General features: G+C 41.2%; 15 protein-coding genes and 1 long non-coding RNA gene across 29 annotated transcripts; 6 read left to right on the forward strand and 10 right to left on the reverse strand.

Annotated features, from left to right (window-relative positions):
* Nucleotides 1-1,296: 1,296 nt before the first annotated feature.
* nol12 (nucleolar protein 12) lies at nucleotides 1,297-3,304 on the reverse strand. Its single transcript, XM_030736269.1, has 6 exons — nucleotides 3,120-3,304; nucleotides 2,542-2,647; nucleotides 2,387-2,435; nucleotides 2,153-2,298; nucleotides 1,931-2,028; nucleotides 1,297-1,732 (listed from the first exon to the last, which is right to left on the reverse strand). The coding sequence occupies exons 1-6, from the start codon at nucleotides 3,221-3,223 to the stop codon at nucleotides 1,537-1,539; spliced, it is 699 nt and encodes a 232-aa protein (XP_030592129.1). The 5' UTR covers nucleotides 3,224-3,304; the 3' UTR covers nucleotides 1,297-1,536.
* A 2,847-nt stretch (nucleotides 3,305-6,151) lies between these two features.
* Nucleotides 6,152-21,132, reverse strand: srebf2 (sterol regulatory element binding transcription factor 2). Its single transcript, XM_030735345.1, has 20 exons — nucleotides 20,806-21,132; nucleotides 14,709-15,085; nucleotides 14,226-14,418; nucleotides 13,965-14,125; nucleotides 13,573-13,725; nucleotides 13,211-13,486; nucleotides 13,005-13,119; nucleotides 12,768-12,919; nucleotides 12,184-12,385; nucleotides 11,807-11,982; nucleotides 11,167-11,416; nucleotides 10,855-11,024; nucleotides 10,567-10,738; nucleotides 10,274-10,391; nucleotides 10,029-10,138; nucleotides 9,625-9,757; nucleotides 8,772-8,943; nucleotides 8,124-8,300; nucleotides 7,156-7,267; nucleotides 6,152-7,039 (listed from the first exon to the last, which is right to left on the reverse strand). The coding sequence occupies exons 1-20, from the start codon at nucleotides 20,894-20,896 to the stop codon at nucleotides 6,822-6,824; spliced, it is 3,528 nt and encodes a 1,175-aa protein (XP_030591205.1). The 5' UTR covers nucleotides 20,897-21,132; the 3' UTR covers nucleotides 6,152-6,821.
* Nucleotides 21,133-22,534: 1,402 nt separating this feature from the next.
* On the reverse strand, nucleotides 22,535-25,893 carry LOC115783897 (immune-associated nucleotide-binding protein 9-like). Of its 2 annotated transcripts, none has more exons than XM_030734873.1 (2): nucleotides 25,562-25,893; nucleotides 22,535-25,058 (listed from the first exon to the last, which is right to left on the reverse strand). In XM_030734873.1, the coding sequence occupies exon 2, from the start codon at nucleotides 25,027-25,029 to the stop codon at nucleotides 23,134-23,136; it is 1,896 nt and encodes a 631-aa protein (XP_030590733.1). In that variant the 5' UTR covers nucleotides 25,030-25,058; nucleotides 25,562-25,893; the 3' UTR covers nucleotides 22,535-23,133. The 2 variants fall into 2 exon arrangements, with proteins under 2 accessions (XP_030590733.1, XP_030590732.1); XM_030734872.1 differs by having other exon boundaries at nucleotides 22,535-25,061.
* Nucleotides 25,894-26,016: 123 nt separating this feature from the next.
* Nucleotides 26,017-34,652, reverse strand: ccdc134 (coiled-coil domain containing 134). Of its 2 annotated transcripts, none has more exons than XM_030736588.1 (7): nucleotides 34,456-34,652; nucleotides 30,824-30,957; nucleotides 30,480-30,601; nucleotides 29,841-29,925; nucleotides 29,290-29,471; nucleotides 27,463-27,534; nucleotides 26,017-27,214 (listed from the first exon to the last, which is right to left on the reverse strand). In XM_030736588.1, exons 2-7 carry the CDS (start codon nucleotides 30,924-30,926, stop codon nucleotides 27,089-27,091), a joined length of 690 nt encoding a protein of 229 aa, XP_030592448.1. In that variant the 5' UTR covers nucleotides 30,927-30,957; nucleotides 34,456-34,652; the 3' UTR covers nucleotides 26,017-27,088. The 2 variants fall into 2 exon arrangements, with proteins under 2 accessions (XP_030592448.1, XP_030592447.1); XM_030736587.1 differs by having other exon boundaries at nucleotides 34,373-34,652.
* A 318-nt stretch (nucleotides 34,653-34,970) lies between these two features.
* mei1 (meiotic double-stranded break formation protein 1) lies at nucleotides 34,971-94,014 on the reverse strand. 5 transcript variants are annotated; one of them, XM_030736584.1, is made up of 33 exons: nucleotides 93,891-94,014; nucleotides 93,573-93,731; nucleotides 93,239-93,362; nucleotides 91,352-91,402; nucleotides 89,248-89,321; nucleotides 88,088-88,190; nucleotides 83,278-83,487; nucleotides 81,623-81,801; nucleotides 80,824-80,938; nucleotides 80,184-80,303; nucleotides 78,859-78,958; nucleotides 76,167-76,301; nucleotides 75,707-75,821; nucleotides 75,109-75,122; nucleotides 73,348-73,495; nucleotides 72,836-72,947; nucleotides 69,867-69,927; nucleotides 69,021-69,118; nucleotides 66,136-66,292; nucleotides 64,615-64,765; nucleotides 63,611-63,796; nucleotides 63,269-63,391; nucleotides 62,517-62,706; nucleotides 56,614-56,727; nucleotides 55,489-55,599; nucleotides 51,557-51,735; nucleotides 51,137-51,221; nucleotides 49,622-49,806; nucleotides 46,333-46,414; nucleotides 44,527-44,633; nucleotides 43,552-43,683; nucleotides 36,138-36,259; nucleotides 34,971-35,519 (listed from the first exon to the last, which is right to left on the reverse strand). In XM_030736584.1, exons 2-33 carry the CDS (start codon nucleotides 93,714-93,716, stop codon nucleotides 35,474-35,476), a joined length of 3,873 nt encoding a protein of 1,290 aa, XP_030592444.1. In that variant the 5' UTR covers nucleotides 93,717-93,731; nucleotides 93,891-94,014; the 3' UTR covers nucleotides 34,971-35,473. The 5 variants fall into 5 exon arrangements, with proteins under 5 accessions (XP_030592444.1, XP_030592443.1, XP_030592442.1 ...); XM_030736583.1 differs by having other exon boundaries at nucleotides 66,136-66,229; nucleotides 75,031-75,122; XM_030736582.1 differs by having other exon boundaries at nucleotides 75,031-75,122.
* A 2,290-nt stretch (nucleotides 94,015-96,304) lies between these two features.
* LOC115784614 (ankyrin repeat and fibronectin type-III domain-containing protein 1) lies at nucleotides 96,305-116,395 on the forward strand. Of its 5 annotated transcripts, none has more exons than XM_030735911.1 (19): nucleotides 96,305-96,539; nucleotides 99,259-99,618; nucleotides 100,975-101,242; nucleotides 101,392-101,592; nucleotides 103,102-103,215; nucleotides 103,601-103,698; nucleotides 104,016-104,106; nucleotides 105,083-105,190; nucleotides 106,164-106,263; nucleotides 107,017-107,146; nucleotides 107,284-107,403; nucleotides 107,634-107,740; nucleotides 109,914-110,028; nucleotides 110,311-110,477; nucleotides 110,761-110,914; nucleotides 111,125-111,287; nucleotides 111,572-111,738; nucleotides 111,943-112,144; nucleotides 113,341-116,395. In XM_030735911.1, exons 2-19 carry the CDS (start codon nucleotides 99,454-99,456, stop codon nucleotides 114,075-114,077), a joined length of 3,207 nt encoding a protein of 1,068 aa, XP_030591771.1. In that variant the 5' UTR covers nucleotides 96,305-96,539; nucleotides 99,259-99,453; the 3' UTR covers nucleotides 114,078-116,395. The 5 variants fall into 5 exon arrangements, with proteins under 5 accessions (XP_030591771.1, XP_030591772.1, XP_030591767.1 ...); XM_030735912.1 differs by having other exon boundaries at nucleotides 99,312-99,618; nucleotides 113,341-114,077; XM_030735907.1 differs by lacking the exon at nucleotides 96,305-96,539 and adding an exon at nucleotides 97,306-97,434 and having other exon boundaries at nucleotides 99,432-99,618; nucleotides 113,341-114,077.
* Nucleotides 116,396-117,212: 817 nt separating this feature from the next.
* Nucleotides 117,213-123,472, forward strand: LOC115785008 (uncharacterized). The gene is made up of 3 exons (XR_004020311.1): nucleotides 117,213-117,378; nucleotides 120,655-120,749; nucleotides 122,362-123,472. It is a non-coding gene; the product is annotated as an uncharacterized LOC115785008 (long non-coding RNA).
* A 1,234-nt stretch (nucleotides 123,473-124,706) lies between these two features.
* On the forward strand, nucleotides 124,707-126,328 carry LOC115785005 (GTPase IMAP family member 9). The gene is made up of 2 exons (XM_030736431.1): nucleotides 124,707-124,942; nucleotides 125,127-126,328. The coding sequence occupies exons 1-2, from the start codon at nucleotides 124,909-124,911 to the stop codon at nucleotides 126,167-126,169; spliced, it is 1,077 nt and encodes a 358-aa protein (XP_030592291.1). The 5' UTR covers nucleotides 124,707-124,908; the 3' UTR covers nucleotides 126,170-126,328.
* An 809-nt stretch (nucleotides 126,329-127,137) lies between these two features.
* On the reverse strand, nucleotides 127,138-129,486 carry kdelr3 (KDEL endoplasmic reticulum protein retention receptor 3). The gene is made up of 5 exons (XM_030736432.1): nucleotides 129,111-129,486; nucleotides 128,630-128,730; nucleotides 128,185-128,343; nucleotides 127,845-128,097; nucleotides 127,138-127,329 (listed from the first exon to the last, which is right to left on the reverse strand). Exons 1-5 carry the CDS (start codon nucleotides 129,199-129,201, stop codon nucleotides 127,286-127,288), a joined length of 648 nt encoding a protein of 215 aa, XP_030592292.1. The 5' UTR covers nucleotides 129,202-129,486; the 3' UTR covers nucleotides 127,138-127,285.
* An 8,586-nt stretch (nucleotides 129,487-138,072) lies between these two features.
* Nucleotides 138,073-150,311, forward strand: kcnj4 (potassium inwardly rectifying channel subfamily J member 4). Of its 2 annotated transcripts, XM_030735089.1 has the most exons (4): nucleotides 138,073-138,378; nucleotides 142,563-142,688; nucleotides 144,719-145,849; nucleotides 145,880-150,311. In XM_030735089.1, the coding sequence occupies exons 2-4, from the start codon at nucleotides 142,666-142,668 to the stop codon at nucleotides 146,343-146,345; spliced, it is 1,620 nt and encodes a 539-aa protein (XP_030590949.1). In that variant the 5' UTR covers nucleotides 138,073-138,378; nucleotides 142,563-142,665; the 3' UTR covers nucleotides 146,346-150,311. The 2 variants fall into 2 exon arrangements, with proteins under 2 accessions (XP_030590949.1, XP_030590948.1); XM_030735088.1 differs by having other exon boundaries at nucleotides 144,719-150,311.
* Nucleotides 150,312-164,039: 13,728 nt separating this feature from the next.
* sox10 (SRY-box transcription factor 10) lies at nucleotides 164,040-171,468 on the forward strand. 2 transcript variants are annotated; one of them, XM_030735090.1, is made up of 4 exons: nucleotides 164,040-164,183; nucleotides 166,193-167,006; nucleotides 168,842-169,110; nucleotides 169,248-171,468. In XM_030735090.1, the coding sequence occupies exons 2-4, from the start codon at nucleotides 166,570-166,572 to the stop codon at nucleotides 170,045-170,047; spliced, it is 1,506 nt and encodes a 501-aa protein (XP_030590950.1). In that variant the 5' UTR covers nucleotides 164,040-164,183; nucleotides 166,193-166,569; the 3' UTR covers nucleotides 170,048-171,468. The 2 variants fall into 2 exon arrangements, with proteins under 2 accessions (XP_030590950.1, XP_030590951.1); XM_030735091.1 differs by having other exon boundaries at nucleotides 168,842-169,002; nucleotides 169,248-170,047.
* A 4,344-nt stretch (nucleotides 171,469-175,812) lies between these two features.
* Nucleotides 175,813-178,206, reverse strand: polr2f (RNA polymerase II, I and III subunit F). Its single transcript, XM_030735930.1, has 5 exons — nucleotides 178,065-178,206; nucleotides 177,808-177,877; nucleotides 177,529-177,659; nucleotides 176,548-176,619; nucleotides 175,813-176,383 (listed from the first exon to the last, which is right to left on the reverse strand). The coding sequence occupies exons 1-5, from the start codon at nucleotides 178,082-178,084 to the stop codon at nucleotides 176,293-176,295; spliced, it is 384 nt and encodes a 127-aa protein (XP_030591790.1). The 5' UTR covers nucleotides 178,085-178,206; the 3' UTR covers nucleotides 175,813-176,292.
* Nucleotides 178,207-178,909: 703 nt separating this feature from the next.
* On the reverse strand, nucleotides 178,910-186,193 carry LOC115784561 (MICAL-like protein 1). Its single transcript, XM_030735832.1, has 15 exons — nucleotides 185,609-186,193; nucleotides 185,248-185,296; nucleotides 185,006-185,147; nucleotides 184,596-184,684; nucleotides 184,369-184,511; nucleotides 182,402-182,841; nucleotides 182,195-182,240; nucleotides 181,270-181,903; nucleotides 180,969-181,091; nucleotides 180,598-180,724; nucleotides 180,396-180,486; nucleotides 180,206-180,279; nucleotides 179,608-179,722; nucleotides 179,476-179,522; nucleotides 178,910-179,286 (listed from the first exon to the last, which is right to left on the reverse strand). Exons 1-15 carry the CDS (start codon nucleotides 185,749-185,751, stop codon nucleotides 179,162-179,164), a joined length of 2,388 nt encoding a protein of 795 aa, XP_030591692.1. The 5' UTR covers nucleotides 185,752-186,193; the 3' UTR covers nucleotides 178,910-179,161.
* A 1,090-nt stretch (nucleotides 186,194-187,283) lies between these two features.
* Nucleotides 187,284-194,911, forward strand: LOC115785126 (ADP-ribosylation factor-binding protein GGA1-like). The gene is given in 19 exon segments (XM_030736604.1): nucleotides 187,284-187,336; nucleotides 188,240-188,324; nucleotides 188,682-188,757; nucleotides 188,885-188,983; nucleotides 189,102-189,225; nucleotides 189,787-189,887; nucleotides 190,017-190,097; nucleotides 190,533-190,670; nucleotides 190,813-190,894; nucleotides 191,764-191,877; nucleotides 191,985-192,134; nucleotides 192,328-192,401; nucleotides 192,502-192,544; nucleotides 192,547-192,688; nucleotides 193,002-193,231; nucleotides 193,390-193,559; nucleotides 193,683-193,793; nucleotides 194,802-194,877; nucleotides 194,880-194,911. Coding segments are annotated over 19 exon segments (1,971 nt in total). The 5' UTR covers nucleotides 187,284-187,293.
* A 1,249-nt stretch (nucleotides 194,912-196,160) lies between these two features.
* On the reverse strand, nucleotides 196,161-203,532 carry LOC115784247 (probable ATP-dependent RNA helicase DDX17). Of its 2 annotated transcripts, XM_030735396.1 has the most exons (14): nucleotides 203,299-203,532; nucleotides 203,138-203,206; nucleotides 202,849-203,008; nucleotides 202,641-202,737; nucleotides 202,401-202,534; nucleotides 202,241-202,306; nucleotides 201,945-202,086; nucleotides 201,649-201,809; nucleotides 201,340-201,512; nucleotides 201,136-201,246; nucleotides 200,829-200,890; nucleotides 200,596-200,655; nucleotides 197,501-197,746; nucleotides 196,161-197,289 (listed from the first exon to the last, which is right to left on the reverse strand). In XM_030735396.1, the coding sequence occupies exons 2-14, from the start codon at nucleotides 203,185-203,187 to the stop codon at nucleotides 196,853-196,855; spliced, it is 1,899 nt and encodes a 632-aa protein (XP_030591256.1). In that variant the 5' UTR covers nucleotides 203,188-203,206; nucleotides 203,299-203,532; the 3' UTR covers nucleotides 196,161-196,852. The 2 variants fall into 2 exon arrangements, with proteins under 2 accessions (XP_030591256.1, XP_030591255.1); XM_030735395.1 differs by having other exon boundaries at nucleotides 203,138-203,532.
* Nucleotides 203,533-206,879: 3,347 nt separating this feature from the next.
* On the reverse strand, nucleotides 206,880-214,071 carry drc2 (dynein regulatory complex subunit 2). Its single transcript, XM_030735457.1, has 9 exons — nucleotides 213,977-214,071; nucleotides 212,491-212,648; nucleotides 211,221-211,388; nucleotides 210,963-211,132; nucleotides 210,541-210,691; nucleotides 210,293-210,451; nucleotides 207,816-208,013; nucleotides 207,617-207,733; nucleotides 206,880-207,131 (listed from the first exon to the last, which is right to left on the reverse strand). The coding sequence occupies exons 2-9, from the start codon at nucleotides 212,617-212,619 to the stop codon at nucleotides 206,880-206,882; spliced, it is 1,344 nt and encodes a 447-aa protein (XP_030591317.1). The 5' UTR covers nucleotides 212,620-212,648; nucleotides 213,977-214,071.
* Between the last annotated feature and the right edge of the window lie 4,038 nt (nucleotides 214,072-218,109).

Consider the following 218,109-nt stretch of genomic DNA (forward strand, 5'->3'; position numbering starts at 1 on the left):
TGGCGCAGGCAGTCGTGGCAGCGGGAAGGGTCAAAAATATTGGGCTGGAACTTGGGGCAGACGGGCTCATCGCCAGACAGGGCCATGGTGAGAGGGGAGGGAGCACACCATTGCATCTGACAGAGAAAACTGGGAAACAAATGCAAGGATCACAATGAAGTATACAGAAAAACATATTACGCTTACATGAAGGAGACTGTCAAACTACAGAGATGTTCATGCATATTGAATGAAGTTTGATAACTTACAGAGCAAGCATGAGCTGACTTAAGAAAAAGCATTACTAATACATGGTTGTGGCACATCACTTTAAGCTAGTGCAAGCACAGAGCAGTTGCACACAATGCATATTAAAACAGGCGGTTTTGTTTCAGGACATGAGAACTGTTAAGATCACTGGTAACTAACCACACTATCAAATGATGAAATACAGTCTAGTCTGAGCTGCTCACAGTACTACAAACCACAAGACACACGCACTGTAACCGAGCAACTTCTACAAGCACCAGCACCTCTCATAACAGTCAACATGTGACTTAAGTGATAAAGAGTGTAAAAGGGAAGATGGTGGAAATACACAAAGATGGTTTTGTTATGAAAAGAGTTCAAAATTACCTGACAAGAAGTTGTCCGGCCTTCAGCTCCACTTTGAATGTGTCATCATTAAGGATGAACTGCCCATTAGACCCCCATCAGGCACATGCCTCCTCTTCCCCATGCTCTCTATCCTCCCAGCCTGCTCAAATCAATCCGATTGGCTGCTCTGACAATGAGTGAAACTGAGGTATCCGTGGGAGCCATGGCGGCTCTCAGTTAACGCAGCTGAGACCCTGAAGCACACACAGACCCCAGGACCAACATGGACCCAGTGGCTTATTGGTCCCTCTATTGAGCGGTTGTATTAAATATCATGGGCTTTAGAAAGCGAAATGAAAGTCATGCTAGTGACAGCTGGCACACGCTGGCTCAGGTTAACGTAAATAAATAAACACTGGCGAGGTGGGGGTGTTTAACATACATTAAAGCCGTTGGCTGCTGGTGCTCGCTGCGAAACTGGTTGGTGCTCCTTTAGGTCACACAACCACACACACAGGTAATACTGAGCTAGGAGGAAATACAGAACTAAGGGTTGGTTTCCTGATGTTTTCCAGAGGATGCTGACAACACCATCAGGTTTCCTATTAAACAATAGAGCACAGAGGGACAAAATTCCTCACAGGGCACGCTTGACAGTATGTGACATATGACTGCAACATGAGGTCATCAGAAATTACTCAAATTTCCTTTAATCAAATTTGAGGTAAAAATACAGCACAGTCAGTACACAGTTAACAAATCTACAAAACAACTGGAAAATGTACAAAACTGAGCACAAGATTTCACAAGGCAGGTTTTGTCACATGGTCCAACATGAAGCAGACATTTGAGCAGCCACATCAACTTTGTGCACACACATATTCTGGTCAAACACAGGAGCATTAACACCCCAAAGTCCAATATGTTCAGCTGACAAACGTTTCCCCCCCGCACACTCCTTCAGTCTTGGTGATGCACGTTCTTCCCCGTCTGTCTACGTCTCTGACGCTTGCTGGTCCTCCCACCTTTGTTTCTACCCTCTGTGACACCAGGTCTCCTGTCTGTCAGACGGCCCCGTCCGCTTTGGCCTTCCTGCTTCCCTTTCCTCTTCCGCTTGCTGGTATAAGTGCTAAGCTGTGTTGTAAGAGAGCGGATCCTGCAGCAATGAGAGAGACAGAGAGAGAGAAAAATAAATAAATCAGCTGCAGTGAGACAGGGACCAGGTAACATTTGAAGGCAGCTGTTATGCCACCACTCCTTAGCATGCACTTGCTGTCCAATCTTAAAACAAGAAATGGGACACAGGTTATTACAAGCTGCTCTCAATTAGAGGCATGATTAACAAACAGCTTACTTTTTATTAAGTATGGGATTCCCAGCTCGTTTTGGCAGTGCGACTGCTTTCTCTTCCTCTTTCTTCCCCTCTACCTCATCGCCGCTCTCCTCATTAGCCTTAGAAACAGAGATACTCAGTGTTTATGCCATGTTATTACTGTCAATGCCATTTCACAGAGACAAGAACTACAAACACACATACATAAGGCCTATTCAGATAATTACAGGCCTTAACATTTACCTGGTTCGCCGCGGGTTCGAGTAGGTGAGCTCCCGTGAGGTCCAGATCACTGATGGTCGTCACGGTCACTGTGTGGTTGGGGTGATCGTACTGCACAGACTCTGTTGTACTGGTTATTACATCTTCCAGGTCATCTGCAGCATCCTCTGTGAGACAAGATCACATAAATAAAAACAGATTAAAAGACATTAAATTAGTAAAATACCCAGCACCCGCCTTTTCCTATTAACTCACCCAGAGCTTCTGTCCTCTCCTTCAGCATCTTTATGTATTCCTTGTGCCTCTGTGAGGAGATAGACATATTTAACACCAGCACCTCTTTTCTCCACACGCTCAGGCATTTACCAAAATGCAGGTTTCAAATGTGGGCTCTTTTCATGAGGACTTACTTCTTCTCTGACTCTTATCTGCTCTTCCTTGATTTTCTTTCGAATTTCTGCTACTGCTGCTTTCCTCCTTTCCACCTTCCGCTTGTGGAAGCCGGTGAGAAATTCCCTGAGGGCGCAGCAGAGGAGCAAATTGGGAAGTGTCAGCAGATGAGTTTGATTAAACACAAAACCTGGAATTACTAAGTCAGACTCAGCAAGGTATAAGCTCTTGTGACTCAAACTGAAGGATTGGCGAAAGCTGATTTATGAGGTTTACCTCACCTACCTCGGACTTTACCCAAATAACAACACATCTAGAAATTAACAATATTTATAATCGCAGGAATAAGACCGTTTGAGCGATATCAACATGGTTTAAAATATAACGAGGAGAGTTGGAATCCGGAAAAACCTCCTCTATATCTGCGCTGATTTGGTTTAATTCCCCCGCAGACTACACAATATTTATTTACAATAAGTTTCCCAAATAAAAAAGATTTACTAGAAAATTCATTCTAACCTGGGACTACAACAGTGCTAGTGAGTGCTAATGCTAGCATGCTAGCTAACATGCTCTAGCAGGTTTATTTCAAACTTACTGTCTGTCTTTCTCGTCAAACGTTACGATGCATTTGTTCTCCCTCTTCTTCGATCCTGGCTTGAACTTTGCCTTTTTAGACGCGTTGTTTTTAAAGTTTTTCATGGTGTGCACGTGAGCTCGTTAAGTTATTAAAATGCACGTCTTTTATTTTTGTCCGGGGAGGAACACAAACAGCATGCACTAAAGTTCCAAAAGGAAACCAAATATTAGCCCTGCGGTAGACTGGCGACCAGTCCAGGGTGTAGCCACCTCTCTCCCTATGACAGCTGCGATAGCCTCCAGGAATATTCTTGTAATTTCCGTGGATTAAAAAAATGAACCATCTGCATTTTGTTATATCACTGTGTGGCAAAGCATGCTGGATCAGTGTTCATCTCTATGTATGGAAGAAAAGTTGTCAAATAATCCAACTTCAGGAGAAAGACTTGAGATCTTTCTTTCTTTAGTACAGTCATTTTTACTATCAGAGAAAATCCATGTTACAAGAAGAGATGGGTGGACTCCAAAGCAAGCCAAAAATTGCACTAACGTCAAACAACCTTGAGAGAACTCAAAAATAACAAGACAATAAACAAAAATACAGTTTCCCCTAAAATAAATGTTTTATACATATATTTAGAGCTTATAATAATCCCTCTAATTGTAAGAGCCACTGTTGTGGCTACTTACTTAAAACATTCAATCCTCATACTGCTTTAGCGGTTATCTTATTTTTCTGAATATGATCTGATCACTCCATGAAAATTCAGGGAGTGTCCTACAGCTGACCTACTGAGAATCAGCTGTCTTTAAGGTACTTCTACCTTCATACTCTGCATATTGTCCAGGTTAAATGCACTGAAAACACATATGATTGGGTCAAAATCTGGTGCTTTAAGTTGCCTTATTTTTTCCAGCTTTTTGAGCAAGTCATAATTGCATGACTGCTTTCATGCTCCTCCTAGTGGTATTACAAAACCAGAAATGCAAAGGTGTCTCATTTGAAGACATTGCTGGGTTTCACACTCACCCCTCTCTCTACATTACTCATTATCAGTCAGTATGACACATTTAGTACAGAAAGATCAACCATACAACACTTTCATGTGTCATTTTATTAGAAAACATCAAACTTAACACAGACCATAAAAACAACTCAAGGGGAAATGACAAAAAAAAACAAAACAAAAAAAAAAAAAAAAAAAAACCCAAAACAAATTATAATGATAAAGAGAAAAAAAAAATACTCCCGCTTGCCAATGTTGAACATAAATTTCTTCTTTGTGTAGTTTACTAGTCAGGGAAGTTCAATCTAAACCGATACAAACACTTACAGTACTCCTTAGATTACAGCTTGGGTTGACCTGGAAGACAGAGTACTGGAAATCTAACTGTATTTGTATAATAATGTGTTTGCTGAAAACTTAGAAATCAACAAGAAATTACAATGTGTGCTTAAAAAACAAACAGTGATCCAGTATACCATACCAAGCTAAAAGTTTAAATGAGATGATTCTTTAATAAAACAGATTCAGCTCCCGACTCTAGGCTGCTCATACAAAACAATAACAATGACATCACTGCAAAACTGCTCCCCTCTCCAGAAGCATTTATATTAATATTACAGAACCATTAAATAGAAAGAAACAGGTAATGATATAATAAGTTCTGCATCATGTGTAAGACCATCATTACAAATAAAAAGAAAACTGGACTACAATTTCACAAAGCTACAACTCCTCCATCATTTCAATGTGATAAAACATTTCTTTTAAAAAAAAACAAAAAACATCTAAGACCATTTTGCTTGAGAGCTGTACATCGTAGGTGGACATTACTTCCAGAAGAGTCCACTCATCAGTTTTATCACTTTCACCTTTTGAGACCCACACAACCTGTAGCCTTTAAGGTGGCTTACACACAGAGACACAGCAGAGAGCTGTGTGTGTGTGTGTGTGTGTGTGTGTGGGGGGGGGGGGGGGGGGGGGGGGGGGGGGTATTCTGCACAAACTTGTTTGAAATTTGATGCTTTTTTTTGTTGCAGTGAAAACATGTCACTACAGCTATCAGTCACAAATTCAAACTGACCATACCTGTTCTACATAAGGGACTTTTTCTTTCAGCCACTCTAAAAGGCTGCAGCAGATGGGGGTGACAGTTCACAGAGCTCTCTGCATCAGAGGATCATCTCCAGACATTTACAGCCCACTAAATCCCAGCTCGTCACGTACTAACGCTCATTTGGGACCTGTCGGCCTCACATTGTAACACACTTTAGCATCACTTTTAAACATGCAGAGCAGTCCAACTGCACTTCAACAGGAGTCCCTCAATGAAAGACACAATGACACTGCACAGGACATGGACATTAAATCATGAAATGTAATGTCCATCTTCTGGTGCTGGTTTTGGACTGTGAGCCATCACCTGCCTCCTCACTCAGAATTTTGTGGGGTTTTGTTCTTCACTAAACTGCACTGCGAGTCAAAAAACTGATGCTGATCTGGGTACACCTTGCGTTCAAATATGAGGATGGGGATTCCAGCTGGAGCATCAGTATGTGATGGGAAAGAGAACAAAGTGAAGTCACATTTCTCCGTCTTCGAGCTTTCTTTGACGTGAGTCTTCTCTCAAGCAGTAATTAAGAACTTGCTGATAAACCTAATTCTGTCTATGTACAACCTATATACAATCACATCCTAAGTTTGAATGCAATTCATTTCTTTAAATGCACGTGTGTGCCTTTGTGTATCTAAGCATCTTCAAACTTGTAGCCCCACTGCTGTTTCCCTCTGTCATTTGAATGTTTCCCCTTTTCTCTGCTTCTTGTGTGACAGTATGGGGCACGCCTGCAGCAGCTGTCTGTCATTCTGCAGGCTTTTGCAGAAGCAGTTTAAACCCTGAAGTGTCATTCTGCTGCATCCTATGGTCAAAGGAAAGCAGATCAGCTATGTGTTACTGGAATGATGCTGCACTGGACTGGAGCATCACTTATAATGGTAACAGAATTAAAATTCACTTTGAGTGATGTGGTGCTCAGCTATTCTGTTCTTTTTTTTTTTTTTTTTGCTCCACAGTACAATGCTGGCACTGTACAGTGTTTGAGGTAGATAAGGAGAGACACTACTCAGCACTGTACGGTTAAAAGCAAGCTAGTCTATCTGTCTACATCCTACAGCACAGCCATGCTCTGACCTCAGCTGTCTACTCTTAAATACTGTGAAGCCCTTAAATGAAGCTTGCAAATTAAATCACACATTACCATTACTGCAGCACTCACATTGCTGTGTGCCAGTAATGATTGTGCAGCTTGGTATCCTAGACCAAATCAATGCACTGCTGCACTGCATTCATTTAAACAGCTATTAGATAATGGTCCCTTTTCCCTTTAGGGCCTTTTTAACCTGATTCTTTGTTTGAAAAGAGGCAGCTAGCCAGTGTAGTACCAGTAATGACCAGAAGGTGGGGTGATTGTACTGCAACAATGCAACTAAGCATCAAATGAGCAAATGTTTCGGCCAGGTGGTGGATACAGGGCTGATGGATGCGGCTGTGTTATGGTGCCCACTTGGCAGTTTGAAGGAAAGTCTATATTTCTGTCCCTTGATAAGTCTGAATAGTTGATAATTACAGAATTATATGTTGGCGGAGGAGAAGCCAGGTTAACGTCTCTATGTGTACGACAGCAAACCACAGAGAAGCTTTGTTTCGTCACGTGTGTTCAGGAAGCAGCGATGGTGGTGCCCCCACTGAGGCGCAGCAGAATCTGCTGACAGTCCTGCAGGGACCGTCGGTCTCCCACCCGCTCCAGGGTTCGCTTGGCCTCAGCCAGCAGACGAGCTCGGTGCCCGGGCGGTGTTAGCAAAGGCATGGGCAGGTGGCGGCAGGCCAACAGAATGGCGTGAGCTCTCTCCCTCTCGCCTAGAACACACTCACCTTCTGAAAGCAGCAGGGAGGAGGAGGGGAAAAAGAAGAAAAGGGATTAGTGTCTATTCTCTTGGTGTGTGTGTGTGTCCTATTGCCCTCTAAAACTGTTTCAAGGCAGCGCTGCTTACCAGCTGTGTAGGAGCTGTGCGTCCTTCGTCGGAGGTTGTGCTCCAGCAGCTGGTGTGTTCTTGTGGGACTGGCTCCAGCCATCAGCCTTACTGTGGTCTCATGAAGGAACACCTAAACAAAACACACAGAGGCAGCTGTCGTTATCAAGTATTTATGATTATTTGTATCAGGGTGACCCCCACAACTGAGCAGGGAGGATCCACTGTGCTGAAATTAAAGGCGTGCAAAATTCCATGGCTTTTCCAGCATCTTCAGAACCACACTAACATTGAGCCTCTGTACCTCTGTCTACCCCCTTTCCTCACATTTTCTCTAGTGTGCTACCTAATAAAGGCCAAATGCCAAAAATAATAAGTTAGTGGTCTCACAAAATAATTTAATGTGGTTCTGGGAGTCTTACACAGTCCAAAAAATAACAAATGATGCTGAATTTCAAAGACCCTCAGGCTGCTGTAATGGTTTCTCTGCTAACTCTCAGAAGTGTGATTGATGATATGTTAACCTGGAGCGAAAGTTCTGCAGCTGGTAAAAGTGATGCAGATTTATAACAAAAAAGATTATTATTATTGACAGGCTTACTGTGAGTTTTTATTAAAGAATACATCTAAGTGTCAGAAATGTACCGAGGTCATTTCTCAATTAAAGGTTATAGCCATTTACAGCTTAAACACAGGGAATAGTTGAAAGCTGATCACTCTTGGCTGTTGCAACTTTTATTATATATTTTTGAAATTAATAGGCTAGATTTGAAAAATCTATAAAATATGCCACAAAAACCATTTCCTACGGTGTCAAATTGCCGGCCTAAGAATTCCAGTAAACAAGATCCTAATGATGAATCTCTGGCACTCCTTTTTTCCCCCCACTGTGACCTGAACATATAATATTCTGTCTTTATTATGCTTCATATATTTCAGCTATCAGCACTTTTATTAACATATCTGAATTAATCTTCATGAAGCTGTACCTTGTGTTGTCCCTGTCTGTAGCACTGTGTGAGCTTTCTGAGTGCGCTGAGGTCCCTCTGGAAACCAGCCAACTGAGACCCAGGAGCTGGGCCAGGTTCTCCATTACTGCTGCCTCCCCGCTGCCATAAACTGGTCCTCAATGTCAGCAGGAGGTCACAGACCAGGAGCTCAACCCCCTTTGAAAAATAAAAACAGAGCTGTTGGATATAGCTGCACATCAATAACCAAACCCCACTGTTACCGGAACCAACGTGCATACCTGAGATCAACTCATAATCTACTGCTGATATTCACTGCTACTTAATGTTAAGTGGTGGGGTGTGTAGTGGATGCATGCAGATTGGGGAGGCCTCTGTACTGCACTGCAGAAACATTGCACTCAGCTTCAGGATCATGCAATGCAACTACAATGCACCACAGCCACCTCCTGCCACCCACACTGCGCACACACACACAGCCCCACATCAGCCTGCCCTGACCCTAACTGAGCCAACAGTGTGTGTGTGTGTATGCATAATTAAGCTTCAAGCACAGTTAGCATTTCACTGTGTGAGTATAATTTGTACTACATGGAAGGTTCTCTGATGTCTGCATGCACTGTATGTATGTACGGCCCATGCATTGTACTGGAATTGTTTGCACCCTACCTTGTTCAGCCAGTTCCCAGACTGGGCAAGGGGCACTGAGATGCTGGAGCACAGGTAGCTGCTGGCTCTGTCACAGTGAGAAAGACAGGCTATTGCCCCTTCTCCCTTCAGAGGGGACAGGCTTATCTGTACTGCCTTACAAAGAAGCAGCACAGCCTTAGGCAGAGGGTGGCTGGAATAGAGAGGGACAGTAAGCATGGTTATGGTGTTTTTTTCACCCTTATTTATTTATAGTTTGCAGAACCATCAAATGTAAATCTGATTTTTAATGATCAAATCTGAGCAAGATTAAAGTGGTCTGGGCTGGCCCAGGGCTTAAAATGTAATAACAAGAGAAGAAATGATCAACTCCAAAATGTTTATTAGAGGTGAAAATGTGCAAAAAGAATAAATACCAAGTGAAAAAACAGTTTCTCTGTCAGAACACCGAAACATTGTCATATTGTCATTGTTGAAGATGACAGATGCAGTGCAGTATATGGAACATAGGCTTGCTCAGTGGAGCTGATGTGGCTGTGTACTTCAAGTTTTTGATTTCATTAAATCACAGACAGAACAGCTTCAATCTGCCTTGATACTGGCTATCCAACCTCTAAAACTAAGCACTGTCTAACACCTCAGCCAGTCAATTTTCATACTTGAACCATTCAGTGTTCCCTGGTGCTGGATATTCTGGAATAGACCACTCCCATTGGGACAGAATATATTTTATCATAAAATAAAGGTGACCACTCAGAGGAACTCAGAAGTTCCCCAAAGTATGACAGAGCCACCAGATCATCTCTCTGTACGGCTCAGGAGTTTGTGTTCCTTTAATCTGTCTGTATATTGGAATGTATTTCATTGCACTTACTCAAGAATGTGCAGAGCCCTCGGCATTCGCTCAGCTTCTGCCAAAAGTGACCTCACTGCGACATCATCGCCCTGCAGCCAATACACGGCAGCCTTCAGGACCACAGCCCACCAGCGACTCACTGGGTCTCCCACTGGCAGAAAACAATCCATTACATGCTTTTTTTTTTTTTTTAAACATATGAAATGACTGTTAGCTGTGATAATCCAACAAAACATTAATGTGAAAAGCTAATACTGACAAACAGCGCACGGTTAGGGAAAAGGAAATCCATTCAGGATGACAATAACTCAAATTGCTATGTAGTCAATCATCACGGAAGATTTTTTTTTTTCTCTTCCCCACACAAAGATCAGCTGTGACTCTTAGTAAACTGTCAAGGTTGTTCTCGTCATATTATTCACCTGGAATGGTGGTGTGACTGGGAGGAGTTGAGAAAGGGGGAGGTGGGGAAGGAGAGTCCTCTGTACAGCTGTTCAGCAGCTGCAGGAACTCCAGGGCACTGGAAAACTCCCTGAAAGGGTAGAAGAAAATAGAAGCTAAAAACAGAAATCTACATAGTGAGTAAATAATTAAAAATCACACCAAATTGTGGACCCCCCAAAAATTGTCTGTGGGCAGTGCACCACTGTAGCTATTGTGGCCTTACCCAGAGTCGTTCTTGCGTTTGTCTGCTTCAGAGTCACTCTGCGGCTGGATAAGGGTGTGAACAGCTCTCTCCAAAAGCTTCCTGCAGAAAGAGCGGTGCAGCTGGGCAATGGGATCAGCTGGGGGGTGTCAACAGGAAAACAGAGGAACAGGGATATCACACATGCTTAATTTTGAAATAAAAATTTTAAATCTTCCTTTAAAGCCAAGTAAACAGTTATTTTGATTATTTTGTTTTGGATTTAAAGAAATTATAAGAAAACTAAAGGAGAAGCCCCCATATTCACAACATACCCGGGTCCCTCTGAGAAGTGTATACCCCGTCGCCGTTTTCTGACTTCACTGACCAATCACAGCTCAGGAAGAACTGCCGCCCCAGTGGAGTGAAAAGCCAACGCAGACAGTCAGGGATTGGCTTTGTCTCTGATTGGTTGGCCACACTCTCGGCACAGCCCAACAGGTAACCCTGAGAGACAGACAATATTAATAATAATAATTAAAAAAAAAAAAAAAAAAAGATGGTAAAGGTTGGTCTCTGTCACACTTTGACAACAGTGATGATTTATAAGGTGAGAGACATACAGGGAGGCAGGAGAGATGGTGGCCCAGCACAGTACGCAGGGCTATTGCTGCAGTGACATAAATCTGGGTGAACTGCGCGGGGGCCATCTTGCCTTGGGCACTCTCGCTGAGGTTCACAGCGCTTAGAGAGAGCGACAGAGCCCACAGACTGCTACGCTGAGGCAGTTTTCCTATGGAGACACAGAAAGCAGGCGACATTCAAATCTTCTTATCAAGTCAAAGTGTATGTAAAGTACCGACTGCTTGTCATTAATAGAAGATGCATTTTGGGGCTGGAGACGGGATTCCTGTCTGTCTAATCTAAACACTTACCTGTGAGCTGTAATTGGCTCAGCTGGTGGTAAACAAGCGCTGCGTCCCTCGCGCTTGTCCTCGCTTCCTCCCCTTCGTGCTTCCCTCCTACCTGGTGAACAAGCCACCCCAGAGGAGTTGGACGATGTAAGCAGTAGCGAATCACATTCCAGGAGAGCGAGCAGACCAGATCCAGCTTGGTTGAGGGAAGAGCTCTTGTCAAAACAGAGAGGCAAGTCTCCAAACTGGCCATTGCTGCTGTGTAATCTCCCTGTAGGAGAGACAGAAGAAACAGTTAAGTACTGAGCGTAGACTGACTGAAGAAAAAAAGTTGAGAAGGTCCTGGTTTGGCTATGAAGACGATAAAACATGCACAGAGGAAGCTGGCTCAACCGAGCCATCAAAACAGTGAGAAACAAAGCACAAATATGCAGTGCTCTTCAACAGGAAGAAAACAAAACAAAAAACAAATGAGTTTTAAAGCACATCCTACACTAGGAAAAAAGAATGACTGGATACAAAATTTACATCTCATGAAATGTACCTGGAGTGATATATTACTAGAAATTCCTTAAATAAGAGCATGAATTAGATTAAATGTTTTATTGGTTTGTTTAAAATATCTCAGAAAATTAGTCCACCTGATCAGATCTGTACTCACCCTATTGAGATGCAGGTCCGCTTGTTTGCGGTGCCTCCAGAAGGACACGGATTTTGGCGAGTGAAGAGGTGTGACTGGCTCCCACAGGTACAGCACCCTGACACAGCCCCACACTGCTCCCACCCCACTCAGCACCCACACCATCACCCACGGCAACAGGCAACGCACCCAAGATGCTGGACGACGAGAAGAAAAGACACATGAAGGAAGGTCTTATTGAGCACAAATCTAGTCATGTCAAATCTAATGACAGGATGGACAAACCTATATTTTTATGGATTCTAACAAAGGGTTTTTTTTTGTGGTATGAACAGTAATCAGCAATTTCCCAAATTTTGGGATAAACTAAACTAAACAGTGTGGTCATCAATCCTCACCAAATTCCTGTGTGTGACTTGGAAACCAGACGAGGGTTCTAGATGGGCCGTGGCCTCCGGAGAGGGCGGGGCTGCTTGACGTCTCTGACCCCAGTAAAGATGGCAGAGGGTTCAGAGACAGGCAGAAGAAAGTCAAGGCGCAGAGGAGCAGCCGAGAGCGATCCATCACTCCAACCGAGGGAGAATCTGGCTCACTCTTCACCTAAGACACAGTGAGAGAGAGAGACAAAGAAATTTGCTGTCTTAGTACAATGTCTGATAAATGTGTCAGTACATGGGTGTTCACTGGCTAAAAGCTTTTACTGTGAAGCAAAACGAGTAGGAATAATGTGCAACAAAGCTTTTGTCGACAGAAAGAACTACAACTGCCTCAGGTGTAAAAAAGGCTTTCTTATTCTAAGCTTCAAAGAGGCACCTTGGAGCTAAAAATATGGAGTCTTTTAAAGCTGCCACTGTCCCTCCTTTGACCTACATAAACACACGGAGCTAATCAGTTTATTGACACTGAAACACTGCAGTGTGCCAAGCCTCTGAGCCACAACCATACAGAGTGTGTGTGTGTGTGTGTGTAGCCCTGTCTTCACCTGTTCATGATCCAATAAAGGGCTCCCTGGTTCTGAGTCAACACAGTACGGAGAAAACTGGTGAGGGGAACCAGAACCAGAATCTGAGGCTGGAGGTGACATCAGCACTACTTCCTCTTTGAGCTCGACATCTTCAGACAGCGTCACGAGCTCTGGGATACAGAGAAACTCTCAGTGCAATCTCGAGTTGCTGTAAATTCTGATCTCCTCACAGTTTTAAGTAATGGGAAGACTTACTGTTCTTCTGATTGGCCATCTTAAGGGCCAGGTTCTCTTGTCGTAGTTTGTGGTTGACCTGCTGCAAGTACTTTATGTAGTCGATGGCCTTCCTCAGCACTCCTGACTTATGCATCTGAGAAGAAATACGTGGAATTTTAAATACTGAAAGCATTTATGATATTACCCAGATTTAATATTTTATAATTTCCTTAAAAATTACTAACCTTTGCATCACTGCCCATGACCAGGTCTCTGAGCTCAACAATCTTGTCATTGATGGAGGACCTATACCTCTTCTCAATGATGTTGTGGGTTGTCCTCCTCTCGCCCTCCTTCACTACCCCTCCTGGCCCGATTCCTCCTGCTGTCACCTGGCACTGCTCCATGTTCGGTCTAGCTGTGCTTGGGCAAGAGCCTGGCTGTATTTGTTTGATTGGCAACTTGTCTCCTCCTCCCATCATAACCGGGAGGGTGGTCAGGATGTTGCTGCTCATAAGCGTCTGCAGCAGAAGTACATTTATTTTACGCTGAATCATAACCATTAATTACATTTAATTAGCAATATTAAACCTTCTACACTACATACCGGGACTTGCAGAGCTGTGTTCTGGATGGGCGTGGTGAGGGTGGTGATGCCTGCGGGGCTCTGCATGGTAGACAGCACCTGTGTCCCATCTGGTTTGAGTGTTGTGAGAACCAACGAGTCTGTCTTAAGAATCTGCGGCTGTTGGACGAGAACCTGAGGGAAGGTCGTCCAAAGGTTGAAGTAAGGCTTTTATGTTTGCTTCATCATCACTATGAAACTAAATATTAGTTTCATAGTGATGATGATACTATATCACTACTTTCATAGTGATACTAAATATTAGTTTGATTTATTTTTTGCAGTGACTTGATCAATTGTTTAGATCAGCTTTGCTGAAATATTCAGATAGTAGAAACTGAACCAATACTGCTTTCAACTGTGAGGTTACTTACAGGTACTTGTTGCACTTGCTGTTGCACAGTGTGGACTGTAGTGGGCGCTGTGGAGATAGTCTGGATGGTTTGACCTGTTGGGGTCAGAACACGCTGGTGTTGAATGGTCACTGGTTGGAGCTGAGGTGACGTCATGATGCTCTGCATTTGTGGCTGGAGGACTGGAGTGATGAGAGAGGAAAAAAAATCCAAAATAAACTGCATTCCTGTGTAGTCATTCAAATACTGACCACTCATGCAGACACCCTCCTCTGTACTCACCTTGGAAGCCAGGAGCAGGGCTCTGCTGGCAAATGACAGGGTTCTGGATGAAGCGTGACTGTCCACCATTGGAGGCAATCATCACAGTTTGGGCTGCTTGAGTCTGTATAGGCATGGGTGTTTGGTTGTGGGTCTGGACCAAGGTGTGAACTGGAAAATTTTGAGTCTGCATGGAGATCCCCTGGGTGTGCATCTACATTTACAAATCAGAAATACAGTTCTTTGTCTCGGTTTTCCAGTCTGAAAATGTTTATGTCAGCAGCTCTTTTTAGTATAATTGATGTGACTGAAAATAAAAACACACTCCTCAGCAAACAATGAAATTTCATCTGAAGATATCTGTTAAAAGAAAACTGTAAACTCAAAACTATAGCACTAGTCCATCACTGTAGCAGTCAAACTTTAACAGCTTAACTCTGACTACAGTTTTCTGTACTCCAAATAGGACTGACAGCGCGTGAGAACGTGTCAGATAGCAGGTACCTGAATGGCTGTCTGGGCTGTCTGTTGGGGTTGAGGCTGGATGGGTTGGACCAACTGAGGGCGTGGCTGAAGGAGTGGAGGGCTGCGGGTCACCTGTTGCTGCACTGAAGAGGTGGTGGGGGGCGAGGGTGTTTGTGCGGGAGTGAGGGGAGGGGTGAGGGGTACCGACTGCGGGGACAAAGTCTGGGAGGAGGCGAGGCAAGCGTTGGAGCTCTGGTAAAGAGCAGTGGTTGGGGGCTGGGGTGTCTGAGGAGTTTGTGTTTGAAGCTGTGAGGTGGAGGTGGCTCCACCACTCTGTAGAGAGCCTGCTGAGTTCATCTGGTCCTCAAACAAGTCTGGGAAATCCCCCACCTGGTTGCTGACAAACTGCAGCATTTCTGCAAAGAACGAACAAAAAAGACAAAAGAGTCTAATTTGAAAACTGACCAAAATGCAGTAAATACATCATTTATGGTGTATCTGAACATCTCAGCAAGTCTCCTCTGTAAGTGAGACCTAGTAGTGAGGGTAGTGAGGTTGCTCCGCTGTAGATCTGTGAGAGATATGAAGGTTATTTACTGCCAAGATAAGAATAGAAACTCCAAGGTCTGACCTTGAATTGACGGATATTCACACAGGCACAGCTACTGTTCTCGTTATAAATCAGTATAAAGAAACCTTCAAACAGAAGGCCTTGAACACGTTTGATGCAATCTTAACTGATGTCACAAAAGAGATTGGTAGAAAGAGTAAAGAACACTTAGATTAAGGATCAAGCAGCTCTGACAGGCATGATAGACTGTTAAATGTTTTTTTTTTTTTCCCTCCACTGATGGTGCAGATCCAGGCCATTATGGTTTGGCAACATAATATATGCCCAGTTTATTGGACCCAAGATACTAAATCTAAAACAAATGATTAACTCGTTTGAGGGTTATTGACTGAATGTCTTATTTTTGGGGCTGTAACATGTAAGCATACATGAAAATACAGTATAAAAGAAAAAACAGAGTTTGCACAATTCTACAGAGCTTGAAAGTCAATATTTGGTGTGACCACCTTTATTCTTCAGCACAGTCTGAACTCTCTGAGGCAGCTTTCTTATTTCTTTAAGTAGTCTTCAGGAATAGTTCTCCAGGCTTCTTGAAGGACATTCAAAGCTCTCCTTTGGATGTTTCTGCCTTTTGTTCTGTTCTCTGTCAAGCTGATCCCACACTGCTTCAATAATGTTGAGGTCCAGGCCACTCCATGACTGATAGCGTTCCATTGTGTTTTTTTTCTATCCAGGTATGATTTTACTGCACTGGCAGTGTGCTGAATAATTAAGCCGTTGCCAACCAGATGCTTTCCAGATGTTATTGCATGGTGGATCAAAATCTAACAGTACTTTTCTGTGTTTATAATTTCATAAATTGTGACAAGATCTCCAAGACCACTGGCTGAAATGTAGCCCCAAATCATGACCCCACCGTGTTTTACAGATTGCTGCAGATACCCATTGTTGTATCTCGCTCCTGACCGACATATTGAACCAAGAATTTCAAACTTAGATTCATCACTCCATCAGACCTGTTCCCACTGATTTTTAGTCCAGTTCTTGTGTAATGTGGCATACCTCAGCCTATTCTTCCTGTTTCCCTTCCTTAATGGCTTCTTGACAGCCACCATTCCACTGAGACCATTTCTGATGAGGCTTCAGTGAACAGTAGATGGATCATCTGAAGGTCCAGATGCATCTCTCAGATCCTGTGTCAGATCTTTGCATGATTATATCCTATTTTTTGAGAACAATACTTTCAGATCCTGTTCATCTACTGTAGATTGTTTTTAGCTCTGATACTTTTGTCCTCACTTATCCAGGTTCCTCAAATTTTTTAAGGACACATGTATGGGATATATGATGATATATGCCATGGTTTCAGCTAATAGCTCTTTGGGAACCACCATGTTGGTGCAAAATACTATTTTATTCCTTTCAAACTGTTACCTTTGTTCCCATTTCTTAAGTTGAATCTATGAAAAATGTCAAATTGTTTTTTGTGACAGTAACAAAGTGCCTTAAGATATAATTTAAAATGGATTCTTTGCTAAGTTGTCTGTTATGTGTAGACAACACTGGTTCTTCCCTTGAGTTAGATGCCTTTTTTATGCTTGAATAACTCAGGTCAGTGTTAAATGGCTTAACAAACTAACATCCATCCATCCATCCTCTTCTGCTTATCCAATTCAGAGTTGCTGGAGTCTATCACAGTTGCCATAGGGTGAGAGGAGGGGTCCCAGTCTCTATCAGGGCTTAACAAACTAACAAAAAAGAAAAAAAATGTTCCTCTGAAAATGGTCACGTACAAAGACTAGACTGAAAATAAGTGAAAAAAGCAGCAAATGTCCAAAGAAGAAGTTTGCTGCCAAAACAGCCCTGACTCATCGAGGCATGGACTCCTCTAGACCCCTAAAGGTGTGCTGTGGTATCTGCACCAAGATCCTTTAAGTTGTGAGGTGGGGCCTCCATGGATCAGACCTGTTTGTCCAACACATGCCACAGATGATCGATTGGATTGAGATCTAGGGAATTTGGAGGCCAAATCAACACCTCAAACTCATTGTTGTGCTCCTCAAACATTCCTGAACCATTTTTGCTTCGTGGCAGGGAGTATTACCCTGCTGAAAGAGGCCACAGCCATCAGGCAATACTGTTTCCATGAAAGGGTGTACATAGTCTGCAGCAATTCTTAGATAGGTGGTACGTGTCAAAGTAACATCCACACGGATGGAAGGACCCAAGGTGTCCCAGCAGAACATTGCACAAAGCATCACACTGCATCTGCCAGCTTGTATTCCCATAGTGCATCCTGGTGCCAGCTGTTCTCCAGGTAAGAAACACAAACACACACACACACACACACACACACACACACACACACACACACACACACACACACACACACACACACACACACACACACACACACGATGTAAAAGAAAACGTGATTCATCAGACCAGACCACCTTCTTCCATTGCTCCGTGATCCAGTTCTGATGCTCACATCCCCATTGTTGGTGCTTTTAGCAGGTGACAGGTCAGCATGGGCACCCTGACTGGTCTGCAGCTATGCAGCCCCATACACAACAAACTGTAATGTGCTGTGCATTCTGACACCCTTCTGTCATAAGCGGCATTATTTTTTTCAGCAATTTTTGCTACAGTAGCTCATCTGTTGTATTAGACCATATAGGCCAGCCTTCACTTACCACGTGCATCAGTGAGCTTTGGCCACCCATGACCCTTTTGATAGATACTGACCACTGCAGACTGGGAACACCCCACAAGAGCCACAGATTTGGAGATGCTAGTTATCACAATTTGGCCCTTGTCAAACTCGCTCGTGCTTATCCTTTTGCTTACCTATTATTTCCTGATTTTAACACATCAACTTTCAGGACAAAATGTTCACTTTCTCCTTAATATATCCCACCCACTATGAACAGATAATCCGTGTTATCCACTTCAGCTGTCAGTGGTCATAATGTTACTCCTGCTTTTTTTTTTTTTTTTTTTAAAGGGTACGTTTTCTTACATTAGTTACACAAGTAACTCAGATAACTATCTTGCAATGTTTAATTTATGTATTATTAAATTATTTATATAATTTGAAGGTTAAAGTTTCTAAAATGAACCCCCCCCCCCCAAAAAAAAGACAACTACAGAATAAAATATCACTGTGACACTAAGAAGCTACATATACTATGAGAAAAAAAAATTGATTTTCACATATTTTGCTTACTCTCTCATAGGACTTTGGAAGTAAAACACTTTTGACATACAGTAGACATACAGCATCCCATGTTGTTGAAATTGTCACTGATAGTGCCCATGGCCTTAGCTGTCAGGGTCAGTGTAGCGTCAATAAGATGAGCCTGTAACCTTGGACTTAGTCCTACTGTGAGTTGGGAAAAACTAGACAATACAAAAGCACTTGTTTCCCCAATTGTCAAATCACCAAGTGCACAACCCTTGGCCCCTAGATATCGATACACATGAGAAGTCCTGCAAGCCACATGTTAAAGTTAATTCCAGTCACTATTTTGCAGCATGAACATGAGTGCATTTTTCACCATGTAATACAGTATTATAACATTTAAACACACACACAGTCAATAACACAACATGAAAACACATTTCCTTCAGCATCCTATACTAAAGCAGTAAAGTTAGCACTTTGTTTTTGTGATCAGACTCCTAGATAGAAATTTCCTACACATTTTATAGCAGGTTATTGCTACAGGATATACAGCATTTTTATTTTAATAGCGAAATGTTCAAAACAAATGCAACACAAAAACCACTGGGGTACAAAAATAGATGTTTGATCCTGGAAAGCTGTGTTAGTGAAGAAGGAAAAACTCAAACATTTTAAAACACCAAAGGTTCTCAGCTATGTTTGGAAAAGAAGCTAAAATCCTGTCAACTTTGTCTTTCATCACTCGCTACATTTCAGTGTAGTGTGCAAAACAATAAAGACATTCTCGTCACTGTGCCGGCTTGCCAACTCCAGATTTACCTTGAAATCCCAACAAGTCTTCAAAACAAAGTCATCTGTGTTTTTATCTTATCTTGGATCACATGTCATATCTGTGTTTCTATTGCTGCAAAATCTCATGCCTGTAAAAAGTGATTTGATCAGTGGTCCAACAATAGCAACAGACAGGCCAAGGCCAGTAATTCCTCCACTGGTAGCAATGACTGAAGTCTGCATGTAAACTGTATTGACACTGACAGGTTTACTGCACTAAAGACATAGAAACAAGGATGATTATGATGGGGGGTAGCTTTGAGTCCCCAGAGCTTCAGACAGAAACACAGACACAAAGGATAAATCCATTGGGAGGGGGGCAAGACTGTTCTACATTAATGTGGAATCAGAAGCAGGAAAGAAATGCTCGTGACTAGTCTGAAACCCCGAGGCTTGCTGCAGTTAAATGCCTTACCTTATTGAAAACCTGTATTTTTCCCCATTTAGCTGTGGGCCAAATGCAGACTGAGTGAAGAAAAATCAAGTCAGAACTGGGACTTCATTAGTCAAACCTCAACCGTCACTTGTCTTTCACACAATCTGCACATTCTTCTTTTGACACAATGATTAAGTGGGATTAAATTAACTGTGGCTGGGTTGTGCACCATCTAATATAAAGGCTCCCTTTAAAAGAGAGAATTAACACCAGATGATACTGACAGGAAGCCTTTCAAAATTATGTGTACTAACCTTCACTGGGTTTTAGATCATCTTGTTAAATGCACTTTAGTTGTATATAATTAGTACTTTAAACCCTCTAACCACCATGGCCAGTAGACAACAACAAAGAGCTGAGCCATAACACCAATTTTCATCCCACACTGCCTGTCCGGTCTGGTGACTTGGCGTTCAGTGAAATTCCAGCCTAATGAAAATCTGGTGACTCTGCGCTGGCCAGCCTCTCACCAAAAGCCCCATCCTTTCACTGTGTGCCAAAGGGTGAAACTTGTTTTGATAACAGGGAAGCTGGAACAAGGATGCCGTTTGTTCACCGGCTGCATGTTTCCAGAGTGCAAAAACTAAATCTTTACAGAGATGCTCAATTAGATCTGCAGAAGCAAGCATGGAAAAGATGCTCAAGTAAGAGGAAACCCTTCCTCCTTTACATTCCATCGCACGCTTTTTGTTTTACAGTAATAAGAGAAAAGCGAGATGAGCAAATTGCACCCCTGGGCCTCCCTTCACTGCATACATACCAGACACCTTGATGAACACCACTTCTGATTGAGGATACACCTCCACTTCATGGGGAAAACTCAACACAACTCAGCAAACAGCGTGTAGTATTTTAGATGGAGGGGGCGCTTTCGAGAAACAATTAATTAAAAGATTATAATAAACAACTTTAAACAATAATGCTAAAATACAAGGACAATTAGAGACTACAACATATAACCCCCTTTATACCCAAGCGGTGACACAAATCAGAGCCCGAGCCGCTCAGCTCCTTCCGCCTGGCAGGAGGAACAGCTGCCGGGCTGAACGGAAACAGGCCGACGCTCATGAAACAGCACTTTACGACTTTTAGCTGCCACACTACCACTCACCATCAATGTCTCCCAACGTGAATTCGTCCCCTAATTCCGCTAAAGTCGGGTCCATGTTCTCCATGGTGGAGATATACTCCCCGCTGTTCATCCTGCCCGTCAGCAGCTCTTCTCCTCTCCGGCTGTCACCGGAGGGACAAAACAAACAAGATCCACAGGCTCCTCCGGGGCCTTAAAGCAACGCCTACAACACACCTAACTGATTGCGGAATAGGTCCTTTCACCGGAACAACCCCAAAACAACACAGAAGCCCCGAGAGAGGCGCGCTTCTACATCGATAAACTCATTAACATCAATTTATGTTTGAGGCGACGCCATCTTGTTTCACGCTCATTACGTCATTCACAAACAGACCCTGTGGCCCAAAGCGGGATCTGATTGGTTGAGACGTCGCTCTTCTTGTCATGAGACCAGTCATCATCATCCAATGACAAGCTCGTATTTACCGTGGTCTGATTGTACGTCAACCATCAGAAGCTTCGGAGTCATTTGAATAAACCGCGCCCCCTACCTTCATGAAAAGAAGTCTACCTCATCAGACAAATATAACACCTTGGAAATAATGACGGCAGTAAATCCAGTGAACACACGGTTTAATTATTTCACTAGTTTCTATTCTACCAATTTCTATTTTGCCACATGTAATAAGAATGGTTTTCAGCATGCAGACTAAAAAGTAAATAATATATGAAAATATAATTAATGACATATGTATCAGTTTCTGCTATTGAAAGTTAATCACAATGACACCATGAAAAGTCATGCTTTCAAAGTCTTATTGTATAAGTATAAAAATCGTAGTACATGGTTTTAATGCAAATTAAAGAACTACAACCACAGTTGAAATACTCAACTATACTCACCAGACACCTTATTAGGTCGATAGTCAATCATGTGGCAGCAACTCTGTATTTAGGGATTTAAACACGGTCAAGTTGACCTGTCGAAGTTCAAAGTGACCATCAGAATGGAGAAGAAAGGTGACTTAGGTGACTTTGAATGCCAGATGGGCTGGTCTGCGTATTTCAGAAACTGCTGATCTGCTGGGATTTTCACACACAACCATTTCTAGGGTTTACAGAGAATGGTCTGAAAGAGAAAATATCCAGCGAGCGGCAGTTCTCTGGGTGAAAACGATCTGCTGATGCCAGAGATCAGGGGAGACTGACTGCTTTGAGTTGACAGAAAGGCAACAGTAACTCAAATAACCACTTGTAATGGCTGCTTCCAGATGATGCATGTCACAAAGCTCATATCTCAAACTGGTTTCTTGAACATCACATTGAGTTCACTGCACTCAAGCTGCCTCCACAGTCACCAGATCTCAATCCAATAGAGCACCTTTAGGATGTGGTGGAATGGGAGATTCACATCTTGGATGTGCAGCTGACAAATCTGCAGCAACTGTGTGATGCTGTCATGTCAACATGGACCAAAATCTCTGAGGAATGTTTCCAACACCTTGTTGAATCTGTACCACAAACAATAAGGCCAGCTCTGAAGGCAAAAGGGGAACCAGACAGGTATTAAAAAGGTGTACCGCTTAAAGGTATCAGATCTGTAATTTTAAAATTGCACAGACCTGTTTTCAAAACACCACCATTTTTGTACTTCATGTGCTTGCAGAAATCTTCTAATAAATGGAGAACCATGGTTGATTTATTGACAAAAACTGTAACACCACAAGACAAGAAAAAGACCAAAAATAAATGTTAATTCTTCCAAGAATAATTGCATATATTTTATTTCACTGCAAAAACATGAAAATACAAATGAACTGTTGACAGCAGATGAAATGGTGATTAAACAGTGCAATAAAATCACCCCTTGTCAACCATCAGTGCAAATCATTCAAGATGGAAAAAATTATTTTTAATACTTCAGTTCATTTTGTTCATTTACACATTTGGCACAGCAAACACTAAGACAGTGCTTAAGAGAACTCTTTTTTTTTTTGTATGAAATGTCAAAAGATGTGTTTAATACCAAATAGCAGTGAGCTTAATCACAACCTTCTAATATTTGATATAGATCGAAACATGTTTTAAAATAAGAAATGAAGCAACATTGTCAGCCTAATATGCCTTTCAGTCATCCCACACAGAAGTGCAAATGTCATGGATTAATCATCAGCTTCGGTTTCAACCAATACATACAATGATAAATTCTACTTTTTAAAATATTGTATGTCATACAATATTACTGTATATTTCACTGCATTTCTCCATGCAATAATATCTCTCACTGAAGTAAGTTACTGTGGAGTTTTGAACTCATGAAGGCAGAAAAATAAAAGCTCTCACTTTGATTTTACACTCAGCCTGCATCTATTTGTTCCAGTAGATCTCATAAGACTTCTTCTCTGAGTAGGAAGCCTCTGATGATCCTGTGCCACTTCTCACTTTTTCCTTCACCACCTTCACTACCAGACCACCAGCAAGGGCAATGCCAGCTGCCGCTTTCCCGATCTCAGCCACTGCACTTAAGATACGTGTCGTTGCTGACACGGTGCCCCAAGGGTCTGATGCAACCCTGCTGGCCACTGATGTCAAGCTGGGTCCTGTTACCCCACATGCAGCACCAGCAGCCGCTGGCACATTAGCAGCCACTTCTTGAGCTAAGGCTGCAGCACACTGAGTAGTCCCAGCGCCTGCTGAAGCTAAACTACCCTGAGCTACCCCTGCTGCTGTTGCTGCAGTTTCAGCTCCACCAAGGGCAGCTGCTCCCTCCAGAGCTGCACCTAAAGCAGACCCAGCTCCCATGGCGCATCCCATACCTGCTGCCACCCCAACTACAGAGGCCCCTATGACACTAACCTGGCTTAGGGCATCTAAAGCACCCTCTCCAGGACTGCAAGCCTCAGCACTAGCAATGGCTCCCACAGAACCACCCAAAACTCCACCTGTTGCTGCACCCAGAGCCACTGCAGTTTTCCCTGAAGCTGCCGCCACTATGGCTCCTACAGCTTTCCCGATACCTGTGCCTCCCGCTACAGACATCCCAGCTAACTGACCTGCAGCAAAGCCAACCGAGTTCCCCACAAGAGATGCCCCAGCTGCAGCTGCTAAGGGGGCAGCCGCGCCAAAAACGGCACCGACTGCCATCCCTGTGGCTCCGGCAGCCACCAGGATCTTAACTCTCTCCAGCACCTTGGGAGACAGCGCAGCTTCCCTCCTTAAACGATTCAATGATGACCGGAGAGACTGTCGACGGCTAACACCTCTGCTGCGGCTCTGATGTCGGCCTCTGATCTGGTCCCTCAGCAGGCTGAGGGGATTGCCTTTTCTCTCCTCTGTCCATCTCTCCACCCTAAAATCATCTTCACTTCCTCTTCCAAACTCTCTCCCCCTGAGCTCCTGTAATCCTCTTTCACTGCTTCCTGCCATGTCAGACTCTAAATCACATTTTCCTTTTTTTACAAGTTTAGCGTGCTCTTCCATTCTGCAGTTGCTTCCTTCTTGATCTTTGCCCTCTGCTTGCCCTCGCTCTCTCACCATCCTTTTCTGCTCCTCCCTGATGGCAGCCTCTGCCTCTAAAAACATGGTGTTAGTATAAAACCCTCTGTTAGTCTGCTTCACCATGCTGTCTACTTTCACTAAGAGTTCTCTAACCTGTGCTGTGTTACTGGTGTCTTTGTTGTTGAGAACATGGTACCTACCACCACACCGGTCTATCAGAGCTCTCAGCCCAGCAGGTGCAGTATAATTCAGATATTCTTCAATCCCCATGCCCTCTAGGTCATCCCCTCTGGTAAAAAGAACTACTGTGTGGTGAAATACAGCATCCTCCCCAAATATCTTGGCCAACTCACAAACAGCCTGGTTCTCGTTGTCTGTGTATCTTCCTATTGGGACCACAAGGAGGAAAGCGTGGGGGCCCGGGGCTGAGAGAGCCACACATTTGGCTACCTCTGCGTGAATCTGCTCCACACTGAGGTGAGTGTCTCCAAAACCTGGCATGTCAACCACCACGACTCTTCTCATTCTCCTCTGCGTGACAGCTAGGCCATCTTCCTCTGAGTCCTCATCCTCAGCAAGCTCAGTGCTTCCCATCTCGCAAATCTGGGTGACAGAGCTGGCGCTGACCCGTGACAGGAACTGCCTGTGGCCCAGGATGGTGTTTCCAGATGCGCTCTTTCCAGACCCGGTCTTTCCAACGAGGACCAGTCTGAGTTCTTTGCCCCATCTGGTCTCAGAGCTGTCGCCTTCCTTCTCTCCCTCCATGTGAACTGGCTCCTTGTTCCGTTCCTCGCCTTCTGACAGGATATCAGGAGCAGAAATTGTTTGGAATTAACGCTCAGACTACTGTACTTTTATTTTGAAAGGTTCAAGGGAACTTTTATTGGCCAGTGAAAAACAAGAAAGCAGAAAGACAGCACCTAACACTTGCACTGTCTTCACTCCTTGTCATTAGAGAGAAGACAATAGAAGACTTTTTTATCTAACATATAATAAGCATTGTAAAGTCAGAGCATCAGGAAGCTTCTGCACATAAACAAAACATCAATAGATTAGCTACGCGCAAGAGGGATGAGGAAGAAGCTAGCGTTATCCACCAGCTGGTTAAACTGTCTAATTTAATCCCTCTCAGTGATAACATACCCTGAAACTAAACCTCAAATATCAAATGAAGAGATCAAGTTTTAATCTCAAGTTAATTAGATCGCCTGCTAATAATCTTAGCACGCAAGCATTAGCTTAGCTATCATTAGCAAGTTGCTAACTTTTGACAGAAGCATGAAAAGTATGATCTTACCACAGTCCAGATTATTAAAAAGTTGTCAGCGCGACTAAAAGGCTGTTTCTTCTTTGCATGGAAGCTTTCGTTTCATCCTCTTAAATGGGGCCACAGATGGGCTGAAGTCAAACTGTTCAGCCTGCAGACTGTATATGAAAGCGGTGCAGCCCGAAACGCAAACATCGGACTCGGGTCGTGAGGGAGTCTCTGCGGTGGCTTCCTGCCCTCTGTCGGTTCATCTGCTCAGCTAAACAACTACAACAGAAGAAGCTTCTTTCGGCTGCTTCCATATTCACAAGGGGTCCGCATCTTTGATTTGGGATTTTTTTTTTTTTAACGCCTTTCTTGACACAAGCCCAAAGGGATCTGTGTCCCCTCCTGGGATCGAACCAGCGACCTTCTGTTAGTTAAGCAAATTTGTCTTCCCCCCCATATGAAGCCACATGAAGTACAAATATATATATTATTGTTTTCCTTACATATCAGAGTCACTTTATTTCATTAAATGTGTTAACAAAATGGCTTGTTCATTCTGCAGCAATGATATCTTTCTCTGGATATACATATAGTTTTTTATAACAGTCATTATTACTATGTGAAAATTACATCGATTTCAATTCTGCAGCTCTAAACCCACAAAATATGTCAATTTAAAGAAAGGAAAAAATACAGAAAAAAAACTAAAACAAAGACAAGGGACAGCTAGATGAATGTTCACGTGTGTTGTATTTCTGGTTAACAGAATAAAATAATTCAAAGGATCATTAAGGCAGAAATAACTACAAGGTTAAAAAAAATCTGAAATGATCCCCTCCAGTGGAAATAAAATGAAGTCATGGTAATATTTGTCACTATGTCACCCTCCAGGACAACACAGTGTAAAGATGTGTCCTTGTAATCTTGAGCAGCAGCAGGAATGTGAATCTGCCTGTTCACAAACACCCAATCAGAAATTCACCTAATAACTCTTAGAAATAATGAAAAGAAAAGAAAAAATCCAACAGCAATTAAGCCTAACCTAACCATAAACAGGCCACATTTAAAAAGGTCAAATTTATATTTGACAATCACACCTATTTTAAGCATATGGGGTTTTAGACACATTAAACCGATAGCAGACAATACAAAGGGGGGGGGGGGGGGTGCAAAGTTTTGAAGAAAAAATGATTATACTAAAATTAATGAATATCCCAAAGTTCATTTACATAATCTTCAAGTTATCAAAAATGAGTTTCCCTTAACTTCTTTTCCAGAGAGTTGTTTATCTTTATTTTTTTCCCCAATTCTTAAATACTGCTTTACGTACAGCAGTTCAGGCTTTTGTCAAACACGACTAACCTCCTCCTCCACTTTACATTTTTGTGTCATATTGAGGGTTCCTCTCTCGAGCACCTGGCTTTTGTACAAGTGACGGCAGCTTTTGTTTTCTTCACTGTCATCAGAGTCTACAAGTCAAGCCACCCCTTGCGGACTGTGAGCGTCTTCCTCTCCTCATCATCTTCCCCCTTCCGTTTCTCTGCTCTCCGCGCTCAATGAGCTGTAGCGCTATAGCTCGGTGCGAGAGCGGGATATGCGAGGGCCTTTCCTGATCTCTTTCCTCTTCTCCTCCTTCCGCCTCCTCTTCTCCTCCTCCCTCAGGATCTTCTGGAAAGCCTCGGCAGTGTGAAGCACCTGTGGCAGATAAGAAAGGGAGATCAAAGCTGCAATGTGAGAGCGGGAGTGTTTTCTTAGAGAATTTTATGAAAAACAAAGCAAAGATCTGTATGTGTTTCTATTCCTGCTGGTTGCAAAAGGTGTACCTAGAGAGTCTCTGGGGTATTAGAAAGCTGTTACCGAGTATCAGGCTAGAATAATAATGGATAATGGCGAAGTCATCAAGAGAGGCAAAGTGTAGAACAGCATGTACGCATCTTACTCACATCATCTCTCTCTGTGCGGTATGGGTTTATAAAGTCTGGGGATTTCTCTGTTATTCCCAGCTCCTGTGACATCTGAAAGGTGAGCAGAATAGGTAAGATGGCAGAGCAAAGACAAGAGGGGGAGATGATACATAATACTTCAAAAACAGCCAGAAAATATCACATCGCTTATTCTACAGCTAAAAAGCACTCTGATGCAATTTAAACCGCATTTTTTGTGAGTATTGCAGCTCATTCTTCATTATTTACTGCTCGTGGAGGTGGATGAAATAGAGACGAGGGAGTCGGAAACTAAGCGTGGGGTTACCGAGGCAGGAGCGAGGGCTGAACGCACACTTTCAGGACGCAAAACTGCTGCTGCTTCGAGTCTCAGAATTAATCCACTATATAATCCTCTTGGCACATTGCTAAGGTCACAGATTAATCCTGCAGGAGTGTAGTTCATTAACCCGCACATTAAACAGGGAATACCAGTTAGGCACCTTTGTTCTTTAAAGTCTGAAAGGCCAAAAATGTGGCATGGTCACAATTCATGACAAATGGCATTTTGGCAGCAATATTTGGCACACAGGCTGACACTGATGACAAATTCCACACTGGTATGACACGAGACTGCATCACTCTTCAAACCTGTAGGTTGACACCCACCGATTTTTGTGATTTTTTTTTTTCCCCTACTTGGTATAGATAACTGGAAAAGCAAACGACAGAAGCAAATTTCAATAGTGACTATGAGATAAGAAATGCATGTATAGAATCAAATCTGATTAAAAAACCCCACTAAATATTTGAGTATTTTTCTTCAAAAGCTCCTTAAGTTCTGAAATGGTTTTTCCCATCCATCCATCCATCCATCCATCCATCAGTTGTGGGGGCAGCAGTCCAAGCCAAGATGCAATGTGGAGGAGTAGCAGCTCTATTCTGAGCCCCTCCCAAATGACCGAGCTCCTTACCCTGTCTGTAAGGGAGAGCCCAGACACCTTTCGGAGGAAGCTCATTTTCACCACTTCTATTCACAATCTCATTCTTTCAGTCACTACCCAGAGCTTGTGGACATAAGTAAGGGCAGGAATGGAGAGCCGCCGGTAAATCGACAGCTTCGCTTTTATGCTCATCTGTCGTGGACCGGTACAGAGTCCACATCACTGCCAATGCCACGCCAATCTATCTGTGAACCTCCCACTCCACTCTCCTCTCACTTGTGAACAAGACCTTGAGATACTTATAGCAGCAAGTGAAGCTTTTTCGCCCTACAATTCCAGATTCTCTGAGTGGCTTTTTTTTTTTTTTTTTTAAAAACACAACCTACACTGAGCCGCAAACAAGCTGCCAGGGATAATGCTGGGTATTAGGAGCTTAAAAAAAAATCACTGTAAACCTCAACTATGCTGTTGTTCTCTGCTGTGCGCTTACTAGACACATTTATATCACTGTGCTTTGGTTTGCAGCGCGCCATTTTCTCGCAGCGTTTTGAATATTTCCATTATATTCTCCTGCAGAGAGATGCTTTCTTTTCTAATCCAAGACGTGAGCTGAAGCTGTGGGATGCAATCACTGCAAGATCAGTCAAGCTGAATTTCATGAAACCTAGTGGTGCATTGGCAAAGGAAGAATTAGGGATTAGATTTGGATCTGAATCATCACCTTTCAAGTTGGGAAACAGAGCAGTTACAGCAACTCTCGGTCTTTAGGTTTTGCTCAGTGTAATGTCAACAAACATCATCTAAATTCACCCAATCAAAAGCAAAACTAGAAACAGTTTTTGACACCCTTAATGAAAAGGATGTCGCTGGGATTGTGGCAGGAAAGGCGACTGTCTGGTCTTACGAGTGTGAGGACATGTTGGTGGGCTCCTCCTGTGAAAACGCCCGTCTGGTTACAGAAGTTCAGCCCCCAGCGCAGCAGACCGCTCCAGTCAGCGTTCCGGTCGTAGTAGTGGTGGACGATACGAGGGAAACGCAACGCCACATCGCCGAAGAACGCCGTATTCTCCACTACGTGGGAATAAGCTGGGAGGATAGCAGAAAAATAATATGAACATACACACATATATATATATATATATATATATATATATATACACACATATATATATATATATATATATATATATATATATATATATAACACACACAGAAAATGCTGAACAGAACAAAGGGAACAATGCAGCTAAAGCAACGGCTGATTTTTACACTCACACTGAGGAACCTGCACTGAAGTGGATGAAGATGGGAAAAAGAAGTGGTTTTTTTTTTTTCTGAGATGGGTAACGGAGCGCAAGACATTCAAGTCAGAGGTGTTGAGACAGAATCAGTGTGTGAAAGGCACTCAAGAGCAAGAGAAAAAGGCAAAGGCGGAGATTTAAAAGTGAATCAGACCTTCTTTGATCTTATCGTCCATGGGGAAGGGGTCATCAGGCTGCATGTTGGCCGCAACCAAGATTTGTCTGGAGTCCTCCAACACCTTAAGAAAGAAAGAAAGCTCAATATCCAGGTTTATGAATCCTCTCTGTGCTGCGTGTTAAAGCTGCTGCAGCGCAATGGGGGCTAAGAATGAAGAGCTAATTATTCTTATCATGATTTTACACACCACCCTCCACCCACAGACATTACAGCCAATGCATGATCTTTGTGGACAATATACAGAAGTGATACATTCATTGTTGTTGACACCGCAGACACATGCATAACTGTCCACTGGGAACTGGGGGCCTACAATAAATCACAGTTCCCAGTCTAGTGTAAGTGAAAGGCACTGTGAGCAGTGTGAATTCAGATTCAAGTAAAAGCGTACACATACACACACACACACACACACACACACACACTGCTGCACGTCGTGGATTTGAGGCTTTTGATTCTCTGTTGGGCTGCAAACGTTCTTATCGTTCAATCTGCTGGGAACACAAGCAGGTTGAGCTTTAGAGCTCCTGCCCTCTGATGCTAGTGGCCTTGTCTGTGCTTGACTTTGCTGCTTCCCACACGCTATATGATGTTCCATACACACACACAGAGTACCTTGAAGAGCCCTTTGAGCATGATGTCTATGATCTTGTACTGCTGGTTGATATCGTTCAGCTCCACTAGATTCTTGAGCGCATTCAGCTGATCTTTCCTCTTGGTCTCAAACAGCCGCTTGTCTGACAAGAAGAGGTCAGGAGGATAAATGCACTCTACATGGGCATAACTCACATCAGTGCACACACACACTCACACACACGCCGGCCTGTCACACTGACATGCACAGAGACACACTTGTGAAGATGCTCAAGTTCAATACTTAGTGACTTGCACACAAGCACACACAGACATAGGTGGACTGCATTTGGCAGCAGCTCTGCACGCTGACAACAGAAGGATACAGATTTCCAGGTTGGAGTCGTGTCTCGGTCGGTGCATGTCGGAGTCTGCCGAGCTGAGCGTGGCAGCGGCGAGTGCCAGGACCACTGCACTCACACTCCGCATGGTCAGCAGGGGGTGGCAGAGAGGCACTCTTCTGAACACAGGGATGATGAGCCATGAGACATTGTTTCACATCAAAATACTGTCACAGAGTTGCCTGACTTCATTCTTTCAGGTTCCATGCCCTCGAAACAGCACTGCCTGACTCTCTGCGCTTTCATATACAGCCAATAGAATAGCTTTCTTCTCCATTAATTCATTTTTCTTCTTCCAAACTACTAGAAAGGCTCTCTCTCTCTCTCTCTCGTGTGATACTTGTGGAATATGTGAAATACAGAGACATGTTGGGGATAAGTGGTCAATATGGAACACCAGAGGGTAGCCGGCATTTGAAGAGGGCCTCCGTATGTTCCTTTTAAGACACATCTGATGTCTGGCACTTGCATAATCCCCAGAGGAACTTTTACAGTCTCTATAGCAGACTCCCGCTCTGCTCTGCTCTGCTCTCTCCTCTGGCCTCTCTATTCAGAGCTGTGGCCTTCTATAGCATTTTGATTCTGTCACAACTTTCCGCTTCCTCCAAGGCTTTTCTTTTCTTCTTCATTTTTTTGTATGTTTCAAACAGAGGGATGAAAATGAGAAAATAAACGCTACAGCTAAATATAGGACCTCATCAAAGGAGAATTTGATGCGAGACAAAATTTTTAAGAAAACATTAGCAGAAAACAGAAAGAACTGGAGGGATGGAGAGGACAATGTAGATGAAAAGCTACAAGATATAATTCATATAATCCATGCATAATTTAGCAGGGGCTCCATCAATGATACTATCAGAGGGATGTAGTGGGTACGGATGGAGGGAGAGTAATATTAGGAGAAGTGGGAGGAGGAGGAGGAGGAGGGGGGTGTTGAAGCGTTTGAAAGGGGGTAGAGGAGTGGGAGACCCTGAGGGAAACAACAGCTTTCCTGGTGAATATTTCATCTACCTTTGCTAAGACACAGTGGTGAAAACGAAAGACACACAGATGGGAGAACTAGTGCGAGATAGAGGAGGTGGCTGTGGAAAACAGATAATGAACACGGGAGACTTGATTTCTGCACTAACTGGATTAATCTTTACAAATCCAGGTGCCCGTTCTTGAATTTGAAGGAGCAGGAAGTGAGCAAATGTTTCAGGGCGTGAATATTAATTTAGACTGTGTGAGTACCCTTAAGAGTCTCACTCAGATCAGAATAGGAAAAACATCTGCTCCTGGACGTTGCCTGTACATCTACTGAATGTTGATAACGCAAACAATGAGCATTTCACACTAAATCATTCTTCTGTTTAATGGCAGCGCTGGTATATTTCTGCAAAATAAAAACAGATCTCTTTTTTTTTTTCCCCCCACTTTGTTTTCATTTCATTTTGGCTTTCTCCGCTGGTCTCTGCGGTCATTTATTTCAAAATAAAACTCAAACACAACTTTGTTCATACAGAGTCAGCAGAAACAAACGTTCCTGCAGACAGCTGAGTGAAGACAATGTTCGATTAAGGCCAATTTGTGCATTCTGAGAACATCTTTTGGGTAGCTTCCCAGCTTTCTGAGAAATGCTGCACTAAATATCCTTAAGTGCTGGTCGAAAGCCTCAATATTTCTAGATAACAGCCAGGGACCGGCGGGGCTTGTCTTTCTGGTAGCAGCAGCTCGTCGGGTTATCTGATGTTCCCGTGTGCCTCCTAGCAGGCAGCCATGTAGCTCTGACAGATACATATGAGCAAAAAGGTTATCGCCGTCAAGACGTATAACTAGCAGCTGCTGATGTTTCCATGCAGAGGGGCAAAGTGCTGAGGCCGTAAGAAGCAGTGTAGGAAGGGCACTGAGCGGGGATCAATCATTTCTAATGTGGCATGGGCAGCGCAGAAGTGAGAGCTTAAATGCATCTATTAACTGTAAACAGGCAACCCTAATTACACAGGATGAGCATGTTACTCATTCTAAATCATCGGAAAAATGCACCGGTAGGGCACTTGGCTCCATCCTGAGTGAAACTGGAAAGAGCAAGAAACACTAAACTCTGCAAAAATCATCATCTGTTCACGTTAATGTTAATTTCAAGTGCCCCTTAAAAATTATGCTGCTGTGTGAGAGATGCCACCCATGCCTGACAAACAACTTGCACAATATTCATCTAGTAAATGTACCTGTCTGCCTGCATTCCTACACCCCCAACCTTTCTTACTACAGGTGTTAAGTTGTGTTGAGGGAGTTCTTTCCCACCAAGTGCAGCTCACTGAGGATCATCTTATTGCTGGGGGTTCTCTCTAGTTTTTACCTTACAATATAAAGTACCTTAAGATGACTGCTGCTGTGAAATGATCATGCATAAATAAAACTGAACTGAAAGCAGCGCACGCAGAAGAAGCAGCTTTCTTTCAAATCCTCCCGTACTGATTCCTGGACTGGAGAAACTTCCCAGAGATGTTGACAATCCAAGGTGGGAGGGTCTGGTTCAGATGTGGTCTGTCCCTGTGGCACTCGAGCAGGCGAGATGTGCTGGGGGAGGTCTGAAGGCAGAGGCAGAGTAGTTTTTGCTGAAGTCGTGTGAGCCCACGTAAATCTCTTGGCTTGGAGCTGCTAACAACAATCTCTTGGGGCAAAGAGGCTGAAGTTTGATTTCCTGTGTGGGAGATCCAGGTTCCAGCTTTGTCAGTAAAGTAGGTTACCGCATCTAATCATACACAGCCTGTGAGTGTGCCTGTACTGTGAAAACATGCATCCAGTATTCACCCAGTGTGATGAAAGATGATAATCTTCAATCAAGGACGGGAAAAAGTCCAAACCGTGAACAAGCCAGCTCTGCAACATTAATTTCAAGAAGCACAGCTGACCCTTGAGGTGAACACTGCTCCAGAGAGGATGGAAAAAGCAGGATGCCTTTCAGACAGCTGGATGTGCAGCAGGAGTGGAGCCTGGTTCCCCTCAGGCTGCCAGCCTGCTGTGGGAAGCTTGAGGTTCAAGGACTGACACATCATCTCTCTCTCTCTCTCTCTCTCTGCTTCCATCCTGGAGGCTCTCTCTCTGTCATCATTCATACAGAGGCACGGACATGCGTAATGGTGATGATGGTGGTGGATAAAGACTGTCATATGGACCATCAGATACAGATTGTTTAATTGATTGCATGTCCCCTACCTGACCTGGGTTCCTCCAGCTGCAGACTGTCTGTCTCTAACCATTGAGTAAGTGATTATATTTTAAATAGATAATTACACGGTTCTTATAAATCTGATGCACGACTACATACATTGGTAATATACACGAACACTACAATTATACATAAGTATTTATATGAGACTTCCTCACGGAGCTCACTTTTGGAAATTAAGTATTTAAAGTCGCTCCTCGACAAATCGATGCCTCCTGTCATCGCAGCCGGATCCGTCAGCCAGCCAGCGGCCAGCACAGCAGATCCTACAGATAAAGCTCTGCTGGACATTACAGCCACGAAACTCGAGCTTCACTCACCGTGTTGTAGCGAGAAACGGCAGCGCCACAAGGCAGCGATTAGCGAGCGGCGTTTTGCTCCAAAGTAAAGAGTGCAGTTTAACCTTCTTTATCGCGGCTCCGTGAGTTAAAAAGGTCGGCTCGCCGATGAGATAGACGGGACAGTCAGTTTTGCCCCCTCTGGATCCTCAGGTGACAACAACGGAGGTGGAGGCGTTCATTTACATGCGGCTCTCGCTGCTCCACTCTGCCAGCGCCACGATCGCACCGGCTGGCTCGGTCTTGGACGAATGACAGCGAGCGGGCGCTAAACACGGTGGAGAAGGAGGAGGAGGAGTGTGGTTTCCACACGGCGGAGTTAGAGAGGGACACCAGCAGAGCGTGGTGGTGATGGGGCTGCGTTCCGTTTTCGCTCAGTTTCCTCCCGGGATTACGATGCTTCCCAGCCACGTTATGAACTCTCAGGGGTATCTTATGAAAAAATGGAAGCAGGGCAGAGTAAGCGAACACGTTTGATATTTTGTTTCTCAGCTTGAGGAGCTGCTTTTCTGGGCGTTTAGTTGGTCACATTTTAACAAGGGGAGTTCTTATTTGACCATAAGAACCCCACCTTAACTCTAAAGAAATACACTGGAGCTGCCTGTTGGTACAATTGATTTTCCTGCAGCAGCCTAAAGCCTGAGAGCGGAGAGATCATCAGTGGCCATACAGTTAGAAAATAGACCACCAGAGACATTTTTACCCAGCGTTTATATCCCATACTGCTCTAAAGCACTTCACTGACAGCTTGTCCAACTGACAGCCACTACCAGACACACTGGTGGTCTCCAGGGAGTCACATTCCCATCAGCTGGCAGCTTATTTTCTGTCAGTACCCTTAAGAATCTTACTCAAATCAGAATAGGAAAAACATCTGCTCCTAGACATCAGATAACAGTCAGGGACAGTGAAGAAATGAACAAATGGATGCAGACAGTTAGTTCACTATGATGCTGTAAAACTACAGGATGTACAGTTTTAGGAGGATAACAGAAACAGCAAGTACACCAAAGTCAAACAAATGGAACAACAAAGGAACAATAACAAGAACTTTCAAAATCCACGGCCTGAACACGAGCTCGTCTACAACATGAAGTCAGACAGGCAGAGGGACACGTCTCCAACACGTCTGAAGACAAGCGTCAAGGTGCCACACACAAAGCGAGGAAGAGCAGCAGGTGTAAAAACGAAAGAGAACATTTATATTTAGAAACAAATTGAAACTATTACCAGCTGAATGCATCACTGTGTCTAAGTGCACTCTGTTACTGTTTCAGTCACTGTTAATAGGGTTCCACTTATTTGCGGTCTATCTGTTTACTATTAACATTAATTAGCACAGCAGAAAATTATGTAAAATTTTCCAGCAAAGCGGATATTAAAATGAACCCATAATGAATATACTGCACGAGAGCGTGTGGGCGGGTCAAAGGAAGAATGAGAGTGAGAGAGGAGTGTGAGGGAGGGCGAGTCAGTCAGCATGACAGATGACATGCTGACTATGAATGTACAGTAGACTGTGTGTTGTTCAACACAAAGTGAGAAGCACAACACAGGCATCTATTAAACTGCCAGAGAAAAATCAATGAAGATGCTGATGTTTAAAGTATGAGTGTCTTTCTGTGCTTTACTGTATGTGCTGCTGCTTTTACTGCACCTCCTGCTTACAGTGGCATGTTCAGAGGCTATTTGTCTTAGCAAAGTTCAGAGGTGTGCATGCATGCGTTTCATTTCAGTGGAAGGATACAGGACATTGTGGGACAGACTTGGGCTGCAGCTCTCATCAGGCATCCGCTCTGTGAGTTCCTCTATCATGTTCCTCATTTTCTGCTTGTGTTCCTCTCTGGGTAGCAGAACTCTGCTCTGGATCTGAATGAACAAAAGAAGCAAAATAAATTCCATTAAAGGCACATGTTGAAAACACATCAGATCTCAATGGGGGGTTAAAAAAAATCATGCTGGAGATCTATACTGATATGGACTGGGTAACGTGCTATTAAAGAAAGAATGCCACATTGTTTTATGGAAATGAAAATTATCAACCTACAGAAGCTGAATTCAAAGAGACCCCAAAAATCAAAGTGAAAAAAATGTTGCAGCAGGCTGGAACATTTAGCTGAAATTTCATTGCAGCAACTCAAAATGGTACTCAGTAGTTTGTATGGCCCCCACGTGCTTGTATGCATGTAGACCTGCTCCTAATGTAATGGCAAATGATGTCCTGGGGAATGTCCTCCGAGATCTGGACCAGGGCATCACTGAGCTCCTGGACAGGCTGAGGTTTAACCTGGCAGCATCAGATGGACCGAAACATAATGTCCCAGAGGTGTTCTATTGGATTTAGGTCAGGCGAGTGTGGGGGGGCCAGTCAGTGGTATTAATTCCTTAATGCTCCAGGAACTGAGGCCGGGCACTGTCGTGCACCAGGAAGAACCACTTCATCATTGTAGCATTTCATCCTGATACCTAATGGCAGTCAGGGTGCTCTTGTCTAGCCTGTAGAGGTCTATATGTCCCTTCATGGACATGGCTCCCAAGACCATCACTGACCCACCCCCAAACCAGTTAAGCTGAATGATGTTACAGGCAGCATAACAATCTCTACGGCTTCTCCAAACCCTTTCACATCTGTCACATGTGCTCAAAGTGAACCGCTCTCATCTGTGAAAAGCACAGGGCGCCAGTGGTGGACCTGCCAATTCTGTTACTCTATGGCAAATGCCAATCGGGTTCCACGGTGCTGAGCAGTGAGCACAGGGTCCACACAGGGTCCTCAGATCACCCTCATGAAGTTGATTTCTGGTCAGAGACATTCACACCAGCGGACCGTTGAAGGTCATTGTGTAGAACTCTGGCAGTGCTCATCCTGTTCCTGCATGCACAAAGAAGCAGATACCGGTCCTGCTTATGGGTTAAGGACCTTCTACAGCCCTGTCCAGCTCTCCTAGAGCAACTGTCTGTCTCCTGGACTCTCCTCCATGCTCTTGAGACTGTGCTGGGAGACACAGCAAACCTTCTGGCAATGGTATATATTGATGTGCTATCCTGGACAAGTTGGAGTACCTGTGCAACCTCTGTATGGGCCAGGTATCTCATCATGCTACCAGTACCCTACCCAAATGCAAAACTAGTGAAAAAAACAGTCAGAAAAGATGAGGAGGGAAAAATGTCAAACCATTCATGTTCTGGGGGTTGTCTCATTGTTGCCCCTCTAGTGCACCTGTTGTTAATTTCACTAACAACAAAACAGCAGAAACTGATCAACAACCCCCTCTGCTACTTATCTGACCAGATCAGTATTCCAGAGGTTTAACTGACTTGATGCTGAACTCTGATCAAAAAGTGTTCCTTTAATTTTTTTTGAGCAGTATACATTTTATAGGCAACCTATTATAATTATATCTAGCCTGAGCTTTGGGTCATAGGGATTACTTGCACTTACACCGATCTCATTTCTTGAAACTTTATATATATATATATATATATATATATATATAAAAAAATATATATTTATATATAAATATATATTTATATATATATATATATATATATATATATATATATATATATATATATATATATATATATATATATATATACACACACACACACACACACACACACACACACACATATACATACATGATCCACTTATGTTTGCTTTAACCTCAGCAAAAATCTGTATTTCAGCTGTCATAAGCATATAGAGAATAAAAAATGTATGCAAAGCAGCAAACAGGACTGAAGATGCAGCTATGTACTGTAGGGAACAGTGAACATTTGCCATAAGCAGCAAAAAAAAATCTGGGAGGGAAAATATTCACAATCAACAGAAAACTTTCAAAGTTTGTAGAGTTTCTTCCACAGTCTGAGTAGCTCCAACAGAGAAGCAGACTTACGATGCAAGACTTACTGCTCATCCTTGCTCATGAGGGTGCAGCAAGAACCCAGACTGAGCTATAACTGATCAGCTCTCTGCAGACACCTGAGGTTCAGAGACTTACTAAAGGTCATTTCAAAGTATGTGAGTGAATCCCAACACATATTTCAGTTGTTTTTTTGTTTTTTTTAAGTCAAAGTCAAATCAGTTTTTATTTGGCAGCAGCTCCCTTTAAATTACTCAAGAGGATGGTGTGTTCAGGAGGGCAGAATTAAAAAAAGGGCTCCAATCCTGTTCAGTAATTGAAAAGGAGCAACAGGGGAGCCAGAGGTGAATGAAGCAGAGTTAGTGGGGTGAAAACAATTGGGAGAATAAAAAATGGAGGAAACAAAGAAACTCAGGGAGGAATGGAAAAGCTAGCAAGTAAATACTGTACTATCTATGCAGTCATTCTTAACACTCTCCAGTGGATCATACAAACATGCACTGAGTGCCTACGAGAAAGTTAAAGTTAAGACTTTTTAATGACACTTTAGATTAAATTTAAAACTAAACTTGGGATGGAAATAAACCAGTCCCCACCAAACCATCGAGGATTTTTGTAATTTTGAAAGAACTGTTAGCTAACAGTTACCTAATGTATCTTACCAGGTAGATGTTACCATCAACTGTTTTTGCACAACTAAAAGCAGCCTGAGAGAGTTTGCTGCACTATGAAGAACAACCTGGACGATGCAGCAGCTTAGCAAAAACGACAAGGAGCAAAAAGGAAGCGTGCGTGAACTGGAAAGTCTCACACTGAAACATGTCAGACCTGTCCAAACTCAGTTTAGGACAATTAACTCAGTACTGGCAAAATCAACAGTACTGTCTTGAGCCACACCTAATCTCTTTTTATTTTGCTAGGAAATGTGAAAATAGGTGCAGTGATTGATTGAAATGTGTAAGCATACATGAAAATACAGTGTAAAAGAAAAAAAATAGAGTTTGTACAATTCAAACCAGCTTGTTAGTCAATATTTGGTGTGACCACCTTTATTCTTCAGCACAGGCTGAACTCTCTGAGGCAGCTTTCTGCTCATTTCTTTAAGCAGTCTTCAGGAATAGTTCTCCAGGCTTCTTGAAGGACATTCAAAGCTCTTCTTTGGATGTTTCTGCCTTTTGTTCTGTTCTCTGTCAGGATGATCCCACACTGCTTCAATAATGTTGAGTTCCGGGCTCTGGGGAGGCCAATCCATGACTGATAGTGTTCACTTGTGTGTTTTTCTATCCAGGTATGCTTTTTACTGCATTGACAGTGTGTTTGGGATCACTGTCGTGGTGAAAAATGAAGCTGTTGCCAATCAGGAGCTTTCCTGATGGTACTTTTCTGCATTCATAATTCCATAATTTTTGACAAGATCTCCAACACCACTGGCTGAAATGCAGCTCCAAACCATGACAGAACCTCCACTGTGTTTTACAGATGACTGTAGACACTCACTGTTGGACCTCTCTCCTGACCTCCTCTGTACACATTGTTTGAATTTGAATGAATAATTTCAAGTTCAGATTCACCACTCCATCAGACCTGTTGTCACTGATTTTCAGTCCAGTTCTTGTGTAATGTGGCATACCTCAGCCTTTTCTCCCTGTTTCCCTTCCTTGAGAATGGCGTCTTCACAGCCACCCTTCCACTGAGACCATTTCTGATGAGGCTTCAGTGAACAGTAGATGGATCAGCTGAAGCTGAAGGTCCAGATGCATCTCTCAGGTTCTGCCACTTATCCAGTTTCCTCAAACATTTTTTATGGACACACTGCACACCATGCTGAGATATGCCAAGTTTTCTGCTAAAAGTTCTTTGGGAATCACCTTGTTGGTGTAAAAATACTATTTTATGTTTGTTAAACTGTGTTATCTTTGGAATCTTTCATAGAATCCACTGAAGAAATGGGAAAAAATTATGTATTTTGTGACAGGCTGCTAGTAACAAAGTGCCTAAAGATACAATTTAAAATGGGTTCTTTGCTAAGTTGTCTGTTATACAATACCAGTTTATTCCTTGAGCTAGGTGACTACTGTATGCTTGAATGACTCATAGGTCAGATCATTTTCAGAGGAAAAAAACATTCCTCTGAAAATGATCAGCTACAAGGACTGAACTGAAAATGAGTGAAAAAAAGCAGCCAGTGTCCAAAGAAGAACTTTGAAAGACCTTCAGAAAGCTGGAGAACTACTGCTCAAAACCACTATAAAAATTACAAGAAAGTCTGGCTCCTTGGAAACATAAAGATAAAGAAATGAGGGGTGACTCAAGACTTTTGCACAGTACTGCATTTTGAAGGCCTATTTATTAGAAATGTATATTTAGGATGTTTTGGGGCCAGTTAGAGACTGTAAAATGTGGACTGGAAATAAGCATGGGTTAAACCCAGAAATGCAGCTTGCAAACACAAAGGGTGATGTGTGCTCACTGTATGTACATGCAGTCACACCGGTGACTGTTCTGTCAGGTTTCATGGGGACGAAACAAGAAACAAAACCAATACTATGACACTAGATAATTTATAATCATGCACAGAGCACGTCCTCGTGAAGTGAGACTTCACTTTCGTCCAAAAGACGGATCAACAAAACCTCTGAAAACTGTGAAGCTCATCTGTGAAAATGTGTGATAGAAGATCAGCAGAGATGACAGGGGACAAAAATCACACTGTTTTGAGACTGTTAAGAGAAGTATGTCACATTGAACCCTGCCTTACTGACTTAACACACATATAGATACACACACACACACACATATACACACACACACACACCTACACAAGCCACAGACGCATGCATTCACAGTTCATGATTGCCTGGAACACAGTGCACTGGGAGCTGCAATGTGTGCCATCATTCTGTCACTCCTCTTGACTCTGAGCTACTTTCAGAATACCAAAAACATTTCTGGTCCTACACATGATGCCATATTAGAGCTATGCAATCTGATGTGGCTGCTATTCTTGAAGCAAATCCAACTGGGCTTCATGCATTTGCTGCAAAGCTAACTAGGGTAACAACAATATTCACCTCATGTGGAAACGTATTTTTTTTTCCACAGAGAATGCACCAGCTTGAAACCAGTTCAGATATAATAAGAGTGATTTGGCAAATGGTACTAACAATACGAAGAGCCCGTGCCAGTGCTGTGATCACAGCTGAGCGGGGGGGGGTATCATAGTGGAGCACAGTTGTTTCCATCAGTTTCTTTTTTAAACTCACCTTCATGATCTGTGGGGGAAAAAATGAGTAATTTCCATTTTCAAATACCACTAGCATTTGTTCTGCTGGCAGAAAATACCGACAAACTGCAATACAACAATATGATGGGTAGAAAAGTTCGGCAAATAAACCGCAAATATTTCTGTGCCACTCAAATTAGTATAACTGCATGAGCCACGAACATCACCCAGTATAAACTTGTAAAGATTTTTTGAGACCCTTTTCCTAAATGGCCCAACAGCTGTGAGATTTGGTTAAAATGTAACATGGCCTTACAAAGACTTGAAATCAGCCTTATTTCAACAATGAATTCATGCTTAACAAACTGAGCAGCTTTCCACTGATTAGAGGTCTAAAATACATCTAAATGGTACACCAATTAAATGATTATTAATTTTGTATTTACGAACATCTTATGTATGTTTCTGTCACATTGTGTGTTGCATGTCGAGCTTTTTCCTACAGGCCCGTGGACAGAGAAAAGCATGCCTCAAACCGAAAAGGATCTCACTTAAAAGCTGCTAGCCATCTGAGGAGATTGAAAAGGTGTTGATATGAGTGTAACTGGCTGTCTTGCGACGTGTTAGCCCTGCCAGAGGCCATAACACCAGTGCTGTATCATCTGAGATACCCCCTGATCCTATTTGGATAAGAAAAAGGGCATAGTAGAGATGCCCTTTCACTTTTCAAGCACATTAAGACATAAAAGGACATCTTTATGTAGACATCTTTTCAACGATTTGAAAAGGTGACTTTTAACCTCTCACTTTTCAACCAAATCTCAATGTTGTTTTGAAGTAGACCAGTCAGCTTTTCAGCAAGTTTTTGCTGTGTGGGATGCTGGTATTTTTCTGATTTCACTCAAGTTTGATTGACCCTTCGGTCTGCTGCGCTCAGGGATGGAGAGGAGAGGCCCAGAGACACTTAAATGCAACTGTATTGTTAGCTCAAAGTTCAGTAATTAATTGTACATGCACAACAATTACTGAACAACATAAACATGAGTTTTAATTAATCACTGTCCATCCAGCAGATGCATTCAGACCTATGACAGTCATCTGTAAATTGACATCCACCAGGGAAAAAAATGTCCACTGAGATGCAAACTGATTTTTTCCTGATATAATGCTTTGCAGTGACAAGATTTAACACGCGGAGGTACAGAGATAGCAACTTTAATTCTTTAGAGTTTGGCTTCCAGGAGGTAGTGAGATAGTATTAAGTTTAAATAGCACCCTGGCTCGTCAGCTCAAACAACAGTTAACTTGACTAAACGTTTGCCTTGGTAGTTACCTGATTTGCAAACTTGAACATACACGACACATCAGGAAAAAATTCAGGAACGCGTTCTTGCCCACAACAGATGAATGATGCAAAGTGTGCTAAGGCAAAATCAACATCATAATGTCTGATGAATATTATAATGATTTGAATAATTCAGAGCTTGTTTGTTACTTTTTTTTCAATCTTTTTCCTGCTGGGAGTCGTGATTAATCGGTTTTGCATTTCTAATGAAAAAATAATTTTCACCTTGACTTGAGGTGGAATATATGATGTGATTAATGCTCATACAGGTCGGGCTTTATTTTCTTATTTTCCATTTGTTACTTTTATCTATTGCACATGTTCTAATCTAATTCAAACTAAAAAAAAAAATATTGATTACAAACCACAGACTTACATTTGATCTTTTTTTTTAAAGATTTTAAACTACCTGAAATAATTGCCCTGCTGCTGTGAAAAATGCTGGTGTTTTAACTGCACCAACCTATCTGGTCTCCTTGGTGCATATTTCCCCTGCTGCCTTTGTATATTCTGCCCATGTTGCTTTTCACATACAAATTGCAAATATGAACACTACATGATTCCTGCTAAAACTGAACTTTGTATGATTCCTTTTCTAATTAATTCATTTGAGGAATGTAGGTATCCACAGGTAACAGAAGACCTGTTGTTTTAAGATCCTCTCCTATTTTATCTGTGTGTGTGTGTGTCGGTGTGTGTGTGCGCGTGCGTGCGCACAAAGGTTTACCTGTGTCAGCAGCAGTCTTAGCACCTGTTCTGCTTCCCTGTCGAGCTCCTTCACCCCCCTCCTCTCCACTGCCTCCATCACCAGGAGCAGTTCAGGCTCCCGTAGCACTGCTGTCCTGCTGTCCTGCAGCAGCTGCAGAGGACACAAGCACACAAACAGAAGCACATACACATGTACCAACGCACATCCTGCACAGATGTACATTACTGTGCACTACAGTACAGTGCTACAAAAAAAAAAAAAAGTGAGGGAACACTTGATTATCACAGTATGGCACAAAGTGAATTACGCTTCAGGGTTATTAATCTGCCCAGTTAGGAAACAAAAACCATTGTGAATCCATTTCATCTGCTTTAGTGTAAATGAAAGTGTCAACTGGAGAGGCAGCAACCAGATATCACCTAAAAAGGAAGTGGTTTTGCATGCAGTGGCCACAGACTATTGCGCTCTCATTGTCCCACCTGACTGATTTTTCACTCATTCTGCTTTTGTAAAATGAAGATGCTTTCATAAATGATGCCACAAATGACTTGCTTACAATTATCTCATTCAAACACATCTCATCTGAGTATCTGGTGTGACTGCCTTTTGCACTGAAAACAAGTTCTCCTCAGTACCTGATTAAACTTTTGTCACAGAGCTGCTCTGCTCTATTAAATCTTCTTCATTTTTGTTTATTTGTTGGAATTTTTGACAAAATGCTTTAAGTCTGAAATTTGGATGGGTGGAATGGGTGGCTCACAGGGCCACAGCAGACCAGTAGTTCCAAGTAGTCCAATAGTTCCAACCCTGAGTTGAATGAACAATAAATAAAGTGAGCTCACTCTAGATATAGTACTGATTTTTCTTTTATTTTGATGTGCCATACTGTGTCAGGAATCACTGCACTATATTCACTTTCATGTGATCTAAATGCTTCTTTAAATACTTCTGCTATCAATTCACTTGGATTTGTGTGTGTATAAAATATCTTACAAGTGTGATGAATTTGAGAATGGCAGGATGCAGAAGGCAGCTCCTTCCTGAGCTGAGCAGGCTGTGGAGGAGAAATCGACTCCATGGTTGACACACCACATGCTCGGCTACGCCACATGCACAAATAATGAACACAAGGGGAGAAAAACGACAAGGCCACTCAGTTTTATTTTGTTCTGCTTTTCCTGGTGCAGGTACTGAAACTGGTTGAAGCTAAAAAAGCTACATCATCACATACAGCATGTGAGTAAAGTCAAACATGCTATTGTTGAAAATGACAAATAATGGCACATAACATTCGCAATTGCTACTTCAACCTCTCATACAGATATGCAAATATGTAAATTATTTCATACACACCATATATTGATGAGTTCAGAAGTTAAAAAATACTCATACCTACTGTAAATTTACTTACAGTTACACTATGTTGTCAAAAGTATTTACTCATCATTGGTGCCCGGGTGGTTCAGTGGTGGAGCACGCGACCACATGCATATGCCGCGGTGCGGGCGACGCGGGTTTGATTCCTGGCCTGTCACCAGTTTGCCTGCTTGTCTTCCACTTTATCTGTCTCCCTCTACTGCTGATAAAAGCCGCTGTGGCCAAAAATGTTAATGTTAAAATTCGTGCATTCACACGAATATGAACTTAAGTGACATCCGTTTCTTAATCCATAGGGTTTAATATGATGGCAATGTAACAGCTTCAACTCTTCTGAGCTTTCCACAGGTTTAGGAGTGTTTATGGGTATTTTTGTCCATTATTCCAGAAGCACATTTGTGGGATCAGACACTGATGTTGGATGAGAAGGCCTGGCTCATAGTCTCCACTCTAATTCATCCCAAAGATGTTCTGTCAGGTTGAGGTCAGGACTCTGTGCAGGCCAGTCAAGTTCTTCCACACCAAACTCACTCATCCATGTCTTTATGGACCTGCTTTGTGCACTGGTGTGCAGTCATGTTGGAACAGGAAGGGGCCATCCCCAAACTGTTCCCACAAAGTTGGGAGCATGAAATTGTCTTGGTATGCTGAAGCATTGAGTTCCTTTCACTGGAGCTAAGGGGCCGAGCCCAACTCCTGAAAAACACCCCCACACCATAATCCCCCCTCCACCAAACTTTACACTTGGTTCAATGCACTCAGACAAGTACCGTTCTTCTGGCAACCATCAAACCCAGACTCATCCATCAGATTGCCAGATGGAGAAGTGTGAGTCCTCACTGTTCTTGAGCTGATCTGAAAACCAAATGAAGTTTGCAGGTCTGTAGCGACTGACTCTGCAGAAAGTTGGTGACCTCTGTGCACTGTGCACCTCAGCATCCGCTGACCCCACTCTGTAATTTAACATGGTCTACCACTTCATGGCTGTTGTTCCCAATCACTTCCAATTTGTTATAATCCCACTAGATGACTGTGGAATATTTAGTATTGAGGAAATTTCATGACTGGACTTGTTGCACAGGTGGCATCCTATCACAGTACCACGCTGGAATTCACTGAGCTCCTGAGAGCGACCCATTCTTTCACAAATGTTTGTAGAAGCAGTCTGCATGCCTAGATGCTTGATTTATACACCTGTGGACATGGAAGTGACTGGAACACCTTTGGATGGGTTAGTGATGGATGAGTGAATACTTTTGGCAATATAGTGTACTTTCCACAGCTTTACATCTCATACTCATAAAACGTGCTGCCTCTCAAATCCCCCTTAAATATATACATTTGTAATTTTTTCTCTCTTTTTCTGTGGACGTGCAGATTATCCTCACTCACTCCCTCTTTCTCCATCACTCTGTTTGATACCTGTAGCGGGACTTTTTCTCTGAAGGAAGCCCAGCAGGGAGCTCAGACAGTTGACTGAGGCTCGCAACAGCAAGTCGTGCTTCTGAGGAGAAAGAGACACATTAAGGTAAAACTTGAGAGAGAAATCATTTACAAAAAAAGGGGAAAAAAAAAATCTCTCAGCTTTAAAATGTCAAATCACTGCAAGTCAGAGAAACAGCAGGAATATAATATGTGCTTGTGTGCTCTCACTGGTAGAAATGGGCACAATGGCAGCAACAGATGAATAAGAGGAAGAAACACAGATACATGCTCTCCAACAGATGGATATACAGTCAGCAAAGAAAGGGGAGAAGAAGGGAACACCAGAGAGAGTGACTGAGTGAGGTTTTAATAATGCATGACTCTCCCACAGTGTCAGGGCTGACACTGAGCACTATGTAGTGTCCAAAAATACTGAAGTAGGCCACGCAGATATATAGATGACAGTGGAGAGTTGCACTATAATCCATAAGCAGTGAGGAGGAGACAGCTGAAGAAAGCAGTCAAGAGGATGAGTTGGAGAGAATGAGAGTGCAAGGGAGGTGAAGTGTGTAGAGGTAAGAGCGCGGTTAGATGAGAGGAGGGCAAATAAGGACATAAAGATAAAAGGAGAGGTTAAAACGAGAGCAAAGAACAAGCGAGGAGAAAGGGAGAGCAGCGCAGAGTCAAGAAAAGTATGTGTGGGAGAGGGAATGAGAGAAAACAAGTGGCGAGGAGAGGAGGGGAACTCGGGAGCCGCAGTGATTCCTTCTGCTGCTGAATCGGAGCATCGAGAGGAAAGAGAGCAAGAAAGAAGTGCGAGGAGGAGAGCAGGGAGCTCATATCAGCTGCTGAACAGCAGACTACAGAGCACTGAAGCATAGAACTGAAACTCAGTTCAGCACTACAGCTTCTCACGGAGAGAGGAAATGCTGCTAGTGTGGAACCAGAGGCCGATATGCTGCAGCACAGAAAAAAAAAACCACCAAAAAAACTGAGTACAGGCATGACACAGAAACTACCCAACAGTTCCACATATTTCATCAAGAAAACTAGACTATAGAAAAGATTCTTGATGATTTCTTTGACAAAGGGGATTATCTGCTGGTTTTACTGCTGCTTCTTTGGGTTAGTCATACTTTAGATCATGTTGGTTTTTGCTTAATGCTGGTTGCAACTTAGCAGAAGTAGTCTCCTCGTCTCTTTAATGTAAAATGCATGTTGATGGGGCTTTACTCTGCTGCTTCTGTAATAAACAACCAAAGCTGTTACACCAGCAACATGTAATAATAATGTAGCGACAGATGTGATTGCACTGGATTTGTGCGCCATGCCACTACGCTAACTGTTAAATCAATTGGAATCTCATTTCCTGCACAACTGTGTTTGTGAAAGGCAGGTTCAATGTCACTCTGTAAAGATTTTAAAGATTACCTTTGTGTTACTTCTGCTGTGGAATAAAGGGCAAGAGGAGAGTGAAATGAATGTGGAGGAGGGGGTTGGGTTTCATAATATGAGCATTTAAGCTGTCATCTGTATATTGTATCTGGTGATAGACAGACACTGTTAATGCCTTTGAGAAACCATATGTGCACACACTGATATTCTCATTCCATTTGTTGCATATGTGCATGTGATTTATAGAGGGTGTGCATCTTTCTCTAGTTTTTCATTACGTACCTCTGCTGACAGAGCCACCACTAAAGGCACAGTTTTACAGTTAAATGTCCTAGACCAGCACACTGGGTACTGTAGTGCTCGAGCTTTCATTACAACACAGGAATTTACTGTAGCCTGTTTTGTTAATTCATACCTTCCATAAACAAGAGCTGTAGGAAATGCAGTGTTGCCGTAAAAGTCTCACATGCACCATAATTACTACTTTTCTAATCATTACTTCAAATTTACCCTAAATGCAAACCTACCCTGAAATGTATGATTTACATCATCAAGAATTATTCTGACTCCAGAAGCGAGGCAGATTTACGCCCACACAACATGAGTAATATAGTAATCTTTTACCACTGCAGATTTTACATGCGCTTCGTCTCTCATGTCTCCTACACTATATGGGGCTTTTTTCATTTCTCTTTGTGCCTTCATGTCTCCTCTGTCCTCCTTCCTGTGACCCAAAAATCAATCTCGGTGCTCCATCTTGAAGGATGTCTCAGCTCCTAACATGCATCAGCAGGAGGAAAGGAATGAGGAGCGAAGAGGCTTGCTGGAGAAGTTATGATCCAGGATGACATGTGTGGAAGTGTTTTTATGCACAATGCACAGAGGCGTGACAGGGAGCAGGAACATGGCAGGAGGAGGATTCTACAGATACGTATTCCCTGATGAAAAGTAGTCTAACATCTGTACATTAGTGTCACACTGAGTTTCATTGTGTATTTAATTTAAATGTAGGCTTAAATATAAAATATTCTATGAAGGAAGGAGGGAGGAACTAATGTGCAAGGAGATTAGGTGAGGATCAGGTGAGGAAAGGAATCAAGGATCTACAAGCCAAGCAATAAAAAGGGGGACGGGTGTTGGTCTCTTGTTATCTCTGATTACAACAGACGATAACAGCCTTTGGAGTGTGCTAGTAGGTAGAGGAGGACAACTGCCCGAGGGCAATATGCATGGGCCATTTACTGGGCTGATAACAGGCAAATTGGATGTACAGACAGACAGAGGAGAGGTTATAACCTGCAAATATCCCATCCCTGCAACTCCAGCAAGCTGGCATAGAACATGTTTCCCAGTTGATTTAAGAAGCAAACTATAATTCATGAAGTCAAAGCCAGGCTGCCTGGGAGAAAACCAGGAATCCTAACTGCTACACCATATGGGACTGTGGTACACAAGACATAGGTAATATATTGTATCTAGCCATCTAGTGAAAGCTTTAAAACAGTGGCAAGTTGTTGATATTGCAGACTGATCAAGAAGGTTGTGTGACTGGTTCAGGTTGGTCTGTTTGTTTGTCTCTTTGTTGGCAAGTTTGCTCAAAAAGATTTTTACCACACGTGGGTTAAAGGGCCAAAAATGATTTAGGCTCTGTAACTGAATCCAGATCCAGGAATTATTGGAAGAATTCTTTAACAATGGCAAAATGAGACATTTTGAGAACCCCCCCCCCCCCCCCCCCCCCCCCCCCCAAAAAAAAGTGAGTCACTGTCATAATGTTCTCAAGAAAATGTGACAAACTGAACCAGATCCAGATATCCTTCTGCACCCACAGACTCAAATCATGCATTGTATCAACACACACATACATATCCATACCACCCAGTACTACTACCTGCAGAAGGAGTCCACTGAGAGCAGTTGATAGGTGCTGGGCCCCTCTGGAGCCAAGTGGGTACAAAGCACCATCTTCAACCCCAAGGGGTCTGGATCCAATCAAACCAGCACCAGTGCTCAGACACACAACTTCTGATGCCAGGTCAGCATCAAGCAGAGCCTGCAGCAACCTCAGGTAGCTGACTGGTAAGAGAAAATTGGAGAGGAAAACAGTGAATGTCTGAAAAGTAGAGTGAATGAAGTGATTGAAAGAATTCCTAAACAAGGGAGGATGAGAGAAAGAGAGAAGGTATACAAATGTGGAGGACAAGGCCACAGGAGAAACAGGCCCACAACACAACAGAAGGCAATGAGTATGTGAATAAAAACTGAAAAAGATGGTAACAATCACGGAGCAATGGGTGCATGAGCACATCTGAAAGGAACTGAGAACAAGTTTTGAACAGAAAAGTGAGAGAAAGAAAGGGCAAGAAGTTAAAGATGTCCGTGCCAAATACAGAGAGAGAGAGAGAGAGCGCGAGGCGGAACAAGACAGAGTTGAAGGAAGTTTAGCGAGATTGTAGGACCCAAGCAGTGATTGAGATAAAGGGAGCAACAGGGGTAAAAGGACTGCTAAAACACAGTGGAGTCCAAACTGAGTGCTGCCAGCCATCTGAATAGCACTTAATGCCATGTACACTGAGATTAGAGCCCTCTGAGGGAGGGTGGACTCAATTAGTGGCAGACGAAAAAAAGGGAGGAGAGACAGGGCAAAGCGATAGAGAATCGGGAAGAGTTAGAAATATACGGGCAGAATGGGAAGCATAGGAGAGATAAAAATTGAGAGCAAGACAGAGAGAGGATGCTGAGTGACTAGAGAGAGAGAGAGAGAGAGAGAGAGAGGCAGGCAGAGGGAGGGAGCCAATACATCACAGCAACTCTGACAGGCCACTTATCCAGCTGACAGACAGAGATGCAGGAGCAGCAGGGATGATCTGTCTCCCAGTGCAGCAGTGGGATTGGGGCCACTTAATATAATGAAAGTGTGTGAAATGCATGGTTTGGTTAGCTCCACAGAGGATAAAACATTGACTTTACTTTTGTACATGTAAACCAAACAAATGTGGACCCCATTAGTAGCTCCTGGTTTGTACAGTATATGGACAGATGCTACATTAATCAGGGATGCCTAATGCTATTCAAATATAAAGCAATCTCTAATGACATGTACTCAAGGTATCTTGGGTTTATAGAACATCTAATGTTTCCATAATTGCTTTGGACTGTGTCAAATTATGGAATAGATGAAGAGGAGAACAGAGGACTGATCAGGCAAATCTGGAGGAAAAAACTGAGGAAAACAGAAAATATGAGCTATCCACAAATACAGAATATTCTGCAAAGTTTCTTTTGTATTATTTGGTTAAGCACTCTTGCTATAATTTCACTGCTAATGAATTGTTTTGATATCTGCTGTCTGCAAGGGATGAAGACTTACAAAGACAATTTAACAGTAAAATTTGGCATCTCTTACTCAGCAGGAGATTGTCTGTGTTTCTCTTCTGAATAAGGAGTCGCTGCACAGCTGTGTCCAGACTCCAAGTGATGCTCTTATGGACCTTAAATAATAGAGAAAGAGAACGAGAGAGGGGGAAGTAAGGAAAGAGAGGTTAGAAATCAGGAATATAACAAGATTAGGACCGAAGTCTTTGCAAGTTAAAATGCATTATTATCCCTGCAGTGCCGGCAGAAAGCAAAGAAGTGTGTTATTTTATGCCACAGCCTCACTGAGATATGCATCAAGCAAATCCAATTTCTGCTTTGCATTCTGCCCCTATATCTCAATCTATACTCTCTTTTACATTATGCTCTGTCTTGCCCTTGACTGTGCCCTGACTGTATGAAGTTGTATGCTGAAGTTGTGATAAGAGCAGAGCTGAGCTGTTGTGTGTACCTGAGTGGAGTGAACACACTGCAAGGTAATGAGGGAGGACAGGAGTAGATGGCAGCAGCAGAGCAGGGCCGAAGGAGGACAGGCTGATGGAGAGAGGGATGGAGCGGAGGAGGAGGAGGAGGTGAAGACTGTCTGCAGCTGGTCCATCAGCCCACAGTTGGAGAGCAGCATGGAGACAGCTGGGAAGGAAAAGGAACAGTGTTATCACACTTTAATGGGATGTGCGCTTGTATTTCACTGCACTGTATGTGGGTTTTGATAGCAGCTGGTCCTGATGACTGCAGAGTGACGTGCTGCAGGAACAGACCTACAACAATGTAAACACCTGCAAGCTCTTTGTGATATTATCAACTGAAAAATGTGTTCAAATGTACTGTGCTCTCCATATATTAAAGTGGGGGCAGGCTGAGGAACTTAATGTGATAATATAAAAATATAATGTAAGGGCGACTCATTAACACAGGGGTTACATTCAGTACATGCAGCTAACAAAGCCACCTTTAAGTACTAAAAAAAACCCTATAATTACACAATATTAAATAATCAGATATTCATTTTTCTTTGAAACAGAGTAATGTGTTACTTTTCCTGTGAACCAGCTGAAATAGTGTCTACCCTGAAGCTGAAACAACTAGCATCTGTAAACTCATTACTAGTGATAAAGAAGTGTGAATACACAGAGAGACTGCAGGAGAAGCTGCAAAGTAGGGTTATACAATTAATCAAATTTTAATCACAATTTTGACTTCTCATAATTAAATGAAGATGATTGAGCAATACTGAAAATGCGTGCCCCGCCAGTAGAATGCAAAGCAAAAGCAAATCAAGCGCTCCCAAAATCACTGCCTGACCATGTGTCTGCATGTGCCAGTCATTTATAACAAAATTCAAATGTCTGGCACTGCAGAAGGTGAAGAGCTTGTCCCTAGAAACAATTCATTATCTACTGTTTGGAAATACTTCATGTTTAAGGCAAGTGATGTTAACCAAGAAGAAACTATATGCAAAGACTGCTGTAGAGTTGCATCTACACTGCAAAGCAACACAACTAACTTATTCAACTACCCGAAAAAATCCTATACACTTATACAGCATAATTAATAAGAGAAGGCAAAGAAAACAGTGCAGTGGTTGCTAACGTGGAAGACTTTATATTTTCCTTCTAGGAGATGCACTTAGATCAGATGAATAAATACCTTATTTGTCTGCAGAGATTAATTTATAACAATTAATTAACAGGAATGTAGCACAATTTGAAAAGTGATATCAGTATTCTGCTGATTTGATTTTCTATAGTTGTGGCCAAAAGTTTGAGAATAATGTATTGGTTGTCATAAAGTTTGCTGCTTCAGTTTTTGTGATGGAAATTTGCAAAAACTCCAGTATGTTGTGAAGAGCGATCAGATGAAGTCCCTCTTTGCCATGAAAATGAACTAAATCCCAAAAAAACACACCACAAAAGTACCTGCTGACAGCACTTCAGTGATACTCTCGGTGTCGGTGACATCACTCTGTCATGCTGATTGAGTTTGAATGGCACACTGGATGCTTTAAAAGGAGTAATATTACACCTAAACCAACCATATATCAGATCATCCAGAACTTCAAGGAGAGAGGTTCAATTGTTGTGAAGAAGGCTTGAGGGTGCCAGCAGTCAAATGTGAATGCACATGCAGTGAGGCGAAGACTTTTGGGGGATGGTCTGGTTTCAAGAAAGGCAGAAAAGAAGCTAATTCTCTCCTGGAAAAACATGAAGGACAAACTGATATCCTGCAAAAAGCACAGGAACAGGGCTGCTGAGGACTGCGGTAAAGTAATTTTCTCTGATGAAGCCTCTTTCTGATTGTTTGGGGCATCTGGAAAAAATATTCTCTGGAGAAGAAAAGGTGAGTGCCACCATCAGTCCTGTGTCATGCCAACAATGCAGCATTCTGATACCATTCATGTGTGGGGTTGCTTCTCATCCACGGGAGCGGTTTAACTCACAATTTTGCCTAAGAACACAGCCGTGAATACAGAGCGGCATCAAAACATCCGCCGAAAGCAACTTCTCCCAACCGCCCAAGAACAGTTTGGTGAAGAACAATGCCATTTCCAGCATGATGGACCATCATGCTATAAGGCAAAAATGATAACTAAGTGGTTCAGGGAACAAAACATTTGGGTCCATGGCCAGGAAACTCCCCAGACCTTAATTCCATTGAGAACTTGTGGTCAATCCTCATGAGGTGGACTGACAAACAAAACCCCCCAAAATTCTCGCTATCAGTTGATCAGCTGATTAACAGCATGCCAGGGTGAATTGCAGAGGTTTTGAAAAGGAAGGGCCAACACGGCAAATAGTGACTATTTGCATAAACTTAAAGTAATCATCAATAAAAGCCTTTGAAACTCATGAACTGCTTGTTATATATATACTTCAGTATATCATAGAAACATCTGATAAAAAGATCTAAAAACTGAAGCAACAAACTTTGTGAAAATTAAAACTTTCGGTCACCCCTTTATTAAGTTTAAAAATAAGTAATTAAATAAAAACAATTATATAATAATTATATAATATATATATATATATATATATATATTTTTTTTTTTTTTTTTTTTTGATGCAAAGACCTGTACAGATATGAAGATGTGAAAGCTGTGTTATGTTTACATGACAGTGCAATAAAAACACCTGTCACTAAAATCAGTGAATAATTATGACAAATAATCAGGATTTCCATATCATTATTATTTTGACCATAATTGTGCAGCCCTAATGTAAAGTAATACTACTGACATTATTAGCTTTGCTTCACAGTGGTATCCCTGCTGTCTGGCCACCAGGTTTGCCAGAGATGTTGGTGTACTGCTTAGCACTGCTGCCTCACAGCAAGAAGATTCCTGGGTCCAACCACAGTTGGAGTCTTTCTTTGTGCCTGAATGGGTTCTCTCCAAGTACTCCGGCTTCCTCCCACAGTACAAAGATATGCATGTCAGTTTGACTGGTAATTCTAAATTGGCCATAGATGTGAGGCAGATAAAGTGCCTTTTTAAAATTTTTAAATTTTACAGAATAAAGCACTGCATGAATGTGTGGTGGGGCTTGTAGTATAAAGCATTATGGGTGGTCAGCACGACTAGAAAAGGAAACTTGTGCAGGGAAATTTTTCAACTCTTGATATAATCAATAAATAAATGTCTTTGGTAAGAGGCAGTGTAACAGGTCTGGAGGCATGCTTGTTGTCTTTTGTAAATAATATTCAAGCATTAATTTATTAAGCTCTTTAGTATTGACATTTTTGCATTTTGGCTCATTGACTGAGCAACTTTGTTTTCAGACAGATTTCTAATAATAAACACTTTAATGCATCCCATCTGATACAGGTCCCTTATGTTCTTATTTTTCTATCCACTGCATAAAGCACTAGTGATTTTATCCACCCATCTTTGGATTTGTGTGAGATCTGTGACCTTACATGTTACCATGGTGGTGAGTGCTATTTGTGTTTGCACGTGTGGTTTAGTCTGTGCGTTACAGATACTTAGCTGTAGCAAGGTAACAGCGCGAGCCTGATTGCTAGTCATTGCTTTTGTGCAAATGTGTGAGAAGCTCACAGACTTGACACCATAACAAAAGACAAAAACAGAGACAATGCCCAGGACTGAGAGAAAACCTGTGTGCTATTTCTACTGCAGGTGTGAGCTTTTATGACTATTATTTGCTTTGTGCCTCGGTACAACGTGCATCAAGGTCAGGCTCTCGCTTCTCTCAAACAAGTGAGATGGGAGTGAAACTGAAAGAGCGCAAAAGGTGAGCAAAACATACTGAGACTGAGGGCGAAGAGGCTCAGTGTGTGAAAGGTGTGACATGAAGAGAAGGAGTGAATAAAAGACACAGAGACCATGCAGAGAGTAAGTAAAAGTGACAGTAAGAGCATGTATCCAACCTCTGTCAGTGCAGTGTGCAGGGCACAGCTTCAGGCAGCAGTAGAGGTAGCTGAGGGCAGGGAGCAGGCTCTCTGTTTCTCCAGGCTTCAACCTCCCAGCTATGTTACTCACTGACACACACACACACACACGCACGCATTATAAGTTATTTATTTCTGGGAATTGTACCTTAACCATATTCATAACTACTACACAGCTACCCCTAAATGTAATGTCCCCCAAAAGAAGGTGAAAATCCACAGTTTTCTCACTTCTTCATTTGATATTTTATCTGCAGTGTTATCTGCGTTTGATAAGGATTTCACACAGAGACATTCAAATGAGATGTGATGTAGCAGATAAAATGTTATGCCATGTCAGCAACTGAAAATGTCAACTAAAATAAAAGGGAACAGTTGCATTAAAGATCATGATAAGATTTTTTTTTTTTTTAATAGGAAAAAAGAAAGTAGTGCCTGCAGTACTCCAAAGAAACCCATAGGTGTACTAGCACCCTCGTTGGAGAAATACTGCCAAAGACAACGGCATGAAAAATGCAACTTACAGCACAGGCCGAGGTTCCAAAAATGTAGTAAAAAAGCGGTAAGTCACAGAGGGCTGAGGGTTACTGACATCAAGGCGAAAAGCAAAACAAATTGGACCCAGATCATAACAGGCTTAGAGTTATGAGTTGCCGTCAAGTAATGTTCAGTGCAGCGTTTTCATCTGCAGATCAGCAGAAAACGCTCCTCTGAGTATGTTTGTGATGACAATATTAAATCAAAGGTGAGTGAGGCCTAACTGAAATACAGATGAATGCAGAAGATGAAATCAGCAGCACAACATTGTCTCTCTCACTAGATAATTATGTTTCTGTATGGTAAGATGGCATGTTAGTGACAGTGAAAGAAAGCGAGATGCTGTTGGAGTAGTCTCTGTGGATGACTGGAGGAGTGAGATGAGTTGTCTGTTGTTTGAACATTTCTTGGTATCACTTTAAGAGAAACTGTTTGTTGTAGCAATCACTCTACTAAATCTGCCTCTAATATAGGAGGTCTGTGTGGTTATGCAGATAAATTAGATAAATCCTGCGGGGGAGAGAGCTGTGCTCAGTATGACATGTCAGCAGCACCTTGGGGCCTCACCATGGTAGAGCAGCTTGAAGTGCACTCCTTCCATATTACTGTAGTGGGGAGATGAAGGCAGATCACTGGCCTGTGTCACACAAAGCAGCTTCAGCACCAGAGGGAGTGAGTTCACTGCTCCATAAAGACACACACAAACAAAAACAAACCAGCAAAACATGAAGGTAAAAACATAGGATGGAGAGAGTATGTGTGACAGAGAGAAAGATGAAGCTAAGAGAATGCCTGACAATGAATTAGCGTTTCCCCTCACCCCATTACTTAAGTCTGAACCTGATCTTCTCAATGTCTGTCATGCCAAAATAGAGGACATGGCCCAAACTCACACTCTATGAGATAAGGGATTGTCATGCATTCACTTGTGGACTTTATGAAATTTGGTTTGTCTACAAGGGATTTCTAAAGCACACACACGTCATCAGGAAGCGAAAGGAACAAAATGAAATAACCATATCTTACTCAGAAATATTCAAAATGACCATACACACTTTAGGCACCAGTATTATGTATCTAGATATAGTAAGGTTAAATGGTGGAGTAAGAGGGAGGAGGAAAAAGGACTCGAGGTGACAGGAGACAAAGGGCAGGGGTACTTTAACTGGAAAGAGACTTCAGGCAAAATAGTCATCTACATTCCCCTTTCACCGCTGTATTGCATAACATTAAAATATCTCCCCTTTGGGATGCCGCCGCACTGAAGCTAATATAAAGTATATATTAATGCAAATTGCAGTGGGCTGAATTGGAACACGTGGAGGGATAACAGGCTGTAATTCCCTCAGGACCCGAGAAGAGCAGGAAGCAGGCAGAGGCTAACCACAGCAACAGTTTCTGAATCCCCAGCTGGCACACTGCTGTTGTGCCCTTCAGCTGTGCTCATTAACCTGGGCAAGTACACAGACGTAATAACACCATACGGCAGACACCTACAACAACAAAAATATTCTGTGCACATTTACATTTCTTCTTCTTTCTTTTCTTTTCTTTTTTTTTTTTTTTTTACTTTTTCAACTTCAGCATTTCTCTTATGTTTTTTTTTTTGGTTATGATATATATATATACAGCAGTGGTCTGAAAACATCTGAAGCCCAGAAGCTACTTCAGGCAGTCAGCTCGAGCTGCTTCTTACCCACGTGACATGGGTATACACTCTCCTCGAATCCTTTTTAAGATGTAAATCTCCCTCCCTCTGACATCTTCTCCACTGCTGCCTGTGATTTGACCACTCCGTCACTCCAGCATCCACCTGCAGGTTCCAGTGGGGTATTTATTTAACTGTTTACTTTGTTTCCCATGGAGATCAAACCTACCATAAAGATTTGATCTCTATGGGAAGTCCCATAGAGATTAAATCTCTTTTACAAGATAGATCTAGCCAAGGTGGCAGCCACACAAGCTCACAACATATCAAAATAACCAACAAATGCTCAACGCTTTGTGGGGTGAGCTGTACTCAGAGCCCAGACTCCAAAATGTAAGTATATTCTGCCACTGTAATAAAAAAATTCAAGCATAAATAGATTGACTAAAATGGTAATAACCATAAATTCTACATAAATTGGCCTAAAAGTAACTGTTCAATGTAACCAAAGCCAACAGGGAAGTGCCAAAAACTGCATTTCCTCATCTTCCTTTTTGGCTCCAAAAGCAAATCAATCCCTGTATAAATCCATCCCAAAATGCCCAAATTAAGAGATGATTTAAACATGTTTACAGTAAAAAATTATTTTGGCCGGTATGGCTAACGGGTGTGCAGACACTGGCAGCTGTAGCCAATAACTGTCTAATATCCTTTAATTCCACTAACAGTAGTCACCTAACTGTGACTGTGCTAGCATTATGTGATAACTTAGCACTCCAGAGAGCTAAGATAGCAGCCACCATAAAGACGATATGGAGGCTTCAAAATGAGGGATCGACAAACCGATGGGAGTCATCATGATGGGTATGTCCATCTGTTACATACAGTCTATGAATAAAGCACAGCAGGTTGAAAAGAAAGTCTCTGACTTAATCTGGCTGTGTCCAACTACATCTTAGTTTATAGTATCTCACATCCCACTGGCTGTACTGCTAAAGGAGGCTGGGAGAATTCATTTTAAGGGAGGTTTAAAGGGTCCCTCCTTCCAACATTAATCAGCAGTGATAATGACTTTTTCTTGCCATTTTAATCCATTTCAAAACTAACCATATTTTAGGAGGCTTCGGTTAAAATTCGATTGTTATGGCAGAGCTTTTAAAAGAAATAGCACTGCACATAAACTGATCATCATTTCCAGCTGTTAATAAGTCATCTTTTAGGATATACCATTTGGTCGCCCTGAACCATCCTTGAATTTGAATAAATCCGAGTCAATATAATCTTGGTACACGCGTGTGCCCTGCAATACGTGTCACATTTTTCTGCAAATTTAGTAATTTGAACAAGAATTAAACTGCTCTTCGACTATCCCTGAATGTGAGCATAACCATCCTTTAACTCAGAAAGAAAACTCTGCCAGGGAAAATGGACCCACAAACATAAATCAACACAGGTGTCCTTTCAAAAGTTTCTTTCCATATTTGAAAATAATTAGACTAAGTGCTTTCCATTATGTTGCACAAGACATTGTGCCAAATGGCTCAATTAATCCATGTACATTACATAATAGATGTTTTATTATGGTGTATTCTGTTATTTTTAACCCCCATTAAAACATATTGGCACACTCACTTCAGGTTTATGGAGCTAAAGATGAATTAATTGTAAAGATGTGTGTGTGTGTTTTTTTCACATACACTTTCAATATATTACTAGTCTGCTAGTTTCTATTATTTTATCATTTCTGCCATGAGAACTAGAAACACCTGAAAACATGAAGCCTTATAACCTTGATAAATTTGAATGATTTAATTAAATTAAAACTGGTATCCAAGATCTTGAAAGTCTGAACGATCACCAGCATGCAATCTATTTTTTTGTTTGCGTTGTGGTGAAAAGCCTGAGAATTAAACTGTGTTAAACCAAAAACAGTTCTTTTAATCAAAAAAAATTCTGTTTTTTTAAAGTCAATATGAAGAGATAGGCCTCTCCAAGCAAATAGCTGAGGTGTGGCTGCTGCTGCTTCAAGCTGAATAAATCTTTCAGTGTTTGCTGTGTGGGGAGAAAAAAGACATACATTTGATCTATTACATCTCATTGTGTGGGAGCCCACTGCCCCACCTTGTAGGTGGATGTGTTTCTGTATGTATGAGCTTTTGCTGAGCGGGGCTGAAACAGGAAAAACTTTTATTTACTACAAAACGTTTTAATTCGGATGACTAAGGAAGATGAACAAAACAGTGTCCTACATGATAAAAAGGTGAGCTGCTACATTTACCTCTATATAGCAACTGTAATTAACCGTATCTGTGATTTAATGAGACGTAACTGAGCATTAAGCTGAATCAGCTGGCATTAATGTCGATACACAAAACTGAGTGATGAATTCATTCATTCAGAATGGTGAATCACTTTATGTATGAGAGAATTAATCTATTAGTACAGTGATGTATTTTGTAACCCCAGAGTTGTAATTATTATCACAGTGATTAAGGCATTAGCATTCGTGTGCCTAAATTTGGGATCAAGGTTTAAAAAACAGAGAGCTGAGGGCAGATTTTTGGTGGAAGCAAGAGCTCTGACTGCCTGACAGTCAGCAGAGCAGACATCAGCGGTATAGTTGTGACTACTAAAATGCTGAGCAATGTCACTTATGCTTAGCATGAACCTTTTTATGAGAGGCCATTTTGTAAAGTAAAAATGTATTTTTCAATATGCTTTAAATAAAAAGAAATATTACAGTAATGTGCAAAAGCCTTGAGCCACCCCTCCTTTCATTTCGTTCACTTTATTGAAACGTGCAAACATACTGATACAGTATATCAGGTAAAAACAGAGTTTACACAATTCTAAGGACCTTGAAAGTCAAGCCTGAACTCTCTGAGGCAGCTTTCTTCTCATTTCTTTAAGCAGTCTTCAGGAATAGTTCTCCAGGCTTCTTGAAGGACATTCAAAGCTCTTCTTTGGATGTTTCTGCCTTTTGTTCTGTTCTCTGTCAGTATGATCCCACACTGCTGCAATAATGTTGAGGTCCGGGCTCTGGGGAGGCCAATCCATGACTGATAGTGTTCCACTGTGTGTTTTTCTATCCAGGTATGCTTCACATTGAAAAATGAAGCAACTACCAATCAGACTCTTTCAGATGGTTTTGCACATTGGATAAAAATCTGATGGTACTTTTCTGGGTTCATAATTCCATCAATTTTGATAAGATCTCCAACACCACTGGCTGAAATGCAGCTCCAAACCATCAGAGAGCCTCCACCGTGTTTTACAGATGACTGTGGACACTCACTGTTGTGCCTCTCTCCCAACCTCCTTCATACATACTGTTGATGATTTGAACCAAAAATTTAAAATTTGGATTCATCACTCCATCAGACCTGTTTCCACTGATTTTCAGTCCAGTTCTTGTGTAGTTTAGAATAACTCAGCCTTTTCTCCGTGTTTCCCTTCCTTAAGAATGGCTTCTTGACAGCCACCAGGCTCAGGATTTAATAGCTGTTCATCAGACAAAATTAAAAACTAGGGGGGGACAGGTCCTTTCAATCTGTGGCACCGAGGCTCCAACTGCATTTAGCTGACTCTGTGGACTCTTAAAACGCAGCTGAAAGCTTTTCTGGCTTTCTGTTGAGATTCTTATTGTTATTAACTGTTTTTTTTAAACTACTCATTTCTATTTTATTTTGTGCCTTAGCTTGATTTTGTGTTAACTGTACTTTAATGATCTATTATATTTTTACTGTGATTTTTAAAATTTATTTCACTCCATTTTGTTGGATAGAACTTTGTGACTGCTTGTCTTGAGAAGAGTTTTATAAATAAACGTCCTTCCTTACTTACAGTCTTCTATTGAGACCATTTCTTCAGTGAAGGATCACCTGAAGGGCCAGTTGCACCTCTCTGGATTTTTTCCTGTTTCTTAAGGACATGACTTTCAGATACTGCCACTTCTTCTTTTGAATGATTCATAGTTCAATGTTAAGTGTCTTACCAAGCAAAGAAAAAAAAAATCCTCTGAAAATAATCAGATACATGGACTGGACTGAAAATGAGTGCAAAAGCAGCCAATGTCCAAAGAAAAACTATGAAAGGCCTTCAGAAAGCTGGAGAACTATCGCTCAAGACCAATTTAAAACATTACATCTGGATCCTTGGAAGCAAAATATAAGGAAATGAGAGGTGGTCCAACACTTTTGCACAACACCCAATATCTGTTTGTAAGTTTGTGTAAATACACATTCAAATGTATTAATAGTGTATCTGTACACAGATGCAATCAACTCTTCCAACAGAGAGGATGCTATTCAGAGCAGAGCCTACTTAAAAACTGTTCTGCTATAAAAACAATTGGAATCACATATTATGCTAAATACTTTCCTTGATTGAGGCACATTAACTTCAAATGAAAGACTCCATTACTGCTTCATCACTGCACGGCGAGAGCACGAAGCTGTCGTCAGAGGTTTTATGCTGTGCAGTTTATCTCTGTGTTTTTAGGGAGAGTTTGGAGAAGTTTGAATTAAAACTGCTATCTTGTTTTTATTTTTAGTCAGCTCTCCATGAAGCTGATAAAAATGTCACCTGGTAATTAAAAAATAAAAAACAAAAACAAAAAAAGAAAGAAACTGCAAAGCTGAAGTGAAATTTGTTTTATCTTTGCTATTTTGGCACATCTCTTCTCATCTGTTTCAATTCACTGGAGTCTAAGTTACACTGATTCCTGCCTTAAAATTGTTTTTCTTTGAGGATGCTAGCAGTATTACTATATTTCCTCATTACCTTTATAAATCTATACACTCTGTGAGACTGCGTTTCTTACCCTGTGCAGCATGTCCCTGCTCAAACCCATGGTTTATGTCTTCCACGCTGACACGCTGTAAAGCCCGGAGCAGCGCTGGCCTGAGGTATGTACACAAGTCTGCCTTGTAGTCTCTTTGACCTCCCAAAATAACTTCTAGCACACCCAAAATTCGCTCTGCTAAGGGAGCCTCTTTGGTGCAAACCATGTCCTGTGGTCAATTAAAAGACAGATACAACAATTAAGGTACATTCATTTTAGACTATCTCTTGGTAACAGCATTATCCTAATGCAGTAAGGTGAACCGGTTCAGTCAGAACAACCATAGTCAAAAGAAGAATTAGCTATGGCAGCACGGCTCTTTCTGGGACCTCCCCACCCTTTCATGTGCATACGTGAGAGCAGCAGCAAGACCCCCATACAGAACAGAGTATGCATCAGCAACAACAGATATGAAAATGATTAAGTCAAGCACAGCATGAAAAGGAGGATCTGTGGTGGAGGTGAGACATATAGTGGCTTGTGTGGGCAGCACCTGTGGGCAAGTTAAAGAATCTTAAATAGTATGTCGTATATGAGATCTGTATGCTGGATACTTAGAAAGACATGATGTGGGACGGGAACTGCGAATTTACTCGATGCTCGGTTTCAATTTTTCTTTCAAACAGTTCAATTTGCAATGCAGCATTCAGAAGCATTAAAATGTTGTGTGTTCATTTGAATATAGCTCAATTATTAACTCTAAATTCCTATTCAAGGTCTTTGGTTCTCACCAGGAGGGTCAGTATGACAGCTGGGTACTTCTCCATCACAGACAGCAGCTCCATGGTTACTGTGTCTGACTCCTGATCTGCCCTCTCATCTGCACTGCTTTCTTTCCCCTCCTGTGTGTCTGCCTGTATGCACAGATAAAACCCAACCTTTTCATCAACTCTGACTTAAGAGAGTTAAAGGAAATTCAGAAAACACACTCCAGTGCATCTCTAACAGTTGCTCTGTTGGACTGAAACTAATTAGTGAAAGATGCTGGTGTGAAATGGGCAAAGTGAGTTCAATCGAATCATTGAATTATTAACAAATACTTGCAAGTCTGGGATTTGGTTTAAGGAGATTACCATGGAAGACCCTGCTTCTGTGTGCTGCTCTTGCTTGGTCAACCACAGTTCCAAGACCAGGGCACCGAATTTCTCTGCTAGCTCTGGGTAGCGACACATGAAGTGGAGCAGCGAAGGATGGTGAAAGTAGAGCAAAGAGAAGCTTTGACAGGAGGAGAGTGCCTTGCTGATGCAATTCAAAGAAGCCTTGAATAACAAAGTGAAGAAGGATTGATGAAGCCAAAGTATTCTTGAAGTTAATGTACACATCCAAAAAAAAAAAAAAAAGAAACTTGCAATTTTGAAAATCATTTCTTCTGTAATCTTTTTATGTTCACAGTCAACGTAACGTATATAATACTAAGTACTTGCAGCGAGGCTGCATAATATTCTTTGAAATAAAGAAGGAAACATTTTGCATGTTATTCATCTGTGTAGCTGAACTATAGTTAATATTCTTTGCTGGTGAATTCTCCACAGCACAATATAGATTTTGTATCAAGAGCTGAACATGAGCAATCAAGCTCTGACTCTAAGTATTTCTAAGCTTGCTCAAAAATGGTTTCCATATTCAATCATGAAAGACTTTAGCTCCGGTACGTGCTGCTCTTTACGTCTGTGCATGTGGAAAAAACCCCCATCATTCTAAACACGTTCACTTTGATAAGATCCCGACACATTAATATGGCATTGCTTGTCAGTGTACCTATCTCAACCTTCAATCTTTTTCATATTGTTAGACAGATTTACAGAACACAAAATATATATTTTTTTTAAAATAGATTTTTTAAAACCGTGGTAGACATGCCTTAGCTGTCAGGGCATCACAAAGTGATAAAAGGTTTAAAAAAAAAAAAAAAAAGTTAAAAATACTGGAGCCTTAAGGCATCATAACGATAACTGAGAAGCCTGAAAACTAGCTAAAGTTTAAATTTTACTTCAATGATGATGGTGCACAATATGCAGTAACTACTTAACACATTTTCTGAGCTAAAGTGTGTGTTTAGATTTTGGCTTAGAGTTACCCCATCAAGACAGGGGCTCTTGTCCTGTGTCACCGCCAGCAGATAGAGGGCAGAGCGGAGCACAGTGTGAGGCAGGACGCAGCCGCCCTGCTCCTGCACTGAACGCAACAGCCACACCACACTGGAAAACACTTTCTGGTCTGGGAGGAGCCTGGATTTCACACACACACACACACACACACACTAATGGAATTACTTGCAATATTCAAAATTCACATAAATAGGGTCAAACATTAACATTTGATCGCATACAAACAGAGCAGACACATTCAGCTTGAGGTTAATAGAGCGGTCAAACACTCCAACTCTGTGTGCGAAGAAGACAAAGTGTCCCTAGGGACATGTTGATGGAAGAGACTTTCTCACACAGAAATCAACACAAACAACACCAAAACATACACAAAGGACATGTACACACATTCAGAGATCCTATCCTTGAGTATACAAACGCCACGCACCCTCAGCCCTCCTACGCTATGTAAATCTCTGGCCACATCTCTCATAATCTTGATGAGACCGCACAGTGGCAGGGAGAGGTTTTCATCTCCTTCCCAGGAGGTTAACGCATAGCTGAGGATCCGCGGAAAGAAAAATTGAAGTTTCCAAAGAAGCCGACATGATGTTTTTCTCAGGTTATAAAAAATGTATTTAAGACCACCCTCGATGGGCCACAGCAGAACTGCTGGAACAAGGAGGGAACTACAATGACATGTAAAATCAGCTGAATTTATATTCATGCAGGTCTGATATATTCGATATAGCGCGACTGCATTTATCATCTGACATTTTGGTTATGTAAACATGGTAATATAGCTTAAGTGTTGCATTTCCTCCTCTCAAAGTATGAAATACAGCAAAGCTAAACAGTGCTTTGAGAGTGACAGACATTAAAATTCAGATGTTTGGTCATCATATACATACTACTAATGAAAGTTTCGCAAAATTACTGTAACTGTAAAAAGCATAAAGCACTCAGTGGGGAAAGATGCAATATTTAGTAAGGTCAGTGTCAACATACTATAGAGAAACATTTACATGCAGACAAAACTGGAACCCAGACCAGCTGTGCTGCCAGCTGGCTGCCACCACTGGTATCGATTCCAGAGCCATCTGGTAACATTGTGCTTTTCGTATTGATTGCCTTAGCACAGTTAATATAGTGCTACCAAGCAACCACACTGTCCTGATCACAGATACATTTTTGTTGCAATGTTACGGGGGAATAAGGTCAGTACTCGAGGATCAAACTATGCAATAACCCTCTTACTACGCCACTCTGCAGCAGCACTCTGCACAAGCGCTTAGAATTTGTATAAGTAAAATGCTTTTTGCTGATGCTAAAATATGCATTGGTTATTTTCACTTTCACAAAAAAATAACAGCTTGGAACACAAGATTGTTGGGCACTTAAAAAAATGTTTGCTATGTTCAACTCTGAAATGCAGCATAATAAATCCCAAGAGTGTTTGACTATATCTAAATGTGTAATTCCTCTTTTTTGTTGCTTGTGTGCTCCATTACCTGTCTTCTTGCTCCAGAGCGAGGTACAGCACTATCACCATGCAGTATTTAGGAGCTTGTGGTCCTTGATATTTACACAGCAGAGAGGGCCAGTCTGACACACGATAACACAAAGAGGGAAGGTTGTGTAGCAGAAGATTTTCCACCTCTTTAAGATCTGAGGGACGAGTGAGGTGATGAAACAGAAAGGAGAAACAAAATCAATGGTAGGAACATGAGGAGGAGAAGGTTTGAGACAGATAGAGAGAAAGCAACGAGAGAAGGTGGAGGGAATGAAAGGAAATGTATGAAGGACAGAGGTGGCTGGAATAGAACAAAACACAGCAGAAGAAGCCCTGAGGCCAATTTTCCAAACAACTATTACTCACCAATTTTGTGTGTTTACGACTGAAGACAAGCCAAAGCTGATGTTTATGAAAAAAATCTTATAGGGGCAAAAATGAGCGAGGTTGGGCTGACTTCCAAACAAATACAAACATAAAGCCAATATCCATTATGAAGAAAACATGGCTTCCCTGGATGCTTTAATTAATGTCTTATATTTTTATTTGAAAAACACATTCTGTTACATAATATAGAAAAAATAGAAATAAAGTCCCTAAAGGGAAGATTAAAAAGCACATAGAATGATGGGTGTAATATGAAAGGGAACATGAAACTGCAGAAGATGAGAGACAGAAGACTACATCTAAAAAGGAAGACCAGAGCAAGTGGAGAGAGACATAGATAGATAGATAGATAGATAGATAGATAGATAGATAGATAGATAGATAGATAGATAGATAGATAGATAGATAGATAGATAGATAGAGCTAACAGTGAGAGGGAGAGGAATATGAGCTGCAGCTTCTAAAGAACAGAGTGGGACCAACACAGAAAGAACAGGTGGCAAAAAGGAAGGAGAGCAACGTCATGTGTAGTACACAGTACCAAAGAGTCCCAGGAAAGCAGAGTTAGAGAAAGGAGAAGAGAATGACAAAGGCACAGGAAAGGCATAGTCCCTGATCCATGACTACACAGTGGGTATACAGTAAAACAGTCTGTGTGAAGTGCGACAAACAAAGTAAAGAAAGAAATGGGGGTAAAAAACACAGAAGAGCAGGAAAAGGGGGAGAGGGTGGCAAGAGTGAGCTCTGGTCTGGAGGGGCCACTGTAAGTAAGAAAATACACTGATACTGTTTAGAAACCAGAGGAAAACGAAAAGGGTTCCAGTCACCGATGGAGCCATCACCTCCAGGGAAAGAGTCAAAGACTGAGGCATGAAGAAGAGAGGGCTGTACAGAGTTTTAGAGGAAGGACTAGGACAGAGAGGAACACAGGAACGGGTAGACAGATGAAGAAGACGAGAAAGGGGACAACAGATGGGAAAGAAAGAAAAAAAAAATATGCCCACACGGCACGTAGCAGTGAGACACTGCCTCCTGCTCAGGTTCTGACGAACAGAAAAGAAAATCAGAGATGAGAAGAGTCTTTTCTTAAACACATGATATTAGCAGACATCTTTTCAGCACAATAAGGATGACACGTTAATGTATCACAAGAGTAATCAGTAATATTCAACCTAAAAAGCACTAATGACACTGTCATATCTTGCTCTGTGCACAAACAGAAAAAAAAGTAGCAGCTAACAATCCTAAAAAAAGGACTTTTTGAACAAGAAAAACATACACTATAAAATGTGATAGGAAAATTCAAGATGAGAGGAAAGAAAAATGAGGGAAAGCAAGAGGCTGAAAATGAAATGGAACCAGATAAGGATGATAAAAGGGAGGAAGATGGTGACAGGCAGAAAAAGAAACAAACAGGACTCTAGCTCTGCCAAACTCATTATTCACCATCACAAACACACACACACACACACACACACACACACACACACACACACACACACACACACACACACACACACACACACACAGAGCTACACACTTACTTGCTCATACAACTCTTACATCTCATTACCTCAAAGAAATATTTTACTCCACTCTGTTGTCAGTGTCACACAGACACATCTCCCAGGGACAACTGCAGTTACCAATGAGATGCTTTTTATTTTAAGGGATGCTACAGTGAAAAGCGATAAGGAAGCGGATGAAGCTTTAGCATTTGCATGCTTACCTGCAGTTACTTTCAGTTACTTCTGTCTAACACAATTAGAAGCAAAGAGCCTTTGGAACTGGAAACGTTATCTGTGGCGTCATATAGCGCACTGGCATTTAAGAGGCTTAGCATAAGCTCTTTCGCATAGGAAATTCAATTCAAAGTCATTTAACACAATCAACATGTTTATAGTACACATACCTGGTTCCCTTCCTTTCATTCTATACAGAAGCTACAGCTCTTGTTAGTCAACTTGCAAACACTTTTTTTAAGTGCTATCATAAGCTTGCCTGTTGACTGTCAGCCAAGCTGGCTTTGAGATCCTCCTTAAGAACAGAGTTAACTCAAAAGAACAGGTGAGTCAGATGGAAATGAGAATCTAGCTCATGTTTTTGATGTTTAAAGTCAACATAAAGAGGAAAGGGAGAGAGAGCGCGAGGCTGAGTGGGTGAGAAAGCAAGCATGGCAGTGGTTTTGGAAAAATAATGTAATGTCTGATTCAATGAGGAAGCACCTGCTGAATATAATATGAAGTTCATACTGAATATGAACTATATAAACATGTATCTCTTTAATACAGACAGGCATATGTTTTAAAAACCTCGTTTACACGTTAAGCGGTGTTTTGGTGACACTGACCTAGCCTACTCTGAAAAACTGCAATGACAGTTCAGTACTTCAACAGTCTCACAAAACCGGTAGCATGACATCACTGCTCGAAAGCTGTGTTTACTGCGGCTGCATGTTTCTCTGTGTGTGCTGCAAATGTACACTTATTTGCATACCGTGCTGGTGGGAGTCAGAAGGAGGGTCTGTCTGGGAAAGCAGACACATACTGAGTTTCTGCAGAAAACCACAGCAAGATGCATTCAGATTCGGGTTCCTGAAAGAATCAATGAGAGGTAGAAATGCAAAGGAGATGCACAGAAAATACCCATGAACTCAAAATAACAACAAAGGGTGAAAGAGGGCACCAGTGACAAACAGAGAACACATGCCACACAATGCACGGTCAATACAGCTAAAAGCAAACTGAAAAACCGAGGACAGGATGTGCCTTGACTAATTCAAATATGAAATGCACGCAATGTTTAGTTTCATTACAGCTCACAGCTGGGGTGGGCTGGGGTTCTAAGCCTATAAAGCAACCCACATTCATGACCACACTAGTATACGCACACAAAAACAGGTATACTCTAACACATATACTCAAAAAAAGTGCATATGCTTACATATGAAAAACAAAGCACACACAATGCAAAAGCACACTGTGGACTTTGAAGGTGCAGATCCATCGTGTAGAGACAGACACACTGCTGAAAAGACTGGCTTATTGGGGAAAAAAAAGTAGACTGACTCAAAAATGACAGATGCCTCAGTCAGTGTTATCTGTCTCACTGCTAAATGTGCTTCGACAGAGAATGATAATAAGAACTCAGCTCACCGAGCCACCATAGTTGAATACACACAGTGTACAGAAACACACACACACACACACTGCTGCAGTTTTAATTGCTGTGTGTGTGTGTGTGTGTGTGTGTGTGTGTGTGTGTGTGTGTGTGTGTGTGTGTGTGTGTGTGTGTGTGTGTGTGTGTGCGTGTGTGTCCTCAGGTTATCCTCTTACAATGTACCTGTTTCCTGCACAGAGGAGGCCTTTGTGTTCCACAGCCAGTCTGTAGAAACCAGAGGATGCTGGAGGGGAAGAGGAGGTGAAGAGCAGAATAAATAAACTATGAAAGAGTGAGAAATGAGGAAGAAGATGAGGATGATAGCAAAAACACTACTTATATAATGCTTTTACAACAAATAGTGAGGTACATCAAAGGCAGGAACAAAACATGGCAGTTAGTATAAAAACACACAAAAAAAGGAACTGAAATGGTCTCAGCAGAAAGCGCAGCCTTTAATCTTCAGTCTAATTCGAAGGAAAACAACAACCCAAAGCTCTGTGTCATAATGATGAGTTTAACAATTAGTTTAAACAACGAGAAAAGAGAAGAGCAACAGCAGCTCATTCTCATTTTCAGGTTGTCAAATAATGCTTTTATTTTTTTCAAAACCTCTGGCATGTCACATTTATAGTCATGTGAAAAAGAAAGTTGAAAAAAAAAGCCCAAGAGTTGCATCCCAGACTCCACAGGCCTCAGTTAACATAGTAAATATTAAAGTTCATGACAGTAAAATTAGAAAAAGACTGAAGAAGAATAACTTCTTCTTTGGGTTGCCAGGAGAAAGCCAAATCACAGAAAGGGTTTGCAAAGATGCATCTGAACAAAGCAATAAATAAACAGGACTTCTGCTACAACATCCTTTAGACAGACAAGACCAAAGTGGAGATGTTTGGCCATATAGCACACATATCCTCATATAAGAACATAACATTTAAGCTCAAACACCTCACACCACCCGTCAAGCACGGTGGTAGAGGTGTGATGATTTGGGCTTGTTTTGCAGCCACAGGACCTGAGAGCACCCTGCAGTCATTGAGTCAACAATGAATTCTTCTGTATACCAAAGTATCCTAGAGTCAAAACTGAAGCCATCTGTTTGACTAAAGCTTGGCCTAAAGTGGGTCATGCAACTGGACAACGATCCCAAAAACAGCAGCAAATCTAGAACAGAATGGCTGAAAACAAAAGAATGAAGGTGCTGCAAAGCGCTGTGCGTAAATGAATGAAACTTCGATGAACTTAAGTGACATTCTAAAGAGGAGTGGGCCACAATTCCTCCACAATGATATAACCTGAAGAAACATTTTCTTCCAGTTTTTGCTGCTATAGGTGATTCTACAAGCGACTGAACCCCAGGGTGTACTTACAGGTCTGCACATAACGTCACTCTGAAATTATAATTTTTCAACATACAGGATCACTGCTTTTTTTTTCACCCACACACACAATGTTCTCTAAACCCTGCCTAAGTAGTTTTCAGTGCCTAAACAAAAGAAGTGAGTGACAGTGAGTGAAAATGAAGGGAATGAGTGAATTAAAAAAAAGTAAAACAAAGTGTGAAACACTTTCAACTTTCTAATGCAGACACTGCAGGTCTCTATTTCCCAGTGGTCTGTGTAGCCACACAGGCGAGCCAAAGAGCACTAACCAAATGACACCTCATGTGAAACATTTAGACACAAGCTGGTTCTAAAAGAAAATGTGCTGGAAAAAGACAGGTGCCATCAGTTCATGGTCCTCAAACCTTTGTATTTTAATCTGAAATCAGTTTCTAAGCAACACAAAGTAATTTCTAAATATAATTTAATGAATCACTGAAAAAAAGTGTAATTTGCCTTCAGTAAAGGGAATGAGAAAGTTCTATGTGAGGTAAAAGGCTATACTGGAAAGCTGTACTTAATTTCTTGGCCATTGCAGTGCTCCAGTAAGGGAACACACCTCAGACTTATTAGTGAGAATTGAGTCCCCTAAGAGGACTAAATTGTTTTCTTCTTTGTACATGTGGTTCTATGCCACATCTGCAAGAAACAGTTCTGCTCTGATAATCGCTTGCAGGATAAATACCAAGCTCAGGTTTGATTTTAATACCACCGCATTGGCTTGTCTGGACGCCAGAGGCAACAAGTTTCCTGTCAATTATTGAGTCTCATCATGTTGGCAGCCAATTTTGAAGAGTTTTCCTGCCATAGTGATATCAAATTTAATTAAGGCATTTAGCCTCACTCTTGACAAACACAGAATAAACTGTTGATATTGGTGTTTCTGGCATCAAACGGCACAAAAGGCAGATTTTCATTTTGTAAACATTAGCTAACCACATCAAAGGTTCAGTGGCTCAGCACAGAACACAATATGTTGATGATGATGAAATGAGCTTAATTTTGTTTTATATGATTAGCTGGGGATAAAGCTTTATGATGAAGCTGCTTCTGTTTCTGCTTATTTCATTTAGTAAGACATTTAAGACTTTAAACAACATTTAATCAAAGTGCTTCATCGTCCAACTTGGATTTAACAAACAGGCCTATTTAGAAATATGTTTGGTTTGTGTTGTGTATCCCTGTGAAGATCAGACACACAGAAGCCTCCAGACTCATGGTGGTGCGGGCTGGCTATATGTTTCTAGCAATACCACCACTGATATCTGCAGAGCAGATGATAACAAGACTCAAAGGAGCGGCTAATTTAAAAGTAAGAACTGTGAGGGCTGTACAAGCCATTTTAGCTACTGATATCATGAATCTCACTGCACTGTAAGTGAGGTCCATCAGCCTCCAGACAAACAAATATGGTATTTATATTGCAGTGTATTTAGTGACACCATGCCATGGCATGAAAAATAGGTGTGTTTTCCCACTGCACTATAAAGCTATAAACTGTATGTAAAAGATGGCTGTAGCCACCGTGACGTCATCCACTGGTTTGTGAAAGACCATTTTTGAAGCTCTGAACTGATGGTGTGTTTTTTTAAACAGGATGTGATGAGCAAGGGGTAACAGTACAGTATTTTGTGATTTAATTTGTGAATTTGTTAAGACTTTTTCCTATATATCTATATACTTCTTATTCATGACTGTTCACCATCACGGACAAAATGAATGATACTGTGTGCTACACCTACTGCTGTTTTACGTTCATTCACAACTCACCTAGTTTATTTGCAAAGGCGGGCATGAGAGATGGAAGCAGGGTGAACTGGGAAGACAGGATAGAGTAGAAGTTCTGCAGTATGAGGGCGTTGGGTTCGCACTCACACATCCTCTACACACACAGGAATTTACAGACAAAAACAAACCACAAACTGTAAACAATTTTTTTCTTGTGTGATTGATTTTTTTAGCCTGAAGAGAACCAACGAAATATAAAAACAATTACGGGCACTACAGCAAAGGCACTGATCGATAGGCACGCGTGTCCATGTGTACACAAAACTAATACAGACAGAGGCTGTGTGGCTGTGCTTATTAATATAGTCATTTAGAGGAACCGCCAGACGGTGCATTATAATCAGTGTGACCTATTTCTCAGAAAACAGGAGCCAGCAATTGATCATTTCCTCAAGTGTTTGGTTATGACTATAAAAGAGGGACACAGGGTTAAGATGAGAAGATAATTAATATACATCTGTATGTGTATGTGTATGATGGTTTTCATCTCTCACTATAACAGTGGGTATCCAGACAGCATCACAGCAGCGGAGCAGGCATTGACACAGAGACTCCAGAGAGTCCTGAGCACCGCTGTGTTTGTATGGAGCTGTGAATGCGTTCTCCTTCAAAACAGGCTCTGATGCACACTCCTCAGCCAACCTTGGACAGATATCAAACACACAATAACTCACTTATAAAAAAATACAAAGAGACAGATACTAAACATATCTGTAAACACTTCTACCAAGGATTTCATTAAGCTCTTCCATCTGCAGTTTAACAGAAAAGATTTAATTCAATGGCTCCTACTATAGTCACCAAATAGCTATTGATTCAGTTCTATAGTTCAATTGTTTTTCAAATAGCACATTTTTTTCATCTACAATTTATGTGTTCACTCGTCTGGCTTCACACACATATGAACTTGAGTGACATCCCATTCTTAATCCACAGAGTTTAATATTATGTCAGCCCACCGTTTGCAGCTATAACAGCTTCAACTCTACTGGAAAGGCTTTCCAGAAGGTTTAGGAGTGTTTATGGGAATTTTTGATCATTCTTCCAGAAGCACATTTGTGAGGTCAGGCACTGATGTTGGATGAGAAGGTCTGGCTCACAGTCTCCGCTCTAATTCATCCCAAAGATGTTCTATCAGGTGGAGGTCAGGACTCTGTGCAGGCCAGTCAAGTTCTTCCACACCAAACTCACTCATCCATGTCTTTAAGGTCCTCACTTTGTGCACTGGTGTGCAGTCATGTTGGAACAGGAAGGGGCCATCCCTAAGCTGTTCCCACAAAGTTGGAAGCATGAAATTGTCCAAAATGTCTTGGTATGCTGAAACATTAAGAGTTCCTTTCACTGGAACTAAGGAACCGAGTCCAACTCCTGAAAAACAACCCCACACCATAATCCCCCCTCCACCAAACTTTACACTTGGCTCAATGCAGCCTGGCAACCACCAAACCCAGACTCATTCATCAGATTGCCAGACAATGAAGTGTGATTCATCACTTTAGAACACTTTAGTCTCCACTGTTCTATAGTCCAGTGGCGGCATGCTTTACCCCACTGCATCCAACACTTTGACACTTAGCTTGGTGATGTAAGGCTTGGAGGCAGCTGCTCGGCCATGGAAAACCATATAATGAAGCTCTCTACGTGCTGTTCTTGAGTTAATCTGAAGGCCACATACAGTAGCGACTGACTCTGCAGAAAGTTGCCGACCTCTGCGCACTATGTGCCTCAGCCTGACCCCCCCTCCCCCCCCTCTATGATTATATATGGTCTACCACTTAATGGCTGAGTTGCTGTCGTTCCCAATCGCTTCCACTTTATTATAATACCACTAACAGCTGACTGTGGAATAGTGAAGAAAACTGACAACTGGACTTGTTGCACAGGTAGCATCCTATCTCGGTACCACAGTCGCTCCTGAGAGCGACCCATTCTTTCACAAATGTTTGTCGAAGCAGTCTGCATGCCTAGGTGCTTGGTTTATACACCTGTGGCCATGGAAGTGATTGGAACACCTGAATTCAATTATCTGGATGAGTGAGTGAATACCTTTGGCAATATAGTGTATATACGTAAACAAATCTGTGAGAAATATTGGAAGAACCTCATAAAACTGAACACTTAATGAGTGTGTTTATTTAGTGTCTCCATGACTATCATTGACTTAACAACGTTCTGACCTGCAGGCAGTGTGAAAACAGACCAGGGCCTGGAGGAGAAATCTTTCAGACCTCAAAGCCTGGCTGATGGGATCTGACCTCTTCAATCTCCCCTGAAAATTAATGCAGGGAGATGTTAAAAAGGGAGGGCAGAAAAGAGAGATGAAGTGATGCAAAATTCAGGAAATCCAACCACATCAAATAGAAAATCCTCATCTTTGATAAGTTCTATTTAAAACAATGGAACTTCTTCATAATGATAGACAGATAAAAGCCCACTGCTGTACAAGAATTGCCCACCTACTCTTGTGGTCTTTACTTTTAATGTTTAAGCTGAAAGCATGCAAACTTATTCATGATCACATTAACTGTCATTGTTACAAAACTGATTCGATGCTTTGAAAAAAAAAAAAAAAAACAGCAATGACAGACCAAACTAAAAAAAAAAAACAACAACAGGAAAGCACCGATCAAACTATCAATCAAATGTCACATATGACCAGACAGCATCAAAAACAGCTATGTGTGTGTCAGTGTCACTTCTAAAAGGCACTGATATCCACAGGGGGGTGACCACTCACTGTAAAAGGTAGCACAGATTGACAGCGCAGACAGTTCTATTTCCAATCATGTATTTTAGCATCCTGTGACTTTAGTTTTATACTTGCAGATAAAAAAAAATGTCCAACAAACTCACAGAGATTCGCCGATCAGCAGGGGAGGGCAGAGTTAACTCAGAGAATCTGCTGGTGATGGCCTCTATCAAATCGATTATTGCCTTGTACTGGACTGGTCTGGACTGGTGGTCAGGTCTGAAGAATTCAAATACAAAGGAAACACTTGATATTATCAGTGTTGGAGAGGGAGGACGAAGAGCATACTGTGGATATCAATTAGTTGTGTGGGTATGTCACACTGTGTTGGTGTACATGTATTTTGTCAGAGTGTTTACTGTGTGCATACAGGTCTTGAGCAATGTATCTGCTTGTTTTGTCACTCTATCACTAAGAGATCAGAACAGACTATACCAAGAAAAAGCTTTAAAAAGACTCAAAAAGGTCGCCTCTTTCCTCAGGATATAGTTGCCCTTATATATAACTGCCCTTTGGCACTATGTGACTCATCTACCTATCTACAGTATACATGTTTGTGTATACCTGAACAAGGCAGAGGCAGTGCTGGCTGCCTGTGTGGCTACCAGCAAGCAGGAGGAGGAGACTCCAGCAACCAGGGCCTCTGAAACGGCCACAAACCCTGGGGCACTGGGGAACAGGCGCACGCTTGCAGGTTGTCTGTACATGCACAAAAACACACATGTAAAGCACTACCACAAAACCCACAAATATAACAGAGTGTGCTTATTGAAGCAAATAATGTAAAAGTAAGACATTTAAAAATGATACAAAACTCAGAGAACTGAGGTAAAAGCAGGGGGAAAAAAAAGATCAGGAATTTTTCGCTGATAGGAAAATTTTGACATGAAAGTCAATAAGAAGCTAGAAGCTGAAAAAGCTGACAGCTATTTTTTTTTTTTTTTTTTTTGCCTGACCTTATCTATAATTCTTTGTCCTGCTGTGCCAATACCAGCAGTGACTGTTTGCTGAGTCGCGATGAACGCACCTTCCCTCGGCCTCGCTCACTTACACACCAACTGTTATTTTCTTTCTTTAAGGGCAGGCACGCATAATAAACAAATACTGCTGACCTATTGACATCAGATAGATCACCAGAGTACGTCTCCAAGCTGCAGCATCACAGCTGTGCATGAGCTCGCTGTTGCCACAACAGCAGGTAAAAAGAACATCCTAAATAACACACCGAAGAGCACACAAACACACAAAATGGTAATCAGCTGCTTACACCGCCAATCATGAAAAGCGCCACAAACATAAAAAAGCACAAACAAGCTGTGCAAATAGCCAAATTACATAAAACTCCACCTTTCACTCTCTCTTTCTTTTTCACATAAGTTTGTACTGGTACCCTCTGCACAATTTTTGGAGAATTATGAGGGGATATTTTGCACAGTTTTACTTTCTCAATAGCAAACAGCAGGAATTAGCCTGTTTCAGATGTGTTTGCTGTTATTATATCAAATTTTCATTTAAAACATTAATTTTTAAATATCACAATTTTTGTGGCACCCCCACCCCCCCACCCCGCATCATTTAAGCAAGGTAGCTGCGTGACTGAATCATGCAGGAGGCAGCACACACACTCGCAGTGAATGCACTGAGACAGCAGGCACTATATTCAAATCTAATTAAAGTTCCCAACTGTGCTATTAGCTGTATTATCTGCACACCGGCACAATATGAAATTAAACTAACTTTGTATTGGGGGGGCTAGCAGGTTGAAAGCAGGCTAATGCCCAATTTAACTGTGTTGGAGATTTGCACCACTGCTGGGTGTTGTCTAAAAAAGTTCAATGCTGCAAAGCATGTGCGATGGCCAACCCAAGCCCTGAGCTTAATAATTAATGAGTCTTGTCCAGTGACTGTATATAAATATATATAATTTATACCTTTACCATCACAATTCTGTAACTCTAACTCTTACCCATTACATTAACTTAAACCTCATTCTCTCAAAACTCGAACTGCTCCTCATAAAAATATGTATACAAGTATCCACCCAGACACCACACACACACACACACACACACACACACACACACACACACACACACACACACACACACACACACACACACACACACACACACTTCAGCTTGTTCAGCACTTTAAGAGCTCTGGCCGTGCTACTTTTTACAGTTCCACTCAGCGTAAAGGACAAATTTCCCCCCTAAGATTATAAAATCTCTTATCCCCTGTATCATTGCCATGTGACGGGGGAACGTTCCATTAAAATTATGTCAACACTGCAGAAACAGGACGCTGTTTTACTGGCTTGGGATATATTTCCATCTTTGAGACAGCAGACAGTTAATTCAAATCTAATTAAACTTGTCACTGCACCATATTTAACATGTTTTACAGGGGGTAGCTTCTCCTTGTCGGAGCAGCTGGAGCTGTACACGATGTTTAGTAAATGAGCCAACGTGTGGTGGAGTAAAACATCTTCAGCATAATTGGCTGTGTGGTTTGGATGAAATGACATACTGTACATAAGCTTCACAACCGCAACGCACAGCAAACAGGCAGGTGTGCTGATGGTTGTATAATGATGGAATAACTTCTAAAATGCAGCAAGATACAATCACAAATAACATTTTTATATTTAGCTGTATGAATAACTGACACATTTTAATGGTTTAACAAACATTTGAATACTGATATGTGGCTTCCAGCATAAATCTGTAGTCACTTGGCAAATCAGAAGCATATCTTTGGAGGGAGCCATACTGTAAAACGTTTCTCTATTATGATGATCTTTTAAATATTAATCTACTTCCTTTGGGGTCCTGGTGATTTTCCTGGGTAACCAATTAAGCAGCTCTAGCTTTCGGGAAATTGTAGATAAACCATCATTTTTTTCTCCTTCTTGCAGCTGTGTCTGCCTTCCTGTCACAGTACTGCTCTCTGTTGTCTATGTGTTAATATTTTATGGTATTTTCAGTGTCTAAGCAATAATTTTGACACTGGGACATCAATAAACACATTTCTTCTTTTTCAGCTCTTTCCTTATTTGCAAGGGGTTCTCGTAGCAGATGAATCTGCATTTTTGATGTGGACAGCTTTTTATGCAAATGCCTTTTCTGAGGCACCCCTCCCAGGGATTTTCTTGGCCTCCTGTTCTCAAACCAGTGGCAAATGTTTTAACTACAACACCATAAAGTCACTACATCAATAAATACACTAATTGAAAAAAAATTCACATCCATCTCACCTTTCCAGTATTTCTCTGAGGAGCAGCAAACCTTGTTTTGGCACTTCTAGGTTGGTCAGCTGCAAAGACTCCTTCAGACTGCGCACCAGGTACTCCATACCTACCACGCACCACAAACATGCTCACTGCTTCAAAGAAATACTCAAATTCACAAATGAGTAGACACACAAACACCCCCCCCCCCCCCACACACACACACAAAAACAAAACACTTTCTAACCTTGCTCAGTGCCAAAGTTCTTTAAAGTCTTTGAGAGCCTTCGACACTACAGGCAAGTTCGCATATTAAAATGAGTGACAAGCCCATAAATGTATTACAAAGGATGCATACACAACAGCACTCGCAGCCTTGCATGTTAAACAAACAGTGGCAGTGGTACAGCTTTCTAATTTACTGCTACACAGAGTCTGCTGTATAAAGCCTGTGTTCCTACTGACCTAGAGCAAGAACCTAACAGCAACAAGGAGTGGTTAGAGCAGATATCCTGTGTACTGGTAAATTAAGTCTGCATAGCAAGTGTTTCTCAAAACTATTTCTCTGGGGTGGTGTTGAAGTGCCGCAATTACTGTGGGGCCTCACATGCATAATCCATTGTAATGGCACACATCAAAGGCATAAAAACACACTCAGACACATACACACACAGTGACACATACACATCTGTGCGTCTGAACAATGCTAAGCCACACAATATTGTGACATTTTCTCCCAATCAGCAATTACTGCTCGCTTCTGTTACCATTTTCCTGATATTTGGCCATTTTGGCTGATTCTGTTACATTACAAAAGCTCCAGCTGTCTAGATGAAATAACACAGAATACAGTAGCAAATTCTGTTGGTCTAATTTCAGTTTTAACGTGACTGTGATGCTCGGAGCAGATGCAAATGTCGAGAAACTTCCACTTTGGAGGGTTTATTAAAATTTCCAGTCGCTGTTGGAAAAATTACCCAGTGCAGCGTCATTCCATGTAAGCTGTCAAGAACCTGTCTTTCCATCAATTATCCAGCAGCAGCTATTTTCAGATATGTTAACTGATATACAATGAAACTCAGAGCTGGAGACAAAAACAGGCATGGCATCATCATTATTCACTCAGGAATGTTTTCTGATCTGCCGTCCCAGCTCTCTCACTCAGAGATTTTAAAGACGAATGTCATGACAGCTACACAAAAGCAAAGCCAAAACATTTCAGATATGAACACTGCCATTTTGCCTTGTTTATACATTCGCAACTGGAGCCTCCACAGTAGTGACACATCTTGGCTTTCCATTTGAACAGTGAGATAAAAAAGTGGTAATGCTTCTACAGGCCGCGTTCTCACCGTAAGCGGAGTGACACTGGGAGAAAAAGAGCGGCTCCTCAGTTAGTAACAGCAAGCAGCTGTAGGCAGACCACAGCAGCACCTCATTGCTACTACAGGCCAGACGGTCAAACAGAAACACTTTGAAAACAGTGACAAAAAGAGAACTTGTTAAGATGCTAAACAGTTAGAAGAACAAGAGAGGACAGGAGAGAATTAACACTCTGTGTCACCACAATACAAGTTCAAAAGTAGGGCAGTGTTTTTTCCACATTAAAGGGGACCTGTTATGCTTGCTCCCAGCTCCATATTTTAATTCTTGGACTGTACTAGAGTAGCTTCACCTTATTCACAGTTCATACTAATCTTTATTTAGCTTATAATGGGCCTTGGTACAGCCTGTTAGTACATCTGCTGCCTCATAAGAAATTTGCGGCAAGCGAGAGATACAAGCCACATCACTAAAGTGTTAAATATATAACGATTAAATGATAATAATAATGACAGACAAGCAGCATAGGAAATCCAAAGTGACAGATAACACAATAACAGGAGTTTAGACCAGGAGAAGTGAACACAAAAGAATGCAGAGGAAATCATTTGTAGCACAATTCAAACTTATCTCAGCGACTGTGTTTGTGTGCCTGCGTGTGCATGTTACCAGGTACATCAGCCTTGATGAAGGGAGCGCTGTACTGACTGGGAGAGTGGACCAGAACAGATGCAATACACTTTGCACTGCTCACCTGCAAGGTCTCATCACCACTCAGAAGCAACTGAAAGACACATTTTATGGGCTTATTTTAGAATCCTTAAAATTGAAAGAAGATGCACGTTAATCAAACAGCGTCTAAGCCTTCCACAGTGTTATAACGTATACACTGAGTTATTTAAAAGTTTCTTCAATACTACTAAATGACTGATGAGTAGATTAGATTGAAGCAGCAACTGGCTAATTATCTGGCTCTCATGTTCAATGCACTGTCTGGCATCTGAGCTCTGCAGTTTAGTTTAGTTTGTCAGTTTTAGTTTGGATATGTTAAAGGCTGCAGCTACAACATATTGACTGATGGACTGAGGGGCTTTATATTATTGTAATTTCCACACACAAACGGATTAGGTGCAGATTATATACTCCAAAAGTGCAAGCTTGACGTCATTGTGTTGATTATTTTGTTAAGAGTTTCATTTAGAAGCAGCACATTACACAGCAGAGCTCTGCACAAACCTCCTAACGTCATGAGCTGTTCTGTACTGTGAGTCATCACTGAGAAAATCTAACGAGATGTAAACTACACAATGATTTCCCAGACATGAACCACAAATATTTGTCCAGACCAAAACCCCACCGAATCCCCATTCAAAGGCACATTAATCCAGGATTAGAAATTCTTGTTATCATTATCGTCAGAGACAGAATGCAGGTCTTGGGGATGAGACCAGGATGTTTGGACAGAGACCTTTTTCAGTATGAGAGGCAGAGGGCAGTGGTCAGGGGGCTGTTGCTCTTGGTTTTGGCTGAGGCTCTGGCTGTTGTTGGCAAGGATCTCCTCGTTCTCATCGCACATGACCTGACAGCTCAGGCTGTTCATCAGAACTGACACAACATCGGCCAGCTGCACAAGCTGCGACAGCAGGCCTAACAGATGAAAGACAAGCTGTTACAAATACTAATCACACAGTTCAATAGTTTTAAACATGATGCAAAGTTTATACAAATCCTAAAACATTTTTTTAAATATTTAGAATTAAAGGTGCACAGATATTCCCCCAGCATAGTATCAGTGTCACCATCTAAAATCTCCAACATTAATTTGATAATAAACTGGGCAAATACCACAAAGGGTACTTTTATATTACGGTAATCATTTATAAATATTAAACAGCTTCTGTAATAATAAAAGCTCTCCTGGTGTGGGATTTCTTTAGATTTAGCATCAACTTGTAATGATAAAAAAGCAAAATGCAACTTCCCAAAGTACAGCCTTTATAAAATATAATAATCTTACTTTTGCTATTGTAGACATTTCTTAAAGCTAAAGAAAATTAATAATCATCCTGCTCCCTCCACCGCATTGCTGTTATCATCTGGGCTAGAGAAGGTAAGCTTAGTGATATTAAACTAATAGCAACAGCAACAGCTCAACCATATATACTTCATAATTGCAAACCGACCTCGATTCCAAGCCTGCAGTGCATCATATTTTTCTCCTAAGTTAACACAATGATATACATACCAACTTCAAATTTCTGGAATGACTCTGTTATATTTTCGGTAAATCCTTTGTACCTAATGTAGACCTCAGTTCTGGTTATCGCCAAAGCACACACTGGCAAGCATATTGTTCTTATAAGTCAAACCTCCTGCAATATAGCAGTACTCTTTCATCTCAGGATAATCCTTCCTCTTTCTCCATCTAGCCTCACTCTTAAGGAGATTTGGGGGATTTAGGGGAGAAAACAACTCCTTTTTGTTATTAATAAGGCATAAAAAGTAAGGGACATTTCTTAAATGACTTTTCTTCAATTAAAAAAAAAGCTAATGTCAAATGACCACATTGCCATTCACTCCAAAATAGTCCTCACTCTTCTCTTTGAATCTCACCCTGTTCTAAATATATGAGGAAAGTCTACAACATCAGAGTTTTAGATGGTAGAAAAACCAATTTCCCTCTAGTCAAGCATCAGTCTAATTTGCACCTCATAGATGTAAATATATGCGATTTTTTGTTTAAGCAGCTACTGATGCAGTCAACTGTATTTTTAAAAGTCTGAATAAAACAAGTGTAATCAGATAAAAATCACAAACCTTACTTTAGCACATGGAGCCGTGGCAGCTTTGGGTAAAAAGAAATATCCTGGCATGGCGCCATATTTGAATTACTGATAACTTATTTTTACCTATGAAAAATAAGAATAAAACCCCACAAAAAAACTGATTTAATCTCAGAACACTTTGAGATTACTTTACTTTGCTCATCAATTCTCAATTTCTCAACATAGTCTACTGTATCTACTTTCATGGACACTAGTTTATCCATCTTGCAAAGATTAAATATCTTTAATTAAAAAAAAAAGACACATAAAATGCATAAAACTAAAATATTTTTCTTACCAACACAATTTCTGAGGAGGTTTGGGGAGCTGGCATTGGCTAAGGTTTGCACCAACACGTTACACACTCTGTCCCTAACAGCTGTAGGCAAGGACTGAGCTGCTGAGCCCCCAGGAGCTCCGAGCAGTTGGAGCCACACATATACTACTGTAGTCTTCAGTGCCTCATCAGGGAAAAGAAAGGCTGAGCACAGGCGGTCCAACAAGGGCACTGGTGGATAGAGATGGAAACAGATAAGTAGACACAGGCATGATCATATGGGATAGTTCCTGAGGCTGATGAGTGTATATGTTGATGTGAATACACATGTACACTCATCAGCCACTTTATTAGGTACATCTGTTCAATATCTAATCCTGCTGAAGACCTGCTGAAGTTCAAAGTGAGTATCGGAATGGGGAAGAAAGGTGATTTAAGTGACTTTGAATGTGGGATGGTTGTTGGTGGCAGATGAGCTGCTTTGAGTGTTTCAGAAACTGCTCATCTACTGGGATTTTCCCACACAACCATCTCTAGAGTTTGCAGAGAATGGTCTGAAAAAGAGAAAATATTGTGAGTGCACTAAGTGAAAATGAGCTGCTGATGATAGAGATCAGACTGCTTTGAGCTGATAGGAAGGCAAAAGTAACTCAAAGAACCACTTGTTACAACCAAGGTAACAGAAGAGTATCTCTGAATATACAACATGGGCTACAGCAGCAGAAGGCCACACTGGGTACCACTACTGTCAGCTAACAGGAAACTGAGGCTACAGTTTGCACAGACTCACCAAAACTGGACAACAGAAGATTGGAAAATGTGGCCTAATTTCTGCTGTAACATTCAAATGGTAGGGTCAGAATTTGGCTTAAACAATATGAAAGCATGTTGTTAACCTTGTTTCAACAGCTCAGGCAGATGGTGTGGGGGATAATTTTTTGGCACACTTTAGGCCCCTTAGTACCAAATGAGCATTGTTTAAACGCCACAGCCTACCAGAGTATTATTGCTGACCATGTCCATCCATTTATGATGACAGTGTACCCATCTTCTGATGGCTGCTTCCAGCAGGATAAAATGCCATGTCACAAAACTCAAATCATCTCAAACTGATATCCTGAACATGACAGTGAGTTCACAGAACTCAAATGGCCTCCACAGTCACCAGATCTCAATCCAGCAGAGCACCTTTGGCATGTGGCAGAAAAGGAGATCCATATTATGGCTGTACAGCTGACAAATCTGCAGCAACAGTGTGCAGCTGTCATGTTAATATGGACCAAAATCTCTGAGGAATGTTTCCAGCACCTTGGTGAATCTGTGCCATGAAGATTTAAGGAAGTTCTGAAAGCAAAGGGGGTCCAACCCAGTACTATCAAGGTGTATCTAAGAAAGTGGGTGGTGAGTGTATAAATATACATATAAATGCAACACACCATGTAACATGTTGTATTAATGTGTCTTAAAGATTTATAAGTTTAATTTACCAAGAAAAGCCTACATTCAAAAATGATAGAACATAAGAGAAAGCTACAGAGAGGACAGGTAATGGTAATACTGTGAGAGAGGCTAAATAGACACCATTAAGGACAGTGAGATTACAAAATGGAAAGAGGGTAAACTGCCGGGAACAAGGAGCAGCTTTTCAACAAGGTGCAGAGTTTCAACTTTAGCTATGACAGACAACGGTGGAACCAGCATCGGAGGGAAAATTGCCTTGAAGATGAAAGGACTGAAGATTGGCAATTGGGGAGAGAGTGGAGTTAAACAGCAGATGAGACAGAGTGAGCAGAGGAGATTAAAAAATATGGGGGAGTAGATGTGGAGTCTAAAAATATAAAAACCTAACTACTTTTTTAATGATTTCTACAAAATGATCTGAGCCCTAACATATGTTTCTTGCTAGCAGAACTTAATAAAACATGATTCGATTTTTAATTTAGACATCAATGTAAATAAATGACAATAGAGCATTTTTTTTTGCATGTGCTAGTACACACGATGGAAGGTGAGACACAGGCAAGAGACAGATGTGGCTAAAGAGAGGTCAAAGAGGCAAATATCTTTAAAACAGTGACAATGAGCATAGCAAAAGTGCACAGCAGCCACGAACAAGAGCACAAAGCAACACAGGACTCAGCGAGTGCCGAAGATAGAGAGAAAGAGATGACAGAGCAGGAGAGCCAAATCCAAGCCCAGCTGCTCTCTCAAGCAGATCAAAACCCATGTGAAGCAGAAGAAGCTCCCAGACATGTTTGATTAAACCGAAATATATGAGGCGGCCAAGATGAGAGCAAAGCATAAAGAGAGAACCGGGGGGTGAAGAAGGGAAAGAGGTAGGGGGGTGGTAACTCCTCCAGAGACAGAGGATAAAAATGTAGTGAACAAAATGTGAGTGGTAAAAAGAATAGAAGAAAAATAAAACACCTTATTGAGGTTTAATGCCACTCAATGAAAAAGAAACACAAACAGAGGGGGAGGCACAGCAAAGAGACAGAAGGGCGTCTTTTGCTTTCTTTAAAGAAACGAGCAAAAGTTCATTTCTGTTTACCATGCTTACTGTTTAGCTGCCCCACTGTGAGGCTTTGAACTATTGCTCTGTTCATGGTCTGATCTGCTTTCTACAGTATTTAACTGTTGCTTTGCACTTGTTGCCTCACCCTGCTTCCTCTTTCTTGCTCTATAAAAAAAAAACATTTTTTGTTTCTTTGTATTTTCGCAAGCACTTTCTAAAGAAATTGATTGTGAAAAGTGCTGGTATAGAAAGGCACCTCTATCGAAATAAGGTTGAAATACCGGAAACTGAGATAATGTCTTTTAATTACAGAAATTATGTAAAGTAGCATTTAACTGTTTCATTTTAGATCGCTGATCACATCAGCCTGTGAGGAACATTTTAACTTGTACCACTGTCCTTTCCTTCTCTCATCTTTCTTGTTATCTTTCTCTGCCTTCTACTTTCCCTATCTGCTCCATCTTCCCTTGTTTTGTCTGCATCCACTCTTCAGTCAGCATCCAAGAGAATATCAGTAATACAGAAATCAAAGAGAAAATTGAGGAAGGGAAAAGTAAATGAGTGAGGACAAAAGGAGGGGTTAATCAGTTCAAAAGACAGGCAGCCAGTGAGTCAGAGACAGAGGGAACTCTCTTGGGTGCTCTGGGCATATGTTGTCATTGCTGTGCTGTTGTCGTTAGCCCAAACAGCCCCACAGAGAGTTGCTGAGTGACAGGCCACAGACATGCACACACAGTCAATAGTGGCAGCCCACATCTTGCATCAACATGGTAACAACTCACCACTACCTGCAGCTGCTGGAGGGAGCTTGAAAAGCTCATGAAAATACATGAGAGGTGGACACACACAGCATAGCAAAATGACTACAACGCCCGCCTATTTGGCATAAGGATCACACTTGCGCTCGATTGTAAAGGCAAGCAGTCAGACATGACACAAACACAGCACAAAGCACACACAAATGGGAAGCTGATTGACAAAGCCTATTAAGCACAGTGGAAAAATAGTTCGGTGAGTACAAAGACATCATACAGGTGTGTGTGAGAGATTAAATCAACAACTATGCGTTGGGGAAGATTGTTGGGTGCAATATCTTTTTAACTTGCTATACTACAGAATTTCCAGATAACTATATCCATATAGATGAGGAATTTCAGGGAAAAGGTTTGGATGAACATTTGCAGTATTTGTAACTTTTGCTATTTTATTTTCCGCAGGTGCTGGTGTGGGATTGGCTATGCAGATAGAATTTTAAGGTTGGTTATCTCGGCGCAGCTGGAGAGCAATTGAAAAGGTCATAACAGCTAGAGAGATTGAATTGAGAGAGTTCAGGGGAAAGGATATGGAAGATAGAGTTGTGTGATTTTTTTTTTCTAATTTCTTAGAGGCAGAGGGAGTGGATTGGGGCTCAGCATGAGAGGGAGTGTTTCAAAAGTGGACACAGTACAGCTATTTCCATCAGCCAATATTCTTATCCAACTAGGGTCGCAGGAGGCTGGAGCCTGTTTGAGCTGGTATGAAGTGTCCTGGACATGCATGGAAATATGCATGGACATGTCGCCAGTCTGTAATGGACTGGCGACATGTCCATGCATATTTCCATGAATTTGGGATACGATTTTAAAAGGTCAATATAGGCGACAGTGACTGAAATGCAGATATGACTTATTCCTTCATATCTTTTGCTTCCATCTGAGGTGAATTCTACATTTCTAACACCTTCTTGGCTCTTCTTCTTGGCCCCTTAAAATAATACATTTTTAATTCAGTTTCTCTCTTTCAGATGCCGGGGTGAAGACAGAAATGGTGGAAGTTACTGCATCGTGAGCCACCTGACCTTATCCTGTCTCAACCGCATTTTTACAACTGACCTACACCAATGCATGTCATCTTTTTCTTGCAGATACTCTATATATCCCCAAAGGCAAATTAATGTCTTTGCTACACAATGAGGTCAGTGGTCGTGGCCTGCTACACAGCAGTATGTTAACAATTAAAAAGTATTTAGGTTCAGATTGTAAATCTCTATGAGAGGAATTCATGGAGCATTAACTCTGCAAATAAGTTCATGCACCACCTTTTCAACCTTTACAGCCTGTCCAAAATTGGTAAAAACAAATGCACGTAATTATGTGTTGCTTACAACATTTCCAAGAACTGTTTATTACTTGCCATATGACAAACGCTGACAAAATTCACTCCCAAGTTCAGAGCAGCCCTTACTGAGGTGCCTTTCTTGATGAAAACAAACTATGAGGGAGTACTTGCCCCTGTATTCGTCTGAGATCTGATTGAGTGTTTGTTTCAGGGTCTCACCATGAGTCACAAGGCTCTGGGACACATTAGGAGCAGCTTTTATTAGGTTCCCCAAGAAGCTGAATGTAGGCAGGAAACGCTTCACACTGAGCTGCTCACTAAGCTAAAAAGAGAATGCAAAAAATAATTATTGGTAACATCACACACACACGATGATAAAAAAGGAAATTGGATGACTAAGGCACTGGCTTGTATCTGTGTTATGAATCTCTACAGCATAGGTTTGCAAAGGTGTCAGTGTCTTAAAGCTAAGCTTCTATTTTAATGGTCGGTAAAAATCTTCAAAATGACAAAAATATGATTTAAAGCTACTACAACAATGGGCTTATCCTACTACATGTTATTAACCCCTTAAACCACAGTTTTTTTTATTTCTACTTGATAAAATGTCCCCGAATTCAGTCAGCAAGAGCTGTAGCTAAGCTGTACACAACTGTAAGGCCAAACACACACCACCATGGGCTCAACGGATTAGAGACACTTGAAAGATTTTTGCCTCCTTGTCCCCATCACCAGGCTTGAGTGAGGTTTGAAACACTCTATCAAAGGCTGGCATTTTTACTTCCACCAAATGAAAACTGCAAATTGGAAAATTAATAACGGGTCAGTAAACACTGTTGTTACTGAGCCTGTCCTGAAAATTCTCAACTGCAACTCTACCAAATCTGACCCAAGAACAATGAAGCACATCGTTACACCCACTTACTGCACAGTAGTGCGCAGAAGAAGGCTTAATCTGAGACAAATGCTTCTAATTATTTGAACTGGGGAAAAAAAAAAAAAAAAAATCATTCGTCCTCCAGTAACAGTTTGTGTCAAAACGTCTAATCAAGCTCTATTTTCGTAGCATAAATGAGACCTGTCTGCTCTGGCTGGTGTTACATTTTTCTGTCACCATGAGTCTACACAGCTTTACTATTTTCCACCTGCAGCACTGGCTGAAGAATGAGGCTTCTCCATTACTGTCTCCCCCTGAGGTGACACAACAGCAGCAAGAGGGAGACAAGCACACTGTCTGTTTACTAAACAGCCTTGGGAGAATATGACGCTAGTTACACAAGTGCTATTAAAATTTTTAAGATGTTAGGCGTGTTTTTCTGCCTGCACGTGCACATAAGCAGGAGTGCTTCTCTATATGTCTGTAAATATGTGCGTCTTACCTGTTTGTGTATCTCATCCAAAACAAAGCGAAACGACAGCTCGCTCTGGAGCTCTAGCAGCAGCTGAACCAGCACTGAAGCACGTAAACACACAGAAATGCATGCATGTACACAGGCATCAGACAAAAGAACAGAGAGGAGCATTCATTAAATAAACATCACAGATAAATACAGTTTCACACTTTAGTGCAGTCACTGCAATTATGAGAAAGAGGAAAAACAAAAAAGTCAGGGTTAATGAATAATCCAGGCTTTTAACTGTTTAAAGTTTTAGGAATTCTTTCAGTGTTTTCTAACAGTGCTTTAGGAACTCATATGCCAGTACGTGCTTCAAACAGTCAAAATTGTTCCTTAAGCAGGAGTGTAGTACTTAAATATGAAGTCCCCTGAGATAATGCTAGTTGAGAATTTGTGCTACATAAGGCCTCAGTCACACAGGCCTGGAGACTGGCCCTGGCAACAACTAGGGAAATATGTGTATTCCCTTCCCGGGGATAGGGTGTTGCACCAAAAACCTTGTCACTGCCGCAGTCGCACATAATTTGCATGGAAGACACCGACCTGTCTGCAAACACTCATCATTTACTCCCAGCGGAAGAGGAGGTTGAAGAAGTGCAAACCAAACTGGAAATGAAGAATGCAAAAGTTGTGCCTCACTGACGCAATAACACATTTCAAAAGGTGCAAGTTTGCGAGTGTTTGCAGACAAGACAGCTTCTTCCATGCAAACTATGGGTGACCATGGCAAACTGCTAGCAACAAAAGCAATTGCAAGGAGGTTTTCGGTACAGCGTCACATACCACTGGTGCAAGTGTCACATGACCAGCAATCATGTGGTCAGAGCTGAAGCGGATAAGAAGTGTTCGCAGAAACTGTTCGATGCTCCAGATAAAAAACAAAATCATGTTTGGAGGAAGGTTTACAGTCTAAAAAAAGTGATGTACAGTGAGGACAAACAGACTAGAACTGGTGTGGCCCGCTCTTGTTGTGAGTATGCATGGAGAATGTTTGTGTAACTTCTTTCCCTGCCAAAAGTCCTGTACAGCAAACTAAACATAACATTTGGGGCACGTTCAATTTCAAAACTGTGTAAGACATTATGAAACATTTGCAGGTAGAGCCTGTTTCCATTAAATGATGTGCAGTGGTGCGCAACAGGCTATGATTTATGTTATAATTCGATTATTGGATGTTATGCAATTATTACCCAAACAGTAGTAACACACATTAAACCCTATCATATCAAAAAAGGTAGTGCACACAATAAATAACCTACCACAGGATGTTTAATGCACTGCTATGATGATAAGATCCTGATTTACCTCTCAGTTACAACCAAAGCTCTCATTAAGCTGTGCCTGCTAAACTGATGCATTCTTTCTCCTCCTTTCATATCTCCTCACACTATGACTGCATTATTTATAGAGCTCAAATTAGTTACAAAATGTGTACTTCACACATTATCTGTGCAGAAACCACAAGCAGTGTCACATTTAAGTCCTCTTCTAACTATTACAGAAAAGTAGTCCCTTGGGCATTTTAAGACAGCTACCATAAAATCATTCTGTCATTGGGACTTACCAAAATATTTCTGCATTTTTGAAAGGCTGCAATGGGAATAATCTGTCTGAGTGTTTAAAACTGAGACTTTGCTATGAGGCCAAGATTGAGGATACAGAATAATCTGCATTTGGCTGCCCAAATCACCCATTAAGTACAAAGAGAAATTCACATTTCAGTTATGAAGAAGTAGCAGTAAAAGGTTATCTACTTGTGCAATGACGTCAAAGCCTACATGTGGAGTCAAAGATCGCCTTAGCCACCAGCGCTGACCATTATCAGCAAGAAATTTTTGTGTATCTTCCAAAAAAAAAAAAAAGAAAACAGCAAATGTGTGTGTGTGTTTGTGTATGTGTGTGTGTTTGTGTATGTGTGTGTGTGTGTGTGTGTGTGTGTGTGTGTGTGTGTGTGTGCACAACAACTGCATAAAAAGCCTGCAAGTGTGACTTTGTGCACACAGCATCTATGTGTGTTTGCCTGTGCAAGTGAGCACACGCAGACACACATGCATTAATCACCAAACCCAAAGAGGCATCTCTTCACCTTGGTCAACCTTCTCCAGAGTGACAGGGTCCTCTGCAGTTTGAAGCATCCCTAGGGACAGAAAAGATATGACAGACTAGATTTTAAAAAGCATACTTCAAAAACCCCATGCATTCTTGCTTCTGTACAGAAGTGCAGAAGCAAGAAATCTAATATCATTATGCATAAAAACAGGACGAAATAGAACAAAATAGAGAAGACAAATTACAAAGACATTAGATGGGGCTTCATGCTAATAAAGATCTATTTGATCATACTGTACAGTGTACTCTACCTTGCATTAGCTTTGCTGGACATCCAAGATAAAACACTATCCTAAAAGCATGTATAAAAAAAAATCAGTGTGTAGTGGGGGATGGAAGGCATATTTTATATTGGATTATGCTCAATATGGAGAAGCACAGTCCAGCAGACAATCCCACAAGAACTGTAATAGCTCTTTTAATGTCTTGTCAGATTGGTCAGAGCTTTTATGGCTTAAGCATTTTACCACACACCCTCTTATTGTGCTAATTTGATTAGAGCTCAAATGGTTTCAATATGACACTTAATGCTGCAACCCAATAATCCTCCAGTGAGGAGGAAGTTACCAATAATACCATTTGATGATGTGGTATCAAGAAAACATACAGGGATATAATTATAGCAGTGGTATCGTATGAACTAATTCAACCACACTATTACCTGCCATTTTCACAATATTTCCAATAGATGACTCAGTAATTCAGCGCCGCAAGGATAATGAAATGCAATGCAGGGCTACGTATTAAAGCACAATCTCAAAGTGTCACTTGCTGCACTGGGTTTCTGTTATGACACTGATGACTTTGCGCATACCAAACATAAAGGACGAGTACTAATTTAGAGATTCTCATAAATTATTTCTGTCATGTCACCTCGTGTGTTACCACGAAAAATTAATTACAGTATGGGAGTCTAAATAACTTTAGCTAGACCATGAAATACATACCAGAAATCGCAAGTAATGACAGTCTTGTTATCTTATGCATTACAAATTGTGTTTCATTCATTTCATTAATAGCTGTTATTTTTTGTCATATGATTTTATCTTAAATAATTCAGAAAAAAGACAAACACTGCCTCATAAGTTCCCCTATCAAAGATAAAAGCAAAGCTGTCCACTAGCCTGCAGCCCATGCATGATTTTTAGGTGGCCACTTAGTTTGATGATTTCATCTATGAAATGAGATTTAATGTGGCTGCTATTAAAAATGAAAATCAGTTATATGAACCAACACAGTGTGATATACAGCACTTAATTAAAGCCCAAATGTCTGCATCAGTTCATCATATCAAAGACACAAATCAGTATAACAGTTTAATCATACCACAGATGACAGCCACACCTCTCAAAAGAAAGTAAGGTGGTAAGCTCAAGGTTAACTCCAGTATCAGTGTGGATCTTTTCAAAAATTAAATTAACACAAAAACCATTATGTTGGGTAATGTGAATATTTCTGTATCGTGCAGTCTGGTTGATTGCTAAGATCAGCTGCTCCCTCTGTTCAGCCTGACCTTGCAGAAAAGCTGTAACGGGACTGTGGCACTAACTGCAGACTGACACAGTGGAGATTAGCTTCAAGGAGGGCAAATGTTAAACAATCAAGCTCGAGCTGGTGAGAAAACAGTCAGTGCTGGTTAGTGATGGTCAGTACTGACAGAAGGTCTGTGCACTGCAAAGGTACTGTTGTTGCCTCTTGTTTTCTAATTACCTTTCAATCTTTTACTTACCATCAGCCTACCTAGCAAAACTGTTTGCACCTCTGGAGAGATAGCAAGTGAGAGGCAAAAGTCCAGCTCTTCACAATCACCCTTGATAGACGTTCCCTCTATTTCTAATCTGCTGTGTGTGTTGCTATTTCTCACCCAAAAGTTTGGCTATAAAATGCAGACAGACTCTGTGGTCTTGTAGGAGCAGCTCTCTCAAAGTCCCTGGAGAGCACTTCAGCACTCCACTTACACTGGACAAGGCGGAAGACTTCCTCACAGACTGCATCACACAGACAGAAGTGTGGGACAGTTATAGGAGGGTAAATAAAGCCTGAGTTGAGCATCAGGGGAAATTAACAGGATAATGCAGTTTTCATACATATGTCCTGATCAATCCTAAAACGTGTGCAAGAGAATACGGAGCTATAACACACAACTAAAACTACACTATGCAGCCACATTGGATAAATTATATTCTTCCTCTCCTCACCGCAATGTCTTCATCATCAATCATTTCAATGAGGCAGGCCAGGCAGAGGCGCAGCCCGTCTCCCTCCGGAGGCCCCAAGCGGCTGCTCCACTTTGGGTCATGCCTGAAGTGGAACTTGTCGTAAACTATATCCCTGCTTGTCATTGTGAGTTTTTTCACCTGTTCAAACAGAAAGACCACACCTCTTTATGCAGATGAGCAAAAGTGCTAGCTAGCTGTTGTGATTACCTAACACTAGCTAGCTAGCTTAGTTAGTAACGAGCTCATAATTCGCTGTAAAACAGCTCTTTTTAAAGGTTTCTATAAAAATATTCTTACATGCTATCGACAAACTCTGTTAACTGTAAGATATGTGTATTTAACAGTCAGCTAAGCATTAAAGTAATAAGTTATGTAGCCGACTGTGCAGAAATAGGTGCTGTATGGCGCTAATGTCAAAATCCCAAACTTTATTGAATATTACAGTAGAATACAAATCAATGCAAACAATATTTATGATATAAAAAAATTACTACTGTTATAATAGTATTATAAATTTATACAATAAATTTAAATTCAAAATCCTAAATAATTCTAGTTCGCTATTATAGATTCAAAAGGTTAAGTTATATATTTATAAGATAATTTATTTCTCCCTTGAAGCCTTTATAACAAATTATATAAACGTCTTTATGGTACATCCAATAGTTGGTCAAAAAATAAAAGAAATAAGTTCAACGTTTGAAGGGAAAAAAACACAGGCCAAAATATTAATATTTTTAAGAGTCTTTTTACTAATGATTTCTAATAGTAATTGTTATTTTGGATGTTAATCTATGTTGTTTCAAAATCATCAGCCATATCACAAAAAGAGCTCAACCTGCCCACATCCACATACTTTTAGATGGCAATAATGGATTTATATATCTTTTTACACCCTTGATTTAAAAAGAAATAATCTAATGAGGTAAAAACCTATACACTACCTATACACAAAAAAAAAAAAAAAATTAAAGAAACACTTTTTTCAACAAATTGAATAAATTTAATTAAATTGAATTTTTAATCAAAGTACAGCATCAAGTCAATTAAACTTCTGGGATATTGATCAGTTAAGTAGCAGAGGGGATTTTTAATTAGTTTCAGCTCCTTTGGTGAAATTAACAATAGGTGCACCAGAGGGACAAGAATGAGACAACCCCCAGAAATAGGCATGGTTTTACAGGTGGAGGCCACTGACATTTTTCCCTCATATTTTCTGACTTTTTTTTTTTTCAGTTTTGATTTGGCCAGGGTCATTGTCACTACTGGTAGCATGAGGCGATACCTGGACCCTACAGAGGTTGCACAGGTAAGTCGAACTCCTCCAGGATGGCATCAATACGTGCCATTGCCAGAAGGTTTGCAGTGTCTCCCAGCACAGCCTCAAGAGCATGGAGGAGATTCCAGGAGACAGACAGTTACTCTAGGAGAGCTGGACAGGGCCGTACAAGATCCTTAACCCATCAGCAGGACCGGTATCTGCTTCTTTGTGCAGGGAGGAACAGGATGAGCACTGCCAGAGGACACCATCATCTATGCTCCAACATTGTCAAGCAAACATACAAGTATGTGGGGGCCACACAAACTACTGAGTACAATTTTGAGTTGCTGCAAAGAAATTTCATCAAAATGGACGAGCCTGCTGCATCATTTTTTTCACTTTGATTTTTTGAGAGACTTTGAATTCAACCCTCTATAGGTTGATTTTTTTCATTTCCATCAAACAATGCGGCATCCTTTCATTCCTAACACACTCAGTCCATGTCAGTATAGATACCAGCATGATTTTTTTCCCCCCATTGAACAATGATGTGTTTTCAGTGATCCTTTCATTTTTTTGAGCGGCATCTTCAAATACCATAAATATTGGTTCTTTGCAGTCTTTTTTTTTTAAGAATTTGATTTAAATGATAATGATAACTGACACATGATATGATTTGAATGATAAATGATAAAAATATAAGCAGTTTTCCTGGCTGGCATTTCTCTGTTTGTTAAATAGATCCATGTGTTGAACAATAGTGCATGATAATAATTTTCTGACAGTAGTGATAATTATCTGAAATCCTATGGTCACGTTTGTTGCAGTCATTGGGGCTTTCCTATTTCATGTACTTATTATGGGGAATGCTCACCACATGATTACATTTATACCCCCTGTTTTTTTTTTTTTTTTACATTAATTCACATGAAATAGCTGCTTAGGTTCCATATTTCTTGCTGATGAGCAGTTGAGTTCAGTACGTTTTACTGCTTTTCTATTAAAAGTCTAATTGAATCAACAGACTCTAACATTCAAAGGACGGCTGATGGTGTATGTTTGAGCAAAAGTCATGCATAATTAGCTTCACAATTATATATCAACACCAATTTACCCTCCAAAGAATATCTTAGCTGATCGTTATGCTGAGACGTGTGTCTGAGTATCATTTAGCAGTGAAGGCCACAATTTGGTTATCACCATGACAACAAAAGCCTCTGGGCAACTGAGCCACTATGCGATGATAGGTGTGTGGGGGCGAGTATCCACTACTACTGACATGTCGATTTATAATCTCCCTCTGTTTCTCTTTCGACACATCAGAGCATCACATGTGTGGCCAGCTCAGCACTCTCTGTTTCTGTCTTTCTGTGACAGAGTGTGCACAAGAATGTGCAGGAAGATAAACTCTCTCAGAGTTCAATATATGTAACCTTTGACAAATGTGCTGTGCTCCAGTAAACATATTGGAGGCAAAGTGTAGCTGTTGGGACTGTGTGTGCAGGAAGTGGTCAGAGGCTTTTTTTTTGGTTGACTGAGAAGCGTCAGACAAGATATCTGTGTATAAAGTCTACATTTGTGCCTGGACAGGAGCTGAATGCATCAGTCTGTGGTTTTTTATTGGTCCCCTGAGAGAGGCAGATATAACACAACGAAAGAGACGGAGAGCCCTACTCACTGCTCAGGTAAGCAGGATGCAAATCTGTCAACTTTATTTGACAGCTGCTTCACATATACTTCAGAGGGGCTAGTTCAGGGTGAAGACAAATAGGCTAGATACAGCTCCTTTCTGAGCACAAGTGGGGACTTGACACGCAAACATTTTTCACACCATTGCCTGGCCTTTCTTTCACTTGTCATGAACCACTTCCTCTGCCCATACAGAAGCCATTAGTGGGGGTGTCGTGGTAGTCAAAAAATAGCTCTTTACATTTTCCCAAGATCCTCAGCCCACGCTTTATCACGTCACCAGTCTGCTGGCAGGGCTGCAAAATGCTTTTTTCAAGGGGCAACAACTTTTAGAGTGGCAGCAACTTTCTTTCTTTTTTTTTTGGGGGGGGGGGGGGGCATAAAAAGTGCCAAAAATATTTGACTGCAGTGGAGACTGGAAAGAACCTGCAATGCAATGGCTGTGGTTATCTAATAAAGCATCTGCACTGCAAGATGATCAACCTGCACTGATTCTGTAAACCATAGTGGTTATTACAAAAGTGGATCATTATATTATTACTACTTTTACAAAAAAATAGGTTTCCTCCTGTAAACCGTTCACTGTTTTCATGACGCAACACTGCTTCTAAAAACAAACAAACAAAAGTTTGGTTCAGAGAAATGAGCAGATGAAGTAGGAAGTGGGCGGAACGGGGAAAATGTACGTGTGTTGGCCGTAGGAGGCTCGCCGGTCTGTCTGTCTGTAGCGTTCAGGTGCGCTTCATCCTCAGAGGTGAAAACTTTCCGAAACCGCTATGATGGATTTTAAGATATTAGCAGACGGTCACTGATGAAAAGACAGTGAAATATGTTGAAGCACCGCGGCAGAGTCGGAGGAAAGCCCGATTAAAGCGAACAAACTGTCTGACGGTAAGAGACTGAACTGCCCTCAATCGGCTGTTTGATCATTTATGGTATTTTTTTTAATTTAATTTATTAATGTTTTGCGGCTATAGTCTGCCATAGGTTGTATTAGCTAGTGTTAGATACCATGTACGACCAAAGAATTACAACTATCCTAAAAAATATATTCTTTATTTTTAATTAAATGTTTTAATTTTAATAAAACTTTTCTCGAAATAGGCTAACTTAAGCTCGGTGGCTTCTTGCCTTCTGTTGCTTTTTTCTATTTGAAACTTTAATAATATAGCTTCTAAGATCTTATTGCAATTCGTGCCGCTGAGTAATTTTTGAAGCACATAACTTTAATGTGCAAAATGCACTGTCGAGCACAAAGTGAACCCTTACAGCCCTTAAAGCTGAACAAATACTTTGTAGTTTATTCGTACAAATTCATGCGCTGCTTGTCTGATCCCCCGAGTTGTGAACCCCTTCCACTCCACCAGTCAACCTGGTGGAGTGGAAGGATTCAGAGATCTAGACCCAGGCAAATGTGCTGCATTACTTCCTGGGGGATTAGAAATATTAGTCATCAGATGTTTCCATAGAGCCACAGCAGACTCACAAACCGGAAAGACTCTTTGCAAAATATGCAGCAGGCTCTGCTCTCTCTTGGCCACAGTACAGAGAGGTAAGAAAAAGCCCCAGCTTGAGACACGAAACAAAACCACAGCGAGTCTATTGTATACTTTCTGTTTATGGGTCAAAATCCAGCATCTGACTTTAGTCTACAGCTTGAACATGTGCAATCTTTTATTAATTTTTTTGCCTTATCTTCAGGCAGACCTGAGAAAAAAAGAAGAAAACAGTAAAGCTTATATCCTCTCTAAATGACTCATCAGCACTTTCCATGGCTGATGTAAGGCACAATAAACAAACAGGGGAAACTGTACCAACATTTGCTGGTATTACTGCTAGTCTCCCACATATATAGACAGTGCAGGTACTGTGTGAGCTGGGATGTGTGACGTGACATGTCACTCAGATGTCATCGTGGTCATAGACCTCATATATTGTCCTCAGGTAGTGCCAACTAGGGGAGTATTTGCTTTCACATGAGAACAGGCCACTAGTCAGCCCTGGGTCTGACTGTCTCCCTTTTACAAAGATGCTTTTGATATCTGAATGATTGGGGCGGGATGTAAATCGAAGCGACACGAAAATCACTTTAACCTGCAGGGTGGTGAAAATAGAGAAAAGACAGAAAGCGGCACTGAAAACGACTCGCTGAATGAAGAGGAGCGGAAATAATAGATTGTGCTCAAAGTAAAAAACTGTAAGACAGATTTGCATGCACAAAAAGTAACTGACTGTAATGATGCAAAGCCAATGGAATTGATAATGAACCATCATTACTGCAGTGGTGATGGATTTTCATCTTCATGCCAATGATGGGGAGCGGATTCAAGTTTATTAGCAGGAAAGAATCTTGGCTCTTCCACACGAGTCTGCCTTCCTTTCTTCCTCTAATTAGATTGATGGGTCTGTTGCCTTGTGTGCTAGAGAACTCCATTCAGAGTGAATAAAACCCGTGTCGCATAATCATGGGTAAAAGAAGAACAAAAGGGAGAATCGTAAGAGGCACAAAAATAAATGCTTCAAGGCATTTCATCTAGTCTGTACAGGCATTGTAGCGTTTATCCATTTATCCACCCACACAACACAAGTACTTTTGCTCAGTCTATAGTGAGCCTTCAAGTCAGCAGAAACATTTTCTCTACTGTTGAAAAAGTCTAACTGTATATTCTGCTTTTATCTCTCTCTTTGTATTTCTCACCTTATTCTTTAATCAAGATTTCTATTGACTTTTATCTCTTACTACTCTCTCTTCTCGTTCTGGCTCTAAGGCTGGGCTCTTAACCTCATTTTTTCCATTAACTAACCTTTCACTCTCTCCAACTATTCCTTCAACTCTTCTCTGCTGCCCCAGTTTGCATCTTCTCCTGCTCTCGCCTGTCCTCTTTCAGACCTTTACTTTCTTCTCTTGTCATGTCTGTATCCATGAGGAACCCACCACAGCGCCGGCGCTCTCTCGGTCCCGTCTCGCCCAAACGCATCTACAGAAACCTGTCCGTAAGGCTGAGAGGGGGTGGAGAGTCATCTGTTACCACGGACTTGGACGCACCTAAATTCCCCAGGAAGTCTGCAGAAGCTGTAAGATATTCTGGCATCATTTTGAAAGGGAGCTTTGGTCACGTTGACTGAAATGTCATCTGGCTCGGTTTTTGTTATGATTGAAAATCATGAGATCGCTACTTGACATTGCACGCTATCGCTGTGTCACTAACCTCTTGAGACATGACAATCCATTTTGTGCACGCGTGTCTCTCAAGTGTATCTCAGTAACATCATTGTTCTGTCTCCATCACAACAGCTCCTTGTCAAAGTGACTACTACTATTTTAAGGGAGCAAAAGAAAAGAAATCTAAGCTTTCTTCTGGTTTCAGACAATAAAGGTTTGAGCAACATCCTCACATGGTGCTCAGTGATGTAAAGTGCATTTTACGCTCTGCTTTAGCTTTGAGCACGGACACCCTGCACACCTGCTCTGCAACCCTTCTGTTTACGAAGGGGAGCCAATCAAATGAAAGAAGTGCTAAAATGCGTTCTTTCACACAGAGTATGAACCGGGTGGCTGCACAAAGGCTTGATATATGATAATGAAGGATTACTTTGAACTGTGACTCATGTAAAGCTAGTCAACTGGAGCCCAACAAGAAAAATATAGAGTGAGCAAAATAGGCCCACTTTAATGTTTGAAGTTTTAACTTTTTAACTCAGTGGTTGTCATGCGTTGTCATGTGCACAGTGCATGAGAAGCTATCTCTGAATTGTGATTAGTTTATTTTGTGATTGGTTAATTGATTTTGTTTACTGGTTCACTGTCTCAAGCCTCAGAGGCTTTTGATGATAGTTTGACCCTTGAGGCCCCTTCAAATTAATTTTGAGCTTGTGTGTGTGTGTGTGTGTGTGTGTGTGTGTGTGTGTGTGTGTGTGTGCGCGCGCGTGTGTGTGTGTGTGTGTGTGTGTGTGTGTGTGTGCGCGCGTGTGTGTGTACGTGTCAAAAACAAGTTTACAGTTTTCAATTCCTAACTGAAGTCTGGAAGTTCAGCGTAAAACATTTCCAGACTTCTTTTATCTTGTTTAGATACAAAATTGCATGGAGAAATCCCTCGATGTCCACTACAGAGGGCATTACATAAAAAATATTTTCAGAAAAAGAAATCACTCTCAAGCATCCTCTGCTATATAGGGCTGCTACTGCTGCTGCTTCATATAATGATAATAACAGAAATTCACAAACCTTCCTGGTCTCAGGAGGCTTGTGTGGAAATGCATCAATCGAGGCGCCTTTGGTTTATGATTTGATTTGTGTCTGATATCATTCTCCTTTTTCTCTCTACCATGTGAAATAAATCTCTCTTTTATTATTAACCCTCTTTCTCTGTCTCACTCCTACACCTGTCTAACCTCCCGTGGCCCTGCACCTCTTCTCCTGCTCCCCATTAGTACAAGACCCTGTGGGAGGCGGTGGAAAATGAGGATACGCTGGCTGTACAAACCCTCCTGTCCAGAGACAGCAGCAGCAGTAGAGGAGGAGGAGGAAGCGTGTGGGAGAGGGGAGAGAAGAAGGAGAAGGACTGGGAGAGAGACAGGGAGAAAGGGGTGAACAGAGTAAGCGAACAGGGGCTGGTCCCCCTGGACGTGGCTGCCCTTACCCACAATTCCCCTCTGCTTCATGTTTTGACGAAGGCAGGAGCCAGACATAATCCTGTTTGTAAGTGATTGATGTAAAATGTCAAAAGTGATAAAGTAATTCTTTTAGAAGTGGATGGTTTAAAATATCGCATTGCCCGGCTTGACTTTAATTGAGATTGTGCCCTTTGTCTTGCTTTGTGGGTTTGTTTTAACTGTGCTGCCTCTCAGTGGCCCAGCCAGCGGAGTGGGCACTTAAGCTGGATGCTCTGGTGGCCCTGGCAGATAAACGGATAGAAGAGAGGAAGACAGAGTTAACGAAAAAGGCCGGGGCAGGGCCTCAGGCACAGGGTGATCTTCAGAGGCACGTCTACCTTTGGAGGCTGCGGCAGCAGCTGTACTGCCGGATGCGAGAGAACTTCCAGAACACAGGTCGGTGGTCAGCTTGTGGCATTTCATGAACTGTGGCTCAGGACTCAAACTCAGGAACAGATTTATTTCCTTTCTGTTTTCAGTGCCTTTCTGTTTTTTTTTCTTCTTTTTTTTTTGGCTCTCATATTGAAACTTTTTTCCGCAGCAAGCACAGTACTTTCCCGGCAATTTAATTCTACAAAGCCATCCGCCACTGCTGACAAGACCACAGTGATCAAGTTTTCAGCTCAACATCTTGCTTAAGTTTTCCTAAAAGTCTCCCTCTAGCCTCTTTCATCTCATCCAGCATTCAGCAGACTGCCTTGTCATCAGCCTTTCAAATCCTCCACTTCCCTGCACTCACTCCACTGGCTGTGTGTATCAAATAAACCCTCGCAGCCGTAGATATCAGTACAAATTCATACATGCAAAACCTTCAGGGCTTCGGTGAATCATGCATTGATACATCAGGCCACTTACCATTCTCCACACCATCTGCTCAAGCCTTCTCCTCGCAGACTAAATGTTTTTATTTTTATTTTTGCAGACTTATATTGCAGTGTTCCCTGCTGTACTAACTTTAACGGCTCTTTGTAAACGTCTCTGCTTAGCTCTCATTTCATTTCTCTTTCAAGCACAACCAATTCTCTCCCTGACTGTTTTATGGTCACAGCGTTATAGTAAGGGCACTAAGGCCCCTGCACTTGTTTCTGTGTGCAGTGAAATTAAGCTTACACTTATTATAAATCTCTCTGGGAGAGCAGGCTGGTATCTTTAAATGTAAAAAAATTTATTTTTGTCTGAGGCCTGCGACTTACTTATGGTAATTTATTAACTCAAGATTACATCTTATCAACTAAATCAACTAAAACACAGATTTGATCATCAGACTCTGGGATAGTGTTATTGTTGTCATAATAAAAAAAAGCTCCAAGAGTGACTTAAAACAACACAGAGTTTGAAAGGAAGGGACATTTTTTATAATTTATTTAACACTGGTCTGGCACAGTCTGATGTCATATTATTCTCTTAGTGGCCAACTGCTAATGCAGTGCCATGTATAAATACAACATAAGCCTCATATTTATTTTTATCTTTTTTCAGCTGTTGACAAACCCAGTCAGATGGTTAAGGATTTAATGGGTGGTTGTGCTGTTAAAAAGGGTCAATGTGGGAATAAAAGTTGTAAATAAATTGCTTTTATTTCTAGCATAAAATTATCACTTACTTCATGTAACTCCTTTTCTGTCAATATGTGCCTCCCCCCCCAGTTGACTTCACCAGAGGCTGGGGTCAGACTTTAGTCTGTGGTGGCCATGGCCACTTATTTGACCACCCCTTGGCTCGGCCAGTGTGAGGCCCAGAGTTTGAAAATACAAGACAAATTTATTAGTGGTTGTCAATAATATCTGCCTGCTGTAATAAATTTTCAGGAGTTTGATGTGTGTTTTGTTATCAAGTGGCACCTTTGTTGTCTGCATTTGTTCTGCTCATTTTAACATCACTGCATCTTTTAAATGTTTCATTCAGAGCTCCCTGGCCCTCCCAGTCATGTGTCCATCCTGGTGACGAGCACATCATCTCTGTACGTGACGATCAAAGAGCCAGAGGGGAACTCCGTGGGGCTCATCACACGCTACAGAGGTAGGGAGTGAAACAGATAAGAATACTTTCATGGCAGATGGTTGGATGGATGGGTAGATAAAAGGGTCAGTTAGATGTCAGACAGAAAATAGATAGATTCGTGATGGATAGATAAAGGGATTAATGAAGTATATACTTTATTGGTACAATTTAATCAAAGTCTTGAACATAATTTAAGCTGGCAGGCACACTATCTAGTTTAGGCTGTTTTTGCTGCTTAGTTTTACACACACATAAATGTCATGCTTTGCAGCCGAGAATAGATTAAACCCAGGTGCTGCAAGTCCCTAAAACTGTAAACACTCACATCCGTACGTTATTCCTCACAAGGGTTTTGAGCAAAGCCAGAGAATAATCTGTCATTGGGATTGTTTTCCATTCCCAGTCGAATGGAGCACGTCGGCCAGCTTCAAACGCATCCTTGGCTCAGCCCAAGTTACAGAGACCAAGAGCCCCTCCTACATTATCAAGGGGCTGACAGCAGTAAGTCATCCACAGTCACACATCTTCACAACCACATAACAACTGCAAATGCACCGATGCTGCAGATATACATAGAAACTCTCACATATAATGGCTCAAGGGCCACATGATCATGCAGACACATATCATATACGTGCTGCAGCTGTGCTGTACACCCACATGCAGACTGTATTTATTGCTCCTCCATCCCACTTCCTGTAGTGGAACACTTGTCAGCAGCCTCACTTAACCAGATGAATTGATAGTGAGAGCTCTGTATGATTGCTTTTTTAATGCATGCTGATAATTTGGGAAGTCTGGTGTTTCTCTAAATACAGGGAGTGCATTACTTTGTGAGAGTGAGTGCCTACAATGTGAAAGGATGGGGCCCGCCTCAGTGCTCTGCTCCAGCCAGCGCTGCCCCCTCCAGTGAGTATACAGAACTGCACAACTTTGATGAATGTGGATTTTGCAGCTTTGAAAGAGCTCCATTCTTTTTCACTTTGTACCAGTGTAATAGAATTACTTAGTTGACATTAAGCTTAATGTGAAAGAAGTTGAATCCTCTCATGGCTTGTAGATTAATGAGTTATTAAAATGTGGAGAATTAAAGATGGCAACGCGAGTCAATGGACCTCGCAGCCGTGCTGCTTTGAGTGTGAATTTGGCTCGTATTATTTCTTACATGCCACCCACCCCTTACCCCCTCGCTGGCTTACTTGCTGTTACTTTCTAGTTCTAACAAAGCCAGAGCTGCCAAACAATGCTTTTGTAATGGAGAATAAAGGCTGAAATAATATCAAAATAAACACTGGTCATAAAAATTCATACCTGGAGTGTAATAGATAATTCAGTTTGTTGTAAAGGAGATCTATTATGCTTTTCCTTATTTTCTGCCACATATACTGTCACAGTGGTTGATGGTCATATTAAACATGACCAAAGTGCTCATGTAGAGTACCAAAGATTAAAATAATGAGGTCAGTGTATGTGCAAGTAATCCCTGTCAACCAAAAGCTCAGGCTTATTTCTACACATGGCTCTGTATAATGTCAACAAGAACAGATATTACTAATATTGTCATCAAACACACACACACAGCTCTGGCTGTGAGCACAGGAGCCCCACCCACCTGTTGTGAAAACACACACACAAAAAAAAGTTTTCCAGCTTAATACACGATTAGAGCGGGTCAGAATGAATCAACATTTCAACTTTCACAGCACACAGATGGTCTCTCATGGAGGCACTCTTGCTTCCTTAATCACCAAAAGATTGAAAGAAAAAAAAACCAAGCAGCACTCAGGAGTCGCTTGTAAATTATTTCTTGCTGTCACAGCTGATTTTCCCTAATTGCATAGAAATGAAAGCCACAATCTGTTTCTCTCCGTCTTCCCCTGTGCAGGTTGGCGAGAGTGCATTGGTGTAAAGTCACAGTTCAGAAATCACGAGGGCCTCGTGAGGAAACTGCTGGAAGATGCCAGAGAGTCACATCCCAGGGGATATTGGATAGGTAACCACAGATCTCTGGTGATATGTATGTTTTGCTCCAAATACATATGCTGTTGCCATTATGTGAGACATGCACTGCCATAAAACTACATATTTTTATGTACCCATGAACAAAATGTCCTTTGATTGACGTTATGTCTCTTATTTGTAGCCTTGCCTTGAGAGCCTCAGTTTGGACTCAGATATTCATGTTACTTTTAAAATAGTTTTTTAATATCTCACCTACAGCTTGAAATGATCATGAAAGAGAAAATTTCTCCAAAAAGGTCTTCCTTTGCGCAATCTGCTTTTTCATTTAAGGCCATAACTGAATGGAACGAGCTCCCTGGTAGTCTGAAAGCATGCAGACTTTCATATTCTCTCTCATAATTCTAAAAAATTGTTTTCAAGAAATCAGTTTTGTCAGATACAATATATACACCTAATTTTTATAATATCTTCATATACTTATGGCATAGATTGTACTCATACATGTGCAATCTTTGCTATGTGTTTAAGGAGGTGTGAGTGAAGACTGTGAACATATCAGCTGTTTTATTTACATTTTGCTGTTGTTACTACCTGTTCAGGGACTTTCTCACATTTTGGCCCATGCCAGTATCTAATATCTAAAGATAATGCATTCAAATATGAATGTATGGTGTTCTTCAGATGTTGTCCCAGAACTGATCTGATTGAATTTCATATTCAAAGTATCCGTATTTTCTGTTGCAGTTGCATGAAAATTGTCAAAAAGCTGTTTATTTGTTGTGCTTTTTCATAAAGCTTTAATGTGCACACTCGGCAACATTTTACTTCTGCTTCTCACCATTTTATATCAGCGGCATGTGCTACAGCTATCAGCTCCTTTAAATACAGAGAGAAAATCTTTTCCCTGCCTTCACCCAGTCAAGTGTCGTGCATGCACAGTGAATGTATTTTGGGAGATAAAATGAATTCCATCCAGTCTGATCCTCCTCGCCTCCTCTCCACAGAGAGCTCGAAGCCCCAGAGTCCCAGCAAGCGTCTGTCAGTGTCTCGAGGCATCAAACAACTGTTCCAGTCTGCCACCAAGTTTGTTCGTTTCCTACAGAGGTAGCGCTTCAGTCTCTCTTACCTGTCCCACTGTGCCCTGAGGATATCACAAGTAATGGATTAAATGCAATCCCATTAGAGCGGCATAGAGTACAAAGTTGAAAAGCCTTATCTCTTACTGTTATTGGAAAGAACAGTAGTCACATTAGAGCCACTGTAGCTGTTAGTGAAGAGATCTTTTGAACAGAATGATGGCAATAGACACCGGACTGTGGCAAGTGACTGATAAATGCTTCTTCCTGCTGGAGGCAATCAATCAGCCACACTCACCACAATCAGCAGCTCACAATGAACAAAGGGTCATTCTGCATGAATATGAATCATGGCATAGATTTTAAAAAGTACTGAAATACTGAACAGATTATTCAGGACAGTAAGCATCCTTTGCATAAGGGAGAGAAGTTGACTGTGTTTGGACTCCTGAGTAATTAGAAAAAAACGTGTTTCCCACTGGACTGTCATGCTGGTCGGTGAAACCAGCCTCTGTGCTTTTACTTTACTTGAGGGACTGTAAGCTGTTTTGACAGTTAAAACTATTTGAAAATCCTCTGGGTGATTCAAAAAATAAATTGCTGTCAAGCCACAAAATTGATCTTTTTCTGCTACAAACTTTCCCCCAAAGGCAGTGTTTTTATTGTTTCTTGTAATTTTGCAGTCCACTGTGACTGGTGAAATTGAAAGCAGTCTGTGCACTTTTTCTGACTTTATCTGTGTTTGCTCTTTCTTTTATCTACCTCAAATTGATCTGGGCAGGGGAGTGTACTTGGCGACTGTGTTCTACCACAAGGATAACATCCTGGTCACAGCTGAAGATCAAATCCCACTGGTGGAAATCCAGTGCTGCTCCACCTCCATCACCCAAGACTTCCTTTGGTTTGCCAAGGTGAACGTGCTGCATACTGACGTTAAGCCTGCTGAACTGGGTCCATATAACTGAATTATCACAGTTCATAAATATTTACTGAAAATGAATTTTCTGTGTGATTTTCTGCTTAAACTGGTGTTCTGTTTATCTTGTAGTTGTCCTGTGCATGGCAGCAAGTGCCCTGGCTACAGCAAGGCCTTTCCTCCGCTCACTCATCTCCCTCCTCCCTCCTTCAGAACAGGCACAACATTTTAAGGGCTGTTTCCCAGCTGCAGGTAGGGAGTTAAGCAGCTTACCGTTAAGATAAGAAGCATCAAAATGGGTTAATTGCTATTTTAATTGCTCCTTTACATCTCTTCCTCCTCTTCCTATTCTTATTTTTGCCAGGCTTTCCTCAGTCAGGCTGCATACCTGTGCCCACAGAACCCATGTTATGCTGAATTAATCCCCACTACACTTCTATTTATTAATCCCTGCTTTCTCTTGTCCACCTCTCTGCTGTCAGTCTTCTCTGGGAACGATGGACCTGGGCCAGGTGTACTACGAACCACTGAAAGATCGGCAGGGCAATGTACTATTAGTCACTCTGAAGGAATTCTCAAACACTCCCAGGTAGGAAAAGGGCAATGAAAAAGAGCAGAAAGCAGCAAATGTGGGCTTTAAACTACATACCATATTCTGAAAAAGTTGTGACACTGTGTGAAATGTAAATAAAGACAGAACGTAGAAACCATATCTAATGTTTAATCTGATGAAAAATATTAGCTCATTTTGAATTTGATGGCGCATCTCAAAAATGTTGGGACAGGGGCAACAGGAAAAGTAAAGGGTGCTATAAAGAAACAGCTGGAGGAACATTTTGGTTAAATGGCAACAGGTCAGGTCATCATGCAAAGAAGAAGTTATATGTGAACATGATCCAGAAACACTGCTGCCTTCCCTAATTAGCTACAATGGACAACGTATCCTAGACTGAAAAGGAGAGGGACCATCTGGTCTGTATCTCTGATGGTATGGGGGGTGCATTAGCGCCCATGTAACTGACAGGTTGCATGTCTAGAAAGGCAGCATCACACCACATGCAGGTTTTAGAGCAATGTGCAGTGTGCTTCCATCCAGATTACATTGTTTTCAGGAAAGGCCTTGCATACTAAACCGTATGCTGCATATATTACAACAGAATGGCTTCATAGAAGAAAAGTCTGGGTGCTGAACTGGCCTTCCTGCAATCCAGACCTTCCCCCAACTGAAAACATTTAGAGGATCATGAAATGAAGAATATGTTAAAAGAAGACCCAGAACTGTTGAGCAGCTTGAATCCTCTGTCAGACAAGAATGGGACAACATTCCTCTCTCAAAAGTCCAACAGCTGCTCTCCTCAGTTCCCAGATGTTTACATACTGTTGTTAAAAGAAGAGTGGATGCTACACAGTGGTAAACATGGCTGTGGCCCAACTTTTTTGAGATGTGTTGCTGCCATCAAGTTCAAAATGACCTATTAAAGTTTAAACATTTATATGTTTTCTTTACTCGTGGGTTTATGGGCTTTAGGGCATGGTCAAGTTTGTTTTTGTTGAAACAGCTAAAATGCTCAACTGTGCTTCAAAATGGTAAATGCACTGGCTCTTATTTAGCACTTTTCTACTCTGAGCACAACATGCCACATTCACCCAAGCACTTCTTTCTATGCCTAAGTGCTTTCTATCTAACATTTACACACATTCACACTCCAGTGAATGCATTGGGGTTCAGTATCTTACAAAAAATACTTTGACACGCAGACTGGAGGAGCCAGGGATCAAACCACCAACCTTCTTATTAGCTGGTGACCTGCTCTACCTCCTGAGCTACAGCCACCCCGAAATGGGAGCCTACAAACCACTGGGTGATGTCCTGTTGGCTCCATCCATCTTTTATATACAGTGTATCACAAAAGTGAGTACACCCCTCACATGTCTGCATATATTTAAGTATATCTTTTCATGGGACAACACTGAAAAAATAACACTTTGACATAATGAAAAGTAGTCTGTGTGCAGCTTATATAACAGTGTAAATTTATTATTCCCTCAAAATAACTCAATATACAGCCATTAACGTCTAAACCAGCGGCAACAAAAGCGAGCACACCACTAAGACACACGTAAATGTCCAAATTGAGCATTGCTTGTCATTTCCCCTCCAAAATGTCATGTGACTCCTTAATGTTACTAGGTCTCAGGTGTGCATAGGGAGCAGGTGTGTTCAGTTTTGTAGTACAGCTCTCACACTCTCTCATACTGGTCACTGAAAGTTCCAACATGGCACCTCATGGCAAAGAACTCTCTGAGGATCTTAAAAGACGAATTGTTGCTCTACATGAAGACTGTTACATAAGCTGCACACAGACTACTTTTCATTGTGTCAAAGTGTCATTTTGTCAGTGCTGTCCCATGAAAAGATATACTTAAATATATGCAGACATGTGAGGGGTGTACTCACTTTTGTGATACACTGTAGTCTGTGACTCATGTCTCAGTGACTTGTAATGAAATATTTTCAGAATCTACCAGAACAAATTTTCTTTTCTGTCACACAAATCAGAATTACCCTCCTTGCAGTGGGTGGTAACCTAATTAGGTGTCCGGCTCGGCATGTTTGGAACTCTGTACAATGTTTTTTGGGTTATGCAGCCTGTCAGCTGGTTGTTGTTGGTGCACTAGCTTTGTCACACTTGATGAATTAACCTTTTCTTTAGTTGTTCCATTTGGTTGCATTTCATTTGTCCCTGACTTGTCTGCTGTAGCCCTCCTGACCCTCCGCTCCACTGGATTCCTCTGGCACGTCTGGAAAAGAACCGCAGCAGAACTCCTCTGCTGCCTGAGCCCACCGCCATGGACATGCTCTATGAGCAGCTCAAGGTGAGCCTGGGTTTGTGTTTGTCTGAAAAAAAGAGGGAAACAGAATTGCATCCCAGCAGATGCAGATTGGGCATCTGCTGAGTTGTACTGAGCTATGGGTTTATCTCCTGTGCTGCAAACTCTGAAAATGCACTGAAATTAATTTGAGAAGCCCAAACTGAATTAGTTAACTGCACAAAATGAGACAGGGGGAAATAAAAGTCTCATAAGCTTTACATCCCATTAACATCTCTTAACATCTCTCTCTCTCTTGCACCATACCTCTTTGTCTCTGTTCTCCAGGAGAAGCTGTCCTTCCACAGGCACAGCCTTCAGTGGGCCCAGCCGGGTCTGTATGTGGGCATCCTGAAATTGTGCAGCTCGGTGGAACAAATCAGGGTCCTGGTGCCTCAGAGACTGCCCAGTTTACTCTGCCACACACGAGTTCGACACAACGCCCACGTGACCAGGTAACACAACGTGACCATGTGATACAGCGTGCTGGTCCCTTACGTATGCTATACTGATGTTGATCACAATATTGTAGCATAAAACTTTACAACAGTATCTGGAAAAGAACCCCAAAAAAGATATGCTATTTAAAATGATCTGAACAAACAACTATAGTGATTATACAATTATTAGGGCTTCAACAGGCAGTGATACTGAGATGTATTTGGACTACGTGTCTCTTGAGTGACATTTGTCCCTACTTATTAAGCCTTTTTTAACTGTGTTGCCATTGTGGAGCAGAGAGGAGTGGACATGGCTTCAGAGTCATGTTCAGAACCTTTTGGGTGCAGAGGATGAGAGCATGATGGAGAGCACCAGTATGGTGGAATTCATCAGGTCTCTGAGAGCAGCGGTCACCCATCTCCTAACAAAGCTCAACATCCCCCTCTACAGGGTAAAAATTAGTTTCTAAAGATTACTTCAAATTCACCTGACTCACCTGAAATTCTCCTTCAAACTTTTATGAAAAAAAAGAATCTTTTAAACTGATTTGCTTTGTCTGTTTTTTCTGATATTTTCACTAGATCTTGATTCAGCATAAATATTTCCATTGCTTATCTGTATTTGAATCATTGTATCTGCTGTATCGCTGTGTTTCTGTCAGGCGTATCAATACGGTGTGTACACCCGGGAGCTGCTCCAGTTTGGAGATAACTTGTCCATGCTGCTGCTGCTGCCTCCCAGTGAGGACTTCAGCTCTAGTTATTGGCCTCTGGTGGGGACCAAAGAGCCTGGCCTCACCATGCCTCTGCAGATCTTTGAGCTGGGTAAGTGGAGAATTGAAGTTGTATTGCATCTATTTAACACTAGTACCACAGAGTGTTTCAAGCTATTTGCAGCAAGCACACATGCAGTCTAAAATGTTAAATAACCCCCACAAAATGCATGTCTACCATATGCAGAAAGCACACTGAGGTACAAAACTGATGCAGTTCACAGTTTTCCTTATATGAAAGGTATAATACAGTGCACTAATAAGTTCTGTGGCTTTTTTTTTTCCTGGCTTTGAGAAGTGATTTGTCTTTTATCTCATCTCTGGCTTGTCACCCAGTTCACTTCTGGACATATGAACGGGACTTCCTTTCGCAGTACTGTCAGGCCTGGGTAAAGCTGGAGCTGGAGACTCATCTGGCCCAGCAGGCTCTGCGGGAAGCGCTGGACACCAAAGAGGTGAAAGAGGCCCAGGAGACGCTGAAACACATCACGGAGCTTTCACAGGTAAAATCCTGAGCAACAAAAAGAGAGTGTAATACTTTAAAGGAGAAGTTGTGACACATTTAATTGCCTCTTTTGTTGCAAAATACACTTTCAGTTGACACAAAGCTTCAAAAAAGTCTAATAATAAGGATTTCATAATGAAAGTGAACGTGAGACATTATTGTATTTGATCAAACTCTGTGGCCCCTTTTTATGTTTCATTAGCGTTTGGATATGGTCTGGAGGGATGCCCGCTGGATTATGGACTGTCTGCACTGCGTACGGTCCAAGCAGTGGGTGGGGGCGGTGCCTCTAGGCCTGGTGATGGGAGGAGACCCACCACCATGTCCCGACAGTGAGGAAGAGGAGAGTTTGACTGGCCGATTGACATGGGCCCATCGATTACAAGCACAGAGGGCCATTACAGGTACAACAATAATGCTAGTTTGCTCATTATATTCTGTTAATATTTAAAAGATTGAGGCAGCAGGAAGTGAGCAAATTTCTACATAAATATACACAAGTCTGTTGACTCACTTGCTTAAACCACTGAGATGAAAACGGCTTTCTCACTCAGTGTTGCTTATTTACCATGACCTTATTTACATATCGTAGAGTAAATTAAATGGAGGCTCTGTCATGGTTTGGAGCTGCATCTCAGCCAGTGGTGTTGGAGATCTTGTCAAAACTGATGGAATTATGAAAGCAGAAAAATACCATCAGATTTTGGTCCACCATCTGCAAAGTGTCTGATTGGCAACAGCTTCATTGTTCAGCATGACAATGATTGCAAACACACTGCCAATGCAGTAAAATCATACCTGGATAGAAGAACACACAAATGAACACCATCAGTCATAGATTGGCCTCCCCAGAGCCCAGATCTCAACATTACTGAAGCAGTGTGGGATCATCCTGAGAACAGAACAGGCAGAAACATCCAAAGAAGAGCTTTGAAAGTCCTTCAAGAAGCCTGGAGAACTATTCCTGAAGACTACTTCAAAAAAAAGACAGGAAAGCTGCCTCAGAGAGTTCAGCCTGTGCTGAAGAACAAAGGTGGTCACTACAAATATTGACTTCCAAGCCTGGTGGAATTGTATAAACTCTGTTTTTGCCTGATATCCTGTATTTCCATGTATGTTTGCACATGTTTCAATAAATCACTGCACCTATTTTCCATTTTTCCAGTCAAAATATAAAGTAATGAGGGGTGGCTGTGTCATGGTGAACCTTATTCTGTAGATCTATATTGAATATATAATAATGTTTAAAAAAAAGAAAGATAGGAAATTTCCCAAATAAAATAAAACTGCACTACTAGAAAAATGTTCTCTATTTTTTTCTTTAAGTATTGTATGGTATAACTGTTATCAAGCAGCAGCAGAAAGCAGCTGTTGACTTTATACTTAGCCAAACAGAAAATATGTCTAATATTCAAACCACTTGAGGGAAATTTGAAAGAAGATTTGGTAAACAACATTAACACAGGAAACTATTACCACTGCTCTGTCATAATAACTGCTGTTACAAGAATTAACTCTAATTTGTAGAACAAATGATGCTTTAAAGCCAAGATAAATACTTTCTCTTTCCTGGCCTCATTTTTTCTTGCTTCCTTTTCAGAGAATTCAGCCAGTGTGACTCTGCCAAATGTGGTCACTGCCGAGGTCTCCGCTCCAGTTGTCCCTGGAGAAGCTGCACTGGTGTTAATGGAGGGTGTCGCGAAGGGAGGGTACCCTGTAGACATCACCCCTCAGCCAGCCGTGGACCTGACGAGCACTGGACAGTCAGATTTGGGATCTGCAAGTGCTTTCACAGAGTCTGGATTGGAGCCTGAGGCTGTTGCACAGCTGGAAGTGGGCTATCCAGTTTCAGACACACAGGAGTGCTACAGCAGGGAACAGGATATTCCTTCCAGCATCACAGAAGTAATCCAACCAATGGAGATGGCAGAGTTGGTTGACATCTTGCCAACATTGAGTCTTATTGAGGAGGAGAACCCCTCGTGCCCAACCACACCATCAGTAATGGATATGTTAGAGAACTTTGGACTGGGGATCGGTGTCTTTGAGTATGGGAACTCTGACCCGATCAGTGGAGGCAGCTGCCCGTCGCAGCCCAACTTGGATTGTAACAAAGACATGAGCAGTATGAACGAGCACTATGAGAATACGGTGCCTCAGAAACAAGATGTGCCAACCTCTTGTGGCACGGTGACTGCCACAGGTGATGACGCTGCTGTTTTCAGTGTAGACGTTCCTCCGGAGGATGCAGGGACTCAGAATGTTCCCAGCAAGGGGGCGCTTTTTCCAGTAAGGAATCAGGTGGAGTGGGAGAGACCTTCTAACAGTTCATCCTGATATCAACTCAAACAGCTGCATTCTTCTAACTTTAGTGTTAATTTCCAAACAGAAAATCAAAATTGGACCTTTTGTGAGTTAGAGATTTTCAGTGTTTTCTGACTGTAAATCAGTGTTTTAAGCTCATATGGGACATTTGTCACACCCAAGATAATGAAAAATACGGGAAATGAAAAGGAAACTGAAACTAGAGTCGTTTGCGTGTTTTTCTTTTGCACATTTCTGGGGCTGTAGTTTATGTTTTCCAATATTCAGTCCATTTAACCTTGTAAGGGGGAAAAATTAAACTATATCATTGTTGTTATGACTTGAAAACCCATTACTCACTACAGCACAAATCCACATTGCTGCTTGTTGGAGCTGTAAACAAACTCATTAAATTCCCACAATTCAGTCAAATGGAAGCATTTGCTTGGCAGGCTATGAAAAGCTGTCATACTTGCATGTGTAACTGAATAATTATGGTTCTGTTTGGTTTGGTTTGAGGCCGTTTCTCTGGTTTATTTACTGCAGGGAGGCAAAATGAACGAATGTGCTAAAAGCATATTAGAATGGAGGAACGCAGTAGAATAAAATAGCCTTGCCTTTCAGCTCTGTGCCTTTCAACAGAAGTCAGTATATGGCTGTTTTAATGAGACAGTTTTTCAAATTAAATTTCATTGTGCATTGCTACAGTTATTACTGTTATGGACATGCAATACATTAGGAATCAAATACAAATACTTACGTTGGTTAGCCAGCTTTAGGAGGCCAAATCAGTGTGAAACCTCATTAACGTGCTCTAGAATGTATTATTCATTAAATGACATTTAAACATCTGGATGACTGAATTTAGAGGTGGTCTGCAATCCTAAATGTCGTCACTGTCTATATGTTTGGTTTCAAAAGCCCTGGTAGTCTCTGACAGCTGCTAATGCACTCGTGCTTGTTTGACATGCTCTCACTCTGCAGTCCCGCTTGTTAAGGCTGGAAATCCATCAACGCTTAATGCAGTTTCAAATCAATCGGAATGACTCCAAGCGCCTGTTTGATGCTGGAAGATGGTGCACTTACACAGATTAATAATTAAGCAAACACAGCGCAGAATTTCACAGGAGATAAGCAACTTGTTATATTAATTGCATCCCAACCCATTGATAAAGTGAAGGCATGAAAACATCGGCTTTGAACAGCGTTTGGGTTGACAATGCAATCTATCCGAGCAATCTGCTGAGAACATCCCCCCAGTGATGTGTCGAAATTATTAGTCTTAAAAGAGTAGATAACTTCACTCATGTGATAAAGTGCGATGCTCAAACTCTTATTAAGATAGAGCCGGTTCTGACAAACAGTGAATAGTCCCCCCTTTTTTTTCCCACCTATGTAATATGATGAAACAGCATTTATGGTATTTAATATGCAGATCAGAGGAAACTTGCTCACCATGCATCAGTTTAAGCGATGGTTGATTGCACATCATTTATCCTGTGTTTTAACTGTAATCTGCGAGTGTGCACAGCCATCACTGAAAAAGATTAAGTGTGTTGGGTTGAGTGTGTGTAGTGATGCTATGAAACAGTGCTCAGTGGGTGCACAGCCAGTGAATGAGGTGGAACAGATCAGGTCATCCTCAAACTTCTGTTAGAGACCATATAAAGGAGGAAAAAAATCAGCCCCCTTGTTAACTTGATAAATGTCTAGATGAAAGACTATTTGTTCTGCATATGATAGACCAACAGCGTTAATGGACTGCAGATGGCTGTTTACCACCACCTAGTGGTCAAAATGAGTACCTGCAGAAATCTGTTCAATTTGTGGGGAGTATGATACGAGAGTATTAGTACACTGTGTGTGGAGGCACAGCTGTATGTTTACAACTGGTTGGCACATAGACACGATGCAATAATGAATAAGAGAAGTGAAAACATAGCAATCAAACCGTTTACTGTTTTTGCAACTCCCCTGACACACTTCATATCATGACAGTTACTCATGCACAGTTTGCAGTTTGTCAGTTATTAGAATGTGTGTTAATCATACCAGGTGTCACAGTAGGTCCTGAAATGGTTTTAATATTAATAAGCGGGCCACTTGTCATTTTAGTGTGCTTTTACAAATGATAACAGCGGCATCAGTGTTGATATTAACTCTAATTTCAGTGATGATGAAGATATGCTCGCTACTGCTACTGCATTAGCTCAACTAAATGATGTCATAATAAAGGTGATTATTTTTGTCTTGCTATTGTGTGTTTACTGTGCGATCTGTGGCCTTCACTTTGTGCTACACTTTTAACTGGCCAGAGTCAAGGAACGAAATTTTAACCCACAGAGTGAATTCTGGTTTATGTTATTTTTTCTGTTTATGAATGAGCACTGTCCATTTCAAATAAATCAAAACAGAATCAAAATGTTCAAAGTTTCAGTGCTTTTCTTCAACCTCAATTCCAAAACAAGTTGGGATACTGTTCAAGATGTAATTAAAAACAAACTGCAATGATTTAAACCCATATTTTATTAACAATGGAGCAAAAAAAGATTATATATATATATATATATATATATATATACATATATACAATTTACTCAAATTAGAGTTAAAATTTAACACTAACACTGTACAGTGTTAATAAAACTTAACACTACAAGTCAAATAACTCTGATGAGTGTAAATATGATTCTAAGCAGAGTTAATAAGTTACTCCATTGTGGTGACAAATCAACTCTGATTCTCATGCTTTTCAACACTGCATTGAGTTACTGAAGGTTAACACTGGAGGCTCATATAACTCCTATGAGTGTTAATTTGGCACACTACTGTGTTGATTTACTCTTTTACCATGAAAAAAACAACTCAGCCAAATTCTAACACTGCTAAATACGTAGTGCTATTTTTACACTTTTGTACTGTTAAATTGCATCATCCATTATAACTCAATAATGCTTTTAAAATGTACAATTGAGTAAAATCAGGTTACCACAGAAATTCATTTAAAATCATTTTATTGAAAAAAAAAATGACGTTTTAAAGATCCACTGTCAACTTTTAGTAGTGTTAGTCATAACAACAAACAAACAAAAAAAACCATTGTGATTAAGCTACATTTCCCACAAGCCCACTGCCCCTGCGTGGTTACGCTGTGATGTTCTTCTGTTATTTTGGCGGTTATCAGTTTCCAGACCGAGTTGAGCTATGGTACTTGACTATTTTGTAGGAATTTTTGTTTTCAAACTCCTTAAACTTAACTCTAAAGTGACCGTGTTAAACCTAATGTCATGGGTACAAGTCCATGGAGCGAGCCAGTAGAGCCAGCTTCTCCTGGGTAAGCGTGTAGTTTAAGAATACTCTTATGCGACTGGGTCGGTGAACACACCAGTGATTAGCACTGGTTTTGATTTAAATGAGCTTTCTTCTTCCCCACAGAGCTTCCCTTTTTGTTGTAATGTATCCGTGGAGCTGGTTGGGGGAAGTCAGTAATTATGTTCCTAGTCTCTACTAGTACTGGGCGATTAGATTAGTTGTGGTCATAGGTTGGAGGGTCCGTGCACTTCACGGCCAATGGCCTTTTTTTTTTTTTTTTGCATTTTTGGCCACAGCAGCTTTTATCATCAGTGGAGGGAGACAGGAAATGGGGGAAAGATACGGGGGAAGACACGCAGGAAAATTGGCGACAGGGACTCGCGCAAAAAGTGCTTAAATTTTGGATGTAGTGCTTGAAATTGTAACCGCTTTTTTTTGTAAATAAAAATATAACTATCTGGTTGAATATTTAGCTTATGAAACGGAGAAATAAAATGAGTCCTAAAGTCTAAAATGAAAATTTCTCCGCGTGGGTCTGGCCTGCTCGTCTGCATGTGATCTGTCAGTCTGTTTGTGTCCACGCCCTTTCCCGAAGACAGAGAGTCGCCATTTTAATGAGTGTTCACTGGAAAACTGCAAATTCCAATTATGGATCAGACAAATATTTAATACTTTTAAGTCAAAAGTTACGCGCAAGAAAAAAAACCCATAATCCCCGCAAATAATGTCATTCCACGAGCCCAGGTATTCATTCCTTGTGAGTAAGTTCAACAGCGTAGAAGTCAGCTGCGCGCATCCACGGAGGCGCTCTCGTTCATTTGTACACCACTGCGCCGTTGCGTGGCCTGCAGCGATATGGCCTCCGATCTGGCGGATCAGTTCAAAGGCTTCATTGAATTTTCTAAAATAGGCCATCATCTTTTCACAGAAAGACTCAATGGCGATATTAGACAGGAATAAGCTGTGAGTGCGGGTTAGGGTTAGCCGAAGATAAATTCAACAAGGAAGTGGAAGTATTGTTCCAAAAAAGCTGAATAAAAAATGTAAGCCGTACGCAGTAAACCGCAGAAAACGATGATGGATTTTATTCAGAAGGTATGTACATTAATTTTGTGTTCCTGTCGTGTTGTCACCTATGCTTATATTTGTGCGCAATCTGGTGATTGGCGGCTGGCACTGTTGCCAAGTTTGCTAAAGGACGAATCGAGGGGTGGGGTGGGGTGGGGTGGGGTGTCCCCCTCGGTGCCGAAGAGAGGTCCGGGGGTGGGGTGGGGTGTCTCCCTCGGTGCCGAAGAGAGGTCCGGGCGATGCCACAGCGTAGGAAGGGCCGCAGTATTGCTGTATGTACACAAAACACGGCGACAACGGAGTTTTCATGTTTCCGGTGTTGTGCCAAAAAGTGATTTCCGATTTTTTTTTTTTTTTACTTCTTTGCTTATATCGGTAAATAGACTGTGGTGCACAGGATTTATGAAGGGCTTATACATAAAATTAAGAAATGACTTGTTTTGCAAATATATTTATGACTGCATTATTGTATCTGCATTATAATCAATCCAGTCGTTTTTGGCTACCCTTTATAGAACTATAATGTTATTTGTTGCAATTTCTGCAGCCCTCTTGGCAGATCTCTCAGGAAAAAATACATTTTTAATGTCAATGATAATTTTTACCTTCATTAATAAAGAATATATGAAAGGCACTTTGCCAAGAAGTGATTGCAGCTTCTACCTGTGACAGGAGTGTTGTTTCTCGCTCAGAATGACGTACTGTCATCCACGAAAGATGTGTTTGACACGTTTCACAGATTTTAGGCCAAAAATTAATCTACAGCAATTTAAATACAACCAAAAAAATTTTTTTTTGGCAAATACTGGAAATCACTTTTTGGCACAACACAGCGTATCTCTAAAACTCTTCAAAAGTCGCCGATGGCACCGGGAAAAGTCGCTAAATTTGATGAGTCAGTAGGGGGGTCTGAAAAGTCCAAGTGACAAAGTCACTTAGTTGGCAACACTATCTGCTGGTGTTGCCAAAAATTGCAGCTTCTACCATGTGACAGGAATGTTATTTATGACTCAAAATGAGTCCATCATTCATGAGAGATAATATTCAACATATGCTTGACAGACCATACAAGTAATTTACAACAATATCAATACCAGCAATCATTTTTTTTGGAAAATACTGGAAATCACTTTTTGGCACAAGGCCGGCTATTCAGATAATACAGTGGTATGCAAAAGTTTGGCCACCTCTGATAATTTTCATGATTTTCCTTTATAAATCATTGGTTATTCGGATCAGTGCATAAGTTCGGGCACCCATCTGCTATATGATATATTTAACTGAAATTCCTGATCCGAACAACCAATGACAGCCTCAAGTGATTGGTTCATGTAGTGTAAAGGGAGATGGTCTGTGTTACCTTAGATTCCTTGGGGGGTGTTTAGGGCTGTGTAAAAACATCTTTGTTGATTGCACCAAGAATCCCTCCGTACAAGAAAAAGTCTGCACTCTACAAGCCTTTTTCTGTGTCAGATAGTGATATATTTCAGTAATCTAAACAGCAGCTTGCTTGATCCTCCTGGCTTGAAGCTGTGCTGCAAAAGCCAATCAACTGAGATTCTCCCACAGACTGTCGTTCATGTTTAGTATGGTTCAGGTTCACTTTTATATAGAGACAGAACAAAAGGAAGAGGTCTTGGAGAAAGCCAAATAGTGGGAATTTCTGGTAAGTTTGGACTTAGCTGAAAGTTCCACAAACGTGGGAGAACACGCTGTTGTGCTGCAAACATATTTTACGATCCAAACAACACTACTGCAGCATCTGTGTGCAGCACAGAGGTAAACACAGACAGCGATTATGAGCATGACGACAAGTGCGCACTTTGCGTCCTTTTATCTGTGATATGAACTGATACAAAGCAGCAAGTTAAGCGCGAGGGCCCAACCTAATTCACAGTTGGGAAAATCGCATCGCTTTTCTCATGTAAAACACACCATGCAGTCAAATAGCGGTAGAAAACTTTACGTTGAGATGGCAGAGGCACGCCCTTCTGCTGCTTTCATCACACGTTTCCAGACCAGCTAGCTTGCGAGGCCTGAGTTGAACCCGTTTTTCGGACGAGCACCGAGTGCATTCGTGGTGGAAAAACCACTGAACGGTTCAAATACTGGCACCCGGTCGGTGGAAAAAGGGCCACAGTGATGTACTTTGGACTGTCTTTCCCATGTGTCATATACAGCTGTCTTGTAAGTTTCCTCTCACCTTCCTTTCCTCTCTGATCTCTTCCAGTGGTTCAGCTGGGCGATGTGGAGACCCTGATTGCCCTTACTGCAGTGAGGATGGTCCTGCTTTGTCTCTGTTTATGTATTCAATTAAAAGTATACGTAAGTAGATCAACACTTTCACATCCTCTGATGTGAACAGGGTAAGGGTACTTGCAGTACAAAAGATCTAATCTAAATTTCAAGTCAGGGGTGGACGACTGGATCATGAATAATTGTGACAGTAAAATCCTGTCTACCTATAAATCATCTCTGTGCAGCTTGGACAAGAGGCTGGACAGCAAAAGAGACAGAAGGAGAGGCAAGCAGGTAATTTGCAGGGGGGTTGTGACCCCCCCCCCAATAATCATATCCAGTCACTATACCCCCCCCCCCCATAAAGTCACATCATTTCAATTTACAAAAAATATCTTACATGAATAACATGTTAATTTTCTTTATTCATTATCAATTTTGAGTAAAATACTAGCATGTTTAATCATTCGGTAATGTAACCCCACACACACACACACACACACACACAAACTTGCTATCGCCCAACTCGTTTTCTCTACCAAGCAGCGGCGTTCACTGTTTGCTTGTGGAAGCAGCTGCTGGGGAGTGGGTGTAGTTCAAAAAAAATGAAAAAAGCACCAAAAAGCTGACAACCAACAATTTTTCATTGTTGGTCAACAACACCCCCTTGTAAAAAGTGGAAAAATCAAAATGAGGTAAATGTATATGTATTGTTAGCTGATGATTTAATAACTATGCCACTGTGTATCAGACACACTATGAATACTGGTTTTAGTCTGCTCTTGTTTAATTACTAATGTAATGGCGATATTTGCCAAATGATAGTGCACCAGGTAAATACATACACTTGGAAAATTGAGAAATTTAGGTGTGGCATATAATAGATTCTAAAAGTGCAAAATATTTGTTACTGTTGGAAGAAATGTGAAAAATATAACCCTTTTCTTAATTGTTGAAGGTGCAGAGTAAATACAAAAAAAGTTAAATAAATACATAGTAAAAGCATTACAATGTATTTCTAATATGGTTAACCCAAAATCTCCTGAATCCTTTTAGAAAAGTAAATGATTTAATAAATAAATAAATAGGAATAGACCCAAAGTTACGCCCTTGGGAAGAGGAGAGATTGAGATTGATGAGCTGCTTTTGGAAATGATGAGGTATGTGGGAAGGTTGCCACCTCTGGCACCCTCTGTTTATCTCTGGGCCTCCTCCGTCTGTCTGAGGAATGCAGGGGGAGGCAATACTCTTTGTCTGCCAGAGCTGTCACATGACTGCCAGACTAAAAAAAAAAAAAAAAATCTCCATTATTTGGCAAAAACACACACAAACACACAGACTTACCCCCCCCATTATTAAGGGAGGAGGAACGAGCTGTTTGCGCAAGTGAACTGCACACAGGTTCAGAGGAATCAGGTCATCCTCTGTTGTCCTTGGTCACATGTACCACACAGCAGGAGTTGATGCATGTTCTTGCAACCAGAAATATGGGACCTACATCATACAGAGTTTGTATTGGATAGCTGGCAGGTTAAAGATCGTTTCATATACAAACCAGCTGAGCTGCTTCCGGTCAGAAAATGACAGCAAAAGAGAGGAAAAGGGGTCGAGCTACTACACTTGGATAAAATAGTGTTTTTCTCAAGCTTGTTGAAAGTACATTGACTTCTTTGTGTGTTGTGTTGTTTGTGTGTTGCAGGAAAATGACCTGGCCCGTGGGAACCCAGACCCCCAAGCCAGGATCCCAGCGGGCCAAGTCCAGGCACCCCCAGACCAGGCAGCCTATGGGGACTGAGCCACCCAGCGACGCCTGGACGCCCCGGGACGTGCAGCCGGCCAGCAACCTCCCGCTGCCCTGCAACCCCCAGCCCCACCAAGATTCCCCGTTCGCCTGTACCCAGGGCCTAGATTTCCGGCGAACAGGGAAAGACCTTGTAATTGATAATGCAATGAATTAATTTTTAATAATAACAAAAATAAAATTAAAAATTTATTTTTAAAATTATAGGACAAGATTAGCAAGAGGAGCATATAGAGAATCTATAGCGCTCATCTTGCAAGAGTAAATATGTCTGGCACAACAGTGCATTCAGATCACAGTTCTGGTTGCAATATCTGCCAGACATGACAGGCTTAAAAAAAAAAAATCTTTTTAAATAGAAATCTGGCTAAGATTTCAGTTTCAAACTGAACTTGATGATGATAAAATAACATTTCTATGTGTTAGAGGTGTTTATTATGCTTTTTGTTCATTTTGAAGTTTAAAATGCTAAATTTGAAGGATTTGTAAATTATTGCATTCTGTTTTAATGCATATTTTACACAGCATCCTAAAGAGGGGTGTAGATGTGTGCCCACCTACACCCCTCTTTAGGAGGATTGCCAGTGTACAGACTTGTAACTGTGTGAATGTTTAGAGCTTGGATCTTTCCTGTCCTCTGTCCTTAGGTTTCCTCTGTGGCCTCTTTGTATCTGAGCAGCTTGCTACCTCATCTCTTTTCTGGCTCCCGTTTCATTCATGCGTCTATCCTGTTCTGAAAGATCTTCCCAGCATGCCTCATCTTTTCTTCTGTCCTTAGATTTTCAAAAAAAAACAAAAAACACTGGCATTCTGTCATGTGAACAAAGCACAATGCACTCTGAGTAAAAGCTAAAAGAGGAGTGCACATGTTTTGAATTTAAAAAATGGCATCACAGAAGTATTTGAATATTCAGAAGATGCTGGGAGGAGTGATGCATGCTACGTGAGGAGGCGAGTATGAAACGCAGAGAGAAGTTTATTGATTTATCTGTGATGCTCGCTGACTTGTTGTGTGAAAGAGTTTTAGTGTGGCACTCTTCTATCTGGAGAAAATAAAAACACTATCAAAATAACTGAATTAGAAGCATCTTCTTATTTTATGTGTTCTTCCTGCTCAAAACCTGCCTGTTATCAAAAATCCACCCTGAAGTGTACATTTTACACTGCATCCCAACTCTTTTGGAATTGGGGTTTTATTTTTTCATTTTGTTAAAGACTCATCTTAAAGTCAGTCTACACTCAATGTTCTACAATTTCAAAAGAAAAAAAGGATTTTGCATACACAGAACAAATAAAACACCTCACACAGACAAATGTACAGGCATTTGTACGCTATCCTTCTGTAATAACACACATTCACAGGTTTAGTCTCTGTGTTATTGCAAATGAGCCCTTGTGCTACTCCTACTAATTGTCTTTCAGACACTTCTGTTTGCTTGCAGTCTGCCTGATTAACTTCTTTGGCCATAACTGGGCATTGCATACACCTGTCTACATATAAGATTGTAAAACTAGGCCTGTGTGTCTTGGCAGAGCTCTGAGGAATGGTACAAGAAAATTTCTTTAGCATTTAACGGCCCAAGAAGACAGTACCCTCCATCACTCTCAAATGGAAGAAGTTTGGAACAACACCACCGGCCAAACTGGGTAATTGAGGATGAAGAGTCTTGGTCAGGCAGTTAAACAAGAATCCAATATGAATGAGAATCATTAGTGCAGTACTCTGAAAGTCGGGCCACACGGAGGCTATTCTTCACTAGAAAGTAGCTTCTAGTTTATTCTTGGACACAGTTTCCAATAGAGAGAGTGTGTGTGTGTAGGAAACCAGGCACTGAACATTACCTCATTAATACCACTCCTGAAATCAGTGGTGACAGCACCGTGCTGATGCTTTTATGTAACAGGGACTGGATGCTGGTCATTAGTCCTTATCACCAGACTGAAGTGCTCATAACGATTTATAAATTTAAAAAAATGTGTGTTTTATTTGTTTTATTACTTTAAAATAATATTATTGTTAGTGAAGTTGACCCGGGAGTATTTATCATTGTGATGGTTCACTGCCCTCTAGTGGTCAAAGTTCGGAACATCCAACAACGTTAAACCAATATGAAAGGATCGAATTATTCTTTCTCGCTATTGTTGACCGGTGTGTTATTATGAAGTTGTGTTAATGACACTTTTCTGCGATCAGTTTTCACTGCGTGCTAATACGTTTCCTTAGTCCTTAGTCTTCCTTTGTCTGCGGGTTTGTTTACACTGTGCGTCAGTGTGGCGGTGTGCAGCGCTCCTCTGCAGCTGCGCTGAGGCACTGCGGTCAGGAAGAAAACAGATGATCTAGAAGCAAGAGGGGATCGTAGACACATCCGAGCACAGGCAGTCTCTCCGCTATTTTTCAGTATTTTTCGAAACTACTAAAGGCTTCACCACAGTTTCCCCGTTAGGATGTCGTCATCTGAAAGTGCTGCGTCACATGAAGGTATGCCCATTACACTTATTACATTTCCTCAGGGCAGGATTCTGAGTGCTATAATTCAACAGCCAAATCACTTATTCTTGAAATGTGCCCATATAATTTAATATTATATATGTTGCCTGCAAATGCACGTATAATAATAATGTAAAAGGTGATAATAATACACATATGACTGTATGTTTGGCAGTCAGTGAAGCATCAGCCCCCACATCAGAGCCTGTACCTCTGAGGATTATTCTGCTGGGCAGGACTGGGACAGGCAGAAGCTCCTCGGGCAACACCATCCTGGGCAGGTCTGCGTTCCTGGTTGAAGTGTCCCCCTGTTCTGTGACCTCAAGGTGCAAGAGACAGAGTGGGACAGTAGGTGGGCGGAGTGTCTCTGTCATCGACACTCCTGGGCTCTTCCACACACACCTGTCCTCTCAAGAGGTTATGTCAGAGGTGGGAGAGTGTGTTGGTTTGTCCTCTCCGGGACCCCACGTCTTCTTGGTGACTCTACAGCCTGGTAGGTTCACCCATGAGGAGAGAGAGGCCTTTGAGTGGATAAAGGCTCGGTTTGGGCCTGAAATGACCAGGTTCACCATGGTGCTGTTCACCTGCGGAGACCAGCTGAAGGGGAAACGCATTGAGGACTTTCTAGAGGAGAGCCGGGAGCTGTCAGAGTTTGTCGGCGGCTGCCATGGAGGGTATCACGTCTTCGATAACAATGGTCAGGGCAAGCCAAGTGAATGCTCACAAGTGGAGCAACTTTTGCAGAAGGTAGACCAAATCGTGGCTAAGAATGGAGGCGGTTGCTATAGCAATGAGATGTTGAAGGAGGCTGAAAGTGCCATAAGGGAGGCACATGAGAGGATTCTGGATGATGCAGGGCACACTGTGGAGTCCCTTCAGAAGGAGGCTGAAGTCAAGGACGGCCAGTCACCAGGTTTGGAGAAGAGACGGGAAGAAGAAGAGAGGACGAGGGAGGAAGAGGAGGCCAGAAAGAGGGCAGAGAGGCTTTTCTGGTGCGAGCTGGTGACTGCTCTGGGCAAGGGTGCAGCAGAGGGCGCAGGGATCATGGGAAAGGACAAAGGGAAAGGGAAAGCTCTGAAGAAGGCGAAGGTGGTGGAGAAAGCGGCAGCTCTGGCAGCGTCTCCGCTCTCCATTAGTTCAGCTGCGAAAGCAGTGGGAGGAGCTGTGAGAGAAGGAAGTAAGGTGTTATACAAACACAGAAAAACATTACTGCGCTGAAGGGTGAATTAACTGGGACAGGACACAGTGAAGCCCGTGTGGTGTTTATGACACTCAGAGGTTATGATGTGTGAAAGGACAACTCATTCAGCTGTGATTGTGTTTCCATCATCTAACCCCACATGGCACCATGCACTCCCACTTTCATACCATACTTAAGAATGCATGGCATAATAAACTCACAAAAAATGGGTCCAGCTCATCTTATTATAACGTCGCACATTTGTATTTGTCAAAAACAGGTTAGTTCTTTACACAAATGAACACATTAAAATACAATTTTCCCATTTTTTTCTAACCCCTGACACAATGACGCGATTTGGTTAAGGTAACGACACAGGAAGATATATAAAAAAAAAAAAAAAAAAAAACCCACAAAACTGTTTAAAACAATGCAGCAGTTACCTTTCCCCATCTTTGGCTTCATATAACATGACAACATATTTTAGCCCTTTTTTCTCCTCTGAAGAAATGCACAAACATACAAAAGACGAAGAAGAAATACATCAAAGTGACACACTCGACCGTGAGGAAAGTTTTCATATAACACAGTGACCTATTCAGGGAGTGTCTAACAGCACAGAGTGAAGGAGGACGAATTTACAAACGCTACCGTATTTTTTAAAGACTTTGTGAAATGTTGGTGATCGTGTAAAAGTGAAGGACTACACACAGTCTACCTGAGCGCTGTTCAAAAATGCAGCTACATTTTTGTGCTCACAATACTCTGACTGTTAATGGTGTCAACTTAAGCATCTCCAGAGTCACAGTCACTCTCAGCTTCCAAAAAAGACAAGCGTGCATGAATACTATCTCCGTAGTGTCGCCCACTCGCCTGGATTTAAGCTCCTCGTGCACATCGGGGACACATTTCCAGTATCCCCGATGTCCATTTTATGGACCAATAAAAATTTTTTTTTAAAAAACTAAACATGTACATGCTTACAGACTTACACCCAAAGTACCAATCAGAAAAAAAATCTATTTAATTTGGTTTAAACTATAATCACAGACCATTAGTTTCATCATTAGGTACAAATACAGCTGAAGGGTCTATGCTCAGGTGCCGAGACGTGGCAGGCACAGAAGGGTGGAGGTACAGCGCAGGCGTCTGTTTTAAACCGGCATCGGCAGGGTCATCTTTCCTCTTCCCCGAAGCACTGAAGGCAGACAGACAAGAGAGAGAAAGTGAGAACAAAGTGGGCAGGAGGGACTGAATTCACCCCCCCGACTCCTTTGGTTAGCAAACGCTTTTCAGAGCAGCCTAGCCAGACTCGTCTTTGCTGTAGCAGCTGACATACTTATACTCCTCAACAGGAACAACAATCAGAAGCTTTCTTTCAATCATGGCGCATGATTTCATCTACTGTCATCAGAAAAAGAAAGTGCAATTTCTGCTGAAATCAGGGGTGTGAGTGTCCAAAGCTGTTGCAGCTCACTTGTAACTTTAAGCAAAAAAGTAAATTATACAGAGCATCATATCATATTCATCTAGATGGCATGATTGTGGGAAAAGAAGAAAAAATTACCGGTTAGCTGCAGCTGGACAGGGGATAGCAATAAACATAACAGAAACATGATGATTATTCAAACTTAATTGTGGCGTGGCGTCCTGCCAGTGTAAATGGATCACACCTAGTCTCAGCCGGTATCGCTCATAACAGTTTTTGCTCACCTTTTGTGACATAAAGGTAGAAGAAATCGCAGTAGAAGATAGTCTGCACAACGCCGGACACCACTGCAATCTGGTCGAAGAAGCCCTCTGTGTGATAGCGCCACACCCAGTTGGCGATGTAGAGGGCTCTGTAGAGGCCGAGGAAGAACAGGTAGTGGGTGGTGATGGACTCTGCCTCGCCGGTCTTGGTGATCATGAAGAGCTGGGGCATTATGGCCACCGCCTCCAGAAAAATAGAGAAGGTCCACAGGATCTGGGTGAAATCAGAGGCAAGGAGAGGCATGTTATAGCTGAGCAATCGCTACATTTTGGCTCAAATCTTACAGGAAAGCTAGTTTACCTCCAGCGGGGTGAAAGAGTAGTGCTCCAGGAAGGACAGCCCGATGACTGGAATCAACAGGAACTCCACACGGAAAGTGTCGTTCTCTGAGTCGTATGTGTTCCTGAAGCGCATGTAGATCAAATACACGGTGGCATAGGACAGAGCCAGGAACACCACCTGAGAGCGGAGTCAAATACTGATTAAAGGTCAATGAACTTCTTTAAAGATACCATGAAACACTATGAGAAAATAGGTCAGTGATGCTTTTGCTCATCTTGCTTGCGGGTGGATGCCTGCTTTGCATTCATTATACGCTACGTGTGTGTTTGTCTTTGTGTGTGCACAGTAGGCATGGTTTGTCCACTAAATGAGTCATTCTAACTCGGCTTTGAGTTTACGGCAGTCATTCAGGTTAAGGGTAATCTCCCAGGGAAATGTGTGTGTATGTGAACTACAGACTTACCTTCATGACCGTGTTGTAAGCAGAAATGTAGACTGTGAATAGGTCAAGATACCTGGTGGTGAAGACCAACGCAAACAGCACCTGAGACTTCCCAGAGATGCCTACAAGCAAAGTAAAATGAGAGAAATCATAAGTGAGAAGAAGAAAAAGAGAAGTTATGAGTTTCCTTTTTTTTCCTGCAACTCATCTGTGCATCTCTCTTACTTTAAAGCAAGTTATATGATTGGTGGAGCAGGCTGCACGTAGCTTTGTTATCATTGCCACGTAGCTTCCACTACTGCAGAATACTCGCCACTATGTAAATACCCTCTTTAATGTATTTAGCAGATAAAAGAAGTTTCAGTCTGAGTAACTGATGTTTCTATACTGCACAGAGACATGCATACACCTTTAGTGATGCTGAAAACTCACAAGAGCCCAGTTTAAGAGCTTTAATAGGAGCGCAAAGCAGCCAAACTGTGTTATAAGTGTCATAAATTACCAGCACATGATTTGGACCTCCATATCTTTATTAGCAGGATGATGATAGCCACCAGATGTGACACGTCACCGGCCAGACGGAAGATATTCATGCTGTTTATGCTCCGCTGCAGCAATAAAAACTTAATGCAACTCCTCACAGGCCTTCCACGTCGTCAGGAGACACTCCACACTTGTTCACCCATAAAACGCAAACGCAGACTGCGATCAGCTGACAGAGAAGCGGCAGAGTTGCGCGGTTACAGTCCGACAGCTTGTTATCTGTACGCGTCCCGCAGACCGGAGACAAACTCCGCGGATTCCGCTTGCAGATCCGTGTGTGCGCCGCGGTCCTACAGGAAACTTGTTTCCGAGGAGGTGACGTGGCTGACAGCTCGCTAATGTCCGTCAAGGTAGCCTCAATTAATCCTGGATACGTAAATATATCCTTTTCCTGTTTGGGATTTTCAAAGTAAATCCCTGTGCTGGCTAAGGCGCTCTTTCTTGGAGAGTTTAGCACAATGACTGTAGAAAACACTGTTTAGTAAAGTCATTGGTTTTGCCTTTTCAATAATAGGCTCGACAAAATGACTTCTGTTGGGCCATTCGTTCTTTTTAAATACGTGAATGTTTTTATTTTGAAGGTACTTCCCGGTACTGACTGACTTTGTATGACGAACTTGATGGAAAACATCCTACAAGCATTGCACGGATTTCACAGCAGATGGCGACAAGTTATCTGTTTATCTAAAGTTGCAACAAAAAGTTAAAAAATTTGCGTCTGGTTGATTATTTCTATGCTGTAGCAATGCTTCTGGGCAATAATCCCAAAACGTTGGAAAGCCTGTTTATTTCCCCTTAAATTGTGCCACAAGGAAAATGCATTTGTGAGATGAGTTGCAGAGTTCAGCATGTGGGTTGCACCCATGAAAAACGTGCCAAGCCTTATCTACCTACCTATCTATCTATCTATCTATCTATCTATCTATCTATCTATCTATCTATCTATCTATCTATCTATCTATCTATCTATCTATCTATCTATCTATCTATCTATCTATCTATCTATCTATCTATCTATCCAGTACTTTGTTTAGTTATTGGACATGTGTCCTCTAAAGCAGACTCAGCCTAGCATAGACTCCAGCGGCTTTGTGAAGGAGGGCAAGAATTTTGGACTTTTAACTGTATTTTCTTAAATTATCTTTTCTTATCAGAAAAGACCTCCCTCGCATTCAGAATTTTTACTGTAATTTTCATTTACTGCAACATCACTCCTTTTTCTTCTGTCTACATTGGTAGAAAGGGGAGTTGCTGTGGTCTGGCCCACTTCAGATCAAACTGGGCTGCATGCTGTAAAATGTGTTTGAAATCCCTGCTCTAAAGCGTAGGTGGGCAATTCAGTTTTCCAAATGAGGAACTGGGATTGTTGTGGAGGGCTGCACCAACAAACTGAACTCAGTTCTGCTCAGTATTAATTTGTCTCTTTATAAAGTGCTACTAAGTGTAGATGTTACATTTTGGGCCTAATTGTGGCCCCCTGGGAAAATTAAGTACCCACTCCTGCACTAAAAGATAATTCAATTTTGCTAATGGTGATATTTAAAATGGTTTTCCCTTTTAATTTGAATGCATTTCCTGGTTGTCTGTAAAATGTGTTTTGCAAGTAAATTGCATTACCTTGCTTGCTCTCTTTTATTAACTTTACCAGAAGGTCTATAATAATAAATCATGCACTGTACCCACCTTAAAGTTAAAGTAAAAATACATGCTTAACTGGATGAATTAAATACAGTGAAGTAATCAGACCCAGAGACACACAGACTACTAAGGTTATTATAGTGAAATCTAAATTAAAACAATTGTAAAAATGTGAAAAATACATTTTAGTCAACTGAAAAAGAGTAAAATGAAAACTAGACCTTAGAAAAAATATACTCAAACTAAGTAAATGAAACAAAAACTATAAAATCAAATTCATCAACACAACTAGCCTGAGGAGGCTTCAGTGCAGTTTTGTGAGATTTGGTTGTCTGTGATAGTCTATTTCCTGCCTGATTAAATGTGTTTATGTATTTGCATTTTGTATTGTAATATTGGACTGTTATGAACTTCTTACAATGTGATAAATACAATCATGTGAAAAATAAAGTTTCACAGGAGGTTCACAGCAATAACTTGATGTAATTGTTTTTTTGTGTGACTTTAACTTCTGGATCTTTCACTTCATTGTGGAGAAATTTTAGCCCACTCCTCTTCACAGTGTTGCTTCAGTTCATTTACAGTTCCGGTCAAAAGTTTGGACACAGACCTGTGGAGTCTGAGATGCTGTTTTGCAGTTTCTCTGATCATTCCACATTCACCTGGGAGTGCATTTGCTGGGATCTCCACTCCTGGAAAGATTGTTCCATTGTGTTAATGCACACCTGAACACTCCACATTAGCAGATAGAGGTGCTCACACCTACTGATGATCAGTTAATCAAGTGGATTTGATTAGCAGCACCTGGTTGCAACTTACCCTCTTTATTCCTATGGAAGCAGTAAAGGTGGACTCAGTTTTTCACAAGACTGGATGGATGGATTTAAAACAATAAAAAAAATGAGTGAGCAAATGCACCCTAGGAAGAAAAAACAGCACTGATTCACACTTTTGCCTTCATTGCCTACGTGTCACAGTAGGCAGTGAATCATTGGAAAACATGAAAAAGGTATTTTTTTTTTTTTGTCTTCTTGAGTTGTGTATTATGCATTCCTTATTGTGTTTTTCTCAAGAAATTCAGATTCAAAAGAAACAAGATAATGTGTCATAACTAAATGTCAACTCAGACTGGCACACAATGGAATATAAAACAAAAAAAATTATTAACTTATGCTCAGAGCATTTCAGGGCTGTTTCAGCTGGCTGTGTTTGAGAGCTTATTTAATGTAGCAGAGGGGCTTGTTGGGACGTATATGGGTACCTACAGCTGAGAAGCTAGAAAAGAGGAGGCAAGTTTGAGGCCATGTGCTGTCTTCATCTCTTCTCTGTGAGCTTATCTCTACCAACGGTGTTCATTGATTGCAAATGGGGGGTCTGTCTGCTTCAGAGCTGCGTATGTTTCATGAAGATGAGTGTGCAGTCGGCAGCTTTTATGCTCGGCTTTAGGCAATCCACCAAGTAGTGGTATTCTTATTTTTGTACTATTTTTTTCTTTGGCTGAACAACAGGATTAGATTGGAAAATCAAACCCTGACCATAGTTCCCACTGACCTGAAGCATTTCACTCATACTCATCAGTGTTTTATAATACCCTCCACCCTCTGTGTATTCGCTGCTTTCTGACACTTCCTCACCCTGGCCCCCTTTCCTCCTAATTCTGCTACCTGAACCACTGATACTCCATTTCTCACCATTTAGTGTCTTTGATCCCACAAAATCCTACTGTCTCCACCTCCTCATTTGTCCTCCCTCTGACAGTATCCTACAAATTGAATTCTGGCCTCACATACATCATGCTACCCAACATCCTACTCTCATTTTCTGCAGTATAGGGCACCTCAGATTATTCAGGAAACACTTTCAGCCCACTTAAGAGTACATCTGTGGTGGTGCAGAGAAATGAGGGGGTGCCACACACCAACAAAAAGTACATTGCTTCTTCATATGCCCCTGAAGCATCCAGCCTGCTCACTTTTTCTATTATTCTCAAGCAGAGGTGCTCGCCTTACTCAGATTCTGAAACATGAGACAGTGAAAGTGCTAAATGAGTGAAAAGAGGGAGTTCAAAAGAAGAAACAGAAGGTGTATGCTTTTTAGTCCACAACGGGGGATTCATCTCTGGCAAACGTGGATGAATGTTCATCAGCAGAATGAGAGAAGCAAATGTACCGCAGAGGACATTCCCTGGACAGAGCTGACCCATACTTCCATAACAAGTGTGTGCTGAGCAAAAGGTTATGGGAACTAATCTGACACCCAGGCCTGATTAATAGCTATTTATACATACACACAGCCCAGTCTGCCCCAGAGAGTCTGTCTGCCTCGTCATCTTCTACTGGACAGGGTGAATGTTGGATCAACCTGTCTGCAGCCCTCCGTCTCCTCTCTTTCTTTCTCTCCCCACACATTACTCTTTTGAGCCACTGCTATAGAACTAATATTTTATGACAGAAGCTCCTCTCAGTTAGAAGAACTGACACCAACAGTGGGTTAGGGCTATTATTATCTTTAGAAGTTAAAAATGAATTGTTCTATCATTTTTGGCAGTCCGCTAGAGGTTTTATTTTAAAGTTCAAGAAAGAAAGAAAGATATTCACAGCAGTGTATGTCTATCTTATAAGGGTTAGAGCAAATCAATGGTTTAAACTAGAGTTGTCAAACATGCAACCAGGGGACCAGAACCAGACGGCCAAAGGTTGCAGTCTTGCTCAATGGACAGCTTTGCAGGTGTAAAAAAATGCAGAGAAGTCTTTAATGTCTTAAGTTTGCTACAGAGGCAGATATTCTTCTTATTTCCCAAGGTTTTTCAAAGTTTTTCTTTGGACATTGGCTGCTTTTTCACTCTATGAGTCCAGTCACTGTACACGACAATTTTCAAATTAAGGGTTTTTTTGTTTGCTAAATCATAAATGGCATCTAACTCAAGGAGTGAACCAGTGTTGTATCTACACATGACAGACAATTCAGCAAAGAACCTGTTCTAAATTGCAGGCACTTTGTTACTTTGCCTGTCACAAAAACACATTTGTTTCCTTTTCTTTAGTTGAATCTATGAAAAAATGGAAATACCAGAGTTTGACAGACATAAAATAGTTTTCCTGAACCAACAAGGTGATTCCCAAAGACCTATTAGCTATAAACCTGTGTGTCATGAATCAAAATTTTTAATTTTTAGTTCAAATTGTTGTGAATATGTACAGAGGAGGTCAGGAGAGAGGTACAACAGAGTGCCTACAGCCATCCGTAAAAGCCATTTTTTATAGTTCTGTTATAGTTTGGAGCTGCATTTCAGCCAGTGCTGTTTGATATCTTGTGAAAATTGATGTAATGTATAAAATTATGACCAGATTTTGATCTACCATCCAAAACCATCTGGAAAAAGATGATTCCAAACACACTGTGCTAAAGAATAAAGGTGTCATGCCAAATATTGACTTTTAAGTTTGTTAGATTTGCACAAACTCTGTTTTTGCCTGATATGCTGTATTTCCATGTATGTTTGCACGTTTCAATAAATCACTGCATCTGTTTAACAAAATATGACGAAATGAGTTGTGGCTCAAGACTTTTTTTGCACAGTACCGTAAATGGAAAGTTAAAAAATATTTCTAGATCTGAGCAAATTGTTTGAATCCTAAAAAGTATTATAAATAGCTGTTTAGTTCCAAAACTGTAGCACATCTATAGAGCCAATAGATCTGTAAAGCACCTGGAATAAGACAGAAGAGGTTTTCATACCTCTCATAACCCTTTAAAGACCAGTATGTTCATTCTGAATATCAGTGTGTGTCTGTTACTTAAGTTAAGTTTCTTGCTGTTCTTTCCTGGTGTTGTGTAGCAAAAATCCTTTAGTGAAGCTTTAGTAAACTTTGTCTTTATGTATGTTGGACTTTTTTTTTCTTTTTCCTTTTTTTTTTTTCTAATCCAAACTTACACATACAGTAGGCTTTACTTGCTCTGATTGGCCCTTGAAAGGATCACTTTCTTCTCAGTGTAATTGTTAGCCTCAGAAAGCCTCACTCCTCTCAGTTTCAGTTTAACTCCCCGTCGCTGCTCCTTATAGCAACATGTCTCCATCCTCCCCTTCGTTTCTCATCTGAGCAAACACCCACATTGTTATTCACAGGAGGAGATTTTGAAAGGAAGCACCCCTCCACTCCACTCCCGCTCTATAATTTATATAGAAGAGGAGGAGAGTGAAAGATGGAGGAGTTGAAGGGGAGCTGAGGGTGAAGGGGAAGGAGAAGGTTTCCATAGAAACAGCTTTGCTCAATTTAATGTCCTGTGTAGTTATGTGGATTCTGGATGAAGGAAGCTAAATGATCAATGTCTCCAGAGATGTTTTTTATTGTGTTATTCATCTACAAAATGACTGAAAACTTTGTTGAAACTGTTGAGGTGAGTGTGAGGTCTGCTGCTTCCCTCAAACAGAAAGTACACTGATTTCTGATAATTACATGAAAAGAATGCATACATGTTATTATCAGAGCCAGAGGTGTTTATCAAACACGATAAAGCTGCACAGACAAATGACTGGAGAATTTCATGAAATCTGAAGCGAGCAGAGTTGGAGGATACATCGACTCCCACTGTGGACACTTTTAAAGTATGGTGTTTCCATTTTGGGTAACTTCACTCTGCAGTGTTTCAGAAGGAAATGAGCGCTGTTTACTCTTCTATATTTATTCATGAAGGTGAGCAGAGGCTCTGCAGTGTTGCTGGCTTTACAGGTTTAGTCACAACCAAAAATATCCAAAAGCATAACTGTCTGTAATTTAATGACACTCTGTGTATTAATATGGACAGTGTATTAATAAAAATGAATACACTGTGAATATTAAGACTTTCAACTCAACAGCAAAAATGTCAACCATATTATCATGCTAGAGAAAAGGAAGAATCCAATTTTGTGCACACATTTATGGTGTCCAGACAGCAAATCAGAATGACTGTAATAAATCATGATTCACTGTCTAGAAATCATGAACGTCTGAAGAAAATTAGGAGCCACTCTGCTGAGTGCAACTAAGCATTTAACAGAGAAGTGTGTGTGTGTGTGTGTGTGTGTGGGGGGCGGGGGGGGGGGGGGGGGGGGGGTGACTGCTTGTTATGAAAACTTTTCTAATATTTTAGAAAAGCAAGTCAGATTTTTTTTTAACATGTTTGAACAAACGTGAATGGAAATCTGTAAAATAGTCTGGACTGAAGGGCCATCAAAGTGACCACTCTGTTCATTAAACATTACACACACTTTAAGTTTAAACCACCCAACACTGTAATATGTACAACATTCGAATAGCCCATCAATTATAGACTGTATCATTCATATTCATAAGATGGCTATAGTTTTGATTAAACACATCAGTGCTCATTGTAGGTGGATGGAATAATGTCCGCTGGTACAGCTGTCGGTGCATCTGACAGTGAAACTCTTGGGTTGCTTTTGCAGTATTTTTGGCTCATTATCTGTGCGCACTGTGAAACTCTGTCTGGTCAGCTCTGCAGCATTTCTCTGAAGCTGAGCAGAGAGTACAGCCCTGTTCAATTCACAATTCATCCTGCTGCTTCTATCAGTAGTCACACCATCAATAAACACCAGTGGCCTGGTTCCACTGGCAGCCATACATGCCCATGCCTAACACTATAAGATCATGAGCCGTTCCTCTTCTTCTCCAGACTTTTCATCGTGGTTTCATCTCTCCAGAGAATTTTTCAGAGCTGTGCAGGCTCATTGAGATGTTTTCTGGCCTTCTTGTTGTCGAGGGTAACCAGCAGTCTGCACCTTGTTGTAAAGCCTCCATATTTCCATTCATGAAGGTGTTTCTTGATTTGTAGACTTTGGCAATGATATGCTCACCTCCTGATTTGATCTTCTTTGTTTTTTCAGGCTTTTTGGTGTTGCTGAGCTGGTCAGTGTAGTCCTTTTTTAAGAAGGCCGATTTGGCCACTCATAAAGTTTTTGCTGTCTCTCTCTGAGAGGTTTATTTTGGTTTTTCAGCCTAATAATGGGCTCCTTCACTTGCACTGACATCTCTTTTGGCCTCATATTTAAAATAGCTGTGAAAAGCTATAAAATACAAATTCAACACTTGGTATCGACTGCAGATATTTTATCTACTTAAATTGTCATTGAAAAATGAGGAAACAGGCCACAACTGGGCGTGAAACTGCATGTCAGACATTTGTTGAATTATTTTTGAGCCTATGAAAATGAGGCAGTGTGTATAAAAATGTCTGCATTTCAATCACATCTGGACTGTTTGATCTAAAATCCACTGTGCAAAGGTAAATAATGTGTCACTTTTCATAACTGCATCCACTCACTGATTATTGTCTCTAATAAACAACAGTCCAAACATGAATGCACATGCACCATATTGTATAGGCTCGGTGATTCTGCATCATTAATTTAAGAACAGGAATATCAAACTAAACATCGACAATTTAATCCTCAAAATCTTTGTTTCCACACATATATCCACTTTATTGCAGTGTGTGTGTGTATTTTTATTACAATTTTGATTTTGAAATGAAACATTTTCACAACAATTCTTCAAACGAATCACACATTCTGCTCCGTTTCAGATCACACAACACTATGAAGTCAGAGGGTGACAAAGGTACAACCGTCCCTGTTTGCACTCAATCTGGAATGACCACAGCATGTCAGAGGATGCCTGCTGCAGTATCACCGTGTTTCAAGTTAAACTAAATGCACAGCTCGAAAGTGTAAATCCAGTATTCTCTGCCCTTCATAACTCCGTTTTATCGTAGCCTTTATTAGGTGTTAACAACAAGCTGGAAAACATCTGCAGCACAGCTGTAAGGGAGTAATGTAAAGCATTTACTTTTAAAGTGCAGCAGCCACAACAGCCCTCTAATCATCATGGTGATGCACATGTTTTTGTCTCCCACCTGTTGCCATTTCTGTTCTTGAATAGAGTTACTTCAGAAATCATGACTCAAATGAGTTCCTGCTTACTTACATGGGCACATCAGGCATTACTCAACACCCACACGTACCGAGAGTACACCAAGTGGGTACCCACTTAGTGTCATTTCCTCCCTTTTTCTCACTTTGTTTTCTTTTACTATTTCCCCTCTCCTCTCCTCTCCTCTCCTCTCCTCTCCTCTCCTCTCCTCTCCTCTCCTCTCCTCTCCTCTCCTCTCCTCTCCTCTCCTCTCCTCTCCTCTCCTCTCCTCTCCATCCATCTCTCCCTCCCTCCCCCCATGCACTGCAGAAAGGAGATTGACACAGCGTTTTCAGGCCGTGGTGTATGAGTACAGGAGCATAGGAGAATGCGCACAGACAGGATTACCATCAGCAAAGGAGGCAGCGGAGGACAGTAAAGGATTACAAGAGAGACACGACAGACATAAAACAGTGAATAAGCGATGAAAGAGAAACAAGAAGAAGCAATTCAAAGAAAGGGAGAATCAAAGAAGGGATCACACATCTCATGAATCTAAGGACGTTGGACCTTTGCCCTGGAGAGTGAAAGTAAAGTGGAATTTTGGAAAGTGAAGTGGAGCTACACGGGGAATTTAAAGTACAGCCAAGAGAAAGAAAACAACTGATAATTTCCAAGGTGAGCATAATTCATGCTCAAATGTCAATATTTAAGTATCGAAAAGATGTACTAAATGACAGTTTGATTAACAGAATTTTGAATTCATCTATTTGATAACTTTGCTTTGCTTTGCTAACTTTGGTGACATCTGATGACAGACATTAAGTGCGGCTTTAGTTTTGCATGTGGATGGCGCACTCTTTCACAGAGATCAGGCCAAAATAAGCACTGCGTCAGATGCTCTCAACGCTCAGGCATCGTGAAAACTGCTGTGTTGTCTGTGTTGACTGACTGGTTCCACTAGTCATTCACACACTCTACAGTCCAGCTGAAGCTTAAATGTATCACCTGGAAACATATCAAGAAACATCAGGTATAAATATTCTTTAAGGCATTGTTGTCCACCTGTTGATCATCCTTACACTTTTTATGTGCTAGCCTTATGCTTTGATGAAATCTCAGCAGAAGGGAATTCTTCAGGAAAGGGAGCGGAATAACTGTGTCATATTGGGCACCTCTATAGAGTAGAGCTAGGGAAAAAATTCAAAGAATCCTGTGAGCCGGTCTTCATAATAAAGCAAACACATTTTCATTCAAAATTAAACTTTTTCATTTGTACGAGAGGGCAAATTAATTGTTGAGAGACAGTCCTTGATTACATCACTGTGACCTATTCTCGTCTTTTATTCCAAGAGGTCATGACCAGCCAGGTAAACGGTGGTAATCTCTTAGGTCAGTTAAGTTAAATAAATACACTGAGACATGTTATCCCCAAAAAAACTTAAAACAGTACTTTGACAAACCAGCTGTACACTGTTCAGAGACGTGACTGAGACATCAGACAGCTAACTCTTAACGATCAGTCGAGTCGAGCTGCTGCAGCTGAGCTGTCGCCATGGTGACCTTCCTCTATCTACTTCATAAAAATAAAGAAAAATAATCCTTATTAAGTAAATGTGAAGTGTGACTAACTTAGGTTAAGTATCAGTAGTAGTTTTAAAACTTTGCTGTCAATTTAAACTTGACATATTGCAAAATGATTATGTGGTCAGTTTGTATAACGGACCTAAATCATGAGCTAGAAAGTACAATATGTTATGCAAAAATTGAAACAGGACAAAATGTGAAAAAAAATCTGAACTGAAGCCAAGATGGAGGTTGTCTGGGATGTGAAGATAGCGTGGGAATAATTCTGTTCTTTGCTGCTGCTGCTGCTGCTGCTGCTGCTCTGTAGGTTTGGTTGTGACAAAGTGAGGTGAAACCGGGGTATCTATCGAATAACATTCATGAAAAAAAGAGAAGCAAAGAAAAGTGAAATGACCGAGAAAAAAAAGCCTTTCTGATGAGATTATCTATGGTGTCAATCATAATTTAACTAATCAAGTTCCACCACAATGAAAACAAATCAAAGTTTAAAGCAATAGTTGAAAAATAGTGCCGTTCCCATAGATCCAGAGTCTGAAGCTTATTTTGTGATTTCAATCTGAGTAGTTTTCACTTTACTTCTGATTTTATCTCAGGCAGAAAACATGTTTATGCAGCATAATTTGTATCTGGTCACAAACCCTTTTAGAGCTAATTTCCTCTTTTCAACAGCCAGCACATGATGACAAGTGACCGGGACCTTTTTGCATAATTGCTTCATCTGAGGCTGTGTCTATCAGGGGGTATCTGTATATAAAGCTCTGGCATTCACACTGGAAATATTGTTTTTCTTTGTGGCTGATGTTATAGTTTATCTCATCAGGAGTCATTATCAAAAGCTTTAGGGGAAATTAACACTTGAGCATCCTGATTTCCTTCTCATCACACAGCTCGCTTGCCTCTTTCTTTATCTCTGCTGGGATTAATAGCCAGAAAATCTATAAGTTGCTACAGAATATGGGTGTACAGGTATGTGCAAAATATGCTGCATACAAACAAAACCTATGTGCAATTCATAAATACAGCAGGGTTGCATTGAAAAATTATTTTAATATGAACTACACAGGTAATGACGTTCTTAAATTGTAATAATCTGACCAAAATTCAATTCAAAGGGTGCATTTGATATTACATATTAGAAAAAGCAGAAAAAAAAACTCTCACATCTGAGGAGATGAAACCATAAATATTCTTTTTGAATATTTGCACCACTCATGTATGAGTCTCAACATACACTGTTCTTTCTAATAATGTTTGAATCCGGACAATCTTCCAGACACAAGGTTGAAAATTATAAACTGCAAAAATCTGTGATTTAAAGAAAAAATATTATTAACAATATTTCTGTGATCAGTGTATTCCTCCTGCTCTCAGTGCAGTGTGGAAGCATTTACGTAGGGAATAAGCAGGGTGAAGTAAAACATCCAGACTCTGGGCACGGTGGGTTCCTCTCATCCTCATTTGTGTTCTCACTCAGTGATACAAATCAAAAGCCTCCACTCAGTGTCACCTCTGAGAGCTCATTTAAACATATTTAAAAATCAGATGCAGACGTTGTGTTCCTGCCCTTCCACCCTTTCTCTCATTCCATCTCTCCCTCCCTCTCTGACTCATGTTATAAGAGCACTTAATACTCTATACTGTCCCCCTCAACACACACACACACACACACACACACACACACACACACTGCTGCGTCTCTGGTGACTCTCTCCACTTCCCTTCATCCCCTAAATGCCAGAGGAGATGTGTTCCTATGGAAACTGACTTCAGAGAAAGTCCCCAGTTTTAGCTGGTGACCATTAACCGACACTTTGTTACCCGCGCGCTGCCTCTACCAGCCTCCTGTTCATTACAGGTTGGAAACCATTTGCACCCAAAGGGAATCGTCACAGCTTGCACACTGCTGGCTGGCTGAAACGTCCTTTCATAAACACAAGCTAGGAGCTGTACAAAGTTATTTCACAGCTGTTGTTGGCCGCAAGCCGAGGACATCTGTGTGGAAACAGGCGCACACTACTTATAAAAAATCTAATTTCTCCATACAGCACATACAGATATTCCTCTATGCGTATGTGGTGTGTGGCTGATCAGGAAACATTGTTTGAAGCCATTTCCTCTGCGTTACTGGTATTTTTGAAAAATAAACACCTGAAGACCCTTTCAAGAAAAGTCACTATGAGTTTACTAATTTATTCTAATATTTTAAACTAGACATCTGCAAGTTTTTCCCATAAAAAAAAACATTTGCAGCTCAGCTCATGTAAGTGATTTTGGTGCTGAGATAGTGTTATATTACAGACATAGGCTAGACAAATATAAATGGCCTTCCACTACTAGATTTGGTTTCGTATGTACTGACAAATAACTGTTATTGAATTTCTATTTTCAATTACAGAGCCATAAGAGACAAATAGTGCCAAAAAACAACTCTCTGACTTTGATATTATAAGGTGAGAAATGTTTCCTGGAAACTGAAACCACAATGGTTACAGCATGTAAATAAATCACATCACAGTAAGGTGTGAGAGTCTTGGAGGGGAGGGAAGTGCATGCTGCTATCTTTTATCTCTTGGTCCAGGCTTAGTAATAACATAACAAACTGCAGGTTTGTAATGTGTCATTTCTGTGACTCACCAAGATACCTAAACCAGGGTGTCAAACTCATTTCAGTTCATGGGCCACAGACATCCTAATGCAAGTTTTTGCTTCCAGTCAGTTTTCTGTCATTAAGCAAGAAACTCTCCATAAATCAAACAAAACGCTCTGGCACGGCTTCTAAGTTTAACCAGTTCAGTGTGGGAAGGCAGGCCATGGTTCATTTCTTTGTCTTTAGAAAGACCTTAAAACTTCTTATGATTCAGACTTCAAATTAACCATTGTGATTTGTTAAAAAATCTTAACACAATGCTTCCTGGTGCAAAAATCTTTTTAAAAAGCCCAAAACTGATACCTTCCTTCACATCTAGGGTTCATCTAAACTCTTTGCTTTACCTATACATGCACATCATTGTGGTAATATTTGCAAAGATAACTTTAACACAAAGAGAGATAGCTAAGATAGCTCACAGAATCAGCTCAGCATTAAGTCTGAAACCACATTTTAATGCATAAACACAACACAAGTTGACTAATTATTTTTTTTTGCAACATATGCAAAATATTAAATGTGATGAAAGCAATGTTAGATTTGGTTTTTTTGTTTTTTTAAAAAAAGGAAGAGAGGTCAGCACCACCATCGCCATGATAGTCTGCTTCTGTTTTTATGTCTCCTGTAGTGGTCTCTTCAGTGGCCCAAACACCCCCTCCTGTGTAGAAACCAGATGTTTGGAAGCGGGACACAGTCTGGCCTCCTACTGTGGCCCGGTGATCATTGGTGCCATGGGAACAAGTAGAGCCAACAGGTGAGCCCAGGAATGTTTGAAGTTATTGGTGGTGCTGTCATTGTATCAGTTCACCGCACTGTTTGGGTCCATTTGGTTCATTATTTCATGACTAATTTGTACAGCATCTGAGAGCATGACATTGCATTTACTGAAACAATTTAATCCTTTTTTAATGTTGTCTGGTTAGAAGTCTCCAAACGTCCAGTGAGAATGGGCTTGTTAATTTGGGTTGGCAGGGTGAGTCAGGCCCAGCTCAGGGATATTTACAGTAAGCAGATCCTCGGAAAAGGCCAAGGCCATCCTACGCTGTCCTGACCAGCTGCACACAAAGAGCTCTCGCCTTCAGGTAGCTGCAGCAGGTCTCGCACAATGAAGAAGGAGGCTGCCTTGTTACACTTGCTGCCACCGATGTTCTCAGTTCTGTGTGTGAATTTGTCATCTCACACATTAGTTTTTTTAACATACAATGTCCAGTTTCTGTCTTCTTTAACTGCTTGTTGCGACTTACGTGTGTCAAGGTGGTGTGTATGGATTTCATTTTGTCTTACTGTTTTGTGCTGCCCAGCCCTGCCTTACTGTCTCCTTAGTTAGCATGATGTTTACCCCACACCCACACAACCCCTCCCAAGAAAAACAAAACCAATAGCAGATGGATTGGTCCTTGTCACCTTAAATGGAGCATCTCTCAAACAGACCTCTCAAGTATCAGTGGGTTAATGAATGATTAATACAGAGTAAACGCATGAAGTGGCACACAGTATAGGCACGTCCATCCCAAAATGATTTGTCTGAAGAGACACTGAGTCACATATAATCCTATAATCTGTGATGACCGCGATCCTTCTCACACAGCTAAACTGAACTCACCTTCCTAGCAGGTAATCCTCTATATGTCAGTGGCTCCCAAAGTATGGGCTGCGCCCCCCTGGTGGGCCACAAAGGTACTGCGGGGGGGGGGGGGGGGGGGGGGGGGGGGGTAATAACAGCAGTAATAACAGAAATTCAGTTTTTACCACCTTTATTTTACCAGGTAAAATGTTTGAGAACCAGTTCTCAGTTACAAACATGAAATTACTCACACATATGCATAGTTTCATATTTACATAAATGTATTTGTACATATATATAAATAGTGAATTAAAACGGGTAATAGGAGGTGTTTAGTTTGTGATATTGCTCATTACTCAGACCTAAATTTACTGCTCTTGTATTAAAATTTTTGTCCCAGTGGCAAGTGGGTCACATATTGGCATTAGCATTTTACATATGACTGGGTAGTATTAGCAATTTATAGCCAACAGTCTGTGCTCTTTATATTTTTTATATCAAATTTTCAAGGAAATACATCACTTCTCTTGTATTTTGACGAGAGTGAAGACAGGCTTCTAGTGAGGAGATTTTCACAGGTGGGCACTAACAGATGACTTGGGGACAGCTGAAGAGGAGTTTGGTCAATTTGAGTAATGTGTTTGTGACTGTGAGTTAAATAAATATTTCATGACTGGAGTCAAATCCCTTGAAACTATTCTAGGGAGCTTCTTACTTGATGCTTTCTGTCTAATTTGAATCCCTATTGAGTGGCTCTCTACAGGAGGATGCATAGTGCATTTGGTTTAAAAGGTGCAGGGGAAATTTTGTAAAAATTAAGTGTTTTAAAAAAGTTTTAGCAATGGCAGAATGGCAAGTAAAGTTTGGATAAATCAGATGCAATCAATAAATACAATACTGAGCAAAAGTCTTGAGCCACCCCTAATTTCTTAAGTGGCTTAACAAAGAAAATTTCCTCTGTAAATGATCAGATACAAGAACTGGACTGAGTGAAAAAACAGCCAATGTCCAAAGAAAAGCTTTGAAGGACCTTCAGAAAGCCTGGAGAACTATTGCTTAAAAGCACTTTAAAAAATACAAAAAAAAGTCTGGCTCCTTGGAAACATAAAGATAAAGAAATAAGGAGTGACTCAAGAGTTTTGCACAGTACTGGACAATCAATTTAGAATAAAAGAAAAATATATACAATTTTTAATCTTAATCCCCCTCCCCTCCGACAGGTACAGCATTGTGTCCGACATTTTACCAGAAGAAGAGCGCCAGAAGATTTCTAGCTTAGGACTCCATAACGGCAACAGTTCACCCAGATTCAGACTGCACTTGACCTGCACCTCAGAAGCAGAAGACAGGAGGAGGTCAGGAACCTCCGCTATCGTGCCCAGCACAGCGGAACAAGGAGTGATGAACAACTACAACGGAAAGGTTCTGACAAGGGGCTCCAACCAAGTACGGAGCCGATTTGTGAAGAAAAATGGACAATGTAATGTTGTATTCACTAACATGGAAGAAAAGAGGCAGCGCTATCTAGCTGACATCTTTACCACCTGTGTGGACATCCACTGGAGATACCTGCTGCTTATATTCTGCACCAGCTTCATTGTCTCCTGGCTATTTTTTGGTTTAATCTTTTACAGTGTCTCTCTGGCACATGGGGACTTTGGAGAGCACCCTGCATTTAAGGGTGATGGACTTGTAGCTGGAGGTCTGCATGGAGCCACTTCTGGACATACAGCTGGAGAGCAGACACAAAGGATGCCCTGCATACTTCATGTTCAGGGGTTTATTGGAGCACTCCTGTTCTCCATGGAGACCCAGACTACTATTGGTTATGGATGGCGCTGTGTTACTGAGGAGTGCCCTATTGCTGTGATAACAGTGGTGATACAGTCCATAGTAGGCTGCATCATTGACTCTTTCATGATTGGCACCATTATGGCCAAGATGGCTCGGCCAAAGAAGAGGAACCAGACCCTCATGTTCTCCAAAAATGCTGTCATTGCACTACGCGATGGCAAGCTGTGCCTCATGTGGAGGGTGGGCAACCTGCGGAGAAGTCACATTGTGGAGGCTCACGTCCGTGCCCAGCTCATACGTTCATACGTCACAGCTGAAGGCGAGTTCATCCCTTTAGAGCAGATGGACCTCAATGTGGGCTATGATGAAGGCACAGACAGGCTGTTTCTAGTATCTCCACTGGTTATAGTCCACGAGATAGACAAAGATAGCCCTCTGTATACTTTGAGCCGAGCTGATCTGGAGGCAGATGACTTTGAGATTGTTGTGATCCTGGAGGGAATGGTGGAGGCCACTGCCATGACCACCCAGTTCCGTAGCTCTTACCTTTCCAGAGAGATCTTCTGGGGTCACAGGTTTGAGCCTGTGATCTACGAGGATCGGGACCGCTACAAGGTAGACTACGCTCGCTTTCACAAGACATACGAGGTGCCGTCAACGCCTCATCTCAGCGCCAAAGAGCTCGATGAAGCTGCAAGCCGGGCCTCTTCTGCTGCTTCTCCTGCATCTGCATGTAGAGCCACAAAAGACTTGATCCCCATGTCGCTTAGCGCCTTCTGCTATGAGAACGAGGTGGCTCTGAGTTGTGGGGAAGAAGAGGATGATATATTTGACTCTTCTCAGATTGTAGGGAAGGAGAGGGGAGAGGAGAGGAGGACTTCGGTTTCTGTCGACTTCCAAAACATGTTCCACGACAACTCGACTGTGACTTCAGGCAGTCACAATGTCATGTGTGTTCTGGACATGGACAATAACCAGATGGAGTTTGACATCTTACAGACTGCCATTCCTCTTGATCCAGTGACCTATAAGAGTGAACAAGAGATTCAGTGAGGAGAGGGAGGGTACGGTCTCCCATGTTCCTCCTATTTCTGGACCTGAAGAGGGATTTCTTGGTGATGTGTTCTGCATGTCCCAAACCCCTTTTGCCTTTCCAGTGTTGTTTTATATTCACTCTTGTTTGTTTTTCTTCCTGTGGTGGTTAGGAAGTAAGAAACACTTCCTAAATAGGTTTTTGGTGGAATTTTGTAGGAGCCAAAACGAGCAGCCAGTCTGAATCTGTAGAAAGAACCTTTGACAGAGCTCCGACAGACTGCTGACTCCCTTTTATTAGGATTTAATAACCAAAGGAAAACCCAAAAACTTGAGCCATGATTTTAATTGCACATGTATGGTTTACATAGTCAACGATATTTTAAGAAAGCACTAGTAAATCTGATGGGAATTCTCTTCTTTCTGAAGACAACTGAAGATCTTCAGGTTTTAGCAATTTATGCTTGATAAACCTCTTGCTGTTCATGGACTTCACTGGTCATCATGCTGCCAACAGATCCTTGCAAAGTCTGTTTTATTCACATTTGAATGGAAGCTTGCTTCCACCACTAAAAATAAATAAGTAGATTACCAGGTCAAAATAAGTCAAAATTTTGCAGTAACAACAAAACCATTCCAAGTGCAATCACTAAGTGTAACAGGAGCTGATATGATATGATAAAGATTCCTTAAGATAAATTTAGAGCAATGTCACTGGATTTTAAAACTTATGTTTAAAACATATAGGTTTTAGCTTTAATCTAATTAGTTAAAATGTTTTTGTTTTTTTGTTTTTTTAGTTTATAAGGCCTAAAATGAGTTCATCCAGTTAGTGTGATAAATAAAAAGCAAAGTAGATTTCTTGATTGCTTGATGGATTCATTTTGGGTTTTTTTTTATTGCTTCTTGTGGAGGCTGCAGCCTGTGATCACAGAAAGCGGCTTTAAATCACATTTGCTCTGTTACTGTTCGCCAAAGGTTTGGAGTTGGAAAATACTTTTTGGAAACTGGAGCAAACCTGCGGCACGTGTACAGTACTCGTTATCTATGGTAGTAGAAAGCGGTGCAGCACAGCGAGGCACAACAGGAGACAAAGGGATGGCGGCTGTTTGTACAGTCTCTGGAAGTGCAATAAGTCTTTGGATGTGGGTGGAGAGGACTAATGCAGGTGTTACTGTATGTCTTGTGAATTATTTTAGACAAAGTTGACTTGATGATTTTATGATATGACATGAAAAATAAACTTCCCTCTTTTGCTGGCACAGCATGCTGAGAGAACCAAATGGTTTGACACATAACAGAAGCTTACTGTGAAAAAAATGGAAATAACTGTAAATAAACTGACTTTTACTGTTTTGTCAAATGCGGCAAATCTTTCTGATCTGTTAGTGTCAGACTGAGGCCGGCTAATATTTATGAACCATTTGGCCATGATATGTACGGCATATATATTTCCCCTGTGACTTTTATATGCAGTATATCAACTGCACCTAATGATACCACAAATAACAATCTGAAGACTTTTATTTTATTGTTTTTCTTTAATGCATTTATTTTTTGCTGGCTTCATTTTGTATTAACACGACTTTGTGGGAGAGAGAGAGACTTGATGTAGAGACTGTGCATCTGAGCAACAAAGAGTCAATATTTTTAGCTTTTATTATGTTTTATTGTCAAAATTCTTATTGCAGGTATCGGGGATTATACAAAGCATATGTAAACAGCTTAACTGATGAACATACACTGCCAGCCAAAGTAAAATACTTACTATGGTTTGATACATTCGTCACTGCAGGATGAACAGGTGAACAATGCAGGTATAACTGGCTTTTATATCAACAAACAAACAACTCTTGATTAAAGTATTTTACATTGGTTTCATATTTATTTATTTTTTGACAGTACGGAGCCAGTTTCTGTCCACTTGCTTTTGGTTGCTGGGGGGCTTCTTGTCTCTAAGACTGAAATGACTATAGTTACAGATACTCTAAGTTACAGATTTTTGTTTTTTTATTTGCATTTCATGATTGTGTGGGTTTGATTTGATTTCACTTACAATGGCTTCTGAAAATATGGAGGACCAAAACAGTCAAAAGTATAAACTAACAAATAGTGACTATAAATAAATATGTCATAAAATGGAAATTAACACCTTTATTAAAGGTAAAGAAATGCTTGGAATTTTCACTTTTTATGAAAAATGAATGCCTGCGTTTATTTTATCATCATTTTTGGTGCGTGTGAGGACGTATTTATTTATTGGCCTGATGACTGAGTTGTGCTCAAAATGTTATATCTACCATGATGCAGTAAGCAGGTAAAATTGGATTTCTGCGGTGTGCGAGCTGTTGATTTCCTCATGTGCTGACTCATTTTTTAGCCCAGCACCTGCTCTATATTTTGGTGTGGTTATCCATGTATTTTTTCTTCTGATTTTATATTTATTTATTGGGGAATTTATTACTGATTCTGTCAGTTTTGAGTCTCCATATTTAAATGTCATCAGATTCTGATTACAATATTGTTATATTATTATAAGACTTTTGCACAGATTGCTTTGACATGAGCAGAAGCAGAAACACAAATATAGAAGCTGGTTCAGTAAAATAATTAAACCTGCTACATGCATTATATTCGCTTTTAACATGTTGCTCAAAGTAAGATGCTAAATAACATTACAGTCACACTGTGGAAAACAGTGGTTGGAGAAGGTTGCTTTGAAGACGGTGACCATGTCAGCAACCACTCACTGTCAGTTGTTGTATTAAAAGCAATCAAGGTGGCAATTACATGCAATCTGTTTGTAACAATAAATCAAAAAAAGAAAAAAAGAAAAAGACAAATGCCATCTACAAAGACAGAAATTTGATTTTAACTACTTACTTTCAGAGTCCAGCCCAGTCTCTCATAGATTTGAAACAGAAATTCCTCCACAAATAGTGACATAGTTGCCACAGGATGGTGATTTAACTGCAAAATGACAGAGGCACTCTGTAAACATACTTTCATATAGGAATACAACCAGAATACAATCAAATGGCAACCGGCTGAGCTGAGTCATTGCAAAGAGATGTTTTGCAGATGAGTTATGGCATCTGCGCAGGCTGACTCGGATTGTTGAAAATCTGTTTGCATTTATGATTGATGATGATTATTTGCAAACCTTCACCAGTCTTTCTGAGAGTGTCAGACCATGGTTGTTAGATTGCCTCGTACGAGTAAAAGTGGAAACCCAGGAGTTGAGGATATTGCACATGCAACCTCTGGGTGACCAGTTAGTCACCATAACTACTTGCAATCGGTTGCCGAATGTAAAATAATTCAATGCAATCACCAGGCAACCACCAGTCTTTCCTAGTTGCAAGGAGCTTGCCATCTGATTTTTACTGTAATGTGACTGAGCCATCAGAGGTTTCAGGGCTTTATTGTGCATTCTGTCTCACAGGTGTGAGCAGAGACACTGACTCTGACTATTACTGGAGTCTTCGTTTGTGCTTTTTTTGGAAGCATACACAGTGTTTATACTGAACATTATAAATATAAATATGAATTTTCACATTTGTTTTACATGTTTTCTGCTCTACATGATGAAACGAGTTAATATTTCTACAGCTCTGACATGTATTATTTAATTTAATGTTACTTCTAAATTCTTAAAAATGACGTGAAGAAGCGAAAACACATTTTTCAGAGGGTCTTGACTGGCAGTGTATAAAAGTCTTTGTGTAATGTCAGTTTTGAATTGTGGAATACTTGACAAGAATAGGCGTTAACTTAACAACAAAGTGTTTTGTGTCTGTTGCTATAAAGTCTTCCTGCTTTGTATAAATGGAATGATTTTCCATCCCCTCCTTGGGGAAAAACACGCACTGAGCAAACTACTGTCCGAACTGAAATAAGCTGAAAGGAGAAAAAACTGAAGTACAAAGCACTTTATTCTTCCTTGTATAACTTCTGATGTTGCAAATAAATATTTCTGTAATTATCGCTGTAATGCTGTTGTCTGTTCACAGACACACAGACTTCTTTCTATTGCAGCTGTGGACAGAACTTTTGCCATGCCTCTCCACAGCCACTAGATGCCTCTGGAGCCGTTTCTATCACAAAGTGCTTCAGCACAAACTTTGAGATGTGCACTGCTGGTTTAAACTTGGCTCGGGAACTTTAACCTAAATTCATAAAATTTTAAAAAATAAACCTCTATAAAACTATTTAAAAAATACCACAGAAAAGAGTTTATGCCTCAGGTACTTTGGGGTATTGACAGGCCATCGGTTTTTGGAAATGCCTTTTTGCACTCGAGGGCATTGCACTGGGTGTGGCATCTCACAAGGAACACCACAATGGAGCCAGAGAGCTCAGGGCATCATCATATAACATATCACTTGATAAGCAGTGTGAGGATGTGGCTAGATTTGGATACTTTTTAAAAAAAAAAAAAAAAACTTTTTTAAAGTCATGTCCTGGAAACATATCCACTTTAAAAAAAAAAAAAAGAATGTAATGTATTAACAGAATAACTTTCAGGTTTCACTGAAGAGAAGACACAAACTATGTTTGTCTAAATAACCCACAACGTATATGCTTCAGATTTACAACAAAATTTCCTGGTGCATCAAAGACATCTAACAAAAAAAAAGTTTTCTTTTTCAAGTGACAGTAATCACAGCAGGTCACAGTACACATCACATGATTAGCTTTTAGGGCTACAAAGCACAATCCTAGTGACTGATAAATGCTCAAAGGGCTCTAAAGTGTGCAGCGATCCAGAGTCACATGTGTGTTGTGTTTGCCACTGAGCTAGATCGTTAGTACAAGACAGAAGAGAATCAAAGGAATATCAGCAAAAACTGTGAATGAATGCAAGTTAATGAAATGATACACAAAATCAAACCAGACTGATGATTATCTTTAAATGTATATCTATTTTAATCAACAACTTCTGACAACAGAGGGCCCCTGAGGAGAAATTCTTATCTAAAAAGGAACCCCTTTTTAAATAAACCATATAGCTTGTCACTGTATTCAGAGCATGGGTGACCCCAGTGATGGCTTTGTTCTATTAAGTGCCCCAGAAAGTCAGTGAAATGGCATGCACAAAAGCAGAACCTTCACTAAGTGGACTGTACCCATTACTGATACACCTGTGCAACCCTGAACTGTGACAATATTTCAAAATATCAACAAGCCATTCAGCACATCAGCAGGTAAAAGAAGAGGTCTATTACTATTACCAGTGGACAGAGCACTTCTAGGTGACTTCCTGCAATTCAGCCACAGTTACACCTTTGCCACATTCAGGTCAAAAACTCTGTATTTATTTCAATTGTATAGAACATGTGTCTATAGCTGGGGATATTTGGATAAATAGTTAACAGTGGTTACTATAACCTCTATAGTGCACTCAGAGTATCCAATGCCTTATGAAAAGTAGTAGTCCCTGTATATGGAAGAGGGAATAGGGAATGACTCGGAAGCAACCTCTAAGCAATCATAATGCAGACTGACCGACAAAAATTTAGTCATTTACATATTTATGGGACATAAATATGCTGTGTTTTCTCAGATGTATCAAAAAAGCTTTGTTTTGAAATTGGATCAATTCAGAGAACCGTGCAGGAGAGAGGTATAACACATGATTAAAAAAATTTTTTTTACACTGTAGTCTTGGAGACATCCAAACTTTCTGGATCTGATGACTTCATGATAATTAAGGGAAGAAGGTTTGCATGAATGAATGCAGGTACTGTAACTTCTCATGCAGTGGAGGCCAGAGCCCTCTTCTGGACAAGTAATAGAAATTTGCTTTTGACAACCAATACAAACACTACTATTAATCTCCAGGTTTAAATGAAGTTGTGCAAAGAGCTTCTGAACTGACTGGCTTCTAACAGCCACATGGACAGCAGCACCAACAGTCTTTTCACACTTGCAGCCCAGCGTGTCCAGATGAGAACACACTATGATTCTTATCCAACTATGCAAAACTGGTGTTTCTGATCATGAAAAATTGCATAAAATCTAACATGACACTGGGAGAGTGGTGGAGTACACCTTACACTGTGGCCAATTTAGAATCGCATCCAGAGGTGGTTAGCTAAAATATCCTTTCTGGAGTCTTACTGATGTAAATCTGGATCACTGGTTTACAGTTCATATTTTAAACTTGTCTGCAGTGTAGTGTAGTGTAGTGTTGTGGAGTGTAGTGTAGTGTAGTGGTCTTGCAGTTGTTGAGGTGTGGATACACTGCAGACCACCTAACATTGCACATTTGATGAGTAACTATGATGGAAATCCAGCATCTCAGTGCATTAACTGTTTTTGCAAATATGGGTGTTTATTAAAATTGGTCACACTGACAGGCTGCTTATACCATTGAGAACTGTAGTGTGGGCTTCAGTGGGTTTAAAATACCTCTTCAGTTTCTTCAAAGTTGGCTTTTGATAGCATACAGAAATATCTCACTGTGAGCCCTTGTCTCTGATATTGATATACTCATATGCAAAGTATATAACAGCTTTCTAATTAAAGAGTTTCTCTTTATGTTTCTGTGTTCTCTCTGTTCAGATGTCACCAACTTCTGCTTATAGTGCTTAAAAAAGTTTGCTTTTAATTTTTCCTTACTTATATGTCCCTCATCTCTGTCTCTCAGTCTAAAGCATTTCCCATGCACAAGAATCCAGACAGCAAAAACATCCCACAAGCTGGACCTTTGAGCCTCAGGAGAAGTGGAGAGGCATTTCTGTCGGGGGATGAAAAGAGGGACAGGAGGATGAAGGGGCAAGCTGCTCAGTAACCTCGGGCCTCGAGGCTATCGGCTTTTCATTAGCGAGTCAGTGAGTGAGTGAATGAGCGTAATCATTGGAATGGTAAAATAGGAGAAGCCGTGCTGGGCCACGTCAGCTGTAAGGGTGATTTGGGGGTTCCCACTGACTCTTATTGTGCATTGTCTCCAGAGTGAGCAAATGAGGCCCAACAGTAAGCCTTTGTGTGGGACATTTAACTGTCGTTTAGCATGCTAATTATGGGTATGTGTGTTTCTCTGTGTGCCAGCAAGTATCCATCATGTTCTGGTCTCTTCCATCTCTCCCCTGGGATTTACACTCTTCCAATTCTACTCTCTCTTTCCTATCTTTCCCCAAGGCACCAAGCCCCACTGATCTCCATGTTACTGCTTGACCCCTGTTGAAGCTCCTTTCCTGTTGTGTCCATCTTCTTCATTTTGTGTCTCTATTCTTGAATCTGTTCTTTGTTTTCTTTTGTTTTGTTTCCAGTGTGTTATTTGGTCTTTTTTTTTTTTTAATTATCAGCTGTTTCTGATTATGCCATGCTTAGATCCGTTTTACTTTGACTCCAGCATTCAAACATTAAGCCTCTCTCACAGTCTGCATAGGACATTATCCTCACATTTAGCCATAGAAAATTTCATTTTCAGACATGCCCTTCTTTGATGACTCCCTTTGAAAACTCTCCAGCCATGTAGACCTGTGCTTCCTCTTCCTCTGTATCTTTGTTGATGAGTTATTGCAGATTCCCAAAATATTTTCACCTAATAATTTCAAGAATGAGGCTGACAACCCCTTTTTGAAGAGATTTTTTCTTTTAAACACATGAAAATCCAAGTCTTAACCTCATGTTTATTGGGTTTCATTGTTTCATTATTTGACTGAAGCTTGCATTTTAATCATACACTGTATGATTCAGGGTCTAAAAATGTGGACACTACATTTCTTCTAATGTCCAGAAGGGAGCGACACCTCTGGCTGCATAAAGCAGTTTGATTATATAGAAGTCAATGAGAAGATGTCCCTATTTCTTACTTGGTCTATGACTTGTTCCTGTTATAACTCGTTATGGTCTGAGTTGCTGCATTCAAGTCAAGACAAGATAATGTTTATTTTGTAATTGATGCTCTCATTATTTATTTCACATCATTTTTTTAACAAAAGTATTGTGTGAAGTGTTTAGGAACTAGTCATTTTTAAACATACTGCCCCATTTTCAGAGTCTCAAATGTAATTGGAAAATTTTAAAGACTACAATCAAGAGACGCCTCCATTAATTGAAATACAGAGTTTACACTAAGGTGCAAACCACTGGTTCCACTCATTACACTTGTGTAGTGCACAGGGCTATATTCAGCTAAGATTCAGCCAAATGCTGCAAAATTGATATGACAGCACTTCACAGTGCAAATGGATATTGACCTAAAGCAAACTGCAAAAGTAACACATGAGTTTCTCAAGGCAAAGACATGGGGTATTCTTCAGTGGCCAAGTCAGTCACCCAGTTCTGGCCAATAATTACCCATAGAGCAAGTTATTAAATACAAAAGTGAAGGCAGAGAGACAGACAAACAAGCAGCAACTGAAAGGGACTGCAGTAAAGGCCTGGCAGAGCATCTCATGGGAGGAAACACAGAATCTGGTGATGTCCATGAGTTCTAGACTTCAGGCAGTCACTGACTGCAAAATATTTTCACCAGTTTTAAAAACAATCCTGATTTTTATGCTAGTTTGTCCGATTAATTGTGAGGCTCTGAAATGGGGGGCTGTGTATAAAAATGTGTGTAATTCCTAAACAGTTTTTGCAAAAATGCTGTTAAAGCTCTTGAATTAAAGTGGAACACTGGCACTTCAATCACATCTTCATTCTTTGATTTAAAATCCACCGCGGTGGTGTACAGCGGCAAAACCACTGTCTGAATACCTGATTCTAAATATATACAATTAATACAATAAATTACTGGAAACAATCCAGTAATCCAAACAGGAACTATCTTATGACTCTGGAGTGAAATTTATCCAACAATTAAATTGTATAAATTGCTTAAATTAAATTAAATTCAGTTGAAAATTTCTTTATATCTTAAATTTTTTTGTTGTGTTGGATTTTTTTACTCCTCAGGAGAGGAAAAATCAGAAATTGAATCTTAGCACGCAATTTTAATGTAGGACGCAAAATTTTCATTGATGAGCTGCTCTCTTGGAAGTTAAAGCAAGTCATTTTCCATTTTCTCGGTATTTTGTTGAGCACTGCATTTAAAAGATTGTCCAAAACCCATGACAGGCCACTCATAAATATGGCATCCGTGGAGTTCAGTGTGTTGTCAGTGTACAGTTAGCTGATATCACTTAAATAGTGTTATGTCAGATGATGAAATAGAAATTGAAATGGCGCGACAGAAACAATAAGAAATGTCACTCGCTAATCACACAACAAGGACAGCTTTGTTGGACCTGATAACTCGACCCATTACTTTGATGGCGTTTGTGATGTCAGCGCTTTATAGTGTGAGTAACGAAGTTACAGATGCTGAACATCAATAATGTCCATTACTCAAGCTGAGAGACAAGTAATGCATAAGAGTCTAACTGCTGTGCTGTGATACTTTCAGAAGCGTTATGGATATTAGGAGCCACCTTTGTGGAGTGCTGCACCAATAAGCTGGGCTCAATTCTGCTCCAAATTTATTTAATCTCTTTATAAGCTTATTGGTGCAGCCCTCCACAACAGTCCCAGTTTCTCATGTGGCCCCTCGGGAAAATGCGTTGCCCAGCCCTGCTCTGGAGCCATGCACTGATATTTATTTTTGTGTGACTGTTGTAGGAGGAACATGAGATTAGTAGTACTTAAAAAAAAAAAACAGTACTTAAACAAAACAAAAAAAAACCTGCACTTTTAAAATTGTAACAAATAGAGTTTGCATGATAAATTCACAGTAAAATAAACAGCATATTTACGTGTCTGCATGTTGTGCAGTCACAGACTCGTGTTCTTCACTGTGGTTCTGTTTTTCTCTGCTTTACTTACACTGAATTACCATAATGACTGTAAAACTTCCACCTATTTTAATGGGAATTAGTCAGGTACTTTTGCTGTATAATTGCATTTGTATTTCATTGAACAGCACTCTGCAGGAATTTGGGAGCTGAAGAGATCAACTGTTTTACCGTTTGTTTCTTGAGATCCAATTTCCAGCTGCTTAACATTTCAGGGAAACTGTTTTTGTTTTTTTTACTTCATAATGCACCAAATATGTTTTAGTAGGTGTCTGCAGGGAAGCCATTTTAGCAGCTGGACTGTTTTAGTTTGCAGTCGTGCAGACATAAGATCACGGAACTTCAATGCTGGCTTTTCACCTTATGCATATGGAGAGGCCTTTCCTTCTTTTATAGCCTATAGTGGCATTTTTTCTTTTGGTTGACCCGGATACTTTTTGCTTGGATCTCTGCACCCTTGATCTCTTTATTTAGTGTTAGAAAACTTTTGTAGCCCTCTGTAGCCGCTAAACTTTTCTGAAACATGCTGTTGGGATCAAATTCAAAATGAGTATGCATTTTTCAAAAAAAAAACCTCTCACTTTTGATGCATTGTCTTAGCACCGTTTTCAGTTAAATATAAGTTCTGTATATAATCTGTAAAAATGTGTGTAACTCATTGTGTGTGTGTGTGTGTGTGTGTGTGTGTGTGTGTGTGTGTGTGTGTGTGTGTGTGTGTGTGTGTGTGTGTGTGTGTGTGTGTGTGAGAGAGAGAGTCTATACCAGCAGCTGTGGGCCCTGTGTTTGAACTCTAGCTCACATGGGCAGAGTGAGGGAGGGCTGCAGGGTGAGAAGCCGATAGGAGAGGGGACTGATGCTCGACAAACTCGCCATCTCCCTCTCCCCTTTCATCTCCCTCTCCCAGCATCAAACAACGGACTCTTTCATTCAGGCAACTTTGCAGCAGCCACCCCCAGACCCTTGAGGCCCCCACCCGTTCATGCTGCTTAATTCAATGTTCCGAGAAAAACTCATGATTGGAAAATGACTTCTTTTTTTTATCCTTCTTCTTTTCCATATCTCTTCTTAAGAAGCATCACCCCTCTTCCTCCTTTCCCTCTCTGGTTTTCTGTCTATCGTCAAAACAACTCATGTCCTGTAAACACAAAATCCAGGTCAATCCTCTATCAGCACTGGACTACACAGTGATGGTGCAAAGTGCTTCCAATGAGCTTCCAGTAAAGACTGATTCATTTAAGATGCCTGAACATTGCATTACCATCATAGAAATAATCTTACCATGCTTATTGCAGTGCTTCAAATGCAGCTTAGGATGTATGATCAGAAAAAAAAGGAGCAACTAATACTAATAGTTTGAATATTGGGCAATAAAGATGTGATGAGCTCTTCATTGTAGGTGCCCAACAGAACAACCTCTAAAGGGAGTTAAATGCTATAAACTTGAACCTGTCATATAAACAGAGTAGCTACATTTAAAGGTTAGTTGTTTAGTAATGTTTGGCCATGCCATCTGGATAGAAAAACACACAAGTGAACACATCACTCATGGATTGGCCTCCCCAGACCCAGGATCTCAACATTATTGAAGCAGTGTGGGATCACCTTGACAGAGAACGGAACAAAAGGCAGAAACATCCAAAGACAATAGCTTTGAATGTCCTTCAAGAAGCCTGGAGAACAGCTTAAAGAAATGACAGGAAAGCTGCCTCAGGGAGTTCAGACTGTGTTGAAGAATAAAGGTGATCACACCAAATAATGACTTTCAAGCTTGTTAGGTTTGTACAAACTCCGTTTTGATTATATGCTGTATTTACATGTGTTTGGTGCAGCTATTTCCCATTTTCCTAGCAAAATATAAAGAAATGAGGGGTGGGGACTTTTGCACAGTACTGTATTAACTGAACTATACAGAAGGATACATTGGAAATTCTACAGTACCAAACTCACTGCAGTTACTGAGTAAACATACTCTGTTACTTTCCATCCTTTATGTTTGCATGTATCTGAAAAGCATATTGTGGTCCTCAGCAAGACATGAAGCTAAATAAGTTATTTGATAAGACTTTTGTTTGGTGACCAGGGCGAAAAGAACTCTGAAAGAATCATTAAAACCGAACATTTCAGGAAGAAATGGGACATTATTGCTGTGCGATGATGTCCCAAACAGCAACCAGCCAGAAATGCAACAGAAACATCCAAACAAAGGGGACCCTTGTTCCCCGCTGAATTCTTGAACATCATTTTCTACATTTTCCTGCAAATGACTCAATCTCCACATCCCTCGCCTCTCATTCCGCCCAATTATCATTTTTCAAGTGTGTCCCCTCATCCTACAGAACTGGGTTATTTGGGAGTTTCCAAATATTACCATGAAATCTGTGTATATGTGTGACAGGGTCTTCTAACCAAAAAAACCCACATATATATACAAATACCACATTTCCATGGTATATGCAGAGACTAGACTGTTGGATGCAAAATAAATAAATAAATAATGTAACAGATTTTCCTCACAGAAGACACAGATGCAAGTGATACAAGGCACCATTGAGGTTAATCTTTTTCTTACTCCTTCTGCATCATCCCTCTTTTTTGCCCTGTGTCTCTTGTTGACATCACAGCTGCGGCCAGCCTGAGCAGGCCAAAGCTTTATGTGCTTCTCTTGGTGGATACAAAAGGTTCATGCAACGGGGTAAACTGCAGCCACAGAGAGTTTCTATTTCTAATCAGTGTGTGCAGAGTAAGAAGCTATTTTCTTATCATTTCTGTCACCCATATGGGGAAATATAGGGGTCTATGCGGTGAATCACTATGTCCTCCTGCTTTTATTGTAAGCCTACTTTAGTTTAAGAAAAAAAAGGGTGTGGTTAAGGTAATGACAATTAACAATTAACATCATCATCTATCATTATAATAACCAGTTTTCTAATAACCAGTTTTCCACTTACAGAGCATACTCAATGTTTTATCTATCTATCTATCTATCTATCTATCTATCTATCTATCTATCTATCTATCTATCTATCTATCTATCTATCTATCTATCTATCTATCTATCTATCTATCTATCTATCTATCTATCTATCTATCTATCTATCTATCTATCTATCTATATCCTTAGATGCATATATAGTTATGCACATTGTCAGCATGTGCAGTAGTTTTGTGAAACAGGATCAGATCACTATGAAGGGAGAGAAGCACAGTGCAGACTCCCCTTAATTCAAAATCATCTGTTTTTCTTTGTGAAGTCATGTGGTCTCCTCTGAATATCCATCGTATTTGCAGTTGATGCAGTTTGCTGTGGTCTGGTGGACTGCCACTGCACCGATACCACTTGCCTTCTGAGAGTGAAACTGTAAAATATGTATATATCCAGGTTCACAACAATAAGTGGAAGGGTGATTAAAGAACAGCCACAAGTAACTAAACTGTCCCTTTCTCCATCTCACCTGCTGCCCTTACCCCATTACCCCCACCTGCTCCAACACCACCACCGCATTTCCACCCACACCCCACCTCAAACCCCATATATCAATTTCCTTTAGATGTTCCCCCTCACACAATTGAAGTAACTAGATTCTTTCCTTTGGCGGGCCATGGAGATATGAAGCAGAACACACAATGGGCTATTCATTAAGGTAGCAACACACACACACACACACACACACACACACACACACACACACACACACACACACACACTTATGCACATAGACTTTCAAGTAAACAGATTTCACCCACACTCACACAACATCCCACCTCACTCCACAGCTGCAGGAGAAGTTTTTGCCTCCCCACTCAGGTGCCGTTTACACGAGACCGTTTTCATTTTGAAACGGCGTTGTTTTGATGCGTTTCGGCCTTGGCGTTTACACGACAACGGTGTCGTTTTGAGTAAGTAACTGGTAAAAAGAACAGGAGCATTGGTGGTATGGGCACAAACAATGGATTCACTGGTGGTCAAAGGAGGATGGATTAAAATGAAACACAGCTGCAAAATTTTAAGAAGAAAGGAAAAAATGAGGAAGTTAAATCAATTAAATTCTTTTTATTATCCATCTGAAGACCCCTTGATAGTATAAATGGAGATGTAACTGATATGTATCACTATTACAGATGAACATAAATTGCAAAACCTCAGTTTTTTTTTTTTTACAGCATTTGGTTTTCATGAGAAGTTATTGCAGGCTAGCTTTAATTTTTAAAATTAATAAAAACAATAAAAGCAGGATCAAACTCCAACAAAGTTCTTGAGAAAGCCTATAAACTCTTACCAATTTTAGCTGTGCCACCATCTGGCTGACCCTGACCTCTGTAGGAACATTCAACAGTATCAATCAGTAGCTTGGTATTACAGTCTCTAGTACTCAAGCTTGAGTGAATTTGTCAAAAAATATATAAAACAGAGTTGATTACATTTGTAATGACTTAATAACTGCACTATTAACTTTGCACTGGATCCTTCTGCAAGGTTCACTGACCTATTTCAATGGGGCTCAAGGGGGGGGCACTGAAACACCTGCTGTTGGCTGCACAGGTGCACAAAAGAAAAGAGAAAGTATGAATAAGAGAAAATTAGATTAGGAGCATCATGGAGACCTGCAGACATGCTGCAGCAGTGAGATGTAACACCTTTCAAAGACTACAGGACATGTTCAATAAATCTACACAATCACATTGTTATATTAGGTTTGTTTCCATGGTCTTAAATGTCATGTGACGATATTAAAAAACAGAAAACAGAACAAAACACAGCTGTATAGTTTAAGATAAAGGAACTGTGCATCGAGTAACATACATGAAAAAAAGGTTGTTTAAACATGTACAATTTATCTTTGCAGTAAAGATGTTAGAGCACTTTTTGGATTATCTATATTTCTGCATAAGCACCTAAAAAAAAAAAAAAAAAAAAGATCAGTCACAAAAGTAGATAAAGTAAACTTATTTATTGAGGAAAATGATGTTGGAAATCTCTGAAATTAAAAGTAAATCTGATTTGATTCTCATCTGAATTTGATTTGCTTAATTTTTAAGGATTTTTAGGATGATGTTTATATCATATTCATGCATTATTTTCAGTAGGGTTATCACTCCGCCCATGATATTTAAGAATTAACTGCTGATACTGTGTCATTAATGTGCACATAATATTGTAAATAATTGTGTAATTGTTATTTTGCTATGGTTCTGCACAGTTACAGATTTTCTCTCCTTGTAAATGCATTTTGAATTTCTTTCATTCTTTTTCTTTCTTTCTTTCTTTCTTTCTTTCTTTCTTTATTTCTTTCTTTCTTTCTTTCTTTCTTTCTTTATTTCTTTCTTTCTTTCTTTTAAAAAAAGACAACACTAAATAAAAATGTTACAGCCTCTTTTTTTCTTACTGGCTATTGTGATAATTGTTATTGTGAATTTTATTGACCACGATGATTGTGAAGAGAAAAACATCATAACAGCTTTTTTGCGGAAACATAGAAAATTCTAAAGTGTGTCTTCCTGTCATTTACTCTAAATCCAGCTGCTTCAGAATCCATTTCTTAAATTATTACATTTGTGTGATACTCATTCACAGAAACTGACATAACACTCAAGATTAGACATAAAGGGTCCTGCATTCCTCTGTGATGTGTGATAACATTCTTTAATATGGTGACATAAAAATATTGGCTCTAGTGTTGTTTTGTGTTTTTATACTTTATCACACACCATATTAATATATATTTTTAATTAATCTAATTTATTTACTCCACTTATTTTGTTTGGTTTGCACTCTGTCCTCTAAAATATGTGTACAATGACTGTACAATGCCAAGAGCTGATGGTCATCTGTGAGGGGATTCTGACCTGGCTCTGGGGCTCTGATGGGTGTGACACCCCTTCCTTCCAGGGCTCACACACACACACACACACACACACACACACACCGCCAGTCATGGTCATAGGACTGCACGGCCTGTGTGAGACGTCCTTTGACACTGCCAGCCCACAAACTGCCGACCTTCAGCTGTCATCCTGAGAACTGTTTTCATCCGTTTGTGTCTCCAAGTTTGCCTTCGAAAAGATTCACATGACAAAAGGACTTTGTATCATTTTGTTCTCTTCTGTTTGGGTGCACATTCATCTCTGAGTGCGTGAAATTAATTTCCACCTTTTTGGTAAATTATTTATATTGGGAAAATGAACAGTCCACTGACTGCTGCAGTGCAGGAAAGTACAAGAAACTGCTTTAATGCAGTTAAAATACATCACTCAGAATAAGAACGAAAGAGGAGCTATCGTAAAATGTAGATTCAAGTAATACAGAAACATGCAGGTTTCCACTGGGGCTTTATTCAAGCCAAGAGACTCAAAATTCTGCATTTTATCCCGTGTGAACAAGTCATAAAACAAACCGCGGACTGCTTAAAATAATCCGCCAAAAGGATCATTTCAATTCACCGAAAAAATTTTTTCTATAGATTTCAGAAGGTTTTTCAGCAAAAACTCCCAAAATAAAGTATTGGAAGTTAAGATTTACTTTATAGCTACTTTAATTAAGAATTATTCCTAAATTAACAATGTGATTTAAAAATGTAACTAATTATTTAAGCTTTGACATTTTATAATAAGAGGAATACTTTAACGAAGAGGAAGCTTTGGATAATAAATACAGTAGAATTCATGATGGTTATCAGATCGTCATGAGCTTTCCCAAGGCAGCCTTTTTATACAGTCTCAGAGCTTGTGTGTATTTCACAATGAATGTCTTGTTTTTCTGAACGCTCAATCTATTTCTTTGCTTAATGTAATTTATCTCTAAACGAAGTGCGCATCATTTCAAGCCATCCGTCACTGGACTATCCAAAAGGCTGAAACGGCAACATTTTCGGAACAAGGGTATGAAGAAAATAAAAGCAGCCTCCTTTTTCCCAGAAACACACCAACACAAACTTCTCTCGCTAATCGTTCTTTAAACAAAAGTGTTTCTAGCAACATTTTATCCTGCTGTTTGTTTGTTTGTTTTTCATAGCACCAAATCATGGTCCAAACATTAATAATAATAATAATAATAATAATTTAAGTAACATTTACTTAAGTAATTTAAGTAAATGTACTTAAGTAATTTAAGTACATTTTTTTGTTTTTTTTTTGCAAATATCTCGCGGCCAGGAAAAAAAAAGTGTTACATAAATTGCCGTTTATAGCCTCACAGAGACACGTTTAGTTCTCGTGGCAACATCGTTGGGGGGCTCTTCTCCCCATTAGCATCGCTTCACAAACATAAGCCAAAACACTCACGTTAACCCGAGGCCGGGCCGCAAATCCTCAGCTGCACAGCGGGAGGGAACTTATTTGAGACCTGCAGCGCGGAGCACATTGGATTAAACCGTGTCTCTTTGTGCTTATACGGCCAAGACTGACACCCATTCCTGCTCTTAATAAATAATCGCGCGGATCTGTCAGTGCCCCCCCCCCCCCCCCCCCCCAAAAAAAAAAAATTAATTACATTTTTTGTTTTCATTCCCCGGTAAACCCAGTTTCACCTGGGTGAAACATATGTGGTTAGACCAATTTAATTACAACGAATATGCAATAACATCATTATCATTGTTGGCGTACAATGGGGGTACCCTGCCTCTCGCTCTATGGCAGCCGGGAAAAGCTCCAGCACAAATCGATGGATGGCTGCCCATGTACCAGAGCGTGAGGGTAATTTCTATGTTTAACATAATCAAAAATGTAATAATTTAGATAGATAGATAGATAGATAGATAGATAGATAGATAGATAGATAGATAGATAGATAGATAGATAGATAGATAGATAGATAGATATTGCCCAACCAATCAGAGATCTCAGAGACTGCGTCCGTATATGTGTGCTGCTCCTTTAAGATCTGTCCTCTGCATCTTTTCATTTTTTTCTCTCAGCCGCATACAAGGAGCTCTTTAAGCCCTGGTACCGACACACAGAGCAAGCATTCATACTCGGGCGGCGCGAGCGAGGGGGCTGGGGAGCGAGCGTCACTTTGGAAACTCGGACGGGAACTCACGGATTCTCGTGCTAAACCGACGACCTCCTTTTCCTCATTACTGAAGTAAGGCGCTTAGCATTTCCATCTCTTTCCTCTCTGCTGCTGCTGGCTGCTCTCACTCTGCGATTTGATTATTTCTTCTCGTCGAAGTCCGAAACGCAGACTTATGATGTTCTCTTACCTTTAATAAACGTGGATCATTACTCACGGTTTCGGGACATTTCATTCATCCAAGTGTTTATGTTAAACCATGTGAGAATAGTGCTGCTGCCAAAAGTTAACGATGTTACTTCATCACTAAAACATTGTGTTAGGGCTACGGATTTAGAGATCACAATTTTAGGATTTAGGATCACAAAAAGAAACCCGTGTCAATAATATAACGTCTCCTATCGTATAAGTCCAACGGGTCCTCCTTGTCTAACTTAATGTGTGATATGGTTGAAGTTTCACGTGTCCATGATCATAATTTCTTCGGACTACATGCGTTTTATCCTTACTTTCATCAGGACTTCATCATGAGTTAAAGCAAAGTGCACAACAAGCGTAACAAAGACGGATTTTGCAGGAGACTGACAGAACTAAACGGCCGTTCACACACACACATTACTGCTATTTGTCGCGTTTTTTTATTATTATTAAAGCTGGGGTTTTTTTTAAATTAAATAATAAATAACAGACACGTTTTCGAAACGCCAATCAAGGCCAACTTATTGACAAGTCGGGCGGTGATAATTAGTTCAGTGGGCAAGCACAGTAAATATAGTCAGTAATGTAATAACACGCATTATCTTACGGGTGCGTCGAACACAGTTAAGCTATTGTCAAATAAATCCAGACATCTGTTGTTCTGCTGCATTTCAGTAGATAGACTTAGCCGAGTTCTTTATTCGCCTTTCATTTGATTTGATTTTGATTTGATCTGCTAAAGAGAAAACATACTTAACCAATTGGTCTGTGGCGAAAGGAAATTATCCCCACTCAGTCAGGTGATACGCCATCGTTGCGTTTTCGTTGTTTTGTAAGAATGAAACCAGCATTGTGAACTGTAAACGCAAGCGACGCGCGCGTAAAGGCACTTAGCCCCCTCCTTTACGCGCGATGTTTACGCACCGAGAACTTTAGAGACGTGATGACAGCCAGCGAAGTGTCCTTGCAGACCAGGTGGCAAGCGAACATCAAAATGCCCCTCGCACAGATGGCGAACTGCATCATCATCTCTGCTGGAAATGAATACGATCCATGGCACTGAAGCTTGTGTTGGAAACATGTGTGTAGAGTCATATCACTCACAAATGTAATTTGATCCCCAGTGCCATTTGTTAAATGATTTGGTTAATTAATACACAGCAAACGAGCCGTTAGGAATTGTAATACATTTATTTGAACATGCTTAGAGTACATTTTTTAAGCTGCATGAATACTAAAAATTGTAAACTTGAATAAAAATAGAAATATGAGGAAAGCTAAGTGTTGAGTGTGTTGGTTGTCTAGATAAAGTTTCGTTGATTCCTGATGTAAACATCGGGACAGGCTGTTGATTTAACGGACAAAACGAGGGCAACCTTTGCTCTCGCCGATAGACCTGCCCCTGTGTAACAGGCCGTCTAATTTACAGAAGCGGGGTTTATGTTTCCAGCGCCAGGTTGTGTTTATTCAAGAACTGCGCAGTATAAATCCGAAGTCTGTGCTGCTGTGGCCTCGTATCATTCCAACACTTTTTCTCCGGGGAGCTTGCAATAACTGCAAAACCTTAAACAGTAGCTTGCTTGGGGGGGCGAGGCCCAGACCTGCGGGGAGGTAGTGCGCCATAGAGGGCCAAGACCGCTGCCAGTATACACAGATGATGCATGGTTACAGATGGACCAGAAAAATAATCATTTTTTGAGAAATATTTGTTTGGTGTAATGCTTTCAGATCCAGGCTTTTTAGTTTTTAATGTTGCACCGAAAAAACAGAAAATTTGCTAAATCATGCCCAAATAGGGGTTGGGGGGGGGGGGGGGGGGGGGGGCACTGCAGCTCTGCCTTTGATTCATTAAGTTGATGCTTCTCATTCCTCTGCTCTTCCAGGTGCTGTTGGATTTCGATCGCGGGATAAACGGAGGAGAGAAAGAAGGTCTAGTCAGGAGGGAAGTGAGAGCGGGTGAGTTTGGCGCAGATAGTTGTGCATTAGCAGGTAAGCTGGGGTCCAAGGTGCGCACCGAGCCGCCTATGATACCAACAACACGGATGGAAAGAACTTTAATGTGGAATCCTCACAGAGTTTTGCAACGGAGGCTGAGAGTAGAGACAGACTGGCAGTTTATATTATAACTTAGAGGAGGCCAGAGAGACAGCCGACCCTCCGTGCGTAAACTGTAGGGATACACAGATACAGGAACCCAACAGTTAGCATTTAAGAACAGGTTTTACATCCTCTGCGCACCTGGAGGCTTGTGTGAAGGACGATGTCCAGAGAGGAGCAGAGCTTTTCAGAGGTTGAGCTCAGCCCAGGGATGTCGGACGACAGTCGCTCTTTGTCACCGGGTCATTCCTCTGGTGCTGCTGGTGCGGGGGACTCGCCTCTCCACGGGCAGCACCAGCACCCACAGCTGGCGGGTCTGGACGACGCGTCAGCCGGCTGCTCTTCCGTTAAATCCGACGACGAGGATGACCGCTTCCCTGCAGGCATCCGCGATGCTGTGAGCCAGGTGCTTAAGTGCTACGACTGGACCCTCGTGCCCATGCCCGTTCGCGTGAGTACTGGAAGCAAGAACAAACAGCACGTGAAGAGGCCAATGAACGCATTCATGGTCTGGGCACAGGCGGCGCGGAGGAAACTGGCCGACCAGCATCCGCACCTGCACAACGCGGAGCTCAGCAAGACCCTGGGGAAGCTCTGGAGGTGAGGACGCTCTTCATGTGGATAGCTGGTTGCTTGTAGTCCGCCTTTAGGCCTACTTTAAAACGATGCGCACACTCACACAGTAGGAGTAAATATAGATCATGGATTTTAGAGCAATTAGGGAAATTCTCATTTCACAAAACAAAAAGGTTTTCCAGATTAAATCGTTCTGAATAAATAAAAACAAGAAACATCGCTGCTCAGTGGGGGTCACAGTTTAGGTGGGAGTTTGTAGAAAGAGTTAGTGAGTGCCCGGAATTTCAGGACTAATTCAGCCAGATGCTGAAGACTGCTTAGCTCAATAAACTGAAATTGATCAAACTCAAATGCATCATTTCTTTGCCATTCTTTTCTATTTTCACGACTTCAAAATGTATTTAATGCCTCTATTTCTAACTCACACACAGGTCAGCTTCAGTAAGCATCTACAGGCTCACAGCACTGAGGCCACTGTGGTACAGTATATTGACTGTACCACAGTGGCCTCAGTGCTATGAGCCTGTAGATGCTTACTGAAGCACTGAGGCCACTGTGGTACAGTATATTGACTACTTGGGCTCATTTCATTTAGTGCACACCCTCCACTTAATGGGATTTTTTTTATGTTAAATGTTTTACCTAACACAATGATGGCTGTTATTTTGTCATGAAAAAGAACACAGTTTAAAAATAAAGCCTTATCCTCTTTTACATGTGACATTATCTGTGGTATGTTTCCTGAAAAAAAAAAGTATTTTAGGACGATTGGGAGGCAGCTCAGTGTTATTTCCTGCTTTAGGCCACAGTTCACTAGTTGAGCAGCTCTTGTTTGTGGTGCAGTGAGTGTGCCATAGTCACATGTTTCTGAATCCAGGCTAATTCAATACACAGTTTAATTCCTGGAAAATGTAGCTGGAAGCAGTTCCCCCCTGGGAAAAGTTCATTTAAAGTACATGCAACTCTCAAAGCTAAAGAAAAAAAGAGAGATTTCAACATGAATTGCATTCATCCAAAAATTATCTTATCATCTAATAAATAAAATTCTGACCAGAGTCTTTTGTTGTTTTATTTGCTTACAGAAAAAAAGCAGTTCTTTAATTTTAACATCCTGACACTCAAGAGTCTTTTATTCTCAGTCGCTTACTTATTCACATTACTCATTATTTGTTGCCAAGATGGACAGAAAAGGTTAAATGCATTACCTTGCAGGGATCATATTAATTTGATAAAGACTTGACCTTGGGCTCAGTCAGTATTAGTTAATTGGCCCACAAACACGATGAACGGGGAGGCTGAGGAGGGTCAGGGTTTTCTCATGCCATTCCTGCAAGTGGTAGTAATAGTAGGAGCACAGTCCCATGTTTGCAGACAGGATGCAACTCTGGCCTGGGTTATTTCATTACAGTCCAGCAGTCAGACGCCGCTGGCAGGCGTGACATTAGATGCAGCTGTGAAGATGCAGCAAATGAAGCTATCCCTGCTAACAAAGGAAAAGTTGGCATCCTGCCAGTGTTAATAGCAACAGAAATGAAAACAGCGTGATATGAATGATTTTAATTGAAGATAGTGGAGAGACAACATGCCAGCTGCTGAAAACGAGAAATCTTTTTGTTAGTCGCTCATTTTGAATTGGATGCCAGAATCATGTTTCAGGAAAAGTTAGAACAGAAGCAAAAAAAAAAAAATACTGGAAATATTATATTAAAAGAGCCAAGCACTCTGCATAACAATATGGAACTAATTCATTGGTAACATTATTGGGTATTAAAGAATATTTCATACAACAGCAAAACAAAGTGACTATGGTTCTTCATAACTTAAACAATCAAATTTACCAAAAACCTTTTTTCCCTGAGGCTTCTTAATGAGAGCGATAAGCGACCCTTTATCGAGGAGGCAGAAAGGCTGAGGAAGCAGCACAAGAAGGACTATCCCGACTACAAGTATCAGCCACGACGTCGCAAGAACGGGAAGATTGGTTCTGGGTCAGGAAGCGAGACCGACGGCCATTTGGAGGGTGAGGTCATCCACAGCCAATCCCACTACAAGGGTCTCCACCTGGACGTGGTCCACAGTGGGGGAGCCGGATCCCCTTTGGCAGATGGGCACCACCCTTATGCTGAAGGTGGGCTGCCGGCTCCCACCCACTAACCTACTATTAAACCTGTGCCTAGTCCACTGGACAAGATGACATGTGCTTAGGTAACTGTCTGTGAATCTGCAAGGCAAACGAGCTGTAACTACATTCTTGTATTTCTACAGGTCAGAGCCACAGTCCTCCAACACCTCCCACCACTCCCAAAACCGAGCCTCAGTCTGTGAAGACAGGAGATGGTAAGAGGGAGGGTACTGGGAACGGGGGCTCTCGCGGTACAATGGGAGCAGAAGGAAGCTCAGGTGCTCCAGGATCTGGGAAGCCTCACATCGACTTTGGTAATGTGGACATTGGTGAGATGAGCCATGAGGTGATGGCTAATATGGAGCCGTTTGATGTCAATGAGTTTGATCAGTACCTTCCCCCTAATGGGCACCCAGGGGTTGGGCAGAGTGCTGGGGCAGCAGGAGCCACGACAGCTTCGCCAGCATCTCCGTACACCTATGGCATCTCCTCAGCTCTGGCAGCGGCCAGTGGACACTCAGCAGCCTGGCTCTCCAAGCAGCAGCAGCAGCAACCACCACAGCAACACCATGGCTCCCCTCTGAGCTCAGACCCCTCCAAAGCCCAGATTAAAAGCGAGGCTGGAGGTGCTGGGGGTCACTTTGCAGAAGCAGCTTCAGCAGTTTCCCATGTCACCTACACCCCCCTCAGCCTTCCTCACTACAGCTCTGCCTTCCCCTCATTGACCTCAAGGGCTCAGTTTGCAGAATATGCTGACCACCAGGGCTCAGGGTCATACTATGCCCACTCAAGCCAGGCTCCGGGGTTATACTCTGCCTTCTCTTACATGGGGCCTTCCCAGAGGCCCTTGTACAGTGCCATCACTGACCCAGCCAGTGTATCACAGTCGCACAGCCCCACGCACTGGGAACAGCCTGTCTACACAACACTGTCGCGGCCATGACAGATAACGAGACCAGAGTGCGCCGGTGCAGGTTCAGCCCCAATGTCAGACCAGAGGAGCAGAAGCAACAGCAACAAGAGTCGTGTTGGTGGTGTCAGAGCTGAAAGAGGTCTGGTCTGGGGGGAGTGGGCAGGCACTGGGGGAGGCATCTGGGGAGGCAGGAGGGAAGAAACACCATCCTGCTTTTGCCCAGATGGAAAAATGCTGTCACAGCCCGAGGATGAGCTTGGAATGTGGTGCTTTTGAGGAGTGGTGGATTATTTGTGGCACTCAGCATAGGAGGCAGATTGCAATACGTCAGTAATGCAAATAAATAATAATCATTTTTAAAAAAAGAACAGCCATCCATCAACACCACTACTACAGCAAAGCCTTGGGCACTTTTGGCTGTGTTCATGGGTGGTAAGAGATCACGTCTCTGTCAGCTTGGTGACTTCATGTGTATCACGGCAGTCCACAACCCACAGGCCAACAGAGGGGTCAGCAGTGACAGGGACACAGCGAGAAAAAGCAAGGCCTTGATCTGTGAGCGTGAGAAGGAGCCAAATTCATTTTACATGAAATGTTTGTTTTAATGCCAGGAGAACGGAGGAGTGCCAAGCTATTTGTTGGCCTTTCACTTCTCAGGCTTGACTGACCCTTTGTCAAAGAAATGTTAGCTTTGTATTCCTTTAGAAAGTCAACATAACAAATACTCGTGACATACTGTCATTTCAGAGCCACAGTTGTCCCTTTTTAAATTCAAATTGTTATGCTGTGTTCACTTAAAATGCCTTTGTACACACAATGAACAGACATGGAGGAAAAATGCCAGAAATTCATGTTGTGGTTTTGTTAACTGAAGTGTATATTTAGCTTATTCAGAGTACTTGAAGTTGCAAATGTACCTATATTGATACATATACAAATATGACCAAAGTTTTGAGACCAAAACTTGTGCTTTTTATGAAGAAGAAACTAATTTTTTTGTAAAGTTTCTCCCAACATAACATTCAAAACTACCTTATATTTTGTAGCCAGTTAGTTTTTTTCTTAGCTTTGACTCAATTCAAAATGCACTTGTGTCAGAAGCTTCCTTTGAGTTTGTATCGCAGAGACGCTGACGAGTGCGATGATTTTCATTCGCTTTTGTCATGTTTGTGACTCATGATGAAAAGGTAGTTCTGGTTGTACTCTGATAATCCATTTTCATTGAATGTTTCCTCCTAAAATCCTTAATAGAAAATGATTTGTTGTTCTAACAGTGTTCTGTATTGAAGGTTTCAAATGACTTTTGCCATTATTATCCACTGAAAGTCTGCAACACTGCTTTTGGTTTTTGGTTCTGTGTGATTCAAAATGATCTTTTGATTATAGTTATGTTGCTAAAAAAAAAAAAAAAAAAGGTTACAATGTGGAAGATGCCAATACTGAGAAACAGTTACCAGACAATGAATGTTTTAACACAGCCTAATGTTTAATAGAAAATGTGCCTTGTCCTTAATAGTACTTATTACTAACCATAACCTCTGTTTTAAATCCTTTTTGTATCATTACCCAGCTTTTAACCCTTACTTGCTCTTTTTTTTTACAAGTTATGCCTGTTATTTCTCTTCTCTTCATTACACATTCTTCGTCATTATTTCTTAAATATATCTGCATATTTTAAGTATCTTAACCTATATCTGCAAAACAACTGAATTGAATTTCCTTATTTTATGTACAACATATATCAGTTTTGGACATGTGTGAAACATATGCATGCACCACTGCTCCTTTTACAGCTCAGTCAGAGCTTGAAGTCAGTTTGACTTTAACCATTTACCTCCAGCATAAGAGTTAAGATCAAATTCTCATTGCTGCCACATGTGTGAACTATTGGTAATGTTTTGAATTTTACATTTATTTATATTTGGTTTATGTTTGCATGCACTGGCCTTTCTCTCAGTTTCTCATTTTAGTATTTCACATTTTCCATTCTGGTATGTTTGTTGCCAGCAGTGACGCAGCATCTGAATAACAGCAGGTGCATAAGCCTAAACATGTGATGATGACTAATGATCTTGTATTTTCACGTGAAATAAAGCTGTTATTTCTGCTTGAATGCAAGCCTGCCTCTAAAAACATATAAGTCATAAGTTCCGCGTCTCAGTTGTAGTGAATAACAAAATACAACTACTAATAAAAAAGGTTTCTTTTGTTGTGAAGACCACAAAAACTCTTCTTCTCACTACAAACGACACTGAAAAACAAAAGCACGTCTTCATGGCATCTAATGACTCAGTCCATGCTGCTCACATTCTCAGCATAATCTCTTCAGCTAGTGGATAATTCACTTTAGCTGGCTGCAGCTCAATCTGGCCATTTGTAGAGCTGAACACGACTGATGGTGACGTGCATGTGCCGGCAGTGAATGAGACTATGATGCAACAACAACGTAAACGCTATCTGATCCACACACACATACTGTACTGCTTCCTTTCTGCACATGAGCTTAAAGTAATGCAGCCTCAGGGAGTAGGGTTGGTTATGCATGCCCATATACATATTTAAGATTTCTTATTGTATATTGTGCATGCATGTATGTGTGTGTGTGTGTGTTTGTGTATGTGTGTGTGTGTTGTGAGTTAAGCCTGACTCTTAATTCCCTCTTTTTAATCGGCTGTGTGATACTTTGGAAAGACAAAGAGGGCCATTGAAAAGGCTCTGGGGGGAGGAGGGAAACACGGGCAATGAGGGAGCCTTACCCATAACTGCCTGGCCTGTAGCTTCAGCAGAATACAAAGGGACTCTTACGCTCAGCGCAGAGACCCCACAACCCTCGTTATCCACCGGGTTCCCAGCACTCACCCCATCCCACTGAAAAAAAAAAAAATCTTTTCAAACACTGAAAAGGAGGGATAAGATATTATGAGTTACAGAGTGACAGAATTATGAGGATTTTAAACCAAGCAGGTGTCAGACAGGAGCCTGACGAGATACTGCTCAAATGTTAAAAAGGCTTCACTCTTAATTCTCGCAGGCACACGCTGAAGGTCAGGTAAAACTTGAGCTGATCAGATTCTGTTGAGAATTTACCTGATGTAAAAGGAAGTGGCACATTTTGCACACAACTCTGATGAGGTATGAAAAAAAGGGGTTATACTGATAGAACCACACTAACAAACACAAGCAAAGAATCAAAGGAGAAACTCCAAAATACAGTAATAAATCAGCCTGTGACAATCACACCTACTGATCAAGTAAAAAAAAAAAAAAAAAAGACTTATAGATAATCAAATAATATTTGGTCTCAGGATTAATGGGAAATTAACAAGGTGAAAGAGACAGATCAGACTCTCTGTTACAGCTATGAGATGATCACTGTTGTTGATCTTTGTTAGGTACACCTTAATAGTACTGGTTTGGACCTTCCTGAGATATTCCTCGGAGATTCTGTTTCAGATTGGCATGACAGCATCACACAGTTGCTCCAGATTTTCTGCACATCCATGATATGAATCTCCTGTTCCACCACATCCCAAAGTCGCTCTCTTGGATTGAGATCTGGTGACTGTGGAGGCCATTTGAGTGCAGTGAACTCATGGTCATCTTCTAGAAACCAATTTGAGATGATTTGAACTTTGTGATATGGTGTGTGACCCTGCTGGAAGCAGCCATCAGGAGATGGGTACACTGTGGTCATAAAGGGATGGGCATGGTCAGCAGCAATACTCAGGTAGGCTGTGCTCAGCTGGTACTGAGGGGCCCAGAAAATGTCCCCCATGCCATTACACCATCAGCAACCTGAACCTTTGATACAAAGCGGGATGGATCCACGCTTACACACCAAATTCTGACCCTTCTATCTGAATGTTGCAGCAGAATTTGAGACTTATCAGACCAGACAACAATTTTGGTGAGCCTGTGCAAACTGTAGCTTCAGTTTCCTGTTCTTAGCTGAGAGGAGTGGCACCCAGTGTGGTCTTCTTCTTTTGCATGTGTTGTGCATTCAGACCTTGGTTGTAACAAGTGGTTATTTGAGTTACTGACACCTCCCTATCAGCTTGAAGCAATCTGGGCATTCTCCTTTGACCACTGGCATTTTCTCCCAGAGAACTGCTACTCAATAGATATTTTCCACTTTTCAGACCATTCTCCCTAGAGATGGCTGTGTGGGAAAATCCCAGCAGATCAGCGGTTTCTGAAATACCCAGAGCAGCCTGTCTGGCACCAACAGCCATGCCACATTCAAAGTCACTTAAATCATCTTTCTTCCCCATTCTGAAGCTCAGAGTAAACTTTAGAAGGTCACCTTGACCATGTCTACATGCCTAAATGTATTGAATTGCTGCCATGTGATTATCTGATTAGACAGTTACATTAACAAGCAGTTGAATAGGTGTACCTAATTAAGTGACCAGTGAGATGTGGTGTAAAGGACAGAAAAAGAAATCAGACAAGTGACAAATTAAGTTTCTGGAATACTGTACCGACTAACATCAGAGAATGCTCCACTTACAGTACTTTTAAAAAGCACCTTAAGCATTTCATTAAAAGTTCCCAGACATGTTCGCACTTTCACTAATTTTTATTTTTATTTTATTTTATTTTTTTCTTTTTTCTCCTTTATTTCTTTTTCCATTTGTATATTGTTTTAATGTTTGTCAATGTGTTGTCTTTTACTACTATTGTATATTCATGATGTTTTCTGTTGTTTGTCCTTCTGCCTAGGGACTACAGATGCAAATTAGCAAATATGCTATAATCTGGCTCATTTACAATCTGTACTAAGTATTGATTGTTTTATTAATGTGCATTGTCCCAAATAAATAAAATTAATTAATTAAGTTGGAGGTGGAAGCTCCTGATCAAGTGAATGTCGCTGGAGATTTTAGTCAATCCCTCCGCTCGAGTTTTAAAGCGACCTGATGGCGGCCTCACTGTGGTTGGTGCTGGTGAGCATCACATGAGCTACCCTCTCCAGCCCAAGAAAGGGTGTTGTCTGAGGCGCCATCTCCTTCAATCAAAAGACTCAGATTAAAGTTTTTCAGAAATTTTACACACAATTACTTCTGCCAGCACCAACTGGCTCCTGCTTGCTGATGCTGAGAGTAAACAATGTCCACCACATCTTGGCTTTAGGTCAACAAGTTGCCTCATCAGTTTTGTTACCAGCCACATTTTTTTATAAAATCACTTCTGTCTTTACATACATGTCACACATCTCGTATAAACACACACACACACCAAAAACATAATCCACCCGCCCATTTACCAAAGTATCATCACACAGTGTTTTCGACAACAAAGCTGTTAATCCGCTTTCTCACAAACTTTCACCCTCTCTGGTCTTCCAGCATTCACTGGCTGTCTTTCTGCCTGGGCAACAATCCATTTTGTCTGAAAACAATACACTGACTGTTTGGCTGCTTTGTGTATGTGGGGGGGTTAGAAGAGGGAGAAGCACACCATGCATCACGACAGTGACAATACTTCTCCATCGGCTGCAGGAATAAACATCTACATCTACTGCCAGAAGTGACGATTCTGCCGTTTTCTGAAGCAGCAGCACATCCCCACTTGCCGTGTTTTATAAGCAGCTGCATAATGACGACAAAAACTGTTAAATGATTTCAAGAGCTGAGAAATAATAAATGTAACTTAATCACACCCTTGCAATTCATAACTGGCTTGTTGCATTATGACACCTAAATCCTCATGAGTTATGAACCCAGAGAGTGTAACTTCACCGTGATTACAAATCTGACAGTTCATAGGTTATGTAACATAAATTAGAAACTGTATTTATACAAAACATTTTATTTAACACAATAAAACAGTACTTTCATACATATCGCCTCTTTTCAAAAACACAAATGGTGTACTTCCAACACAGGATGCTTCTGTAAAACTTATAAGTTTTTGACTAAGTTCCATTTCCCTCTTGTGGCTCTTAAGAGTAATGCAGCGGTTAAAACAATGAGTTCAGTAGCTACCAGCTTAAAACAATGACGGGCTGTAAGGAGCAACAGAATTAGACTGGGAACATAATAAAGCCATTCATAAGATTATAAGCCTATAAACAACATACTAATTTGTTTTGCAGTATTTCGAGTCGTTGAGTAGCCTCAGACTGTTCACCTCCTGTGCAGTCACCGGAGATTAATGTTGAATGAATCTGGGACTGGACATGTAGGAGACGCCTCCACTGCATTTGTGTAGCTGCCACACCAGTTACGACGGTGGCTGTGAACCAGCACCAACTGATCTGGTAGATAAGTTGTTTAATCAGTGATGATGAGCTCATCACAGCCCCAGTCCTCATAACTCCCATCGGGAAGGTATCTGCGGATGATGATGGGGATCTTTCTGCTCCTGTTGACGGGGATAAAAATAAGAGAAAAATTTTGCACTGACCTGCTCTTTATAAAATGTCTCGTTCTCACAAACACACACACACGCACGCACGCACGCGCGCGCACACTAAACTAAAGATGGTGAAATGATATAAAGTCACAAAGCAAAAAATGATCACTTACTTAAGTTCTTTCATAGCTATTTGCAGTGGGTCTGTTTCTCCCTCCAGCTCCACCATAACTGGAGCGCACATCCTGTTGAAGACAAGGCAGCAGGTGAACCACATCAGTAAAGTGTTGCAGCCTTTTTTTTTAATATTTATTGTGGGAGTAAAATGCAACACGGGTGCTGCAAATAAGACAAGAGAGTAAGCTTAATGCTGCAGAAAACTGTTATTCTGGTGATGTGATCATCACAATGCACAGGGTGGTAAAATAGGTCTAAATACATTAAGATGTTTATGTTACCTCTCGGAGTGCTCTCAGTGTTGCTGTTTATTTCTAACATGACGGCTGCAATTAGAGCTTTAAACTGCATGCACTGTTCAGCTCTGTCTTGGTCTCATAACAAAATACAGAAGATGTGGAAATTGCTTTGGTTTGGTGCCGAATCAAAGTGAAATTCATTTTAAAGAAATACAAATGTGCAAATGTAACTAATAAGTTTTCTAACCTGTATTTTCATAGCTGCAATTCCAGCAGTGTTCTAAAAAAAAAAAAAAAAAAAAAAAAAAAAAAGACCTGCCACCAGACTGGAACCAAACATACAAACAGCGTTTGCACTGCTGAGACTTTACAGGTGGGATTCATCTAGTAGTTAGTTAATGCAGATCAATATAAAGGTAATAATTATCTCCAACTGACATTGGATTTCTGGGGCCAAATGTGCTACCAGTTTATATTGGATCAGGGCATATATGAGTAAAAGTCTCTGCACTGACTAGTGCCACTTAACCAAATTATGCACATAATTCTTTACATGCTCCTACAAAGGGCAAAAGCAAACCTCATTGTTTCCTATTTGCTACAGCTTTGGCAAACCTTTCCTTCCAGTTTAACTCGGAAATATTGCAGAATGCTTTACGGGACTCGTCACTAATTTTTTTCTTTATTGCAGTCATAACTTAAAGGTCAGAGGTCCACACCACATGTGTAAACACTCACGCTATCTGCAGAGCTCGTGTTCCCAGCACTCTGGCCCGTTCATATTTGGTCATGTATGGAGTTGTGATCCTCTTCTGGTTCGCCTGCTGGCCCTCCCCTGCGGGGAGGATCTGCACGTTCTCCTGGTCATCCTGCTCATAAGAGAACCATAAACAACAAATATGATCATAAAGGCAGCGATCAATGGTGCTAGAAATGAAACTGACCAAACAACAAAGGCACAGTGAAGTTCAGGGTCTCTGCTGCCCAGTAAGTTAGACAGCCATCAAGCATACGTACGTCTTCCACGTTTTCCAGATCATCTAACCCCTCATCCTCCTCGGCGTCATCAAAATCTCCATCATCGAAGCTGCAAGTTTGACACAATTTTTTTTTTAAGACAAGAACTTGTTTCTAAAGACAACACATTCTCAGTAAGTTTATACAGAACACTCAGCCGTGAGGCTAAACCACGTTAGCTACAATGCTAATTCACTCTTTAATTTAATTAATACGCATATTGATGTGACTTTAATCAAAGCGCTGTAATTACTTACTTATCTTCGTTATCGGACATGCTTTAATCTAAAGTTTGTGTATATCTGTATTCAAACGGTAACAGAAATTCAGCACACTTTGTTGTTAACAGAGACCCACATGAACGCTACGAAGATTAAACTTCCGGTGGCTTGTGCGTTGGAAATAATATTCCGGATGATAAACAGGAAGAGGAACTTTTGTTTTTCGTTCCTCTTGTACTTCAGGGTAATAAAATAAATAAATAAAAAACAGATAACATTGTTGTAATAAAAAATAAAATAAAATGCGACATTTGTGGCACAAATGATTATTTCCTTCTCTTCCTCTTTTTAGAGTGACGTGAATGTGTCTGTAGTTTTTTGTGTTATAATTTTCATCTTCTGTGAGACAACATACGGCAGTATTATTACACATGCTCTTTAAAACTATGAGGAAAGTACAATTTCTCTGTTAACTTAAGTACAGCTGCTTAAATACCTTTTAGTTTGTCTGGGCTTCATTTAGACTTCACCTGGCAACATGTTATCCAGTGTTACACCAGGACTCTGCAGTAGCTGTCATGGCCCAGTACAGAAATGTCATTTTCTTCTTCATTAATTCACAGACATCAAACAAACTTTCTGGATAAGATCATTTTCTGTCCATTTTCTTTTTCCTTAAAATCATACTGAAGAAAGGAAAAACAGCAAAACTTAAAGTAGACATAATCCTGCACTACTGTTGTGTTACAGTAATAGGCATACCGTGCATGTATACGATGTCACTTTTCAGTGAACAGCTAAAGTAAAGTTGGACCTACCTGGGTGACTGTTTTGGATGAACTCAAATGCACTACAGACAGTCCTTAAAACATCCAAATATTTATTGAATACTTAAACAAACGTGTAATATAATAATAATTTTAAAAAAAAGATACTACTTTTATGGCCAGTAAATAAGAACTGAAGCAAAAAAAAAGGACATTCATACTAATGTATACATAGTACTGACTGAGAACAACACAGTTTGTTTTGTTAGTTTTACTGAGCTGGGCTTTAACACAAAATCAGTAAACATGCAATCAATAAGTGCGTATTTCATAATATGAAGAGAGCAGTTTGCTTCTGACAGTTCTTCAGCTCTTTTTGTCCACCGAGTCCTTCGTGCTCTCTTCTTTATGGTTCAGCATTTTAAGTACTTTCGTGGGCTTGAAATCTCTTTTTGGCTTCCTTGGCTCTTTCAATCCTTCTTTCTGGAAGTCTGAGAAGAGATGGAACAGAGAACTGCACTATAAACAACACTAAAACAAACATTAAACAGTAAGCAAACATTACTATAGAGCATTATTTGTGATCCAGAGAATTCATTTCTTTCTGCCTTCTTCATACATGAAAACAGAAGTTACCAAACAGTACAAATGGGCTCATATTAGAGGGATAATTTTCTTACCTTTGTTCTTCATTATGTCTTCCCAAAGCACATTGTTTTCTCTTTCCCTAATCAGAAAAACAACGTTGCATTTATAAAATCTATAAATGTGAAAGCATACTTTATTGCCCCCCCCCCCAACCCCCAAAGTACCTCTGCCTATCCTGATCCAGGCTGCTGATGATCTGGTTCCTCCGTTCAATGATGGTGACCAGCTCATCCATGAGATTCTTCTCTTTATCTCGATCCTCCTGGCTCCAGTTCTTCTCTGTATGTGCAGATGATGGCGTGCAAAATTTCACAAAAAAATTAATGATTTTCTCATAGAAATATATTCATTTATATTTTTAAGAGCCAACCAAAAGCCTTCTTGCAGTGTTTTCTGTTCTTGTTACACAGTTTATTCTCAAAAAGTATGCCAGGAACCAATATTACATATCTGTGAATGACAAAAGCATGTGACTCTCTCAGATTTACTGTTAATTCAAAGGTGTGATTGCAGTCAGGTGTTTTTAGACCCCCCTATCCCTCCTCTGTCACACCCACCCCCTGCATGTCCTCCTTCACTACATCCATGAATCTTCTCTGTGGTCTTCCTCTTTTCCTCCTGCCTGGAAGCTCCATATTCAACACCCTTTGTCCAATATATCCACTATCCCTCCTCTGCACAAATGATTATTGATCCTTGAATCATTCACAAGCCCCCCCAATGATAAAAGTGACAGAGTGATGCATATAGTAACACACTTACCAGGTTTATTAAAGAGACATCGGAGGTCGTATTCCACGTCTGCCTGCCTGTCTTCCAATTTTTTCTGTTTTGTCCTGAGAAACAAAAATCATACAGCCTGTCTTTACAATGCTCAGAAATCCATTTCAGGGACAAAAAGAAGGAATAACATCTACTACTATCCAGTGTTAGGGATCACCAGTCTGCTTACAGATAAACCAGCTCTGTATCGTGGCACTTCAGAACATGCCGCTCGTGGATAAGAGAGAACCACTCCATTAGCATTTGTTCCTCCTCTTTATCTGAAATAAAAAGCAGAGAGCTTCAAAACAGAAATATTGTTGCTATTTATGCAAAGTGTATTCACAGTATTAGGGTTTCTGTGCCAATAAATCATTTTATTTAATAAGAACCATGCTTGCAGGCTCTCAGATTCCTCTCCAGCTGGACTCCTTTTTCTTCCAGTGCCTCCAGATGTTGATCCACTTGTCTCATCTGCACCTGCAGCTCTTCTGTGGAAGCACACTGATCTGTCTGCACCTGTAAAGCAGCAAATATGACCAAAACTCAGGCTTCAAAAACTAAATCGTTTTCTTAAGATTCTTAATGAAGTTACACGAGAAAAAAATGACACCAAGTACTGAACCGCATTTGCTGGGTAAACTAATCACTGAGCTCAAAACTCCTCATATTAATGAGGAGTCTGCGTGTACGTGTCACAAACGCACATCTAAAAATGGTTCAAAGTTTGCATTTGAGTTTGTCCTAAATCCAGCAACTGTACCTTTCTCTTGATGAGTGGGAAACCATGGCCAGGGGCGGAGCCCCGACAGGATGAGAGGTCCTGAAAGGTCTTTGATTTGGATATTGTGGGGTTTTGATCCAAAGGATCTTCTCTGCTGGAAGGCTGAAAATGAAAAGAAAATATAATCTGGAAAATTGTAAGGAACCCCATACCTTAATGTCTTGTCTACCTAAAAGTACAAACAATGAGACTGTACTTCGGTAGAATGTGAAAACATGGCTTTGTGGATGTAGTAACACAAAGGAAATTTTTAGTGGTTATCCCTGATCTGTGAACATACCTGACTTTGACATGATGTGAAAGCTTCATCCGCCTCTGTCTGACTGACAGGCACACAGAAAGTGTCAGAGTAGTCAGATGCGATGGCTGGCACAGACACACTCCTGGGTAAAATGCGACTCTGTCTCGAAGCTGCAGTGGGAGACGGCCCTGCTGCTCCTGCTGCTCCTGTCAGATCTGATGAAACAATCTGATCACCGTCTCCAGATCCTTCACTAGAAGGTCCCTCTGCATTAGTATCTGCAGTCACTCCCTCTACTGGGTCTGGTTCTGCAACTTCACCACCTGCAGCTTCTTTGAGATCTGGACTCTTCTGTGGGAGATCTGTTTTTTCTTTATTCTCCTCAGATTCAATGGAACTGTTCTCCAAATGGACAGCTGCCACTAAAGGCTTATTTAGGTCTTTAGACTCGGGTTCAGCAGCCTCTCTCTCATAATCCTCCTCTTGGTCCTCTTCAAATGGATTTAGAGGAGGACCTTTGGGTCTGTTGCATGACCCCTGCAAGTTAGAGACAGTTTTGGATCGACAATTGGGAACTGGAGGTGGAGCTGGAGGCAGTTGTGTCCAGGGTCCCGAATGCACGAGGGCCATCCATGGATGGCTAGCTTTCATCTTAGAGCTGGTGCTGGTTGGGCTGGTGCGATAAAGAGTATTGGAATATGAAAATACATGGAAGAAAGTCAGTTATTAGGACCTTTACACTGGAGATTGCCCTCCTGTTCTATTTTAGGAATGGGGATTTTCTTTTATTTATTTGATTTCCACCACATAAACTTTCAGTCGTATTTTAAAATATATGATGTGCTGTGTAGTCTATTGACTCTACCCACAAAAAGAATAAAATATGATATGATATTTAAAAGAAATGCATAAGGAAACAAGTCTGTGCCAAAAGGGAAGTGAAGAACAGGCTGTTTACACTTACACAGGAGTCGGACTGGGCGGACATTTGCTTTGACTGGATAAACTACCTGCAAAGAGAAAGAGTGAGGAAACCTAAACATGCTGTTACTATTTTACTTCAACTGTGCCTTGACAGATGAACAAAAGATACAACCAGAACATGCACAGAATGTAGAAATATAATAATTATAGGTAAACGGCTACAATAAAACAATACATGCTGATTTACCTGCAGCAGGAGAGCTATTTATAACCTGTGAAGTTTTGATCCTGGTTGTAGGAACAGGGCCTACAGAGGAGTGTGAAATCTGTCTTGGTGCTGGAACAGGACAAGTAGGTCTGGATGAAGGGAGTTCTGCAGGCGCAACAGATGATTCCCCATTTTCTCTGTTTTTGTCCTCTCTCTTCTCCTCCTGGCTTTTTATCCCGCCCGTTTCTGCTGTCTTACAAACCGGTCTGTCCTCTGCCTCTGTTTTCTTAGTGTAATGAGGAACGCTGGTGATAGGCAGTCCTCCCAGAGAATAATAAACTGCCTGAAGTTTACTTTGAGATCCAGTTTGCCCACAAGTACCTTTATTGTCTGTTGTGTGATAAGTGCACATCAAGGATCCAGCATCACTTCCCTGTGTGTAAGACTGTGGTAAAAGAGTGGTGTGGCACACTTTGCACCTGAAAGACAAAAGTTAAACATCCCACTGTAAAAGTGCCACTAACACACGCAGTGGTGTCTGAATATCTCATATAAATTTTTTACTAACTGCAATGCTGAGCAGAGATATGGATTCGTCGAGATACACAAAAACTATTCAAATATGATCAAAATAGTTAGAGAGACAAAGCACACAGTCGATTGTATTTCTCCTCAAACAGATGTAGACATTATCGGGAGAAAAAAATATATAAAACTGTGAAAAAGTCTTGAGCCACAATTAATTTTTTTATATTTTGCTTGGAAAATGGGAAATAGGTGCAGTGAGTCACTGAAACATCTCCAAATAGGAATAGTTCTCCAGGCTTCTTGAAGGACATTCAAAGCTCTTCTTTAGATGTTTCTGCCTTTTGTTCTGTTCTCTGTCAGGATGATCCCACACTGCCTCAATAATGTTGAGGTCCGGGCTCTGGGGAGGCCAATCCATGAGTGATGTGTTCACTTGTGTGTTTTTCTATCCAGGTATGATTTTACTGCATTTGCAGTGTGTTTGGGATCATCGTCATGCTTAATGAAGCGTGACAATGATTGGCTGCCAATCAGACTCTTGCACGATGGTATTACATGGTGCATCAAACTCTGATGGTCCTTTACTGCATTCATAATTCCATCAGTTTTAATAATATCTCCAACACCACTGACTGAAATGAAGCTCCAAACCATGACAGAGCCTCCACCATGTTCTACAGATGGCTGCAGACACTCACTGTTGTTCCTCTCTCCTGACCTCCTCTGAGATTACTGATGACAGTCTAAATAAACTAAAAATTTTAAATTTGGTTTCATCACTCCAGCAGACCTGTTTCCACTGAGTTTCAGTCCAGTTCTTGTGTAATGTAGCATACCTCAGCCTTTTCTCCCTGTTAAATCTCTTCTTGACAGCCACCCTTCCACTGAGACCATTTCTGATGAGGCTTCAGTGAACAGTAGATGGATCAACTGAAGGTCCAGTTGCATCTCAGGTCCTGTCTCAGCTCTTTGACGAATTTTTTTCCTGTTGCTTAAGGACATGACTTTCAGATACTGTTCATCTGCTGTAGATATCTTCTTAGGTCTCTCACTTCTTCTTTTTGTCCTCCACTTGTCCCAGCATCCTCAAACTTTTTAAGGACACACTGCACACCATGCAGAGATATGCCAAGTTTTCAGCTTATAGTTTTTGGGGAATCACCTTGTTGGTTCATGCCTGCCACACTGTGTTATATTTGCAGATTAAACTAAAAAAATTGGAACAAATGATGCATTTGTGCAACAGGCTGCTAGAAACAAAGTGCCTAAAGATATTTAAAACTGGTTCTTAACTTGTCTCTTTTGTGTAGACTCCCTTGTGTTAGGTGTCTTCTTATGCTTGAATGATTAGGTCAGTGTTGAGTCGCTTAGCAAAGAAAAAAAAAAAAGGTCCGGTACAAGGACTGGACTGAATTTCTGAAATATCTGAAATGAGGGGTGGCTCAAGACTTTTGCACAGTACTGTAAGCTGCTGTTACCTGAAACAGCTGCGATGGTAAATATTTCCATCCACCAAATGTCTCTGTATCAGGTGCACAGGCTTCAAACACAAATTACACACCATCTGCGGCCTGGTGTCAGAAACATTTTCCTCTCGACTGGTTTTGATGTCAGTCAAACTCTGAAAAGAGAAGAGAAACCAGCCGCTCAAGTGACACCCACAGAGATGACTAAATCAGAGCAAAAATAGCCTGTGAGCATTTACCTTCATGCGTTTCGGATGCTGGTAAATTTTGCTCTTTGAGAGACTGTGCAAGACGGCGCCGTGCGATGACCACAATCTGGCTGGACCTGCTGCAAAGTCAAGATAAGAAATGTAAATGTTGTTGCGTGCACTGCGCTTCTCTGAGGATGGGTGTGGACTAGCTGATTTCGTTCACTTGAGCTCAGTAGTGAAGGACAGCAGGTGCATCCAAGAACTACTAATAATGCAGGTGGAAAAAGAGGAGCAACTTTAAGCAAATCCCTGAAGGGACCTTTAACTGTCCTTCAACATCAAAGTGCCTTTGAGCAACACTATAAACCTCTGCTTGATGTTTTCTGCTTGTGTCTATGAAAAAAAAACATGTGATTAAGGACAATAAGGCACAACAGGCAGGATGACATTCAACACACCTGGAGATTTCCCATTGAAGAAGCAGTAGTACTGAGCAAGGTAGGAGATGACACTTAAACGATCAGGCATCTTGGTAGAAACCATGTCCCTTGGATCCAGCAACGCAGGGATCCCTAGCTTTGTTTCTGCCACCTCAAACGCCTGCAGGCCCAAGAGAAGAGAAACAGAGAATGAAAGTGAATAACAGAAACAAAGATGTGGGAGAAACACTTGCATCCCAGTTTCTAATCAAAAAACTCACCAGCTTGTTATTTTGATAAGCATTATCTTTGGAGAGGGACCTGAAATCTCTGGATCAAAGTGAAGAAAGTGGAGAGATTTATTAAAACCCAAAATCAAAAAAACAATAAAGTAAATACAGAGCTGACACTTAACTACAGAGTGCACATATATAAAGCCACGAGAAGAAAAAAGTCAGATCAGATGATTCTAGATCAGTGGTGGAGTGTCAGATGAATCAAATTAACTGATCCCTCTCTGCTCCAAATTACGCAGCACCGCACAGTTAAATCTCAAGGCAACAACAGACAGGCGCAAAGTTAGAAGCACAGCACACTACTCTGCACAGCAACACAGCTCTGCTAACATATGTTTTTACTCACATCAGCTCAGGTCGGTGTTTGTGGATGATGGCACAAAATGCCAGTCCATCTCTGAATGAGGCTGACATGTTCGTTATTTCCACGTCGGGATAAGTGGCGCAAGTGACGCGGCACCACTCCAGTAAAGCCCTCGGTGATGCCATTTCTCGTGCGACTTTTCACCAGTGGTCAGAGAGGAGAACATGGCACCGTGAGAGTTAGAGATCAGATAATAGCTCTGCAGAACTCGCTTTGCCGAGGAAACAGGAAGCAAAGCATCTACCTTGCAACTGTTTCACTGCGGTCAGTCTTGCACGTAGTAGTGGTGAAGCAGCAGCAGAAAGGAAGGAAATTAAGCTTTCCCCTTTGGTGTTGCTTTGTCAAACATAAACAAAGGTGGCCGCGCAAGTAAAGCTCCAGTGTTTCAAGCCACGACCACAGTCTCTCCCTCACGGCAGCTCGCTGTTATTCTCTCAACCACAATGCTGCACCGAGCCCCTCACTGAAGAAAAGTGCTGCCCAAAGCGCAAAAAGTACTCCTGGTCTATTAGATAGATACGGGTTTAAACTTAATCCCGTTACTAAGCCCTACTGTTGTGCGCCACAATCAATGAAATGCATAATAGCTGCCGCTGGGGGGAGACACAGAGCTGCTGCTGCTTCTCTGTAATTAAGAAGAGCAGGTTTATAATTAGTTTATTCCTGCAAACTTCACTGAACGTTTCAACTCACCGTGCTGCTTGCCCATCTCAATCACCCCCACACAGTTCTTCCAATTTCTTATCGAAGAGAAGATTTCCTCATGTATGAAACAAGTTTTGTGAAGTGTTCATGTTGGACCACAAACAAATACTCACCTGCATGACTTGGTCTGGAAAAAAAAGGATGAGAGAAAAAACTGGAGTAAACCTAAAGCAAAAACTAACTAACTAACTAAATAATAAAATAAAATAAAATAAAATAAAGTGAGACTGATTTATCTTTTAATGCTTTAATTTGAAGGAACGCAACTTCCGGTACGTTCCGCTCAGGAGCTCTGTGATGGAAATTGGTTTAGTAGGAAAATTATTCATGTTCAAATCATGGATAGCTAAAGTGAAAATATTTCATTGTGTTTTTAAGGACAGCAATATTGTCATAATTATTAATTGCATACCAGTATTATACATTTCACTTAATATATATATATATATATATATATATATATATATATATATATATATATATATATATATATATATATATATATATATATATATATATTGTAACGTTGTAAACACACTTCCACAGTCGGCGATGTTCACAACAAAGGTCGTCTTTATTACCAGAAAAACGGCTGCTGTAGGCCACAGCCACGCCAACCACAACTACAACAACGGAACAGCAACACACACACACAGGCAAGCTCTCGGTCTTTTCTCTCTCTCCATGCTGCCTTCACGAACCTCCCGAACAGTCCGAAATCCCACAACATCAACACGCTCTCTAACTAAGGGAATCGCTACATTATATATATATATATATATATATATATATATATATATATATATATATATATATATATATATATATATATATATATATATATATATATATATATATATATATATATATATATGAATGACATGACAGTCAACTTGATGTTGGCTATTTTCTACGTCTGTCTACTTCTCGCGAGATCGAGGCACCACATAAATCTCGCAGTGATGGCGGCTCCTCCCGATGCAGAGAGTTTGGAGTCTCGTATCAGTGAGTGTTTTAAACTTATTTCTCTGAGCCTTTCTTGTCTGAGGACCCCGACGCTGACACGTTATTATCTGTGAGTTGTTGTAGATGACATGTGAGTTCATCGTTGCTGCGCGTATCCCATTAGAGGGGACTCGGACCCCGCCGTCACATCCAGGATGCTAACCTAGATCCGGAGCTCTGCCTGCCAGCTGTCAATACAGCGTAGACATGCTTGGCTTTGGTTTTGCGTTTGAGATCGCGCGACCCAGCATTTTCATTCACATAGGGTTAGACTGTGGTTAAGGCAAACCTGTGACCTCGCAAGAAAAATCTAGAAGAGACGACTGTAAACTGGTGATTGTCGACAGCAAGCTAGCTAACCTTACACTCTGCTAGCACCTGTCCCGTGTATTTGTCTGCTTGGTGACGTGCTGGGATTGTGTGGCACAGATCTCTTGCCTGCTTAGTCTAAGTTGTGTACATTATTTTGACAAGATAACCTCATGGGTAGTGAAAGACAGCATACACTCTGTCGCCAGCATATTAGCTACAAGTGTCTAATATGCTGGCGACAGCATACACTCTGTCGCCAGCATATTAGACACTTGTAGCTAATTTATAAACATAGCATAAATATCCAAAAATGGGTAATGAAGCATATTTTTGTTGACACTGCCACAGAAAAGCATCTAAGGTGCATTTTGGAGGCTGTAGTAAAACTGTACTGACGTGCTTATATTTCATTTGTTTTAGATTTGTGTACTCAACTCGGTGGCGTCTTCCTAGAACGATACTAGGAAATTATAGCACTTCGCTGTGACCAAATTCCAAGACGTGTGCATTTAATATCGAAATAATAATGTAGACAAAATGCAGTAAAGTTATTAACATCTATAAATTCTTTTATCTGATATCCCATTTCAGACAGAGCCACAAATCCACTTAACAGAGACACAGACTGGAGTAGCATCCATGCCTTTTGTGACCAGCTCAACAATGAGTTGGAGGGGTAAGAGCTGGCCCTGGGGGCCAAATACATTATTTATGTGTCATTCAATAATTAAGGTCTTACTGATCCTGAAGATCAGTGTTGATCATAAATAATCATCTTTTCTACAAAAGGACAGTTTCTTTTGAACTGAAATTGAATGGTATTCTACACCATTGCTAACTATGAAAGTGTGTTTAACACGTGTTCAGCTTAATGCCTGTTATTCATGAAAGCATAAATGTTTAATAGAAATCTTATTAAACATTGAGGCACACACTAATTTGTTTGTTTAGGAAAGGACAGCAGTCATTTTCCTGCATGTTGTTGATGTTTTTTTCCCAAAAACACCAAAACAAAACTGTGGCATGTTTATAGACCGCAGCTGGCCACCAGGCTCCTGGCCCACAAAATCCAGTCTCCACAAGAGTGGGAGGCCATGCAGGCGTTACTTGTAAGTTCAGATCTCAACCAGGGTCTGTTCGGTCACTTGTTTTCTGCCTTTAGCATATGCTTTAGATTAAAATTTTGCCATGATGTGTTGTTTTTTGTTTTTTTTTTTCCCACCCTTTAATTCTGAGGTTCTGGAGACATGTATGAAAAACTGTGGGAAAAGGTTTCACAATGAAGTTGGCAAGTTCCGTTTTCTCAATGAGCTCATCAAAGTGGTTTCTCCGAAGGTAGGACATTTTAGACTGTTTCTATGTGTCTGTGCTTCTTTCAGACATGTTTTTATTTCTCTATTTGTTGAACTTTTCTGTGTAAATTACTTGGGTTTTGTCCTCCTGTCCAATTTAGTACCTTGGAACACGGTCCCCTGAACCCGTTAAAAAAAAAGTTTTGGAGTTGATCTATAGCTGGACTTTGGCATTACCGGACGAAGCCAAGATCTCAGATGCTTATCAGATGCTGAAAAAACAAGGTAAAAGTCTGTCTGCCCTTCGATGAATGAAGCGCTAGGGTTTGCAGCCATAACCTATTTTACAGGGAACCCATTGTGCCTTTCTTTATTTTTCTGTAACATATTTACTGTTAGGGTGGTGGATGTGCATAAAAATGGTCATTGTGTATGCAGGTAATTTCTGATCATAAAGCTCAGACTGCTCTAAAAACTGTATTTCACTTCATTTTTCCGACTTTTGGCTCTGTATGCTGCCACTGAGAGGGGATACTCCTAATTCCCAGGCACACAGCCCCACCCATCTGCTGTACAAATCTTTAGTTTCGGAGTTCCAATCATGTATGACCCATCTGAAACAAAGGTGCAGTGTAAGATAAAAAAGGATTATATTGAATTTAATTCATGCAAAGCTACTCTAATAGTAGAATTCAAGAATAAAATTTGGAGATGAAAATGAGCATAATTATTACATTTGACTTGGATAAAATGCCTTATGTTATTATATTTGAAGGACTAAAGCAGCTAATGACAAACGATTAGCATTTAATGCCTCAACTTTGTGTTCTTGTGCTTGTAAATCAGGTATTATTAAACAAGATCCTGAGCTGCCACCTGACAAACTGCTGAACCTTCCTCCACCCAGACCCAAGAATGCTATTTTTGAAGATGAAGAGAAATCAAAAGTAAGGACTTGTATAGCAGATTATGTTAATCAGTTATATAGGGATGCAATATGACATAAACTAGCATCCAGCATGTGAGAAGTTCTAAATCATTTTCATCATGTGAACTCTGGCTGTCTGCTTTGTCAGATGTTGTCTCGCCTATTGAACAGCTCGCACCCTGAAGACCTTAAAGCTGCCAACAAACTCATCAAGGAAATGGTCCAAGAGGTAAACATGTTTCCCTTTTCCTTCCTGCTCTTTTAATAACCACTTTTGTTTTGTTCCAACACATTGATTTGGTGCAGTGGTGTGTGATTTTTAGGGAAAGGAGTAAAATGGTGCACTCACAACAGAGCAATAACTGAAAGAGGAAATGGGTAGATTGCCCTGTGGGCATTTGTGCGTCTCTTGCAGAGTGATTCAGAGTAAATTTATACCCATTTTATGTGTAATAGGAACTACTCTTTGCTCTCATTCGTGAACTTGAACTGCACCTGACCTCGCTGTGCTCTGGCTTTACTGCCTTTGGCTGTGTTTTTGTGTTTATAGGTCACCACAGTTTGGTTCATTTATGGCTGTTTCATACATTTGCACTTGTTTTTGGTCCAAACCTGCTGCATGTGCAGTTTGTGAATTTGTCTCTCATTGGTTTATTGGTTTTAGGATCAGAGGCGCGCAGAGAAGGTGTCAAAGCGAGTGAATGCCATTCAGGAGGTGAAGGAGAGCGTCACTTTACTGACTCAGCTTCTGCAGGACTATGACAGCACTGCTACCAATCAGAGCAATGCTGAACTGATACAGGTGAGATAAAAGACAGATGCTTTAAATCAGGGGAAAGTTTGGTTGATTCTGTTTTGAGCCGACTTCAGCGCGAGTTGTAAATCAGCTTGAAATCGACTTGAGTTAAAGCATTTTTAATGTGGTGTTTGTGCTGTGTGGTCAGGACCTGTATCAGCGCTGTGAGAAAATGAGACCAACGCTGTTCAGACTGGCAAGTGACACAGAGGACAACGACGAGGCTCTGGGTGAGCTTACTTGTTGTTCATCTGCCATCAAATAGCATTTAAATGGAGAAGAGCTCTCATTTTTATTCACGGTGGAATGAGGAAGTACAGGAACGTTTTCAAAGGCCGAGGCTAACAAGGAACAAGTGGGAGACAGGGGAAAATGTACTAATGAGCGAAGAGTGTGTTGAGAAGATGGAAGGAGTTCTTTGAAGGCCTGATGAATGCAAAAAATGAGAGTAAGAGGAGGACAGATGGAGGACAGTTAGTAAGGAGCAAGTAAGGGCAGCTATGAAGAGGGTGGAGAGTGTAAAGGTGGTAGGTCCAGATGGCATATGTGTGGCGGTATGGAGATGTCTAGGAGAGAGGACAGTGGACTTTATGACCAGACTGAACACACGTCTTGGAGAGACAGAGGATATCTGAGGAATGGAGAAGAAAGTGTTGTTCAAGAACAAAGGTGATGTGCGTGCAGACCTGCAGTAATTACAGAGGGATCAAGTTGATGAGCCATACCATGAAGCTAAAAGGTGAACGAGCTGAAACAGCTTGTTTTAAACAATGGATGAGCTAAGGGGGTGCACCAAGGACCAGTTTAAGATGAATAAGGATTATTTTTAGTCGGGGAATCACATAAACTACTCTAGCAGATTCCAAGATTTTAAAACAAATCCTCATTTTAAGCCTATAAACATATAAAGCCTAAAAATGAATCCCCTCTAGTATTCCTTTTTAAAATAAGCCCAGTGATAGTTCCTACTGTCACATTCAATATCTTTTTTTTTTTTTTTTTTTTCTTCTTCTTTCTTGCTTTCTGATCCATCAATTTATGAGCGCATTCTAATTAATGCCAGTGATAAGGATAAGGATTTTGTCACATCTCTCCACAGCCGAGATCCTGCAGGCCAACGACAGCCTGACTCATGTCATCAACCTGTACAAGCAGCAGGTGAAGGGGGAGATTGTAAATGGAAACAGCACATTAAACACTCAGAAACAAACCGGTGGGTGAAAACTCTTAAACACCGAGGAGGACGGTTGCTTGTGTTTAAAATGAGCTGTCTAAAAGAATCTTGATGGGGACGAACAATACTGAATTGATTTCTCATAGGAGGGACAGCGCTGCTAGATCTGTCGGGATTGGACACGTCACCGCAGTCACCTCCTTCCTTCCCAGAGTTTCCCACTCCGACAGACAGCCTCAACCCTCCCTCACAGGACATGGGGATTAGTCTCCTTGATGATGAGCTAATGTCACTCGGTAATAAGCACGTCAGACAGCACACAACTTCTTTTGCTGGTTTAATTAAGGTTCTAAATTTTTAAGTTGTATGCAGGATACAAGTTGACTCTCAGAGTCCAGATTGGAAACAGAGGGGGGGGGGGGGGGGGGGGGGGGGGGGGTGGGGGGGGGGACTTTTCCTAAATAATACAACACTTTGTGCCTCACACAGGTTTAAGTGAAGGAACACACACCTCTAACCCTGCCTCACAGCCCGAGGACTCCACAGCATGGGACTCCTTCCAGGTGAGCAGTGAAGAAAAAGTGTTATTGCACCTCTGAAGCATTAATGTATCACTATTTTTTTTCATATTCACTCTTTTTTTTTTTTTTTTTTTACTTTCAGTCCTCTGACAGCATAGATGCAGATATCCCTACAGCACCCAGTCTCCTCTGAGTCCAGATCCACCGCCCCACTCTCAGCCCCTTTCATCTGGCTCCACCCCTGGAAACTCAGCCTTGGATGAACTGGACCTGCTGGGAAAAGCCCTGCTGCAGCAGTCTCTACCTCCAGAGGGCCTGCAGGTCAAATGGTACCTAACAAAATTTGAGCACAGTCGCATTTTTGTACTAAATTCATAGGAAATTGCGTCAAGATCATGCTAATGCTTAAAGTTTTGATTTCATATGTTCATCTGCCTGGCACTGCCAGCAACGGAGTTGTGTTTTTAACTCACTCCTACAGCAGAGCCACCTGTGCTACACTGATCCAGTTAATAAATGCTTTAAGACAGCAACGTTTAGTCAGGAGTTGGTTAAACTGACATTTCTATAAACAACTGGTCAAAATAATTTAGGAACTCAAAACAAAAGTTGACAATGAGTTGCTCATTCTTCTTCTTTAAGGGACAAGCAGCAGTCTAAACCGACTCTAAGAGACCTCCAGAACAAGTCCGGGGCAAACGTTGCTCCAAACCCAATTCCAGCTTTTACCGCTGAACCTCCTGCATCTATTCCCAACTCTCAGTCCAGCCTTAGAGCTACACTGCTGGATATGTCTCCCTCTCACACTGAAGCTGCTTCTGCAGAAGTTTCTCTGACTGATGTTTTTTTACCATTAGAATCCATCAAGCCCAGTAAGTAACCTGAGATCACTTAATCGGTTTTATACCAACCAAGCTTGTTTTCCTCCCACAGTTGTACTGCCTTGTGTATTTCATACCATCTGCTTACATTTTGAGTGCGTTGGATGTATGATGGACTAATTTCTCCTTTCTGTCCTGTCTTTCTGCAGGTAGTCTGTTACCTGTGACTGTGTTCGACAGCCACAGTCTGCGGGTTCTCTTTCACTTTGCTCGTGACTCGCCACCATCTCGACCTGATGTTCTAGTGGTGATTATCTCCATGCTGTCATCAGCCCCCGTCCCCGTCACCGACATAAACTTCCAGACTACCGCTCCAAAGGTCAGCAGTGAGATAGTTTAAGTCCTTTGTCCCCTCTGTCAGATGCAGTAAATGAGATGAGATGCTGTTGATTTAGTGTCTCAATAAAAAAAAAACAATGTTGTTTTCATTTATCAACTGTAGTCGATGGCCGTGAAGCTGCAGCCCCCGTCAGGGACAGAGCTCCCAGCTTTCAATCCCATCCTCCCTCCCGCTGCTGTCACACAGATCTTGCTTCTAGCAAATCCAAACAAGGTAGGTCAAGATTTTTTGCAGAATAAATACAAGCGTCCTTGTGATGTCTGGCTGAGCGAAGGCCAAAAAAAAAAGGAGCCTTTAAAATATTCAGAAGTAGATAAGTGTAACATGTTTTCAGAGCTGATTAGTTTGGCAAAGGCTGGAGAGAAAAAAAAAAAAAAAGAGTATCAAAACTGGAGGAAAAGGAAGCCCTAACTTAAAAATCTGAAACCACAATTAAACATAACTGCAAAAGCAATTTTGTACTGGGCCATACCCCATTTAAACTGACCACAGTGAGACAGTGCTGCTGCCTCTCCAGGAAATAACAATTAGTTACTCAGTGAATTTATTGGAACATTACCCTCATAGAAAGGCTTTCCCCCTTCCCCCTCCAGTTAAGCCAACTTTCTTCTGATTGGCTGCAGCTTGGAAACAGAAGGTTTGAATAACAAGTTTCTCTACTTATAGTCAGAGGTGTGTGCCTGAGAACCATATTAGGGATGTCCCCTCACATACACATTTAAGAGTAGACAAAAACTGCTTGAAATGGAGCATTCAAAGCCAGAACTTTTGGCTCACAATGGTTACTTGTACATACTCTGACCTCATTATTTGAAACTCTGTCCCTATTTAATATGAACATCCACCAGTGTAACAGTATATACAGTACCAGTGTGTCCAAACTGTATGTGACCGATTTATAAGGAAAAGCATAATATGTCCACTTGAATCTGTTACCCTCATCTGATAGAAAGGATGAGCAGCCTGTGACAGTCCTCTTATTAAAACAAACAAAACAGCTGGATAAGGACAGAGCATTAGTTTAAGTTCTCATGCTGGCACTGTGAAGTTTTTTGTCTTTTGGTTTTTTTTTTCCCCTGAATGTTCAACCCTCTTTCTGTGTGTGTGTGTGTGTGTGTGTGTGTGTGTGTGTGTGTGTGTGTGTGTGTGTGTGTGTGTGTGTGTGTGTGTGTGTGTGTGTGTGGTGTTGTGTGTGTGTGTGTGTGTGTGTTTGTGCCTCAGGAGAAAGTGAAGCTGCAGTACAGATTAACCTTCACCATGGGAGAGCAGGAGCACAGTGAGAGCGGCAGTCTAGAACAGTTCCGCCTCCGGAGAAGTGGGGGAGCCTATAGCATTTAAACACAACTACAACCTGACAGACTTTCTGCTCCCCCCCCCCCCCCCCCCCCCCCCCCCCCCCCCCCCCCAACCCCACACCGACCTCTGAACTGGACGTTCGCTGAAACCCGTTTTCCTTTGCAGTCATGTTGTACTTTCTTTGATTGGTATTGATTGTGTTCCTCTGATTTCACTCATGCTCTGTCAGTGTAATGTGTGTATGCTTTGCTATAATCAAGTCACGTGTGTCTAGGGTCTAGTCTGCTGTATGTGGCTGCATTTTAACAAACCTGCAACAGCCCCTTCATAGTTGTTGCCGTTTTTTTTTTTTTTCCCCCTTCTTTTTTAACACCGTGCTAAAGGCAGCAAACTACAGCAGTTGTGTGCATATTAGGTCATTTGGTGTGCTTTATTTTTCACCTCAGGCAGTTGACATCCATTATCAGTTGTTTACCTTCACATCAGCATGCTACAGACACAGCGCTTGCAAAATCAGTTACACAGTGAATGTTTGCAAAACGAGGCTACACTGAATCGACTTCTTGTGGTGTGTTTGTGTTGATTGCTTTTCTAACACGATGACTGAGTGCACTTTGTGATTGGAGAGAATGATTGTTTTCCTGATTTTCCCCCTCCCCCCAAATCTTGTGTAATGAACAAAATTTACTATTAACATCAAAAGCTGTGTTTTTTCTGCCATATGTGCCTATTTTGCAGTTCTACCATTATTTAAAAGTTTAGTGCTTTTGAATTTTTTTTCTTTCCTCATCTGTTACATGTTTGTCATGTTAGGTCTGCTGATTTAGATACATATTAATATATTCATATCTTTAATTCAGTATGAGTTCAATTTTGAGATTAGTTGAAATCTAAGTTGATCTGTAAGCATTTATTGGGTAAAACTAAAAATCAGAAACTTGAGCATATGCAAAAGTGAGCTGCACCCTGGTGCTCTGAACGCAGTGTCTGTCTCAAACACGTTCAACTTGTTTCTACAATCTGCGATGCATGCCAGCCATGCTGAACACGTCCTCCCAGCACAGGATCCCGATCACATTCCACTGCATTTCCCGTAAGACTGCTTTGTTAAGGACCAGAGATGGCAGTTCTAATATGTACATTTGACTTGTGCAAGAGCATAACACTGGAAAAATGTTCCAAATGGGAAATAAAGTTTATTCTTGGTGAGCTAAAGGAGTGCTTATTTAAGTTTTTAAAAAGATTTTACAATGTCAAATGGTTATAAAAGACACACACACCCTGTACACTGAAGAACTTTATTAAACATGAAAAAACAAATTGTAAAAAGGGGACTTACTGTTTGCTAGGAAATCTCATTCATCACTGCTGCAAAGACACTGGTGACCAGCTAAATAGGTAAGCCTCAGGATATTCGTTAGTAAATACAAACTCTGCCATGCCAAATCAAGATGGAGCTCAAACAAAGGAAAACACTTCTTATGTGATTAAAAACTTTAACGTTTTCTTTAATATTTCAAGAGGATTTTCTGGCTTCCGATAAACACAATGATCTTAAATAGAAACAAGCTACATACAAGATAATTAATTCAGCACCTACCTTTGCCATTACCTAAAGGGAAAACATAACACTCCATCAAGCCCTTGTAAGTAGCTCACAGAGATTCACAATTCAAAAACAGCATCTTTGTTTTTTAATTTTTTTTTTTTTTTTTAAACCAAGGCAGTTGTGAAGAACTCAGCTAATTAATACAGATACACTTCTGTCACACTAATGCTCATTTGACTTTAAATTGAAACCAAAGTTGTCACACAAACTAGAAACCAGCTGAAAACAATTGATGTTGAAGAAACGAAGATCTTTGAATCGGCTCAAACAAGCTTGTAACTAAAATGTTGGAAGAGAAAAGTGCAAAATCTGCAAATCTGACTGGGTGTAGTGTGCATGTGTTGTGCTGCGTTATGCAAAGTCTACATCACTTTCTCCCTGACAGAGAAGGCGGTGGAGGAGCAAACTGGAATGGTGAGTGCCCCATCAACCCCATCATGGGCTGGGGAGGGTTGAACTGCTGAGCCATTAGAGGCTGAGGGCCCGATGAAGGAGGTGGAGCCTGCCCCACAACACTGCCCCCTGAGCCGCTCCTGGAGCTGTTGTTATTCTGGTACTGGTCATAGGAGGTGGAGCTAGAGCTGTAGCTGCGTCCTCCATCCCTGCTGCTGCGATCTCTGTAAGAGGAGGAAGAGGAGCGGTCCCCATCCCGGGTGTTTCCGCTGCGGCTGTAACTGCCGCCGCCGCTTCGACCATCCTTGGAGCTGCTGCCCCCACCCGCAGAACGCATTCGACGATCGCACTCATCCTGGTACATCAGGTTGGGATTGTTTGAATTGGAATTGCGGAAACGGGAACGGCCCCCTGGGAATAAAAGAAGGGAGGAAAATAGACAAGAAGAGCAAGATGCCATGAAACTGCTAGCTCCCTTAAATATACTCAAGTGCCATCTGCTATACTTCACATATTACCAAAACTTCATCCCCATTTAGTAAATCAAAGCTGGCTGGAGACCTGAGCATTTAAATTATTTAGGCAACACATGATGTCTAATCCAACAGGAGGCACTCCTTACTTCCGCCTCCACCTCCTCCTCCTCCACGTCCACTGTCGACCAGCTGCAGCAGTTTGGGATTTATCGCCTGCCGGGCTTCCTCCAGCACCCGGATCAACTCTCTGGCCTGCCGGAGGTTCCCCGGAGTGAAAAAGGTGTAAGCAGTGCCTTTGTTAGTGCTGCGAGCCGTACGGCCGATACGGTGGATGTAGTCCTCCGAAGAATTAGGGTAGTCATAGTTGATGACAAACTTGACATCCTCCACATCTTCAGACGGCATCAGTTACAGGGAGGGAAAAAATACAAACAGAAGTCAGAAGAAAACTAATGCTAACTGACTATCAAATTAATTCATTTTGCCTATTAAAATGTGAACATTCAGACAGACAATAGCTGCAAGACACCCATCATCCTCTGAAAGCATTACTTACCAGTCAAATCATCAGCTATTGGTACACTGTGCACATTTAGAACATTACTTAATATGCCAATTAGAAAACTTGGGCTCAAGAATCTAGCAGAGAAATAAAGTATCTGCACACATGCAAACAGGTTACAGACAAATATAAGCTAGAAAATAAAGAAAACGTTACAGCAGTCTGACGATGAATTTGGGCAAAAATTCAAATTTAAAAAGGAGAAATTAATTTTAAAGACACAGCAACCCTAACATTAAATCAAATATAAAAGATTAACTGATGGTTAATTTCTTTTCTTAAAAAAAAAAAGTTCAAAACACATTAGAGGTCTGTTTCTCATTACAGTTGACAAAGGGCTCAAAAAACACTGCTGATTAGAGGAAATGGAAGTCTTGTTTTGGAAGCATAATGATGAAGACTGGCGGAGGAGGAAAATAGGGAATGGGGAAGGGTTAGGTACAGTACTTACCCTGTATCAGAGATTTAGGGATTTACCTTTCTGTGCCACCACCCATCACCAGTCCTGGGAGGTCTGCAGGGGTAGGAGGAGAGCACACCGGACAAATGCAGTCCCTTCACCAACCTCGCCACTCCTCCACAACCCTCCCAAAGCTGGAAACTGTCTGGGCCAGAGCTCCAGCTGGACTGTGCTGGGTTGCGGTCCTAAGCTAGTCTTAATTCTGCTTCTTCATGTCTCCCAGCCGTGTTCGGCCTGGAGACATTACTGCTGGGCTTATGCTGATTCTAGAGGAAGAGGGTCAGTTGAGAGGCCTTCTAGATTCTTTGATGTCAACTTCAAGGATCTAATGTCCTTGTGAAAACAGCTCACTCTGCCATTTCTTAGATTACCAGGAAGTAGTGATGACTAACGTCCAATTAAGAGGTTGGTTAGTGAAAGTAGTAATGGGCTTTGACTGGTGCCGCTTGCTTCAAATGCCTCCTAGGTCACTTCAAATGGCAGTGGTATTATAGAGCCCAGCTTTTCAAGTTTAGTAACAAGAAACAGACACTAAAGGAGAGAAGATGTTTTCTTTAAGAGAGATTTGGGAGTGGGCTCTAAGGGAAAGCAATTTGTTCTAGTTCTTATGATGGTATTTAACAAGTCTGACCTGGTGATCTGGTATGATGTATACAAAGACAAAAGGCCAAGGGTTTAAGACAAAGGGGGTGAAAGCTGCAGGTTTGGGGATAGAGGTGAAAGGGACAAAAAGGACAAGAGTCAAAAAGGATTAAAGGAAAATAAATAGATAATAAGAGACCAAGATGAGGTTGAAATGCTTGCGGGGGGGGGGGGGGGGGGGGGGGGTGAAAAGAGAGGATCAGTAACAGTAAGAACAGAAGGAATGAGCAAAAGAGGGGTGATGAGAGAGGCAGATGGATTGAGAAAGACATAATGAAAGGAAGGGGAGTGAAAGGGAGGGAAACTGATCACAGAGAGGTGGCTCCTCCAGGCCAGGACTCCTGCCAGCCAGGACCAGACATGACGTCCTCAGAGGGAGAGGCTGCCCGGCACAGCCAGTGGTGAGGGGGTGTTGGGGTCTGGCATCGGGGGGCAGGTCAGAGGGGGAGTCTCCAGAATAGCTGCCCGTGCCTGGCTTGGCTGCTTTCCACCCTCAATTCCTGGCAGGTGTTTCTTTCTCTGTCTTCTTGTGACGCACCACTGCATCTCAGCTTCACAAAACTATATTTTCTATTTAAGTGGGTTAAGTGGTTTGCACTTTTGCAAGTGCAAATTTAGGTACAATTTTTGTTAGTTTGTTATTGAATGGACTTAAATCTTCTCAAGGACTTTACAGGAAAGTTTTTTTTTAATCCATAATAGCCATTAGAATAAATACAGGTCGTGAATATGAGTGGGTGAATATGAGTTAATCTGATCAGCAACTGCTATGGGTTCGTCCCTCTGTTGATGGCATGCCAAAAGGGAGTCCAGCCTCCTCCACACCCCCTTCTTCACCCTCTCACATGACAGTTGCCCCCGACCGTATGATCAAATTTTGGAAGCCCAGCGGCACCCTGCACTTGCCACTCCCTCCTGCCCATCATCACCCAGGCAGCCAGTGTCTTAGAAGGCGGGGGAGGGAGTTTAGTTAGCGGGCTCTTTGCTAAGTTTTCAGCGGAGGTGGCCGTGTCTGGGATTGTTTAATCAGGTTGTCTTTCTCCCCCAAGACAGCTTTCGATTTGTCATGCCTAGGTCCGGCTGCAGGCTCCCGATAGCCTGTGTGCTTCTAGTTGCCAGAAGAGAGACTTGAAACAAAACATCACAAATAAACAAAATGAAAAGAAAACAAATGAACACAGAATTAGGTTAAAGGTTTGACTGTCATGCTGTAAGGGGCTGCTTTGCTAGCCTCTCCCCTTACATTGTCACACTTCATTCGACAACATTCATATGTTCAGCTTTCTCAGTGTTTCTTCAATAAAGCAAAGGGACTTCAGTGTCTGCAGGACACCCTGCTTCAAATGACATACTTCTTAGATACACACTTTATCTGAGAAGCAGCAAATATTCTTCAAGAAAATGCCACATTTGTGGCTGGCCTTTGATAATTTACTGTAAATAAAGATGCAGAAAAGAGCCTGATCAATATATGCCGATCATTATCATTCTAAATACTAAAGAGTGAAATATAATGCATATGTGTGGGGCTAGACTTAGGAAATTATTTGCTTTACACTTGAGCATACATGACGTACCAAGCCCACGTGAGGCGACATCAGTAGCAATGAGGATGGGAGCTTTGCCGCTACGAAACTCTGCAACATGAGACGAATAAGAGATGCTTAGGACATAAATAATTTTATTCAATTCAGTTTATTGTCATTATGCAAACAGAGCTGGCACACCAACATTTTCAGTATCAATCAGGGCAGAGTAACAACAGTGCAGAGAACACACCGCCACACAATACAGTGAGTGTCTGTCGTACCTGATAACACCCAGTCTCTCTCTGGCTGGCTCTTGTCACCATGAATACACATCGCTGGCCACCTAGAAGGCAAATTAGCAACCTGTCAGATATATTTTAAACCACTTAATAGTATGTGTGTTCTAGTATGTGTGTGTTCTTTTGATTTTTCTTTATAACTACTTATCTGATCTACATCAAATCAGGAATGGGCAATTCAAACAAAAGTACAATTCAAGATTCACTGAGGAACAATTCGACCAGCCTTCAAATATTGTTCCCACAGGCCACCCCCAGAACACGTGCCGCGATGAGCCAGTATACTTACCCATCACGTCGCATCCTACGTGTGAGGTCATCACACCGTTTCTTGGTCTCAACAAAGATGATTGTCTTGTTTTCCTTCTCAGCCATAATCTCTTCCATCAGCTGGATCAGCCTGAGGAAAAACATATGCATTATAATTAAGTATTAAGGGATGTACACACCAGATGCTGTTATCCTTAGAAATCCTACGTGACCAGACTCTTACTTGTCGTCCTTTTCGCTCTCCAGACAAACATCAACAATTTGAAGGATGTTGTGGTTGGCACTGAGCTCCAGAGCGCCAACATTGATCTGAACATAGTCCTTCAGGAAGTCCTCTGCCAGCTGGCGAACTTCTTTAGGCCAGGTAGCACTCCACATTAGAGTCTGTCTGTCCGGCTTGGCAAGAGAACACACAAAATAAAACACTAAACATCGAAATGACTGCTGTGTGTGACTGAAAACATACCAAGACTAAGCAGCAGAAAACAAAACATAATAGATACAGATACAAATTTTGAGTATTAGCTTTTACCCTGATCTGATCCACAATTTTGCGTATCTGTGGTTCAAAACCCATGTCCAGCATGCGATCAGCCTCATCCAGAACTAGGTATGTGCAGCGCCGCAGGTTGGTCTTTCCAGCTTCCAGGAAGTCAATGAGACGACCTGGAGTGGCGATGCAGATCTCAACACCTGGGTGAGACAAACTTAGCCTGTTTCCGCGTGTAATATAATTTGTTAAACTGAAAATAAATACATTACAGAGAAATCCAATGTGGCTCTCAAAGGGACACAATTGTGTGGTTGTTATATTGTGTTACTCCTCACCTCTCTCCAAGTCTCGGATTTGAGGTCCCTTGGGAGCACCACCATACACACAAGTGCTTTTGATGCGAGATGACTTTCCATAGTCATATGCCACCTGCTGGACCTGCTGAGCTAGTTCTCTTGTGGGGGCCAACACCAAGCACTGCACAGCACATATGTAGAGACACAACAATCCTCTGCTTAGTGTTTGCCGCTTTAATGTTGTGTTTTCATGTCTTTAATACAATTCTCCTAAACAATTCATATCCCATGGCAGACTACTCAGTAATTAGTGTACTCCTTTTCTCTTTACGTACAATGGGTCCATCTCCACGCTCCAAGTAGGGCTGATGATTGATGTGCACGATTGCAGGCAGGAGATACTAAAGAAAGAAAAAAAAGGAAAGAGTGATCGATCTTTCACCTGCTAAATGGATCTGTGTGGTGTGTACAGGTGTAGAAGAAGATGCATCTCACCGATAAGGTCTTCCCCGAGCCTGTCTGAGCGATGCCCACCATGTCCCTCCCACTGAGTGCCAGAGGGAAACCTTGAGCTTGAATGGCTGTAGGCTCCTTGAAATTCTGCTGCATCAGTACATCGATTACATATTCTAGATGCCAGAAGCAAAAAAAAAAAAAAAAGAAAGAAAAAAAGAAAGGGATGAAAAATATAGTTATGTCTGTCTGCAAACTGCCCACAATGCTGCAGGTGCTTACGGGGAAACTGTGCCTGATGGAAGCTGATGACAGGTTTTGGGCAGCCTGAACCTCGGACAGTGATTTCTTTCTTTCTGCGATACTCCTCAACATCATACTGAAAGCAAAGAGAACACAAGCAACAAGTAAACACAAACGAAACATTGTCTGATGGGCTGCTAACACAACAGATGCAGCTGAAGATCAGACTGTGACATTACAGAAATACCTGGCTCATTCGCTGCACTTCTGGATGTTCATTATAAAAGTTTTTCTCAAATTTAGGAAGCTCGTTCAGGTCCCACCTCTTCTTTCGTAAGCGGTCCCCAGGATTCCCAAATTTCTTACCCGGTGGTGGTCCTCCTCTACTTGATCCGAACCGAGGATTGCTGGAAATATGACAACAGACTGTAACATCAAAGCAATCACTGCTGGTCTCTCTCTTATACACACATATCACAGGGTTTTATGATCACTAACCAGCATTAGCTCAGATGCTAACTTAACAGTCCTCTTACCCTCTGTCACGACCGCGGTCTCGGTCTCTGTCTCCGTAAGAGCCTCTCATAATGAAGGCACACGGTCCTCTGTGAGAAATTGGTAAGTTTTATAAGACAACACTGGTTTAGCCAACGGATCTTTATCTCCTACAGGTTGTATGGTTTTCGCTTATAGATACTTTTTCTGGCCTTCTCTGAAAACTCCAGAAGCCTCTCTCGGCGCGAGCTTTAATTATCTTGGAAAACTAACTAAATTTAAGAAAAATGTCTTTATAAACGCCTGCTATATTTCTGCCATATTTCTGTTGTGACTAGGCTTCGTTCAGCTGACTTGGTAACAAGACGAAGCAGCTGTTGCTGTTTTGTTGTTAGCTTAAGCTGAGCCGGCGACAGGAAGCTACTGTGATTGGCCCAAGAGTACCTGGCTGCAGGAAAGAGGCGGCCGCCATACTGTACCAGAAGTCACGTGACCTACATATCGGAAGCGGGTCTTCTTGTGCTTATTCCTCATGAGCAGGCGGCGGATTTAACAGTTAGAAAATTGTGTTTTAAAACAGTCAGCTACATTTTTACAGTTTTACATTTAGAGTTAATTTAGAATTTCAGGTCTTTGAACCCTCCTTTTGTTTGTGAGTCACTTTGACCCGGGGCCTGTTTTAATTATCCAAAAGTGTCAAAGATTTCCAATAATCATTGTTTATATCTCACTATTAACTCAATTACTAATAATTTCAATCAATATTTAGTGCATTGGTGTTCTTTGTTGCAAAGGTATTGTATTTCAATGAGGCCAATTCACTTGTTTTTCACAAAAAATGCATTTTAAACTTTTTTCAGTGTATATTGAAAAGAACTACATATATACAGTTTTTAAATTTTACTCTTTTTATGGAGTGATTTTCATCAACAGACCCCTCTTTTTTGAGGGTCAAATTGACCCTGGGACTTAACATCAAGACAAATGAGCAATGAGGATTTGTTTTGAAAATAAACTTTATTTAAGTCATTTTTTTCAAACCAGAAATGTATTTATTTATTATTTATTTATCTCGTTTGGAAGGCATATATTGCTTAAAATGCGCAGCGACCTCTGAATGCCACTAGCCTTTCATCCACTGTGTCATTAGGGCCTGGGTCATAGAGTAGTGGAAGTTGCCCTACCCACTTGTCCCACACTGTCCTAATAGCTGCTAGCTTGTCTCTCGATTATCGAATTGTATTACGCTGGAGAAAATCTGAAAATTCTACAGAGATATTGTGACACAAAATAAAGCCCTGCCTGTCTGTGCATCCCATATTTTGGCTGTTGAGTCATCATTTGACTTATAAACTCCAATGTCACTGTACATTCTGTATAATGACAATAAAGGCATTCTATTCTATTCTAATCTATTCTTCTAAACCCCAGCCAAGATGAGGACCCCCAAATGTGCATCTCCATGTATTTTATCCAGCTGCTTCCACTTCTCCTCCAAGACACACCTTTCTTCCTGATTAGTTATTTCAAAAATTATTTTCTGTATTGATGACCAGGCATGACCAGCTTAAAAGCTGACTTTATACACTGCTCAAAAAATAAAGGGAACACTCAAATAACACATCCTAGATCTGAATGAATGAAATATTCTCACTGAATACTTTGTTCTGTACAAAGTTGAATGTGCTGACAACAAAATCACACAAAAATCATCAATGTAAATCAAATTTATTAACCAATGGAGGCCTGGATTTGGAGTCACACACAAAATTAAAGTGGAAAAACACACCACAGGCTGATCCAACTTTGATGTAATGTCCTTAAAACAAGTCAAAATGAGGCTCAGTATTGTGTGTGGCCTCCACGTGCCTGTACGACCTCCCTACAATGCCTGGGCATGCTCCTGATGAGGTGGCGGATGGTCTCCTGAGGGATCTCCTCCCAGACCTGGACTAAAGCATCCGCCAACTCCTGGACAGTCTGTGGTGCAACGTGACATTGGTGAATGGAGCAAGACATGATGTCCCAGATGTGCTCAATCGGATTCAGGTCTGGGGAACGGGCGGGCCAGTCCATAGCTTCAATGCCTTCATCTTGCAGGAACTGCTGACACACTCCAGCCACATGAGGTCTACCATCCTCATGGAGTCAGTTTCTAACAGTTTGTGCAGACACATGCACATTTGTGGTCTGCTGGAGGTCATTTTGCAGGGCTCTGGCAGTGCTCCTCCTGTTCCTCCTTGCACAAAGGCGGAGGTAGCGGTCCTGCTGCTGGGTTGTTGCCCTCCTACGGCCTCCTTCACATCTCCTGGTGTACTGGCCTGTTTCCTGGTAGTGCCTCCAGCCTCTGGACACTACGCTGACAGACACAGCAAACCTTCTTGCCACAGCTTGCATTGATGTGCCATCCTGGATGAGCTGCACTACCTGAGCCACTTGTGTGGGTTGTAGAGTCCGTCTCATGCTACCATGAGTGTGAAAGCACCACCAACATTCAAAAGTGACCAAAACATCAGCCAGAAAGCATAGGTACTGCAGAACCACTCCTTTATTGAGTGTGTCTTGCTAATTACCAATAATTTCCACCTGTTTTCTATTCCATTTGCACAACAGCATGTGAAATTGATTGTCAATCAGTGTTGCTTCCTAAGTGGACAGTTTGATTTTACAGAAGTTTGATTTACTTGGAGTTATATTGTGTTGTTTAAGTGTTTCCTTTATTTTTTGAGCAGTGTATATGTCCCACGATTTGGACCCTGGCATTGTCTTTATTATGTTTTCTGCAGACAGCTTTGCCTCACATACAGTGTTGCAAAAGTATTCACTCACCCATCCAAATCATTGAATTCTCTCTCTCACACACACACACACACACACACACATATATATATATATATGTGTAATAATCTAATGTAATTAAAATTAAAGTTTACATTATTGATCATGTGCATGACTTTGTGAAATTTCTAAAGCAAATGCTGGATATATGACTCTTGAGAGGATTTCCAGCTTAGACAGTAATACCATTCCAAACACAGGAGTAGCCCTTTGAAGCCATGAATTCAAAATGGAGTTAGTCCCATTTTGGGGGGCGGGGGATATTTTTCAATTTTCAATTGGCAAGTAAATATTTCAAATTTATCAATATTTAGTTTCACACCTGTGGCTTTAGAAAACTGAATGATAGGTTCCAGTTCTAGCATCAGTTTTCCTAAAGTATTTATTCCTTCAGCCCCATAATGTTTTATCATAACTGCCAATAGTTCAGCAATGATTATCAATAACAGAGGTGAACTACTGTAACAATGTGATGTCCTGCTTTACAGGTACCATGTTCTAGAGCAGGGATATTCAACTCCAGGCCTCGAGGGCCGGTGTCCTGCAGGTTTTAGATGTGTCTCTACTTCAACACACCTGAGTCAAATATAGAAGTCATTAGCAGGACTCTGGAGAACTTCACTGCATACTGAGGAGGTAATTCGGCCATTTGATTCAGATGTGTTGGAGCAGGGACACATCTAAATCCTCCAGGACACCGGCCCTCGAGGCCTGGAGTTGAATACCCCTGTTCTAGAGTTACACAGCTGTTGACATCCCTACAGAGGTGGTCAGAAGTTTCCATCCGCTCATTGGTTCTTAGACAAAAACATCAGACAGTGCATAATAAAAAAAGGATTGTACCCTGCCTCTCGCCCTATGACAGCTGGGATAGGATCCAAGTAAAGTAAAGTAAAAATAGAATTTTCAAGAGAGAGCAGATTTTAAGTCAGAAAAACCTTTAATTTATTTCCTCTTTAGGATGATGTGCGTGGCATTGATGACGCAGCGACCATTGCTCGCGCCCGGTGGGGTGCTCATGGTGGGGGCTGGGGCCACGTGGAGAGTGGGGGGATGCCTGTGCTGATCTATTAAATTCTTCAGCTCTCTGTTCTCTCGCCTCAGCTCCTCCTTTTGTTTCTTCAGATCTTCTCGCACCAGCACGGCATTGCTTATACGCCGCTCCAGCTGCTGCAGCTCCGGGAAGCCACAGACATCCTGTAGACAGTAGTAAACAAACAAAGTTTCTGAGCCATTAGCATACGTGGAGATTTCAGGAGGAGACATAAAAACACAACAGAAGCAGAGGGCTGAAACAGCACCTGCAGAAGAGCTACAAAAACTAACAACCAGAAACTAAAAGGAAATGACGAGTCTGATGCCTGATATTTGACCTTTAGACCTCCAATTAGAGGTGTGTTCTGCTCATGCCCAATTCAACCCAAACACAGCCTCATGGAAAAATCATTGTCCCTTTTTTCTGGTGAATAAAATACATTTTGAGCTGATCTATACACAACTGACTCCCCTGATCCTGCAAACTGCAGGTGTGCTGACTGCCGTCTGTAGGTAATAAACTACTTGTGGGGAGGAGCATCATATAACAGCACTTAAACAGAGCTGATGCACATGCATTAGAAGCTGCAAACATGCCTGGAGCTTCACTACAATAAAATAAACAGGATACAGAGGGTGGAGTCTACCTTTGCTGGCATGTTGCTGGCCTCATCTGTGGGGCCTGATGATGATGATGATAATAAAGCTTCATGCTTTCTCTCCAGCTTGGAACAAATGTCAGCGCACCGTAAAACCCTCTCTCCCTGAAACATCGGAGCAGACAGAGAGTGAGACGCAGCTTTGATGGTCACAGGTGGAATAGCAGACAGGTGGGACTGGCTCCACCTTAGCAATGATGGTCTGCAGCTTCTTGGTGGCAGCGTCACCCTGCATGACGAGTTTGGTGAGCTTCTTCCTTGTTGCCTTTTGTGCTTGGATTCGCTCTTTCCGCAGAGATTGACCCTTGTGCTTAGCCTCATTTATGGCGTCTGTCAGAGCTTCTTCCTTTGAGGTGTTTTCTGTGGTCAACTGGCAGATGTTTTTCTGACAGGAAGTGAGCGAGAAGAGAACAAACTGAGAACAGATGAGTCAAAACACTCAGACCATCACAGCTAACATTTGGATTCCCTGCACAACTGGTTCTTGTCGTAAACATGCTGAGAAATGTACAGGTGGAAAGACCGGAGTGACCTTCATGGCAAACCCTGCAGTTCCTCCAATGTCCAGCAGAGGCTCCAGCAGTGAGCCAAACACCATAGACTCCCATATAAAAATGTTCAACTTTACAGCAGAAATAAACATGTTTACAGTTTCAAACAAAATCTGTAGCTAATTTCCCCCTTCATAACAACTCTATGAAACTGTATAAAAGCTTAAAGTTTGTATTCCTAGTGTTGTGGCCAGAGGTGGGAAGTAACAAAGTACAAATACTTCATTACTGTACTCAAGTAGATTTTTCAGGTATCTGTACTTTACTTGAGTATTTATTTTTCTGACTACTCTTTACTTTTGCTCCCTACATTTTTACACAAAGATCTGTACTTTCTACTACTTACATTTTCAAAACAGGCTCATTACTTTGGGTTTAACACGTCTGAGAAAAGTTTACATTTCCGGTCACTGCGCCATCAAGCAGCAAATGATCTGAGCCTAAATGAAGGAACAATAACACATAAGAGACAATCCTCCATCACCGGGGCTTATTGCATACAAACAGATTAAAGAGGCAAAACCATATAATTTATGTATCATAAATAGTGCTATAATTAGGGCTAAGAAGGGGCAGGACTGAGGGCAGCATCTTAGCTAGCGCCACTGAAGAGGAGTGCAAATAAAGGGAATAATGTGTGGCAGGTACTTTTAAATACAATGTTTCTAAATTCTCAACAAATATCAGCAAATACACAAAAAGTGTCTGCAGTTTGTCTCACAGTGTGTCTGCTAGTTAAAAGAACAGCTGCTGTATTTCCAGGGAGAGAAAAGAATGAGTGATAACTTCACTCAGAGATGTAAGAAAGATGCAAAAAAAAAAAAAGAGGACAGAAGAGGAAGAACAGAGGTTAGATTTAAAAGTAAGGACTGCAGAACAAACTGAGGTATGCTAACTTTGTGTAATTCAAAGACTGTATGAAAATATTCTGCAGTTTAGCGTGTGATAAACAGGTCAGTTTGCTGTACTGCATTTAGAGTAAAGCTCCATGTTGGACTGGTGCACAGAGTCTGTGTTCATGGTCAGAGTTACAAGTTATGTGAAGTGTAGCAGAGATGAGTTTGAATCAAAGCTGCTGATGCTGAGATTCATTCACGTTTATACAACCTGCTACATTTACTTGCTCATTTTAAGTACTTTTCTGAGCCTGTACTTTTTAAATTTTACTTAAGTAAAGAAGTTGAACCAGTACTTCAACGTTTACCAAAGTATTTTTTAACAGAAGCACTTTTACTTCTACATAAGTACATAATGTCTGGACTTCTGCCACCTCTGATCATGGCCTTGTTGTCTGCCAGGTGGATGGCAACACAGGCAGCTGTAGCTGCTAGCTGTTTGCTAGGCTTCACCTCAGCTAACTGGAATCCCTGAAATTGACCTCTGGACCGTGTCTGTGCTGTTGGAGGATTTTGGAGCATTTTTAATGCAATTACCTGACCAATAATATGCCTGCTGTACTAATTGTACTAAAAGACAGCCCAAAAAGTCTGAGCTGATTTAGGAAGCCTTAAGAGATCCATCCGTCCATGCTGCTTACTGTGAGTCATTTTGAGATAACAAGTGAAAATTATAAATTAGGAGTTTGAGATTTATAAAAAATGTTTTTTTAATTTTTTAGATAAAAAGTTCATCTTGTAATATATTAAACCCAAAAATTTTGTTGGAAATTTGTGATTTCAAAGCAAAAAGGTCTTTAGATCTTTAAAGTCAAACTCTCAAAGTTAGAATAAAAAGTTAAATATTGCCTGATAAAAGTCAAAATGAATCATTTACGTCTATTATTAGGATGTTGTTAGCACTAACGAGCAGGTGCCTGTGGGTGCAGCTCATTAATTGAACTCTCATTAGACCTCTCGCTCCAAAAAAAAAAAAAACATGCGGGCAGCCATGATGCTAACCAACAGGTGACTGCACCAGTGTGGTATCACATTTGAGACTTCCCTGGTTTGGTGGAGACCCGAGACAACTCTTGCAGATTCCAGGACCTTAAAGATCTGCCACCACACCTGGCCTGCATGGGGTGGACCTTGAGCTCAGGTTTGGGCTGAACTCTGACTGCAGTCAGTTGCTAATGTGCACAGAGACAGTCGCAGGGCTTCCTGTGTCTACTGACCTCCAGCTTCTTGATGATCTTCAAGCCCTTGCTCATCTCTTTCTGGCTTTCAGTGAACAGGTCTTCAATGTCTGCTGACAGCTTGTTGCTGTACTGCAGACCCTCTACATTTCTCTGGATGGCTTCCTTCACTTCTTCCCTGAACTCTTCCGCAGCCATCTGTCCGCAGAGAAGAAGACAGTGAAACAGGACTGAACTCAGTGGCTGGAGAAGACAAAATGTTAGTTGGAGCTGCCTCAAAGAGATACCTGTTCCTCCAAAGTTTTCAGATACTTCATCTGGGTTTGTTCATAAAAGGCCTTGATGTCATCAAGAGCATCTTTATTTTGCTGCTCTGCAGTGAGCTTTAGATTCTGCAGCAGGACCTCAAGCTGCTGAGACTGGGGCAACATCTGCTGCCTGAAAACACCACAGAAAGTCGGATTTCAGCAGAATAGTGATGAGCGAGCAGGAGAAAGTTCTTCTGTCTCACTGAATGAGCACAACGTCAAGCAAAGTTCCTACAATGTCAGTATCTTTTCTCCAGAGCTCTCTTGGACTTTTGCACAGTACTGCATACAAGATGCCCTCTGGTTTCAGGTCCCATTGAATAAAACATTAAGTTAATTTTGTTATTAATATCATACAACCTAGCCAGTAACACCCTGACCTGCAGGAGGAGCAGACTCACCTCTGAGAGCTCCAGCTAGACCTGATTTCCTGCAGGCTACTCTCCCACTGCTGCTCCAAACACAGCAGACGTTTGGCCTGCAGGGCCCACAATGCCTCCATGTGCTGCTGGTGACAGCTCTTCACCTGCGCCTCCCAACGCTCCATCTCCTGCATGTCTCTCTCATTATTCTGCAACACAAACAGGCGAAAGACGAGTGAGCAGGTAACACCTGGTGCAAAGTGGTGGAAAATGGCAGACAGGCAATGGGCAGAGTACCTTAATGATGCTATCCAGGTCATCCATCTCCTTCTCAAACATCTGCTGACATATAATGATCTCACGCCGCAGCTCGGGCTCCTGGGCCAGGCGGAGCATCTCCCTCCAGCCGTCGTTTATTTTCTGCATGGTCACGACCGTGTTCCTCTGCTCCTCCTGCAGCTTGTCCTGATCACAAACACAGAAACATGTGAGCAGGGTTGCTGGGCTGCACTGACAGATCGACAGAAATGGTATTTAATGTGTGGACTGTGTGTGTGTGTGTTTTATAAAAAAATTGTCATCTTGGAAAATATCAGCGAAAAACACATTAAACTTCATAAATTGTGTGCTGAAGTTAATCAAAATAAAGTTTGAGGGTCCTGCAGATTTTGGGAGTTCCCTGAGAGAACTCCCAAAACAGGACAAGGAGCCGGCAGGAGAAATCCTGGAATGACAGTTCAGGTGAGCTGAGGTGAAGCCTAGCAGACAGCTGGCAGCTACAGCCACCTCTGTCACCAATCCACCTGTCACCTAATTTTTTTTCTGTCAACCTGCAAAAATATTATGGGAATCTCTGCACAATCTCCTGACCACTAATGCCATGAACATAGACCCCTTATCCTCTCATATTGTTTTATATGGATATATTTCTAAGAATAAAAAAGTGGAATATCTTGTAAACAATATGATTATTATCTTGATATTTTATATACATAAATGCAGTTATGGAAAATCTACACCTTTATGGTCGATATTTAAACAGGAACTACTACTTTTGAAACTTTCCTTGGACAAAATCGATAAATCTCAAGCAAAAAAAATCTCTCCTGTCACCTCTCTCACTTAATTTAACCCACTCGGAATGTTATTTATGCAAGAATGCCCTCTTTTAATTTAATTTATACATTTATTTATTTATTTTTAAGTTATTTTATACATATTTATGTTCTTTTGATTTATCTGTTATGATATCTCTTATCTCATGTTTATGCTAACAATTTAAGTGACTTTAATGGATAAATATTGTTCTAATTAACAAATCAATGTACATATTATATATAGTGTATATTGCTTAGGGAGGTATGATTATCTGCAGGTATATTTTTATTTGTATATGTTATGTCCTCTTTGAGAATTGCCGTTTGTTACTGTCATTAAAAATAAATAAATTAAAAAAAACAAACAAACCCCCCCCCACCTGTCAATCAAAGCGGCCACACCCCTAACAAGGATTCAGGTGCCTCACTTGTTGTCTCTCCATAGGAACTGTTCTGCTGGTTTTTCTTACCTTGAGAAACAGGCTGAGCATCTCCTCCTTCTTCTCCTTCAGCTCCTCCTCAGCCTGACCTCTCTGCTGCAGAAGCATCTGTCTCTCCTCTTCTGACTTCCGGCCACTTTTCTTTGTCTTCTTGGACATGATGCCTCCTCTTCACAGCTGATATTTTACTAAGAGGACAGCAGTTAAATGTCACATAAAGAATTAAAGTTAACCTTAGTTTCTACAGCTTTTATAAAATGTTTAAACTCTTGGACAGAGTTCTGTCTGACTTTCACTTCATGACCCTAAACAACTCTGTATGACATAGCCACTTAGCAGCCATTTTGGATCTAATACAGGTAGTTATTTTGACGCCTCATCCAAATGACGGGGAGAGAGCGTTTACTTTATTTCTAGTGCTCAGTGGGACATAAAAGCTGCATGTTTTCAACTGGCCACATCCCATCCGGGGACGGTGTAGTTCATTTTATATGGCAGGCTAGACCCTCCCATTTTGATTGACCCCTCATTCGGCCAATCATGTAACTGGCCGCACCAAATCACCTGACAACGCTACGTGATGCCCTCTGGTTATTATTGGCTCTGTGAAATCCATTTCTTAACATGATTGCCCGAATAGGTGTCAATCAAAATGGGAGGGTCTAGCCTGCCATATAAAATGCACTTCATACGTCCGGTAGACGGGACGTTGCCAGCTAATAGGCTAAGAGATCGGTTTTACAGAGCAAGTAATAAACAGAGGGCGTTATGTAGTTTTTTCAGGTTATTTTGGTGCTGCTAGTTAACAGGTTAAAATCAGCCTGTTTAAGGCTCTGAGGTTATGATGTGATTTTCTCACCCAGTAAAATTTAATCTGTGACCAACCCCATCTTAAAAGTCTCTGGCTGCTGCTATTGCCTTGACTATCAAACATTTCTCTTGTTAATGATATCAAGTCATTTTGAGTGAGAAACAACACTCCTGTCACAAGATAGGCTGCAATTTTTGACAAAGTGACAGTATATATTATGCCGTCATTTACATTAAAGAGAGATCTGGCCAAGAGGGTAGCAGAAATTGCAACAAATATAACATCACAGCTCTATAAAGATATTTTAATTGATTATAATGTAGACACAATAAGGCAGTGATAAAGATACTTGCAAAACAGGTCATATCTTCATTTTATATTTAAGCCCTTCGTAAATCTTGCTGACTACAATCTCTTTACCAATATAAGCAAAGACAAACTACAACACTTTCAGCGTCTAATGGTTCCGTGTGAACGGCGATCGTTTTAAAATGTTGGCGTCGTTACTTTTCGGAAACGGAAACGGAAAAACGAGAACACCAGATTGTTCTCGTGTAAACAGGGCTGAACCTGTCTTCAGCCTGGTCTGTTTTCAGGGGCTCAGAACGCAAAAGAAGTTTACCGTTTTAAAAGTTCCCACCACTTTATTTTTAAAGTCCGCCGATTTAGAGACAGGAAACGTGACATCCTCCGTTCCTGTCTTACCTTTCAGGAAAACCGCTGCAGACCTGACGAAACGCTCTGCCGCTGCTGTGTTTGTTGTTTGTGCTCTGTCTCCTTAGCAACCGCGTCACCGGGTTCTGGGTCACGTGACAAACCGCTGGCATGTTTATTTCTTTGCTACATCAGCTGATTTATTCCGTTATCTTTGGGAGCTGACACTTCTCAGGAGAATTAATTAATTTAAATTAAAAGTTTTATTTCAAGCCAAATGAGCTCTGCTTGAGTCTCTCTCATCATCTCTCTTCATCTTTAGAAAGACTCATTAAATACTACACTTCACATCACTGTTCATTTACTCCACAGTCAAAATGTTGCTGATGTGTCTCTCATATTTAAACTGAGCACAAAACGTTTAGTCTATTTTCGTGTTTGGTCGATTATTACTTTGTTGTAACAATGCTTCTTGGCAATAAATGTTTTACCATTGGAAAGCCTGTTTATTTCTCCTTAAACGGAGCCACATTTGTGAGGAAAATGCATTTGTGAGTTGAGTAGCAGAGTTGAGTATGTGGGTTGCGTCCATGAAAAAGTTGCCAAATCTTCTCTCCCGGTGCCAAACAGCTCATTTTTCTATTGAAATGTTTGGTGTTTATTGGATTGGATGATTGAAGCCTGAAGAAATAATAAGAAAAATTACAACCTAAATTCAGAAGAATTACATAATAAATGTTGGGAAATTATGCATTTGGACTTTATTTTGAAGTGCTAGTATTTGCTCTGCTTCTTTTGTTATGTTAATAGTTTTGGGAATTCCTTCACGATACAACAGAGGTTCTTAAGAGCTTTGGACTTCTGTTATATGATGAATATGTTTCTCTTTGTGTAAAGCAACACTAAATAATTATGATAATTGAAGAATTGCATTGTACTACACATAAAAGTCTTAACAGTTGAAAACAATTAGATGTGTCAAGGTACGTCAGTGTGGCAGGCAGGATGTGGACCCAAATGCAGACTCGGGAGTCAGGCATAAACACAGAACAGGTGGATTTATTGCTGAGCTCACGCAAAAGGTACATACACAGAACAGGGCAATAATCCTAGGTGCAAGGAATCTCAGAGAAACATGGAATAGGGTGCACACTACGGGGAGGAGACCATGAGGAGGAAAGACAACTTGACAAAGGGCAAGGGGAAACACAGGCCATAAATACATACACCAGGTAAAGAGAGAAGAGGAAACAGTTGGACCACACACACGGCTGAAACTAATCACAGTCAACAAGACCAAAGAAGCAAAGCCAAAAACAATGAACAAGAGAGAAGCGGCTGACAAAATACAACTGGAAGTAACTAAAACATGAGAACATCTAAACTGAGACCTAACAACTGGACATGGAAAACACAGGGTCAAAATCAAATCAGGGAGAACAAGACTAGGGAAGTTAAACTCAGGGCAAAGCACACAAGACTGGAGACAAACACTCAAACATCTGACCTGGCATAACAGGTATGGGTACCAGACTGGGGAAACAGGAAATGATCATAAAAGAGAACTACACAACCTAACATCCACCATAACTAAAATAGAGACATCATTAATACAACATAGACATACAGGGATCAGAAAAACCCATAACAACCTACAAAACATGATAAAAACAAAACATCAAATTCCAAAAACCTCAAATGCTGGGCAACTGCCCCAGGATCATGACAAGCTGAGTGTAATCATTAAGACTAGAATTTAGAGTAGTAGAAAAATAGTCTGAAATGGTTTAAATTGCTAAAAGTAATTTTGAATAAGGTAAGTAATGGATTATTGATGGAAAAAACTAAAGGTAATAGATCATAATTTGCATGTGTACACAAATATGCATGTCACTCTTGTAGTCAAGCCTACTTGTGGTTATAGTCATAGTAACAAATGGATAGAAAGGAATGATGCTTCCCAGAGGAAAGAGGCCATTGTTCTGCTGAACTGTGCTGGCTGAGGCGACATCTCCTGAGCACGGGAATCAAACCTACAATGCCCTCGAGCAGTCCTAGCGGGGCTGGGGCTTTATTTCTGATTTCATGTCGTTCTCCATGGTGCTGAACTGTGGTGCTGTCCATTGTCCTGAAGTGCGACCAAGGTCAGAAAGTTAGCAGGTTTTTCTTGATGAAATTCAAATTCAAAAGGTTTCTGAAAACAATATTGCCAAAGCAGCATCAAAATACAATTATAATTAAAGAACAGCACAGTAATTCTGTTATCTATCTATCTATCTATCATAAATTCTAAATTCTGATTCGTGGTACATTATGCTACATCGATTATTTTCTTTATTCTTATGTAAACAGAAAAAAAAAACAAAAAAACGAAAAAACGAAAAATCGCACCATAATTTCTGTACACATAATATGGTGTGGTACAGCCTTTCTCGAAAAGTTGAGAGGCCAAAATCCCTGAATAGTAGGTTAGTGTGTTTTCCCCCACTTAAATAAAAAATTTTTTTTTGTTTTTGGCCACAGCGGCTTTTGTTAGCAGTGGAGAGAGAGACAGGAAATGGGGGAAAGATACAGGGGAAGACACGTGGGCAAATTGGCGACAGGCCGGGACGCGAACCCGCGCTGCAACGCGGTATATGTATGTGGTCGCCGGCTTCACCACTAAGCCACCCAGGCGCCCCCACTTACATAAAATCTTAAAATACCTAGCAGGCTCTAGTTTATATAACAGAGGGATATTTGTAGTTTCATATGGTGCTGAACAATTTACTAAAGTTATCAGTGGTGACAGCAGAAGAATCTCCATCGGCTGAGATAGAGAATGCAACTGCAATGCAAGATTATATGCATAATAATACAAACAGGATACTCTGGGGAAGGTGTGTAAAATGGAAGGACAGTTAATGCCACTGAACACAATTTCCCAGGATGCATTGCATGTGGTCAACATGAGTAAATGGTCCCATCTGTGCACTCATCCAGTGGTACTGGGATTGTAAGATTAACAGTACTCAAGTCCAATGTGATCTACTTTTTCCACACAAACATCTCTGGGGTTTACAGAGACTGATCTAAAAAAACAAACAAATAAACAAACTATCCAATGAGCAGCAGTTCTTTGGGTGAAAATACCTCATTGAAGCCAGAGGTCAGAGTGGAATGGCCAGACTACTCTGAGCTGACAACAGTGACTCAAATAATCACACCCAAGGTATGCAGAAGAGCATCTCTACAGACACAAAATGTCAAACCTTGATGCAAATGAGTTTGAGCAGCAGAAGACCCTCCTGTCAGCTAAGAATGGGAAACTGAGGTTATAATTTGCATAGGCTCACCAAAATTGGACAATAGAAGATTTAAAAAAGCATTGCCTCATCTGATGAGTCTCAATTCCTGCTGCATTGATTGTAGGGTCACAATTTGGCACAAACAACATGAAAGATTGTCTCCATCCTGCCTTGTATCAAAGGTTCAGACTGCTGCTGGTATAATGTTGTGGTTTGGGCCGCTTAAAACCAACTGAGCATCATTTAAATGCTATAGCCTACCTTATTGCTGACCATCTCCATCCCTTTATGACCACAGTGTGCCAGCTTCTAGTGGGATAATGCTTCATGTGACAAAGCTCAAATAATCTCAAACTGGTTTCTTGAATATGACAGTGAGTTCACTCCACAGTCACCAGATCTCAATCCAATAGAGCAAATTTGCAATGTGGTGGAACAGGAGATTCTCATCATGGATGTACAGCCGACCAATCTGCAGAAACTGTGTGATGCTGTCATGTCAATATGCACCGAGATCTCTGAGGAATGTTTCCAGCACTTTGTTAACTCACCCACCGATAGATGGAAGGAGGTTATAATTTTAGTCGCATTGGTCTGACCGTCTGTTAGCAGGATAACTCAGAACATTCTGAAAATAATAAGCAAGTTATGTTTAAAACACAAAAAATACTCGCCAGGCTAATTCTGTCTTTGTGTGGTGCCACACAAAGTTTGTGCTGGTGAAAATTTCAAAGACAGTGTAAAGCAGAGTTCAAAGACTTTAAAAGATTTTTATTATTATTTCTTTGCTACTTGGGCACCAAAAGTAGAATGAAAAGGCAAAAGAAAAACATAAATTATTGATATTGGCATCACCTGTGGGCTTGTTAGTGTTAACTCCCAATATCCCAATCCGTG

Source organism: Archocentrus centrarchus, chromosome 8, assembly GCF_007364275.1.
Source record: "Archocentrus centrarchus isolate MPI-CPG fArcCen1 chromosome 8, fArcCen1, whole genome shotgun sequence".
Lineage (NCBI taxonomy): Eukaryota > Metazoa > Chordata > Actinopteri > Cichliformes > Cichlidae > Archocentrus > Archocentrus centrarchus.

Bases quoted from the DNA above. Each gene is read 5' to 3' on its own strand.
- nol12 (XM_030736269.1), bottom strand. From the start codon at position 3,223: ATGAAAAACTTTAAAAACAACGCGTCTAAAAAGGCAAAGTTCAAGCCA. The intron at 2,436-2,541 runs GTAAGTCCTCAT...ATCTCCTCACAG, and splicing joins AGATAAGAGTCAGAGAAGAA to AGGCACAAGGAATACATAAA. The intron at 2,299-2,386 runs GTGAGTTAATAG...CTTGTCTCACAG, and splicing joins GGAGAGGACAGAAGCTCTGG to AGGATGCTGCAGATGACCTG.
- srebf2 (XM_030735345.1), bottom strand. From the start codon at position 20,896: ATGAACAGCGGGGAGTATATCTCCACCATGGAGAACATGGACCCGACT. The intron at 13,120-13,210 runs GTTAGTAATTTT...ATTTCTTCTCAG, and splicing joins TCATGGGCAGTGATGCAAAG to ATGCATAAGTCAGGAGTGCT. The intron at 10,392-10,566 runs GTATGTTGTGAA...GACACCCCCCAG, and splicing joins CACTTCTCAGAGGGACCCGG to CTGATCCCATTGCCCAGCTG.
- LOC115783897 (XM_030734873.1), bottom strand. From the start codon at position 25,029: ATGGAGGGAGAGAAGGAAGGCGACAGCTCTGAGACCAGATGGGGCAAA.
- ccdc134 (XM_030736588.1), bottom strand. From the start codon at position 30,926: ATGCGGAGTGTGAGTGCAGTGGTCCTGGCACTCGCCGCTGCCACGCTC. The intron at 29,926-30,479 runs GTACTCTGTGTG...TTCTTTCTTAAG, and splicing joins TGCTCAAAGGGCTCTTCAAG to GTGTTGGAGGACTCCAGACA. The intron at 29,472-29,840 runs GTCTGATTCACT...CTATCCTCCCAG, and splicing joins GGACGATAAGATCAAAGAAG to CTTATTCCCACGTAGTGGAG.
- mei1 (XM_030736582.1), bottom strand. From the start codon at position 93,716: ATGACAAGCAGGGATATAGTTTACGACAAGTTCCACTTCAGGCATGAC. The intron at 76,302-78,858 runs GTGAGATGGATG...GTGCATGTACAG, and splicing joins CTCAGAGAAATACTGGAAAG to ACAACCTGCAAGCGTGCGCC. The intron at 51,222-51,556 runs GTACACACAACA...CTATTATTTAAG, and splicing joins AGTGTGTTCACTCCACTCAG to GTCCATAAGAGCATCACTTG.
- LOC115784614 (XM_030735911.1), top strand. From the start codon at position 99,454: ATGTCTGTATCCATGAGGAACCCACCACAGCGCCGGCGCTCTCTCGGT. The intron at 106,264-107,016 runs GTAGCGCTTCAG...TGATCTGGGCAG, and splicing joins TTTGTTCGTTTCCTACAGAG to GGGAGTGTACTTGGCGACTG. The intron at 110,915-111,124 runs GTAAAAATTAGT...TGTTTCTGTCAG, and splicing joins TCAACATCCCCCTCTACAGG to GCGTATCAATACGGTGTGTA.
- LOC115785005 (XM_030736431.1), top strand. From the start codon at position 124,909: ATGTCGTCATCTGAAAGTGCTGCGTCACATGAAG. The intron at 124,943-125,126 runs GTATGCCCATTA...TATGTTTGGCAG, and splicing joins AAGTGCTGCGTCACATGAAG to TCAGTGAAGCATCAGCCCCC.
- kdelr3 (XM_030736432.1), bottom strand. From the start codon at position 129,201: ATGAATATCTTCCGTCTGGCCGGTGACGTGTCACATCTGGTGGCTATC. The intron at 128,731-129,110 runs GTAATTTATGAC...CTTTGCTTGTAG, and splicing joins GAGGTCCAAATCATGTGCTG to GCATCTCTGGGAAGTCTCAG. The intron at 127,330-127,844 runs GTGAGCAAAAAC...GTCTGCCTTCAG, and splicing joins CTACCTTTATGTCACAAAAG to TGCTTCGGGGAAGAGGAAAG.
- kcnj4 (XM_030735088.1), top strand. From the start codon at position 142,666: ATGGGAACAAGTAGAGCCAACAG. The intron at 142,689-144,718 runs GTGAGCCCAGGA...CCCCTCCGACAG, and splicing joins GGAACAAGTAGAGCCAACAG to GTACAGCATTGTGTCCGACA.
- sox10 (XM_030735090.1), top strand. From the start codon at position 166,570: ATGTCCAGAGAGGAGCAGAGCTTTTCAGAGGTTGAGCTCAGCCCAGGG. The intron at 167,007-168,841 runs GTGAGGACGCTC...TTTTTCCCTGAG, and splicing joins ACCCTGGGGAAGCTCTGGAG to GCTTCTTAATGAGAGCGATA. The intron at 169,111-169,247 runs GTGGGCTGCCGG...GTATTTCTACAG, and splicing joins GCACCACCCTTATGCTGAAG to GTCAGAGCCACAGTCCTCCA.
- polr2f (XM_030735930.1), bottom strand. From the start codon at position 178,084: ATGTCCGATAACGAAGATAA. The intron at 177,878-178,064 runs GTAAGTAATTAC...TCAAACTTGCAG, and splicing joins ATGTCCGATAACGAAGATAA to CTTCGATGATGGAGATTTTG. The intron at 176,384-176,547 runs GTAAGTGATCAT...CCCCGTCAACAG, and splicing joins ATAGCTATGAAAGAACTTAA to GAGCAGAAAGATCCCCATCA.
- LOC115784561 (XM_030735832.1), bottom strand. From the start codon at position 185,751: ATGGCATCACCGAGGGCTTTACTGGAGTGGTGCCGCGTCACTTGCGCC. The intron at 184,685-185,005 runs GTGTGTTGAATG...TTGACTTTGCAG, and splicing joins CTTCAATGGGAAATCTCCAG to CAGGTCCAGCCAGATTGTGG. The intron at 181,904-182,194 runs GTAAGTGTAAAC...TTATCGCACCAG, and splicing joins CCGCCCAGTCCGACTCCTGT to CCCAACCAGCACCAGCTCTA.
- LOC115784247 (XM_030735396.1), bottom strand. From the start codon at position 203,187: ATGAGAGGCTCTTACGGAGACAGAGACCGAGACCGCGGTCGTGACAGA. The intron at 202,738-202,848 runs GTATTTCTGTAA...CTTTGCTTTCAG, and splicing joins AAGTGCAGCGAATGAGCCAG to TATGATGTTGAGGAGTATCG. The intron at 202,087-202,240 runs GTACGTAAAGAG...TGTGCTGTGCAG, and splicing joins AGCGTGGAGATGGACCCATT to TGCTTGGTGTTGGCCCCCAC.
- drc2 (XM_030735457.1), bottom strand. From the start codon at position 212,619: ATGTCCAAGAAGACAAAGAAAAGTGGCCGGAAGTCAGAAGAGGAGAGA. The intron at 210,692-210,962 runs GTGAGTCTGCTC...TGGTGTTTTCAG, and splicing joins TCTAGCTGGAGCTCTCAGAG to GCAGCAGATGTTGCCCCAGT. The intron at 207,734-207,815 runs GTGGAGCCAGTC...CCGATGTTTCAG, and splicing joins TGCAGACCATCATTGCTAAG to GGAGAGAGGGTTTTACGGTG.